At 39.2% G+C, this 244340-nt stretch overlaps 2 protein-coding genes, 1 long non-coding RNA gene and 1 other non-coding gene across 13 annotated transcripts; 2 read left to right on the forward strand and 2 right to left on the reverse strand.

Moving 5' to 3' along the window:
• The first annotated feature begins 34613 nt into the window (after positions 1-34613).
• HEY2 (hes related family bHLH transcription factor with YRPW motif 2) lies at positions 34614-46397 on the forward strand. Of its 2 annotated transcripts, none has more exons than XM_033234467.1 (5): positions 34614-35058; positions 36993-37071; positions 37196-37279; positions 39633-39714; positions 44262-46397. In XM_033234467.1, the coding sequence occupies exons 1-5, from the start codon at positions 34976-34978 to the stop codon at positions 44945-44947; spliced, it is 1014 nt and encodes a 337-aa protein (XP_033090358.1). In that variant the 5' UTR covers positions 34614-34975; the 3' UTR covers positions 44948-46397. The 2 variants fall into 2 exon arrangements, with proteins under 2 accessions (XP_033090358.1, XP_033090359.1); XM_033234468.1 differs by lacking the exon at positions 34614-35058 and adding an exon at positions 35991-36012.
• A 15429-nt stretch (positions 46398-61826) lies between these two features.
• Positions 61827-61898, reverse strand: TRNAE-CUC. Its single transcript has one exon. It is a non-coding gene; the product is annotated as a tRNA-Glu (tRNA).
• An 822-nt stretch (positions 61899-62720) lies between these two features.
• On the forward strand, positions 62721-221852 carry NCOA7 (nuclear receptor coactivator 7). 9 transcript variants are annotated; one of them, XM_033234471.1, is made up of 17 exons: positions 62721-62948; positions 89889-90089; positions 97532-97645; positions 142446-142666; positions 162641-162720; positions 166013-166120; positions 168856-168969; positions 170518-170643; positions 173486-173670; positions 177245-178287; positions 178938-179106; positions 206162-206309; positions 211789-211914; positions 213538-213690; positions 218409-218504; positions 218919-218992; positions 219382-221852. In XM_033234471.1, the coding sequence occupies exons 3-17, from the start codon at positions 97596-97598 to the stop codon at positions 219515-219517; spliced, it is 2829 nt and encodes a 942-aa protein (XP_033090362.1). In that variant the 5' UTR covers positions 62721-62948; positions 89889-90089; positions 97532-97595; the 3' UTR covers positions 219518-221852. The 9 variants fall into 9 exon arrangements, with proteins under 9 accessions (XP_033090362.1, XP_033090364.1, XP_033090361.1 ...); XM_033234470.1 differs by lacking the exon at positions 62721-62948 and adding an exon at positions 72109-72667; XM_033234473.1 differs by lacking the exon at positions 89889-90089.
• Positions 79505-100541, reverse strand: LOC117097029. The gene is made up of 3 exons (XR_004442779.1): positions 100495-100541; positions 83956-84096; positions 79505-79809 (listed from the first exon to the last, which is right to left on the reverse strand). It is a non-coding gene; the product is annotated as an uncharacterized LOC117097029 (long non-coding RNA).
• Positions 221853-244340: the final 22488 nt, after the last annotated feature.

Here is a 244340-nt window from a genome sequence, read left to right on the forward strand (position 1 = left end):
CTGAATAGCTTGAGACCAGGGGTGAGGATATCAGAAAACTGAAAGCTGATCTGAGTAAGGCCCTATCTCTCCTGGCTACAGACACCTGTGAGCCCTAGCCCACCCACATAGCAGGAGTTCAGAAGGAGGCCAAGAACAAATCACTTCTGTCTTCTTTTCATGACTCACCTTGGGTGTCTTCTGATGCACTGGCCTCCCAGAAGCTGGGCCTGCTGACCTCTGCCTAAAGGACCTGGTTGATCATTCCTGCTTAGATGCCCAACCCTTCCCAGCCTGAGAACTTCCACCTTGAAAAGTTCAGCCCTGTCTCTCTCTCTCTAGAACTTCATCAACTGCCCTGAGCTGTTGTAGTTCACAACCTGGTCTGGATCCTTCAGAACTATCTCTTGATTTACTCCAAAGACTGACTCCTCTGTGACTTGATTAAATACTAAAACTTTATCTTGCTAGTGAGACTATATCCCAGATTCAAATTATTTAGATGTTTTTTAGGTTCTTCTCTTTTCCTTCCAGTAAAGAATTCTAAAAACGAACACCACAATTATTTCTTCAACATTCCCTATATACAGGCAAATATCTTCCTACATTTATTTTACAGATAATGATGAACTGAAACTTCTAAAAAAGTGACACCAATGCATTCTGAAAGTGTACAATCTAGTGAATCTGCCTTTTGCATCCTGAGCTGAATTCCAAAAGCTATTAAGTGTAGACAAAAGGTGAAAGCAGATAATGGGGGAAACGTCCAGTTTCAGTTTTACAGTTGACGCTGTGGTGCCACCTTTGAGTGTTTCTATCTATTATGAGATTAAAAAAAAGAGGACTCTAATGTGATATATCTACATTCTGAAATTAAAATATACTAAAAATCTAACCCAATTTTCTCCTTTATGCTGAATATTTGTTCCATATATACTATGATTTTACTGTCATGTAATAACTTTGAAAGATTTGCTTTTTATTGTTATACTGTGGTTTATGACAATGAATAGCCAATAGAAACTAATTAAACTAGGAAATAGTGATCCTTATTATGCTGGCAACAATTCAGTAAAAAACAAAAAACAAAAAAAAAAACTATAGAAAAAAACTTCGAGGTAGAAAATCTTTACGAAGTCTTTTCATCTATTCTTTTGTTAATGTAAGCTATGCTTTTCTTTCGCTTCACTATCAGATTAGTCCCCCCAGTTTGAAATGATATCAAACAGCAAGGCTTCTTATATTTCCTTAGAGATGCTATTCCAGAGGTTAGCAGATCTAGCCAATGTGGGCTCCCTGATATTCAGCTATAGCCTCTTTTCTTGGCATTTTTCATTGTTCTTATTTATTGTTTCATATTTTTAAATAAAATATCTTCAATGCCTATGAAGAGTAGTGTTTTGAATATATGTAAGCAAAAATGAAGCCAGGTCAACATTCCCTCCCTGCCCACTGTGACTTCTCAGGCCATTCCAGGAGCAACCAGATTAAATAGTTGTGCTCTGAACCAAAGCCCAAAGGCCATTGTTCAGGTTTCTTTTGAGAACGGGAGGAACTACAATCTCAAAAACAAGAGCTATCTTTGTGAAAATTTCTACTTTTCTTCTCTAACCCTCTTAAGTGAGGGTTATTAATCAATCACCACCGTATTCAACATAAGTTGAAATATTTGTGCATTTATCTTCTTGGCCACTTCCTAAAAATTTTTACCTGGGGTTCAATTGTAATCTTATTAAACAAAAATTTTCAGTGCATAAGGAGGTGATGCCTTTCTGACATGAAACATCTGATTGCTTTCCAGACTGTAAACTCGAGGAGAGTAGGGACAGTTCATTTCTATTTTTGCTTTTCCTTTTCCCCCCATCCCCAAGCTGGAGTGCAGTTGGGTGACAGAATGAGTCACTGCAGCTTTGACCTTCTGGGCTCAAGCAATCTTCCCACCTTGACAGCCCAGTAGCTGGGTCCACAGGCACACGTCACCATGCTGGGATAATTTTTTTGATTTTCAGTAGAAACAAGGTCTTGTTTTGTTGTGCAGGCTGGGCTCGAATTCCAGAGCTCAAGAAACACTCCCACCCAGGCCTCCCAGTGTGCTGGGATTACAGGTGTGAGCCACCATTCCTGGCCCAGGACAGTTCATTTCTTAATCTCCATTCCATCCTTGTGAGCAGATGTTTATAACAGGGACAAAGTGTTCAATGACCTCTTCATTGTTTAGGTACTACAGAGAATAGCAAGTTAAAATTCTGTGGCTTTTGAGAATTAAAAAATTACCACTCTATTCCTAGTAATCTCTTAATAATATAAATCATATTATCATCAATTAATGGGGAAAACAGTGTTTGGGCTTCATACAATAATGAAAAAGATATGATCGCTGAACCTGTGACTTTAAAACTTAATGAAAATAAAAATTTCCCCAACCACCATTATATTGAAAGGACATTCAATTTGAAACTTGTTGAGTTATTCAGATGCAGTTGTGTAAGCCTAAAATTCATCACTCAGAAACACTTGAGATAATGTGATTTCTCACATAAGTGGTCTTTGGGATGTAGCTTTTGACTTAAAGATGAACTTTACAACTTGACAAATTTATTTATTATTATTATGAGACAGAATTTTCTTTTCTCCAGACTGTCTTATCCTCCTCTGCATATCTCACAGAGGACACAGTAGAGTGGGCAAGAATGCAAAGAAGGTCTGTGGTTTGGAACTGGCCCAAGCTGAACCAAACTTTTCTAAATATACACTAAACTGTCAACAAACAGCACCGTGACCCACAGCCTGAATAAAGGGAAAGCCCCAAGGCCCTCTGAAGTCACTAGTTCTGTGAGTTGTTTTAGGGAGAAGACAGATAACCAAGGATAATTTACCTTATTAGATTGTGCCCATCCAAGCCCAGGTAAAACTTTCTGATGAGCAGAAAACTGGAATTATTTCCCTCTCTCTATCCTGGATTAAGTGTGAATTCCCCAGAAAAACTTGGCTTTGAGAGCACTAGTTGGACATATAGGGGTCCATTTCCAATCAGATCTGAGAAGGGTCCTGTCTTCAACCTAAAGGAAAGCTTTAGAAAACTGATATCTAAGATCTAGGATTGAAGATGGTGAGAACCTGAGGCTGAGAAGTTGGTCCCAATTCTTCCTGAAGCATTACCTGAGAGAGACAGCCTAGCTTGTGGTATTTGACCCCTGGCAGAAGGGTGGAGAAAGGGAAGAAGAAAGAAGGAAGATGAAGACAACTTCCTGCTCAAGACCAACCCATCTCCTCTCATTCTGGGGTGACTAATTGAGAAAACAATGATATCTCCCTTACTCTCATCTGTTTCCAAAGGCTTTGCTTCATCTACCAAAAAACTGTGTGAGTGAGAACTATCTACCCTCATGTGCTTATTAAGCTCTTAGAGTCATTCTCTGGTGACTATATTGATTCATTTATTTGTATTCTAGGAACATAAAACTTAATACGGCATTATTGACATAGAAAACAAAGAATAGACAGATAGCATACAGTTGAACAACTTTAATTACCAGGGTTCCAGTGTCTGTTTAACTAGCTGTGTAAATATGAGTAACTGAATTAATTTTTCTAGGATCAATTTCCTTACTTCTAAATGAGAAAGATGAGGCCAAAAGTTCTTAACCTTACTTCTGGCTTTGCAACTGAATGGTTCTCTGTTCCTAATAATGAGTTCTTATGAATGGTATATGTAAGCCAAATAGAGAGCACGCTAATAGCTAAGAAGGAATCATGAAGGATAATGAGAATTTGCTGCCTTTTCTAGTCATTCTAGAGGAATTTATAAAATTTATAAAATGGTTTGATATAGAAGAATGTCTGCTGAGCCAAAGAGTGCACACTTCTTAGACGTAAGTTGTAGCCAAGGCAATAAAGCTTAAGGATGGAATAGAAGCATCAAGGCAAATTTTCCCAGAAAGGAAAAAATAGAGGCAGAAAGGGTGGGAAAGGCAGACAGAAGTCAGCTCATAGGAAGCAGAGCGATAAAGAGCTTTGAAATATAATGTGAAGACCTAGACATATTTGAGAAGAGAGGTAATGGTCAAAACAAAGGACAGAGATGGCAGAAGCCCACAGGAAACTTATGGCCAATGGTAGCAGTCAGTGAGGATGAGGAGGGTAGTAATCATTTATTATAACTAATTACTGCCATGTATTGATCACTTACTAAGTATTAAAATTGTTTTTTGGGAAATTTATAGATACCTTGTCTCCTTTCTAGAACTCTCTCCAAAGAATATAGTCATATTCATCATATAGATAAGTAAACCAAGGCTCAGGAAAAATGACTTCCTCAAAGGCAAACCCAGATCTGTCTGTGCTATTTTTACTATACCGTTGCTATTTGTCCATGAACAGGAAAAAACCCTCAACTAGGGCCTTGAGCAATCAAGAATTATTGGAAGGAAAAATCGTCACAGGTAACCACTGATAAATCAGATGGAACAATTACTCTTTGAGCAAAGGGACTGTGTCCTCTTTATCTGCATGTTCCCTGCATTTAGCCCAGGGTCTAGCAACTTGTGATAGACAAAGATGTGTTAGATCCCCCTTCAATAAAGGAACTTGCTGCTCAACTGCTGGGGGTGCAGTCAGCCTCCAGTCTCCAATCAGCTCTATAAGAGCTGGCCTCAGCTGTAAACAAAAACTGCTTCATTTTAGGTCATGCTGGTATCTAATAACTGAGCAAGGAGTTGGGGGTAGGGGCAAAGAGGGGAGAGTGAAGGGGGACAAAGGCCTGAAGCTAATCAGGGACCCCTCTGATGGCCAATTCTGACTCCAGACCTCCCTACCAAGTAGGCCAAGTTCTTCTCAGCCCAGGTCTGGAAAGTGACTTCCCCCTTGGCCCAATTCTGCCTCTACCCACTTCTTTTCACAGGTGTTGATCCCTAATCAGTATTCCATCTTGGTGACTGCTTTCAGAAAACACAAGCTGTGACAGCCCATTATGTACTCAATAAATCTTTAATAATTGAGTGGATAGAGTGATGTCAGTTGAGAAACATTACTAAAGATTATTTTCCCAAAAATAAACAAAAAAAAATTGTGCCCATTGGCTGGTGACTAGAATTCTACAATTAGAGGTTTCTTCCTTTGTCTTAATGCTTCTGCTCTTGTAAATATCCCTGTAATAAACAGCATGTTAAGTTTATTAGACACCTATTCCCCAGTGTAAACAAAATCCTGGAAGCACATTCTCACAGGAAGAGAGAGGGGAAAAAAGTAGGAGAGCACTGATGGACGAACAACAGGAGCAAGTTGCCTGGATTCAGTCCTGGTTCCACCACTTGCTAGATCTGTGTCATTAGATCAGTCAATTGACCTCTCTCTGCCTCTGTTTTTGTTCCTTTAAAACGGGAACAATAACTGTAACTACTTCCGAGTATTGTTATGATAATTAAATGAGTTTGAACATAAAAATGTTAGAGACTAGTGAATATGAGACTAGTCAATGAATGTCTAGTGGAGACAAAAAAAGTGAATAAAATTATACAAGTGCTATTGATAATACAGTCAGATTTATATAATATTTTTTCCATCACACTGACCTCCAATCCAGGCTGGGAAATGGTTTTTTAAAATCTCTGCGTGTTTTCCATCACTTGAACTACCATATTGTTTTACAATTATTTGTCTTGTGTCTACTACCACCCTCACCCCACCACTGTTAGATCCTTAGAGGTAAAATATTCTATCTTATTCATCTTTGTATCCCCTTCCATTCATCTATTTATTCTTTCTTCTAGCTTTTATTTTAGGTTCGTGGGTACACGTACAGGTTTGTTACATAGATAAACGTGTGTTACATGGGTCTGTTGTATGGATTATTTCGTTACCTAGGTATTCACTGTAGTACTCATTAGTTATTTTTCCTGATCCTCTCCCTCTTCCCACCCACAACCCTCCAGTAGGCCTCAGTGTGCGTCATTCCCCTGTATGTGTCCATGCGTTCTCATCACTTAGCTCCCACTTGTAAGTGAAAATAGGCAGTGTTTGGTTTTCTGTTCCTGTGTTAGTTCTGTAAGGATAATGACCTCCAGCTCCATCCATGTCTCTGCATAGGACATGATATCATTCTTTTTTATGGCTGCATGGCATTCCCTGGTGTATATGCACCACATTTTCTTTATTCAGTCTATCATTTATTCATATGTTCATTTATTAAACAAATATTAAGTGCACATCACGTACTAGACCCTATTTTGGCACTGGAATAACACAGTAAACAAAGTTCTGACTCTCTTGAAGCTTATATGCTGGTCATTTTAATGGGCAATAATAAAATACAAAAATATTCACTAGATTGTGAAAAGTACTGTAGAAAATTATTCCTGTGCAAGGCTCAGAGTAGATTTTCAATAAACTTTGGTTAAATTAATGCATTTGTCCAAAAGAAAAGAGAAATAAGAGCCAAAATGCTAATAAAAGACATTTGTGTTGTTCCCTCTGCTCAATGCAGAATGAAAGAGCTCTGCAGGAAACAACAGGGTGGGATGGGGCGATTTTTTTTTTTTACCTTTTACAGCTCAGCCATTCAGAAGTTGAGTAAAGTGAAGCCAAGTTAGCCAAACACAGAGGGGCGAAACATGGGATCATTTCAAGGAAAACATTATTTCCTTCTATGTACTACTATAGTGCTGCTTGCACAAAAATTTTTACTCTCTTTTTTTTCACGCCTGTGATGAATAGAAAGATTCTATCACAGCAGCATAAAAGCTCAAACTTTCTAGTGAATGTTTTGACTAATTGTTATTATTATTGTTGCAATAACAGGCAAACATGGCATACCCATTCCAGTCACTATAGTGCCGCTCTCATTCTCACTCTTCAGGTCTTTTCCTTTTATATTATTGTTTTGAGTACTTCTTTAAGAAAATTAAATTGGCACATCCACTCTCACATGCAACAATTCACAAATACAGCCTATCCTCAGTCTCCTGAATTAGTGAAGGAAAATATCTCCTACCATCGATTGATAGTTAAATAATATGAAGCTGCTTCAGATTTTTTTTTTTTTTAATTGAGATGGAGTTTCACTCTTTGTTGCCCAGACTGGAGTGCAATGATGTGATCACGGCTCACCTCAACCTCTGCCTCCGGGTTCAAGTGATTCTCCTGCCTCAGCCTCCCAAGTAGCTGGGATTACAGGTGTGTGCCATCATGCCCAGCTAATTTTGTATTTTCAGTGGAGATGAGGTTTCTCCATGTTGGTCAGGCTGGTCTCGATCTCCCGACCTCAGGTGATCCACCCACCTCGGCCTCCAAAAGTCCTGGGATTACAGGCGTGAGCCACCGCGCCTGGCCAGAATATTTTTAATCTATTCATATAAATACCTTGATATAGAGAAGCTCTTTAAAAGAAGATTTTTCCTTTAATTCTCTCCCCTGAGAATGGCCTTAAAATTTAAACATAGTTTCCAAAATACAGTGTATTTGTTTCTATTCAGAAAATTGTATAGGTTTTTAATTAGAGTGTCTTATCCAAAGCACATGAGATTGGAAGAAGGCAAAAAAACTTTGACGACCTTGTGCATACCCATAGCTTCTCTGTGTTCACTTGTTGGAACAATAGAAGGTGATGCTTTTGTTATCTTATTTATCCCCAAAATCCTCTCCAACTCTCTATATCCATCCTTATCATGACCACACCATCACCCCTATGTCATTCCCTATCCATCCAATATTTCCTTCCATAAATGTACATCTTTGCTTCCTCTTCCATGACACCAGGTGTTGAAAAGGGAAAAAAGTTATTTATTTCCTAATTTCATACTCTGCTATTTAAAATCCCTCCCCTTTTAAACTCTTCTTCTCACCCACTCACCACCTCTCCAACTCACCTTTGACCACCACACTTTCCTTGCCATTTCATTACTAACTTGGCCCAAGTCAGAGGAATGATTCATGGAATCATAAAACTCAGAGTAGAAGAGACCTTAAAGGTCAGCTAATTCAACCACCCAACTAAGTGGAAAATCCAGCTCTTACATTTATTTTTTTCTTCCTTGACTTCCCAAATTCAATTGCAAACATTAGACCAGTGTCTATAGTTGTTAGGAAACTTTCTGATTTGGATATCTTTTCAACCAAGGTAAATCCCCCTCTCTCTGAGATGGCTTAGCTAGAGAGAGTCCTGTGAATGGTAAACAATGAATTACAGATAAGGAAATTTCCAAGTAGAGAATCAATGATTTTGAAACCTAAAATTCGCTTAACATAGAGTTGGTCACTCTAAAATAATGTTCAAAGGTGAGATTATTTATTTCATAATATTCCATTTATTCCATGGGACAACTAAGTATTATTCTATTAAACAGCATTGTCATAATAGAAACTATACAGGTAGACCCAAAAGATAGTTTATAATAAAAGTACGCCTCAAGGGTCCAGAAAAAATACAGACTTTTAAATAAGTGGTGCTGAGACAACTGGCTAGCCATTTAGAAAATAATTAGATCTGTACCTGATATTATAAGAATAAACTTCAAGTTAATTAATATCTAAATGTTAAAAAAATGAAATTCTGAAAGTACTAGAAGAAAACATAAAGGGATTTCTTTTTAACATGAGCGTAGGCAAAGGCTTTCTAATGACTCAAAATCCAGATGCAATTTAAAAAACATTGATAAGTATGACTATCTAATTTTTTAAATAGCATGACAAAAAAACATAAAAAAGCAAAATCAAAAGACAATCAAAGAACTAGAAGAAAATATCTGCAACATATATCATTCATATGTATATAAAACCAAAGGCAAAAAGGTTTAATAAAGTAAATAGGATAAATGTTAGTTAAAATCACGATGAGATAATATTTCTCATCTATCATATAGTAATTATAGATGAGGTGCTCTCATACATTGCTGGTGGGTATGCACAACAATCATTATGGACAGGGATTTGCAATGTCTAACAAAATGAATATGTTTACTTTTTGACCCAGCAATCCTACTTCTAGGAATTTACTTTGAAAATATACCCCAACAACACAAAAATATGTCTGCACAATATTATTCAAATTATTTATTACAGTATTGGTTATAATGGTAAAATATTGGGAACCACCTACATGCCCATTTATAGGAGAGTAGTGACATAAACTACGGTATATCCACACAATGAAGTACTACACAACTATAAAAAAAATAAGTAATATCTGCCGGGCACGGTGGATCACATCTGTAATCCCGGCACTTTGGGAGGCCAAGGCGGGCAGATTGCCTGAGGTCAGGAGTTCAAGACCAGCCTGGCCGACATGGCAAAACCCGTCTCTACTAAAAATACAAAAATTAGCCAGGCATGGTGGCAGGAGCCTGTAATTTCAGCTACTCAGGAGGCTGAAGTGGGAGAATCACTTGAACCCAGGAGGCGGAGGTTGCAGTGAGCCGACATAGCACCATTGTACTCCAGAGCCTGGGCAACAAGAGCAAGACTTTGTCTCAAAAAAAAAAAAAAAAATGAGTAAGATCTTTATGAACTAATATGGAATGACTTCCAGGATATATTGTTATATGAAAGAGTAAAGCATATCTATAGTAAGCTATTTTTATGTAAGAAAAAGAGGAATTTAGAAAATATACATATGCCTAAAGGCAGATATTCAGTAAAAACTGAGTAAAAAGAATAATAGGAATGGTGGAAAATGACATCCCTTTTTGTATAATCCTGACTTGTAAACCATTTAATGTTTCACATGCTGAAGAAGGTAAAGATGGGGGAGAGACCTCAAAAATGGAACATAAACAGACCAGGTGCAATTGCTCACACCTGTAATCCTAGCACTTTGGGAGGCCAAGGCAGGTGGATCGCTTGAGCTCAGGAGTTCGAGACCAGCCTGGGCAACATGGCGAAACCCCATCTCTACAAAAAATACAAAAATTAGCTGAGTGTGGCGGGGTGCCCCTACAGTCCAGCTACTTGAGGGGCTAAGGTGGGAGGACTGCTTGAGCCTGGAAGATTGAGGCTGCAGTGAGCTGAGATGCTGAGATTGTGCCACTGCACCCCAACCTGGGTGACACAGCGAGACTCTGTCTCAAAAAAGAAAAAAAAAAGAAAGAAAGAAAAAAGAAAACAAAGGAACATAAACAAATGGATGAACCAAATGGGACCAGGGAGGGCTAACTCAAGGAACTTTTGAGTGGAATATTTGGACTGTATTCCTTCAGGCTGAAGACGAAAAGAATTGATAACAATTACAGAAGTCCAATCAGTGGGGTTTTTTCTCACAGGCATATGGGTTATCAATTTTGAAACTACATTCTGCATATATGCCAGGATTAGACAAATAAGTAAATACATTACAATCAATGGGAACCAGGTTTCTCACTGTCAAAAGTGTTACAAATATGGACAGGAGGAAGGCTTTGGTCTTTGCGGCTTTGAAGAGAAATTGGAGGTATTAGTACAAACTTAAGATTATACATTTTGTTTCTCTGTGTGTGTGTGTTGTGTAATTCCATTTCCCAGCTCTGTCTGTTGAGAAGGCCTAGAAGAAAAGATACTCATACTACACTTAAAATACATCCAGGGCAGGGAAAGTACAACTTGAATCTGGAATATCTTTTTGTGCCAGAAAGTAAGAAAGTGCTCAAAGACACCAATATGGCACATGTATACATATGTAACAAACCTGCAAGTTGTGCACACGTACCCTAGTATAACTTAAAGTATAATCATAAAAAAAGAAAGAAAAAGAAATAATATGTCAAAAAAAAAGAAAGTGCTCAAAGAAGTATGGGTACATAAGAAAAAGCCAAAGAGCCACGTTAAAGGGCTTCCCATTAGTCAAATCTTGGAAATTTGAGCTTCAAAATAATAATGACAGTAACCAAGTATAACTCATTGAATAAAATAAGAATCCATAAGTTCATAATGAACTACGTACACACACATACATACATACATGCCTACAAAAGAAGAGAAAGCTCCTTCTTACAGTACAAAGCAAATTAATAAATATGAAAAGAATGATGAACTTGCAAAGTCATCATTTTGCAATGATGGTTGTAATAATTGATTCCGACAAGAATCATTCATGGATGCTAAACTAGAATGTGTAAATTTGATGAGCAACAGGGTATCTACATGGTCTCCAAGTTTCTCTCTCAAATATGTATTAATTGCAATGGAAAAAAATAGTAGTAACTGTTTGGTGGAGAAACCTGGCAGAAACCACCTTAACCAATGATCAAACGTCATCAGTAATGGAACCTTTCTATATCGTGCACTTTCTAAGAGAAGGCACTGAGAAGGGTACAGCATTACTTCTGTGGAATTCCTGCCAAAATGTGTAACCTGAATCTAATTACGAGGAAACATCAGACAAATTCAAATCGAGGAACATTCTACAATATAGATGGCTGTACACTTCCAAAATGTCAGTACCATAAAACACAAAGAAAGATTGAGGAATTATTCCAGGTTAAAGGAGACCAAACTGAATGCAACGTGTAATCCGTTGTTGCTGTCATTTATGTTTGTTGTTTATAAAAGGGGATTATTGGAACAAGTTGAAAACTCTGTGTAACAGTCATGTATTAATGTTAATTTTCTGATTTTAATATTACACTTGCTTATGTAAAAGAAGGTTCTCGATTTTAGGATACAGACCTGAAATATTTAGAGGTAAGTGGCATCATGTCAGCAACTTTCAATTTTCATCTTTTTGAGAACGTATGGGTCTGAAATTATGTGAGCATAAAAAATTTAAAGAAAGAAACTGTATTATCCTCCTGTGGTTCATTTCCTTCATTATGCATTTGGCAGTTATCACATGCTCTCCACTCTATTTCATTTTGTGTTTCATTCTTCATTTCTTTCATTCTTGTGTCTCCCACCCACTCATTCTGGTAACAAAATTGAGAGTTTGGGTGGCATGGGCAGCTTTTGATTCTCCTCACTCAGATGTAAAAAGCAGACATATTTCCACTTGTGTTCAACATTTCCCAAGCCCATCTTCATATACAGTAGCAGTTTTTATAGGTACATATGCTGCTTTCATTATGTCATCCACCAAAGGTGGCTCCAAGAATATAATGGGGGACCTTTGGGTCAATTCCAGCCCTTTCAATGAATCTATATAAAGCAAACTGGCCATTCCAAAGCAGTAACACTTAGAGACCTATATAACTGGTTCAAAGAAGACAAGAGGAGACCAAAATAGGTACATTTGTACCTTTTTAAAGTATCCATATTCTTGAAGATGAGCTTGTGCCTACTATATTTAAGTTGTTTTGCAAATGTGTGATTCATGTATTCATTCAGAAGGCCTTATGGAAAAACAAGTCCTTGCCAAATTCTATGAGTAAGTTCTGTAGATTTCAAAGCTAAGTAAGGAAACCTTCCGGAACAGCATTTTAAAAAAGAACAAAGTGGTAAATGCTATAAATGAGTTGTATACTATGTATTATGAAAAGACAAAAGAAAACACAACTAACTTTATGAGACTTGATATTAAATCACAGAAGCAGGAGTCAAAAAAGCTATAAAGCACACGTAGGCTAACTGGCTTTACCACATCCAAATCTTAAATCTTGTCTGTGATTTTCCTAACCAGTGAGCAGGAGGTGGGGTGCAGCAAGCATCCAGCCCTGTCCCCTCGAATTGACTCACAGGCAGAGGCAGGGGAAAGGTAAGGCCCCAAGGTGGGGAGAGATTTGAGCAGAGCAGCAGAGCTTCTGGACTTCTACCTTCTCCCATTCAGACTGCCTCAACTTTATTTCTTTAAAATGTAGACTTGCCACATATTTCATTACATGCTATTTTATTTGATAAAAATGTGAGTGCTAAAATAATTGAAAACTGAACATGAAATTTAGCATATGATCTCTCATATGGGTAGGGGAGGAGGTGTTTCCAATTAGAAGGTAATTCAACACCTGGTATCTAGGTACTCAAAAAGATTATTCAAAGAGGCTGTGCTAATAAGAGTTGGTTTATGTAAAAGAGTATTTACTGCTACAACATTCAAAAGAGTAAAACATTGATACAACTTAAACATCCAGCCATATGATTAGATAAATCCTATATCATGGTATCTTAAGAAGAAATTTTTAAAGGAGGTAGATTTATATGTGCTGTATAGAAGACTGTCCCAGGCATGCTGTCAAATATACATGCAATTTTGTTAGCATTGTAATGCTAATGTAGTACGAACCTCAGTTTACAAATTCAAATGCACAAGAAATGTAACTTGGCTAAGATAATGAGCTTATTTTCTATTTTAACTCAATTTTTCTGTGATGATAGAAATTTAATTCCTGATGTTGTGTTTGAGTTCCAGGAAAGTTTCTATAGCACCAATATGTAAGCAAGGAGACATCTTGTCCTTTGTCTTGTCATCTATCAGTACTCATGTCCTCAGATACATTCTCCGGTCTGATCACCCATCTTAGGGTCATGCAAGTCATTGTTGTGTTCTCCTCTTCCCTCCCCTCCCTGAGTGTGGCTCTCTCAGCTTCTTTCATGCCCTTCCAAGAGTCATTTCATTCATGCTAGGCTGCAGGAAATTCTGAGTACTTGTCTAAGGCCCAGTGGGTCTCAACACACTCTACTGCCATGCCTCCTGCTCCTAAGGCCTTGCCACCACCACCGCTGCCTGAAGGTCTACTGGGAAAGCAGACACAACCCCTCTACCCTCAGATTCTCTAAGCATGCTTCAGTCCATCTCTCCACTACCAAGTTCATCTAAGTTGGGGAAACAGGGCAGAGTACCTTCTTTCTCAGGAATGTACAAGGAAGTATACTTCATACAGTTGTGTGGTTTGAACACTGCACACAGTACTTGCTTGGGAATGACTGGGGCTGAAATTTAGAAGGTCAGGACCCTTGGCATAAAGCCAGGGCTGCTGCTAAAAGGAGGGGCCTTTGTCTTTACATGAAGGTGTTGTCAGCTCTCTAAGCCACTGCCTCTGGCAAGGATCCACTCAGCAAGGTATCTTATTGCAATTTAGTCACCAAAATAGGGCTTCGCTAATTTTTGAAGAGAAGCAGTATAAATTGCCAGAGGTACTTTTTCCTCTCTCTCCCACTAAGAATTGAAATCTTTTTTATCTAATCTTGAAATCTCTAAGACTTCTTATGACTTATATTCTTCCAAATCTCCTTTTATGATCTGTCTTTTTCTATTCCCACAAAGACTAGAAACTCAAAAATTTGACACTGAAAAGTTGGCTCCCTTTTTAAAAATACGTTCAGTTGGGTCATCTTTTATCTGAGGCCATGAATGCAGAATGTGCTGATGGAATGGGTAGAAGGCCAGGACCATTAGGAAATACAGAGGGAAAAAATACTTCAGTTAATATTTTAAAATGTCATCCTGCCATTGTGTGTGTATAAAACAGCTCTGGAAGGCTACACACTTGTCTCAATGATTACCAGTAATTCCCCTCTGCAGTGAAATTTGGAGATGAGACTTCTATTTTTTTGCTGTGTAAATGTCTGCATTCAAATTGTTTTTATAAGAAGCTGTGTGACTTCTGCATCTTTTTCTTGAAACATTTTATTTTTAACTGAAAAAAATGCTCCAGTATACTTCTAGTGATAGCACTCGGAAAGATAACTTGTTTGTTCTCCCATTTCGTTGCCTTTTTGGTGGTACATCTCTCTATGGCAGAGTTAGACTATTTTTAAGTTCTTGCTCAGTGTTTATATAACATTAACGAGAATTATAGAAATGGCAGAACTGACTGACAGAAACAATATGGATGAAAATGTACATAATTTGCATAACTTAATATGTCTTATCTCACAGGTGGAACCTCAAAGGGTTTCATATTTTCCACTTCCTTTTGTAAATGAGGAAAGGCTAAGACTTGACAAATAATAGTAAATTCCAGAGGGTGGCCCAAATCAACAGAGCCTGGAAAAACTAAGACAAAAGCTCCAATCCTCTCGATTCCAGTCCAGTGTTCTTTCTGTTACAGAATACTCTTTCTCAGTCTGGGCTACTCCTCTGCCTTCATGAATATAGAATGGTGAGCAGAGGTGAATGTAAGTGAATGAAGCTTAAACTTCAAGGGCCGAATCTGCACACACCCTTTGCAAAGCAATGGGTTCACATGGACACATGACTTTTGTACAGTTTACAAAAGTAATTTATTTTAACTGCAACAGGTTAAGGTCCCTCTCTCTTTCCACTCCAACCTTCCTGCATACTAAGTGACACTGGGTAGCCATGTACTTTTCAAGGATATGACTAAGGAGTGGTTTATTTTGTTGGGGATACATATGATCTCATTATACTGTCATATATTTTTAAGTGTACAGATACTTCCATTAAAGTTGTTGCCAACTAACTCAGTGTAGGAACAGATTCCAAGGATACCCTTACTGCCCACTATGCCATCTCCCAGTCTCCTGACACGAAGGTGTGGGCCAATGGTGAGTTCCGATGGTGTACAGCTCTAACAGCAAAGTCATGGAGGAGAGGCAAGGTTAAACTGTGTGAAGCCAGTAGAAGCTAATCTGTAGAAAATTCTTCCAATCACCGTATGTATAATTTTAACAGAGAATTTGGTTGTTGTGAAAATCTAATCAAAACAGATTTTTTTTCCTTGTCAGAAATAGTTTTGATAGTGCAGTATATACAATTATAAAATCTCAGATTTCTCATATATTTGTGGTAATTGTGTAAAATAGAATTTATTTGAATTACTAGGTTTGAAGGGAACAAATCCATAACTATACTGAAAATAGAGAGTAGGCCTATAACAATTCAACAACATAATAAGAAGTTTTCCCAATTTGACAAGTCATAAAATTTCACAGATTACTAATAATAATGAGGCTAAAAATTTGTCAGTTATCAACAATTTTTTAAATATTAAATCATATTAGAGTAAGTTATATTTCCATTTTCTTTACAGAATATATAATTGATGTTTAGCTTAGAGGCATTCAAAGAGTATACAGCCAAAAACAGTATAAAAATAGTATAGATGTGTGGCAGATGGTTAATTAATGAAAAAATTAATTTCCTAGATTTTTTTTTTGTATTTGTAGCTTTGGGAGGTTTTATAAATTTGTTTCTGTGATTTGTTTGTACCTACCTTTGCATTTTTTTTGAAAGAGGGCCTCTCAAATTGCATAGGCTTTAGGATGCTATGAAGCCCAGATTTACCCTGATAGTGAGCATAATTGTAGTGTTCTTTTGATTCCTGCCTACAGCAGCTTCATTAACCCCTGCAGTTTACAGACTTCCCTTCCCATTTCTCCTCCTCCCCCTCATCCTTGAATGCAATATACACAGAAACCTTTATAATGTACCTAGTCAGAATTAGTGGTTCTCTTTTCAATTTCCACAACAGCCAATATTTACCTCTGTCAATCTTATTTATCAGAATCTGCCCTAGATTAACTTATCTATCAAATATGTATTGAGGATCCACTATTTGCTGGGATCTATGCTGAGTCTCAGGACCACTCTTAGACCAGACCTTGCCTAGGACCTGTATTTTTAATTATTTTAAAAGGTCCCTCCATCCACATGCCTCCAAATGGGCTGAGGGTCTGCAAGGCCAAGGGCACATGCTTATCCACGGTCCTGGTATCTTTTCCTAAGTCACATTCTGGGTGCCTGTAACTCCAGAATTCCTTACTTAAATCCATATTGAGTCTGCTTCCACATGGACCTCTTCCCATGACCCTTCCTCCAGAGGGTTGATTTGCCTCTGGTACACTCATTCCCAGGATGAAGAAGAGGCTCTTCTTTAGGGTGGGAGAGAGAGAGAGTACAGAGCTCGGATATGAAAGCTGGGATGTTCATGCACACGTGCATGTGATCTCATAAAGGTAAGGGGGAAGAGAAAGGGGCAGGCTAGTGGCTCCATTTGTACTCATGCCCTGAACCCTACAAATGTTAGTTATGGGTCTGCTAGAACTGTAGTTGAATTCCTACGTCTTGGTTTTATCTCACTGTTTCCTAAACTTTCTCTGTTGCTATAATTTTTTAGTGTTTCTTTAATTTTTCCATGGCATAGATGGGACAGAAGAAATGCCAAACCATTCTGTTTATTGAGTAATCAAGGCCAAACAACTTAGTAGAAGTAATTTACATGGTGTGACACATGTCACTTTGTTTCCCTCAAAAATGTAAAATATCCTTCAGCAACCCTGTGAGTTTGTCACAGAAATCTGGGGTGTCTCAACATGCAGGTTGAGAATCATGCATTTATCCTAGATTGTGAGCTTCTTTGGAAAAGATGTGCATTATGGATAATTATATTTTCCAAAGATGACCATATTTCTAGTCCTACATGCTTTTCTAGAACCTCACCACTATCTCAATGAGATACAAAGTCTAATTCCCCTCCTCTTGAATTAGCAGGGACTGGTGACTCATTTGTAATCAATAGGATGCAGCAGCAGTGACACTGCATGACTGTCAAGGCTCCTAAAGGTCATAAAGGTGATATAACTTCTACACTGTTAACTCAAATGCTTGCTCAGACCTGCCATGCTGTGAGGAAGCCCAAGCTGGTCAGCTTAAAGAGAGCATCTGGAGAGGCTCTGAAGCTACACAACTGTAGCGTCCTCAGCTGCACAAGCCCCCTGCTGTTCCACCTCCAACCACTGTTAGAGTATAACCATGTGAGACATCCCAAGCCATAACCTGTCATTGGAGCCCTTTCTGAATTCCTGTCTCCCAGAATGTGTAATCACAATAAAATGACTCTTGTTATTTCAAGTTTTGGGGTAATCTGTTAGGTAGCAATAGCAACTGAAAAACTCATTTTGTATTGCTTTGACAGAACAGTATTTAGAATATTTTGGAAGGTCAATAAATATTCATCAAATTAAATTGAAAATGAAAAAATTTCAAAGTATTCGTGATTAATTCAGATGATTATAAAGATGTTGAAAATATGAAAACTTAGGTTACATGTATACTGACCCTAGAGCAAACCCTGCATATTAGTCTTTGAGTTTTTTAAGAGTTTTAATAAGTCCTTAGACAAGTCTGTTTCCTTGCCCTTTGCTTTTGTCTCTTTACAACAAAGGGCAGAAAAAAAATTCTAAGCACCCATTTGCAAACTCACTATATCATTAAGTCATCATAGAGGTCACATATGTTGAATTATCAATACCAGTTAATTGAGGGTTTTAATTAGTCAATTCAGATTAAGGTATTACTATAATTGGTTAATTCCAAAGACAGCCATCTGTTCCCTTTGTGAGTATTAATATTATGCCATATAAAGTCTAGCAGAGAGAAAAAATTGTCGAGTAGAAATTGTCTCACCATTAGCAAAAGGTAGATCCCTAGGAAATAAAAGGAAAGGGTGGGGAAGCAAACTGACCAAGATTGGAAAAAGGAAAAAAAAAAGCCTATGAAGAAAGGAGACTGTCAAATTATTTGCTACGTTAAGAGAATCAAACTGAATTTAACCTTGGACATCTGCTTGTGCCTGGCATTGTTTTTCACTGGAGTGGAGGGAGGTAATTAAAATGCCATGTAGCTACTTGCCTTGTATGCATTGCTAAGCATAATTCAAACTCTTATGAATCTGCCCTCTCAAAGAAATAGCTGATTATAGAAACAGAACAAAACCCCTTTGATCCCTCTTGCGATACAACTAGGTCATGAGAAGCAGAATTCCAAATATATTCTCAGTTTTGGATGACTCTTCATGGAATGTTTAACTTTGGGAGGTTTCAAAATGAACAATGAAGGAAACTAAGGCAGATATAAAGCAATAAAGACTTGTTGGCACGAAGAAACAGCTCACCAGAGGTAACCTGAATGGACTTTTGTTTACATAGTTATTTTTTTCTAACCTCCATTGCAATGGGTTTTTTTCCTAACAAACAGTGCTTATAGGGTACAATGATAAATATCAGGTGTGTGAAACATGGATAAATTGATTGTGGCATGCAAAAGCCCATAATATCTTGGATACTTGTGATAATCAAAAAATGGACAACATATATGAGTTTCTCATAAACTTTACCAGTTTTTCTAGTGGCTTTGTCATCTAAAATACACAAATGCATTTTTGTTTTCTAGTCAGAGAAGAACTTTTGTGCTTTTGGAATGAATTGTATCTCCTTTTAAAAGCAAAAACTTAATCAAAATATTTTGTGAAGAATCTAGTATCTTATTATTTTCATATAAAATAATAAGATCAAGATAAGGCTACATATCGGTTAAGATTTTTTCCCCTTTACAACCAAAAATAAACTAGTTATAAAACAAAAGGGACTTGCCCACATAACAGTAAAGTTCAGAGGTGGGACTGGCTTCGGGGGCAGCTCAGTAAGGGACCTGGCTCTTTTCTCTGTGGTTTTCTACGTTTTGCCCTTCTCCATATGTCACCCTCAGGTTTCCCTCCTGTTTCCAAAATGCGTCTCCCATGAAAGTGGGTCTCATGAATTCTCACTCACATCTCTTAATCCTCTCACTGATTGAACTCCCCCAAACCACCCTAAAGGCCTAGGAACTGACACACATACATACATAACCCTATAGTAAGTGAGGGAAGAATGTTCTGATTGGTTGGGTAATATGAATTCAGCATCCCGCCGGGCGCAGTGGCTCATGCCTGTAATCCCAGCACTTTGGGGGCCGAGGCGGACGGATCACAAGGTCAGGAGATGGAGAGTATCCTGACTAACACGGTGAAACCCCGTCTCTACTAAAAATACAAAAATTAGCCGGGCGTGGTGGCGGGCCCCTGTAGTCCCAGCCGCTGGGGAGGCTGAGGCAGAATGGCGTGAACCCGGGAGACGGAGCCTGCAGTGAGCCGAGATTGTGCCACTGCACTCCAGCCTGGGCAATAGAGGCAGACTCTGTTTCAAATAAATAAATAAATAAATAAATAATAAATTCAGCATCCACCTTGGACTAGAGTCCATGCAATCTCACCCAAACTGAGGGCTGCTACATGGAGGGGTGGCTCTTCAAAGGAAAATCTGAGTACTGCAAGGAAGGAAGGAAAGTGGGTAATGGATGCTGGGAAGATAATTAACGTCTACTACAGGTAGTTCCTATCAATTATCACAGCAGCTCTTATGTTTTCTGGGCAAGAGTAACTATGAAATAAGACTTTTCCTGGGGAGAAGAAAAAAGAATTCTACCATTCTGAATTATGCAAAGATTTTTAAAATGCAGAAATCATCTTTGAGTTTATCAAAAACAAGTCAAGGAATCAAACGAGCAAGGATTTCAACCAAGGAAAATGGTTCATGATAGTAATTCCAATTCATTTAACAAATATCAATGGAATGCTTACATGTACCAGGTACTATGCTAAGTTCTTGCCCAGGTTGGAGTGCAGTGTCTACTCACAGGCATGATCATGGTACACTATAACCCTGAACTCTTGGGTCTAAGCAATCCTCCTACTTCAGCCTTATTATTATTTTCTATATTAATTTTACATTTAAAAATGCCTATCAAACAAAACACAAAACAATTAATTTGCTTTCCCAGATTAAAAATTAATCAAAGACACATAAATTATAAGAAATCCAAAAAGGTAAAAAATAACCAGTACTGAAGCATTAAAGACAGTTGGCATTTTTAGTGGTGTATTCAGCATCATTGTGACATAAATAGATATATTATTTATGGTAGTCTAAAAAGCATTATTAAAGATTTAAATAAATGTGTGTAATTTCTCTTAGACATTTTGAAGTAACAGTTTTTTTCCCCAAAAATATCCATTACTACCATTCTGAATCACTAATGATGCACAATTATGATCAAAATAAAACAAAAAGGATTCAGACACATATATACTACACATTATATATACAGCGATAGTATCATATAAATCTTAGACACTATTCCTACAAACACTGAGGCTCAATTCTCCACTAAATCATTTTCTGGTGGTAAGATGTATTCTGATCAGAAGTCATCAAGTTTCTTATTCACCATGTAGTACAGGAATCAGATTGAGCTCAATTTGGGGTTGTCTCTTCATCAGATGATACTAAGAAACTCAGTCCCAGACATCAGGGTGCCACTGATTATGCAATATGCTGAATTAATCATAAAAATTAACACCTTTTGTATTCAAGCAGCTCATATCGCTCACAAATTTCTCTTTAACAAAGAAAGGCATACATTTCGTACATGGGTAGGAAATCTAGCAGAAGTATACATAGAACCAGCCAGTGCCACACTGCTGATTTTTTATCAGCAATGAATGCATGCCAAGCAGCCACTTCCCACTTTTCCTATTTCCATACTGCCCCCATATGCCAACCTGTGTTCAGATGATCACTTTTACTCAACACTTAGCCTCCCACAAAGCAATAGTGTGCAAGGTTTATATAATTAATGTTTGTGCAGGGCTATTAAAGCCTTGTCTGAAAGATGCCTTTGAAGAGGAAAGGATTGTTGATACTATGATGTCCTGGATTTGTTATCCTTATCAAGACTGTTTCTGTGAGGAAAAGCTACAGCAATGATAGATGGAACCACTTTTATTCAACATAGTTGCAGGTGGCAAAACACTGCTGCAGGACTCAGGCAAGAATGTGTCCCAGGGCAACATCAACATGCGTCCTATCAATCACTAAGAATTCAGGTACCGTACTTTATAGACCAGAGATAATGTTAATTCTATCCTGCTTACAGTATGCTCTGTACTAGAAAAGTTTGAGGTGCCTTGCAAGCACCATAATTTAGTGAAGCATGAAATACAAGCTACACATAGGAAAGTTAAGGCATTATGAAAGTTTAAGACATTATCTTTATTCAGCCATTAATCCAAGCAGGGTTGACATTTGGTGCTAGAAAATATTTCCTCTATGCTACTGTTGTTGTCATTTAGGAAAGAAAGAAAAAGGAAATTATCTTCATTGCATATATACAATGAACTATATACTGCCAGGAGTTTCACATTTAAGTTACTTGATCTTTAAAACAACTCAGTGAGGTATATTTTTTAGTTGAGGAAACCAAGACTCAGAGAGAAAAATTAACATGGCTTAGATAATATAGGCTACTTAGTGACAGGGCCATGAATTTAACCCAGGTCTCTATGATTCCAAAACCAATGCTTTTCCCACTATATATACAAAGCAGAAGAACTAATATTACCCATCTAAGTTTCTTTCTCCTAGGATTTTACCTTTACTTTTAAAAAGAACAGAAGTTCTATAACTCACATTTCCAAAGAAATTATTCTAGAATTATCCATGAAGCAGTCTCATACCACGCCAACCCTCATTTCTCTTTCCCATCCCTGATCTGTGGAGTGCAATATAGAACTTAGCATTTGGTTACTTACAGGAAGATTTCATCTTAAAATAGTACCTGATTTACACCTACCCACTGCCAATCACACATGCAAACCACCTCCCATTTCCACCATCGCTGAGGTCACTAATGTCAGTACTACGGTAGGGATTCCAAAATAAAATAAAATCAATGGATTCATTAGTGAAAATAAAAACAATTTCTGGAAAAAAAAAAACAAAAAGCAAAAAACAGGAATGCCTTAAGATAGCATGTATGGGAAGCCAATGCAAGAAGCTGGCCCTCGATTCAAAAATATGTTACCCATGTGTAGAAAATTTTAAAAGATACTTTATTATACTATTGGAATTCTACAAAATAGAAAATCATTTACATTCACAAACATCTTTTTCCTAAAATACACATTTCACCAAGAGGGCTAAGAGGATGTAACATTCACAACCTACGGACAATTCGTTCAGATTGTTTCTTCCCAATACCTCTATGAGATCAATTGCACTGAAGGAATGTCTATTTTTACTAGAACGAAGGTGGAAGTCAATAATTTTGAAGCATGGGTTAGATTGAGAGGAGGAGAGGTTGGGGGATCAGGTACAAGGCTTGGCTTGGGCCAGGATAAAGGTACTCAGTATTAACAACCTGAGTAGCATTACTAGATTGTAATAGAGATAGAAAGGGACATGAAAGGATGTTAAGAAGAAATTAGGAGGATTTGGGAGAGTTTCAACAAAACTATTCTGAAGTTCTTCCAAAAGTATAAATACAAGGGATGTCCTTAACAGAGGAATAGACTAACAACATGCGGTATACATACAATGGAATATTTTTCAGCCACAAAAATAAATGAAGTTCTGATACATGCTACAGCATGCATGAATCTTGGAAACATTATGCTAAATGAAAAAAGCCAGACCAAAAAAGGACAAATATCATATGGTTCTACTTCTGTGAAATATCTAGAATTGGCAAATTGGTAGAGACAGAAAGTAGATTACAGGATACCAGGAGCTTGACAGAAGGAATAATGGGAAGTTATTGCTTAATGGGTACAGAATTTCTGTTTGGGGGTGACAAAAATCTTAGAAATAGATAGTAGTGGTGGTTGTACAATATTGTGAGTATAATTAATGCCACTGAATTGTACATTCAAAAAATGGTCAAAATAGCAAATGCGTATATATTCCACAATAAAAATTTTTTTTAATGCAAGGGACAAGTCAAGGCAAAATTTTAAAAGTAAGAAGAATGAAGATAGCCCTTGCCTTACTATTAAAATACATTGTTTTAAAATTACCATAATTCAGACAGATGCTGACACAGATACAGAGAAACAAAAGAATGGAATTAAATAGTAAGTCTTTAAGCAGACCCAGTTCTGCACATGAATTTGGTACGTAATGAAGCAGACATTTAAGTCAGTGAAAAAGTCATGCATGGGCATCAACAGTTGATAATGACACAACCAGCCATTTGAAGGAGCAGCTGCTTCATGAGGATAGGAATTCTGCCTGTGTCATACCAATTATTCCCTAGGCAAAAGCATGATACCTGGTACATTGTAGACATGCAGTTAATGTTTTCTTGAATTAATGGACTAAAAACAACTCTTATATCACAAAATATATACCAAAGTAAATTCTAAAGTTTTTTTAAGTGGGAAAAAATATTAAAAACTGATAAACTTTGGGGTGGGGAGGAGGCAGGGATAGCATTAAGAGATATAGCTAATGTAAATGACAAGTTAACAGGTGGCAGCACACATGGCACATGTATACATATGTAACAAACCTGCACGTTGTGCACATGTACCCTAGAACTTAAAGTATAATTAAAAAATTGATACACTTCATAAATTAGAATATAAAAATTTCAACATGTACATATCAAAAAGTTCATAAGATTTTTTTAAACAGCAAACTGAAATAAATACATATGTAAATTTGTGATATATGAGGCAAACATTAAATGCCTTGATTTAAAATGACCACTTTTAACTTTCTAATAACAAGACAATTATTTCAAAAGCATTAAGTATACTAATAGTCAAAAAAAGTATAAACAGCCAATAAAGACTACGAAAACAATCTCTAACATCATTAATAGTAAGAAAAAACTAAAATTAAAATGATAGCTCCTATTTCACCTATCAGGTTGGCAACTATCAAACTACCAAGTATTGATGACGATTCAGGGAAACAAGTATGAGTACTCTCACTTTGCTGGCAGAGATATAAGTTAGTCAACTGTTATGAAAGGTAATTTGGTAGAAAATATCAAAAAGTATTTAAAATGTGAACACCATTTGGTCACCTGACTATTTCTAATAATTTAGACTACAAATAATCTAAAACATGTATACTTTTTTAACCTGTAAGATTTCTTCAGCACAATACATTTCTTCAGTCCACAGTAGAAAAAAATGTAAACATTTAAATGCCCAATAATAAGGAATAGTTAAGTCAATGTATGATACATTCATACCAAGGATTACTACGCTATCGGGGGGACAATGATGTTATAAATGAATATTTAATGAGACAGAATATCCAAAAAAGAAAATCAATGAAAGAAAATGAATGAAATATTAGCAGCAACTGTCTCTGGTTATCAATTAAGTGGCAATTTAAATGTTCTTATTACTGCTAACATGATTTACTAATTTTTCTGCATTTAACATGTATTGATATTATGATATAAAAGCAATAAAAGATGCTTTTAATTTTAATGAAGAAACAAAAAATAATAGGCAACTTTGTCCCCTGTTCTTGGGAGTCACGATTAATCAGCTATATCGCCAGGCATGGTGGTTCACACCTGTAATCCTAGCACTTTGGGAGGCCAAGGCAGGCGGATCACCTGGGGTCAGGAATTCGAGACCAGCCTGGCTAACATGGTAAAACCCCGTTTCCACTAAAAATACAAAATTAGCCGGGCATGGTGGCGTGTGCCTGTAATCCCAGCTACTTGGGAGGCTGAGGCAGGAGAATCACTTGAACCTGGGAGGCAGAGGGTGCAGTGAGCCAAGATCGTGACATTGCACTCCAGCTTGGGCAACAACGGCGAAACTCCATCTCAAAAAACAAAAAACAAAAACAAACAAAAAAAACCACCTATATCTGTCTTTTTCCATATGTCAAACTAGTTTTAAAGCATTTTATTTGAGCTTTACTCCACTGTTAGGTATCATTAACCTCTTGGATAAGGTCTAGATTTCAGAAAAAGTAGCACACTCAAGGTCATGCAGCTAGTGACAGCTGAATATGACTGGCCTCCCTGGCATCTGATTCCAAAGCATATGTTCTTTCTTTATTATTTCCATGGGTTTTTGGGAAACAGATGGTGTTGGTCACATGAATAAGTTCTTTAGTGGTGATTTCTGAGATTTTGGTATACACATCACCTGAGCAATATATCTTTTACCCAATGTGTAGCATTTTCCTGGGGTTTATTGTGGAGTAGTTAGGCTTTATGAGAACACACCCAAAAAACTAACTGCCACATATCACATAGTTTCTGTGAAAAAGTTTGGCACTCTAAACACCACACTTATAAATGGCCATTGGGAAGCAATTTTTTCTTAACCTATGTGTTGCTTCTGACTGTTTACACTGTTTATGTTTGTGTCACATGCATTATTATCCTTGGAGGCAACGTCCAGTAATGGGTAGGAGCACTGGCTCATAGTTAGATTCCCTTGGTGGAACCTGACTCTACCCTTTAATACCAATAAAATACTTACCTTCACTGGGTCTGCTTCATCACCAGTAAAATAAAGGTAATGACTGTACCTACCTTAGGTTGTTCTAGTGAGGATTAAATAAATCTACACGGTGCTTTGTGGATTTAAAAAGTGTCAGACACATAGCAAGCACTAGATAAAGGGGATCTATGATGATCATTATTTATTAATGTATTTGCTAGATATTAAATCCCCCCAAGGGCAATAATCACATGTTGTACTGCTTTTGAATTCCCTAAAAAGCTCAATAAATGGTTGATCAATGGATAAAGCTGGAAGTAAGGTAATTTCTGACAAAAATTTCTCAGTGCTGCAAAACACCCTCTCTAATTCAACAAGAATGCTCCCTGATTAATTTGTATTGACTAATAGAGGCCTTATTTTTATCTTATTTTTTCTTATCTATGAAAGGGGTACTTAAAATTACTATTTAAAGCTGTCTTGCATTTCCTTATTAAATATCACTTTAATTATTGATTGAATATTCAATATTTAAATGCAAGTTACTTCTATTTCAACAAGGCTTTTCAGGGAAGGGCATAACTTTATGTGACTAAAAATAGTTAAATGACACCTGAGTTTTAAAATCCTTGAATGTTTATTTATGGCACCCTGTAGAAAGATAACAGTAACATAGTTCTTTCAATAAGAAAGTAGCAGGAAAGCATCATGGCTCAATCTTTCACTGAAAGTATTTAATCTGGATAAGTCCAAGATAGCTAGCAGTGTTAATGTACTATGTGTTACTTTGAAGTCAATGAAGCTGAAAATCTCACTTTAGAAAGTTCTCTTAATCACTGAGAGTATAACCGTGTTCAGATTTTAATTATGACATGGCAGATTTTAAAACAAATCTGTAAAAACGGATGTGCAAGTCCTGGCATAATTATTTGAGTACTCCACCAAGTAGGCAGTGCACATGTTTTCTTTTTCATATAAATTGGGTCATATTAAATAAACCCAAGCAACCCAATTAAAAGCAATGAGCTTCCCAAGTGCTGAGCCAACAGTCCTACCTGAAAATGCTATTCTAATGGCCAAATGACTTGCACTGAGAAACAAAAAACATAAAAAATTCCATTTACCAATGTGAATTGTCCTGGAATTTATCTTTTACTGTAATGTTTTCAATTTGATGTAGTGACAACTAGAAGAAGAAAGAAACTTGACTAGATTGAACAAGCATGTCTAACGAATTAATAGCTCTGAACCTGTCAGTTCTCTTAAAAACCTCCAGTGGCTCTCAAATAACTTCAAGAATATATCCTGCTCAGAACGCAAGCTCCTCCATGATTTGCCTGTAGCCTAATTCATTTTCCCAAGACAACTCTCTCCCCCTCTTTCCTTCCATTTCCCTCATTCCAACTAAGAATAATCCATCTTTCCCTAAGAATCACATGCACTCTTCAGCTTCTGTGTCTCTTTGTAAATGCTGGTCCCTCTCCAAGAAAGTCTACTTACAATTGTAGCTATTTGGTATATCCTTCAAGGCCCTGCTCAACGCCACTTTTTCCCTTAACCCCATAATTGCACCAAAGAATAGATAAGATGTTAGATACCTATAAAGTTTAAGAACAATAGAAAGATATTCCAATAAATGTAGTATCTAAGTAAAAATAGTGTGTTGGTTATATAAATGGAGCTTGGCGACAAAAATCCTTGGGCCACTCCCAGCCCTCCAACAGGATTGCTGCCTCTAATTCTATACAAAAAGTTTGGAGCTATCACTGCTGAACTCTCCTTTAAAAAGCAATCTTCTCTCTCTTTGTGCCTGCCGATAGCATGTAGTCTGCTGTTTACTTTGGCCTTGAATACATCTCATGTTGTCTAACAGTTGTTTGTTTAGACTCCCATATTATTTTCTCTGCTATTTCCTGAGCAGGAATTAAATCTTGTTCACCAGGTACCACTACACTACTTAGCAGACAGTATTGCTCAAAGTAGGTAGGTGTTCAATATTTTAGTGGTCTGGAAATGAGAATGAATGAATGAAGAGAGGTACAGTCAGAAAAATTAAACCATGATTAATGAAAATGAGTCTTATTACTTTCAAGTGCACATACTAACAGTTTGTCAGTGATCTCTGTCCATAGCTCTTTGGTTTCATTTTTGGATCATTTCTCCCACAGTTATGTTTAAGTAGTCCCCACTACGATGTCCCTATTAGTTCTCAAACTACATTTTTAAATAAGAGCAAAGTGTTCGTTATCAAATTAAAGAACGGACATTATTTTTCCAATTCACATTCCACAGAAATAAATTAATGATTAAAACTTTAAAATCTGAATCGAAACTTTTTCATCTCAACTAGAATCTATGCTCACACATATACTATCTAATTTAGCAATATTTCATGGGTCCATGCAAAGAGGACATGACTTTTCACGTGTTCCACCTGAACATCAGAGAAAATCATTCTCCCAACCCTTTGGTATAAAAATCTTATTTCCATCATACCAAGAGTTTTAAAATACTAGTCTGTTTTTCTAAAGGTCTACATTTTAAAAACTGCATAAAGAAATTTATTTAAAACGTAGACAATGGAATAGACAAAACATAAGGATTTCAGTATCTAAAATAAAACAAACTGAAATGAAGTAAATGTAATTTTCAAAAATATAGAAAATATGCAAATACACATAATATATAAACTCTATTTTGCGAATGGTGGTTTAATTACAAAATGCAGCATTTTCCTCTCTGACTTGAGCTACTGTCTTCTGACAGATATTACCCTAGACTTTCATATAGTAAAAAGTCATGTTAATTATAAAACCGTTAATTATTCTGTGCCTTTTACATCTATAGACAGACAGGTATATACCCACATACATCATTCATATTTGTCTTCTATTGTCTATTCATATATTGTTTTCTATTTTCAGGCTTTATTAATGTTCCCATTACAACTGTTATTCTAGCAAAATCCTGCTATCCAGTCTTGACAAGTAAATCCTGCAGCGCTGTGAGTTTTGATACATGATTCAATAAGGACTTAGGATTCTCAGATTAAAAGTGCTGTGGAAATGTACAGTGTCCCTTTCTTCCATATTCAAGGCACAGTACACTGCCCTTCTCCACTGTGCAGTTGAGCATGGTTGTTCTCTGTTAAGCAGCAAGACATTTGGTTTCCAAAGAGATTGTGTTGCCCTAATGAATACTGCAATTCCTCAACAAACTATTCGTTTCTTTAAAGTATTCATGTCCTAGAAATGTAAGGAGCTACTATTGAAGACCAAAATCAATCTCTAAAAATGTTCAGTCTAATATTCTCAATATACTAATATATTGTTAAATTATTTTGAAGGCTAAATCCAGAAAAATCTAGTCAAATTCTTATCCAGTAGAATCAATCCAGTCCTGTCTAGGAAAAAAAAAATTGCTATGTTTCTGTATCTTGTAAAGTATATATTTCAATAAGTTTGCAAAATATGGAAGTCTAAAAATAGCCTGTAGTTTTTCCACAGTAAATCTAACATTAGCAAGTTCTTATTTCCAATCTATGAAGGTTTTTTTCCCCAGAAAGTCACCTGCCAATTTAAAAACAGTCAGATATGGGCAAAAATTTGCATACATCTAATAAAAATATTGTAATAAAAGTGTTGAGAAAATATAAATGTCATTTGCAGTCTAGTGGGAAAGACATTTAGCCTTAAATATTTCCACAGCATTTGATATTTCAGAAACCTGTAGAGCCTCCTCCTTTCTTTCACTTTTATCAAATAATGCCAAACAAGCAGATCCAGGAATCTTTGATTTAAAAATTTTTTCTGACACTGAAAGAAGAAACTTTCCTACAGAGAATCCATATCTTTGGAACTCTGTGAGACAGTGGTTTTATTAATGTCAGTTAATCTTGACAACTTAGTAGATGGTTTATACAGCTATTAGAAGATAAACTATTGTCTTCATTTACGCATAATGTAAATGCTATTTTCCTGTTATATTAACAGAGATACATGAGAATTTTAGACAAAATAATTTTAAATAATTAAATTATTTAAAGTCTATGAACAAGGCAAGCATGAAGTTCTTTTAGAATTCAGTGACTGGGTAATAACTTTCTTTTTTGAAAAACAGTGTGCTTTCTCTTTTCTCAAAACTCACTGTGCTTCTCTTCTGACTTGGCCACCAGGAAGCTCAATGACGAACTAGGTCTCATTCATAGTAAGTATTCCTTCCCATATGAAGGCATATTCTCTTCATCTTTTCATAGTTTTTTAATGCATGATTGCTTACTTCTATTTTATTATTCCAATGAATGTAAATTCTACATATACATGTAAAGAAGCAGAGAGTTCATTAATTTTAACAAGAAATTATCCTGAAACCATTTATTGTACACCCACTGTGTGCTGGGCATTTTTCTAAGGGATGGGAATGTAGTTTATTAAAAGAACATTTTCATAAGAGAAGTGAATATGTTTCACTGTATCCTTAAGAGAAGGGGGAGATCTGCCAATCAAATCAACTTCAAGAAAATGGAAATTTAAAAGAATTTCCTTAAAGGCAAAGCCTGCCAACATCAATTTAACTCCCACAAAGAGTTAAGCTAATACACTGAGTGTTCTCACTGTTGCTTACTGGGGTATGGAAAACTGGTTACTTGCTATACACCCCTCTTCTCAAGGGTCCTGCAATAAAACTAGTCTTCATCCAGGGTCATGCTAAGCACTAATAACACCATAAAATAAAAGCTTTTAAATAAATTGCCCCTCAACAACAGTTTCAAAGATCAGTTTAAACATTCTAACTTTCAAGAGAGAGAGCTTTGGGTCTTAGATTTCCTACCTTGAAGCTTCCGCTGTAACAAGTAAGTCGCACTTACTGGGCAAGCCAAGAAATACAATGCATTTTGTGTGGCTGACTGGGCAAGAAAAATTAACTGGTAAAGCAGCTCCCTTTCAGGGATGACTTCAAGGTTGGTGGGCCTAAATTTGCACTTGCTTTCAGCTTTGTTTTGCTTTACTGGCTTGCAAATATGTGTCACACAGTGACCCTAGGTTGGCCTGCCTGCTGCCAGCCTGATGTTGGAAAAGGTATTGAAATGTACAAGGATCTTGCCCTTGGCCTCCACTCCTAGGGCGCAGCATTCTCACACATTTTAAGGCGTTACCAGCTCACAAAAGCCTTGCAGTCAGGGAAGGCAGCCCAACAAGGCTGCCCACAGATACACACGTGTTTGTCACCTGCCCCAGCAATTGCAAATAGAATAGCTCTTCTCAAGGCAATCTGTTTGTCCTCCCTTTGAAAGAGAAGCCTGTGCAAATAATTGTATTTCTGATGGGGCAAAATATTGGAATTTTCAATTTGGACTATGCACTTAGGCATCTCAGACTAACACAAAGATTTCTAAATAACAGAGATGCCCTTATTTCACTGAGAAACCAAGATAAAACTTTTAAATGGTGTCACGTCTTGGTGACTTTCTAAGCCCATCAAATACCTGAGTGGCCAACATTTTTTAAGTAGCTGCAAGCAGCATCTCAAAGGATTTAGAGAAGCAACAAATAACAAAGTGTGACAGTCGGTGTTGGAAAACCAGAGGGCTCTAATGAAGCAAAAAGCAGAACAAGAGGAATAAAAAAAATCCCGGTTCGTTCCAAAGAAGTTTTACAATTATAGCAAAGCAATCACTTCATCGGTTTGTGCAACAAAACTCAAAATTTGTGGGGCAAGATAATATTCGGCCAACATCGCCAAATTTATCAATGCGGGTGTAAAAACTGTAACTTTTTATTAAATGGGTGTGAAAAGAGTCGGGGAGGAGGAACAGGACCACTGAATCTGGCATTTCCAGATCTCTGCATTCAGCATCTCACTCCCACGCCATTAAGTTAAATAACATATAGCGCAAAACACAGGCTAGACCACCAATTTCGGGAAGGTGTCTGAGCCTTCCCTTCTCCATTCCCTTTAGATCTGCCGTCCTGGCCTTTCTTTCCTAATGGCATCTCCTTTCTAATAAAGTCCCTCGCATCTTTTGATGTAATTAACTCATGGTACAAATCCTTCAAAAAGAAAGAAAGGAAAGAACTGCGGTTTGCTCTGCGCGCGGACATCTTTTCTTCCTAAGCCTTCACTTTCGCTGAAAAGGTTGTCGCAGAAGGGCTGGTAAGCTTAAAATCCCGCCGTTCCCTCATTCTTTCTCTTTTCTTTCTCTCCACATACGCCTCCCCTACACCTCCCTACCCCACTCCCCACCTCCAATCCACGACAGTATTTAAGTCGGCGGGGGCGCTTTAAAGGGTTTCTTTCCTGCGTCTGTTCCTGTCTCTCTGACCCGAAACGCACTTTCGGTTACAACAGACAGGGCGCTCAACCAGGGGACAGGCAAATGGAATAAGTAGTTGAGGGGGATAAACGACCTAATGGAGAAATCTCGTGCTGCCTAATTGCTATTGTGTTTTGCAGATAAATAAGCATATTCTTTTAATAGCGTTCAAAACCCTGAGCTCTCTTGCCCTATGCATTCTTCCTTATTTAACAGACTTCTATGGCGCTTACTATATACCAGGCTGTTTTAAGTGCTTTTAAAATACGACCTTCTTTGCTTAAAAAATATTTTTAACAGATTTAAAATTCCTTGTGTGCTTTCGAACGTCCCTGCTATATTCTTCTTTACATATAGCACAGCAGTTAAGTCTTCAAAGATAAATATGGAAAAAAAATTAAACCAGTTGCTACTTAATTGCCAGCAAATCGTTTCCCTCTGCAGTTTTTCGCAATCATTATAATTAAATACACTAGTATAGTGGCAAAGAACTGTTAGATTTTTTCAGTGATTATCTCAGGTTTTGCCTCGGGCGTTTGGACGCGCCAGCTAATTGCTCGTGTGGCAAACATTAATTGCACCTGTAGGCATTTGAATTCAGAAAAACGTGCAGCCCTCACGGAAAGTTGTGACGGTGGAGCTCGCGCCTGGCGGGCCGCGGCGCGTTCACCTGAGGCCAGGAGGTACTAGCCTAGGGCGCTCGAGGGCCGGGAGGTGGCAGGCAACTGGCGCGCGTCAGGCTCGTCACCCGCTGGATTGCGGGGCTGGAGTGGGGACGGGGTCTGGGTGCTGGCCCGCCCTCGTGTAGCCGACCGAAGGCCCCGAACCCCGTGCCGACCCAGCACCCGCCCTGAGGCCGACAGGGGAGCTGGGGTTCACCGACCCCCGCGGCCCCGCCGTTGGGCGCGGACGCCATCCAGTCCCACCTGGCCCCGCCGAATGTGTGCTTTGCCTGAAGTTTCAGAAGCCAGGATGGAACGATTCGGGTTTCTATTCACACGGTTATTGAAGGCAAGGCGGCAGGGACCGCGCAAAAGAGATGAGAGTGTGGGGGGGAAAGGGGTTTCTGTTCTAATAAGGGCTAAGCACGCTGGCCGCAGGTCCTCCGCGCCTACCGGGGTCCTTCCTGCTCTCCCCCAGGTCAAACAAACCCCGCCAGGGTCCCGTCTTTTCCATTCGCGTCCTTTCCTCTTCTCCCTGCCCCACGCCGGGCTTGTGTGGACAGAAAACGGAGTGTCAAAGGGACGCCCTGGACCGATCCCCACGAAGCTATGAATGCGTCCGTGACTGAGGGCTGCGGGGATCGATAGACGGACCTTTCTCGGAGGCTCTCCACTACGGACCAAGCGGCCCTGCCAACGTGTGGTTTCCGGCTGGACCCCAACCCAGCCGCCGCCTGTCTCCCGGCATCGCCGCGCCGGAGCAGGCGAGCGGACCCCGGCGCCCCCAGCTGGGTCTCGCTCAGTCCCTGCCCTCGCAGACGCACAGCGGGGTGGCCAGTTCAAAAGTCCTACATAACTTGGAGAGAACCAGCGGCTAGAAAACATGTTTTGAATACACAGCTTGAGTTTTACACAAGCCACGTTGTCCAAGGCACGAACTGTTGGACACGAATTCATACTTTAGAAACCAAATTTAATTTCCAAGCGCCAATCTTCACGTCCCGGACTCTTAACTCTGCGGCTGCGAGTGCACACACCAAGGGGACTGGAGGGAGACTGGAGGCAATTATCTGGATAATCCAAGCTCGGAAAAACTCGAACTTGAAAATCTACAATTATGTCCTGAAATGCCCGCGTCATTGATCTAGTCTTTCCTACCATCAGAGCTGACACAGCTCCAGTCCACGGGCTTCTCAGCGGGGTCTACGATCCACAGTCCCTGGGGGCCGAAGACCCAATGGAAGTAACTGATGGATCGCAAATTGGAAATCGTATCTTGGTCGACCGACCTGATCGGGAAAACTCGCGTCCTTATATGAAACAGCCCCGAGGCCGCGGAAGTAGTCTCGAGAGTTGTCAGATTCAAAAGCAATTTTGATTTACGGGTTTCAAAAGCCCAGAGGGCAAATGTGACTGCTCGGGTCAGCCAGTCAGCAGTTTTGGTCCAGACAGGGGACCATCGAGTGGGGCGGCCGGAGGAGCCGCGGCACCTCCCTACGTCACACGCGCCTGCTAGCACTCAGCCAGGCGCTCGAGGTTATTCTTTACACTCAGGACTGAAAGTTCGCCCGCGAGACCGCGCGGCGCGGAGGAGAACAGAAACCCAAAGTCCAGGGCCCGCCCCTGCCGTGCCCGCGCGCTCCCTCGGCTGGGGTTAGCAGACCGCGCTCACGCTCGCCCCGGCAGCTCCCGGCCGGCTCTCTGCGCCCGGGTCCCAGGTCCGCGGCCGCGTTCCCACGCCTCGGCCGGAGCCCCGCAGCAGGCATTGGCGAGCGCGGCCCCGCCCCCTGGTCCAGCCAATCGCGGGCCACGCCGACCAGCGAGGGGGCGGTGCCAGGCGGGCCGCCAGGGCCGGCGCGCGGGGGCGGGTGAGGTGGCCCCACCCGTGCGGGGGGGCGTGGCCGGCGCCGGCTCTTGCGGCCGGGCAGAGTTGCGGCGTGGGAAAGAGCCGCTAGGAGCCGACCGCGCCGCCGCCGCCGGAGCCGCGCCTGCCCAGGCCAGGGGAGGGAGGAGGCGGGCGCGAGGGTGCTGCGCCCAGGTCGGCGTCTGAGCTTCCGGCCGGACTGCGCCCCGCGCGGTCTTTCGCCGGGATGAAGCGCCCCTGCGAAGAGACTACCTCCGAGAGCGACATGGACGAGACCATCGACGTGGGGAGCGAGAACAATTACTCGGGGTGAGCGCGGGCTCGGCGGGAGCGGCCCGCAGCTCGGGAGCTTGGGGTAGCTTTGTGCACGCATGGCTCCCTGGAAATCCCGAGGCTCCCTCCGCAGCATCTGGGTGGAGAGGGAAAGTTTTGCCTGAGAAAGCTTGGTGGGCTCTCGCAGAGCGTGAGTTGCGATGAGGCAGGGGATGTGGGTTTTCCCCTTAGGGGTAGAGTGGCCAGGATGGGAGACGCCACTGAAAGGCAGACCGCAGGAGTTGGCAAGGGAGGGTCCTGGCTGTCACAGTTGGGCGCGCGAACGGCAACGTCCGGGCGACAGGCGATGCCCCAGCCACTGAAACCGTATTTGGGAGCACTTTCAAAATAGATCAGGAGAAAATAGAAACAATTTGATTTTTTATTTTTAGAGATACCAAAATCACAGCTTGATTTTTGGAGGAATTAAAGCAACCTGCGATGTCAAGGCTAAGTAGGTTGAACTTTGCAGGTTGACCGTGTGTGACTTGGCTAACGCAAGAGTGACAGATGTAAGGATCGGAAAGGGCATCATTTCTTTGACTGCTTGTTCTCAAGTCTGGAAGAGATCGGCGTCGTAATCACAGAAGCCAGACCTCCACTTTCCTGTGACAGAGGGAGATTACCGAGGCATTTTAGAGCCAAGGCGGGTCAAATGATAATTGCTTCTAATTGGCATCACCAGAAGCACCTTAATTATTTATCTGCAGCTGTCACTCAAAGAGGGAAATTCTTCCTACCTTTGGAAAACTGGTTTTCTTTTATATTGTTATTCTAATATATACAAAGCAAAGCCTGAAATCTGCAAGAGCAAAGATATTTACATGAAACCAAGGTTTAAGTATCTAATCATTAAAGTGTTGTACCGTCTTTAAAAATGAGGTCTGAAAAACAGAAGCTATCACGTGAAAGGTGAAACCCGTAAAGAAGGGGTGAAAATGAGGGAGACAGGTAATTCAGAAATAAGATCCAGAAGTGAGAAGGTGGGGTAATAGCAACCTGGTGTGTGCAGCATTTCTAAAATGAAAGAGAACAAAAAACAGGAACCTGGGCAATTTGAGAACACAAAGAAGCATAGTATCCATGAATTATGAAGAGAAACAGATACAAACTAGAAAGGGTTGTAAAAATTATGTGACCAAATAATACTTTGACAGAACTTTAAATATAAAAGTATATTTTCATTAGTAAATCCAAGGTGAATTGCAGCTTCTAGAGATTTAAGCTTAAAGGCTGAGACACACCTACAGTTTCATTTTCAAAATAAACCATTCACCTAATAATAAAATGAGTTTTAATTTTCCTATCAGTGGCATATTTAGGGAATATTTTTGGAAGATTAGTATGCAGAACATCAAGTTTGTCAGTTTTTTTCCTATTGCAATATATGACTAACTGAAATTTTGAAACAGTAGATAACTTCTATTTATTTTAAAGTTTGCACCTAGAGACAAGAGTTTGATGTATGATGACTGCACATCTGTGTAATAGTGGTGCTTAACATAACCCTGATTTGAAAAAGCGGCATTACTTTGTTCAGTGTGCGTGACAGGAGGGAGAAGGGAAGCTATTTGAGATTAGTTGACTTTAAAATATATGAGTGGAACTAGAAAATGCTAATAGCTAACTTCTCACCCTAAGTGTCCATGATTATTTCACTGGGAGACTTTCAAGTAAAAATTCTGGGACATTTTGGCCAATGGGTTAGCATCTGGATTACTCATTTAAAAAAAATTAAGCCACAATTTTTACCTGAAAAGAGACAGCCGGGCTGAAAGCAAAGTCTGTTAAGAGTGAAACAAGAACTAAGAATAAAATAACACAGACTTGAACTGTAGAATCACTCTGAATATTTAATGGGTGCCACAAGTACCCAGAAGAAACTATTGTTATGTTAATGCAGCACCTGACATACTCTTCTTATTTCATAGGCAAAATACTAGCTCTGTGATTAGATTGAATTCTCCAACAACAACATCTCAGATTATGGCAAGAAAGAAAAGGAGAGGGGTATGTGATTTTTTTCCCCTTTTTAGTTCATATAGCTCATACTAATGTGTAACAGTTACATTTTTCCATTTGAGTAATTTTATCATTTGTGAATTCATAAACTTTGTTTGTTTCTTTTGGATAGATTATAGAGAAAAGGCGTCGGGATCGGATAAATAACAGTTTATCTGAGTTGAGAAGACTTGTGCCAACTGCTTTTGAAAAACAAGTAAGCTATCCCCTCCCCAGACTCCCCCCCATCCCACCCCCCCCCAAAAAAGCTCAAACAATCTGATTCGCTCATCTGGGAATGTGGGTTCTTGTTAAAGCTCATTAAAATAATGGTGTATGTGCCCTGATCTGGCACAGAGCAGCTATTTCAATAAAATGCTTTGTTGTGGCAAAACTATTAAAAACATAATCCATCATGGAGTTGAAAAACATTTCCATTCTTTAGCTTATTTTCCCCTTAAGGGTAACAGTGTTCATGCTTTCTCTGTTCTTTCTATGAATACCAGTAGTGGTTTTATTTAAAACTGTGCTGTATACAGTATCCTTCAAAAAAAAGAAACCATTTTTTTCTCAAAATGTTTTTAAAATGTAATCTTTTTAATTAGAAAACAATCAGAGCCCAAGAAATAGCATCTCTAGCTCTATTTCCTAAATAATAATACTAATAAAATTTATTTACCAAGCCATTTGCTTTCATTTTTAATCCCTGGGTTGGTAGAATGCCATTTGATTTGGGGCATCTTTTTAGAAGTTTGGTAAAAATGAAATTAATCATAAATGCCCCTTTTCATAGTTCACCTATTCCTTTACCAAAAAGAAAGAAAGAAAAAGATTTTGCACACTTGGAAAAGCAGAAAGCCAAATGTTTAAATCTTTTGTGGTTTTAGAGAAGTCATGGCTCTCTCCCTGCCGCAATGGCTAATGACACAGATTTCTAAGAGCATCTTTCAAAGGATATGGCAGCATGTCCTTGTTGAAAATACTTTCAATTTAATTCCAATAAGACGGCAGTTGTTTGTTTATTCCATTTTGTTTGTTTACTTCATGAATCTGCAAACATGATAAAACAAGCCCTACAAAGTCCTTGGAAATTATCCAGAAAGTGCAGTTTCAATTATTAGTGACTTTACTGAATCTGCTTGTACCATTTTCATGGAAAAATTAAACACTGACCAAATACAAAATATGCTACTGATTATACATTTTTAAGACAAGACACCCAATCTATATGCAGAGACTGTGTTTGATAAACTAAAAATAATGTGGAAATTGTAGTTTTGATTAGTAGCATTTTCAGTGCCAATAGGCTTCAAGTGAAAATGCCAGTAATCAATGATGTTTTTAAAATTCGGGAGTACTGAAATGTCTGCAGTTATGAGGCGAAGTCTGTTTGATTTTTTTTCTTGGTTTGTTAGATTTTTTTTTCCTTAAATGTTGACTTAAACCTTAAAAGCAAACGTCAGTTGTTTGGCAGTTAGTTACCATAAACACAAGCTTTCCCATTTGCAGAGCTTGGCTACCAACCCTAGTGAGTTGGCCCTGTCACAATATGATTAGAAGAGTGTTCTTTAGAGCAGTGAAGTAACTCTGGCACTCTCACCGTATGTGGTGCTGATAATTTTTACAAAACAAGTAAAGCGTAGAGACCTGAAATAAACCTTAGTGTCCTTAAAAAAGAAAAAAAAGAACATTTTTGGTAATTATTTAGCTCTTCCAGGAAATGAGAAGCCACCCACAGTCCCTGAGACAGTTTGAAATGACACATTTGTATTTCAATTAATTACTAGAGGTTTCCTTATTTTGAAAGCAGGGACATAAAAGTATATTTGCAAGACAATTTTGTTAAGAACTATTTTAAAAGGTTCAAAAATCCTCAAGCATTTATGATGCTTCCTAGGTAAGTAGTAAATTATTGCTTCTTGTCTGTGAGCTTAGAAATTCACAGTGACACCTGCTGGTAATTATTGGAGGAAAAAAACTGTAAAAGTCTTCCCTTTTAAAATGTTTGGATCTGCTTGAAATGCAGATCCAATTATATTGTTCTAGTGTGAATACCTTATTCCAGGATTTAGTAGACCTGTGAAAGGACTTACTGAAGTTTTCTATTTTAAAAAAATTTAACAATCAATTGCTAAAATTCTATCTCCTTATCTTCTGCAGTTGTTATGCAACTCCTCTAGACTTTGGCTTTATAGAAGACTATTGATGCCCCTTAATAAAACATACTGTTAACCAAGATACAGATTGAATGCAAAGTTTGAGATTTTTACAACTGAAATCGTTTTGCTGTGGTGATCTTAGGAGAATAGTTATTCTTATGATTTAAAAAAGTCATTTATTCTAGTTTCTTTTAGTCTTTAAAAGTTCAAATAGCAAATAGTTGTCATTAGGTATGACATTAATTAGTGCTTTCATGTAAAGTTTGAATATAATTTGAAGTTTTCTGTGAAAAAATAAAAGTTGGAATTGTCTAGTGAGAGGGAAATTGAAGCCATACTGCTAAATTCAGTGTATGATGTTTCAAATTAGTTTCTGTAGGACATATGATAATTTATTATTTATTTATGAAGGGATCTGCAAAGTTAGAAAAAGCTGAAATATTGCAAATGACAGTGGATCATTTGAAGATGCTTCAAGCAACAGGGGGTAAAGGTAAGTAGATGACTTCATTTTTTTTTTTTTTGCCTTTTTTACCTTTCTCTTTTCATATTATTCCCACTAATATTGTAAGGAAGTCATAGCTGAACAGTTCTTTAACAAGCTGAGATAGGTGGCCCCAGATTAAAGCCGTGGAAATCAATGCTAATGGCAGGATTGAACTCGTGGGAAAGAACTTCTGGAACAAAAGAAGCACTTGACCCTGGGCTTGTGTTTGCTTTCATAATACTGTGGGAGTAAAGCTTCATTCACAGCAGCCTGGTCAGAGATTTGTTTAGGACTTAAGAAGCGCATGCTGGAATCTGTACAGAAAGAACAAAAAACAAACACACAAACATCCAAACATAAACAGGAGGTTAGAGGCAATCCTTTTCTCCTCCTTCTCCTTCTTTCTTCCTACTCCTTCTCCTCCTCCTTCTTCATTAAATGAAGGCTAAGACTGAAAATAATTCAGCTATTCCAAAGGAAGTGACTCGAGTTATTTTCATTATTGTTTTCAAATTTTGACTGGTCTTGAATTTAGACCAAACAGAACAGTTGAAGTGCAGGTAGGAAGTCGCTACACTAGAAGCCATTAATGGAGCAGAGTCATTCTTGGGGAAAGCAAACAGGGGCAGGCACTCCAGGTCCAGGGCCCTAGAGAGGTGTCCTCTGTACTGGATAGTGATTTAGGGAGGAATTATCAAGATGGTGAGAGAGGATCTCTTCATCAATAGCCTTGAGATCCTAGTTCACTCAGATTTCTTTATCCCACTTACGTATCACAAGTCGGACTTGATTTTGCCCCTCTTAATGTTTTTCATCCTTCAAAGAATCCTTGGATATTCACCTTAGCCAAGGGTGTTATTCAGTATATTTAACAACTGAATAAGGAGAAGGTATCAGAAGGATTTAAGGGCTCCAACTAAATCCTGGAGGCCTCCCTGTGCTCAGCATTAACCTTTTACTACACAGTATATGGGTCCTAGATCAGGGCAGAGGCAGGGCATTGGAGGGAAGCAACTGTTACCAGTATTTAATTCCTGTATGGCCATACTGTTGAGGATCTCTAGAACATCAGCCCTGATCTTAACCATCTTTTTCCTGTGTCTAGTAGGAGGGAGGGTAACCATTGTACAGAGATGCCCCAATGGGTTGATTTATCCCAGATTGTACCTTCTCAAGGAACCATCCTGAATGATGGCATGACATGCAAACATTCTTACATAACAGAAAAGATAACTGGATTAAATCACAGAAGCCAATGATCCATGTAGCTTGACCACTGCTGTGCCTCTGACCTAAGAAAAAAGTCTGGGCTGCACTTTGAAGGCTACACTAGCAACATGAGCACCAAAGGCCCCTGCAGCCCCATGATGCTGTCTCTACAACTGCTACTTCAGGATATTAGGATACTGATTGAATTAGTCATGCTACGAGAAAACTTGTTTGATTGCTTTACTTCCCTTAGCATTGTTAGCCACAAGTCTAAGTTTTCTTATCAGGGTTTCAAATATTTGGCATGAGCTGTACTTCTAAAGAGTAATATTGTTCTTAGGCTTTATTATAAAAACTAAGTTCCATCTTGGTTGCTATTCTTGGCCACCTAGATAGTCCTAAAATTTGTCCCAGAATAGTTTGTGAACAGATATTTCCAAGTAGGCTCCATCCACGTCGCCTGTCAGGTCATTGAAGAGGTCATTGCACTGAAGAATGGCCTTCAAGAAGGGAACTGGCAGCCGGGAGTGGTAGCTCATGCCTATAATCCCAGCACTTTGCAAGGCCGAGGTGGGCAGATGACCTGAGGTCCAGAGTTTGAGACCAGCCTGACCAACATGGAAAAATCCCGTTTCTACTGAAAATACAAAATTAGCTGGGCATGGTGGCGCATGCCTGTAATCCCAGCTACTCAGTAGGCTGAGGCAGGAGAATCACTTGAACCCGGGAGGCAGAGATTGTGGTGAGCCAAGATCGCACCATTGCACTCCAGCCTAGGCAACAAGAGTGAAACTCCATCGCAACAAAAATAAAAAATGAAAAAAAAGAAGGGAGCTGGCAGTTTGGGTTAACATTGTAAAAGACTACCAACTGCCTCATAGTGCAGTGGTGAAGAGCATCGCATCTGTAGCTGGATTGCCTGATTTCAAATCCTGGTTCTGTCATTGATTAGCTCTGTGACTTTGGGTAAATTACTGTCCCCTGGGAGCTGGTCCAATTTTATCATCTGTAAAAAGAGGACAGTTGTAGTATCCATACTATATAACTCATAAGGCTGTTACAAGTTAATTCAGTTAAGGCTGATAGAATAGTGCTGGCATAGAGGGAGTGGTATGGACATGTATGTCACTCTTGGCCCAAGATCCATGCACAAAAGGAAGCTACTTATCCTCAATTCCCTTGAAGTCCACAATAGGATAGAAATTGCATAATTTATATTCCTTAAGATACAACAGAGAGCTCAACCATATATGAAACATAGCAGGCAAACCACAAATTTCAATTACTTCATGACTAGTAATGAAAATTCTTAGAAGCTCTTGGGGCTCCAATTCTGTTAGTTCATTCTTTATAGTCTGTCTTGGTATGACAATAGTATCTAGAGAGGATTTAGTAGAATAACCTAAGTTTCGAAATCCTTCTGGATTTCTGGACTCTGTCTATTCTATTCATTACCCCTGTCTTTCTCTCGTGGGAGTCAGAAGTCTGCAAAGCCCTACAGAACCCTGAGGACCAAAATGTGAAATCTTTCCATGAATACCTCTTCTTCAGGAATAGCTTTTCATCCTAATCCAAGAGGCTCTGTTTGCTAACTATGTCAGAGTCTGGGATGATAACTGTTTTTGCTGCTGATCTTCCATATTTCATGGTATTCTCTTGGTTTAAGCTTTGTACTATTGTTGTTTCTGTTTTAGTAGTATATATATTTGCCACAAATATCTTTTGGGGACTTCCAAATTGTTGGAATTTTAGCTTTAGGAATTTGAATATACGTGACTACTATTTCCGAAGTTCTTTGATTACAGATTAAGATAGTCAAATTTTTAATAGATGATGAATAAACAGGTAATGCTTTGATCAGCAAAAACTTAGATAATTTAGTAAATATTCCAGATAAAAATAACTGCTGGGTGTGGTGGCTCATGCCTGTAATCCCAGCACTTTGGGAAGCTGAGGCAGGAGGATTGCTTGAGATCAGGAGTGCTAGACCAGTCAGAGCAACATAGCGAGATCTTGTCTGTACTAAAAATCAAACAGATTAGCCAGGTATGGTGGCACATGCCTGTAGTCCCAGCTACTCAGGAGGCTGAGGCAGGAAAATCATTTAACCTGGGAGATGGAGCCTACAGTGAGCTGTGATCGGGTCACCGCACTCCAGCCTGGGTGACAGAGTGAGACCTTGTCTCAAAGATAAATAAATTAATAAATAACCTTGTTCGAATGTGATATTTCTTATTCATGTATATACACATCCCCAAAATGAATAGACTAAACTTTTGATTTAGAAATTGCTTTTTAAATGTTGTAAATGAAAAATAATCTGTTTGTATATACCAGGTGTCACTCATTCAAAGAGGGCAATATTTCCCCAAATGTCTCATTATTATTGTGCCTTACATGGGCACTCTGATAATTAGACATGATTGTTTTCTATTCTAATGTATTATCTTCAGACAGACACTCAGATAAATGTGACCAAGATCTAACCATTTTTATGGTAGTAACCATAGGTATAGGAGTGCATGCATATACACTGACAAAATTAATATACATTTTTTTCTGGGGTGTATGCCAAAAAAATGTAAGGACATATATTTGAACTTCAGAAAAACTAGGAGTTAACATACAGTATTTTCATATCAGGAACTTAGCCTTATATTACTGACAGAAAAATAAGATCTTCAAGTAAGAAACCAAATTTTTTTTAAAAACTCATTTTGTTTTCATTAAATTTTTTATACAAAGTTATGACAAGATGTTTTCACTCTGTTGATAAAAAACATTGTGAGTCAAGAAGCAGTTATGAATTTATTGCGATTCTAGCACATTTCTAAAGTCCTCAAGCTGCTAAGATGCACTTGGCATCTCTGTTAAAATACCAAGAGAGTAAAGATGTTTCAGATAAGCCCTTTAATCTCCAACTCATGTGACAGAGACAGAGAGACTGGAACTCTCTATTTCCATGAAAAAGTTTCCTGGGGAATTTCACTATCCCACAATACAAAAGGGGAGACCCCATTTCTTTCTCTGGAAGTGTTTGAAACGCAGATGTTCTTAATTTTTTTCCCCGCTGTGATATTTAGCTGCAAGAACAACTGCAGCATATTGCATTGCCAGAGTTGTGACACATGTGAGTGGCAAAGTATTACCTTCTTGACTTCTGCACAAAATTAAAACCATAAATAGCTGGCAATATTTTCAGAAAGGATTATCGTTCCACTTCAGTCTTCTGAAGGACAGAGTGGAACATCAGTGGGTGGTTATTCTTAACTATACCATTTTCTCACCCCTACCTCCCCCCCCATTTCTCTCCTGTCCCCTACTTTGCTCAAACCCACTTTTAGGCTACTTTGACGCACACGCTCTTGCCATGGACTTCATGAGCATCGGATTCCGAGAGTGCCTAACAGAAGTGGCGCGGTACCTGAGCTCCGTGGAAGGCCTGGACTCCTCGGATCCGCTGCGGGTGCGGCTCGTGTCTCATCTCAGCACTTGCGCCACCCAGCGGGAGGCGGCGGCCATGACATCCTCCATGGCCCACCACCATCATCCGCTCCACCCACATCACTGGGCCGCCGCCTTCCACCACCTGCCCGCAGCCTTGCTCCAGCCCAATGGCCTCCATGCCTCAGAGTCAACCCCTTGTCGCCTCTCCACAACTTCAGAAGTGCCTCCTGCCCACGGCTCTGCTCTCCTCACGGCCACGTTTGCCCACGCGGATTCAGCCCTCCGAATGCCATCTACGGGCAGTGTAGCCCCCTGCGTGCCACCTCTCTCCACCTCTCTTTTGTCCCTCTCTGCCACCGTCCACGCTGCAGCCGCAGCAGCCACCGCGGCTGCACACAGTTTCCCTCTGTCCTTCGCGGGGGCATTCCCCATGCTCCCCCCAAACGCAGCAGCAGCAGTGGCCGCGGCCACAGCCATCAGCCCGACCTTGTCAGTATCAGCCACGTCCAGTCCTCAGCAGACCAGCAGTGGAACAAACAGTAAACCTTACCGACCCTGGGGGACAGAAGTTGGAGCTTTTTAAATTTTTCTTGAACTTCTTGCAATAGTAACTGAATGTCCTCCATTTCAGAGTCAGCTTAAAACCTCTGCACCCTGAAGGTAGCCATACAGATGCCTACAGATCCACAAAGGAACAATAAAGCTATTTGAGACACAAACCTCACGAGTAGAAATGTGGTATTCTCTTTTTTCTCTCTCTCTTTTTTGTTTGGTTTAAGGCAGCTCGGTAACTGACATCGCAACTTTTGAAAACTTCACACTTGTTACCATTTAGAAGTTTCCTGGAAAATGTATGGACTGTACCATCCAGCAATGCATCACTATGTCTGAATTGGGGAAGAAAAATGCCCTGACTGAATTATCTTGAGACTAGATGGGAAATATATATAGAGAGAGTGAGAGAGTCATGTTTCATAAGTGCCTGAGCTTAGGAAGTTTTCTTCTGGATATATAACATTGCACAAGAAAAGACGAGTGTGGAGGATAGGTTAAGAAAGGAAAGGCACAGAAGTCTTGCAATAGGCTGCAGACATTTTAATACCGTGCCAGAAAGAGTATTCTGCTGAAACTAACAGGTTTTATTGGTCAAAATGACTGCTGAAAATAATTTTCAAGTTGAAAGATCTAGTTTTATCTTAGTTTGCCTTCTCTGTACAGACATGCCAAGAGGTGACATTTAGCAGTGCATTGGTATAAGCAATTATTTCATCAATTCTCAGATTAATAAGCATTTCTGCTCTGCCTGCAAGCCCCCAGGCACTTTTTTTTTCAATGGCTCAAAATACGGTGCTTCTTTATATAAACCTTACATTTATATAGTGCACCTATGAGCAGTTGTTTACCATGTGCCCACCAGAGGCTATTTAATTCATGCCAACTTGAAAACTCCAGTTTGTAGGAGTTTGGTTTAATTTATTCAGTTTCATTTGGACTATTTTTATATATTTATCCTCTTCATTTTCTCCTAATAATGCAACATCTATTCTTGTCACCCTTTGGGAGAAGTTACATTTCTGGAGGTGATGAAGCAAGGAGGGAGCACTGGGAAGAGAAAAGCTACAATTTTTAAAGCTCTTTGTCAAGTTAGTGATTGCATTTGATCCCAAAGCAAGATGAATGTATGCAATGGGATGTACATAAGTTATTTTTGCCCATGCCTAAACTAGTGCTATGTAATGGGGTTGTGGTTTTGTTTTTTCGATTTCGTTTAATGACAAAATAATCTCTTACGCTGAAATCAAGCATGTGAGAGTTTATGTTTAAAAGATAAGAGACACAACATGTATTATGCACTTCATTTCTCTACTGTGTGGAGAAAGCAATAAACATGAGAATGTTAAACATTATGCAAAATTATACTTTTAAATATTTGTTTTAAAATTACTGTACCTAGTCTTTTTGCATTACATTGTAACCTTTTTCTATGCAAGAGTCTTTACATATCACTAATTAAATGAAATCCTTTTTGACTATTTTTTATGTGGATGAGTTGCTTTGCAGAAAAGTTTCCTTCCACTTTCTATGTGGAAAGTCGACATGAATTTCAAGAGAGGTCTTTATTTACTAACAATCCAAGCTATGGCTTTTCTTTATGTCTTTCAAAATCATTTGATATAATTCACAGCTTGCCTGAAAATAACATTTATCTGAGCTTGTAAACTAAGCATAGGCAGGTAAGATACTTGGAGGCAAGAAATAATCAGTTTCCTCTGCCTTTTACTCTTAACTACAGTTCTTGGGAAAGTGCAAATTCAAGACTTCCAAATGGTACACCAAATATAGGATAATAAGCTAGAACTTAATGTCATACATGTTGCAATTCAAAAAGATTTGTAGAGTGTTTTAAAGACGTCACATACATACATGATAGGTATGTGCATACATCCTAATGATAAATCCCTTGTGCTTCAATGACAATTTTGTTTGTTGCTGTGGAAGTTTTATGGGTATTGCCTCTGCTTCAGTGAGGCCTAAATAAACCATCATAGAGTTCCTGAAGCTATTGGGCCAAACAACATGAAAAGAATGAAAGTTATTTTTATTATGCTTATCAATTTGTTCAAAGGAAAAAGTAGGAGGGCTTTTATAGTATTCTGGTTTTGAAAAAATCAAGCAAACAGTTTAATTTCTGTCTGTAAGTGGGTCAAATCACCTTGTTTCTCATGTCTATAAGCCCTGTGGTTCTTATATTTTCAGTTGGCTCTAAGAATGAGATAGCAAATAAGAAAATTGATTTCGTTGTCTTAGGTGTTTACTTTATAATCACGATTTGTGGACAACGGCCATATAATTTTTGCTTTAAGATCTACAACCTGAATGTATGCCTATTGTAATGTCAACATTCAGAGAAGTTTTCCTTTTTTGAAATGTAAATTTAGAGATCAGGAATTTAAAATTTATTTGAATTAAATATTTTTAAGATAAATTCCTTTCCTTCTTCCTTCCCTCCCTTTCTTTTCCTTTTATTTTTCTTACATTTTGTATTACGGGTTATATATGTATTATTATTTTTCTTTTTTTCTTTTCTTTCTCTTTTTTTCTTTTTTGAGACAGGGTCTCTGCTCACTCTGTCACCCAGGCTGAAATGCAGTGGTGTGATCATAACTCACTGCAGCCTCGACCTCCCAGGTGCAGGTGATCCTCCCACCTCAGCCTCCCAAGTAGCTGGGACCAAAGGCATGCACCAGCACACTCGGCTAATTTTTGTATTTTTCATAGAGACAGGGCCCTACTATATTGCCTGGGCTGCTCTTGACCTCCTGTGCTCAATTCATCCTCCCGCTTCAGCCTCCCAAAGTGCTGGGATTATAGGCATGAATCTTCATGCCCAGCCAGATTATTATTTCTCAATTCCACTGACTTAAGTATTTGCAAACGAACTTGCAACATAGTTAATAAGAAAGTGTTCCCAAAGATAATCATTGTCAGTAATTCAATCATTTCAAGTTAATTATGATCAATGTTTCATATGATTGACTTTTAGCATCACATATCACTGTTTATATCAACCTGACCATCGGAGGTTGCCATCCCTCGTCCAAGTGTTCTGTGAAGGTGGTATTCCACCTTCAGATGTGGTAATTTTCATGTTTGCTACCAAAATAGAAAAAGAGTCATACCCTTTAAAGTTGTTTTAGGGAAAAAGAATTTTCAGGGTTTGATTTATTGATGGCTGCTTTTATTTGTGTAAAAGTCCCAAAATTAACTCAAAGGATTTTTAACAGGATAAAAGGAAAAAGGGAACACTTTTAGAAATTTGTGTTTTCCCAACTGTTTAAAGCTATGTGCATGACTAACTAGAAGTTTTGTTTAAAGTTCACATCAGTGAGCCAGAAGCTATTTTTTTTAATAACTGCTGTGTGCCCAGCATTGCACCGTATATGTGGAGTTTTGCATGGTGTATAGTGGCACATCAAAGTCCAATCCTATAGACTGATAATGATAGGTATGACTGCCACCCTAGCTATTCACAGGGATTCTCAGAAGAAGGAGGTGCAGTAAGAGTGACAAAAGGAGATTCTGGGAGCTAGGGGGAGGAGGTTTTTGCTCTTCTTTGGATATTTTACTACCACAAATATGATATTGCATTTTTGAAGAAATATGAAAGAACTTTAAAAGAGTGATGTTGAAACATTAAAAAGTTGAAAAAAAGTATATATATATATATATATATATATATATTTTTTTTTTTTTTTTTTGAGACAGGGTCTCCCTGTGTCACCCAGGCTGCAGTACAGTGAGTGGTGTGATCATGGCTCACTGCAGCCTGAACCTCCTGGGCTCAGGTGATCCTCCCACCTCAGCCTCCCAAGCAGCTAGGGAAAAGTTCAAATATTAACTAGAGAGATGGCTCTCCTATGCACCTGTGCATATGTATTATCAACATAATGAAGCCTTTTGGATTATCTTTCTTATATATTCAAATTGTTACTTTGCCAATCATTAAGTTATCACAAAGTCAGACTAATCACCTTAGGTAACATCGTGAGAAAACAATATGATTTTAGAATTCCGTGTTTCCATGAGTCTAAGACTCCATTAGTTGCGAGATACCCTATTGGTTGAAGATCAGTTTTTAAAGAAAAAGAACCACTACAGCATAACTTTTCACATTGACCATAAAACTCCCTAATTACTAGAATGTAAAAAAAAGAAATTTCAATGCATCTCAGATTTTAGGCAATACAATAACACAGCATTGTACTCCAATGCAATTTTAGAAATTCATTGCTAGAGTTGTACATAGATTAAAATGTGGCTGTTTTAGCTTACATTTAAAATGTCTCAATAGGATAGAGTCCTAGTCAAATCAAAGAATCCTGATTGACTTTGAAAGCCTAATGGTCTAAAAATAGATGCATTTTTTAAACTTTTTATTGCCCAATGGGACTGCTTCTAGTTCTGCTGCATTTTACTGAAGAATGGAGTTTGACTTCCCCTTATAATTCTTTTAAGATCTAAGCACTGACTGAGGCTGTGAATATTTCAGCAACTACAACAAAGCATTGCAGCAAACATGACATCATAAACTGTGACTGTAGTTCATATTATTTGGAAGGCTAAGTCTTTGAACTTGGTTGGGAGATTTACGAAGAAGAAAAGCCCCTGAGCTCACGTAGACAATCTTGCGTGAGGGGCCAGAGGTAGACGGGAAATGGTTCTGTAGGCACCAGGTGGTGCTTTTCCCCATGGCTCCCTCACTCGAACTTTAAAGGAAAGGAAAGGAAGTGGTCAGGGAATCTGCTCTGACTGTTGGAACCAGTACCTACTGTAAGGTGCAGGTCTGAAAAAGAAAATCAATTATGATACTAACTGCTAATACTGGTCAGTTGTTATCTATACTAAGCCCCATGCTAAGTGTTTGAAATCTGTTTCTTCATTTAAGCCTCATAACTGTCCTGTAGAGTAAATAATAGTTTATTTACTTACATATTAGGAACTGGAGAATAAAGCTTAATTGTCCAAGGCCATTCCTAGCAGGTTGAGCTATGAGTTAAACTATCTGAAAACTGATACTTAAATTCATACTTTTGACCTCTAGGCTGTGACTTTTGACATTGCTTTTTTGGTCTCAGAATTATTCAGACTCCCCCAGGATTTCAGCCTACCTAGGATCAGTTTGGACTAAAGATGACAGTAAATCCAGCTGTAGTATTATCGTAAAACCACTCCATCTCACTATTTTAATATATGAAAGGATGAAAAAAGGAATAACTCCACTTTATAATGCAACATAAAAGGGAAATTATTTTGGCAGTTCTCTAGTTTTAACTCAACTTTCAATCAAGTCACACCTATCTTTTCTTAATCTATGAACTTACTCTTTAAAGGTTACCAAAGAAAATTCTATAATCTCACTTAAAGTGGTTGACAAAGGTGGCAAACTGGTGAAGTATTAAAGTGCTAAGCAAATTGAATTTGAAAAAAAAAAGTCATTTCCAATCTTCCATTGGATCTAAAAGATAAGAAATTGTTATTGTTGTTGTTGTTTAGGGAGAATGCTGGATTATTCTGAATGTTTATACTCCATAGGTCCATTTGCCATAAAACAAAATTCTTCATTTGACCTATGAAGACCTGTCCAGTAACCCATTAATAATTATTTAATAATTCTCATTATCAGAAAGGGCCTTTTAACTGACCTAACTCTTCGGCCTATAGTTAAAGAATGTTTTTGATAGCAGTTAACAGTTAATATGTGTATAATTTTTCAAAAATCTTATGCCCAGAGACGTTTTTATATGCCTCTAAGTTCTTAGCCTTCTGTAAACTAAATATTTGGTTTTCTTGACCTCTGTTGTCATTCTGTTAGTGTGTGGAAAAGAAGAGATTCATGCATATGAAGTGTGACATGGATGTAACAGAATGTATTATAAGCTTTTTTTAAGGGGTAGAAAGAGGTTGAACAACCTTGGCATTTAACTCTAAAGTTTCTTGTATCAAGTTTGCATTGTAAGTCTTGTGTTTTCATTACAATGAAAACAAAGTCACATTTTCTCATGCGGAAGAAAAAGTATTTTGCAAAGAATGGCTATTATTCATAATGTTTTACTTGTATAAGTGCAGTGATAAATTACGACTCTGAACACAAGTGAATATCTTAGTTGAGTTAACCCCTCCTTTCCTGGTTATAAGCTATCAAGCTGAACAGGATTTACCTTCCTAGGTCTTTCAGCACTTCTTTTTTAACCTTTTTTCTTAATTGCAGAGAACCTAAAGATTTTTTTTTTTTCACCAAAACAATGTGACCTGGGCTTTGCATAGCTCTGTTTGGGTGGACTTTCCCCTACGCCAGCAATGACTGGCTTCTTTCCCTGTCCTAACCAGTCTGTCCCAGCACAGCTGCATCAAATTGGCTTCTCTGGGGCCCTGGCAAGTTGACAGAGATGTGTTTGCAGTCATGAGGGCAAAACACAGAGGCACATAGACCATATTTGACTCTCAATGATAACACATTTCTGTCACAGGCACAAGCCACTCTTAAATGAGAACTAAGCCAGTCACATTTTGATCTTACAAGCAGCCACTGTTAGATTTATTTTATGGTTTTGACAATGAAAAGATAAGCGTAACACAGTATAAATGGTTGGGTGTGGTAACATCATGAAAACTCATGTGCAAGCCAGGCACACATGTGCCTGTGGTTCCAAGTACACGGGAGGCTGAGGCAGGAGGATCATTTGAGTCAGGGGTTCAAGCCTGCAATGAGCTATGATGGTGCCACTGTGCTCCAGCCTGGGTGACAGAGGGAGATTCCATCTCAAAAACAAAAACCAAAAAGACCTGTGCAAGCTGGTGACCCATCAGCTAAGGGAGATGAGGGTATGGCCAAGCTCAGTGGACAAGCCTTGCCTGTGGTAACACATATCTTTTACTGATACTTGGAAGGAAGCTTGAGAGGCCGTTGGGCCCATCTGAAATATATTCATAAGTCCATCACTACTAAATCATTAACAGATTTAAGGCATATGTGTTGCATCAAGAGAACAGACTTAAAACGCCAAGTGCCTCCTGACCAAGATGATCATGGGAAACGAGTCTCAGCACTCAACCCATGAATTATCTGGCCACACTGACCATTTCTCATACCAGAGATACTTTTTTGATGTGATCCTCAAACCCCAAGGATTCCCAAGAGTGGGAGCCACAGTCAAAACAACACAGGAACAATAATTCAATATAAATGCATTTAGCCACTTCTCCAAACACCAAGATGCAGCAGACAAGACAATGCCTTTGCTCTGAATATCAGGAGCTTGGACAGAAGAATAAACAAAGTTCACAAATGGTTTGTCTTTAGAATATGACACAGTGAGACAAGTGGTGAAAGTTATTTGTTTGTTATGCTTAAATGTATAGGGTAAGAGTTAAAATTCTGGCTGGGCACAGTGGCTCATGCCTGTATTCCTAGCACTTAGGGAGGCCGAGGTGGACAGATCACAAGGTCAGGAGTTTGAGACCATCCTGGCTAACACGGTGAAACCCCATCTCTACTAAAAGTACATAAATTAGCCAGGCATGGTGGCAGGCGCCTGTAGTCCCAGCTACTTGGGAGGCTGAGGCAGGAGAATCACTTGAATCTGAATATTTCAGCAACTACAGGAGGTTGCAGTGAACTGAGATTGTGCCACCACACTCCAACCTGGGCAACAGAGCGAGACTCCATCTCAAAAAAAAAAAAAAAATTGTGTAAGTGTGTTTTCTACTGATACAGTAAAGACATTAACAAGGAAGTTGTTTGCTTAATAATACAGCAACTTCACAGCCATATCTAGGAAAATGCATGTTTAATTACTTAAATCAAGTTTTCTAAGCAATTTTGTTTAAGATATAGGAGCTTCTTAAAATTCTTGGTGCTAATTCATCAGACCACTTATAAATACTTATAAACCACTTATAAACAACTTGAACTCCATATTTATAATTCTAGTGAATTTATCTCTATTGGATATTTATAAGTCATTATAAAATATCTCAACTCTTCAAAAAGTATAATAAGTATAAAGACTAGAGGAACAGGTTTTGAAATCAGACAGACCGGATGCATCTTGAGATTTAATGGCTATGCAACTTTGGACAAATTACTGAACTTTAGACAAATTACTAAGCTTTGTTTTTATAATTAGTAAAATAGTTTTGTTTTGTTTTGAAACAGGGTCTTGCTCTGTCACCCAGGCTGGAATGCAGTGGCACGATCACAGCTCACTGCAGTACTGACCTCCCAGGCTCAGGCAATCATCCTGCCTGAGCCTCCCTAGCAGCTGGGACTATAGGTGTGGGTCACCATGCCTGGCTAATTTTTTTTTTTTAGGATGGGGGTCTTGCTATGTTGCCCAGGCTGGTCTTGAACTCCTGGGCTCAAGTGATAATACCGTTTCTGCCTCCCAAACTGTTAGGATTACAGGCATGAGCCCCCATATCCAGCCATAAAATAGAATTTTACAAAAGAAAGCTATCTCATAAGGATTTTCTGAGGATCACCTGAGACAATGTTCATAAGACCTGACACATAGTATATTATCAATAAATGGTAGTGCAGCTTATTTAAATTTAGTTTATTAAAGGTTTATTAATTTATTAACATCCACATTAAGTCACATTCGGTCTTTTTTTTTTTCTGATTCAGAGTCTTGCTCTATAGCCCAGGCTGGAGTCCAGTGGTATGATCTCAGCTGACTGCAACCTCCACCTCCCAGGTTCAAGCAATTCTCCTGCCCCAGGCTCCTGATAGCAGGGATTACAGGCACCTGCCACCATGCCCAGCTAATTGTTTGTATTTTTAGTAGAGATAGGGTTTTGCCATGTTGGCCAGGCTGCTCTTGAACTCGTGATCTCAGGTGATCCACCTGCCTCGGCCTCCCAAAGTGCTGGGATTACAGGAATGAGCCACCGCGCCTGGCCTCATTTGTCTTGTACACAACTTCTGCTTTCCCACTCAGACACTTTCATTCGAATATATACCAAGGTACTCCCCCAATATCCATTCTCTTTACATTAAATGAATAACGTGTACATACTGATTTTTATGAATATATTCACAGATTTGCAGAAGTTCAGAGTTAGAAGAACATAAACTAGACCATGCTTCATTTTTCAGATGAGAAAAATGGAAGCACAGCCAAGTCAGATCATCTTTCCCACAGTGACATGATCCAGGTCTCCTAATTTAGAGTACATGATTCTTTCTGAGACAAGCTGACCATAAAGCAAACAAACATTTTCTTTTTATATCTTTTATATTTTTAGGTGCCAGGAGTTTTTATTTTGTTGAGGATGAGCTAAATAGGTCTATCTGTTTGTTAGGATAGCACACTTTATGTTTCCTGTCTTCAAAAGCAATGATTTTTAGTCTGATTCAAAATAAATACAATGGGGTCATGTTTCTTTAAAAGAAAAATCTTTAATCCGGTGAGCATGACTGAGATTAAAATTGCATTACTCTTTTCAAGTGATGTCCCTCATTATCTAAAAGCGAATCACACAAAGGTGAACAGAGTTGGGCCACTAATACTCAGTGCAGGATCTTTCATATATACAGTACTCATAAAACTACTGAACCACCCGTGACTAGGCATGGGTTTTGAGCTGCTACTTCATCCTCCTTGCTGTGGCTCCTTAATGCTCTTAGAGTGAAGACAAAATCCTTCACCTCACTACAAGGCCATGCAAGATCCATCCCCTGCCTACTTCCTAGGCCTCTCTTCACCTCTCTCTGATACCTCTGCCTTGCCAACCAGCCCTCCTGGCTTTCTTTCAGCCTCTGGTATTCTCCTTGCTCCCTCCTACTACAAGGCCTTGCACATGTTCTTTCTGCGTGAATGTTCGTTTCTCTCTTTCTTACCTAGGTAACTCATCTTCATCTTTCAGATCTCAACAAATGGATCACTCCTCTGACATCTCCAACTGGTTCAAAACCTCACTGTAGAATTACATGAACCACCTATTTCTCCTTTCTTCCTCACAGACTTTGTCAGTCACAATTTAAATTTGGGATTGTATGATTACTGTTTATCTTCACCACCACACTCAAAGCAAATAAAAGTGACTATGTTTCTGCTTATCATTGAGTCTCTGGGACCTCTTTGCCCTGCATCTATTTGATATAGAAAAGAGGCTCAACAAATATTTTTGGATATTGGTTAAATGAATGAATACATGAATGCATGAGTGATGGAATGAGGAATGAATGAATGAACGTCACATACTGAACCAGCATACTTGCTGCATTGAATTTATTTGAATGGCTTTCCCCAGTCTTTAATCTGACAGCACAGTATATATACAAGTAAAATAAAGCACATTGATAACAAGAAGAAAGAAACTAAACGAAAAAAAAAAATCCTCAACATTTCAAAAGTGGGATTACTTTATTAAAGAATCAGAACGAGACACATGAGGCCAGGATGCCACCTTGTGGTTTATTTTCACATTTACCATTTTCAACCTGCTTTCAGAACAACTTCAGAAAGTTCAACCTGGAACTTTTCTACTTCAGAAAAAGCACTATTATAAAGTATGACAATAGAGGGGAGTGGAAGGAAGTTTGCTTAAGTAAATATCAGTTACATGCCATAATCCCAAAGAGTTGGCCCAAACATTACCTATCATTTATTTTTATTTTTCATTTTAATTCAATATTGAATTAATATAGAATAGCATTATATATATGCTATTCTCTCTCTATAATATATAACATATAGAATAGCATATTATAACATTATATATAACATATAGCATTATATATGTTATGCTATTCTAGATATAGTATATATTTATCAATTAAACCAAGAAGTAGACTTCTAGTACTTCACTTGAAAACAATTATATGCAGGCTGAGCCCATCATAATGCTGTTCTCATATGAATGACAGCTCTACATATCTGTCTCTATATATAATGCTATATAAGTTATCCTATTCTACATATTATATATAGCATAATATATAATATATAATTATATAATATATATTAGATATAGAATAGCATATATAGTATATAAATCATATTATATATTATATATAGAATAGCATAACATTTATATAATGCTGTATTATATAATATATAAATGTATAAATAATCAAATGAGAATCAATACTTTTGTACCCACCACCCAGCTTAGCACTTAGCACCTAGCACCACTAGTACTTTGAAAGTCCTTTGTGCACTTTTTCTTTTCTCCATCTTCTCCATTCCCCATTCCCCACTATTTTATTTTTATTTATGGTTTATCATCTGTATGTCTATCAATGAACAATATATTTAATTTAGCATTGTAAAACTTCATATAATATGGGATTATACTGTATTTGACTTGCTTATTAAGTTAAACATTATTTTCCTGGAATTCATCATGTTGATAAGAGGAGATGCAATCCTTTTTTTTTTTTTTTTTTTTTTTTTTTACTACTCTGTAGTATTTCATTGTATGACTATACCACAATATATTTACCCACTTTACTCTTGATAGACAATCAGCTTGCTTCCAATTTGGGTCTATTATGAATGGTGCTGCTGTGAACATTCTTGTACACATCTGGTGCACACATGCGGGGATTTCCCAGAGGTTGAGTTGCCAGATATGGGAATCTCCAAATTTGGATAATATCAAATGTTTTCCAATTTATTTTATTATGCCAATTTATACTCCCACCATTAGTGTATAAGACTTTCCATTGTTCTATATTCTTGGCAACAGTTGATATTGCCAGATTTTTCCATTTTGCCTCTTTGATGGGTGTAAACAGTATCTCTTTTGTTTTAGTTTGCATTTCCCTGATCACGAAAAGAGGTTGATTCTGTTTTCAAAGATTTATTGGTCACCCTTGTTTCTTCTGAAAAGTTCCAGTTTCAGTCTTTTGCCTTATTCTTTCATTTCTTCATGCAAGAGTCATTTGAATTGCTGCTATATGCCAAGTACTATCACAGCCTGGAGGATACAAAAATGAATACAACATAGACCCTGCTCTCTGCTGTGGAGCTCTTGGCTTGTCTATAATTTTGTTGCCTTCAGCAATCAAATGAAGACTAAAAAACAGGAAAAATTTTTGAGCACCAATTATATGATTACCACTTTAACACAAAGTAATAAAAGTTGTGAACTCTGGTCTCAGGGAATTTACAGAAGCACAATTTACACAAAACAATAGCACACTATATAAAGTCCTACATATACTATAGAAATTCAGAGGCTATAATAAGCAGAAGAAAAGATAATTGATCAAGTAGATTCGTAGTCCAAATTTAAATTTGTTTCTTTTTAACTCATGGAAAAATATTTTTCTATAGTCTACTCATTAAAGTAAGAAGATAAAAAAGTAAGGAACCATTTTTAAGTCAATAAAATAATAATCAACATGGAGATGCGGCAAAGATTATTTTAAAATAGGTAAAAATTGTACTAAAGAGTAAACCATTATCACATATAAACAAGCCTATTCATAAGGGCGAGTACACTTGTATTTGTCATTAAACTTACTAATAAAAATTTCCCACTTCTTTCTATCAAGTCTGCTAACGCCTAATAAGCAGCTACTAGATTAACTTTCACTAAACCTGGTAATGCATAGAATTCAATTATACATTTTAAAAATAACTTGCAATGTCATATGATTTTCCTTGCTTCTATGCAAAATCTCCCCATAAACCACCCTATTTGTAATGACCTTTCTAAAGAAGACTCTCCATAGTGCCACCAGACAATTTGTTGTAATGGGGGAATATTAAAGAATTTAAGATTCAGGCTGGGCACATCCTGATTGGAATTCTGATTCTTCCACATACTTGTGTGACTTTAGATAGGTTTACATAAACTTTCTGAACCTATGTTTTCTAAGCCACACAATACAAGAATAATTATTAGAAAGATTGACTTGATTGGTATGGACAAAGGACCCAATTCAGTGTTCAGTATCTAAAATAACTCAATAAAAGTCAGACATTATTCACAATAACTCAGTTTAACTCTATTTCCAGTTGCTCTTCTCTCAGCAGAAATGTAGAGCTGTCATTCATATAAGACTAGCATTATGATGGGCTCAGCCTGCGCGTAATTGTTTTCAAGTGAAGTCCTAGAAGTCTACTTCTTGGTTTAATAATTTCTTTTGTTCATTCAATACTAATCATATGTAAAGCACTGTACTAGATGCTGGTGAAATCCTTCCTTTCCTCCTTCCACACTCCTGGTTACTCTTTCAGTATGCCTCAGCCCAAATCATCATTCACTGTAGTAGTCCAACTCTAGATGAATGACAATTTTGTATTTAAAACAAAATAATTGGACAAGTCCAGGAGAAAATATTTTTGATATACAGCAAATAACTTTTGCTTTCTTTTGTGCAGGTTAAATAATTCCTATTCCTTTACTTTTGAAGCACCTGTTCACACGTGGAATATTTCTGCAACTAATCCTTCAGCATTTTCCCCTTCTTCACAAGCACAGAATTGTGCACAATATTCTGGCTCTACAAAACAGCAACTTTGAGCTCTGTGTGTAGGTGATGTAGTCTATTGCTGTGTCTAAATAACAATACCACTTTGAAATAATTTCATTCTTGACTAAAAATAACAATAGAATAAGTAAAGCACAACAAGGAATATATTAACTAAAACATAAAAAAATTCCATTAAAAACATTAAAAATCAATCAAACAAATGACATATGCTGGATTCTATTAATGACTACACAGCAATCTCCAGACTGTATTTGCTTTTGTCTTTATTAACCTGACTTTTCCTGACTCTCATCCTTCAGACTTTCCTCATATGTCCTCCTTCAGCCAAAGTCAAGCCTGCAAACCTTGGCCCTTTTTTTTTCTTTCTTTCTTTCTTTCTTTTTTTTTTTTTTTGCTGCACCAATCTCTTGGCAAGCATTTCAACTATTGAAGCTTCAATTCTCACTGCAGAGCTGGATCTCCTTCAAATCTATCATCATTAGTAAAAAATATCAACCCATGTACAAGACAGCTTCACTTGGGTGACCTCTCTTCAGTCCAAATCTAAATGCAACATGGCTTCCTCTATTGTCCCCAGTCTCAAACAGCACCCTTTTTTAAATTAATAGGCCATGATCAAAACCTTAACGATTTTCTCCTTTGATTCCTATTCAACTGTCATAGAAATAGTCTTGCTCACTTTTCTATACCTGTGCATACAAAGATGACTGGCATGGAGTAAGAATTACATAAGTGTTTGCTAAATTGATGAATGAATGACAATAACTCTGTGAAGTAGGCATGGATGCATGCAGGTTAGTATCTCTCTTGTACTCGTTAGGATCCAGAGGCTCAGAGAGCTGGGTCCTTAACCCAGATAATGCAGCTGATATTGGCACAGTTAGGGTTAATTCACAGTCTCTGGCTCTGGAATAACAGTATTTCTTTATTTTCATAAGATCTCTTTTTCTTCACTATATTTGCCTTCTGCAGCATGTAGGTCATAAATAAGTTTGTTATCTCTCACATTAGTCCCTCAGCACCTTGAATCATGCTTCTGGCAATAACCTCCTGGACAGACTTCCTTACTGTGGTATGGGCTCCACCAGTCTGTTCTATACCTAACGGTCACTGTCTTACCATCTGACTGTGCTTAATCTCCTCCATTTTCTCCTTCATCTCTTTATAGTATGCTATCTTCTTCACTGCTACTTCCTTCTTGAAGCTCTCTTATCCTTTTATTGTCTTTCTGACTACTCTTTCACCATTTTCTACCTCTTCCCTTCCTCCTTTACTGTATACTCTCCTGGGTTTTTTCCCTCAGTCTTCTATCCTTTTTACAGGTTTTTTTCTTTGGGAAGTGCCCAAATCTTCTCAAACTTTTAAGTTAATGGCTCCAAAATCACTTCCTTCAATCCTAATTATCACCAAAATTCCCATTCTGTATTTCTGACCACCATTTGGCTGTGCCGCCTCTGTGGGGGCTCAAACTGAACTTGCCTTCTCTTCTTCATCAGTTTCTCCATCTCAACCTTCCTATTACTTTTAATACCACCCCAATTTTACTAGCCACACAGAACAAATCATGGCTTCATAACAGATTCCTCCCTATTCTTAATCCTTTATATCCTATCAGACATCGAGTCCTCTTGGGTTCCCTTTGTAACTCCTTGATTTGTCTTCAGGTCCTCCATAATCTGGCTGCAGCCACCTATCTGCCGTCATCTACACTGTTCCTCAGCACAGGTTCCCTACTACAGCCAGTCTGATGCAGTTGTCCTCTTCGTTGCAGATACTAGACCGTGGTCATCCTGGATCCCTTAGAAGAAATGCCCATTCTGCTTTTCTCAGACATTCCGGATACTTCTAACCTTTAGGTCCAGCTTGAAACACAGTTTTAAAGTTCTATTTTGATTCTAGTGTTCACTTCCTTCTCCCTTCTTTTACCGCATATTGTGATTATTTGAAGTACCTGATACATAGCAAATAATCAATGAATGGTGCCAATTATTTTTGTTAATGGTAATAACATATTTTTGTCTTAATTGTCCAATGAAGTGAAAGTCTTTTTTTTTTTTTTTGAGACGGAGTCTCGCTCTGTCACCCGGGCTGGAGTGCAGTGGCCGGATCTCAGCTCACTGCAAGCTCCGCCTCCGGGGTTTACGCCATTCTCCTGGCTCAGCCTCCCGAGTAGCTGGGACTACAGGCGCCCGCTACCTCGCCCGGCTAGTTTTTTGTATTTTTTAGTAGAGACGGGGTTTCACCGTGTTAGCCGGGATGGTCTCGATCTCCTGACCTCGTGATCCGCCCGTCTCGGCCTCCCAAAGTGCTGGGATTACAGGCTTGAGCCACCGCGCCCGGCCTGAAGTGAAAGTCTTAAGCACCAAGAATCACATCTTTTCTTAACCCCATGGCACCTATCACAATCGACTTCCTGGAACATTAAGTACTCAGCATTCTCCTCTTCCCAATCAGTCTCAGCACAACTAAAAGGAAAGCAAAACAAATTCATTTTAGCTGCAATCAAGCTTTCAGTCTGTTTCTATGCTATGATGAAATTTCTCCTTTAAAAAAAGGCAAAAAAAAAAAAAAAATCCAACAGCTCAAAAACTGGCAAAGGTTAGGATGGTTTAGAACTTTCAGGATCAAAAAAAAGTTAATGTCTATATAACACCATTTTTCTTTTCTTTGACTCCAACATTTTCATATTTTCCTTTGAGGAACTCCCAGAATTCTACTTTACCCTGAATGTGGGAGTTACTAATGATAAGTAGGTGCATTTTTGAGGGGGCTATATGATTTATATACTGGCAATTGATACTCTGGATGGAAGACAATTACCGTATTTGTGTAAATCTGTCACAGAAAATTTGAAATTAGCAAAAATAAATAAATAAATAACTAAATGGGTTATTAGAACACTATAAACTAGCTATGTAATAATTAGCCAACCATACATCTCAGACAAGATCTCATATTTATAAAGATGAGAGTAGGAATAGCTCCAATATAGGCAAATAATCTCCAAAGTACATAATCTGAATGTACAGAAAAACTAAAAATGAACTCTAAGGATGACATTGAATACGTATTATTCCACATTAACTATTTTCCTCTTTTATTAGTCAAACAAAATCAAGGTTAAACAAAGGCTTAACTGACTGCTTGTAAATATCTAAATTATTTTTTAAAGCTGAACAATACAATTTTAGAATCACAGAACTTTATGTTATTTGATTGATTGTAAATTACATTACTTGTAGAGATGGCATATTTTAAGCCTTAGATTAAATAACATTTTAAAATAGTCAATTTTTAATGATGAAAAAACCCCAACAAGCAAATGAAAAGTACATAAAACTTTTGATTAAAAAAACTATAAAAAAAAAACCCAACCAACAAATGAAAACTACACAAAACTCATGACTTCTAAGTTGCTTGCCGGATTCAAAAAAATCAAAGAAAACTAGACTTCCCTGACCGGGAATCGAACCCGGGCCGCGGCGGTGAGAGCGCCGAATCCTAACCACTAGACCACCAGGGAGCTTATTTGACACGTGTCTCTAAATATACTTGCTGTGTTAAAAATCTGCATTTAGTTCCTCTAACCAGTAGGAGGTAGAGTATTGCGTCTAAGCCACACCTACTTTGTCCTTGCTCTGAGTCTATTTCCTGAAATTGAAGCAAATTCTCGGCGCCTTCCGCCAAGCTCCCCGAAGGCCCCTTAAGGAAAACACCTATACCCTCCAAATCTAATCCTCTTCCGACTGCCATGCTGGAAAAAACATCCTGGAAATTCTCATTCTTTTACATAACATGGAAATCTCTATACCAAGACAAGTGTTGTCTGGACGCGTACTGTCCAGAGCCTTGTAATTTGCTTTATTATTTTATTAACCATTTTAGCCTCTCTTTCAAATCTAACTTCTGTCCCTCTCCGTCTTCCTTCGTTCTCTGTCACGCGGATGTTAAGTCCCTCTAAACATTTTACTAAATCTAACGATAGACTGCCACCCACTGAGAGCGTTTCTCGGTGAAGAGCCGGAGCGACCCCGCGCTGTCCTGGGTACAGAGCGCGTGCTCTACAAATGTGGGTGATGAAGGGCCACGTAGCCTCATAGCACGCGGTTCTATTTTATTTATTTGGTATACGCAGGCTAACGACGCTGGGAGAGCTGTGGGTGGTATGCCTAGTGAAGGATCAGGACATCTGCCCAAGGTTCCAAGCAAATCCTTCAGATCCGCTGTGTTTATTATCCTACTTTCCAAACTGTGTTATTATCTGGGCAATTGCTTCACTTCTCCGCATTATATACTAGACACGGCCAGGAAATGATGCAATTACCCAAGGAGTCGAGACACCTTACAGCAGAGTCTTAATTCCGAAACTCTCATAACGTAAATGCAGAGGGCAGTAAGATATAACTCAGCTTTGAAAGTGCCAGCCGTTACAGTTGAAGAAATCTAACCCAAGAGACTTCGCTCCGCTGCAAGATGGAAGGAGGCTTAAGTAAGACATAAATTTGTAATGAACTTGCTCACAACATCCGGCGCCACTGTGAGTTGCAGTCATCATCCATTACCACAAAATTAGGTGAGCCTGTGCTTGAATCTCGTTTCTTTTTTTTTTTCCAGCAAATCAGAGATGAAGTTTAAATCATTGATATACTTTATCTGAAAATATGTAATAATATGAGAACAGGAAGATTTAAGGGGGTTATTAAGATAATAAGATAGAAAAATCATCAGAAGAAATTTCTACACTTCATTGTATTTTAAGTGGGACACTTATTTCCTATCCCAAGGAATCTTAAATCAAGTTCAGTAGGTGGAGCTCTTACCTCTTAATTAAGGGGTTGCTATACCTTAGCATTAGAATATCTGGTTTTGAATAAAAAGATTAAGCAGATATTAGTTTAAATTTGTATAGGTTTAGTCACAATATTTTACACAAAGTACAAAAGGGTATGGTGAAAACCACCCTCCTACTCACTCCTTTCTTCTTCCTAGAAGTAACCAGTGTTACCAGCTTCTTCTATATCTCCCAGAAATAATCTATGCACATACAACACGTATCTAGTTCATTTTCCTCCAACTTTTTGGTTTTGAAACATATCAAACCAACAGAAAGTTGTAACTGTAGTACAATGAACACACATACACCCTTCATCTAGACCAGTGCCTTCCAATTTACAGCTCCAGCAACTTGTGGCTATTAGGCACTAAAATGTAGCCAGTATGAATAGATATTCTGTAAATGTTGGATCCACACTGCACGTTTAAGCATTAGTATTTAAAAAAAGAAATGTAAAATATCGCGTTAATACTTTTTACTTTAATTATATTTTTAAATGAGAATAATTGGATATATTGGGTTAAATAAAATATTAAAATTAATTTTGCTTTATTTTTACTTTTTTAATGTAGCTACTAGGATATTTAAAATTATACATGTGCTTACATTATATTTCTATCTTACAGTACTGTTCTACATACATCAATTATTAATATTTTCCATATTTGCTTTCTCTATTTTTTCCAGAACCATTTGAGGTTAGCTGCAGACAGCATGATACTTTATCATACATACTAAACACTTTATTATGCATCTACGAAGAGCAATCAGTATAATTATCATCTCAGGAAATTTAACTCCACATTGTCATTTATTATATGGTCAATAATCAAATTTTCTAGTTGCCCTAATAATCTCATTTATAGTTTTTCTTGGATTGTACCTTGCATTTAGTTGTCACCTGTCCGTAGTCTCCCTCCTTTAATCTGGAACAGTTTCCCCAAACTTTTTTCTTTTACATCATTGACCTTTTTGAATAGCGGAGTACAATAGTTTCAGAAAGTTCGCCAATTTAAATACTTCTTTTGGCAGGACAACTATCCTAAGTGATGTGTCTTTCTCAGTGCATTATATCAGAATGCACATAATTCCAGTGTATCACATTACCTGTAATGGGTAAGTGTGGTAGGCAGAACCATGTCCGCTTCACCCCACAACCCCAGAGATGTCACTGTCCTAATCCCCAGAACATGTTGACATGTCACCTTACATGGCAAAAGGAAGTTTGCAAACGTGATTAAGATTTTGAGATGGAGGAGATTATCCTAGATTACCTGGATGGGCCCCAAATCATCACAAACATTCTTATGAGTGAAAGAGCAGGGCAGAAGCATCAGGACAGAGTGATGTGATGTGCAAAAGACTCATTTGGCCATTGCTGCCTTTGAAAAGGGAGGAAGGAGAACCACAAGCCAAGGAATGCAGGTGGTTCCTCTTCTCCCATAGGCTTCCAGACAGAAAGCAGCTCTGCCAACATCTTGATTTTAGCTCAGTGAGACTTATGTTGTGCTTCTGAACTACAGAACTGTAAGATAATAAATTTGTGTAGCTTTAAGTCCCTAATTTAGTGGCAACTTTTACGGTAGCAACAGGAAACTAATATAGTAAGTACTATCATTTGATTAAGATGTCTGCCATATTTCTCCATCATAAAGCTACCTTTTATAATCGTAATTCATTGGCAAATGTTGGAAAAAGCTAATATCAATGGTGGAAGTGATACTTTGAGACTGTAGACCATTCTGTTCCTCAGCAAACTTTTAGCCAATGGGTTTAGCATCCACTGATGATTCCACTGATGATCCTTGTCGGAATCAATTATTGCTACAGTGATGGCAAAATGGTGATATTTTAATTTTATCATTCTTCTGAAAAGAACTTTCCTTCCTCTCCTCCCTCTTTTTATTCTTTATTTAAGTTTTACATATCAGCCCGGACTCATATTCTTTTTTCTGTTTTAATGAGTTTTTATTCAATGTGTTATATTCTGTTGCTGTCATTATTCATTTAAAACCTAAATTGTCCCAAATTCAGCCAGAAGGAGTCCATTCAAGCTGGCTTCTGTGTTCTTTTGGAATGTCCCTATACATTTTTGAGCACTTCTTTACTTTCAAGCACAACATGACCCAGGTACAGCCTGTATTTTATAACAGGAAGAATTAACATCTTCGTGCGTCTATCTATTTTTCTTTAAGTTCCTTTTTAAATTTGTTTACACAAAGAGTATCATACTCTACATGGTTTTCTGTATTTTTAAATTAATATCTTTAGAGGGTGTTCATTATTTAAATGGAGTTTCCTCATTGTTTTTGACAACTGCAGGGTAGGTATTCCACTGTACAGATATCTTACTAAAGCAGTTCCATATCATTGGGCATTTACATTGTTTACAACCTTCTACTGTTACCAAAGTACAGCCAAAAATAACCTTGGAACAACATAATTTAACATTTAGTTTTTATTAACTTGCCCACAAGTGATTCATCTTATAGAGTGCCAATTTCTGATTTGAAAATGCTAGAAGAAAAATCATGGTATCCAATTCATATTCGACTATCATTATAATTTATTTACAATTTTTCAATTTGATCTCAACCTGAGTCAGCTGTCCTTCTTTTGTTTATTAAGCTATTCATTCGATAAACATTTATTGAATCTAATATATGTCAGGTACTATGTTAGACACCAAAGACACCACACTGAACAAAACAGTATCCCTGACCTTAAAACTTAGTCTGGTGGAGTTCAAGTAACCAAGCAATTATGGTATAATAAGAGAAATGTATCTTTATATTGTTTATTTAATAGATTAAAAATCCATCTTTTATCACATATACATGGAATATAAAATGGAATAGCTACACTAGAAAATAGTTTGGCAGTTTCTTAAAAAACTAAATATGCACTTACCATATGACTCAGCAAATGTACTCTTGGGCATTTATCCCAGAAAAATGAAAACTTATGTTCACATAAAACCTGCAAATGAATGTTCATAGCAGTAGCTTTATTCATAATAGCCCAAAACTGGAGACAACTGAAATGCCCTTCAATGGGTGAATGGTTAAGCAAACTATGGTATATCGATATGCCTTGGAATATTATCTGAAAATAGAAGGAACGATTGATACATGTAATAAGTTGAATAGATCTCAAGGGAATTATACTGAGTGGGGAAAAAAGCCAATCTAAAAGGTACCATTTGATTCAATTTATATAGCATACTTGAAATCATAGAGATGGGAGATTAGTCGTTGCCAGGAATAGGGATGTGGTGAAGAGGAAGATCAGTATGATTCTAAAGGAGTAGCTTGCGGGAGCCTCATGGTGATAGCTCTGTATTTTATTGTGGTGATGATACAAGATATGATAACATTGCATAGAAACACACACACACACACACACAAAACATGCATGAACGTATGTGAAACTGGTGAAACCTGGCTGGGCACAGTGGCTCATGCCTGTAATCCCAGCACTTTGGGAGGCCGAGGCGGGTCGATCACCTGAGGTCAGGAGTTCGAGACCAGCCTGGCCAACATGGTGAAACCCCATCTCTACTAAAAGTATAAAAACTAGCCGGGCGTGGTGGTGGGCGCCTGTAACCGCAGTTACTCAGGAGGCTGAGGCAGGAGAATTGCTTGAACCCAGGAGATGGAGGCTGCAGTGAGCTGACACGGTGTCACTGCACTCCAGCCTTGGTAACAAAGTGAGACTGTCTCAAAAAAAAAGAAAAAGAAAAAAAGAAAAAAAAAAAACTGGTGAGATCTGAATAAGCTCTCAAGATTGTAGCAATGTCAATTTCCTGGTTCTGATATTGTAATAAAATTATGCAAGATATGCAACATGGGGAGAAAACTAGGAGGAAACACAGGACTTCCCTGTACATTTTTTGCAACTATTTATTAATCTGTAATTATTTCCCTATTAGTATATTCACTGTAAATTTCTTGTACCCAATAATACAAACCACCACCACATAATGTCACTTTTTTAGGGATTCCTTTCAAAATTTTAAATTATATTTTAGCACCAATGTTGTAGCAGCTTATTTGAATATGTTTTTCAGAAAGTGTAAAAACTATGTCACAACTTCTCAAGCTACTGAACAGACTATTTGTAGAAGAATTAAGACAACAGGAAATTGTTCAAAAGCAGATATTTTTTAATTAACTGTGAATAAAAGAAAAGGACAGATTTATTGGGCTAACTCTAAATAATCAGCCATAGTATGAAATGATGACAGCTATGTGGACAACAATCCATTTCTATATACAGCAATATTTCTTTCTCAATACACTCTGGTAGACTCCACAAAGGCCAAGGTGATTTCTACCTCCTCTTCAGATTTATAACAAGCCAAATGAAGCACTGAACATAGGTCTATCCACAAAAGGACACTTTTACATTTTTCTCAGAACTCAAGATATTATCATAATTAACCAGTAGACAAATGATCCCAGTTTGTGAAAATGAGCCACCACCTTCAATACTATTAAATAATAAACTCTCTTCTGCCTCTTTAGTTGCAGGATGGCTACTCGTATACCTCCACACATGATGATCAGTACTTGCCTCCTGTGTCTCAACCAGCCTGAGTCAAGTGTATGAAAAGAGGTGTTTCTCTCTGTGCTAGAGAAAGAAGGATAGGTTCACTAAAGAGTGAATTCTCTTGGTGCTAGTAGCCTAAGCTCATTACCTAATGCATAAAACTCGTCTCCTACACCTTTTGAGAGACCTTCTAAAGACATTTCAATATTTTCAGTAGCTCCAATGTCATTACTTAACCAGTTTTGAAACTACACTCAAAACTTAAAAATTTTGTTAAAGGGTAAGCAACTTCCAAATTCTTCTAAGTGACTTCATCCTGTTATTTATACATCACATATGTACATATCAATTCCTGTAATCAAGTAATTCTAAATTGGGGACAAAATATCATACATAATAATCATTATCTTTTTTTTTTTTTTTTTTGTGATGGAGTCTGGCTCTGTCACCCAGGCTGGAGTGCATAAGTACGATCTCAGCTCAGTGAAACCTCTGCCTCCGGGGTTCAAGTGATTCTCCTGCCTCAGCCTCCCAAGTAGGTGGGATACAGGCGTGTGCCACCATGCCCAACTAAGTTTTCTATTTTTAGTATTGGCAGGTTTCATCATGTTGCCCAGGCTTGTCTCAAACTCCTGACCTCAAGTGATCCACCCACCTCGTCCTCCCTAAATGCTGGGATTACAGGTGTGAAAATAGGCCAGGTGCAGTGGCTCATGTCTGTAATTCTAGCACTTTGGGAGGCCGAGGCAGATGGATTGCTTGAGCCTGGGAGTTTGAGACCAGCCTGGGTAACATGGCGAAACTCCATCTCTACAAAAAATACAAAAATTAGCCGGGTGTGGTGGTGCATGCCTGTAGTCCCAGCTACTTGGGAGACTGAGGTGGGAAGATCACTGGAGCCGGGAGTTGGAGGTCGCACTCTAGCCTGGGTGACAGAATGCGACCCTGTCTTGGAAAAAAAAAAAAAAAAAAAGAATGTAAAAGAAAATACAGTGGCGCTCTAGATCAGCCAGAGACTCAGGACTCTTTCATTTGGGCAATGTTAGAGCAGTATTTGCCAATATTTTTAGAATTCTAGTTTCATGAGAAGTTACTAGTGTTGTGTTCAAAAACAGAAATACTAATCATGCTTCTTCATTACAAGAATTGTCTTTAGATAGATAGGTAAGAAAAATACCAAACACATTTGTAGGATTGCCACTGTTTGGCAATGTTTCTCTAAGCCCGCCTACCTCAGTCCTCTAGAAAATCACTTGGGAGAAATCCTGCTGCCTGAACCCAGAGATCCAGCTGCCTCCCACAGGTTCAGCAAAGCAAACAAATGGCAGAGTGAGTGAAGTGATCCTCCTCTTCTTCTTTTAAGAAAGGAAGGGATCTCTGCTCATCTACTCCAAAATCTCATCATACAAAGGTTGTTTATTCCTGCAAAAGTTAAATGACAAACCCACCTAAATTATCCTACAATGACCTCTCTACCCTTCAACAGAGAAAGGCCAGTTTTCATATTTAAAAGAGGCCCTCACAGCCATAAAATCAGTGTAGTATTACATTCTTTCATTAATTCAGCATTTACCCAGTAACTTCCGCTAGCCAAGAAGAGTGAAAAGTGTTAGGGATACCATTTTTAAAAAGAACAACTTTATCATAATAAAGTATATTATTCTAGTAATACCTTTGATTGATGGCCACATTCTAGACTTTAGTCTAAGAACCACTCAGGATTATCTCCTTTAATTCCTATATCCACCCTATAAAGTTGGTACTGTTGCCATTCTTTATAGATAAAGCATATCCTTTATGGATAAAGCAACTGAAGTTAAGTAGTTTACCCAAGGTCAGCACGTGGTGGAGCTGTAATCTGAAGTCAGAGCCTGAATTCTTAAAGATTACCGTGTTCTTAAGAAGTACACTTTCTACTGAGGTTTGATCTGTAGTATACTAAGATTTCCTAAATTATTTCATGTATTATATCTTATCTGCCAATTAAAATTTGACCTTCTATTTAGGGCAGCACTGTTCAAAATGACTTTCTGCAATAATGAAAATGTTCTAGTCTGTGCTGTCCAAAAGCACAGTCTAGCCATAATTTAAATTTAAACGGCTACAAGTAGCTACAGTACTGGACAACACATTTCTCTATAAAGCCAAGGCTTAGGTAAATGAGTTAATGGAAAGGAACGAGTGAAGAATCTTTAGGAAGAGTTTGTACTCCCTTAGCTGGGGAGCAGAATCTTTATTATATCAGGACTTTCAGTATAATAAAAATGTTATAAGAAGCATATGATACAGCATGCGGTCCTAGAGGAGTTCATAAAGATAGATTTTTAAATTCCTTACAGTATCTTTGGAAGACTGCCTTTTTTTTTTTTTTTTTTTTTTTGAGATGGAGTCTCACTCTGTCACCAGGCTGGAGTGTAGTGGTGTGATCTTGGCTCACTACAACCTCTGCCTCCCAGTTTCTAGTGATTCTCCTGCCTCAGCCTCCCAGGTAGCTGAGACTACAGGTCCGCGCCACCACACCCAGCTATTTGTGTGTGTGTGTGTGTGTGTGTTTTTAGTAGAGACGGGCTTTCACCATGTTGGCCAGGATGGTCTCGATCTCTTGACCTCATGATCTGCCCGCCTTGGCCTCCCAAAGCGCTGGGATTACAAGCGTGGGAAATCGTGCCTGGCCAGAAGACTGAAGTTTTATAATCGATGGTCACAACTTTAAAAATACATACTCAGTTATAGCTTTTTGTCTAATAAAAAAATCACTGCTTAATTTATTTACAAAACATGGAGTCCACAGAGAGAAAAACAACAGGGTCCTCTTGGTAGTAAAAGGATGAGAAACAGTGACAACCTGTAAGTCAATGGACATTTCCTTCAGAAACTACATTCAAAACAAAAATTTTGTTAAAGAGTAAGCAACTGCCAAATTCTCCTCCTAAGTGACTTCATCCTGTTAGTTATACATCAGATATGTACATATACATTCCTATCATCAAGTAATTCTAAATTTGGGAAAATATCATAAATAATAATAGTTATCTTTTGAAAATAAACTGGGGCTCTAGATCAACCAGAGAGTGTCAGGAAGCAGCCAAGTCATGCCCCACTGGGTGCTTCCTGGACAAGCGCAGTGCAGCTCCCACAGGACCTCACACCCAACCTTCAATTTGCTTAAAAGAACTATCTCAAAAAATCTTGGCTATTTAGTCACAATTTGTCCTTGCCATGGAACATGTTTTTCTTTTGCCTGATTTTTAATAACCTTAGATTTCAAAATCATAAAAGCACTCATCAAAGAACTGTGAGAGCACCTCAGCTTCTCTGGAGATCTCAAACCATGTTCCTTTGATACAATGCAATCAACTCTTTATATTTTAGGAACCTAATTTTCCCTTACTAAATGCTAAATAATTTACAAATAACACAATGGCTACGGAAAAAAAAAAAATCCAACATCTTTACATTCAAATCCCAAAGACACAAACCTGACGTCTAAATTAATACGTGCTTAGTGCAAAATTGGACAATTATTCCACATTTGCAGTATAGTATAACATGACCACCTGCTACTGAAATGCCAAAGCCACCACTGTTAACGCTTTGCTCCGCCTTCCGGAGAGTTTATTACAGCTTAAGCAGCTTCAACAACCCAGAGGAGGCCGCTATCTAGTTTATCTGTGTGGAAGGCCTGTGACACAGTTAACAGACTATTGCAGGCCCTTCCTTGGGATATTTTTCTGCGTATAAGAGTGAATGAACTCCACGGCCAGATCCTCCTAGTCATCTTGCAGTGCTGGTCATGGGACCGCAGAGGGAACAGCACCCAACTAGGGATGGGGAGCTCACAGGCACAGGCCCTGCAGCTGATGCAAACCTTCCCCCTCCAAGGTTCTCTCGAGTATCTGCCAAGAGTCGGCTGGAGGGCCCAACTGCTATGTTCCTATTGCCTTAATGACTGCAATTTGGCAGCAACCAGGATGCTGTACCGGGAACGGGAGGGGGAGGAGATGGTGGGCCCCTCTGCTAAATGCAACGCCGGAAGGGGCAGAAGGATGAATTTATTGTGGCCATCGGTCCCGAGCTGGAAGGAAAGTCAAAGGGCTTTAAAACTGGGCAGACGCTCTAACTCCTGCTCTGCTGTCAAAGCCTTACTTCCCAGGAAGAGTAGGGGCTCAGGCGGGCCAGCTCTAAGGGGGATGCTGCCCGGGGTGAGGTAAGAGGACCCCCCTAGGTGCCACTGCCAGGCGGCGGTTCGCTGGGGTAGCAAGGCGCCGGGACTCGGGAGGCGCCACAAAGGGCCGAGGCCTGCGGAGGCCGCGCGCGCAGCTCTCCGGGGCGGAGCCGCCGGGCTAGAGGCAGCGGAGGCTGCAGCAGCCGCGGGTAGCCGGAGTGCCCAGCCTCCCAGCTCGGAGGTCGCGGCGGGCGGGGAGGATGCCGCAATTGCAGCCCGAGCAGCGGAGCCCGGTCGCCGAGCTCCCCGGCCCCCGCAACCGCGGTGGGGCGCAGCGCGCGCCACGGGCCGGGCGGAGCTAGAGGCGGGCGTCTGCACAGTATCGCGCCACCCGCGGCTCCCCGCCTTCGGCCGGGTTCGGGAGCCCGTAGCTGCCGATGCCCTGACGGTGGGCGCAGCTGCGTGGCTGGCGAGGCGTCGCGCCTGGGGAGAGGCCTAAGACACCCCGACTGCGGCGGCTGCGCCCACGCGATCGGGGCGCGGGGCCCCGCGGGCGCGCGCCTCGGAGCTCCCGCCTCCTCCCCTTGCTCCTCCTCGGCGTACGGTCCTCCCCTGACCCCTCCTTCCACCCGCCGAGAGGATGCGCTCCCCGGCGCCCAGCAGCAGAGGCCACCGCTGCCAGAAATGCATGCGTCTGATCCCCTTCTCCCGGACCCTAGGAGCCGGCGCCCCCGCCCTGTAGGTAGGTGGTGAGGCTGGGCCCAGCCCTCGCCGCCGCCCGCTGCTGATGCTGCCGCCGAGAGGCCGCGGGCAGGGTCCAGGACCAGCCAAACTTGCCTCCCGCGGGGGGCTCGGTGGAGCGCTCGGAGGTGTGCTAATGGCGCTGGGCGCAGCCCCCTGTGAACCTGAAAACCTCTGCTTGAGCTCGGGAGGCCGAGCGGGGGCGAAGGAGAGTTTGACCCTTCCCCGCCAACCCCCTGGGGGCTGTGGGGGTGCGCGTCCCGTGGTGCGGGAGTGGGGAGGACAGGTTGGCATGGGGCTTATTTGGGGAGAAGACCGTTGGATTTTCAGCAGCTCAGGTGGAAATATGTCACTGTGTTTTTCCGGCTGGATTAGCAGATGCGTTCTTCCCGTCTTTCTAGCCAAAACATGTAGACAGGCAAAGGGTTATATTAGCGGCATGTAGAAGTCGCTGTGGATTTTTGTGTATTTCAGAGCTAGGTGGTTGGTATATAAAACCGATGGTGCAAACCCTTACCAGCAACACGTTAGGGCCAGTTTAAAGAAGGTCCTTCTAGAAGTCATTATTCGGGAGATCGATGAGGCTGGGGGATATTGTTGTGCTGCGTATTTAGGAGCCTCTGCTTACGTGAAGGGATGTGTTTTAAGAGTGGCAACTTTGATACAGGTGTCGGGAGTTGAGATTCTGCTGGAAGGATGTACCGGGTCAGCCAGCAGAGGCAGCCTTGTGCCCAGCCTAACTTCCAACGCGGTGTTATCCTCTGTATTTCTTAGAAACTGGTTATCTGTGAATGATTTTCCCCTTTAGGTGTAAAGTTTATACATCAGAGCTTTTGGCAAGATTCTCTCTTCCCAGGCTATCATTTTTTATTTTATATTCAGCAATAAGGTTTAAAGTTTTGAAAAATGCGTCACTGTAAGCTCCAATTTTATAGTCACTTAGGTATAGAAATTTGGAGAAGTGACTCAGTATAAGCTCAAAAAGGACAGAATCTTGAATCTCTCTTTTAAATCCTATAATCTTCTGCATCTTATGCAGAATAAGTGTTCATTAGTTATTTGTTGAATGAATGAACTATGTTTCAAGCTTTCATCTAAAAACCACAATTTAGAATCACAGAATTGTTCTGTGGCTGGTGAAATTTAATTGGATTTCAAAAATTGCTTCTTCGTATAAATAGGCAAACTCAGTTATTTTAACATTTATATTTCAATTCTGACATTTTTAGGACCATATGCTGTCTTTCTGTAATGTGTCATTAAGGTTATGAGGTAATTCTCCCCAACTCCTAAGTTCATTTCGTGTCTAAGCTTGCAAAATTTCCAGTCTCATTGGTAATCATGCCTACTTCAACTGTGCTCTCAAACACAATTTAAAAAGTAAAAGTCGTGTTTCAAAGAAAATTCTAAGTTACCCCAGAGGAAACAATGATTTGGTTAATAAGTGATGTATTAACTTGTTTTAGAGTTGAGTTTTTCTGGTTTGATCTAATTATCATGTCCTTTATTACAGGCAAAAGTAGAAACAAAACATTTAGAAGTGTCTGTGATTCTTAAATGATTCAAAATGTAAGATATAGATGCACAATTTAAACTCTTTTCTCCTCAGTATAGAAACACATCAGTTTCCAAATTTGACAGCCAGGGGATTGTGAAATGAGAGTTTGGAAGATACAGTGGAACAGTGGAAGATAACTGCTTTAAAATGTTATGTCTTTTTGAAAAAAAAAACAAGGTTAACTGCATCACACTTTATTTGCTTTATTTTTACACTATGATATTTTCTGTTTGGATTTCATTTTTTTTCCATCACATGAATTTCATGAGTCAGTGTGAACTTCTTTCGATCTCTGCTTAACAATATTATCTGGGTGCGCTCCCAGATTTTCTTTCTGACATTTTAATGCATCTTTACCATCTTCACTTCATATTACCCAAATGACTTATTTTTACACAATATGGTAGGCCATACTTTATTACTATTGCTTCTCCAACCTACTTATTTTCTTCCTAGATGGATAAGGAAACAAAACTTTTCTATAAAAGGTAACAAGACTGCAGGAACCAACAGTGAGAAAGAACTTATGAAAAAATTAATTTGTTATGATTTACTAAAATAAATCCTAAATTCTCTCCTGTAAAAAAGATAATTACATTTTACACTTCTTAAATTTGTAACTCAGGGTATTGAGCAATTAATTTACCTGACTCTTCCTTGCACACTAAGCTTTTCAAAAAAGCCCTTCCCTTTGGTTACAGTAAGCTCTCTTTACCTTGTTACTTATAAGCACTTATGTGTTCATTTTACACGTAGGAGTTGAGCCTTTAACTGCTCAGTTTAACTGCTATTACTTTGGCCTTGGAATCACAGTCAAATAAAAGCTCTAATCTCAGATTCGAAGAGGTATTTTTCTCTTGTGTGTCCTGCATCCAAATGCGCAGTGCCTCTGGGATTGGATGTTTCTCTTTTGGGTCCTACCTCCTGATCCCCCAGCACTCCGCCTCCATAAGCACCACCAGAATGCAATCCAAGACCTGGATTTCCTCTTCTTTCTCTATCTTCCTAAAGGCTGTATTTTAGAAACCTCTATTCCTTTCTTGCTAAATGCCATTTACCATTGTTTTTAAAATCCCAGTCCATAATTTTTTGTTTGTTTAAATTCAACAGGATCCACTCAATTCACTTGTGCTGGAATCAAAATTGTTGATTGCAGAGAAAAATATACAGAAGTAAATTTGTTTGACCTTGAATTTCAGATATAGGGAATACATGAAGAGTAATTGTTGTCTACTGGTCTCCCCTCAACAGTGATACAAAATGCATTTGCTTCTGCACATGCCAGAGAATGTGAATTTTCTGTTGCTAAATTTGATCAGAAGCTTAATTGAGAGAAATGATGTTTATGGGGGGTTGGCTGAACAAAAGCCATGATGTCAACCTATTCCCTTCCAATACTAGCTGTTGGACCAGGAGTCTACCCAGATCTTCAGAATCTGTACTTTGGTACCTTGTTTTACATTCTTAACACACACCCCCTCCATATGCCCACACTGAGGGATTTTATTAATACAGTTGGAGGAAAATTACTATAATGTTACTTTAGAAATGTGGTTATGATCATGGTTCTTTCTATAGTTCCTGTTTGAAGACTCATGCAAGAAATTCCTTTTAACTTTAAATGCCAAAGAAAAACTTTACTTACCCTGAACAATTTGTGTGTGTGTGTGTGTGTGTTGTCTTTTCATCATGCAAAATGAGAATCAAATCATTGGTTATATTTCCCTTTCTAACTTGGCAACTAGGAAATGAACAGTCAAATTTGCAACTGAATTTTAATAATCATATAAAAATTCATAACCTAATATCAATATTCTGTGTTTCCCTATGGTCTTGAGCTTCTGTTCTACCTTGTTTTTCTTGATTCTGATGTTTATGTAATTATACTTTTCCATTTGATTGAATTATATTCTTTTAAGATGACTCATATCCTTTGTGGAACAAGGCAGATTATAAAACATAAAACCAAATAAATGAAAACATTGCACAATTGATCTCTGGACACAGTATGTTTTTGATGAACAAGTTTAATTGATTACATTAAATATTTTGAACAAGAATTGCAAATTTAGTGCATTTGAACTTAGCCAAATGGAAAACAATGTTACATAGTTTTACAAAACTTTTTTTTAAACTCTTGCATTTATATTCACTCATTACTAATTTGAAATTAATAAAGCCATTCAATTTAAGTCAATTATATTTGGAGTACTTGCCTTAAATGCTATATAGGTTGAACAGGAGTTTCAATAGAATAACGTCATTTTTAGCCAAAGGGCCTAACTTAGCATAACACTCACCAGAGTAGATCAAAAATCTGACCTTCACATCAGTGATTCGTGTGATTTATTCTTGTTTTAATAAACCATAGAGTCTTCTCTGAGCCTCTGTTATTTACCATGAAATCTAAAAGATTGAGCTCCTGGAGTTAATTCTTCATACTGATGTTTTGACACCTAATTGTTAAGTTGGTTGAATTTACCCAGATAACCCAGTATTTACATCGACATGATAAGTTGAGCTTGATGTATTTATCACCACAGTAAGCAGAAAGATCGGCCTTTCTCAAGGGTCAGTCATTCGTACAGTCTGGTAGCCTTTGACATAAAAATGATCTGAATTCAAAAGTGCAACTTAAAACATAAGAGGGAGTTTGGAGGGGGACCTGGGCAGGTTTTTACATAGAGGCATCTCATTCTGATAACCTTCATGTCTTTTTTAAAATTTATTTTTAGAATAGGTAGTATCCTCATGGTTCAAAAGGTATGAATGACTCTAGAGTGAAAGTACTCCCTCTCATACTCATTCACCTGTCACCCATTTCACTAATCCACAGGTAACCAGTGTTAGTTAATCGATAATCTTCTAGTGACATTTTATGCATATGCAAGCAAATATAAACATGGAAGCTGCTCATTTTCTCTCCTAACCTGTCTCTAATTCACTCTGTTCCATTCCCACTGCTTCTGTTTTGCTCCTTAGATGCCTTGGACTGTTGTCTGTATTCTGCCTTGCTCTGCATTTCAGCCGTCCCCATTTCAGCAGGCTGTCCTTCTAAACTTCCCCCATCAGACCATCTAAAACATTTCCATCATACACGGGAAGGAATCTGCACATCTTACCCTGGTCTCTTGGACCCTGAGAGATTCATCTCCTGTCTCTATCCCTCCTTGTCATGCGTTTTACCCACAGTCATTCTTAGCTAAGTCCCCTTGACCCATTTCATAGACCCATAAAAAACCTGATGGAAATTCAAGTTGTTACCATGCACAGCAAATACCATATACCTACATATCCTTGTTTGTGGATCCCCAAGTTAAAAATGTGTGTTTTAGGAATACAAAACGAATTGGCACTTTGTGCACATGGATAGAGTATGATTGTTCTTCTCCACGCTTTTCCCTCTGCTTGGAACATGCTGTCCAATTTTCATGAGCAAGCCACACTCATTTCTGGTGTCATCTCTAGGAGCGTTTCTTAGCTGAGATTCTGTAAACTCATGGAGCCTTCCACATGTAATTAGTGTCCCAAGTAGGCTTCCATACTAGGAATAATTTTCCATACTAGGAATAATTTTCTATATTAGCTGTGTTATAGCTGATAGCTATACTTTGCTTCTAGCAAAATTGACGTTCTGGTAAAACTTAACAATGATTTTGGATAGTATGTAAGATTGGTCAAAAAAAAATCAAGGTTGAAGCTTTTATTTAATCATTCATCCTTCTTCTCTCCCCATCCCCCACCCACCTCAATATAAATCAGTTGTCCCTCAGTATCTGCAGGGGATTGGTTCCAGGGGTGGGTTCCAGGACCCCTGCAGATACCAAAATCTGAGGATACTCAGGTTCCTGATATCAAATGTTATAGTATTTGCATATAATCTATGCACATCCTCCCGTATATTTAAACTCATCTCTATATGACTTGAAATACCCCAATACAGTGTAAATACTAAGTAGATAGCTGTTATAGTACAATGTTTAGAGAATAATGACAAGAAAAAATGTCTGTACATGTTCAGTACATAACCATCCAACAATTCATTTTTTTCTTCAAGCTTTTTTTTTTTTTTTTGAGACAGATTCCCACTGTTTTGAGACAGACTGCCTCTGTCACCTGGGCTGGAGTGTAGTGATGTCATCTTGGCTCGCTGCAACCTCCACTTCCCCGGTTCAAGTGATTCTCCTGCATCAGCCTCCTGAGTAGCTGGGATTACAGGCATGTGCCACCAAGCCCAGCTAATTTTTGTATTTTCAGTAGATACAGGATTTCACCATGTTGTCCCTACTGGTCTCGAACTCCTGACCTCAAGTGATCTGCTTGGTTGGTTGATTCCATGGATGCAGAACCCATGGATATGGAGAGCCACCTGTGCATGTCCAAATCAATTTTTTTTAGCAGCCCTTGCTTACTTTACTAATTCTCAAACACTGTGTTAACACCCATTAAAAATAGCTTTGGTATTTATTATGACACTCATCTGAGAGAGTGTCTTTTATGCCTCCCACTCTAGTTTTCTTCTTTGGTTGGTACATAAAGGGGTGAAAGCCTCCATATAGGGTGTCACTGAAGTTTGGGGATCAGCCAGGTAAAAAGGGTACTCTTAAGACATTGAAAGGATTGAACATTGACCCTGATAGATGACGTGAGCCGTCTAGAGAGAGTGGTCCAACCTAAGAGGTGACTCCTAAGTATGTGAATGAAATATTTTTAATTCCAACCCAAGTAATCAGAGATCTTAAGTGCTTGGTTTTTATTGCAAAGTGCCTGGCATGAGGTAATTTGCTTTTGATAGCTGATTAACAGAGGATTTAGAGAGTAAGAGTTTAATAGTGTTTGTTCAGCACTGTTCATGTGGAATTTCTGACTAGTGGTTTGTTCTTATCACTAACCAGATATGCCTTATAGAATAGAAATAATTTGTGAGATAAATTCGTAGGTCTGAGATCCCTTAAGAGTTTTCATGTTTCTTCTGCGATTGGGGCACTATACAAACATTGAATTTATTGACTTGTTTCCCCAGGCATGCTGATATCATGAAGTGAGGGTGCTCTTAGTAGCAGTGCTAAATATTCTCGCCACTGGATAAGTGTCGCCCCTGTAGTATGGGATAAATCTCAATTTCAGGCTATTCATGGGTCTGCTGGCAAGGTCTGCTCAGTTCTGTGGTTGCAGGTGTTTATAGCTGAGCCCTCATCCCTAGTTTCCGGTGATTTCCCCCAGGGTTCTGTCTGTCTATAGTGTCCCACTGAAACAACTAGTTAGCAATACTCTTTGATGTTTTGAATCACAGTGCATTCCAAAGTAATTTCTATTTAACATGTCTTAACTCTTTGAAAACCTTTATAACAAGAAATAGGAATAAAATATTCACAAAACAGGAACTTAAGATGTCCAAGACATGAAAATAATACTGACTTCATGGCATCAAAGAAATGCAGATTATTAGATTTTAAAAGTCAGTTACAATGCTGGCAAGACTGAGGTTGTTTTTAGGTCATGAAGGGTAGAATGGTATACCTTCAATGGAGAGCAGTTTGCACCATGGACTCCCTTGGCACTCGTGATTCTCTTCTGAGTATATCCTAAGGAAACAATCAGATGTTAAGCTGAAGTTCCATGATGAGTCCATGATCTTTGAGAGGCCACTGATATAGTAGAAAGGTTAAGAGCAGGAATGCCAGAACCGGTTATGTGGCTTGGAATCCTGTTCCACCAGTTACCACTTCTATGCAGTTAGGAAGTTAATTTCTCCACACTTTGAGTTTTCTCATCTGTCAAATGAAGATAATAATAGTATCTACTTCCTACATTGTACAGAGAATTAGGTAAATTAATTTATGTAAAGTACTTGGAACCCTGCCTGGCACAGAGTAAGCAACTGTGTAAGTATTAGTTATTATCAGGGGTGTTACTGTAAAAATTTGAGAAAAATTCAACAGTGGAGTCATTTTTTTAAGTGATAGTAAATGCATATGAAAAGATATTTAGCCATTAAAATAATGATTTTGAGCAATATTTAATTACATGGAAGATGTTTATGATAACTGAGTTAGACTTAAAAAGTATATACAAAAAAATTCTCATTTGATTTTAAGATGCATTTGCATAGAAAACAGGAAAGTGACAAACTATTACTTTTTTCTCACTAAGGGGATCATAAGAGATTTATGTTTTCCTTTTTCACATTTTTATTTGTTATCCATATGTATTGTAATTATAATTATCGAACATTATTACAATTATGTATCATCCGATTTTTATATTTTTGACTTTTTAAAAGCAAATGCATATTCATTTTGACATATTTTACTTTCTCTTCCTCCTTTTAAAGCTACTAATATTTCACTTCCTCAAAATCTTCACCCACACATCATCTGCTTGGTATTTTCTTGCATTTAGCTCTCTTGCTTTATGTATAGATCAGCTCCAAGCCTGTTTCTTCAAGAATAAGCAGACCAAGTAAAATGACTTAAGAGATTTTAGTGGTGGTGACTTTCTCCTGGAAGTTTAATCCCAAGAATGTGGCTTAGATGATGATGTCTCTACATTTCATGCACCCAGCCTTCTCTTCTACTCTTCCCTGAATGAACTTGGCACTTTAGTGGGGTCAGAATCCTCAGTAATCCCACACATACAGGAGAATAATTCCTGCCTCCAAGCCTTTGCTGTCCTTGCTAGCTGGAATTTCCCTCCACATTTCTTCCTTTAAAATCAGTCTTCCGCACCAAGTTTATACTTAATTCCATGAATACTTTCCAACCCATCTATTGTATGCTGACTTCAGTTCTTTTGGCACTTAAGCATTTGTACCACAAATGAACTAAATATTGGCTTACTTTATTGCTTAGTTGTTCTTTTTTTTTTTTTTTTTTTGAGACAGACTCTCGCTCTGTCGCCCAGGCTGGAATGCAGTGGTTTATCTCGGCTCACTGCAACCTCCACCTCCAGAGTTCAAGCAATTCTCCCGTGTCAACCTTTGGAGTAGCTGGGACTATAGGCATGCGCCACCATGCCAGGCTAATTTTTTTGCATTTTTAGTAGAGACAGGGTTTAACCATGTTGGTCAGGTTGGTCTCGAACTCCTGACCTCAAATGATCCGCCCTTCTCGGCTTCCCAGAGTGCTGGGATTACAGACATGAACCACTGCACTGGGCCAGTTCTTATAGTAAGCTTATAGAAGTTGTGTTTTATATTACTCAGTGTCCTTCTATTTTCTAGCACAACGTTATCCACATGCGCGTAGAACACAGGAAAATCGGACGTTGTTGTGTTGATGACATTCTTAGAGATAAAGTATGAGTGTTCTGTTTCATCATCCCCTTTGCTCATCCTTCTATTTTCCTTGTTTTCAAGATCAGAATGTTATATCATTTGGGTTCTCAGTCTTACAGATATTTGCCTGAAGACTTGATAATAGATTTTCATTTCTAACATCTAAAACTTAAAGGGTTTAATTGCAGAGAGCACCACAGTTAGCAAACACATTTATAATAGGGGGCTAGTAGTATAATATACAAATTAATCCTAGTTACAAAGACAATCCTATCAACTTTAAAATATTGCTTGTTTGATCTAGACAATGTTATGAATCTGTCAGATAATTATTAAGTTTATAAATGTGTTAGAATTGTATAGGTCCATTTCCTGGAAAGGACTAGATCCCAGGGAATGTTGTCACATACCTGCTGTCATAGTCTAGACTGGTGGTTTCTAAAGTGCAGTTCATGCCTCACGTGAAGGTACAGAAAGAAATTGTTAGAATGTCTTTATTTTCATGACTTCTATTTTAGTTATATGCCTTATCATTATTAGTATAGAAGACGTGTTTTTATAAGTAAAATTAATTAGAGGCTTATGCTCAGGTACTTTTATTGATGTGGAATAAAAAGTGGAGACCACTAATCTAAATAAAAGGCAAGACCTTACCGTTTCATAACCTGAAGTCAGTTTCTGTTACTTAGCCGTAACAAGTCAAAAATCAACTTATTGAACATAAATTCTGTGTCCAGCCTAAACAAAGAGTTGTGATGTGTGCATAATTCTGCATGGATGAGCAGCATAAGACACATTCCTTGCCTTTAGAGAGTTTACAGTCTGACTGGAAGGAATATGGGCATAAGGAACAATAATTAGAAAATGACACAAGGGGCCAGGCATGGTGGCTCATGCCTGTAATTTCAGTACTTTGGGAGGCCAAGGCAGGTGATCACTTGAGATCAAGAGTTCAAGACCAGCCTGGCCAACATGATGAAACCCTGTCTCTACTAAAAATACAAAAATTAGGAAGGTGTGGGGGCACACGCCTGTAATCCCAGCTACTGGGGAGTGTGAGGCAGTGAGGCAGGAGAATCGCTTGAACCTGTGAGGCGGAGGCTGCAGTGAGCTAAGATCGCACCCCTGCACTCCAGCCTGGGTGACAGAGTGAGACGCCATCTCAAAAAAGAAATAACATAAAGAAAATGACACAAGGTAGCATAAGTGTGCGCTGAGAAACTTAGCAGTATGAGTTTGTCAGTGTAAAATTGCTATAGAAAGTGTGATAGGAGTGGCATAGTACATGGTGATTCTGCATTCTCAGAATGTTCCAAAGACTCTTATAGGATAAAATAATTCTTTATCAGGTCAGTTCTTAGTCCACCTACCCAAATACACTGTGCTTGAACTGTCTCCTGGACCCAGATGTTAACTGGATGAACAAAAAGCTCATCGAATTAACATCTGGGCCCAGGAGGCAACTGGTAAATAATTTTTACCAATTTTCTTAATGGCATGCCTGCATTTCCTTTAAATTATGAGAACGTGGCAGAATGGACATGTTGAGAAAGTAATAAAATTTTTGGAGCAGTGATAGTGTATAAAAGTAATTTAAACAGTGATAGTGTATTAAAGTAATTTAAAGTCAGCGTATTAGTTTCTTAGGGCAGCCATGACAAAGTACCAGAAGCTGGGTGGCTCTAAACATGTATGTTCTCACTTTCTGGAAGCTAGATGTTCAAAATCAAGGTGTCAGCAGGGCCATGTTCCCCCTGAAACCAGTAGAAGAATCCTTCCTTTTCTCTTCCTAACTTCTGGTGGTTTGCTGGACCTTGGAGTTCCTTAGCTTGCAGCAGTATAGCTCCAAGTGTGGCCTGTGTCTACATGGCATTCTCTCTTTGTGTCTCTGTCACTACATGGCCATCTTCTTATAAGGATTCCAGTCATATTGGATTAGGGCACCACACCACTCCAGTGTGATTTCATCTTAACTAACTGTATCTGTAGTGACCCTATTTCCAAATAAGATCACATTCGGGAGTACTGAGTATTATAATTTCAACATACTTTTTTTTGGAATGCTGTAATTTAACCTATAACAATAAGTAATATCAACCCTTATATATAAATATACCAAGACAATGCACAATTTCTTGTTAAATGATGCCTTCCCAGCTAAAACCCCATAGCCATGCAAAGTGATTATGGGGTAAATGACAACTGGAAGAAAAGAAAGCCTCCTCTGCTATTTGTGTCAATTGTCTTGTGTCTGGGCTTTGGTATCTCAAGCCTTGGTAGAATTATTCATATAAACAATAATATGTACTATGTGGTTTTGATCTTTCTGGTAAAACTCCACGAAGTAATTTGTGGATCAGGATGGTTCTAAGGGTGTATTGGGTTTTTTGTTGTGATAATGTTACATAATTGTCTCCAAACCGCAGTGGGTTATATCCACAAATATGTATTTCACCTTCATGGATTTGCAGGTTGACTGTGGTTTAGCTACTCCTGGCTGGGTTCTGCAGGCTGGCCTTGGCAAAGGCTAAGTCGGATGCCAAAGCTGAGGTACAGGTTCGGGTCTGTTCCACATGTCTTCATCCTGGAACCCAAGCTGAAGAGGGAAAAGCAGCTACCTGGAGCATACTCTGCTGGTGGGGAGCAGAAACTTGCCAGGTCTCTTAGTGCTTGAAGTCAATATGAATATGACTATTAATCCTCACAGTCTATTGGTCAAAACAAGTCACATGAAAAATCAGATGTGGTCATATACTCTGTATACTAGTGCAAAGCATCACAGAGCTGCACAGCAAAGCGTATGGATGCATAATTATCTTACAGCAAGGGAAGGAGTGCATAATTAGGAACAACAATCCAGTCTACCAGAAAGCCATTTTCTTCTGAATTCTACAAGTTTTATGACAAGCAACTCAATAAACCTTTTAAAAAAAGAACGTTTACCATAGACTTGATTTCTTAACCCAGTCTGCTAGAAATTTATAGTTGAATATTAAACACATAATTTTTTTTTTTCAAGAAGAGGTCCTTGTCCTTCTCCATGCTGATTTAGTTTCACACTGGGCATACTCCCTGCTGCTTAGACACTTTTTGTTATGTCTCATTCCTGAACCCACGTTTGTGTATTTACCACAGTCCATATTTTGCTAACCACAATACTACATGCCTCTCTCCATTGTTACCAAGACATCTGAGGCAGAATCTGGCAGAAATGCTGTTGTCTTGAGTGTGCTCTTATAGATAACATTTTCATCGGGGATAAAACTGTTTCTGGTTTACAGATTTGATTGTTAATTGTGTGGCACTATTGAAATATAACCCTGAATTGTGGTTTTCGGGGATGTCCTACTTTTAACACTTTCCCTACCAGCACTGGCCCGTGTGACCCAGCCATTTTCTTACTTTCCTATTAGCGCTTCCTCTGTGTGTCGTACATTTTATTTGGCATAACTTTTTCATGCCCCTGTTTTCTGATAATTTTATGTAAATCTTATCTCCCTTGTCAAAAATTGAAGTTTCTGTAGAGCACATTGGGTCCTTTTTATAGTCACAGGCTTCAGATAAATAGTACAGTTGTAGGCATAAAACAGGTTTAAGTGCTTACTGAATTGAAGAAAATTGCTCATAAATACATTACAAGGCACTATTTAGGAGTAAGCATAAGTTGTTTATTGCCACTTATACTGTCCATGTAACTATGCTGAAAGCATATTAAAAAAATGATAATTCAGTTATTTTATTTTGCATTTTTACAGGTATGAATGTATGCCAGTATATTTTGAAAATGTGTTCAATTGCAGATCTCATCCACAGAAGGCAAAGAAGTACATGGCCTTTTCTTTAGTGAAATGGTAGTTTAACTGGTAGATTGTCTCTCATTGATAAAGTCTTAGAAGACACTCAAATTTAATTCTTGAAAAGGAGTGTTTGCTACTCATATACTATATGTTTTTGGAAAGGCATTCCATTTATCTTTTAATGCCTTTCATCTATCCAATTTTGTTGGTTTTATCAGTTAACTTTTTTTTTTTATTTTTATACTTTAAGTTCTAGGGTACATGTGCATAACGTGCAGGTTTGTTACATATGTATATTTGTGCCATGTTGGTGTGCTGCACCCATCAACTATCAGTTAACTCTTAATTCAGATCCACGAAATAGCCCCCACCAAATAATAATAAGTAGTAATAGTAGTAATGGTAACTACTGCTCACATTTTTTTTTTCCTCTCTTGAAATTGATTGCATTGGGACCCAGTGTAAGACCAGGACACATGCATTGGTGATGGCATTTGCTGTGAGCACAGGACCCTGGCACAGTGATTCACATTGGCACATATTCTCTGCAAGGATTTGGGGAATGAGATTGAGTTCTGTACCAGTCTAGAGACTCCAGAAGTTTGCAGCTTATTTCCTTTGGACCGGAGCTAGAATATGTCTGCAAAAAAATCAAATGGGCCAGAGACTGTATGGTTTTAGGAATGAATCTGTCTGGTAGTACTAAAATGAATTCCAGAAGTAATTGAAAACAAACTTTTCTTCCCATGTCTCCTGTTTATTGATGCTACTTGGAGCCTAATGTCTTTAGATTTGTCTTAGAGACGATCTGAAGTGATCTTCCAGTGCCACAGTATAGTAGGGGGTGTCTCCAGAAACTCCGCTGTGGGTGAGGCAGGCATCATATTTTGCACACCTCTTGCGACAGGTAATCAAAAGCATGTCGCAGGTACCCAGTAGTGATTGATAATGAGAAAGAGGATGTCTCTTATGACTAGGAGATGAGATCAGCAGATAGAGTATTCTGTTTTCATTACCTCCAGTAACTTTCTGTATGACAATGCAGATTTGGCCCTTCTAATCTTTGTGTGCAGGTAGAAAACTTCAAAACTGACTTCTTATACCTTATGAGTATTAATGAGAGAATGCATTCAATATATTTAAAATATTTGGTAGAAATGTTATAGAACTATAATTTTTTAATTCTAAAAATGAGCTATAATTTTAGTGCTTAGAAAAAAGCAGGCTTTCATAATTTAAGAGCAACAAAGAAATAAATATTTTTTTTAAAAAAGATCAAAATTCCAAAGTCTGACTATCTGTATTTACCAATTCCATTTTCTGTGGGGAAATAGATTGGTTTCTTCTGTTCTCAGAACTTAAGGGGTAATTTAGTGAAGTAAGAGAATGTGGTTTCCAGTTAGCTCTTTAAAAACCTACTCAATGCAATAAATAGTTGTTGAATGTACTGACATGTTTACTAAAGTGCATTTAGTATGAGTAGTAATGGCTAACCTCAATACAGGTCAGTATTTATATCCTTGAAGACAGTTGGCCATAAAGCTGTATTCATCCTCTTATTCTTTTTTTTTTTTTTTTGAGACGGAGTCTGGCTATCACCCAGGCTGGAATGCAGTGGCACGGAATCGGTTCATTGCAACCTCTGCGTCCCGGGTTCAAGCAATTCTCCTGTCTCAGCCTCCCGAGTAGCTGGGATTACAGGAATGCGCCATCACACTGGCCAATTTTTGTATTTTTAGTAGAGATGGGGTTTCACCATGTTGGTCAGGGTGGCCTCAAACTCCTCACCTCAGGTGATCCACCCGCCCCTGCCTCCCAAAGTGCTGGGATTACAGACGTGAGCCACTGCGCCTGGCCCCGTCTTGTTCTTTTGAACTGTGGCTAAATCCAGGAAGAACTAGGCATTGATGTGAAAATTATGTGTAGTAATAGCCCACCCTTACAGGCCATTATTAGTGGTTCCTTCTTTGGGGTCAGACAGAGCTGATCATTCTGGCTGTAACTCTTAGAGCTATTTGACCTTGAATAAATTCTTTAATTGTTCTAAAGTTCAGACTCTTTATCTGGAAAGAATTGAGATTAACTCCCTCATGCAGTCATAAAGATTAAACCAAGCAGTGTGTGTAACAGTATTGAACAAAAAATTTGGTGCATATGGTTAATGTCAATAAATATTTAACTATTTCCTGTCATCTTTACATTTACTAGGCCTGCCTAGCTTGATAGTTTACTATTTGGGGCGGATTTGAATGTGGCTCTTCAGGTATATTGAAAATGGTATTTCATGAACACTTGGATATTTGGATGCGTGGAAATGTCAATGGACAGCATTTTCTGTTCCGTGGGGCACCAAATTCTAGTCATTGATTTTTTACACATTGAGTCTGTGTAACAGCCCTTTTGCAGATAAAGAAACTGAAGGTTAGAGAAATTAGGTAACTTACCCAAGGCTACATACCTTGTAGGTGGTGGAATCTGGATTTTAACCAGGCCTATCTTATTTTAAAGGTACCCGTTGGCTGGGCACAGTGACTCACACCTGTAATCCCAGCATTTGGGGAGGCTGAGGTGGGCAGATCACCTGGGGTCAGTAGTTCGAGACCAGCCTGGCCAACATGGCAGACCCCATCTCTACTAAAAATACAAAAATTAACTAGGCATGGTGGCAGGTGCCTGTAATCCCAGCTACTTGGGAGGCTGAGGCAGGAGAAGCACTTGCACCCGGGAGGCAGAGGTTGCAGTGAGCCAAGATCATGGCATTGCACTCCGGCCTGGATGACAGAGTGAGTCTCCATCTCAAAAAAAAAAAAAAAAAAAAAAAAAAGTACCCTCTGCCTTAATAGCATGGGTTAGGTGTTATTCAGATGAAGCACAGAGCATATGGAAAACAGAGAACTTCTCAGGTATATGAAGTTTATAAAGTCTCGGCTTTAAAGGAATTTTTGAACTTAAAACATTTAATTTAAAAACTAATTTAAAATACTAGTTTACTTGTGAGGCTTGATTTTCCTTTTGATAGTTATTCTCATTGGTTGTGGTTCCCTTTCCTGGGGCATTTTGGTTGGCATGGTTATGGGAAGGATGCTACTGGCATTTAGTTGGGGGCAAGCAGAGGTGCCAAATGCCCTGTAATGAGTGAGGCAGTCCAAGAAAATGAAGAATTGACCCTTATACTTGGGAATTTCATATCTTCTTCTGTAGGAGCAATATGAATCTATAATATGTCTTCTAATGAACTGTGTCTGAGAATTTACATATTGAAATACCCGTGATCAAATACTTTCCTTTGGGGCATCATGATGATTTTATAAAATTAAGTGTGTAAGTAGGTTACATGATCTATGAATTTCATCTCAGTATTATGAAGGGCGTATAATAAAATGGTTTACATATTTATTTAGATGACGTGTTGAATTTGATAAGGCTGAGAACTGCGTCTCTACAGTAGTCATATAAAACAGCTGCTCAATATGTGTTCTGTCACTCTTGAAGATGAGGAAGCCATTCCATCTGCAGGCAGCTGTTTGCACCCACCTCTCAGACAGTTCTTCCTTATACTGAGCCGTGGATCTCTCTCCCTCTGTATCTAATGTCTAATTCTAGGTTTACCTCTTTGGAGATCTGTCTATCAAGCCTAAATCCTTTATTGGATAAAGATCCTTCAGATGTTTAAAAACAGCTATCATTTAATCCAAGTTTTCTCTCCTGACCAACTCCTTTGACTAATATTCTTAAAATCTAGTTTTATGCCATTTAACCATCCTGTTTGTTCTAATTTCCCTGTAGTGTGAGATCCCTAGCTAAATGCAGTAATCCTGATGGAGTCTAATCCTCAAAAAGGGTGTGACAGACTATTATAATCTGTTTATTCTGGGTTGATAGCACTAGTGGGTTTTTTGGAGGTGGGTGGGGAGGAAGGTGCACAGTGGAATTACCCAACTGTAATTCCATATATGAACCTTACTGTCATCTAAAACCACAAATCATATTCACTTGTGCTAACACTAAACTGTACCGCTCTCATTTCTTAGTACCTCACCAGTAAAACCTGAGATTCATTGGGAGCAAATTTCCACCTCATAATAATTGACTCCTTTCTACAGACAGCCGAGGGCTTTTGAATCCTAATGCTGCTATCCAGGATGTTATTAAGTACCTACCTCTCCAAATGGCTGATAAGGGAGGCCTCTATGTTTTTGTTCAAGTTAATGGGAAATATACTCATGAGGACAGGGCATAAGAAAAAATACTGTATTAAGCTATTAACATTCCCTCTCCAGGTTCAGAATGGATTTCAGCTCTCAGAGCAACTGAGGTTGGTCAGTCAGTCAACACATACCTCTTAGTACAGTGATTCAGTGATTTCCTTTATTCATCTAATCATATAAACATCCACCTACACACCCAACCCACATTTCTCCATCTTATCCATAAGCAGACAAGAGAAATTTATCAAATGCCTCTTAAGTGCAGTTACATGTGTTTTCCTCATTTTCCTAATCCACTAGAATAGTAGCTATGTCAGGGAGGGAAATTAGGTCAGTGTGATTTGACTAAGCCAGCATTCCCTGACTGTCCTCTCTTCTACCAGCCCTTGCACTCCAGCCATACCAGATCACTCAGGATTCCCCGAACAGCACACATTCCTGCCAGAGGCTTGCACATCCTCATTCTGCCTGATGAACCTGACCTCTTCTGCATTCACCATCTGGGAAACTCCTGCACCTCCTTCCCAGCCCAGCACTGGCATCACCTGTGACGTTGCCGGGACACTCCTTCCCTTTGAGGCAGTGTAAGTTGCTCAATGCTCTGTGCTCTGTGGTTCCTTGTGACCACTAGTGTCAGAGCACTCACATCTCATTTTATCAGCTGATAAGTTATAGTTGCCTCTTCTTCCTGAGCTTCCTGGGTGATGAATGCTGTCTTCCTCTTTGTGTCTGCAGCAGAATACTTGGTCCATGGTAGATGTTTCCAAAAGCAACCCACTTGTCCTGCCGAATCGTTGGCTTTCTGGGATCATTCTAGATCTCAGGGTCCACTGCTCCCTTCTCTATTTTCTTACCAAACTGCCTTAAATGATCATTTCTAAAATTTTCCTGGGAATCTATGTGATGATATGCTTCAGTGTATAGTTTGCACAATTACCCTTTCTAAATTAAAATGCATTTGCCTGTTTTCAGGCTTCTGGCATTTTCTACATCTTCTACAGTTCCTCACCCAACCAGTGACTTTTTAGAAATCTCATTTGCATGTTCTTTTCTAAGAGAGAACTTGTAAAATGATCTCTCTAGCCCAGAGATGGGTCTTCATTTAGAGTATGTAGGAGATTTGATGGCATCTCTTGACTTATCTTAGGTAAAAGAGCACTGAAACTCACATTTGTTTAATTTTTCTCAGGTCAAATTTGAGCACCCTAGGCAGAGAATAATGGAATAGGAGTTGATAAGTTCTCCATTCATTTTGCCATCCAAAGATGTCAAACCCTTTCCCAAATAGCAGATCCGGAGCCCATCCTTGATCATCACCTTGCTTCATCACCAGGAATAACTTTTTAGTTATTTGTTGCCATTCATTTTTAGGTTTGTTGTTGTTGTTGCATTGTTTTTGTAACAAGCATTTATTTATTTGGGGGGTATTATCTGATTGCTCCCCTTTTAAGTTGTTTTTTTTTTTTTTGAGACAAAGTCTTGCACTGACACCCAGGCTGGAGTGCGGTGGCACAGTCATGGCTCACTGCAACCTCCGCCTCTCAGGTTCAAGCAATCCTTGTGCCTCAGCTACCTACATAGTTGGGACTACAGGCATGTGCCACCACACCTGGCTACTTTTTGTGTTTTTAGTAGAGATGGAGTTTTGCCATGTTGGCTAGGCTAGTCTCGAACTCCCGACCTCAAGCCATCCACCTGCCTTGGCCTCCCAAAGTGCTGGGACTATAGGCATGAGCCACTGCGTCTAGATACCCTTGTAAGTTTGTGGCACACATTTATATCTGGTTCTGTGTCCTTCCCAGGTTTCTCTAAAGTTATAGGGAGTGTTCAAATTTCTGACCTTGTTTAACATTAAAATTTGAATATTCTTGCTTTGTTTAGATGACAGTGTGGCTTTGAGAGACGGGACACCTGTTATATTTTGGTACAAATATAACTATTTTCTAGGAGGAAATGCCTGCATAGAAAGGTCCATTTTGGTCTGTTCCTTACGTGACCAAACACAGTGTGACCATTGTGTACTCCTGTCATCATTTCATTTGTATATTAAGAAACATGTTGTTGGGAAAACAGCTGATGGGCCTCATGGATATACTGCTGTTTTCCTAGTCCTGACTTGTTATACTTGAATATTCAAGGAACTGCAGTATGTTGGAGGTGAATCCAAAAAGTCATGCTTTGCTGTGTGGGTCCACAGCTTTGTGACCCACAGCTGAGAGACTGAGAGGTACTAATTAATTTCCTTAACAGCACTAGCTGTGCTGCGGCAGCGATTTAAATCCAGGCTGGTATACACTCCAGTGTCTTTCAATAACCTTTGGAGCCAGAAAGCATTTGGAGATGAGCTAGAAAAAGTAGTCCAGAGTCGACAACATCGCATGCTGCAGCTCAGAATTTGCAAGTTAAGACACATGTACCTACCCACTGGGACGGGGAGATCATTGAGGACCTCCAGCTGTGTAACCCACAGCTGTGTGGGTCAGTTTGATGTAGTTAAGGGGTCTCTGCTGGTTCTGTTCTTTTAAATGGTGCCATGTGTACAAACAAGGAACACTTTGCTGATGATTCAAAAAATACTTTGTCTTCATCACAGCTCTTTTGAAGTAAGGATTTTTATGTGCTATTTTTATTTGAATAATGAAGTGGATTTAAGTTAAATTGACTATCCTGATTTAAGATTGCAGAAAAAAATATTTAGATGGAAGATTCATCTTGTGCTTTCTCATGAAATTCTTTTTGGTCTGCAATACATGGTAAATGCAGGAGACTCTTAGAAGTCAGCAATTAGATGAGTCTAAAGTGTATTGATGTGAAGGAAAGTCAACATTAAATGAACAAAAGGCTTTTAAGAAGCCCATTATGACCACTTATAATGGAAAATGTAGTTCCCATTAGAGATTGATTTAAGGAGCCCTGGTTTGTCACTGAAGCATGAAGGCTGCAGTGTGGTGTTCTGTTTAAATCATTTTTATAGCATTCTCTACTGAGCTCCTTCTGGTTAATCTGTTGGTGTGTCTAAACCTGTAAGAACTGCATCTATCTTGTTTAAGGAATATAAAAATCTCCAGAAACTTAAACCAAAGATTAGCATATTTTTCATTTATCTCATAGGATATTGAAAAATTTTTAAAACGCCTTACTGGTTGTAATCAGACACAGCAGCACCAGATGTCAGCTCTTGGATCATTTAATCTTTTTGTCTTGTGCATATTTTCATAAATATTTTTCTACTTGAACCAAATATCAGTTTCTGGCTCAGCTTAAAGTATAAAAATTTTCCAGTTAGATTGCTGTAACTTCATTTTTATTCATGACTGAAAATTTAATAGAGATCACTACTTTTTTGACTTGTAGGAGATGAACTTTAAAATAAACCACCTGACCCAGGGCAGGGCAGAGAGCCTAGGATTCTGATCCTTCCTGGAGTCTGAGGGAGGCTGGCATGAGACTCCATCCTCTATCCCTAAGTAATTCTTAATTTGGGAAGAATTTTTGGATTTGTTTTGGTCTGCCATGTAATTGACCTTATCCCCATTTCTGGATTAATTTAACTCCTTGCGTAGCTTTTACATGGATTTTCTGCCTACTTATGTGGCAGTTATTTAGAGAAGTATGGTAAAAGTGAAACATGGTGGTTTTGACTCGAAGGAATTTATGGTTGGGGCCAGGAGACCAAGTGAAATGCTGTTGTCACACCGTATATGATTAAGTGCCTTGCAGTAAGTGATAGGTGATATATGAAGTTTGCTCTTTAGGGGAGAGAAGGGCACACAAGTGGTCAGGAAAGCCTTTGAAGTAGAATTGGGCCTTGTCAGAAGGAGGAGCCTGGCAAGGTTGCCTCATGCCTGAGGAAAGAATGAGGATAAAGGTGCAGAGTTGGGGAGGAGCCCAGGGGGTTCAAACCACAGTGTGAAACTGAGCTCATGAGAGTTAGACACTCAAACGCCTTCTTTCCTTTTTCTTGTTTCCCCTTGCACTTGAATTCTTGAATGAGTACTAACTACCCCAACTCATGGTAGCATGACTTCCACTCCCAGTATGTCACTAATGCAGTCCTGTTAGAGTTCCTCAATGACCTCCCTGTCCCAGTGGCTAGGTACATGTGACTTAACTTGAGAATTCCATGCTGCAGCATTGGATATTGTTGACTCTGGACTACTTTTTCTAGCTCATCCCAAAGGCTTTCTGGTTCCAAAGGTTATTGAAAGACACTGGAGTGTATACCAGACTGGATTTAAATCACTGCCGCACCACAGCTAGTGCTGTTGAATTAAGGAAATTAATTAGTACCTCTCAGCCTCAGTTTAATGGAAATGAGGACATCTAAATCATAGTGTGGTTGAAGGATAAAAAGATAACATAGGGATAATATGTTGAAATAAATGGCTCTTCATAGGCAGGCATCAAGATTAGTTCCCTTTCCATACCTGGTAGCCACTCTTTCCTTGCCTGAGTGTGCCTATCCCCTTTCACTTCTATCCCTTTGCTCTGGCATTCCCACTTTCTGGAATGCCCTATCTCTCTTTTTTACCCATTGAAATCCTAACCACTCTGAAAGGTTTATCACCTCAAGCAGAATTGAACTTCCCATCTTTTGGATTCTTAATATTATTCATTGGACAGCCCCAAGTTACTATCCTACAGTTTAGTTATCTGCACAGTCATATTTTCATGACTGGATGAAAAACTCCTTGAGGGCGAAGTCCAAGTCAGGGATATGAAGATAAACTAGTAAGAGCTGAGACTGTGTACTCCCTTGTTTCTGTACAGGGCTGTGTGAATAGTTGTCAGGCTTCCAAGGTGATCTCATCATCATATTGTTTTTTCTCCTTTTCTTCCTAACTACAAGCATATGCTGATTATTTCTAATTTCTTTCCTCTAGTCTTTACTGCCCTTTTGTGCTTTCGATGTAATCATACGTCTGGTGAATGTCCCCAGCTCCACTATCCCATAGCCGTCTCAAAGGCACCATGTCCACAACCGATCTCTTACCTCCTTCTGCTGCCCTGTCCTACATGGAGCGTGCCCTCTTCATGTATATTGTACCAGATCTTTGGTGTCGTAGCCCACACAGTTCCTGAAGCAGAAACTTGGAGGGCATCCTTCATTCCTTACTTTCCTTGTTATCTACACTGCATGAGTCACCAAATCTCAACTCATCAGCCTCCCAAGTATTTCTTGAGTCCATCACTCCTCTTTCTATGTCAACTACTGCTGCCTAGGTTTGGGTGCTCCTCCCTCAATTAGTTTGACTGTAATTTCTTTTTAGTGAATCTACTTCACCCTGTCCTTAAATCCTCTCAACTCCATCCTCTGCCTCTGCTGTCTGATGCTACACTCCATCATGGAAAACCCTCTGGTGGCGTCCTTTCATATACATCGCAGATGAGAAAATTGGTTTTATCTCGTGGACCAGCTCTGATCGATTTGGTAATGGCTCTGCAAATGCTGCCGCTGAGTTCAGCATGAGCAATTGGTGGCATCTGACAAGGTACATTGAAAGGTGTGGGCCACACATAGCCTAACTAGGATTAAGTCCAAGCTCCTTAGAGTGGCATACTAGGCTTTCTGTGACCCAGATCCTGCCCATGTCTTCATCCTCAGCTCACTTTACCCTGGAACAGCAGGGAACTATTTTGCCTTCTTGCTTTTGTTCAATCGAAACCTGCTTGCTCGTACCCTTTACCTAGGAAATGCTTTTTTTTTTTTTTTTTTTTTAGACGGAGTTTTGCTCTTGTTGCCCAGGCTGGAGTGTGACGGAGTGGTCTCGGCTCACTGCAAACTCCGCCTCCCAGATTCAAACAATTCTCCTGCCTCAGTCTCCCAAGTGCTGGGATTACAGGCGCCCGCCACCACGCCCAGCTAATTTTTGTATTTTTAGTAGAGACGGGGTTTCACTATGTTGGCCAGGCTGGTCATGAACTCCTGACCTCAGGTGATCCACCCACCTTGGCCTCCCACAGTGCCGGGATTGCAGGCGTGAGCCCCTGCGCCCGGCCGGAAATCCATTCTTAACCTACAACCTTAGTGTGTGCTCAGGGTACCTGGGGTGGGCCTTGCATAGGGTTAAGTGTTATTTAATTTTTTTTAATTGGCAAATAGAAATTATATATATTATATTTTTTCAATGATATTTTGAAAATATACATTAGAAAATGGCTAAATTGAGCTAATTAAGTATTTTTCCTGAGGCCTCTTTTTCAGCAGTACATATAACATTGTCTTGAAATCTTAAGTGTCTCTCTGGAAAGACAATATATACTGTTAGAGCAAATATCATGGCTTTATCTTTGGCCTCTGGTACTTATCATACTCCCTTTCATGTAGTATGTATTGTGGATTAATTTGTTTATTGAATTGAAATGAATTAGTAAATAATTTTGATTGTGAATACACTTTGCTTTATTTATTTATATTTACTAATTTTTTTTTAAATTTTTTTTGAGACAGAGTCTCCCTTTGTCACCCAGGCTGCAGTGCAGTGGTGCCATCTCGGCTCATTGCAACCTCTGCCTCCTCGGTTCAAGTGATTCTCGTGTCTCAGCCTCCCGAGTAGCTGGGATTACAGGTGTGCACCACCATGCCTGGCTAACTTTTGGTATTTATAGTAGAGAAGTGGTTTCACCCTGTTAGTCAGGCTGATCTCAAACTACCAATCTCAAGTGTTCTGCCTGCCTCGGCCTCCCAAAGTGCTGGGATTACAGGTGTGAGCCACGGCTCAGCCTGCTTTTTTTTAATTTAAATTTGATTGGTGAACTTCAGGGTGAAAGGACAAATTTTAGGAATGTTAGTGCTCTGCAGAAATTTAGACCGGTGAATCAGGCAATAAGTAGACATTGGAAATTTTTGAGCAGGGGAGTGGTATGATGAAAGTGGTATTTAAGGAAGCTTGATCTGGAGACAGCCTTTTATGTTATAGGCTTAAGCCACTGCTGGCAAGCGTGGGTGAGGGTCGCGGGGGGGTGGAGAAGAGGGAGAGGCAAGGGTTTAAAGCCATGCTGAGGAACAGCTTCTTGTGTCTTTGTACTTTCATTTCCACATTTGCTCAAGTGGGATGTACTTGCTGGCATGTTTCCGAAAATAAAATAGAGTGCTGAAGTTATTTTTATTTTTTAAAAAAGAACATTCTTGTAAAACACCTAAGTGAGCCATTTTACATAATTATCTGAGACATATTCATTATTAATTGCTTGGGAAGGGTGATTATGAGTTCAATTTTTTTTTTAAATAATTAGCATCTACATAGTTAGGCTACAATCTTCCAAAGTCAGTGAAGGTTTTTATTTTGGCATGTTTTTTTTTTTTTTTTTTTTTTTTTGAGACGGAGTCTTGCTCTGCCACCCAGGCTGGAGTGCAGTGGCCTGATCTCAGCTCACTGCAAGCTCCGCCTCCCGGGTTTACGCCATTCTCCTGCCTCAGCCTCCCGAGTAGCTGGGACTACAGGCGCCCGCCTCGTCGCCCGGCTAGTTTTTTGTATTTTTAAGTAGAGACAGGGTTTCACCGTATTAGCCAGGATGGTCTCGATCTCCTGACCTCGTGATCCGCCCGTCTCGGCCTCCCAAAGTGCTGGGATTACAGGCTTGAGCCACCGCACCCGGCCTATTTTGGCATGTTTTAAAATATATGAGGGAAATACTTCAGTTTTTGTTGCCCAGGCTGGAGTGTGGTAGTTTACTACAACTACCAATTGTAGTAAAATATTTTCTGCTGTTAGGACTACAGAGAGTAACCAGATTAGGGAGGGAAGACATCAGGCATTTAATGGATGAAACACCAGAGAGATAGGATAGTTAGAATAAATAAGATCTCCAAAGTTTTTATTTTGCTTTATAGTTTAACATCTCCATTCTGATTGTAGTTTCTCCCATTTAACATTTGCATTTCATATTTGACTCATGTGGCAGTCTTTCCTGGTTAAAGTTTATTTTTCATGTTTTGGTCCATGTAGTTCTACTCCATTTTATTCTTCACATTGGCCAGTGTAAACTTTTAAGTTTACAGTTGCTTTGTTATTTTTTCTTACAGGGTTATGACTCACTATTAAAAAGAGGGACTTTTTCCAAATACTTTGCACTTTTGATTGTGTATTATGGATACCAAGGAAGAGAAGAAGGAACGGAAACAAAGTTATTTTGCTCGGTAAGCATTCATTTTACAAAATTGTTATCAGTACTTTAAAGAAATATTTGAGCGAACTTTGTCCTCAAGCATTACTTTGCATTTTGTGTTTTGTGCTTGTTCATAAATAGAGCAGGTAACCAGGAGAAGTAAACTATACTTTGCTTCATCCATTTTATTCATATTAGAGGATTGTAACATTTGGTTCTTCTCTTTCTAGCTTTGACACTCCTCTCAGGCCAGTGTTGCTCAGCAAATCCAGCTGTCATGCTGTGACCTGCAAATTGCTCTGAATCCCATGTTTAGCAACCTACCTTGAATTTTAAATCCTAAGTGCTTCACTCCTACTGTTCTGTAGCTTAATTGGTTGGACTATAACTGAAAATCTCTGACACATTTAAAGCTTATCACCTTGTGGGGAGTCTATTACTAAAAAATACTCTTGTAGGTAGGTGAAATGGGTGAAATTATGTTTTTGAATCAGAGTCATTTTTAAGGCTGGAACTTGTCCAACATAAATAAATTTGTTGATATCTGAATAGAAGTAATTTAGTATATGATTGGTTACCATTTACAGATTTAAATGTCTATGTGGTAGTCAGTCACTCACTAATCATGAAAAAATGAATTATATGCTAAACATTTGTAAAACATTTTGATAAGCCAGAATGTTTTCAGACTCAGAGAACATAGGCTTAAAAACATTATGTTTCTCCTAAATTGAAATGCGTGTTAAGAACTGAATTTAGCCTCATTCCATCCCCAGTCCCCAGGCTGTGCTCATTAGAGATGCATTTACTGTTTTCTAAACCGAGCCTTGGAGCCAAAACCAAAGTTTACTGTTGATGTTTTTATATAGTAATTAAGCTAGATTTTAGGTTGATGATGGGAAAAGGAAGGAAACAATGTAAGGACCTACTATGTACTGAGTGCTTTACTTATTATTTTAATTGTCTTCAAAATAAATCTATGCCATCAGTTAATTTATCTCCATTTTACCAGTGATGCAACTAAGACTCGGAATATATTTTGTCCATTTCATGCAGCATAAGAGTCAGTATTAAACATAAGGCCATCTCCAAAAGGCATGCTCCAGTTAGGAATAGTAAATCATGAATAAGGTTTTGGGGAAGCACAAGTTAAACTACCAATTGTAGTAAAATATTTTCTGCTGTTAGGACTACAGAGAGTAACCAGATTAGGGAGGGAAGACATCAGGCATCTAATGGATGAAACACCAGAAAGATAGGATATTTAGAATAAATAAGACCTCCAAAGTTTTTATTTTGAGATAATTTTAGATTCACATGTAGTTAGTTGTAAGGAATAATAGATACCCCTATTCTTTATCCATAGTAAAATATCACAGCTAGGAAATTCACATTGATACAATCCACTAGCCTTATTCAGAGCGTTCATTGTATGTATGTTTGTATGTATTTAGTTCCATGCAGTTATATCACATATGTAGATTTCTGTGGTCACCATCAGTCAAGATACACAACAGTTGCATTGAAAGGATCCCACATGCTACCTTTTTGTATCCCTACTCACTCCTTCCATCTACCTGCCTCCTCTGACAACCACTATAATTTGTCATTTCAAGAATACTACGCAAATGGAATCATGTAGTATGTAACCTTTGGCATTTAGCTTTTTCTTCCCTTCAGCGTTACTCCCTTGACATCCCTCAAAGCTGTTGCATGTATCGATAGTTTGTTCCTTTTTATTGCACAGTAGCATTCCATAGTATTTTTTTAGTCATTTTTAGTCATTTACCCATCGAAGGGCATTTAGGTTGTTTCCAGTTTGGTCTATTTATGAACAAAGATGCTAGGTGCTACAATCATTTATGTACAAGTTTTTGTATGAGCATGAGTTTTCATTTCCCTGAGATAGCTGTCCAAGAGTGCAATTGCTGGGGTCAAAGGATAAGTGTATTTTTAGTTTTATAAGAAACTGCAATACTCTTTTCTGGAATGGTTGTAACATTTGACATTCCCATCAGCAAAGTCTGAGTAAACAAGTTTCTCTGCATTGTCATTTGGTGGTGTCAATATTTTTTATTTTAGCTATTCTGATAAGTATGTAGTGATACCTCATTATGGTTTTAATTTGTATTTCCTTAATGGTTAGTGAGGTTTAACAGTTTCATGTGCTTATTATTAGCCATATGTATATGTTCTTTAGTGGAATCGCTTATCTTTTGCCCATTTTCTAATTGAATTGTTTAGGTTTTTACTGTTGAATTATACACATTCTAGTCTTTTGTTGAATATGTGGTTTGCAAATAATTTTCTCCCGGTCTGTAGTTTGTCTTTTCATCCAGTTAACAGAGTTGCAGAGCAGAAGTTTTTAATTTTGATGTGATTCGATTTATCAGTTTCTCCTTCTATGAATTGTGCTTTTGGTCTGAATTCTAAGATCTCTTTGCCTAGCTCTGTGTTCTGAAGATTCTCTCCTGTTTTTCTTTTCTGAAAATTTTATAGCATTATGTTTTATATTGAAGTCTGTGATCCATTTTGAATTTATTTTTGGATAAGATATGAGTTAGGTCAAGATGGTGGTCATCCTTCTCCTCCCCCTCCTCCCCCTCTCCCTTCCTTGCCTCCTCCCTTTCTTCCTGCTCCTCTTCCTGCTCTTCTTCCTCCTACCCTTTCCTGCTTCTCCCCCTTCCTTCTTTCTCCCACCTCCTCCTTCCTCCTCCTCCTTACTTTCTTCTTCTTTCTTTTCTTTCTTCTTCACATGCCCTACATAGTGGTTTTAAGAGCTATAGTGCCTTCTCAGTCTGAATCCAAAGTTATACATCTTTTCAAATGCCTTCTGACTTAACTGTGGAATTATCAAGTGGAATTAGCAACAGAACTTACTTGAAAGCCAGTTTCTGACAATATAGAGCAGAGTTCTCTGGAGCAGCATACTTAAGAGCAGTCCAAGTAAGATCTCTGGAGAGAAGGATAAAATGTCAGGCCAAGGGTGAGGCCAAATTGATGCAATCTCAGTTTTCTCTAAACTAAATTATACCACCTTACATAAATCTCAACTAGTGTTCCGAGGAAGTCAAAAGGAAGATTTACCCTGATGTTGTGCCTGCTGCCACAATTACATATCTGAAACCCTAAAAACTGCTTTTTAGACTGTTTCCCCCTTCCACATTGCCTTTTTCCTCCTGAGTAGTTAAATAGCCAATGTTTTCTTTGTGTGCTATCTTATCATGTGGTTTCATAATCCTTGCATGACTGTGTTTGGTAAATAGTCCTTTGTCAAACCTGTTTTGTTGACGTTTTGCTCTTTAAGTTTAACATCAAAGTAAAGTTTAAAATACCCTATTTTAATAATTTTTGATCGAAATTAGTGATTTGAGGGTCACCCAGTCTTTCCTTTCTTATAATTTATCTTGAAATATGCCTGTGTAACTCTTAAGTAGAGGAGTGGATTTAATACTACTATTAGATAGAGTAATTCTGGATAAGACCTGATGAAGTTTTTGGATTTTCTGATCCTGGTCCACCTGGTTTTCAGGTGCTTCAGGACAGTTTTATACCAGTTGTTAAATCTAGATTGAATGATTTGTGAAACTTTTTCACAAATAGTTTTGCAAATAATTTATATATGTAAAATTAGTATATGTCTATATTAATTTCTTGATCCCTGACAGATCTGGAAAACCAAATGAAAAACTGAATTACTAAAGCAAATTGTGCGTTCTGTGTACTATTTGTACTGTCTACAATTTATACTATCCTCTGGGGTGACTGTCATGTGTCATTTGTTACACACTTGCTGACTCTTCCTTCCCCTTGTAGTTAGAATGCAAAATTTTCTTTTTTTTTTTTTTTTTTGAGACGGAGTCTCGCTCTGTCGCCCAGGCTGGAGTGCAGTGGCGGACCTCAGCTCACTGCAAGCTCCGCCTCCTGGGTTTACACCATTCTCCTGCCTCAGCCTCCCGAGTGGCTGGGACTACAGGCGCCTGCCACCTCGCCCGGCTAGTTTTTTGTATTTTTTTTTTTAGTAGAGACGGGGTTTCACCATGTTAGCCAGGATGGTCTCGATCTCCTGACTTCGTGATCCGCCCGTCTCGGCCTCCCAAAGTGCTGGGATTACAGGCTTGAGCCACCGCGCCCGGCCGCAAAATTTTCTTTAGTATTGCCACACAGGGCTCTCTTCTTACACACTTGCTTGACATTATTTGGCTTTTGTGATTTCCGAGTAGGTCCTTGTATGCTATTGGTTGAAGGTTCTTTGAAAGCATTTTTTCAGGATCAAGGGTTAATTGAAGATATCCGAAATACATCTGTAGTTGAACCAAATGGTGTTTTGTGAGAGGTTTACTTTTCCCCTCTGATAAGGTGTGAGAGAGCCTGGGAGTGAACAGTGAGTAATATAAACACAGACACAGACCAGGTGTTCATGTAGGTCACCTCCCCTATTCCCTGGTTGTCATGAAAAGCAGAACTGCTGCTCCCACCTCCGCTTTCCTCTTAACCCAGCCTTTCAGAGCAGCAGTAGAAGCCAGCACCACCTCTGTCATCATTCTCAGTGACAATGGATGCAAAGTGTAGAACATTTCTTAGGTCCCATCTCCAGCCTCTGCCCTGGCAATTCTTCACCCTTGAACCTCTGACCCAGAAGCAGAACACCTAGTGTTTGCAATTCACTCCAGTGTATAACCTCTGGCAAGTTTTCTAAGCTTCCTTTACCTTACATTTCTTCAGTTGTTAAATGTGGCTAAAAATAACCAACTAACAAGATGGTTTTGAAGAAGGAGACATCCCAACCAGCCAGAACTGTAGAGAAGCTTAAATGGAACCCAGCAAGGAGGGCCAGAGCTGAACAGCTGGTCCCCTTATTCTCTTTTCCATGGCAGAGGAGATTTGAACCCACTGTATAGCTTTCTCTATTGTGTGCATAGTACACTTTGTAGCTTTTGCGTTCAAGTAAGGAATGAAACCAAGATGGCTGTGAAAATTGAGGGTAATATATGAACTGTACCTGGCACAGTGAGTACTCACACATTCCTTTAATAACAAATCATTCCTGAACACCTAATTTTCATCTTGACATCCCACTTTCAGCCCATGAGCTGCTCCTACTGTTCAGATCAGGGAAGAAGGAAAAATTGTGACAATCCAAATTGGAATCATATCATTTCCCAAAGATAATTTGCTATAAGCACAATTGGTTAGGCTCTGAGATATAATGAAGTAGAGTTATATAGTCAAAGGGCCTTGAGAAATCTAACAGCCTTTTATTTAACAGTTGGACCCTAAGCCTATGAAGGTGAAAGGTCCCTGATAGGCTGGCTCTATCCCAGGGTACTTTTAGATATATTAATTGGTAATCAGAGCCTCACCACTTGGGTGGCTTGACAAACCGTCATGTCTCAGGTTGGCGTGCCAGTGATACTGACCCCCTCGGTCCTCAGAGTGGCCAGGCAGGGATTGCATTTGTCAGAGACCTGGGCTGGTCATCTTTAGCTATGATCAGCATCTTACCCCAGGGATGAGTAGAAGTATTATCATCTTTGTGCATGCCTTGGTATGAAAAAGGCTTTTGTAAAAACTGATCCAGATTATCTTCACACCAAATATCTGATTAAAAAAATTCATCTCGGCCGGGCGCGGTGGCTCAAGCCTGTAATCCCAGCACTTTGGGAGGCCGAGGCGGGTGGATCACGAGGTCAGGAGATCGAGACCCTCCTGGCTAACACGGTGAAACCCCGTCTCTACTAAAAATACAAAAAACTAGCCGGGCGAGGTGGCGAGCACTTGTAGTCCTAGCTACTCGGAGGCTGAGGCGGGAGAATGGCGGGAACCCGAAGCTTGCAGTGAGCCGAGATCACGCCACTGCACTCCAGCCTGGGCGACAGAGCGAGACTCCTCCTCAAAAAAAAAAAAAAAAAAAATTCATCTCTAAATATAATTTGACTGCTATGGGAATTTATACTCAAAGGGGTTGAATAACTTCACTGAGATAAAAGTAGGCATGTCAGGATTTGAACTCAGGTCTTCCCTTCTTCACCCAGAGCTTATGCTCTGCAGTGCTGCCGTGTGCCACTTTACTGGCAAAACGGGGCTTATAGAACACAGGTCACTTGACCTGCTGCTACTCACAGCGTGGGTTGCATAGATTTCTGTGGGCAGTCCTGACAGCTGAACATTAATTTACACCAGTGTAAATTAATTAGGAGAAATGCATCATGGGTTCTAAAGATCTAACTTATAAGTGACCTTTTCAAAAATAATTTGTTTATAACTTGACAACATCCCATAATCCATGTCTTATCAATTTATTCATCCATAATATGGTTAATGTCAGAGTATCAACCTACCAAGCCAATAGGAAACATGCAGTCTGTAATACTTCACCTGTGTAAGTCAGGGTGTTGCATTACAGTGGTCCACTTTACTCCCTAAGATTGCATCTTGTCCGAAAAGAGTAGATGCCCATGATAGAAATGAATGCAGAATTAATTCTGTGCAAAAAGCCTTCCTTTGCCCTCTTGGTCAAATACAGAGTCTGAGGTCCGGTGGAAGGCATCACGTGGATGGATCTGGGTGGTTAATCTGCAGCACTGGTGGAACACAAAGGGGTACACTCCTTGTCTCCAGCCCCACAGAGGCAGCCTTTGAACCCTAGGAAGCAGCCATTCTTTGTGGTTTGCCAGTGCCAAGAATGATTATACCACGTGGGTGGAGTGGTGTGATGCGAACTCTTGCCCTTTCTTTAGTTAACTGTAGATTGTTTTTTCCTGCTGGCCAAGGACTGTTAGAGCTTTATCATCTTAAATCATCTTTAGTATGTCTGACATTTGAGGAGAAATTTATTACCCATTGTTGGATTCAGATACTCAGTCATAGCACAGTTTTAATTGTGTTGATACATGAAAAGCAAATAGAACAGTTTTAAGTACTTGCTAAATGTTAGCTTTATACTTTCTTAATATTTGGTCATTTTATTCTATCAGTTTCACTATGCATACTGATTCTAATACAAGTTATTAATAATAGCAGTTGTTGGTACTTTATGAAGTAATTTCACAAGCATTCTCTTTATCCTTAAAATGATCCTACAAATAAATATAAATGCAGGTAATGAATCTGTTATTCAGGAGGTGAAATAACTTACCCCAAATCACTTAGCCTTTAAATGGAGGGCCTGAGCCCCGAATCCCTGTCTGCTGTGTCTGTATCTCTGAGTGTTATTCTTCATGTTACCTCAGTTTACATTGCACTAAGTATTAGTGTCTACTTTGTCTGAAAGGGGGATTAGAACATGCTGTTAGGGCCAAGCATGGTGGCCCATGCCTGTAGTCCCAGCACTTTGGGAGACTGAGGCAAGCAGATCACTTGAGGTCAGGAGTTTGAGACCAGCTTCGCCAACATAGTGAAACCCCATCTCTACTAAAACTACAAAAATTAGCTGGGCTTGGTGGCACAGGCCTGTAATCCCAGCTACATGGGAGAAACTGAGGCAAGAGAATCACTTGAACCCAGGAGGCGGAGGTTGCAGTGACCCGAGATTGCTCTACTGCCCTCCAACCTGGGTAACAGAGCGAGACTCCATCTCAAAAAAAAAAAAAAAAAAAAAAAATGCTGTTAGCATCATAATGTGATAAAAAGAAAAAAAAAAAAGTATATGGGCATGGAAGGAGAATGTTACAGTTGACTTTACCAGAAACATTATTGGATTTCAATTTCAAAGCACCATCCATCTGAGATGAAGTGATCCACAGCACTGCTCAAGGACACTCTCTTGCATGATTTCTGTAGCTCTTATTTGTTTATTGGGTTTACAGTCAATCTCCCCGCAAATGGACATCTGGAAGGTGGAGACTCTCCGATCATTCATTGTTCTTTCAAGAATATTATTTCATTCTAGATGATCATTAATTCAGTCGTTCATTATTCTTTCACTATTCAGTAGTGGTTGGCATACAGCAAGTGTTAAATACTTGTTGATCAACTGACAGAATATTCAAAACAGTTTCCTAAATGTAGGATATAAATGGTTTGTGAATTGTAATTTTTATCACAACAAATTTTTCAGTATTCAACAATTGTATTAATCTTAAAAATATTGAGAATATTTCAAAACCATTTCCTATGAAAAAGCTGCTAGTACCTTATTTGACAGTATTACAAATTACTAACTAAACTGTTGCATGAGCTGTAATGTTAAGGCTTATGTTTTCTATTTTTTCAATTGAGTTCAGACCAGGCAACTCTTAAGTGAATATTTACGAATTGCTTGACATTCATTGCTGGGAAAAATATCCATGGTCAAGTTTTATCTGCTAATGTTTTCAGGAAATCATTAACTTTTTTCTAAAGATTAAAAAAAAAGCTTATAAACATTCAGCCATTAATAGTTAGACTCATGCTTTTTGCTTCGTTTTTGAGGAACAGGCTAAGTTACTTAATTATGTGTAAAATACTACAAGCTGTGGGTTATAACCCATTAGGGTCTTATGAAATCAGTTTAGTGGATACAAAACAGCATTTTTTTTTTAAATGGAACAGAACAGAATAGATTAGACTGGACTAAGGTGGACTGAAATAGAAAATATCAGAATGTGTTGTATGTAGTAAGAATAAATATTAGTTCATGAAAACTCTTTTAAATGTTTATAAGTATGTACATATTGAATCACAGTTTAAATTTTTTTTATTATGGGCCAGCATTAAAAAAATGACCCCTTGATTTAGACGATTCTTTGATTGTTAGCATATTGGGAGTGAGGGGTTTTTATCATTGAAAAATGAATTTATTTGAAAATTATTCATCTAACACACACTGGCTGATTGGCAGCTGTCCATAAAGTGCCCATTCAGTAAGTGTACTTTCCCACGGTACAGTTTAATGGGTTCCTATAAACCGATTTCAATGAATAAGCACGAGCGTGTTTCTGTTTAACCTGAAATCTCAGACTGATTGGTCATTCCAAATCCTGATTCAAGAACAGTAAAGTCATCTCACAAAACCCCCAGATGGAACTACTGTGGTGAAACTTGGGAGACTTTTGCTTTTGGACCTCCTGCAGGTTTCTTCTCTGTAGAACTACTTACTAGTGTGGGGCTTTGGGTCTAGTTTTCCTCAAAATGGAAATAATAGTAACTACCTGATAAGGTTATTGAGAGGATTGAATGAATTAAAATATATGAAGTCTTTAGAATAATACTTTAAAAAATAAGCACTAAACAATTTTCATGTAAAAGCTTGCTACCTAAATGGCGAATACAGGAATACATGAGAAAAAATATGAATATATAGATACAACTGTTGGGTAAATTTCAGGGAGTTTATAAATCCCCTAAAACTTGTCAGTAAACCTGCTCTAGTCATATCTTTCAGTGAAAGGTCCAATACTCCAGGCTCCAAGACAGATTCCAGGGAAAGAAAAGTGATTTAAACTGTCTCCTCTCCTCCCCCTCCTTTTTTTTTTTTTTTTTGTTCCTGAGACGGAGTCTCGCTCTACCGCCCAGGCTGGGGTGCAGTGACGCGATCTCGGCTCACTGCAAGCTCCGCCTCCCAGGTTCACGCCATTCTCCTGCCTCAGCCTCCGGAGTAGCTGGGACTACAGGCGCCCGCCATCATGCCGGGCTAATTTTTTTTTGTTGTTGTATTTTTTTTTTTTTTTTTTTTTGAGACGGAATCTCGCTCTGCCGCCTAGGCTGGAGTGCTGTGGCCGGATCTCGGCTCACTGCAAGCTCCGCCTCCCGGATTTCCGCCATTCTCCTGCCTCAGCCTCCGGAGTAGTTGGGACTACAGGCGCCCGCCACCTCGCCCGGCTAGTTTTTTGTATTTTTTAGTAGAGACGGGGTTTCACCGTGTTAGCTAGGATGATCTCAATCTTCTGACCTCGTGATCTGCCTGCCTTGGCCTCCCAAAGTGCGTGAGCCACCACCCCCGGCCTCTCCCTTTTTATTGGTGTTGCTGACAGCTGAGGAAGACTTCAGCTCAACTGACTCCTGGATTTGGACTTAAACTTGGTACTGTTGGCTTGAAACAACTTTTGTCATATTGCTGTGGACTGAATGTTTTAACCACCCGCCAAAATTCCTATGTTGAAACTCTAAATCCCCAATGTGATGGTATTTGGAGGTGGCTTTTTGGAGCTAATTAAGTCATGAGGCTGGAGCCTTCATGATAGGATTAGTGCCCTTATTAGAAGAAATACAAGAAAGATGCACACTCTCTCACTACCATGGAAAGACACAGCAAGAAGGTGCCATCTGTAAACCTGGAATTTGGTCCATCCAGGAACCAGATCACTCCAGCATCTAGATCTGGGATTTCCTAGCCTCTGAAACTGCAAGAAATAAATGTTCGTTATTTGAGCCACCCAGTCTATGTTTTTATTATGAGCAGTGCAAACTGAGTAAGACACACATGTATTTGAAACCTTTCATGGTTGCTGGTACAGCAACTCTTCAGCAAGAGAAAATTGAGTTCAGAACCAGAAAATGCTTTGTGTGCTCCCAGCTCTGAAGCTTCATAGTTTATACCTGTAATTAAGCTGTTGGGGATTTTTGTAGAAATTTTCCTTTCTTTTCCCCTAAAATTCACATCTGAAAATTCCAAAGAATCTTCACCCCCTCTGCCCTCATACGTCAAGTGCTAATTGCATATCCTCCTACGCATCTTGCTGGATTAGTATTCCTGGGCAGAGCTCAGATATGTCACTTATGTGTTCCCTCTTCTTTCTGGCATTTGAGGTTCTGCACAATATGCTCCTTCCTCCCCTCCTGTCTTTATCTCTTGTTTTGTTTTTCTGTGCATTTCTTATTATGCTTTGCCCCCTCAGAACTATGCCTTCTGTATACAAAGAACTACTCTTCTCTATACTCTCCTTAAATATAGCAATGTAGATATCACTCTGTCACACCCATCTTTAATTGTGACGCTGTCTTCTTGAGGCCGTTCCTATTTTATTTCTCTCCTCCCACCCAACACACATAACTACATGATCCCTCTCTTGCCACTGGACTGTGAGAGTGTTGAGGGACTTTCTTATGCCTGCCTTTGGGGCCCTTAACACAGTTTGTCTTGATATACACCCAGTAACACTCTTATCTCTGCCTTATTTGTCTGTTGTCATTTATTGTCAGGTCTTTTTTATGTTTATCTTTCTCACAGGGTCTAGCCCTGTACCCAGCACCTACCAGTCATTCACTACGACTAAATAGCTAACATTTGCTGAATTTACCATGTACCAGAGACTGGTGTTCTCATGTAATCTCATAATTACCTTATGGAGTAGGTCCTGTTATCATCCTGATGGCAGATAAAGATGTTAAGCCTATAGATGTTATGTAACTTGCCCAAGGTTACATAACTATGTAGTGGTAGATCCACATCTCAGCCCAGGTATGCCTGACCTCACAGCCCACACCCTTAAATCGTTATGGCTGTATATGTCAGTAAGCTATGTTGAATTGAATTTTCTAGAACCTATTAGTTCTCAATCTAATTGGGAATCACTGGCCTAAATAGCAAAATGGTTAGAAATATATTTAATAACTAAACGGATATTTTCTGATTGTCAGTACAAAGGTATTAGGAACTTTGGAACAAACTAGAGAAGCTCTACTCTACCAGGGAAACGGGAATTCCCTACATACCAGCAAAAAATGTCAGCAATCTCCAGACCTTACGTTTTTGGAGTGTGGCAAGCATGTCTCTGTTATTGCCTCTCTAGATTCAGAGTTGGAGGCCCCAACAAGCAAAATTCTCCCAGCTTGGTCATTTCTATTGTAAAAGTGAAGACCTGATTCTTGAGCCAGCAGGCACTTGTTCACACATATTTACTTCCATTTTTCTTTATCATTTCAAATACAGTTTGCACAAACAAAATGGTTAGGGCTTCAGGTTTTTTCCGCACTCATTTTTGTGGTATATTATACTAGTGAACATTCAGCAGCCTTGCCTACTTGTTTTTATGTTTTACTTCTCACACATAAATGAAAATGGTAATGAATGAAAAGGAGAGTGGTCAAGGTTTCCAAGACGTAGCAAGATACAGGTTGGTTCATGGTTTGCAAATGTGATTTACCACCAAGTAAACTCAAGTCAGATGTGTCAGCAACATGGAGCATGTAGAATGTTCTAGGCCCAAGAAAAGAAGATGAGTTAGTTGGATTGGGGACCTCCTGGGTCTCTTCCCAAAGCAAGACGGGATCTTGTATCTAAGAATATGGTGGAGACCAAGAAAAGGGTCTTTTCTCAATAATTCTGCTGTTAGAACCATGCAACTGATTTTATTTGGAGAGTCAAAAATGGCTTTTAGGTGGGGACATCATGGACTGAAATGATAAATGTAGCTTGACGGTCGTGTGACAAGAATTGTTCAGGTGTGGAGAACGGAGAGTATGAAGTAAATTTAAATATAGAAGAACCAGAGAACAAGACTATTAATTACAACAACAAAAATGTTATATGGTATTTATTAGTGTACTTACGGAATACTTGACAGACTAGATGGCCAAACTTTGACCATTTAAACTTAGGAAGCAGTTAAATTAGAGGCTATTTATTCATGTTTTAGATATTCTTTACTACATTTTAAAACTCAGTGATTTTTCTAAATCATTCTACGTCTTTTTAAAATACAATTTGCACACATATTTTCTGAACAAATCTGTTCTACAAAGAATAGAATCAAAATTGATTGGCCCAGTGCGATGGCTCATGCCTGTATTCCCAGCACTTTGGGAGGCTGAAGCAGGTGGATCACCTGAGGTCAGGGGTTCAAGACTAGCCTGGCTTACGTGGTAAAACCCTGTCTCTAATAAAAATACAAAAAATTAGCTGGGCAAGGTGCTGGACACCTGTAATCCCAGCTACTCAGGAGGCAGAAGCAGAAGATTTGCTTGAACCCAGGAGGCAGACATTGCAGGGAGTTGAGATTGAGCCATTGTACTCCAGCCTGGGTGACAAGAGCGAACTCCATCTCAAAAAGAATTATAATTGATCACCCAGACACAGTGGCTCACACCTGTAATCTCAGCATTTTGAGAGGCCTAGGTGAGAGCAGTGCTGGAGACCAGGAGTTTGAGACCAGCCTAGGCAACATAGTGAGACCTGTCTCTACAAAAAAAAAAAAAAAAAAAAAAGCCAGACATGACAGCACATGCCTGTAACCCTAGCTACTCAGGAGGGGAGGTGAAAAGATAGCTTGGGTATTGGAGGTTACAGTGAGCTATTACCATGTCATTCCAGCCTGAGCAACAAAGCAAGACTGTGTCTCAAGAAAAACTCAACCATTTTTTGTAAAACCAAACCACACATAAAATTGATTGATCTTACTTTTGAATATGTGGAGTGACTTAAATCAAATCACTGTCATGGATAATTTGAGTGAAGTTATTAATCATTCCATTAATTTTTCCTGTGTATGTGAGAATATATTACTGTTGATTATGGCACCTGTGGTGCATGTACTTCACGATTTAGAGCTAGAAGAGCTTTTGTTATAGAAGTTGCTTAATACATAATATAAAGCAGATGAATTTTGATATTTCAGATTAATTTTGTTAGCACAGCAGAAAGCTGAACGGTAATTTGGTTATTTTATTTTCAGAAGGTAATTGCAGCAGATGCTGGTAAGGTCACTGGGGACTGAGCAATTTCCATTTCAGTGGCTCCATCATCTTTTTTTTCTTTTTAGGGGGTTGAACAGGGAGGTAGTTCCTTCTACTGTGCCAAGTCAACTGCTGTCACTAGACAATGAGAGGAATTTAATTTTTTTAAACCATAACTCTAAGTTTATATAATCTGGATATTTTTATTTTAGAAGGATAGGTATATTTTAATTGTAAAAACAGGTATATACACACACATACATACATATGCAAACATATTTTTCTTTGAAAAGAGTATGGATTTTTAAAATATAAAAATTAGTTGTAAGCCCACATATATTCATATTTAAGCACACTTTATAAGAAATGGCATTATTTTGGCTGGGCTCGGTGGCTCACACTGTAATCTCAGCACTTTGGGAGGCCAAGGTGGGCGGATTGCCTGAGCTCAGGAGTTCGAGACCAGCCTGGACAACACAGTGAAACACCGTCTCTACTAAAATAAAAAAAAAAAGTAGCTGGGCGTGGCGGCGTGCGTCTGTAGTCCTGGCTACTCGGGAGGCTGAGACAGGAGAATTGCTTGAACCTGAGAGGCGGAGGTTGCAGTGAGCCAAGATCCCACCACTGCACTCCAGCCTGGAAGACAGAGCAAGACTCCGTCTCTAAAAAACAAACAAGCAAAAGAAATGTCATTATTTTAATGAATCATTGAAAATGTAAAATTATAAAATTAATTGGGTTACAAATCCAACATATGTAGTCTTTACCTCCTTCTTCCTGTTTGTTTTTAATGCATAGGAAAACCTTTCTGGGATTTTGAATAAAGACCATTTTGGTTTTTATATGAGCTGATGCAACTAGATATTTAAGACTTCTCCCAGTTCTTTCATGTAATTAAATGTAAGAATTTATGTAATATTCTTTATGTTATGAGGGGAAACATATGCATTGCTTGCATCTCAAAGAGACCTTATGTGCCTGTGCCTATTAAGCCCAGAGGGTAGATTAGTTAACAAAACAAATATGATCCTTGCCGTTACAGGGAATACTTTTCACAAATACATTGTCTTAGTTCATTTTGTGTTGCTTTAACAGAATGTCACAGACTGGGTAATTTATAATGCACAGAAATTTATTTGGCTCACAGTTCTGGAGTCTGCGAAGTCCAAGAACATGGTGCCAGCATTTGACAAGTGCCTGCATGCTGTATCACCCCATGGTGGAAGGTGGGAGGGCAAGAAAGGGTGAGAGTGGGCTGGGCACGGTGGCTTATGCCTGTAATCCCAGCACTTTAGGAGTCTGAGGTGGGCGGATCATCTGAGGTCAGGAGTTCAAGACCAGCCTGACCAACGTGGAGAAACCCTGTCTCTACTAAAAATACAAAATTAGCTGGACGTAGTGGTGCACACCTGTAATCTGGAGGCTGAGGCAGGAGAATTGCTTGAACCCTGGAGGCAGAGGTTTCGGTGAGCCGAGACCGGCGCCATTGCATTCCAGCCTGGGCAATAAGAGCGAAACTCCATCACCAAAAAAACAAAACAAAACAAAACAAAAACAAACATTGGTGAGAGTGAGCAAGCAAGAAAGCAAGAGAGGGCCAAACTCCCTTTTTTTGTTTTTGTTTTTTTTTTTGAGACAGAGTCTTGCTTTGTCGCCCAGGCTGGAGTGCAGTGGCGCGATCTCAGCTCACTGCAAGCTCCTCCTCCCGGGTTCACACCATTCTCCTGCCTCACCGTCCCAAGTAGCTGGGACTACAGGCCAAACTCACTTTTATAAAAATGCACTCTTCTGATAACCAGCACACTCCCACAATAATAACATTTATCCATTAATGAGGATGGAACCCACCTGGCCTAATCACCTCTTCACAGTGCCACCTCTTAATTCTGTCACAATGGCAACTACATTTCAACAAGAGTTTTGTAGGGAATATTCAAACCATAGCAGACAATAAAGAAGAACATAAAATCCACGTATCATTATAAATGGCTGTATTTACTATGAGGGAAAACAACAAGACATCATAAAAGAGAAGTGCAAGAGTAGTGTCCACTTTAGACACAAGTTATGTTCAGGACCTTTGGAGAAAAGGTCCTTTAATACTTTAAAGGTCATTTAATACTCATGTGTTAATGACTTTTAATGATCTTGGGTACAAGCAGGAGTTCACCAGATAATCTGTGTGTTTAGGAGAAGGGATAGGGAGAGAGGGAAGGAAGGGAATATTCGAGGTAGGGAGAACCCTTACATGAAAAGTCCTCAAAGTGACAAAAAGCTTGGCAGCTTCCTGGATCTGCAAGATGGCCGGTGTTCCTTGAACACAGTGCTTTTTTGGGAGAAATGCACAGGCAATGTGAAGAGGTAGGCTGAGGCAGGTCATGCAGGGCCTTTTTGGCCATGTTTAGGAATTTGGATTGATGGATGCTAGATGGATGGAGCTAGATGGGTGGAGGTGCCATTAACTGGAATGAGAAAACTGGAAAACAAGTATTTTGAGAGAGAGTATCTCAAGAATTTAATATGTTAAGTTTGAGATGCTTACAAGACAACCACTAAATACACAATTGGGTATGTGTAAATCTGGAGTGAAAACAGGAGGCTGAGGTAGGAGAATGGCGTAAACCTGGCAGGTGGAGCTTACAGTGAGGATGGAAATGTCAGAGTTGTTGGCCTCAGCCATGGGAAAGGATGAGATCATATAGGGAGGGCATATAAAGTGAAAAAAGAACAGAACTAAGGAATAGGAAACTGGGAAATTTCAACATTTGGTGGTCTAGTACAGAAAGAGAAGTAGGATGAAATGCAGAAAAGATAGAATCACTGCAGCTGAGAGAAGAGAGAATTTCAAGGAGTGAATGATCAGCAGGTTTGCAAGTAGCTGAGAGGTAAATTAAGATGAGGACTGCAAAGTATCCATTAAGATCGACACTTGGAGGTCACTGATAATTGATTAGATAAAAGCAATTTCAGCACAGTGGTGGGAGAAGCCAGTTTGATGTGAATAGGAGGTAAGGGAGTGGAGACCAAGCTTCTAGGCAATTCTTTTGGGAAATTGGCTGGGAAGGGAGGCCAAATATTCAGGCCTTGGCAAGAGGAAGATGTGGGAGTCAAGGAATGGTGAGTTTTTGAAGATGGAAGAGGAAGATGAGATATTAGAGCATGCTTGTTGGCTAATGAGGATGGTCCATTAGAAAGGGATCCCTCAGGGATGTCTGCTTGAAGGCTGACGGTTACGTAATGCCATGAGGCTATTAGCAAAGCAGTGAGGCAGGCGAGGAGCCATACTGGGATACATGCACCTAGACTGGCTGTCTAGGGCCTGTAATATGTTTTAGTTTTATTTGTGTGGATTGGTGGCACTGTGTGCTCTCTTTTTTGATTGCACACTCATGCTGTGCCAGGAGATTTACAAATATGACCTCACTATGGTATTAGTTTTCTCATTTTTATAGGTAAGGAAACAGGCTTGGAGTGGTTTAATAACTCCCCAAGTTCCATAGCTAGCAAATAATGGAGCCAGGGTCTCTTCCTACTTGTATCTAATTCCAAAGCCTTTATTCTTAGCTGCTACGTCCAAAGTGCCCTTTAAATAGAATGTAAAAATAATTAGAACAGTGTCTTCCATAAGAGAATTTTTAATTGTAATATCTTAGATGAAAACATGAATTTAGAAATTTTAGAATTTATATTTAAATTTTTAATCTCTAAAAATAAAATTTGAAAGTGTAGATATTTTTCCATAAAAAAATTTTAAAACATTGGTAGCAAATTATTATAGTATGTCCTCTTTATAATCCATGTCCAAAAGTATTCGAGCTCCTGTTTCAATTTTTTTTAGTAGCACTTTTACATATTATTTTAAGGGACAGATGTACAATGCTAGGAGTTAGAGCACCTTGGTGGCATTAAGTTTTAACTTACTAACAGGAATTTTAAAAATAAACTATGTGACTGAATTTTAATATATTAGTGTATTAGTGTAGTCATGCTGTTATAAGTGAGGACCAGCCGGGCACAGTGGCTCAAGCCTGTAATCCCAGCATTTTGGGAGGCCGAGACGGGCGGATCACGAGGTCAGGAGATCGAGACCATCCTGGCTAACACGGTGAAACCCCGTCTCTACTAAAAAATACCAAAAAACTAGCTGGACGAGGTGGCGGGCGCCTGTAGTCCCAGCTACTCGGGAGGCTGAGGCAGGAGAATGGCGTAAACCCGGCAGGTGGAGCTTACAGTGAGCCGATATCGCGCCACTGCACTCCAGCCTGGGCGACAGAGCCAGACTCCGTCTCGGAAAAAAAAAAGTGAGGACCAATCATGTCTGTTTTAAATGAAGGATGCTAATCTTAAGGCTGTAAGCAGTGACGTCTGTGTAGGAACTTGATATGCAGTGGTTTGTTGAGAATAGTTGGGTGTGCTGCAGCATCCTCTCCTACAAAGGAAGCCACTAGCAAAGACGTTCCTGTGTTTTTTCAAGTAAACAACCTGTGGTGAAGTGGTTATGTCTGGGTAGATCTGATAACAACTAGTAAATTTCTTTTCCTGCATTCACAATTCTAATTTAGTGCACTCTTTCACAGTGGCTTCAGCTTATAGTCATACCATATGAGGAACTTCCGTCCCCCTGTAAGAGTATAGAAGTACCAGGTAATATAGTAATAATGCCCTGGGATCCTAGAAGTAATTGAGAGATTAGAAAGAAAACACAGCATTTTCTTTTCTAAGTGTCAGGTTCATGTTAACTTGGTATTTTTCTTCTTCCACTTACCTCCTTAAAAAACAGGCACCATGCCTAATTTCAGAATTATAAATCTTTTAGTCGAAATACGGAGGTCATGCTAGATTTGGAATCTCCGCTGCCTTTGACAAATAGAACGTTTTCAGCCTGGACTTGAACTTTCCGAACTCTAATAATGTCTCAAGGACCCTCAAGGCTGCTCATTTCTTGTCTGAAAAACTCTTGTTAGTGGGAAGTTGTTTTTAAATCTTTGGTTAAATTTTATTTTCTTTCAGCTTATTCTATTTATTCCTTGTTACTTCAAATCCATACAGAATAAATCCAATCCATCTTTCATATATTATCATTGCATGTGTTGAAAGACGACATCATGTTCTCCCTGAACCTTTTTCAGGATGAGTATCATAAGTTTCTAAATCTCTCCACCTAAGATCGAGTTTTCAGATTCTTTGACATCTTGATATGACCTGATTAATGCAAATATAAGAATATTAGGCCAGGCAAGGTGGCTTACACTTGTAATCCCAGCACTTTGGGAGGCTGAGGTGGAAGGATTGCTTGAGGCCAGAAGTTCAAGATCAGCCTGGGCAACATAGTGAGACCTTGTGTCTACAAAAAAATTTTTTAAATTACCAGGCCTGGTGGTGAACGCCTGTAGTCCCAGTTACTGGCAGCGGCCTAGGGGTTGGGGCACTGAGGTGGGAGGATTGCTTGAGCCCGAGATGTCAAGGCTGCAGTGAGCTTTAATCATGCCACTGCACTTCAGCTTGGGTGACAAAGTAAGACCCTGTGTCTATATATATATTTTATATATGTGTGTGTGTGTGTGTGTGTGTAGTTATCCTTTACTTTTATTAATAAAGCATCACATTTCATTATTATGTTCACAGCAATTATGCTCATAGTGAGGGGGGAGAAGTGTTTTCTCATCTGCATTGGAATTTTGTCTTGTTTGTTTTCTATTATTCTATTTTCCAGGAATTTTGAAGCCTGATTTTTAACATTGAACATATTTTCTCCCTAGATTGCATAAGATATGCAACTTGAATAGCGTGTATTATGTTCTTATCCAAGAAGTTGATTAAAAGGCTGAATTGGAAAGCTTTATGCATTATGGCGTATTAGTACTGTCAGTACATGAAATAGTTATCATTAAGTAGTTCAGTTTGCTATAAATCAGTTTTCTCTAGGTTAACCAAATTCTCTAGTCCGGTTACTTCCATCTTACCTTAAGAAAGGTAGTGACATTTTCAGGGGCCTTAGTGAAATCTTTCTATACTACCTCCTGTGACTGGCCCATCAATATGCCAAATCTAGTCCAACCAAAACAGATAATTATGTTCATTTAGAGTCACTCATTTTACTCTTCCTCTAGTGGTTCCTGGAAGTCAATAATTTGTCTTCAAGTAATCACAAATGATTAATGAGCTATCAGTTTATTTTTCTGAAAGTTGATATCAAGCTACTCAGTGTGTCATTTCCAAATTTTGTATTTCTTTTGAAAACCAGGGTTTTTTTTTTTTTTCCTACTTCCAATTTTCCTTCTCTGTGATTCTTCTGAGATGACTGGTAATGCTACTACAACTCAGAGGGTTGCTTTAACAGGACTAGAGACTTCATCCTGGATTTCACTTTCTTCTTAGCCATGGATATGTCATCCTTTTTAATTTTTTGCCTATTCTCTTTGCTAAAGCTGAAAATAGGATTGAACTAGACCTGTTTTCTCTCTCTTACAGCTTAACTTCACCCAGTGGGCCTATTGCTTCTTGCCTCTTCAGCCTCTCAGCATCCCTATAATTTTCTCGTTACTTTTCCTTTGCATTGTTTACAAACTTCTGCTAACGCTGAGCTTTCACTTTCTATGCTTGTTCCTGTAGACTTCTGTCATTTGCTTTTTGCTTTTGTTTGAGCTCTATTATGTGCCTTCTTGCACTCCCCTATATGCCTACCCATTAGAAACTTGAGTTTATTGGGCCTTATTTGTTTCTTGAGATGCTTTCAGCATTGGTTCTTCCACAGACTCATTTGTGATGGAGTTGACAGAATTTGTTTTAGAAGAGCATATTATCCCTCGTGAGCCATTTCTCTTATAGTCTCTGGCCATGAGATCATACACATCCATGTCCTTGCAAACATTTGTAGGAATGCACAATCTGATGTAATAACAAAATGCTTATATAGTAGCAGCAGTGGGATAAATACTGGAAACGAGGTGACTGCCAAGTGCTGAGGGTATAGAGCAGAAGAAATGACTGTTGAAAAGATGCTGTATGTCATAAAAGAAGTGACTTGGCTGTCTTGAGATGTGAGTAAAAGTTTGCTATGAGGAAGGAAGAGAGTTTCAGGCAGAGAAGAGACAATGTGCAGATGCATGGGCCCATATTAGTGCATGGGATTTACCTGTGACTGGGAGACTGAGAGAGATTCCTTATAATCTTTGAGACAAGTCCATCGTTTGGGTCAGTTCTTTTTTTTTTTTTTTTGACACAGAGTGTCACTCTGTTGCCCAGGCTGGAGTACAGTGGTGCAATCTTGATTCACTGCAACCTCCACCTCCCAAGTTCAAGCAGTTCTCCTGCCTCAGCCTCCCCCAGTAGCTGGGACTACAGGTGGGCGCCACCACTCCTTGCCAATTTTTGTATTTTTAATAGAGACGTGGTTTCGTCATGTTAGCCAGGCTGTTCTCGAACTCCTGACCTCAGATGATCTGCCCACTTTGGCCTCCCGAAGTGATGGGAATACAGGCGTGAGCCACCATGCCAGGCTTGTTTGCGTCAATTCTTTCACAGTGTTATCTGCTGTATACTTCTGTATCCTCCTTTTGATCGACAGTTAAAATCTTCACCTAGAAAAGAAGAAGAAACATCATTGATCCAGATCTACAAGATTTCTACCAGGAATTTCAAAGGCACTAGGGAATCATTTCAGGTTTCTTCTGCGACAGTCAATCTCTTGATCATGTGTCTGGACAATTTCCTCTTGAGTGACGGTTATAATAATTTTTAGGAGGCTCTCTACCACTTTGTCATTTTGTACGCTAAACCTGCCTAACCCTACCCAGGTCAAATTTTGGTTGCTTTTATTCCCCTGCTAGGGAGCCCGCAAATACTTTACTCTCTTTTAACTACTTAAAGGGTTAACAAAACAAGCAGTAAATTATTTTATTATTTGCTGGGCAAGAGGACACATACAGGTTCATTGATAATGCTCCTTAGAGATTGAAGTTTGCACCCTGGATAGGGGAAATGAGCTTGCAGCCTGGAGAGAGGAAATGAGTCCATAAGGCCACAAATGATTGGTTTTAACTAGTTCCATTTTTCATGGGGCAGTGAAGGCCCTTAAGGGCCTAGCATACCAAGGTTGCTCAGAGATCATAGTTTTATATCAGCTTTGGCTGGTGGGCTGTTCAAAATTCACAGCCAGTTACAGTGAAACTCAGCACCAAGCTTACCTCCTGGGGAAGTGCTGCTACAAAGTGGATATTCTTTGGCAGGACACGGGAAGAACCGCTGGATCTCTCAGCCACCTTGTTATTTTCTGCAGCCTCGACTGCTCTGGATTTCAGGTCTGTGGGACATCGCCACACTGTTGTGCCACAGCATGGCATGGTCTCCAGATCTCCTTTCTCCCCTGCCGTGTGTTCTGCCCACCAAAATCCTGTTACTGGTTTCAGTTTCTCTCCGGAACTTCAGAATAGTTTTCTTTCTTGCATATTATGTAAGTTATTTTTCAACTTCCAGAAATTATGCTTAATGAAACATATATTCAAAATAAAACTTCTGCTCCAGTTTGTGTAGCTGCAGAGTGAAACTATTGGCACTAGAAATTTGTGAATTTGAAGTCATAAATTGTAAGTGATTTGCATAGTTTAACCTCATTGAAGAGAAAATGAGAAATTAAGAAAAAAGTGGAAACCAGGACAGATAAATTTGCTTATTATGAAGATCACACATAAAACAGTTGAGCAGGCAGACAACTAAAACTCTTGGAAATAATGGGGCTGGCTGGGCTTGGTGGCTTACACCTGTAATCCCAGGACTTTGGGAGGCTGAGGTAGGCGCATTACTTGAAGTCGGGAGTTTGAGACCAGCCTGGCCACATGGTGAAACCCTGTCTCTACTAAAAATACAAAAATTAGCCAGGTGTGACAGGCTCCTGTAATCCCAGCTACTCAGGAGGCTGAGGCAGGAGAATCACTTGAACCCGGGAGGCAGAAGTTGCAGTGAGCTGAGATCACACCACTGCACTCCAGTCTAGGCAACAGAACAAGATTCTGTCAAAAGGAGAGGAGAAGGGAGGGGAGGGGAGGGGAGTAGAGGGGAGGGGAGGGGAATAAATGAGGCTGATGTGTCCTTTCAATCAGGGTGGCGGCAAGAGGTGCTTTGGAGGCTGTGGCCTCTCTCTCCATTCCCCTGTGCCATTGTCATCAGCACGTTCCACAGGCCACCCCAAACAAACATGTAGTTCTAATAAAAGGAGTCAGGTTGCTTAGCCGATACAGCTTTAAGACATATCCCTGCCCTCCTCTCACTCCCCCAAAACTCAGCTTTGCCACTAACTTCTAACTGCAGAGAAATTTTAAAGTCAACACTAGCTTAAGAAAGACCCTTCTAGGCCGGGCGCGGTGGCTCAAGCCTGTAATCCCAGCACTTTGGGAGGCCGAGACGGGTGGATCGCGAGGTCAGGAGATCGAGACCATCCTGGCTAACACGGCGAAACCCCGTCTCTACTAAAAAATAGAAAAAACTAGCCGGGCGAGTTGGCGGGCGCCTGTAGTCCCAGCTACTCGGAGGCTGAGGCAGGAGAATGGCGTAAACCGGGAGGCGGAGCTTGCAGTGAGCTGAGATCCGGCCACTGCACTCCAGCCTGGGCGACTGCGAGACTCCGTCTCAAAAAAAAAAAAAAAAAAAAAAAAAAAAAAAAAAAAAAGAAAGACCCTTCTTCCCTTTGTCTCTTCTTTCCTTTTTGTTGGTTCTATAGTGTTTTTTCCTCTGAGAAATAATAATAGAATTTTTAAAAATTGTCATGTTAAACTGCAAAGCTTTTATTATTTTCTTAAAATCATAATGCCTGCAAAAACATTTGGTAGGTAGGATTATTAGATGTGACAATGATCTTTAAAATAAGATGTACTGGCCGGGCGCGGTGGCTCAAGCCTGTAATCCCAGCACTTTGGGAGGCCGAGACGGGCGGATCACGAGGTCAGGAGATCGAGACCATCCTGGCTAATACGGTGAAACCCGTTTCTACTAAAAATACAAAAAACTAGCCGGCGACGAGGCAGGCGCCTGTAGTCCCAGCTACTCGGGAGGCTGAGACAGGAGAATGGCGTGAACCCGGAGGCGGAGCTTGCAGTGAGCTGAGAGCCGGCCACTGCACTCCAGCCTGGGCGGCAGAGCAAGACTCCGTCTCAAAAAAAAAAAAAAAAAAAAAATAAGATGTACTTTCATACACAGTGGAAGAGCATTAACAGAATATGTGGGAGGCTTATTTATTTTTGTTTTTGTTTTAATAAAAACAAATGTTTGGTTTTAACCATAAAAAACTCTCATGATACACTTGTATGTCTGAAATCACCACTAGAGAAAACTAAAGTGACTTTAAAATGTAAATAATACTTATTAAATACATGTGAACATAGCATGATTAATCCCTTGTAGATAAAAGAAAATTCTTTAAAGTTTGATTTAAAAACTGAAGATTTTTGTTCATCAAATAATCTCCATATGATCTTGATCCATTTATTTACTTAGTTGTTTATTTTTGTAGACATTTAGGGATGGAAAATATCTTAAAAACAACCTAAGCTAACTTCTTGGTAGAGGTGAGCTACTGAGGTCTTAAGAGGTTGTTATTTAACCAAGGTCACCAGACTCTCAGCTGCTGCAAGCCACAGACAAAGGTTTTCTCTTAACAGAGTTGTACTTTCATCTCACTCTACTTTCAGCAGACCAGTGATATCTCAACCTTGTCTTTTTCTTTTAAGACCTCACTGATGCTTGCTGACCTAAAAGAAACTGAGGCAAATTTAATGCAAGTAGAGTTTATTTGAGCCAAACTTGAGGATTGTAGCCCAGGAGTATAGACTGAAGATGCCCTGAATATGCACTCTGATTAGCAGCAGTTACAAGTGGATTTTTAAAGGCAAAAAGGAGATAGGAAGTGGGCTGATATAAAGTGATGTGCCAGGAATTCTTGTTGGCTTACCGAAATAGCATTGATTAGTGATTGGCTATGCATTAAGTTATAGTGTCTGGTGTGGCATTATTAGATTAATTTATAGCTGCTTGTGGCAATAGCAAGATGGTTCTGGAGATGAATACATAGCTACAGCAGGAAGTAAGATGTGATTGCAGTCTCATTTTAGTGTCTCTCCAGCCTGATAATTTAAAAGGTAATTTAAAACTTTTTCCCAGGTAAAAGTTCTTTTTTTTTTCCTCAGGCTAAAAGAGGTAGAACACTTATTCCAGAATCTTTAAAATTTCCTAAGTTCCCCAATAATGCAGGCTTGATAGGCACACAATCTAATCTTAAGATACACAGCCATCCATGTTATTTTCATGTGATAAAGACTGCTAAGTTTCCAAGTATCATCCAAACCCAGCTCAGCCAATCCACGTTTGGGGGTTGTTCTTATGGAGCAACCTTGCTTATGCAAATTTCTGTAATAGTCAGGAAGCTCTTTCCCCTTTCTAGGGTCAAGTAATAGAAAACAGATCAGACTACCTTAGGAGAAAAAAAAAAGGAATGTGGAGACTTCTGGTTCACATAAGTAAAAAGTCCCAGATAAGACTTGACATCAGGAATGCCTGGGTTTGGGACGGAAATAATACCATTATGACTTAGTTTGTCTGTATCTAAATCCTTCCTTTCTTTTAGCTTCCTTTTTCAGGCTTTTCTTGATAAATGCTGCTAAGTCAGAATCTTCATTATGCAACAGCAGGCAAAGCAAATGCTTGGTATTAGGTCTCACAAGTCCTGAGACTCACAGGGATTGCACCAACTTAGAGCTGGTGCTGGGTTTTGGAGTAGTGGCTGCCGCTGGGCAGCTGCAGAGGCAGAGACTCAGTGCTTTGATTGGACAAGCCCCTTTCTGGAGCTAGGGGGAGTCCTACCCAGATCTGGTATTGCAGAATAAGGAACAGACTGTAGGCAGGCCGTTGAAATCTACTGCAGTTTTCGCTAGTATGTCAGGCAGTGTACTAGGCACTGGAGTTAAAGCTTTTAAAAAGAATGACATGCTTTGAGTCTCAGTGAGTTTTTAGACACTGTACATATCGCTGTAAATATCACAGTTAATTCCATCATTGAATGGATGATTTGATAAGATAACCTTTAAAGAACTTTCCTACTTGAGATTCTATGATTTATGCTTCTTGGAAACAAAATGGAAAAGGTTCAAATTCTTTCATTAGTTTAGGTAATTATATTTTCACCTTAAGCTGTTTTAGAATGTTTAATATTATGACAGCTTTACGTAGAATTCAGAAAACTCAATTTAGTGTTTAATACCACAACTCCACTAAAACAATATCTGAATATAGAAAAATTAATTTATGGATAAGGAGCACTTTAAAAAATGTATAGTTGTCATGCCAGGGACATAATGGTTGATAAATATGAATTTTCATTTTTGCTGATGCCGTTGTGAAGTTGTAATGTATACATGTGTTAAAATATTGAGTAATCCCAGCACTTTGGGAGGCCGAGACGGGCGGATCACGAGGTCAGGAGATCGAGACCATCCTGGCTAACCCGGTGAAACCCCGTCTCTACTAAAAAATAAAAAAAATTAGCCGGGCGAGGTGGCAGGCGCCTGTAGTCCCAGCTACTCGGGAGGCTGAGGCAGGAGAATGGCGGGAACCCGGGAGGCGGAGCTTGCAGTGAACTGAGATCCGGCCACTGCACTCCAGCCTGGGCGACAGAGCGAGACTCCGTCTCAAAAAAAAAAAAAAAAAAATATATATATATATATATTCAACCCCTCTTTTTAAGGGACCTTTTGATGGAGATGATTAAAGATTAAAGATTCTTTGGTCTAATCCATACAAACAGCAATGACATTTTCCTTTATTGGGCTTTTGTTTGAACTGTAGCTGATATACTCCCTGCAGAGTCTCAGTAATAGTTAAAAACATATTTATTTCCCCCCATCTGATAAAATATTGTTATCATTCCATTTTGGTTTTCTTCAAAACCGCCTTTAACTCAGCCAAAATAAAGTCCAGCTGAGTTTTCTTATGGCTTAATGCAGGAGTGTAGAAATCCACAGGAAATGTGGATGACTATTATTCCAACATTATAAATGTTCAAGAGAGTTTTTTAAACTGTATTGAAATTAAAAGGAATGCCTGGGAGCAGAACATTTAAAACTACATAAACAAGTACACATCTATGAGAAATTACCTTGCCTTTTATCAACAACTATTTAAAAATCAAAAAGAACATGTAATAAAATCAAAGCAAAACTTCCTGGTAAAGTCTGCTACTGGAGAAGATGGTTGATTACTTAACGTCATATTAGGAAATTGGTTGCACCTGTGTGTGCCAAGTGACATATTACATATGAAGAAAAGTTTATGATAGGAAATTCCAGCCATTTGGGGCAAAGTGTTCAAGTAGTGGGGAATTGTTAGGTCTTGGGGTAGTTATCTCCCCACAAAATACCTTACATCATTCTTTAAATTAGATTAATGTTGAGCGAAGTTTGATTTCTCTCATTGTATGTGTGTGAAGTGACTTCACTTGAGAAATTAGCCTAAAAGTCAATGTTACATGGTCTGATTCAAGGTTTATATCAGTTTGTGAAATTTGACACAGATAACTTATAATTAGCCTGCTTCGTCTTTCCTGAATTGAAGTTTGTTTCTCATTCATTCATTCATTCATACATGCTCCACCTTTAAGGCATCTTTGGAAAAGTACACTTGTGTCACCCGTGTATAACATGCCTTGGTCCAATCCCAGCATTAAGTCACATTCAAAGAAATACGTATATCAGAGAAAATAATTGAAAATAGCTCAAATATTTACTTCACCTTTCAGAAAACATCCAAGGGGGTAATAAATGCCTTATATTTGATAAGACTTTAAAATCCTCTTTCTCATCTCTCTGACCTTTTACATGTCTCTCAGCTGCTTCCCCAAACTTTCTTTTTGAAACCCTTCCCATATCCAGCCAGTGTATCTCCTCATGTCCTTACCTTTTCCCCTTCTTTCCTTCTAGGTTTATTTTCTTCTATTTCTTCTCTCACTCTATTTCCTATTCCACTTCTCCCCCTAATTCATTTCCCACACCTGTGTTCATAAGCTCAGAACCAGGAAAAAGAAACAAACAAACCCAGAATTCCATCAGGAGGCAGCATGAGTAAGGAGGCTGAGATCATCCATATGCTATTATATTTTCTCTTCATTGCACTTATTAAAGAAATTACAATATACTATTTAAAAATGGAAAGTCCAGACCAGGGGACATATAAATTGACATGAAAAATGGGACAGTAAATTGCATGCTGCTATTAGTTATATGGCTGATGCAGAACTACTTCATGGCTGGTGTTAAAAAGGAACTCCTTCCCACATTTCTTCCTGTTAATGAGTAGAGCACATGCCAGTCCCTCTGATAACAAAGCCCTTCCTAGTCCTTAACTCTCTAGTGACTCAGGAAAAACTTCCCCTTCGCCCTTTGAAGCTTCACTGAAAAATGAACTCATAAAAGGCAGATTCATAAGAAAGAAGCATACAATTGTTTTTTAACATGCATGAGGAAAACCTAATGTTTGGGAGACCATAAAGTGTTTACCCAATCCTGCAATGGGGTGTAGAAGCTTCTATGCCATCTTGAGGTCACAGAAAGAATGGGGACTCCGAGCATGGCCAAAAATCACATGACAGTGGCAAGACAGATTCTGGGGAGGGAAAGAAGAGGAGGAGGCCTGGCTCGTGAAGGTGGTCTTGTCAGACAGATGAAACCTGATAGGTAGCAGCCGTCAGAGAGGATAGGTGGTAAATACTTCTTTCAGATCTTTGAAGGTGTCAGACTCTCAGTTAAATCTTTCCTAGATCAGGACAAAGGAAGACCTGGCTGGATTGATGCAAAACTCCCCCATGAAAGACGGCTTTGCAGGGTTACTTCTGTTTGCAAGCCCTCAGAACAGCCATCTCAAAACATGTCAAAGAAGCATATTCTTTGCTTTTATTTTCTTCACTGGGGTTTGGTGTTCTCTGGTTCTCCAACACCAGCTGAGTGTCCAACAGTTCCATTCAGTTTTGACACTAACTTCTCAGTCAGCCTCAGACTCCACAGATTTAAGGGTTCTGTTGTAAGTCCCAGGTTCCCGGACCACCTGTACTTTTGTCCACCTTGACTGCAAATTTGAGGTTTCCCGTGACCGCCTTCTTCAGGTTTGAGGGTTCACTAAAACTGCACAGGGGACTCAGGAAAACACTTTTCTTACACTTAACCAGTTTATTATAAAGGATATAACTCAGGAACAGCCCAATGGAAGAGAGGCAGAGGGCAAGGTATGGGGGACTCAGGGATGGTAGGCTGGGGGATTCAGGGGTGGTGCCAACAAGCTTCGATGCCCTCTCCGGGTGTGCCACCTTCGCAGTGGCTTAATGTGTTCATCACCGTGGAAACTTTCAGAACTTCAACATTTAGGGGGTTTTCTTGGAGGTTCATTACCTATGCATGATTGATTAAATCATTAGCCCTTGGTGATTTTTGTTTGTTTGTTTTTGAGACAGTCTCACTCTGTCACCCAGGCTACAGTGTAGTGGAGCAATCTCAGCTCACTGCAACCTCCACTTCCTGGGTTCAGGCAATTCTCCTGCCTCAGCAGGTGCATGCCACCACGCCTGGATAATTTTTGTATTTTTAGTAGAGATGAGGTTTCCCCATTTTGGCTAGGCTGGCCTCAAACTCCTGACTTCAGTGATCCGTCCAACCTCAGCCTCACAAAGTGCTGAGATTACAGGTGTCAGCCACTGCGCCAGGCCTAACCCTTAGTGATTTAACTCTATCTGCTGTCCCCTCCCCTCTTGAGAAGTGGATTGTGGGGTAGGGCCAAAAATTCCAACCTTTTAATCCTGGCTGGATCTTTCTGGTGACTAGCCTCCATCCAGAAGCTCTCTAGGCTCCTCCCTCCCTCTGCAACTTTGAGTCATCTCATTAGAATACAAAAGACACTCTTCTTCACTCAGGAGATTCCAGTGTTTTAGGAAATCTGTACCAGGAACCTGGGGACAAAGACCAAATACAGTCATGTTCCACGTAAGCCACTGGCCTCATTTATGATGGTGGGTCCATAAGATTATGATGGGGCTAACAAATTCTATCATCCAGTAACATTGTCGCCGTCATAGTGCAACACATTACTTGGTGATGCTGGTGTAAACAAACCCACTGTGCTGCCAGCTGTGGAAAAGCATAGCACATACAATTATGTACAATACATAATACTTGATAATGATGATAAACTGTGTTACTGGTTTATTTATTTACTACACTAGTTATTATTGTTTTAGAGTGTTTTCTGATTATTTAAAAAAAAAAAAAAACACTAAACAGAATAGCCTCAGGCAAGTCTTTCAGGAGGTGTTCCAGAAAAAGGCATTGTTATTACAGGAGAGGATCATTCCATGCGTGTTATTGCCCCTGAGAACTTCCAGTGGGACAGGATGTGGAGGTGGAAGACAATGACGTTGATGTTCCTGACCCTGTGTAGACTCTGTGTGTTTACGTCTTAGTTTTTAAACTAAGTTTAAAAAGTTTTGCTTTTTAAATGCCAAGTTTAAAAAGTAAAACAAAAGGGTTAAAAATTTTAGAAATAGAAAAATATGCTTTATATGCTTATAGAATAAGCATATAAAGAAAGAAAATATTTTTGTACAGCTGTACAATGTGTTTGTACTTTTGGCTAAATATCAAAGAGTTACTTAAAAATTGATAAAGTAAAAAAGTTATAGTAAGCTAAGGTAGTTTATTATTGAATGAAGGAAAAAATTATATAAATTTAGTGCAGTGTAAGTATGCAGCATTTAGAAGCAGTAGAGCACAGTAAGCACATTTACTCACCACTCACTCTCTGATGCCCAAGAGCAGCTTCCATACATGGTAAGGACTCTATACAGGTGTAACATTTTTTCTTTTCTTTTTGAGACAGGGTTTTGCTCTGTTGCCCAGAATGGAGTGCAGTGGCATGATCATAGCTCACTGCAGCCTCAGCCCCCCAGGCTCAGATGGTCCTCCCACCTCAGCCTTCTGAGTAGCTGGAACTACTCAGGATGCCACCTTGCCTGGCTAAATTAAAAAAAAAAAAATTGTAGAGACAGGGTCTTGCAATGTTGCTTAGACTGGTCTTGAACTCCTGGACTCAAGCAGTTCTTCCGCTTTGGCCTCCCAAAGTGCTAGGATTACAGGCTTGAGCCATCATGCCTGGCTACCATTTTTTTAATACCATATTTTTATTTTACCTTTTATGTTTTTACACCTGTTTAGATACATAAATACTTACTGGTTACAACTGCCTACAGTATTCATTACAGTAACATGCTGTACAGTTTTGTAAACTAGTAGCAATGGGTTCTACCGTATAGCCTAGGTGTGTCATAGGCTATTCTATGTGGGTTTGTAGTAAGTGTATTCTATAATATTTGTATAATGACAAAATCACCTGATGACACGTTTCTCAGAACGTATCTCTGTTGTTTAGCAAGACATGGTTATATTTATTTATTTTTGTTATACCACAGGTGTTCCTGTAGTTGGCTAAAATCAAACTGGTAACTTGAGAGGTGGCCATTGTTGGGTTTTTTTTAAGAGAGTGACCAAGACCATCTTGTGATTGGGTGGTCATTGTCCAAGATTTTTCTTCAAAATATATTTGTGTTTGCCTTTACATGTGAATGAATTATCCAGAATCAGAGTTCTGCACTAACTTCAGAAGGAAAAAATTTCAGAGTAGGTACTGCCAGTCTACCAGCCCAGGAATTCTGTTTTTGAGCAATGTCACTTCCCAAGCAGTAGCCAGCATGTAGCACTTGGAAAAAATACCTCTAAGATGTTGAATAGACATGTTGGATGTAAGCCAACTAAATTGAGAGCATCTGCCAAAATAAGTTTTAAAATTTTATACCTGATATTAGATTATTATTTCTGAAAGTACCTATAATGACAGAATGATTTATGAGGTCACATCTAGTTTATGACAATGAAAGTATATTATCATAAAAGGGTAAGTATATGTATGTCTAAAATTATTCAAAAGCAATTTCAGATTAATAGAGTATATTTTTTAAAGTTGAGAGAGAAGTTAAGCTAGAACATATTCCAATTTTATGCTACTTATAATTGTTTTCTGTCATCAGGCCATTTCTGCTGATCATAAACTATGTTTCCCTTACGAGACTTTCAGTAGAATATTAATTTATATACTAAACTGATTAGTTTCAGGATTCTGTATTTTAGCTCTTATTTCCTTCAATATTTCTACAGTTTAAGCAGTTGACAGAAAAGTCGGTTAAAATTGGATGACAGAATCGCTGGCATCATTGAGTTTGCTTGCCTGAGATTTTTGAAGATAGTATGCTTTGTGTTTGACTAAAATGTCTTCAAGAAAACAACTGTTTGCTGTTCTTCTGGAATTATGTCACTGCAATATATTGCTGTTGCAGCAAAATATATGTGTCACGAAAATATATGCCGATGCTGCTTTCTATAAGATTCATTGAGTAGTCAGAATACAGTTCGTTTTGAGTAAAAAGCATTTCTAAACAAATAATTTAAAAAGGTTTCCTTTAGGCCGGGCGCAATGGCTCAAGCCTGTAATCCCAGCACTTTGGGAGGCCGAGACGGGCGGATCACGAGGTCAGGAGATCGAGACCATCCTGGCTATCCCGGTGAAACCCCGTCTCTACTAAAAAATACAAAAAAACTAGCCGGGCGAGGTGGCAGGCGCCTGTAGTCCCAGCTACTGGGGAGGCTGAGGCAGGAGAATGGCGTTAACCCAGGAGGCGGAGCTTGCAGTGAGCTGAGATCCAGCCACTGCACTCCAGCCTGGGTGACAGAGTGAGATTCTGTCTAAAAAAAAAAAAAAAAAAAAAAAAGGTTTCCTTTATTAAGGAGTTCTAGCAAAATAAAAAAATATTTTAGAAGACTTTCTTGGCTTTGTAAGGGATTATAAACAGCTTTGTGTAAGGGATTATAAACAGTGATTAACTGATTCAATGTAGATCTAAGTAATTAGATATGAAAATGAGACTTAACTCTTTAGAAATCCTACCTGTTAAAAATTTCCTTCCAATACCCCTACTTCCAAGAGGCTGTTTTGAAGTCATCCAACATAAATAAAAAAATTCACATCTGTAATATTCTCATTGCAGATTTCAGGATAGTCTTGAATAAACCTTTTGCTTTTGCTTTAGAAATATGTTTATTGCTACTCACTGCCAGCAGTGAAGTTTTTCAAGTATCATAGACAATACATCGAATAGCCATAGTAATGATTTAGACATAGACACTAAGACACTAAGATATGATGCTCAGTTTACAATTATTTGTAACATAAAAGTTAAGTTAGCCAGTGTGGTAGGCTGAATAGTGACCCCCAAAGATAGCCAGTTCCTAATCCCTGGTACCTGAGAATGTTACCTTTTATGGCAAAAGAGATCTTGCAGATGTGATTAAGGGCCTTGAGATAGGAACATTAACTTGGATTATCTGGATGGGTTCTATATGCAATCCTAAATGTGCATATAAGAGGGAGGTTTGACTGCAGAGAAAGCAGTATGCCATGCAGGTGGCTTTGAAAATGGACGAAGAGGCTACCGGGAATATACCTCTAGAAGCTGGAAAAAGCAAGGAAAGAACCTCTGATGGGGAGGATGGCCCTGTGGACACCTTGATTTCAGCCTGGTGAGTCTGATTTTAGACTTCTGACCTCCAGAACTAAAAGAAAATAAATGTGTGTTAAATTACCAAATGTGTGGTAATTTGGTACAGCAGTCGTAGGGAATTAATACATCCGGTCAGTTTAACTATGTTAAATAAGCTACGTGTATAATGTCATTGTAAAGCAAAAGAGAATAAACAACTTCCAAATACTTTGTTTACATTTCTCTTTGCCGAATTTGGTTAACTTCTGAGTTGCGGTGTTTGTCAGCTTATTCTTGGTTGATAAGCAGTAAAATTCCTAAGATTTAAATATATTTGTAGGCCTTTTTGGTGACTCAGCACAACACAATTCTCTTATTACCTAGAGCAAGTTCCCTTTTCTGGTTCCCTTCCTTAGTTTATACATGAGATGTATATTACCATTGTCTGCACCACCAATTTCTCTAAACCGTTTTTAGGCTGTGACTCTGCATTCCGACTGCTAGAAAAGGGAACCAAATTCTCACACGGGGCAATGTATACATTCAACAAAAGCCTGTTTTGTTTTATAAATACAATGTAGACATTCTACACAGTGTGCATCCATTTTGCAGCAGTGTCATTTTGATCCTGGTACTGGGGGATGCTTATAAGATTTCTGAAATGTCCCACCCCAAGGCTCCTCTGAGAGAGTGTGTATTTGGTTTTGGCCATTTCTGGCCCCCACATGTTGGTTACTGGGGTCTTCTAAGACCTACTGACCCACCACTGTTTTAATAGTACAAGGAAATCTTAGAAAAGGAAAACTGAATTGTTGCTGTTTCACCTGATTGGCATTCTGTTTTTTTGTCTTTATTTGAATGTGGTTGTTCTTTGAGGCTAGGGGAAATGCTGTTGTGTGTTTGTATACCCATCTGAAGGATATATTGCTAGTTATTGAATGCAAAGCCAAAGAATCTCTTTTCCTAACTGTGTTGGTTCTTTGAAGCTGGAGTATTTTCATTTTAACTGATGAATTTCAGTTTTAGCAGTGGGAAGAATCTCATTATCACAATTAGAAAAAAGGAAAAAAAAATGCATGTCTGCATGGGTGACACTAGAATCAGGAACATCCATAGGTTTTTTCCAGTGATTACTCTTAAACCTTTTGTTTTTATTTGGCCAGAATTCCAAGAGAAAATTTTCTTCAAGTGAGTTGTTGTTTTAACTGTTACTCTCCCTTTGCCTGTAAGTTTGACTTAATTTGGCATATAATGTATCATAAATGAGGATTTTCAGTGGAAATGGAAAACTATGAAATGACAAAATGAAATGGAGTTCAAAAAGTGATGTTCTTCTAGAAATAATAAGTGGCTTTGTATTGATGACTAAATTCATAGCAGAGTTAAATACAATTAATGTTTATGTAGAGTGAGAAAAAGGACATGAACATATATTAATACCTAACATTTGTCACATACCTTCTTTGTTATGTTAAATATGTTGTGCTTTATATGTTCTCTCATTTACTTGGATTCTTAGAAACCCCCGAGTAAGAATAACAGCAGCACAACAAATTAGTAACTTTTGTTTATTAAGTTCTTCCTGGAAACCAGGCACAGGTTGTGTTTACTAGTAAAGTGAGCTTTCTGTGTACCATTTCCTTTAATCACCATTAAAAACCCATCAGAAGCTATTATTTTTATGTCAAGGACAACAAACCTGAGGCTTAGAGTTAGTAACTCGCCAAAGGATGTGCATCCAAGGTACAAGAGGATTCAAACACAAGTGTTTCTGCCCAAAGACTGACCTTCCATTGTCAGAGGTGGTAAAAGTCAGAATTAGACAACCAGGAAAAAACAGCCTAGGCTCTGAAGTTCAGAACAATACAATGACAAGGTTGCAGCCAGAACAGCTCAAGAAAAGCACCAAGAGAGGGTCCCTGGAGGGAGACAGACTAGCTCTATCTGACTTAAAAAAAAAAAAATGGTGTGGGATTGCAGTCCAGCAATTTACTGAGATAGCTGGACTCAGGAGAAAGAATGAACCACTAAACAAGAGTTAGCAAAATGTTGCCATAGCTGCAGATATTTAAGTTTGTTGTTGTTTGTTAGCCTTGTAAATCCAAAAGTAATACATGCTTACTGTACAAAAGATTCAACACCACCACATTACATACCTATAAAGTAAAAGTTCTTGGCTGGCCACGGTGGCTCATGCCTGTAAATCCCAGCACTTTGGGAGGCTGATGTGGGTGGATCACGAGGTCAGGAAATCGAGACCATCCTAGTCAACATGGTGAAACCCCGTATGTACTAAAAATACAAAAATTAGTTGGGTGTGGTGGTGCTGCATGCCTACAATCCCAGCTACTCCAGAGACTGAGGCAGGAGAATCGCGTGAACCAGGGAGTCAGGTTGCAGTGAACCGAGATCTCGCCACTGCCCTCCAGTCTGGTGACACAGCAAGACTCTGTCTCAAAAAAAAAAAAGTGAAAGTTCTTCTTCTCTCCCCACTCATTGACCAACCGTTTTCTCATACATCCACCAAACCTGTATAAATACATATCTATGTGTATATAGTTGGTCTTTAGGGATTTTGCTTTTTTTGTTGTTGTTTTTTCCACAAAAATGGAGTCATGCTGCAATACTGTTTTACATCTTTTTTTCATGAAATAATGCTATACCTACATATTTTATATTAGTACTCTATTTCCCTACAGAGGTAATTTTAAAGAAAAATTTTGTATTAAAGAAGACTTTCATGGGTCTGTTCTCATGGTTGGTCACTTTTGATGTTTTCTACTTTTCTTCCTGGAGCTATTAGTCCCAAATTATAGAGCAGTGTTTTGTTGTTATTCTTGGTTTGGTTTTAGTTTTTTTTTTGTTTGTTTTTATTTTTGCTTTTAATAGCCTTTGTAAATGAATGGGGTTCTGACTGTCTTGGCCTCTGGACTTATCCAAGGCTAGAAATTCTGCAATGGAAGGAAAATGTAATCAAATGTGAGACTTAGAAAAAAAAAACACAAGTGCAAGACTCTTGGGATGGTTTAGTTTGGATGTAAAAAAAAAAAAAATTTTTTTTTTTTTTTTTTAAATCAAAACAAGTTTAACACATTTCCTCCTCTTCTCCACCAAGGGCAAACTGTTAGAGCCAGACAGGACCTTGAAAATCGTGTTAGCCTCTTGCTTTTGTTTACTTAGAAGTCCCAGGGGGTTTATCCTATTTCCAACGCAGGTTGCAGGGTTGATTACAGAGAAAGCCAAGCCCAGAACCCAAATCTGTGTTCAAATCTTTCTGTGAGTGCGCAATCCATTGAAACCCACTAAATTTTCAGGCCCCCACATAGTTTGTAGAATTTTCAGAGTCCAGTGGATTTTATTTTAAAGTCGAGGTATACATATATGCCATAGTACACATTTAGAGGGGCTTCTGGGAGGCCCTGTGGCAGCTGGCTGTAACCTAGGCTTGTGAATTCCCGCTCCACAGCTAAACTATGCCCTATAACCTTGGGAAATGGTCCTAGTTTTTCTCACCCTTCCTTTTGTTATCTGTAAAATAGAGATAAAACTGCCTACCTCATTGGGCTTTTGTGAGGATAGGCTAGCATTTGTGAAGTACATAGCCTGGTGCCTGGTTCCTTAGTCAGCTTAGTAGTTCCTGTTAGAAGAAAGCTCTTTAAAGCTTTTCATAAGTTTTTGAAAAGTAAAATTCAGTTTTAAAAGTTGGACAATATTTATGTGTTAAATTATTCTGACAGTAGGAGATTTCAAAGACTACTTAAAATATTTTTAATATATTATTGTACATGATATAAAATTCAAAATGTACAATGAAACACAATAAAAAGTATTTGTGTGTGTGTGTGTATGTACCCTTGTACACATATTTTCTGCATATACTCATTACATTTTAAATACTGTATCTTTACCCTTCTCTCTAATGTCTTGCAGATAGGACTAACTATAGCTCTAGATCAATATTGTCTAGTACGTTCTGTGATGATGGAAGTATTCTGTATTATCCAGTAGAGTAACCACTAGGACATGAGTCTGGAAGTGTATTTCTTACAACAGAATAATTTTAAAGTCAATTTTACTTAAATGTAGTAACTATGGGTGACTGGCCTGTGGCTACCATATTGAACAATGCCATACAAGATATTTATGTCTATGTTGCATTTTTTTAAAAGCACATGGATCCCAAATTTTAAAATTAAGAACAAAGTCATAAATAACTGTGAATTTAATATTAATTAAAGCAGTCTGTAATTCAGTACATTTTAAATTATGTGTGACTAATATGTAGAAAGCTGAAACTGGATCCCTTCCTTATACCTTATACAAAAATTAATTCAAGACGGATTAAAGACTTAAATGTTAGACCTAAAATCATAAAAACCCTAGAAGAAAACCTAGGCAATACCATTCAGGACATAGGCTTGGGCAAAGACTTCATGACTAAAGCACCAAAAGCAATGGCAACAAAAGCCAAAATAGACATATGGGATCTAATTAAACTAAAGAGCTTCTGCACAGCAAAAGAAACTACCATCAGAGTGAACAGGCAACCTACAGAATGGGAGAAAAATTTTCCAGTCTACCCATCTGACAAAGGGCTAATATCCAGAATCTACAAAGAACTCAAACAAATTTACAAGAAAAAACCCCATCAAAAAGTGAGCAAAGAATATGAACAGACACTTCTCAAAAGAAGACGTTTATGCACCCAACAGATACATGAAATAATGCTCCTCGTCACTGGTCATCAGAGAAATGCAAATCAAAACCACAATGAGATACCATCTCACACTGGTTAGAATGGTGATCATTAAAAAGTCAGGAAATAACAGATGCTGGAGAGGATGTGGAGAAATAGGAATGCTTTTACACTGTTGGTGGGAGTGTAAACTAGTTCAACCATTGTGGAAGACAGTGTGGCGATTCCTCGAGGATCTAGAACTAGAAATACCGTTTGACCCAGTGATCCCATTACTGGGTATATACCCAAAGGATTATAAATCATGCTACTCTAAAGACACGTGCACACATATATTTATTGTGGCACTATTCACAATAGCAAAGACTTGGAACCAACCCACATGTTCATCAGTGATAGACTGGATTAAGAAAATATGGCACATATATGCCATGGAATACCATGCAGCCGTAAAAAAAGATGAGTTTGTGTCCTTTGCAGGGACGTGAATGAAGCTGGAAACCATCATTCTCAGCAAACTGTCACAAGGACAGAAAACCAAACACTGCATGTTCTCTCATAGGTAGGAATTGAACAGTGAGAACACTTGGACACAGGGCGGGGAACATCACACACTGGGGCTTGTTGGGGGGTGAGGGACTGGGGGAGGGATAGCATTAGGAGAAATACCTAATGTGAATGACAAGTTGATGGGTGCAGCAAACCAGCATGGCACATGTATGCCTATGTAACAAATCTGCATGTTGTGCACATGTACCCCAGAACTTAAAGTATAATAAAAAATAAATAAATAATGTGTGGCTAATATATTTTATTTTAAAATCAAGTAGCTTAAATAAGAAGATGGGAGTTCCTTTTGGAGAATATGCTGCAAATCAGAGAAAGCTGTGAAATGGCTGTTTGTAGAGTAGCAGATCTCAACCAAATCAGAACATTTACATCAACTTAAAGTGGAAAAATTCAGAAGATTAAGAAGCAGCATATCTCAGAACATGGGCTCATTTTCCATTATTTTACTCAAGAAATATTTACTGAGTACCTAATGTGTGCCATGCAAGAAAGGAACTTGCCCAAGACCCTGACTCTGCTTACTGCCAGTGCCCCACACTCATTTCCTTTTGTAAAAGAAAAAGCTTCAGAAGAAAACCAGTTTTCATTCAGCTACTACAAGTGATTTATTTAGCAGGAGCCCCTTGCTCACTTCTGCAGTCAGTCGGCTAACTCTGGGCTGGAACACTAGTAGGGAAAAAGTGAAGTTTGTGTGCATTCTACAAGTGTCTACACCATTTTAATGTAAAAAAGCCAAGAGATTCCAGAATTTAAAAAGCTTTTTAATATTCCTTTATGGAAAGGTATAAATAAGCTCGGAATCGTGGTGGCGAGCCACATTGCCTCATTCTTCTGCCCTTGGGGAAGCCCACAGTGTCATTTGTCTTGTCTTTTGGCTTTCACCTTGTCTTCCCCAAACAGTGATTGCTTCTTACGTTAGCACTGCATTTGATCTAAGTCTTATTCATTTTTGCACTTTGAAAATTTTCTGTTATGACATGTTTTGTTTTCATAATAAAAGAAGAAAAATAAATAATATCATAAAACATAGTCTAGGTCACAGAGATGATGAAAGCCTGACAAAGCAGAGATTGTGAAGAGAAGGTAAATTGGAGTGGGAAAGATAGGATTAGAAGATAGAATTGACGAGGCTTGACTACGATTTGAAACACCGGTTTTATGTAACTGTGATCTATTTTAAAGAAAGACAAATGCAAAATAAAGGTTTTGGTTTTTTTCCCACTTGTACTCACGGCAATCAAATCTTAAATGTATTTCATTATTTTTCAGTCACTCATCGTCTAAGATGATTTGCCAAGTGTATTTTTAGCCCACAATATAAAATCAGTGTATATTTGAGGTCATGAAAAATGCTTAGATGAAATAATGAGAGTTCGTTTTTCTGCAAGACCATTTTTTTTTCTGTTTATCTTAAGTTAATGATAACAAATCCCTATTGTGAGACTATCTTACCAAGATAGATATTGGCTTAAAAACAAAAAGTAAGGACTGAAAGATTAAAGCCCTGAAAAGGAATGCTTGAAGAGCATTAACTTTACCAGATTCTTCAGGTTGGCAGCTATTCCCCTTTGCAAAAAGTGTTAGAAATTGATCTCTTTACTTGGAAGGAAGGATTTTACAGAGGGCTTCCAGAAACACATCTGATTTCCAGTTGCAATATCAGAATATTCTAGTTATATTGATAATCTCCAGAGAAACAAAGTCTCATGAGTACTCTAGTCAAAGCAAAAGATTAGCTGATTGTAGAATTTCTAAGGTATTCTAGCTTTTTTTCTGAAGTAACAACTGTGTTTGGCTATGTGTGTTGACAATAATAGTCTGTGTAGAAAAGGGAGAGAAAAATAAAACAATGTATCCCATTTTGTTATTTCCATGAGGAAAATGAGTCTCTAATGAGATGTCCCCAAACAGTGCTGCCGTTCATCAAAGCACATGCTCCAGATCTGAGTGAGTTTAATTATCGTGGGGACAGTGAAACGAGGACATTTAAATCAACTTAAAGTGGAAAAATTCTGAAGACTAAGAAGCAGCATAGCTCAGGCTGCATAGAATTAATATTTGACATCTCTTTTCTCCTAGAAGGAATCATCTTTGGAAGGGAGCAACAAAGTTAATCCCAAACATGTTTTTGATTAGTCATTACATCAGAATCGGCCCATCATTTTGGAGAAAGAGATCAGTTCTCTGCATAGATAAGCCTTCCAATGTTAAGAGACAAGCTCTGTGTGGTATGTAGATTGCTGCAGAATCATTTGAGCCTCACGCAGGACTTTTGATCAGAAGAGAAATTTTGATCAGGAGAGAAATTGTTTTATTAGGTGCATTATCTGATCTTTGCTAGAGCTATTTACTCCTTTACCAGAAAAATAAGTTAAAATCTGAGGATAGAAAATAATATGTTTAATGAAAATAATTCCTTTTTATGAGTCTCCAATTGTTTGGTTGGTGATTTTTGGTTATTTATTTATTTATTATTAATTATATGATTCTTTCAATGGCTTTTGGTGGTACAAGTGGTTTTTGGTTATGTGGATGAATGGTATAGTGATGGAGTCTGAAATGTTAGTGCACCTGTCAACTGAGTAATGTACATTGTATCCAATATGTAATTTTTTTATCCCTCAGCAACATCCCATACCTTCCTCTGGTTCATTATTATACTATGTATGTTTTTGCATCCTCATAGCTTAGCTCCCACTTATAAGCAAGAACATGTAATATTTGATTTTTTCATTCCTAAGTTACTTCACCTAGAATACTTACCTCCATTTCCATCCAAGTTGCTGCGGAGAACATTATTTTGTTATTTTCTGTGGCTGAGTGGTAGTCCATGGTGTATATAGACCACATTTTCTTTATCTACTCATCAGTTGATGGGCACTTAGATTTATTCTGTATCTTTGCAATTGTGAATTGTGCTGCAATAAACATATACATGCAGGTATTGTTTTCGTATAATGACTGTTTTTCCTTTGGGTAGATACCCAGTAATGCGATTGGTGGATCGAATGGTAGATCTACTTTTAATTTCTTTGAGAAATCGCCATACTGCAAAGGTTGTACTAATTTATATTCCCACCAGCAATGTATAAGTGTTCCCTTTTCACCACATCCACACACAACATCTATTGTTTTTTGACTTTTTAATAACAGCCATTCTGGCTAGAATAAGGTGGTATTTCACCGTGGTTTTAATTTGTTTCTCCCTGATGATTCGTGATATAGAGCATTTTAAAACATATATTTGTTGGCCATTGTATATCTTTTTTTTTTTTTTTTGAGAAATATCTATTCATGTCATTTGCCCACATTTTAATGGGATTATTTGCTTTTGTCTTGCTGGTTGAGTAGCTTATAGATTCTGGATATTAGTCCTTTGTCAGATGCATAGTTTGTAAATATTTTCTCCCATTCCGTGAGTTGTCTGTTTACTCTCATGATCTCTTTTTGTTTTTGTTGTTGTGAAAAAGCTTTTTAGTTTAATTAGGTCCCATTTTTTTTGTTTTGTTTTTATTGCATTTGCTTTTGGGGTCTTAGTCATAAATTCTTTGCTTAGGCCAATGTCCAAAGAGTTTTTTTTGTTTGTTTGTTTTTAAGAAAGAGTCTTTCTCTGTCACCCAGGCTGGAGTTCAGTGGCGCAATCTCAGCTCACTGCAACTTCCACCACCTGGGTTCAAGTGATTCTCCTGCCTCAGCCTCCTCAGCTGGAACTACAGGCACATGCCACCACACCAGCCTAATTTTTGTATCTTTAGTACAGATGGGATTTCGCTATGTTGGTCAGGCTGGTCTCAAACTCCAGACCTCGTGATCTGCCTGCTTCGGCCTCCCAAAGTGTTGGGATTACAGGCGTGAGCCACCACACCCAGCCCAGAAGAGTTTTTACTAGGTTTTCTTCTAGAGTTTTTGTGGTTCAGGTCTTAGAGTTAAGTCTTTAATCCATCTTGAGTTGATTTTTATGTGTGGTGAGAGATCAGGGATGCAGTTTCATTGTTCTACATATAGCTATTCAGTTTTTCCAGCACCATTTATTGAATAGGATTTCCTTTCCCCAATTTATGTTTTTGTATGCTCTGTTGAAGATCAATTGGTTGTATTTGGTTTTATTTCTGGGTTCTTTATTCTGTTGCATTGCAATGTCTATATATCTATATTTATACAGGTACCATGCTGTTTTAGTAACTATAGCCTTGTAGTATAATTTGAAGTCGGGTAATGCCTTCAGATTTGTTCTTTTTGCTTAGGATTTCTTTGGCTATTTGGGCTCTTTTTTGGTTCCATATGAGTTTTAAGATTGTTTTTTCTAATTCTGTGAAAAATGATGTTGGTATTTTGATAGGAATTGCATTGAATCTGTCGATTGCTTTGGGCAGTATGGTCATTTTCACAATATTGATTCTCCCAGTCCATGAGCATGGGATGTATTTTTATTTGTTCATGTCATCTACAGTTCCTTTCAGCAGTGTTTTGTAAGTTTCCTTATAGAGATATTTTGAGTTATTTTTTTTCTCTTTCTTTTTTCTCTGACTGTCCTTGAGCTCTTGATTTGATTGTCAGCTTAGTCATTGTTGCTGTAGCAGTGCTACTGATTTGTGTACATTGATTTTGTATCCTGAGACTTTACTGAATTTATCAAATCTAGGAGTCTTATGGAGGAGTCTTCAGGGTTTCTAGGTATTTGATTGTATAATTGGCAAACAGAGATAGTTTGACTTCCTCTTTTTTATTTTGGATACTCTTAATTTCTTTCTCTTTCCTGATTGCTCTGGCTAGGACTTCCAGTTTTGGTCTTTTAAACAGACCTTAAAAGATGGCTAAACTAAGAGATGGGGAGTATATTCATCTATGACTTTTCCTCTGCTGCTTTGTCTCTTATGCCATATACTAATTTGTTAGCCAATGAATATCTAAGAACCTGGCTGCTCAGTGTTCAGTTAATAATAGCCTAGTTGAAATACCTTGTTGGAATATGGGACCTTTATCTCAAAGCCGAATGTCTCATTTTTCTTACCATGCTTAGTTGTCATGTCTTTATGATTGTATTAGGGGATATTTTACTATTTCTGTTTCTGTTTGTGTTATATGTTGATGTGTATTATGTCAGTTAAGCCTAATAAAAGATCCTATTAGAGACCCAAGGAAGTACAATTGTCACCATTTAAGATATAAGAAAACTAAGGCTCAAGGTGTGAAATTCCTAGCCTGAGGTCAGGGTTCTCTTAAGTGTTGTAGCCTCAGGGAGGGACCTCTCTAGCATGTCAAACTGATTTGTTTGACATCACAGAGCAATGCAGTGTAATATCAAGTTTCAGACCCTGTGTATCCTACAATTATCTCTTTTTTCTACCCAAACAGGTTCTTATCCATTCACCAACATCAAATTGGACATATGCTCAAGAGGGTGAAGGAAATAGAAATGTATAAGATAAATCTAACTGTGCCTAGATACTTTCTGTGTAGGCACAGGGAAAAGGGACATAATTTAAAAGTATATATTTACATATGAGTAGAGTACAACATATACTAGAGGCCAAGGCCCTTGTTCTCAAAGCACTTAGATTCTGGTAAGGCAAAAACATTCTCGACTGTCAAGTACAGAGTGACATATCCATTAATTACAGAGTGTGTGTCAACTGAAAATATTTTGAGGTATTGGCTTTCAGTGAATTCTGATAAACTTTGTCTCTTACACATCTTTGGCTCAAGAGTAAAGAATTTGTAACATCGAATATGTTAACTAATAATCAGCCAGCTATCAGTAATCATGAGGAAAATCATGTGTTGACATTATGGCATTTTCTATCTTAGGAAATGCAGCTCTTTCTTCACTACTATTGCCATATGTTTAAAGGAAAAGAATTACTCTTATGTGACCCAGTTCACACCTTGCCAAATCCTTTTACTCGGTATGTGAGCCAATTACAAAGGGCTTGTTTTTACAAATGTGCTTGCCCATCAGTCCAAAAGTACCACTGAAACCAGAAATATTTTCTTAAAATGTAATCTTCCAAACATGGCATTCTAGTAACATAACCATATATTGTGATTTTTAAAAATATTCAACATTTCATAGCCTATGGAAGAATCTCATTTTTCTTCAGGCCTATGGCAGTTCTCAATAATTTTATGAGATATAGTATTGACTATATCAAATTGAAGAAAGGTCACAGATCTCCATGTAAGAATTTGTAAGTGATTAGAAAATAAAAAAGAACAATAAATGTAATGAAACATATTATAAGGAAAGTGTTTTCCGTATCAGTTCATTAGTTTTCAAAGCCCAGCAGCATGAAATTAATACAATTTCTACCAGCAAATCATCTCTCCAATGTTTTTTCTTTTTTTCCTCTCTTTTCCTAGTTTGAAAAAGAAAAAACAAGCCAAACAAAATGCAGAGACAGCCTCAGCTATAGCTACAAGGACTCATACTGGGAAGGAAGATGCCAATACAGTAGTTTTAGAGCCAGACAAGTACAACATTGCTGTGGAAGAGGAATATATGACTGATGAGAAGAAAAAGAGAAAAAGTAATCAGTTAAAGGAGATCAGGCGTACAGAACTAAAGAGATATTATAGTATTGGTGAGTATTCATGGCATTACTGCAGTATTTTCATTTAAAAAGCCTATAAGAATTTTTAAAAGACTATCATTTGTGATGGATCATAATAATGGTAACAGTTTATGGAGCAGCTGCTGTGTGCCCCTGGCCCTTGCTTTATAGACATAATCTTGTGTAAGGAGATCACACTAAAATAATGTCTCATTTAAATTTGTGTTCCCAGCATTTAGCACAGTGCCCAGCATGTATTGTGTACTAATAAACATTTATCTGAAGAAGAGTCACTTTCCTTTTTGAGAAATATTTTTCTTAATGTATGTAGACATATTCATAAATATGCTGATAGAAATGCCTGTACTTTTTGTCATTTGCTAGACAGTAGAAAATGGAGGAGACATGGCCTAGCATCTGTCAGTTAAAAAAAAAAAAAAACCCTAGGAGGCTGTTTTTTATTTTTTATTTTTGAGGAGTCTTGCTCTGTTGCCTAGGCTGGCATGCAATGGCATGACCTCGGCTCACTGCAACCTCTGCCTCCCAGGTTCAAGCAATTCTTCTGCCTCAGCCTCCTGAGTAGCTGGGACTGCAGGCGCCCGCCACCACTCCTGGCTAATTTTTTGTATTTTTAGCAGATGGGGTTTCACCATGTTGACCAGGCTGGTCTTGAATTCCTGACCTCAGACACTTGGGAGTCTTAAAGGGAATCTTGAAATGAGTCCACAGTGTTACATAGTTTCTCAGAACAACCCCTGCATCTGAAACTACATTCGCAGAAGTGGCATATCTAGCTTGACCTGAATCATCCATCTCACACCTACTATCACATACACCCATGGATTTTCTTTCAAACAGAATGCAAATAAATGAAATAAATAAAGGGTACTAGGAATCAGAACTTGGCATGGCATACAGGTTATGGCATACTTGAGATTCCTAGGAAAGGGAGAGAAAACTGAGAGCAGTATCTGAGAACACACTGCAAATACGGTAAATGAAATATGGTTTTGTAGCAGAGCAATGACACTTGTTCTGGGCCACCCTTAAGTTGGTCCTAGTTAATACCAAAGTTACAGGAAGCCATACGTTTATGTCTCCATGGTTTTTAAATTTTATTTTATTTTATTTTATTTATTTATTTAGAGATGGACTCTCACCCTGTCACCCAGGCTGGAGTGCAGTGGCGCGATCTCGGCTCACTGCAAGCTCTGCCTCCCGGGTTCACGCCATCCTCCTGCCTCAGCCTCCCCAGTAGCTGGGACTATAGGCACCTGCCACCACGCCCAGCTAATTTTTTGTATATTTAGTAGAGACGGGGTTTCACCATGTTAGCCAGGATGGTCTCGATCTCGACCTCGTGATCTACCCTCCTCGGCCTCCCAAAGTGCTGAGATTACAGACATGAGCCACCACACCTGGCCATGTCTCCATGTTTAATGTAACCTTCCAACAGTGTTAGAAGACATATGGCGTGGCATGCAGGTCATGGCATACTTGAGATTGCTAGGAAAGGGAGAGAAAGCAAAGGGCAGTTACTGAGAACACACAGAATACGGTAAATGAAATGTGGCCTTGTAGCAGAGCAATGACACTTGTTCTGAGGTGCCCTAAACTTGGTCCTAGTTAATGCCAAAGTTACAGGAAGACATACCTTGTATCCATGTTTAATGTAACCTTCCAACAGTGTTCAAAGATAAAATGGACTGCCCTTGAGGTAGTAATAAGTGCTGCATTGCTGATGTTGCTACCATACAGGCAGATGCTCTCTCGGCAGCCAAAAGCATGTGGTTTGTAGCTTTACAGTGGGCTAAGATGATTGTATAATGTATTACATGTCTTAATGGATGTTTTTAAACTCAAGCTATTCAGTATCTTATAAAAAGCTGTAACTGTCAACCTGTTGAAAGACACTTCTGTGCTATTAATAAGCTTCCTCTTAAAACGTAAATATTAAATATTATCCCTTATTTCCAAAAAGAGGAAGAGGATTAAGGAAAATTGCATTTCATATCTTTTGTTTGTTTTGAGATTGGGTCTTGCACTGTCACTCAGGCTGGAGTACAGTGGTAGGATGATAGCTGACTGCAACCTCCGACTTCAGGGCTCAAGCAGTCTTCCTGCCTCAACCTCCTGAGTAGCTGGGATTACAGGCACATGATGCCACACCCAGCTATATATATATATATATGTATGTATGTGTATATATATATATATATTTTTTTTTTAGAGCGAGAGATGGGGTCTCACCATAAAACTGTTTCAAGCTTCTAGCCTCGAGCAGTCTTCCTGCCTCGAAGTCCTACCCTCCAGCAATCCTCCTGCCTTGGCCTCCCAAAGCATATATATATATTTCTTTTTTTTTTTTAAATACTGAGTCTCGCTCTGTCACCCAGGCTGGAGTGCCATGGCACAATCTCAGCTCACTGCAATCTCTGCCTCTGGGGTTCAAGTGATTCTTCTGCCTCAGCCTCGCGAGTAGCTGAGATTACAGGTGCACGCCATGATGCTTGGCTAATTTTCATTCTTTTAGTAGAGACGGGATTTCACCATATTGGCCAGGCTGTTCTTGAACGCCTGACTTCAAGTGATCCACCCACTTTGGCCTCCTAAAGTGCTGGGATTACAGGCATGATCCGCTGCACCCGACCCCAAAGCGTATGCTTTTTTTTTTTTTTAAATGATTTCTCGCTGTATTAGGATAGCCTTTTTATGTGGTATACTCTGTCGCGTGTATAATGCTGAGTCTGAAACAATGCCCTTCACTCTTTACCTGACTGATTCTTACTTGACTTAACAAAATCAGCTCAATCATCATTTCTTCCAGAAGCCCTCCTTGTCCCTGTCCGGGTTAGACTGCCTTTCTGCATTGTTATTATGGATGTACTTGATTACCTATGTACAGGCTGGGGTGACTTAGACCCTAGAGTATTAGCTTTGTGTAGTGTCTTCAGCGTGACAGGTGCTCTTTAAGTGTGCATTGAAAGGAATAATTAATACATAGATAAATGAATACTCTATTTTTAATTGTTGGAGTTTCAAGAAAACTCTGGAAAAACATAAGTAATAATGTAGTCATTGGGTCAGAAGTATCCTGTAATTTTATTTGGTAGCAATAAGTAAAGAAATGTGGCCAGGCTCAGTGGTTCACACCTGTAATTTTACCTAGCACTTTGGGAGGCTGAGGTAGGAGGATCACTGGAGGCCAGGAGTTCAAAGCCAGCTCGGGCAATGTACAAGATCCTGTCTCTACAAAAAATACATTAGCCAGGCGTAGTGGCATATGCCTATAGTCCCAGCTACTTGGGATGCTGAGGTGAGAGAATTGCTTGAGTCCAGGAGTTGGAGGGTACACTAATCTACTGCTCTCCAGGCTGAGTGACAGAGCGAGACACTGTCTCTGAAAAAAAAAAAAAGAAATGTCATTAAAGCTTATCATCTCTCAAGACTGGCAATGATAGCAACCAGTTTGGAGGTTTGAGGCATTTCCTCAGGAGAACCCAGTGCTTAGATAAAACCTCTGAGTGGAATTCCTGAGTTCCTTGACCCTTTCCAAATCTGACTAGAGTTGACAAACTCTCATCTTGGCAGGTTTGCTGACTCTCCCAGCGTCTGACCTGGCGTGTTTCTCAGTCCCATCCCAAGGCGATGTTCTCTACCACTAGATGGAGCATCAGACCTCAAGTCAAGAGCATCCCAGTTCACTGCTGCTTTTGGTGGCTCTAGTCTAGGACGGAAGGGGAGACTTTGCCATTGCACACCAGCCTGGGTGACAAGAGTGAAACTCTGTCTAAAAAAAAAAAAAGAAAGAAAGAAAATGGGAGGATCTCGTTGACTTGCTAAGGATTTGGGATTTACCTTGTAGTCAGTGAAGAGCCATTGGAGGAGAATGTCAAGAGAAAAGAAAATTCTCTACTTTTTGTTTGCTCTATATTTAGTTTACCATCAATTCTGTGATGAATCTAACATGAAGACAGGCTGTGCTGGTCTGAGACTAGGGCTTAGGGGAAGGGGCACACTGCAGGGACACACAGCAGCATTTGATGGTCAGTATAGTGTGTGAGGGAGAAATAAAAACAGAGTCAAAAATTTATAGACTAGGAAGCTCAAGAAGGAGGAAAGAAGATAATGAATTTATGTTTGGAGATGTTTTTGAGGTGCCAGGTAGATTTGTCTAGAGGGGCCTAAATTTCAGGTGAAAGGCCTACAAATTGCTACTTACAGGTGTCAGATGAATCCACATGTGTAAAACAAAAGTAATCCAGTGAATACACAGAGAGCCAAAATGAAAAGTTAACGGACAACAAATAATAATGAATGTATAGAAAAAAGACTAAGAGAATATATAACAATATGTTGATCGTTGTTTTCTCTGCTTACAGAAATTTTGCAAGGCAGTTTTTTTGTATATTACATATAGTTATTTTTAATATTAATCAGAAAAAAGAGTTGAAAATAAAGTAAAAGTAAGAGCTTTTGCAAAAATCTAAAGCATTAGACAAACATGAAGTTCTATAAGCAATATATAACAAAATAATTACTTTCTGTAGGTATCTATTCCACAGCTATAACATCGTCTGCCTGATCTAAAGAAGTGTATTTTGACAAAATAATGTTTTTACTTGTGAAATTACTTTTATCTGTGCCTCACTTAATCCTTGAGTAATAAGCCATTGCTATCTCCTGACACTTAGGAAAACACAACAGTTGAGATACTAATAAAGGATGCTTCGGAAAGATTGAGTCACTAGAGTTGCCTCATAACAATATGGTGCTGATTCTAAAAATGCTTTGTTTTTGAGAGGGGAGTAGGAGAAAGGAAGTGGAGAGATTATATTGAGGCAGATGGCGTCAGATAAATCTAGATCCAATACCTAGCGTAGCACCTGGCACACAGTAAGCATCAAAAAATCCTTCTAGAACGAGTGAACTGAGCCATTTTGTGCTTTCATTTGTGTTTACTAATATATAAAGTACTCCTTTTTCATTTATTCTGTTTGTGTAAACTCTTAAGGAATTTTTTGGTGATAATGTCTTAATACATTTTTCAAAATTAGTTATTAAGTTAAATTTGATACAAGCACCTTGGAATATTTATAAATGTATTAAAAGATGTTTGGTCTATATTAAAATATCAAAATATATTAAATTGACATGAACTATATCATAGGATACTTTTTCTTTTTGTTAAGACAGAGTCTTGCTCTGTTGCCCAGGCTAGAGCGCAGTGGCACAATCTCGACTCACTGCAACCTCTGCCTCCCAGATTCAAGTGATTCTCACGCCTTAGCCTCCCAAGTAGATGAGATTATAGGCACACGCCACCACACCCACCTAATTTTTGTATTTTTAGTAGAGACAGCGTTTCACCATGTTGTCCAGGCTGGTCTCCAACTCCTGACCTCAAGTGATCCACTTACCTTGGCCTCCCAAAATGCTGGGATTACAGGCATGAGCCACGGCACCCTGCCCGGATTCTTTTATATTAAAGGAATTCATTATTTCTTAAACTTAGAGTAGTGAACATCTTTGCTTCTATGAATATGGAGATAGAAATGGAAATTTTACAAATATGGGTAAAATTTCAGTGTAGGGAAGTTCTTCATTTGAAACATAGCTGTGCAGCCATAAGATTGGAAAGAGATGGACACATTTTATAAATAAGGGGGGGACAAGACTAAATTGGGATAAAATATATTATAATTATGTAATGTTTTAATGTAAAAGGTGAATACCAAGATCTTGGATAGTGAAGTTGAATTTTAAGAAAATTGTACTGGGAGGTCATTATAACAAACATGAAACACTTAAATAAGAGGGCATAGCTCATTTTTTGATTATCATAGTCAAAGATTTATTTAAAGAGAGCCTCTGCAGTACAAAGAATGAATTTAGCTTTCAGTATAAAATCTGTAATGTCTATATTAATCATTTCAAATCATAGTTTTTCCTCCTGAACTCAAAAGAAACAAAAAAAAAATGAAATCCTCTACTTTTCCTTTGATATCTGTTTTGGTTTTTCAACAACATGGAAGTAACAGACTACTAAGTTATTTCTCACAAAGGCAACCCGACAGTTTTCCATAGACAGATTACTTTTTCTTAATGTTTTTTTCCTAACTACACATGTGAAGATTTCATGTCCATCATTTGTCTTTGTTTTACATAGCAAGTTCAGGGAGCCAAAGTTATGTTACATTTGATAAATCAATTTCTAAACATAAACAGGTCAAGCCACAAGTGTCTAATAACATTGCTCTTCTGTTCAGAAGTAATGATCATCCTGGTACTTTAAATCTTAGAACATCAAAGAACACAGGATTAAAATGGACTTTCATGTAGAAAAAGGATGCCAAGAATCCAATTAATATTTTTTTTTAATCAAGCAGAATGGGCTTAAGGGATTTGGGTGTAAAATAAATGGAAATTATTTGGATGAAAATAGTTAGGCCTATACTTCTTAGGACCATCAATGAAGTCAAATTAGTGTTTTCGTGACACACCTGGGTAGTGAGAGAACCAACCTGAGGTGTGCCCCCAGAATGCATGCAGTGTGGCTGAAGGAATGAAAGTGATAAGAGAAGCTGGGCACAGTGGCTCATGCCTATAATCCCAGCACTTTGGGAGGCCGAGGCGGGCAGATCACCTGAAGTCGGGAGTTCGAGACCAGCCTAACCAACGTGGAGAAACCCTGTCTCTACTAAAAAAACAAAAATTAGCTGGACATGGTGGCACATGCCTGTAATTCTAGCTACTCAGGAGGCTGAGGCAGGAGAATCGCTTGAACCCAGGAGGCAGAGGTTGCAGCGAGCCGAGATTACGCCATTGCACTCCAGCCTGGGCAACAAGAGTGAAATTCCATCTCCAAAAAAAAAAAAAAATGTGATAAGAGAAGACGACAGATATGAGAGGTGTAAATGAAGAGTCTGAGGATCAAAGGTGTTCCTGGTGAAGAGGACAGAACCTCGGGAGTAGAAGCAGTCATCAAAGCTGGAATCAGATAAGAAGATGCTTTCATGAGCTAAGACGCATGCCTAAGTGGAGAAATAAGAGCTTACCTTAGGCAGAATTATGGGGAATACTCAGTGCTCTGAATAACTGTAGCAAATGTTTACAGGTCATGAATAAATGATAAAGAGATGGTCTTTTTAAAACATTATCTACAAAGGAGCAAAGAAAAAAGTTAGAAACAGACTTCTTCATTAGTGGTAAATGCCAGAGGAATTAAAATCTCTTCAGACTTGTAAGGCAAAAGCTGTTTTTCAAGGTCAAAGACAAGACATTCTCAGACATAGAAGGACTGGGGAAAGAGATCTTTTGTGTCATAGATTACCTTAAACAAATTTGTGAACAAATTAGGTCATTTTGGCAGTGCCCATGTGAATGGCATTTTTGTCATTGTGGGCTTCAATGGACTGTTGCTACTTTTTTTTTTTCCTCTTCTTTTCTGTTTTCTACATTATCACTTTTGAAAATGTTTGATAACATTTTCAACATTATTGACTTTTCCATTCACACTGTTTGCAAAAACTACTTTACTTGTGGCTAGGTGTGGTGGCTCATGCCTGTAATCACAGCACTTTGGGAGGCCGAAGCAAGCAGATCACCTGATCAAGATCATCCTGGGCAACATGGTGAAACCCCATCTCTACTGAAAATACAAAAAAATTAGCTGGATGTGTGGTGCATGCCTGTAGTCCCAGCTACTCGGGAGGCTGAGGCAAGAGAACCGCTTGAACCCAGTATGCGTAGGTGGCAGTGAGTCTAGATTGCGTCACTGCACTCCAGCCTGGGCAACAGAGTGAGACTTCGTCTCAAAAAAAAACAAAAACAAAAAAAAAACAAAACAAAAAGAAAACCTGCTTTACTTAAAAACTAAAAATATTGGCCGGGCGCAGTGGCTCACACCTGTAATCCCAGCACTTTGGGAGGCCAAAGCGGGCGGATCACGAGTTCAGGAGATCGAGACCATTCTGGCTAACACGGTGAAACCCCGTCTCTACTAAAAAAAATTCAAAAAATTAGCCAGGCGTGCTGACGGGCACCTGTAGTCCCAGCTACTTGGGAGGCTGAGGCGGGAGAATGGCGTGAACCTGGGAGGCGGAGCTTGCAGTGAGCAGAGATCGTGCCACTGCATTCCAGCCTGAGCAACAGAGCGAGACTCCATCTTAAAAAAAAAAAAAAAACCTAAAAATATTAAACATATGGTAAACCATGTTCTATAGAAAATTGTTCCAAAAGGGAAAAGGAATTTAGAATCTAGAAATCAGTTATATTTCCTTAGAAACCCCAGTAGTTAGGGAGCATGAATGTTCACAATTAAGTAGATGTAAAACAAACACCCCTGAGTACACCTGTGATTGCACCAGTTTTGTTTCAAGGGACACTCCTTTCCTGACCTCACAGCCCCAGCACTCTCATTAACACAATATTTTGTAACCCATTCTTGTCATTGTTGGAACAAAAGGTACAGTCACTATGCAAAAGCAACTGTATCTTAACAAGCCTGTCCTACTACATATGAACTTGAACTCAAGAGTTTAGTTCCATTATAATCATAGTGGTCTGCATAATGCAAAGCTCATACCCTACTTAATCTGTCTTGTTATATTCACTTGCATTATAAAAAATCTCATTGTAAGAGGAATGCCCAAATGTGGTTTGGGCTGAGGGAAAGACAACAGATAAACTGAGTACAGTCAGTGGTGTTAAGCTTTGAAAAATTCAATTAGAAGTAAACTAGGAAGGATAAAAGAGGAAAAATACTCTAATTCTGTTTTGTTTGGGCTGCTCGATCCACAAAATACCATATAACTGAGGGGCTTATAAAATAACAGACATGTATTTCTCACAGTTCTGGAGGCTGGAAAGTCCCAGATTAAGGCACTGGCAAATGTGGAGTGTGTTGAGAGCCCATATCCTCATAGACCACCATCCTCTCACTCTGAGCTCACATGGTAGAAAGGTGAGGGGTCTTTGGCCCCTTTTATAGGGGCAATAATCCCAGCCATGAGAGTACTGCCAAGATAACCTAACCACCTCTCAATGGCCCCTTTTCCTAATACCACACACTTATGGGTGAGGATCTCAACATATGAATTTTGGGGGGACATAACATTTAAATCTTAGCAAATACATTGATGGCTGAAGAGTGATGTGGTCAGGTTTTTTTTTGGAGGGCAATTTGGCCATTTTTATCAAGACCCTTTTGGCATACTCTTTGACCCAACAATTCTGTTTTTAGTAATTCATCCTAAGCAGTCATGAGCATATTAGAAGATTTAACTGCAGTAACTATCATTGCATTGTTTAAAATAGCAGGAAAATGAAAAATAACATAAATGATATAAAATGGAATTACTATGTGCCATTTTGAAATGAAGTCGAAAATAGTTAATGATATGGGAAATTTTCACCAAATACTACAGTAAACAAGTGGGTTAACAATGGTTGCTGATTATGATTTCATTTTTGTTTAAAAAAATAATTCACCTACATACATATAAAAAGAGATATGGAGAGTTTCTAGGAGTATATTCACCAGAATGCCAACATTGGTCTCTCTGATTGGAGGGAAAATGAATGACCTTTATTTATTTATTTTTATTTGTGTTTCTAAATGACTGCCATGGTCTGAATATTTGTGTCCCCCCCACCCAACCCCAAATTTATATGTTGAAACCCTACTCCCCAATGTGATAGTATGAAGAGGAGGGATCTTTAGGAAGTAATGACGCCATATGGGTGGTGACTCATGATTGGGATTAGTATTCTTGGAAAAGAGACTTCAGAGAGCTGCTGGTTGAGAACGCGCTGTCTATGAACCACGATGAGGGGAAAATACGCCGAGTGTGTCCGTACCTTGATGTTGGACCTCCCAGTGTCCAGAACTCTGGGAAATAAATTCCTGTTGTTTATAAGCCACTAGTTTATGGTATTTTGTTATAGCAGCCTGAATGTACTAAGACAATGGCTGTATATAGTTTGGATTCATGTCAAATTGGCTTTCATATTTCCTTTGTTTTCTTCTGCAGTGTTAATGTGCACAATTAGGTCCTTGATCCATTTATGAAAAGAAAAAGCTGTTTTCAGAAAAGTATTTTGGAGGGTGGGAAAGAGGGTGAGAAGAGGAGGAGAAGCAACATCAGACATAAAGAACAGAAAGAACTATTTTTCATGAATATCTCCTTTGTGTTAGATCCCTTATTTCACTATTTAATTTAGGACTTATCATGATCTGCTACAAAACATGTAGCCTATTTTACCAATGTAAAAACTGAGAAGCTGAGTAACTGGCCAGGGATCCACTGTCGGCTAGCACGGAGCCAGGACTCATACCCTGCCCTCCTGCCCTCTTTGGCACCAAAGCCTGAGTTTTTTCCACAAACAAGGAGGACCTTCTCCATGCTGAGTGCAGTAGTAGATTCTAGAGCAAAACGTTTTATAAGATTGGTAACTTCCCTGTGCTTTAAGCACTTGCGTTTTAGATTTTACCACAGTATGACTCGTTTTAGTCGAGGTCTGTGTTGCCTGTGACTTGCTTGAAAGAAGGAAGGTAACATGTACTGCATGACATTTTCCTTTGTGCCACAGGTTAAAACAGAGTTCATATTGAGTATAGGGTTCATTCTTCCCTGACACATCTTTTTTTAAAAAATTTAATGGTAACAGCTTATACTTTATAAAGTGCTACGTAACAATACTGAATGTTTTAATTGTGCTTTTTATAGAGTCAGGTCAATAATTTGAGAAGTGTGCATTGCCAATAGAGAAGATGTTATTTCTTTTTAAAATTTATTTATTTATTTTATGTTTTTTAAAGACAGGATCTCTCTCTGTGTGTTTTCCAGGCTGGAGTGCAGTGGTGCAATCATAGCTCACTGTATTCTTATCTCCTGGGCTCAAGTGATGCTCCCACCTCAGCCTTCCATGTAACTGGGACTACAGGCATGTAGCACCACGCCTGGCTGATTTTTTATATTTTCTTTTCTTTCTTTTTTGTCTTTTGTAGACACAGGGTCTCCCCATCTTACTCAGGCTGGTCTTGAACTCCTGTCCTCAAGCAGTTCTCCCACCTCAGCCTTCCAGTGTTCTGGGATTACAGATATGAGCCACTGCACCCAGCCAAGAAGATATTTCTTTAGGCAAATACAAGTGCTATATTTTCTTCAAAGACATACGACTTTAGGCCGGGCACGGTGGCTCACACCTATAATCCCAGCACTTTGGGAGGCCAAGGTGGGCAGATCAACTGAGGTTGGGAATTTGAGACCAGCCTGACCAACATGGAGAAATGACATCTCTACTAAAAATACAAAATTAGCCGGGCATGGTGGCACATGCCTGTAATGCCAGCTACTTGCGAGGCTGAGGCAGGAGAATTGCTTGAACCCGGGAGGCGGAGGTTGTGGTGAGCTGAGATCGTGCCATTGCACTCCAGCCTGGACAACAAGAGCGAAACTCCATCTCAAAAAACAAAAGAAAAAAAAAGACATATAACTTTATTTTTTGCTATTCAATCTATCTGTATTGATTTGAGAGTGGTCCAAATTTTTCTCCAAATCTTAGCCATTATTCATCTAGCTTCACTTAATTATAATCCCTAAAGTCTCTTGAGCCCTTACTGTGCACATTGCAAAGTGCTTTTTCTGAATCACCTTATCAAATTCTTACAGTAACTCTTTGGGAATTCAGTAGTATCCCCATTTTGTGCACTGGGAGACTGTCTTTAAGTTACTTCCCCAAGGTTACCTAGTGAGCAGGTGGTAGACCAGGACTCTCATTCACAGTCCATCTGATGCCAGAACCTTCCCTCCAACATTAAGTTACATGATATTTATGGGGAACACCAGCCTCTTCTCATTTATAATGATGCTTTTATTTTCACCAAATTTCTGTTTTTTGGTGATGTCACTGCAATGTTTTAATTGCTGTGGCTTTATAATCATGTGTTTCAACATCAGTAGAGTGTGCTTACCCTCACTTCTCTTTGAAAAATAGTTTTGGATAGTCTTATGTATTTATGCTTCTAGATAAGCATGGTTTTCAATTTGGAAAGTGTTCCTTTGCCATAAAACATTATTTTTTATTTAAATTGCATTTAAACATTCATTTAAAAAAAGTGAAATATTCATTTAAAGATGAGATTTCCTACTTAGGAGTATTATGTCCATTTAGACACTTCAGTTAAGCATTTTAATTTTCTTTATATATATCTTGTCATTGTCTTGTTATACTTATTCCTAGATGTTACATAGTTTGATACCACTTTACCTGGGACTTTTCCGATTACATTTCTGTTACAAAAAATTTAAAAATTATTGTATCTGGCCACCTTAGCGAACAACTTTGTGAATTTTTGACATTTTCATGATAATATTGGTTCTTTACGCAGATAATTATGTTATCCACTAATGACCACATTTTCATTTCTTTTCAGTATTTAAAACTTTTCATCTGGTGCTTTGACTAGATTTCAGAACAAAGTTGGGTATAAACCATAAATTGATGTTAGTAATGTTTTATTTTTTAAAAAATTACTTCTTTTGCTTTTGGTTTCTGATGTAAGAGCTCATCTCAGTTTATGCAGATGTATTTTAGGAGAGGTTAGAAGAGTGCTTAATTTCTCAAGAGATGTTGAGCATGTGGGTACCTGTAGCGCATTCGGGCACAGAGATTGCCTTGTGGTGCTGTGCAAGGTAAGCTCTGATGAGTGGCAGGGATTCCCTCTTTATCCTGGAGTTTCCATTATGTTTGTAGTGTTGCTGCTTTTATCTCCACTGCAAGGCTTTTTTCTTTATGACCTGAAATACTTGTGGTTTAGCCTCACATTAGGTTCACCTCTATGTTGTACTTTAGTGGATACCACTAAGTTGGTGAGTACCATGCGCAGAAACCTTAAAAACTTTGCTAGAATTGCTCTTAGGCAATTTAGGCCTTTCCTAGCACAGCTGAAACCAAAGAAAAGGGGTGGAGCTCATGCAGTGCCTGTGGGTATTTTTCTCTCTCCTCACCTGGAATCTTCCTTCCAGAAAGCTGGGGGTGGGGCCTCACCAGTGCTGTGTTTAGGTAATAAGCCCATTTCTATAGACCTGGAAGTGACATCGTGAAGTCATTCAGTTTTCATTCCTATGAAGAAACTCTTTTTCATATATACTCTTTAGCGTTGCATTGCTTTTTCAGAAGCACATTTCTAGTGACTATCAGAATAAAAATTCATCATTAAAGAAGTTCACTCTATTCTTAGTTTTCTAACAGTTGGAATTTTTGTGTTCTTTTAAAAAATACAATAATGGCTGTTTAATTCGTTAAATGCTTTTTTAGCATTTATCAAAATGATCAGATTCTTTTTCTCCTTTAAACAATTTATAAAGCTTTATCATATTAATACTATATCACTGCTGTATTTCTGGATGAAATCTTTTTGCTCACAGTTTATGACTGTTTTAACATACTACTCTATTCAAATTGCTATTTACTTGTGTTGACTACACTATTATTAATAACAATAGCATTTGTTAAGCATGTGCCCTGTGCCAGGCTCTGAGATGAACACTGTATGAATCAGCTTAATTTTCTCAACATTTCATTTTACAGATAAACTGATGCACAAAGATTTCAGCTAACTTGATTAATATCACACGGCTATGAAAATGTGTCAGGGTTGCTAGTTAAACCCAGCTCATTTTGACCGCTAAACCAAACTGTGATCAGAAAGGTGTTTGATGACATAAGTGAGATGGTACATGACTTGATTTTATGATTAATACCATCAAACTGCTTCAGCAATCATAGCTGAATGGATCAGTTTCCATTATAGGGACATGCCTGTCATTGGAAACAGATTCTCCTGTTCATAAATCAGGGTACCCCTTTCTTTGAAAAATCTAGAGAGACACAGACAATTTTTGCCTCTTTGAATTCCCTTAATTTGGAGGTCATAGAAACTATCCTTTAGAGTTACTGGTGATCCTGTGCTGTCAGCCTCCCGAACCCCATTCAGATGCTCTTATGATAGAAATAGATGGAGGAGAGAGCTGGTCGTTCATGGGTGAGTAAAGAAAGAAGGGGCACATAGTAAGTATAAGCCCCATGCAGAACTGGTCCTGATATAATTTAGAAACCTGATAATTTTCCAAACTTCTGTTTGTGCTTGTTCAGATACTTGTTAATAACAGAAAAAAGGCTACATACTATCTTTTCTTCCATTCCTATATCTAAGTAGAAATTACGGAATCAAGATCCAGGGAATTCACAGATGTCTGTATGGATTCTGTTTTCAAGCACAATAATGAATCATGTCCACTGTCCTGACTTCACCCAGTCCCCAGGGGCCTGTGACAGGAGCCAGATGCTCCAGTTTGAAGGACATTATGTATTGACTTGTTCTTGCTGGTTTTTCTCAGAACCAGCGTATCTAGCCAGTTCGTTTCTTGATACCCTCCCCAGTCTTCCCCCCACCAGCATACTCAATGTCCACATCTCACATCACTCCTTCAGTACTCAAAAATCTCTTACTTGAACCTCAATTTATTTTGTTGTCTTTTCCCACAGATCTGTTCTCCAATTGTGACAGGCAGACTAATGACCCCCTAAAGATGCCCATGTCCTATTTCCCCAAACCTGTTAGGTTACATAGCAAAGGTGAATCAAGGCTGTAGATGAAATTGAGGTTGCTAATCAGCTGACCTGAAGGAGATTTTCCAGGGCTATCAATGTGGCCCAGTGCAATCACAAGGGACCTTTTAAAAGTGAGAGGGAGGCAGGAGAGAGAGCATGACACAACTCAGGCAGCATTACTGGCTCTGCAGGTGAAAGCAGGGCCTTGGCTCGAGCTTCCTGCAAACGCAGAACTGGCTAGATATGCTAGTTCTGAGAAAAACCAGGGCTCAAGACCCTGCTTCCGGAGCCCAAAGTAGCCCACTTCTAAGAGTGAGAAAAGGCAAGGGAACCAGTCGTCCCCTACTTTGCCTCCAGAAGGAAAGTAGTGAGACCTATGCCAGACTTCTAACCTATGGAACTGTAAAATAATACATCTGCATTTATGCTTTATTTTGAGCCACAAATGTGTAGTAATTTGTTATAGCAGCAATGGGAAACTCATTCATCATGCCATTCCCCTAACTCTTCCAACATCTCACTACCTGTATCTCAGCCACTGCTCGTCCAGCTCCAGCTGCCTTGCTCTGTGCATTATAACCACTCAGGTAGCCACTTATTTGCTTACTTCTTATGTGGCCTGTTACCCTGGTGTTGAGACCCCACCCCAGAGTATAGTGTTACTTCTTAATGTTCACATTTTTGAAACCTCGTTTTTGCCACAGTAACTCTTCCAAATCTCATTACTCTTACTCCCTCAATCATACCCTTACTGCACTACATTTTAGCAGATGACCTTACCCCTACTCTACTGATGATATTGACAGCATCTGTCTTGAGCTCCCTTTACTTTCAGAACCTCTCTGTGAATTCCACTCATCTATTTCCAGGTTTCCATCTCTGGACCTCTATTCAACATTTCATAGTGTCAACACCACCTTCCTGTTTTCCATGGCCTCTGTGACATTGCATTCATTTTCCCATCCCTCTCATTGCTTTTCCCCTTTTATATCAGCGATATTTTTTTCAATCCTTAAATCAAGCCTTCCTTAGATTCTGTTCTCAAACTTCAGGCCCCCTCTTAAAATTTATTCTGTTGATGTCATAGCCTCATCCAAGACTTCAGTATCCGCATTACAAGGGATACCTTCACATCTGGCTGTCATTGCCTCTCCAGGCCCCAGGCATACTGCTAGGTGGCATCTTCTTTTAGCCCCAGTGCATGGAGAGAGAGGAGTCTTCTTTCTGTAAACTTGTATTGGGGATCATCTCAGATGCAGAAGCTTAGAGTCTTGTGTTCTGGACACTCCAGGACCCTTTTATGGTGTGACAAGGGAGGTGGCAGGACTTATGAACAGGGCACCAAGATCCCCTTGGGTTGAGGTAAACACAGGTACCCCATTCTTCCTCCCCATTCCAGCTCCTACCTCCAGGATTTATGCAGAAAGAAATGGGCTAGGCTGAAGGACCTGTATTTTATTCCTCTAGGGTTTTTGTCAGTTTTGTTACAGGTACTCCTTATTGGACTGGAGAAAACCTGCTTTGAAGACTTTATTTCAGAGGTGGGCAGGTATGAGGTTCAGTAGCTTTGCTGTAAATGGCTTCTGAGGGATACTTGGTCAACTTTCCCCTTGGCAGTAGATACTTTTATGTCATTTGCCTTAGGTTCTTGTACACAGAAGGAGGGTCAGAATTTGGATAGGTAGAAAGGTCTGTGAGGAGGCCTGAAGCTGGAAAGGTCAGTGTCATTGGAAGGCAGTTGCACCCTTTGGGATGGGCATGGATCCTTACCTAAAACGCTAGTGTTGGAGCACCATCCTAAAGCACAATGGAGTGGTCCTTTCCCATGGCAGCTCATGCCTCGTCCTAGATCTCACCAGGACCAGAAGCCCCTCCAGTGCTTTGTGGACTATGTGCTGCAGAACCCAGTTCCCAGACACACAGGACTTCACTCATTGAGACACATAGTTTACCATCTTTTCAACTCACTGCAAAACAATTATTTCGGAAGCAATATGAAACCTTGCCTTGAGCTACAATGATATAAAGGCAATCAAATTAGATCCTCTTTGCTTCTCTATTGAGCCAACTGTAAAACATAGTATTTGCCTTGTGGCTTTGGCAGGTGCACATGATTTGCCTGGTGTGATGTTACATCAGTGAAAAGCGTTGCCTCACAATCAAACTTATCAGGCTTATTCCTCTGTACTGAAAGGTTTATTCAACCATAGATACAAGACAAGGCCAGGTGCAGTGGTTCCCACCTGTAATCCCACCACTTTGGGAGGCCAAGGTGGGCAGATCACTTGAGTGCAGGAATTTGAGAACAGCCTGAGCAACATGGTGAAACCCCATCTCTCCAAAAAAATGCAAAAATTAACCTGGTGTGGTGGCATGAGCCTGTAGTCCCAGCTACTCAGGAAGCTGAGGTGGGAGAATTGCTTGAGTCTGGGAGTGGAGGTTGCAGTGAGTCATGTTAGTGCCACTGCGCCCCAGCCTGGGTGACAGAGTGAGACCCTGTCTCAAAAAAAAAAAAAAAAGACATAAGACATTTAAGGATGTGTACATCATGGTCTTTACCTCCATGATCTCAACATCTTAGACACTGACGGGAAGGCATTTTTTGTTTGTTTGTTTTTCCCTTTAGTAATACTACATGTGTGACATTTTTCTAGCCTACCCACCTGTGGCAATGGAAGGTAATTTAATTTTTGCTCTAACTCAGGTGTACATAGTTAAGTTTATCCTGCAAGGCTTAGCCAACATGCATTTTTCTTTTGTAGCTGTGCAGTATGTAAACTGTCACAATTTGGTGGCTTTTAGTAGCACTGCCCATTGGGACCAGAGATGTCTAGCTATAGCTTATGGAAGGGTGTTGGCCAGAAGCTGCCAGACATGGGAAGAAGAAAGCATATTGTGGGCTCTAGAAATAGGAAGCTACCTACAAAATGATATAAAGAAACTATTCGGATAGCACGAAGACCTAAAGTGACAGCTGTTTATGATGACAGCAAGAAGGGCAGAAGTATGCAACAAAGAAAATGGAGCTGAGATATTAAAAGGAATGAACAACACTTAACCTAATCCCAAAAGGAACTATGGGGAAGAATTAACCTGGGGCATTCATCTCCCATGTAAACAAAGCAAAAGCAAACAATTAAGATTTTTCAGATTCTTTACAAGGAAAGAAAGACGAGTATTGTTATTGTTCTATTGCTTACATGCCAAGAATTAAGCAAACCAGTTTTTACATTTTTTCCTTCCTAAGATTTGTAAAATATGGTGATTGCACTTTGGAATCTCCTTATCTGGAGATCTAAAAACATAGTCAATAGTCCTGTCTTCCTGAAGTAATTTAGATGTGGTTGCCTGTAGGTATGGAGATCCTTTCTTAAAGTCTGGAGGAATGTTCAGGGTCTCTTTGGTTCCATGAATAGTTCTGATTTGAAGATATAGATGACTAGAACAGGACTGTAATGGAAGCATCTATTTAAGTTTTATTTTTTCCTCTTGGCTTTAATTTTTAAATAATATAGAGGAAATATTTAAAAGTCAGATAAATCCTATGTGAATTAACTATGTTCATGTTTCTATGTCACCCCTCAGTTTTCATCTAGGACCCCCATGTTTGTGATATAGATGAAATGATATTGTTGAGACATTTCCATGTGTGTGTATGTGTGCTTGTAGACCTCAGACATAGAGGGCTGAGTTAATCACCCTTCTCAGATCATGGTTTATCATTACTGGTCCAAGCTCGGCTTCTTGTCATTTATCATTCATTCCCTTTTATTCTCATTCTGCACTCCCATTTCTTCCCCAACTTGACGCTATTCTATTGTGTTCAATGTGTATAGGTTTTTATTTTTATGTACTTCTGAAAATTATTTGTGTGGTTTTTTTTTTTTTTTTTTTAGTGTCCATCTGTGATGTATGTTTAAAACAGATGGACACTAACATCCCATTCAGTTTTTCTTGATGTAAACCTGTTGACACTTTTGGTGTATATTTATGGCTTGTTATTTCTAATTGCTGGAATCTAATTGCTCTGGATTCCCAGAGCTTACCTACCATGCTTTACTTACACTCTATCTCCTCACTGCCATAGATAATACTGTGATGAACATCCTCCAGCGGGTCCCTTATGGTGTGCATAAAGTATATACCTGTTGGGAGAGGATGTTTATCTGTGAATTAAATTCCTAGGTCATATGAGCTATATATACTTCATTCTCTGGAATGACTGAACAGTTTACATTCCTTGTAGTGTTAGCATTTCCATCAACATTGGAATTATACAGCTTTCTGATTTTACGAGGCTAGTAGGTATACAATGATATATTGTTTTCATTTGCATTTTTCTGATCATATACAGGTTGGAGCATCTTTTCATGGTTAATTCAATTTTATATTCTTTGTGTCACATTTTTATCTATTGCAGTATGGTTCTGGGGTTTCTGATATCTGAATTAATATATCGAGATGTATTTAACCCTGACAATTAGCTTGAATCATATGCAGGTGCTAATGGTTGGCCATTTTTGACATATAAAAACAGCGAAATCTGACTGGGTTTGGTGGCTGACACCTGTAATCCCAGCACTTCAGAAGGCCAAGGCGGGCAGATCACCTGAGGTCAGGAGTTCGAGACAAGCCTGACCAACATGGTGAAACCCTGTCTCTACTAAAAATACAAAAATTAGCCAGACATGGTGGCGCACACCTGTAATCCCAGCTACTCGGGAGGCTGAGGCAGAAGAATTCCTTGAACCTGGGAGACAGAGGCTGCAGTGAGCTGAGATCATGCCACTGTGCTCCAGTCCGGGTGACAGAGTGAGTCTCTGTCTCAAAAAAAAAATTGTAAAATCCATGGTCCAACTTAGTATGTTGTTGGACGTATTCTTTTTGTTTTCATTGTTATAAATAGTATTACAGTGACCATATGCTGATATATAGCCTTTTTCTTCTTTTGATTTTGTCATTAGGATAAATTCCTAAGAGAAGGATTACTGAGTCAGAATGAACATTTCTATGGCTATTGTTACATATTGCCAAATCACTTTCTAAAAGGACTACACTCATTTACATTAGGCATCATTTATATAGTAACTCTACTGGTTTTACTCTAACTTCATAATCATTACACATTATCATTTAAACCATTAGTAACTGTAAACATTACCTCATTGTTTTTATTTATACTATTTAATTATAGTTAATGTTAATCATTTATTCAGGATGAATAGTGTGCTTTTATGAGTATGATCTATTTGTGCCCTGCGTCCATTTTCCTATTAATGTCTTTTTGTCAGTTGATTTGAAAGTGGGTTTTCATACATGGTAGTTTTACCCTGTCTTCAGTCCCTGAAAATGAAATTATTCATTTACATACAATTTATTCTTCAGATGACAATCAAAACAAAACACATGATAAAAAAGAGAAGAAGATGGTGGTTCAGAAGCCCCATGGGACTATGGAATACACTGTAAGTATAACTAAGGTGGTATAAATGTTTGTTAATAGCACTAGATTTATATAATGGTTTTCCCTGACACATCCTGCCCCTTGGCTGCATTCCTCTTGTGTACCCATTAAACGATGAAGCTTCTTAAGACCAGTTTTAGGTCATTTCTTTTTCCTCCATATTTTCTCCCGGGTCAATCTCAAATAAACCAGTGACTTAAGAATGTGAGGGTGATCTGGCTGCAACATCCATCACCCTGTTGATCACCAGCATTGCTTAGGTTGATCTGGCTGACTAGGCAGGAATCCCTTTCTTCCCCCACCACTCCGTGTGCATCCCTCTGGAGCTTGGATGAAGAGGATGACCTTCCCCAATAGAGGAGGACATTTCTTGGGTCATGGGTATCCTAGTAACTGTGTTGCCCTGTTAGAACCTCCAAACAAACTGATGACTTGAATTATCTTTGATATAACAGGGACTACCACTTTTAGGTCACCAACCCAAGACATTCTTTCTAAGTTCCAAAGCTATGTACTCTCTTGGGTACTCAACATGTCCACCTAGTCCTCCATGCTTGGTCCTCTTTCGAGAAACAATGGCTCCATCATTCCTACATTTATGCAGGCTAGAACTTAATTCTTGACATCTTCATCCCCTTACTCTTCATGTTTGTTACTACCTTCTGTGATTTTTCCCACCGGTCTAGGCTCGATCCCTTTTTTAACATTCTCATTGAATCATGTTGCTTAACATAATTTATCTCAGTTTGACATTATTGATTCATTGGCATGTTGTTATTTTAATCTCTATCTCATGTTTTAATTTATACATCCATGAAGAGAGATTAGACCTCTCTTTGTTCACCATTATATTCCTGGTAGCTTGCAGGAATTCCCTACTGTTGAGTAGTAGATGAACAATGCTAGGTGTGTGTTCATTACTACAGCTGCACACTGTGTGCCATGTGCTCATCTCTGTCACTGCATCATAAGCTCCTGGAGGCCAGGAGTTGTATCTTATGTATCCTAGGCTTGGCACAAAGTGGGCACTCAGTTGTAGATCTATTTTAATTCACTATTAAATAGCACTCTTGAGGAGTGTTCTCTGACTTCTAAGAAGAAATTAAGTGCTGTTGCCATTGCCTGGTTGTATTTTCCTAATGTGTACTTAATTTATAGTCATTATTTGTAAGCAATGCCAGACCCTATATAAGACAGGCAGCAAGATCTAATTCTTTGCTGGTGTTTCTTTTGGAATGGTACATCTGCAGCCTCTGTAGAGTCACATTGAAGATCTCTGTCACAGGCTTTCATGCTCAATGTCCTGTGAACATCTCTAGGCATCTTTCTAAAGTTTATAAGCATAGTCATTTTTAGAAAGGATTTGGGATAATTAGATTTTATATTACCATTGTCTAAAATATACTGTTGGTCCTCATAACACCTAGAATAGTGCCTTACCTCAAAATAGGCACTCAAGAAGTATTGGACTCAATTCTTTATTATTAATAACAATATTACTTCTAAAGCCATAATCATTAAGATCTGTATGTATTTGTCTAGCACCTTTATTCACATGCCCCTCCAAAGAATGGAGAGGTGCTTTTGCCAGGAGTTACTTCCTACCGTGTATACTGAACAATGTAGTGACAGTAAAACAAAAAAACCTCCAAATTAATTAAATATTAACAAGTGATCAAATTAATAATGCAGGTATGCCTACCTCTTTGTTTTATGTTATGGAGATTAGTTTTATTTGGCAAGTTATTTTTGTGCTTGTCATTGGAAATAAAAGGTAACTCATATAAATTTGTGTTTAAAGAATCTGCTAGCACTTACCCGATTGCTTTTATTACAGCTGAGCTATGGATGATCAAGCATTCTGATTTAGTTTCAGTCATTTAATGATACCAACATCCCTTTCGGGGTCTGTGCCCTAATTCTACATATATATCTTATCTTTAATAACTGCAGATTGTTAAAGTTTTTCTCACTCTCTGATTCCCCTATACAGCGTATGTTTTATAAGTTCTCTCATAAAAATATGAATGTAGTATACAAATATATAATACAGTATTAAAAATATTTTTTAACTTTGTTTTTAGTGGAGATAGTTTTGCCTAGGGTAGAAGTAGTGGCCTATGTTGTTACTTTAGTGATTTAAAAAATTATACATACTACATATAATGTATCCTAACTTGTTCTAGAAAGGCTTTGAGGCTGTTTCCATGTTATCTGTAACCGTAAACTTTGTTTAGTCTGAGACAGTTCATCTAGTAGTTGTACCTTTGATACTGAAGGCAGCGATGGGTTTAATTCTCCTCCTACGTCTCTACCCTTTCGCCAGTCCACATCTTCCTTCAGCCTTCTCACATCTCCACATAATTCAAGGCTCACCTGGTAGAGCCAGTTCTGCTTACAAAGAACTTATACCGGTGTTGACTCAGGGCTATCAATGGGAACTTCTCAGTGACATTCATCAGAGTGACCTCCCACTAGCAAGTCTATCTGGCAGCTCTGGTCAGGGAGTTTGTCCTGGGATGTTGACATGACATCAGGGAGCCAACTTTTTTTCTGGGTAGAGCTATTTTCCTGTGAAGTTTCTCATCTCCTCACTACCCTCTATTCCTGTTCCTCCTCTACTACAGAAGGAAAGAAAAGTGTACACCTGGGACATATGTCACAAGTTTTATAGATTTAGAGAGTAACACTAATTTGACCATAGAAAATTGTGGTTTTAATGACAGTGAACAATTATTGGTAGCTCATCTGAATTTCTTTCTGATTTCCTTGCTTTCACAGTATTCATTCATCAACTTTTTGAGTACCCTCCATGTATCAAGCAGTGTGCTGAACCCAGGAGAAAACATTTTGACAGCTTTGCCATAAAAACCAGCAGTTTATAGTATACAGAAAAGTCATGCAAATAGACAGAAAATTACAAGAGAGAAAGTAGCCCCACTTCCCCTGAGGATGGGGACTGTGTGTACATTGTATTTTTTTCTTGTTGTAGTCTTCATTATAGCTCATGGATCTTTACTTCATACGCCTAAGTTGCACCAAAGTAAAATTAGAAATCTATTAGTGGACAGTGAAATTTGAAAATGAGGAAGCCCAGAAATGAATTGCATGTAAGACTTTGCTTTAAAATGATTTTATTAAGAATTGACAACGTATTCACTCTTTTTTTTTGTAGTCTGTCTTGATGGAACTATTACTTTATTATTTATTCATATTGCAGATAAATTAATAGTATCTATCAAAATTGATTTTTTTGCTTTATGTATTGACTCTTACTTGTTTGATTATTCTAGGCTGGAAACCAGGACACCCTAAACTCCATAGCACTGAAATTTAACATCACTCCCAATAAATTGGTGGAACTGAATAAACTTTTCACACATACTATTGTTCCAGGCCAGGTAATTATACTCTTATTGTATATAACTCTAGAAATTCTGCATTTATCTTTTATTGCCATTTTCAGTGCCTCACTATTGTTTGTCATAGTATTATCATAAATGATAATGTGCTTTGGTTCAATATTTTCTCTCCTTTATTTTTATTTGTTTATTTTTTGAGACAGGGTCTCACTCTGTTGCCCAGGCTGGAGTGCAGTGACACCATCATGGGTCCCTGCAGCCTCTATCCCCTGGGCTCAAGCAGTCCTCCCACCTCAGCCTCCCAAGTAGCTGAGATTACAGACGTGAGCCACTGCACCCAGCTCAACTTTATGATATTTTCATATTCATAGGATTCCTTGGCTACACAAGCTTAAAATTTTTTTTTCTAGGCTAAAATGACAGCATTGCTGTATGGTTAAGAACTTTAAGACCTCAAATCCTGATTTGCATATGTGTTGGGAGCAAACCCAAAATTATTTTTTTGCAATAGGAGACTTTCACCCCTGCCCATGATCCAGGCTCAGTTCCATGTTGAGGTAGCACATGTTCTGGCTGCCGCCCACCTCTCTCTACAGTGCGGTCAACTGTTTAAGCTTAGGAATTACTCTTTAGATTCGACATTTGGAATGTTCAGACGATTGAATCACAATTTCTGTTACCTAATACTTTTTTTAAGAGTTCAGATGCAAAAAAAATTAATATTAGTGGAGAATTGCTTGGGAAAAACGCCATCCATTCATTACTCTAGTTTAGCTGTATAACATAAGATAAATAAGAGCTGTATACCAAGATCACAAAATTGTAGTCCTTTGTAAATTACTTTTTACAGAACTATAAACTTTGGCATTTGCCACTGACCCATATTGAAGATGCTATAAAAAGCAATACTCCAAAACTGGTTATTTTATTTACTGTTAGTACATCATAGAGGACAAATAGTTCAGTCTAGGACGCTCCTTTGTGTGAGATTCTATAGGAGAGTATTTGTACTTCTGAGAAACTTCTTCATTTTTATCTCATGGAAATTGAATTCTGCTAACTAATGATGTTGTCTCTTTGCATTAATTATATGGAAACTTAGAGTCACTTTTATGGCCCACTTCTTCATGAGTGGTTACTAGTTTTGGTGTGTATATTTTTAGTAGTGATCAGTCCTCATCTTATATCCCCTTGACTTTGATTTTCCCACTTTTATTTTAATATGTTTTTTATTGTTGTCTCAAATATTTTCTGGATTGAAGTGAGGTTTAAATGACCAGAAAGATAGGAGACAGTGAATACCAATATTGATCAGTAATCAATTGTTACATGATTAGCTCTGAATTCTGTTTTATAATATTAAAAGTCATCATTTTAAGATTATATTTGGCCAGGCGCAGTGGCTCATCCCTCTGATCCCAGCACTTTGGAAGCCAAGGTAGGCAGATCAGTTGAGGTCAGGAGTTCAAGGACAGCCTGACCAACATGGTGAAACCCCGTCTCTACTAAAAATACAAAAATTAGCCAGTAGCCAGGCTTGGTGGCGGGCGCCTGTAATCCCAGCTATTCGGCAGGCTGAGGCAGGAGAATCTCTTGAACGCGGAGGGTGGTGGTTGCAGTGAGCTGAGATCGCACCACTGCACTCCAGCCTGGGTGACAAGAGTGAAACTCCGTCTCAAAAACAAACAAGCAAAAGATTGTATTTGATACATGCCACAGTGTAGCATGTCTCATTAAAATAGTATTGAATGTCAGGATTGTAATAATGTTTTGAGAACCAGAATATTTTGCAGAAGGTTGCTATTCTGTATAATTTGGTGGGGGGGTGGGGGGTGGATTTTTAGTTTTACATAACCCAGACACTGATGGAAGAGAAAATGCTGGAATCATTGTATTGACATTACCTTATATAATTTATCATATAAGGACCATACTACTTTAGAACTCAGAGCCTGCTTGGAGTTAGCAAACTGGGTTTGTTCCATTTCTACCTGGCACAGATATTAAGTTTAGAAGCCATGCTTCTCTCTCTTCATTTCCCTTATACTATTAGTCCCCCATCCTGGAGGGCTCTCCCCTCTCTCCTATCCAATTTCTACTTATTCTTCAAGGCTTCACTTGGACCCACTTGCTTCACTTGGCCTGCCCAGAGTACTTACCCACCTTGCTCTCCCTTTCTTTTTGCTTTTTTCGTTTCTTTTCTTTTCTTTTTCTTTTTTTTTTTTTTTTTTTTTTGAGGTGGAGTCTCCCTCTGTCGCCCAGGCTGGAGTGCAGTGGCACCATCTTGGTTCACTACAACTTCTGCCTCCTGGGTTCAAGCAATTCTTCTGCCTCAGCCTCCCCGAGTAGCTGGGACTACAGGCACATGCCACCATGCCCAGCTAATTTTTTTGTAGTTTTAGTAGAGACGAGGTTTCACCATGTTGGTCAGGCTGGTCTCAAACTCTTGACCTCAGGTGATCCTCCCACCTCGGCCTCCCAAAGTGCTGGGATTACAGGTATGAGTCACTGCACCTGGCCTTGCTCCCCCTTTTTGAGTTCTTGCAGTGTCCATAGGCATATTCTGTACCCTTTGTACTACACACATTCATATGCTGAGTGTCATTTCATGGATTAATCTAGGACACCCTAAGTTGCTTATGAGTTTCTTGAAAGCAACCGAGGTCATAATCATGCACTAAACATGATACTATGCAGAGAATAACTTCTCTAAACACTCACTAGTGGTTTGCCTGGTTCCAGGTACTCACCCATCTCTTCTCTCCCCTTCTCAGGTCCTTTTTGTGCCAGATGCCAACTCTCCTTCCAGTACCTTAAGGCTATCATCATCCAGTCCTGGTGCTACTGTCTCTCCTTCATCATCAGATGCAGAATATGATAAACTGCCTGTATGTATATTATGTACTTCATGCACTTCAGTTCATTTTTATTAAAGAGACTTTTTGTGAGTTGTAGAATTCAACATGTTATTTTTCGCAAGATTATATCTGAAATTCTCCCTAGATGGTTGAGATTAGGTAATTGGAGAATGCATTGTCTCCAAGGGAAACTTATTCACATTTAAGGTTTCAAAGGCCAAGATGGCCAGACACAGTGGCTCACGCCTGTAGTCCCAGCACTCTGGGAGGCCAAGGCAGAAGGATTGTCTGAGCCCAGGAGTCTGAGACCAGCCTGGGAAATATAGTGAGACTCTGTCTCTACAAAATGTTTTAAAAATTAGCCAGACATGATGGCTCACACGTGTAGTCCCAGCTACTCAGGAGTGGGAGCATCACTTGAGCCTGGGAGGTTGAGGCTGTGGTGAGCCATGATCATACCACTGCACTCTAGCCTGGGTGACAGAGTGAGACCCTGTCTCAAAAAAAAAATTAAAAAAAAAATTTTTAAAAAGGCAAAAATGCAGGTCTTGTATAAAAGTATGAAGTTGGCCGGGCGCGGTGGCTCAAGCCTGTAATCCCAGCACTTTGGGAGGCCGAGACGGGCGGATCACGAGGTCAGGAGATCGAGACCATCCTGGCTAACACGGTGAAACCCCGTCTCTCCTAAAAATAGAAAAAACTAGCCGGCGAGGTGGCGGGCGCCTGTAGTCCCAGCTACTCCGGAGGCTGAGGCAGGAGAATGGCGTAAACCTGGGAGGCGGAGCTTGCAGTGAGCTGAGATCGGGCCACTGCACTCCAGCCCGGCGACAGAGCAAGACTCCGTCTCAAAAAAAAAAAAAAAAAAAAAAAAAAAAAGTATGAAGTTAAATTTCCAATGACATGGATAGTTTATTTGTATTCATCCTTTTTAAAAAAAATAAATAAATTGAATCACAAGTCTAATATGAATTTTTTCATTTAGGTTAGTGTTTTTGTTGTTATTGTTGTTGTTGTTGTTATTTGTGTGTGTGAGACAGAGTCTCTCTCTGTCACCCAGACTGCTGTAGTGCAATGGCACGGTCTTGGCTTACTGCAATCTCCGCCTCTTGGGTTCAAGCGTTTCTCCTGCCTCAGCCTCCCAAGTAGCTGGGATTACAGGCGCCCGTCACTATGCCCAGCTAATTTTTGTATTTTTAGTAGAGACGGGGTTTCACCGTATTAGGCCAGTCTCAAACTCCTGACCTCAGGTGATCCGCCCACCCCGGCTTCCCAAGTGCTGGGATTACAAGCGTGAGCCACCCCACCCAGCCCAGTGAGGTTAGTTTCTAAAGACATTTCATGAGCAAGTATTATGGGTTCATACATATGCCTTTGCTTAAAAAAAAAAAAAATTAGTTTGATTTGGATATCTGTTATTACATTTGTGATATTTTTGAAGGACAAAGGATGTTTGCCTTTTTAACGTTCCACTTAAATAGAAATAGTATAGTCACAGGGAATTTATGGGGCTTGATCTACACACATAATTTGTTTGAAAAAGTGCTTTTATTTGATTTTGAAATTTTTTGCTTTCACAAGGATGCTGACTTAGCACGAAAGGCCTTAAAACCCATTGAAAGAGTCTTATCATCTACTTCAGAAGAAGACGAGCCAGGTGTGGTGAAATTTTTAAAAATGAATTGTCGATACTTCACCGATGGAAAGGTATATAGCAATGTAATTTGTTTTCTTTCCTTGAAATCTATGAAAAACGAAAGGTTACAAGTTACTGGAACAGGGACTACATTAAAAGATCTTACCCAGAGTGTCAAGTTTAGATTTGACAAGCATCCATTAGTTTTCCTCTGTTGGATGCCTGGCCATTTTGCTTATTGAGGTAAATATTATCACTGAGTGGAAACGTGATTCTTTGTGACCTTGGATTCATTGTTTTTTTTCTTTTAGTTTGGGCCTATGAATTGTTAGGGAGATAGTATAACACACATATAACAGCAAATGCTGGAGTCAGACTCACTGAATTTAAATTCTAACTCTACCACCCACTAACTCTGAGACCAGGGGCAAGGTATTTACATGTCTTAAGCTTCCATTTTTCTCATGCATAAAATAGGAACAATAAAAAAAAATTAATAAGAGTATTGTAATGAAAAGTGACAATTTATGTAAAGAATTTAGCACCTAATCTGGAAAATAGTAAGCTCTCAACCTGTATTTGCTGTTGGTGATATTAGTATTAATATCTGCTGTATCCTGTTTTTAGTTTTTTGGTTGTTGGTTGATTGTTTTCTAGGTGTTTTTGTTTTTTTGTTTTCACAAAGAACAAATTCAGCTTTTAGTGAGCCTCTGGAGAAGGGACTATCTTGATAACCAGTGAATTCCTGTGGTCATAGGAGACTTCATATGAGTTTTAGATAATAGGAAAAATATGTTACCGATGTGCATTTATAAAGTTTGCAAACAAGAATAAATAATGCTTGACATAAAGAAACTTTTTTTAAAGACAGCTTTATTGAGATGTGATTCACATAATATACAGTTCACCCAATTACAGTGTAAAATCCAGTGGTTTTTAGTTTGTTCACATAGTTGTGCAACCATCACCACAATCCATTTTAAAACATTTTTATTACCCAAAAAGAAACTCCATAACCATTAGTAGTTATTCCCCATTTCACACTCTCCCACCCTATTCTTTCCCCCTCCCTGATACCCCCATCTCCGTGAGGCAATCACTTACCTACTTTCTGTCTTTTTGTATTTGCCTAGACAATTTATTTTATTTTATTTTATTTTTTTCTCTGTACTACCTTTATTCTTCTATTTGGTCAATTGAGGCTATAGCACATTTCCTCATCACTACATGCTATACTTCTTTTTTTAATTTTTTTTATTTTTTATTTTATTTTTTATTATTATTATACTTTAAGTTCTAGGGTACATGTGCATAACGTGCAGGTTTGTTACATATGTATACTTGTGCCATGTTGGTGTGCTGCACCCATCAACTCGTCAGCACCCATCAACTCGTCATATTCCTCCTATCTAACTGTAAGTATATGTCCTTTGACCAACATCTCCCCCATCCTTCTTTTTCCCCTAAACACCTACACTTCTTTTTTTTTTTTTTTTTTTTTTTTTTTGGTGAGACAGAGTTTCGCTCTTGTCACCCAGGCTGGAGTGCAATGGCACGATCTCTACTCACTGCAGCCTGAGTAGCTGGGACTACAGGTATGTGCCACCACATCCGGCTAATTTTGTAATTTTAGTAGAGATGGGGTTTCACCATTTTGGTCAGGCTGGTCTCAAACTCCTGACCTCAGGTGATCCAACTGCCTTGGCCTCCCAAAGTGTTGGGATTACAGGCTTGAGCCACCACACCTGGCCCACCCACACCTCTTAGTCATCACCATTTGACTCTATTTCTATGAGATCAGCTTCTTTAGATTGCACATATGAGTGAGATCATGCAGTATTTATCTTTGTGTGTTTGGCTTATTTCATTTAACATAATATTCTCCAGGTTCATCCATGTTGTTGCAAATGACAGGATTTCGTTCTTTTTTTATGGCTGAATAATTTGTGTATATATAGCACATTTTCTTTATTCATCTATTGATGGATGCTTAAGTTGTTTTCATATCTTGGCTATTATGAATAATGCTGCAGATAAACATGCAAGTGCAGATACCTCTTTGAGATATGATTTCGTTTTCTTTGGATATATACCCAGTAATGGGATTGCTGGATCTACAAAACTTTTTGCTAAGATAATCACTAAACTCATTAAAAGTACCAAAATAAAGTATTTGCCCAAAGAAAGTTATCTGTATCCTGCTGTTCATGGTAGATAATATCCCTGTGGCCATTAAAGTCACTTTTATAATTTGAGCAAGCTTCAGACTTTTAAGACTTCACCAAGCTACGACTTTTTGCTTTTAATCTCCATGGTTCAGCTGTATTCACTCTGGCTATAAAAGTTTCATATTCCTATTTATGTTGACTTTTGTTGGATGTGGGCTTTCTAAATATTTTAAAGAAAAATATCGGGACTATTCTTTGGCACTATAACTGAGAAACAGCCGCTCCCTTAGCACAGAACCATGCACTTGTTAGACACATGGGGAAGACTTGCAGAGTGAATTGTAAAGCCCCGTATTCTGGATCGGGAAAGCACTTGGACAGCCCCTCCCATTTTGTAGACAGAGAACTAGAAAATCTAGGAAATCTGAGACGTGTATGTGAGAACCAGGATCTAGGAAATCTGAGACGTGTATGTGAGAACCAGCTGTGCTGTTGCAGCAGCTGTGATAGAATCAGGCTCAGTTGGTTGCCTCAGTGAGCCACATCTGTTTTCTCTGCCTCACCATCCAGCATTGCATTTCTTCAGCCTGTTTTTCTGGTCCTCACAGAGGGGATGTAATTGTCACATAGGATACTGCGGTTCACAAAGTCCATGGAGTGACCATCTGAGTTAGTTAAAGCTCTGTGGTAGTTGCTGAAGGCATTTCTGCCTGAAGTGATTCTGTCCTGTTGCTTTCTCCTGCAGGGTGTGGTTGGCGGTGTCATGATTGTGACTCCTAACAACATCATGTTTGACCCTCATAAGTCTGATCCTCTGGTTATTGAAAATGGGTGTGAGGAGTATGGTCTCATCTGCCCCATGGAAGAGGTGGTTTCCATTGCGCTCTACAATGATATTTCTCACATGAAGATCAAAGATGCCTTGCCATCGTAAGACATTTCTTTGTTTACCAGGAAAAAGGGGGAGTTGAGAGTTAAATGTAGCTTAAAAATGAGGGCATTGGCATGATTGAGGGATTGTGTAGACGTGGTTTTGAAGGTGGAAGATTTGTGCACTGAAGAAAATGAGAAAAATGAGAAGAAATGAAAAGAATAAAGTCAGTGATGGGAAAAGTTGAACATATAAAGATTAAAGGAGAAAAAGAAGCCATCATGTTAAAATAGTATTTGTTTGGCTTATTTTTCTAAAAAGCAGTGCATGTTCTTAATGAAGTTATGGAAGAAGAAAGGCATTTTTCTGAAAGAAGTGTATCCAGTTATCAGTAAGAGAATAATGTTTTCTTCTGGGTTTAACTAAGGAGAGTTATGTTTGTCTTCATTTAACTTCTAGGAAAGGCAGTGTCCCTAACTCATTTCCTCCCTCAATCCTGCACGGAGAGAGGTTTGGGTCGGGTAGAGTAGTAACCACCTTCGCATGCTGTGAAGAGGGAGTAATACCAGTTTGCTTTTTCCCTGAAATCTAGATTAATATAACTTCAGTCCTGATTACTTTTGCCTTATAATGCAGGATTTATTGTTAAAAAAGAGAGGGAAGCTCCCCAGGAAAAAAGAGAAAGAGTTAAGAAAGCTCAGGGAATTGATTAACTTATACAGATAATCTGATTTTTACTGTCCTTTTGCTCTACTGTGTCTGTTTCTCTATAAAAACCAGCAGTAAAAATTTTTAAAAACCTTCAGTGATGGGAAGAGGTGGAGCAGTAGGTCCTAACAGTACAAAGGGAAACTAGCCCTTGGGGATCATATGAAAAAAAAAAAAAAGTAGTTACAAGGGAGCTAAACCAGACACAAAATCCCTGGGGGTTTATGCAAGTAGATTCCCCTGGACTCCTACAGCTGTTAGAATGTGGTCCAGGCAGCCCTACCCCAACCTCAAGCCACCGAAGATAGCACCAGAGCATGGGCCCTGAAGTAGTTTCCAAATTTTGCTGCCAGAAGTGTCTAAATGGGTGGCTAAACAAATAGGGGCATTCCCTACTGAAATATGGCTCCTAAGGGAGTAATGCCATTGCACATCTTCAGCCTAGGATCTTAATTATTCTATTTAATAATAGTACCTCTTTATATAAAAACCTATCTCATTGTGAGATTATGTTTAATGATGTCGATTATAAGGGATAATGCCGTGATTACAGGAAAAGAGCAGAGGTAAGAATCAGCTTCCAATTTGTTGAAATTATTTCAGGGTTGCGCATTGATTCCTGCCTTGGATGCAAGTATATAAAGGATTTTTAGTCTAATGAACAAGAATGTGTGAGAATCAGTGTGAAATAAACTTTGTATTGTCTTCAGAATTTCATAAATTGTTTAAAAGTTAAAAATTACTTAAAACATCATTACCAAAAGTTTAATAACAGTAAGTACAAATTACCCCGTGGCAACGTGCAATAGTTTTTAAAAGTGGATGTGTGTAAAACTCCTCCATCCTCACCTTCAACTTCGGTATTTGTGTGAGAGAGTGTGTGTGTGTGTGTGCCCGCACTCACTCACGTGCAGGACGTTTTGTGGCTCCAGCTACCACAGCGAGTAAGAAGGGAACAACTGAAAGGATTATTGATCATCATTAGGTGCCCAGCTAAGTCTAGAAAACATTAATTAAGAAACTAGCCAGTTGACACCATTATGTACACTTGGCAACTTCACTGCAGAAAAAGCAGATGGTAAAATTAATCTCAAGTAGGGAATGGGCAGTTTGGATTAGGTAAAAGAAGAAAGGGGTAGTCAAAGTAATCTAGAAAGCTAATTAGAGTGCAGTTGAAGGTGTTTTTGTAGGGGTCAAGCTAGGTAGAGAAGGGGAAGAAAGTTTTGCTTATTAATCAAGTATGTGGAAACTTGAGTTTCTTTGTTGCAGGACTTCTGACAGCCTTTAATATGCCTAATTAAGTTTTGAGTTCCAATAGGGAGATTATGCTACATTTCACAAACTTATTTGACTCTAGGATGGAAACGTTTTTAACATCTCCTGGGATGCTGGTGTTGGGCAGAACATTTTGTGTTTGCAAGTTCCTGCAGAACAGAGATTCTGTCACAATTGTATTTCAGAATATAGCACTTAGGGGCTCAATGAATGCTTATTAAATTGAAATGAATTATAAATTACGAAGGCTTTTTAAAGCGTTTGTTGGAGCCAACCAATTATGTAGGCTTTTATTTTCCATTGGAAAAAGCATGAACCTTTCATGCAGATGGTTTATAAAGTCACTTTGGGAAGACAGTCTTTTGGAACTTCAGAACTTCCTGGTACTTTGTAGCTTTATTGTCATAACCATTTATTTCAAAGCCAAAATAGCAGATAAAGTTTTATCTGAAGATGATCTGACCTTTTTAGAAAATATAATTATTTCTGAAATTGAAATGTTATTCTTTAAAAGGGTTTTTATATCTCTGCATTTCAACCCAGTAATGACACTACTAGTAGCAGTGGTAAGTGGATGGGTTTACTCAAGATATTTCCAATCATATTTTTTACACATATTTGAAATTATTACTATTTTTATTTATTTTCAACTTTTATTTCAAGTTCAAGGGTACATGTGCAAGATGTGCAGCTTTGTTACATAGGTGTGTGCCATGGTGGTTTGCTGCTCTTTTTAAAGTATATTTCTTGATCATTTATTTTACACTTGGGAGAACATGTTTAATCAATATTTTTATGTAATTCCAATCTGGGAAGTAGAGCACCTGTTATTAAGGAAAAATAATTGATTGCATCCCAGTACAATGTGTTTCAGCTGATATACGAGCTGCACCATTGCTATAAAGTAAAGCAATATTGTTATAAAATGAAATACTTACTTAAGAAATGTAAGTATTATACATAAGAGCTTTTTAAATAAGATTCACTTTTCTATACATTTTTAAATTATAAGATGGAGCAACTGCCATATACCAACAATAATAGTGGAAGCTTCCTCTTGCATCTCCTTTGGGAGTAGAGGGCTGTCTATGATTAGAAGCATCAGATCCTAAGCCGTGAAACCCAGAATCAGGGTTCAAGGTCAGTGACTTTATATGGAGCAATTAAGTGAGTAGCTACTAAGTCAATGAGCATTTCAAAATTAGTGTAATTGTTTTCTATACCATTTGATAAAAAGGAAAAGGTTTGCACATTTAAGGAATTTTAGACATTGATGCTAAAATATTTCCTCTTCTTTATCCTTTCCTTCATGAAAGGCAGATACATTATTATTTCATATTTAGAAATCTTATGGGTAACATCTCCATGTTCATGTATAACTTCCAAATTCATCATGTGCTTCCAGTAGGATATGCAACTCTCATGGTTCATTCTTTCACCATTTCCTTTACTTGACTTATGTTTCATTTTGAAATCAATTTCTTGATTTTATTTTTTTATTCTGAAATCATTTGAACATAAATTTAAGTTGTGGTATATTTATGTATTGGTTTTTCGTTGTGTTTCTGTTTCGTTTTTTGCCTTTCCTCCATTTTGTTTTTGGTTTTATTTTTAACATTCCATGTGCACCCACCATTTCTCCCCCAACAGTGACCTACCTCAGGATCTTTGTCCTCTGTACAGGCCTGGAGAATGGGAAGACCTGGCTTCAGAAAAGGATATCAACCCATTCAGTAAGTTCAAATCTATCAACAAGGAAAAACGACAGCAGAATGGAGAGAAAATCATGACTTCGGATTCCAGACCAACAGTACCTTTGGAGAAGTCCACAGAACACACGCCTACAAAGCCCTCAGGCAGCTCTGTGTCAGAGAAATTAAAGAAACTGGAATCCTCTAGGGAGACATCCCATGGCTCTTCCACAGTGACTAAGCTTAGCAAGGAACCTTCCAACACTTCTGCTGCATTTGAATCTACAGCCAAAGAAAACTTTCTAGGGGAAGATGATGATTTTGTTGACTTGGAAGAACTTTCTTCTCAAACTGATGGTGGAATGGACAAAAAAGACACCTCAAAGGAGTGCCTTTCTCTTGACCCAGAGGAACGAAAGAAGGCTGAGTCACAAATAAACAATTCAGCCGTGGAAATGCAGGTGCAGTCTGCTCTAGCCTTTTTGGGAGCAGAAAATGATGTTGAACTGAAGGGGGCGCTAGATTTAGAAACCTGTGAGAAGCAAGATATAATGCCAGAAGTGGACAAGCAGTCTGGTTCACCAGAAAGCTGGGTAGAAAACACACTGAACATACATGAAGATCTAGATAAAGTTAAACTCATTGAATATTACCTAAATAAGAACAAAGAAGGGTCACAGGTATCTGAAAATTTGCAGAAAACAGAATTAAGTGATGGAAAAAGTATTGAACCAGGGGGAATAGACATTACCCTTAGTAGTTCTCTTTCCCAGGCAGGCAATCCCCTAACTGAGGGCAATAAAGAGCCAGATAAGACCTGTGTGAAAGAGAGAGAGCCCCTCCCAGTAAAACTGAACTCTTCTACAGAAGAAAATGTGACTAAAGAGGCTCTAGACTCCTCTTTGGAATCTACTCTGGACAACAGCTGTCAAGGTGCACAAATGGATAATAAATCTGAAGTTCAGTTGTGGCTGTTAAAGAGAATTCAGGTACCCATTGAAGGTAAGCTGTTTTTCTTTAATGCCTTTATATTCTGTTGTGTAATTGCCTTTCTACAATTTGCACATGTAATACCCAAATTAGTACAATTATTTGAAAACAATGTTTTCTCAATAGAGTATATCTTTCCTGATAACATTAACAATTGGAGAGAAAATTTACAAGATATGGTATCTATTTTGGAACTTGAACTATGACATAGATCTCTAGATACCTACTTCAAAAGTTGTTTACTTTTAATCTTTCAAGCTACTTCCTTTTTTTAGCTTTATTTTCTAAATGTAGAGGAGTTTAAACTGTTTTTGAAGAGATCTCAATTCTAAACTGAATTGCATTATGTTATAATTGGATTATCAGCAGCATTCATTAATATGAATTGTCCCAATTCTCCATTATTTGCTATTCTGTTGGTTTTTATACTTATTTTCAGTATGTAGCAACTCATGGGATGTACTTCAACCTGAAACAACCAAAGCTTTTTCCTTGTGTACTAAAAAAGGCTTGAAAAATTTATTAGTCCTGATACGATGTTGTAGGATGTTTCTGCAAAGTTTTGACTAAGAGAGGATTGTGCACTATCCTTTTTAAGTTGAAAAGTTCTTCTATTATCAGTTTGTCAATATTGAGGAAGAGTTTTTTCATGTGTGATTCAGATATACTTCCTTCAAAAGCAGAAAAAAGCAAGACCCCACCCATGTTCCTGTGCATCAAAGTGGGAAAACCAATGAGAAAATCTTTTGCCACTCACACTGCAGCCATGGTCCAGCAGTACGGCAAACGGAGAAAGCAGCCAGAGTACTGGTTTGCTGTTCCTCGGGAGAGGTGAGTGTGGGCTACAATGGAAAGTCTGTGAGTCTGTTAGGTTTGGATTGCATTTTGATATTCCTTATCTTAAAATACTTCATTTTATTATTGATTAAGAGCTTTATCTGAATTGGAGATTTTAGAATTCTAGAAGGATATTATTTAAAGTGGCTTTCTGCTAAATGGTGGTTTTAATATAACAAATATGGAGGTGTCATAGGTACTATGTTCTGAACCGCTTTCATAACTTTCTACCGAGTTGATTTTTAAATGAAAGAAGAATTTGATGTTCTCAAGTACCAGTAATTAGAAGTGATCTTTCATTGAGGATGAAGGAATACTATGGAGCAGATCCAAATGCCTCTTAAATGCAAGAAAGAGGCAGGATTATAATATTTAAAGTGCTTACAATTCTAGGGAATGAAATATTTGCTGGCTTTATGGAGGGAGTGTCTATAGCTCAGCAGCATAAGAAATGTGATCCCCTGGATAGGTTCAAGGAGCTGTATACTCCTAGAAAAGATTGTATTTTTAAATCACCAAAGAAGATACCTTCTTGGTTATGTGGCAGTCTAGAATAGGAGGGATAGTGGCATAGAAATTCTTCAACAGTATATCATTGAGGATGTCTTTATAATAAAAATAATTAGGGAATATTCTTTTTAGAAACAAATGCTTTTATTTCATATATGTGGTAGAATAAAAATGTCTTATAGAGTCCTTGCAATTAGTTTTCAACACAGTTAAAACCATGCATCTTGCCTCTTAAAAACATCATCATCTAGCCAGACCTTCTGGCTAACACACATGCCAAGAGCAAACACACTCAGCAAGCTTCCATAGCTTGATTTCTCAGTAAACAAAATTAAATTCTAAGCAAGGGTGCACCTCCTGGCTGATTATTACCTAGAATGATCATTCTCATCGGGAGAGTTGTCTCATTTTAATAAATTATAGTTTAATGTGAAAAACAATAGGCTTTTTATTAATGAATTTGCTAACAGCTTTTACCTGTCTTAGACACAAACCCACATTAACGCAGGCATTAAACGTAACTTGTTTTGCATTTATGTAATATACTCCTTCACCTGTGCCTGCAGCCCCCACAGTATCTCCTGGAAATTTAGGGATATTGAGGAGAACGAGGAGAAAATGTGTCTTTTTTGTTATTATTTTTAAATGTTTCAAAGAAGTAGTGCAGATTTCTGAAGCTCTGTTAAAACTGGAGTCCTAGAATTAGAATTTTACAGCTGGATAATACCTAAGAGATTTAGGCCCCTTCTTGATTTTATAGGTGAGGAAAACAAAACGCTGAAACTTTCAGTTACATTGTGGGTTGTGTAAACTTGATTATCTGTCAGAAAAACTACGTATCATATATATCACTTTTTCTCTGGGGAAATGTATTATTTATAATATAAGACAATTGTGTTTTTTTCAATTGTGTTATCTTTGCTGGGACTGTCTGCACCAAGGTCTCTTGCAGAATAATTGAAACAGTCCCACACATGTAATTATTTTACTGTCATTTTTAACCCAGAAGAAATCTTAAAGCTAAAATAGTACTTTTCTTTGACTTCTTATACCCCTTCAAGTGGTTTTTGTAAGCTTTTAAAAGCAGGTCAACTTTGGGACGCTGAGGTGGGTGGTTCACCTGAGGTCAGGAGTTTGAGACCAGCCTGGCCAATATGGTGAAACCCCCATCTCTACTAAAAATACAAAAATAATTAGCCTGGTGTGGTGGCAGGTGCCTGTAATCCTAGCTACTTGGGAGGCTGAGACATTAGAATCACTTGAACCCAGGAGGCAGCGATTGCAGTGAGCTGAGATCACGCCACTGCACTCCAGCCTGGGTGACAGAGTGAGAGCTTGTCTCAAAAACTAAACAAACAGAAAGAAAGCAGGTCACTTGTGGGATTCTATTCTATTGTATTTTATAGTGTCCATTACTTGTTTACCTTCGGGTAGCAAATAACCTGGTAGCAAATACCTTTGGGTAGCAATTAAATACTTAAGTTTTCTTTCTTGAACTAATTATGAATCAACCAAATATTTTCTTGGAAGTGTTATGTTACACTGTGTTAATGACAATAGTTTTTTTGTGTAGATGTTAGGAATTTTTTTGTGGTAACCATTGCTTCATGTATTTCCATGTCTACCTCCCCTGAAGAGACCCACGTTTTAGTTTAAGTAGGGGGAAGATGAAGCAGTCCCATGGTTCATTCTCATCCAGACCTCCACAGTAAGAAATATTTATTCTTGTTTCTACTTCATGAAATTCTTCAGGACTTAAGGCTCGACAGAAATCCTTAAGGGGGAGCTAAGAAGTGGCATGTACAGCTTTTCTCACTTCAGTTATAATTTCTGGATTCCCTCGCTGCAGCAAACTGAATGTTTCTACTTGCCTTTCTGTTTAATGGATCCATGCATCCATAGGAGTTTCAGTTGCAGAGTGAAGCCACCCTAGGAGTGGCTCCCTTCCCCTTCGTGGATTACAGTGTCCTTTTCATAGACTTTATAGATGTGACAACTTGTTCTGTTTAGGCAGGTCTCTTTGACTTATCCACTATATTGAAGCTCCTTGTCACAGGATAATTAAATTTTGATGGTGTCACTTCACAAATGTACGTCTCACTGTTTCTCTCTATTGTTCCTAATACTTTTAAAAAATGTTTACCTTTCCTTTTATTGTTTTTACTACTAAAAAGTTAACTCTACCAAATCACTCCTCCTTTATTTACAATGTACCCTGTGGGTTTCCCAAGTCCATCAATGTATGAATAATCTACCAAGTAAGACCATAGAGAGGGCAGGGCTGGGGGGCCAGAGGGTGGTAAGGACAACAACAATGGAAGCCTTGCATAGTCTCCGTTAATCTCTTCTGTTTTGGGTGAGTTTTTTTTCTGTAGCAATTCTTATTAAATTTTAGATACTAAAAATTAGAGATGTGAAGTAGTTAAAAACTGCCTAAATACGTAATAGTCTTATTTACCTTGGTAGAAGTTATCAGAAGATCTAAGACCTCCATGAATCCAGGAAAACCAGCAGTTTCTTCCTGCACACCTGTACACTACGACTTGAAACATACTCAGGTTCACTGAGAATTAAATACTTGTTAACCTTATGTCCTTCCTGTCTCCATTACAGCTTGCAAAATCAGGTGCTTCTCTTGAGACAGCTGAAGATAATAGTGGTGTGCTGGGGAGATTTACAGTTTCCACACCTCTACTTATAAACCTGGCAGATGCTGGCTCCTGCTTTCACTCTTGGTGCTGGTTTAAACATAAGGACAATGTTCCACCGTATTTTAATCATCTAGTACAAAATTTCTCAACCTTAACACTATTGACATTTTGGACTACTAGTTTGTTGTTGGGTAGGGGTGGGGGTGAATTGTATGTTTAGCAACCTCCATGGCCTCTTCCCACTATCTGCTAATAGCATCTCCCCAGTTGTGGCAAACAAAAGTACCTCCAGAGCTTGCTAAAATGTCCCCTGGAGGACAAAATCACTTCACATTGAGAACCACTGGTCAAGTACTAGACCCAGGCCTGTGTACCACTCTGAAAGTGGGGTTGTAAGCCACAATCGCTAAATAATGTAAAGATTTGACTCCTGTCCCCTTCCCTAGAAGAGGTGTGGAGTCTTGGGCTGAAATAATGAGCCTTAGAACCAGGCAGACATGAATGGAAATCCCCAGAAGTGGGAGCTCTTGGATGAGATACTTTATCCCCTTGTACCATAACTTCTTAATTTAAAAAATAGATCAATAAGGACAATGTGAAGTTTAAAGTTCGATGCAGAAGATACCTTACACATTCATCATCACAGACAAGGAGAAGGCAGAAAAACTAAAACAGTCCTTGACCCCTGGTTTGGCAGTGAAGGAGCTGAAATGAACCAGACACACTGATTTAGACTGTATTAACCCATTTACCATTTGCACCAAGAATACTGTGCTGGCAGCAAGCTGTACTTTTTTTTTTTTTTTTTCCTAAATGGGAAATGGGTTAAGATATTTTAAAAATTTTAAATGTAGATGATTATAAGCATTAAGTAATTAGATCATATTTGAACAAATAATTATTGAGTACATACTTCCTGGCAGGCAGGCACTTATGTATCTAGTTCTAGGTAAGTAACACTGGGACCCTATCCCGAGAACCTTATGAAAAGTGATTGAAGATAGTTCTTAACACTTTGTAGAGATATAATATTCCATGAATGTGGATACTGTTTTATATTTTAAAAACCAGCATTGTCTTTTTCCCTCCTTCCCTTATTGCTAACAGATTGTCCTTGATTAGAAAGAACCAATAATTCTTCTCTAGAGTAAAACTGTTCTCTGTTTTCCAATTATTTATAGCCTTTTAATCTCTGAAATGTTTTATAATAATTAATTCTATATTATTCAGCTTTTAAAATAAATAAGATGGAAACAGTGTTAAGTAGCAGGAATTATGTAGAGTTTGTCGAGCCATGCATAAATGTTTAATCCAAACTTTAAATTGGTTAGTGTGATTTGTATAATAAGTAAACTAATAAGAAAGCGAAGGGAGAGAAGGAGAGGGAAAGCCCTGGGGTTTACATTTTTATTTTTGTTTAACTTGAAAAAAAGTATGCTGAGATAACTTTTGTTAACATTTGAACATACAGATAAACCAAAAGGAAATGGGGAAAGAATCTATTTTGCAGTCGGCTTTTTTTCCACTTAATATGCCGTGTACATCTTCCACATCATATGCTGCGTTAGCCCTTTCTTGGGTTGCTGTGAAGAAATACCTGTGGGTGGTTAACTTATCAGAAACAAAGAAATACCTGTGGGTGGTTAATTTATCAGAAACAAAGGTTTAACTGGCTTACAGTTCTGCAGGCTGTGCAGGAAGCTTAGTGCTGGCCATCTGCTTCTGTTGAGGCCTCAGGAAGCTTACAAAACCAAGGCAGAAGACAACGACAGTACAGGCCTCTCACACGGCAGGAGTGGAAATGAGAGAGAATGGGGGGATTTGCCACACACTTTTAAGCAACCAGATCTTGGGAGAACTCACTACGGCGAGGACAGCACCAAGCGATGAGGGATCTGCACCCATGACCCAAACACCTCCCACCAACCCTCACCTCCAACATTGGGGATTACATTTTGACATGAGATATGGCTGGGTCACAGATCTCAACCATATCATATGCTATGTTATTTATATATATATACATACACACACACACAATATAGTTAGCACACCATTATGTTTTCTGATTGATTTACTCATGTACTTACTTTGGATATTAGGTTCTTTTGAATTTTTGGCCATTATAAGCAATGCTACATTAAAAGTATCTGTAAAATCCTTCAGGGAGTCTTATGAAATCAAAGAATATATTTAAGGTTTAAATACATGTCGCACATGAAAGTGTGTGGCCGTGTATACACCCACCAGCATAAGAGTATCCTTTTCCCCAGATGCTTGGAACACTGAGTGTTATGATTCTTTATATCTAATTCGGTAGATGAATAAAGAAACAAATGTAGCTTTAAAATGTCTTATTTTAAAGGTGAGTGAGCACTTTTTATATAACATTTGTTTGACATAAGGTAAGGCTAATTGAGGCTGGAGAGTTTTGGTTCTATGTGATTCCTTTAATAAATAAATTTTATGGCTGGGCGTGGTGGCTCATGCCTGTAATCCCAGCACTTTTGGGAGACTGAGGTGGACAGCTTGCTTCAGCTCAGAAATTCAAGACCAGCCTGGGCAACACGGTGAAATCACATCTCTACAAAAAAATACAAAAATTAGCTGGATGGTGGCACACACCTGTAGTCCCAGCTACTCAAGAGGCTGAGGTGGGAAGATCACTTGAGCCCGAGACGTTGAGGCTGCAGTGAGCTAAAATTGTGCCTCTGCACTCCAACCTTGACAAAAGAGCAAGACCCTGTCTCCAAAAAAAAAAAAAAAAAAAAAATTAATTAAAAAAATTATTTATACCTTAATATAAAAATGTATAATACATTTATTTGTTAAAAAGTATCCTAAAGTTCTGTCTCTAATTGGCTTCTATTTAGGATCAGCAAACTAATTTGTACTCAATAGACAGTTGTGTTTTGTGTTTGCACTTGTGTTTAGGATAAATTCATTATGTATAAGTTAAATTGATTCTGTTTTAGAAAGCATGATAAGTTATTACATAATGTCAAGCATAATTCAATGTCTCACAATCTCATTTTAATATTTGGGATGTTTGTGCTTTCACAATAAAAATGAGTAACGTATACATGCACACACAGGTATCTGTCAGTTTAAAAGGTATAATCTATGTTGTGTGTATATACCTTATAGTCCAATTTGAGACTAACAGTAGTATTTCCTGTAGTATAGTTCATCACCCAGAGTTCTCCATGGTTGCCTGGACCAAAGAGTAGAACCAAGAGCTCAACTCCCCTTTTTAAGAAATGGTACCTTTTCTTTAAGTCAACATTTCCCTCAAGATATTCAATGGGAAGCTACTCCCATGAACAAGTAATGGAATAGATAATAGGTGTTTCATAGTTAAGTAGGTGTCATACTTAGTTCTAGCTCTGTCTAGAGCAGAGCCTTAAGCTCATAGTTTTTATTTATTCCCTAAATAGGCTTCTTTAAGAATTTCTTAGTTTTATTTTCTATTCTCTATTATTTTTCCTGGTATTGGTATAATAGCACACAATTAATTTTTACTTTATCTCTAATCACATCTTAATTTTATGAGATTACTTTAATATCAATATATATTTAAAGACATGTTAGTCCAATCTCTGTTGGCTTTAAATTCTTTACTATAGTAAATGCAAATTGGGATGTATTTCGCTTTTCACTTTTTTTTTTTTTTTTTTTTGAGATGGCATTTTGCTGTTGTCACCCGGGCTAGAGTGCAATGGCATGATCTCGGCTCACTGCAGCCTCCATCTCCTGGGTTCAAGTGATTGTCCTGCCTCAGTCTCCCAAGTAGCTGGGATTACAGACACCCGCCACCATGCCTGGTTAATTTTTGCATTTTAGTAGAGATAGGGTTTCACCATTTTAGCCAGGCTGGTCTCATACTCCTGACTTCAAGTGATCTGCCTGCCTCGGCCTCCCAAAGGGCTGAGATTACAGATGTGAGCCACCATGCCCAGCCCCTTTTTGACATGTTGAGTAATAGCATCCATACATACAAAGACCATGTAGTAACATTTTAGCCACAAAAGCTATATTTTATTGTTAGGAGTGACTAGTTGATGATAGATCATAGTCAGGATTTTTAAACTCTCTTTGTATCTTCTTTTTGTGTTTCTAAACTATTCACTCTTGGTTCTGGAATGTTTGGAGCAAAGCCTGAAAGTTGTGAGTACTGAGCTTTGCATGATGTGCCATCCAGCTGAAATCTTACTCATTTTTAAAACTGTGGGTGCTAAGCTTCATTGGACCTTGATGTCATTCAGGTGCCTGAATTGCAACATTATAAAAGCATCAGATTATTCTGGTTGAGCACATATTTTTACAAAGATCATCCCATGTTATCTTCATCATCCCAAGGAGGATTTCTACTCTTAAAAACTCAGAGGAATATCAAAGAAATTAACCCACTACCTCAACTATCACTTTGCCCAGATCTAAATCAGAGAGCATTAAGAGAGCAGGTGGGACACCAAATTGATGCTGTTCTTGACTTTGTGCTACTCTGATTCTGAATATTATACTTGAATATAACAATTGAATATAATAATACTTGTAATACTCGAAAATAACAATTTCCTATTCTTTAGTTGCTCTTCTTAACACCTATTTTGTTCTTATGTCTATGATAATTTTCTAAAAAAAAAAAACTATTCTCATCTTGTTTCATTCCCACAAAAATATCTTAAGCCTTCAGGACTAATGTCTAAACCCTTTCTTTATTTTTAAAAACACTTCATAAACTGGCATACCTCTCCGGCTTTTTCTTGCTCTGCTTAGATGTGTAGATTTACTGACAGTGGTCACTTTCTTGACTTCACCAAACAAGTCTAGCCTGACACCTTTTAAACACTGTATTTTGGAACTCAGGTGGTTTCCCTGTCTTCTCTACCTGTGCAGATCCTTTGTTTCCGAAAACGATACACAATACCATGATCATCTTTCCCTGAACTGGCAAGTATGGTCCTTTCCTAACTTACCTTGACTGGTAAACAACACATAGGCACTAGGGGGAGGAACTGGAGCCTCCAGATGCGAAGGTGGATGCCGTTAAACAATTTGTGGCTTAACTCAGTGGATGCCATGCTTAGCTATGTAATAAGTACATTTAGGAGCCTTTAAATATATGAGTACCGGAGGCCGAGACGGGCGGATCACGAGGTCAGGAGATCGAGACCATCCTGGCTAACACGGTGAAACCCCGTCTCTACTAAAAAATACAAAAAACTAGCCGGGCGAGGTGGCGGGCGCCTGTAGTCCCAGCTACTCGGGAGGCTGAGGCAGGAGAATGGCGTAAACCCGGGAGGCGGAGCTTGCAGTGAGCTGAGATCCGGCCACTGCACTCCAGCCTGGGCGGCAGAGCGAGACTCCGTCTCAAAAAAAAGAAAAATAATAATAATATATGAGTACCTAGGTCCTTCCCTGAATATTCTCCCTCTTTGGATTTGGGTTAGGACCCTAGAATCCCTTAGGGGTCACATCCTTCATATGATGATACACAAAAGGGTATTCTCTTGTTTTTATTTAACATTAATGTTCATAACATTTAATGCCGTTGGCTGTCTCCCTTGTTTCTTTAACATCCTGTCCTTCTCTACCACCTCTTCCCAGTTTTTTCCTTCTTCTACTTCCTCTCTAAATGTTACCCTTTCAATGACGTTTTTATGATATACACAATTGCCTATACCCAGTAATCTAACTCTCTCTATATGCCAATCATTTCCAGCTATTTTTAATCTAGAACTTTCTACCACATCCCAAACATATATATACCTACTAATCTTCACTATTTCAATCATCTGTGGATCAAACAAACTTAAGGCTGACCATGCCCTAAACTTTGGTTTCTTTTCTTCTTCTTTTTTTTTTTTTTTAAGACGGAGTCTCAGTGATGCAATCCCTGCTCACTGCAAGCTCTGCTCTGCCTTCCGGGTTCAAGTGATTCCAGCCTCCCGAGTAGCTGGTACTACAGGCGCCCACTACCACGCCCAGCTAATTTTTGTGTTTTTAGTAGAGACGGGGTTTCACCTGTTGGCCAGGATGATCTTGATCGCTTGATCTTTTGATCTCATGATCCACCCGCCTTGGCCTCCCAAAGTGCTGGGATTACAGGCATGAGCTACCATGCCTGGCCCTTCCATTTTTATTCCTGTGAGTATCTCCACAACCTATTCCTCTTGTTTTCTTTATCATAGTAAATGGTACCAGTAAACATTCAGTTCCTTGAAGTGAGAATATGGGCATAATCTTGCTTTTCAGTCACCTTCTCACACTGGTCAGTCATTGTACCTAGCTTATTTTAGCCTTTTAGCATGGATCTCTTGTTTCTATCAGATTCTTCTGTGGACGACTGACAGTGTTTCAACTGTAAGAAACGTAAATTTCACTTACTGGATGGCTTGCTTGGGATGCCTGACTTCTTCCTCCATACCCACATCACCTAAGTGCACATAATAGCTCAAATGTCTCCTTTGGTTTACATGCCTCTGCTAAACGTCCCACCCTGCCATAGCACTTACTACATATACTATACTACAGCTGTGGATTACTTGTGGCTTTTCCCTACTGGACTTCAAGTTTCCTGAGGGCAGGGACCAAGTGTTATGACAGTGTGTCCTGCAAACGTCATAAGGCCTAGTAGATAATACTCTTTTTTTTAAGAGACAGGGTCTCATGTTGCCCAGGCTGTAGTGCAGTGGCGCAATCATAGCTCACTGCAGCCTCGAACTCCTGGGCTCAAATTATCCTGTATCCTCAGCCTCTGTAGTAGCTGGGGCTACAGGTGCTCGCCACCACGCCTGGCTAATTTTTAAATTTTTTTGTAGAGACTGGGTCTCACTATGTTGCCCAGGCTAGTCTTGAACTCCTGGCTTCAAGCCATCCTCTTGCCTTGGCCTCTTAAAGTGCTACGATTACAGGTATGAGCCATTGTGCCCAGCCTATAATACATATTCCTAAACATTAGTTGGATGGGTACATGAATAAATGAGCTTATAATCTAATAAATAAAAAATGTATTCTATTTCTTATAATTAAAATTATATAGACTATATAATATTTAGAAAATACAGAAAAGCAAAAAGAAGAAAATTGAAATCTCATTTTTTTTTACAGAGAACTAACTACAATTCATTTTATCTGTATAGCCTTTTAACCTTTCTTTCAATGCATGGATTATCTAATAACACTATATAGATCATACATATATAGTATATGTAAATTGCTTTTCCTTAAAAGTGTGTATTTTTCTGCCATTAAATATTCTATTCACATGCATTTAGTGAGCATGCATTACTTTTATAATGAGAAACAATCATAAAAAATAAAATTGATTCTCCTATTAAACTTGTTTTACAATGGAAAGATGTCCAAGTCCTAAGGACCTTCATGAAAACAGCAAAATGCTCTTAACAGCACCTTTTCTTGGAAATAAGGGATGAATTAAAGGAATTGCAAACTGACCTAGTTTTCTAGCATGAAATCTTTAACCATAGTTAATGTGGAATTTTCTGATCAAAAGTCACCTTGCTTCTACTGGGATCATGGCTAACCTGTAATCTTTAATGACTCCTGGCACCAGGAAGACCATAATCTTGAACATTTTTTAGTACTGTACTTGCTGGAACAACTGCGGTCCTACTTAGCCATGTATATTTCAGAATACAAACCCTGTGATTTGTAAGTACTGCTTACCAATATGTTATACTGTAATTTTATGATGATTCTTTAAGTTGAAAGTCACTAGTAAAGAAAAAACGCAAACAAGATCTCCAAAACAATCCCTAAAATAATTATCTGTCTTCCTATTTAATATGAATTTTGGAAAACCCCTAAATAAATATGTAATTATTGATTATTTTATGTTTTAAAGTGACACTCCTTACCCTTCCTTCCTGGTTATTTTACCTTTTTTTCATCAACTGAAAATTCTAGAAATTCATTACCCTCCAAAAACACCCTCTTAGGCAACCACCCCCCAGTAACTTCAGTAACCAGCTTTGGCAAATACCTTGAGTTAATCATTCACTCTACAGTCAGACCTAAGCTCATGAAAAAATAACCTTCTTTCTAAGTGAGCTCTTCACAGTGCTTTCTGGTGGTGGAGCAAGCTTTGAGACAAGTAGCTTTGGAGAATAGCTGGGGGTCCATTTCCACTGCAGACTTATTAATCCCTGCCAATGGGTGCTGCACACAGTGTTTGGGAGTAAGTATGCAGAAACAGTAATGACTGCAAACCTAAATGCCTGCGGAGGCTGTGGAATGTGGGTGAAGGAAGCTTGAGGCCAGGGTTAATTATAGAACTCCTTCTCTACCAGTCGCTGCTGTGGACCTCTGTAGCAAGGTGGGAATGGGAACACGGGCCTGGGGTGCTGCTACATCTTCTCATCTTTTTCAAAAAGGAAGCCGAAATACTGATTTAATGTGTTAAATTTCCCCAATTGTTAAGTATTGTCCACTGTTTAATTTTAAAGATAGTGAGCAGAGCAAAGAAAACATACTTACTTCTGAATCCACGCTGTGGGCTGCCAGTCTGAGTCCTATGGCATTGATATTAATATAAACTTTTAAGTTTTTATTCATTTTCAAGTAATCCTTTTTATAACCACAACTCTTGTTTTGAGCTTTCTCAAAAGAGGATTCCTATTATTTTTGGTGAACCAAGGAGTATTTTTCTTTCCAGCTTTACTGAGATAGAGTTGACAACTTAAAATTATATATTTTTGAGATGTTCAACCTGATGATTTCATGTATGTGTACATTGTGAAATATACATCACAATGGAGCTAATTAAACATCCTCATTACCACACAATTATTTACGGTTTTCTTCTTTTTTGGTATGTGTGGTAAGAACACTCACTAGCAAAAAAGGACCTGTCTACAATGCATTGTTAATTATAGTCACGTGGTTGTACGTTAGATCCAAAGAAGAGTAGTTAGTTGGTTTATAAATAAATAAAGTTTTTTTTTTTATATAGACACACTAAGACCCTTTAAAAATGGACGTTATACCTGGGTATTACTAACCATTGATTTAATTTGGAGTTTTAGAATACTGAAACTGGAAGAGGCCCTACAGTGCAAGGAAGATTACCTTTTTCACATGAGAATTTCCAGCCAGGCCGTTAGGACTGAATTTTAAAAGGCAACTGTTTTCTAGCAGCAACTTCTGTGATGAAAACTGCTTTGTCCTACTGGGCTTCTGTAGCTGTTTTCAGAAAGGAACCCCAGAAGTTTTAGACAGACATGCATTTGAATAATTTATGATGGACAATACAAGTGACCAATGAAACTGCATGCACATGCATTTCAGTACTTTCTAGGGTACATTCTTTTTTCCTTTCTTTACATGTCCTCTTTCAGTATTTCCCATTCTCTGTGCCATAATATACTCTGAAGAATGTTTTTAATGTAATAGCTATTAAATTGTTTAATGGTTCCTGCTTATCAATTTTAAGTCAAGTGAGTTTAGGGATTATATTTTGCTATGTGTACCCCCAGTTTCTTTTCCTACCCATCACGCAGCTTTTGATAGGGCAGTAATGCCTTAACTGCTCTGGATTATTTTGATCACGTTTGTTGGTTTACAACAATATAAATGGCAATGAAATGAGAGAGTTCCCTTGACCCTGCTGTGGGACTTGTGACAGGGATATCTCCTTTACTCAACTGCTGCACTCAAACCCCTTGCAGGACAGGGAGCACGCAGGTGAGTGGGTACAGGAGCTGGGGCGGGTGCCTTTGGGCACCAGTGGGAATGAAACCTGTACTAGCCCATAGTAGCATCTAGGGGTTGCCCACGACCACTGGAGTCCCAGAGGGCGTAGGTTACAAACAGTGCTCTTTTAGCATTTGCCGTCCGTGGATGACTAAGTGTTAAACCAGCTTAGTGGAGAGTCAGGGCAATAGCTCTTTTCACCCTGCCCTCTCGGTACCTGGGGTCTTGTCCAGCGTCTAGGAAGAATCAGGTCTCATGGACTTGAAGGATGGTGAATGTGGAGATTTTATTGAGCAGTAGAAGTGGCTTTCAGTGGGATGGGGAGCTGGAAAGGAAATGGAGTGGGAAGATAATTTTCCCCTGGAGTTTGGCCAGACCTGGCTGAACTCCGACCATCCCTGGCCAAACTTCTCTCTGACTGTATTCTCCGGTGTCCAGCTGCCTCTTTTCCTCTCAGCATTCAGGCGCTTCTTCTCATCTTTCCTCTGCTGAGCCACTCGGCTCCTCTGCCAGTGGAGCTTGGGGTTTTTGTGGGCGCAGGGTAGGGGGTGTGGCAGGCCAAAAAGCAACATTTGGGGGGAAAAACAGGGATGTGAAGTTCTCATTTAGGGACACAGGTCCAGGCTTGAGGGTGGAACCCTTGCAGAGACCCCACCCTTTTTTACCTAGTATTTCTCTGCCTCCTGTCTATATTGGCAAGATTTTAGATCCTCATGTAGAAGAGACTTTCTAAAAGATCTGTCCAAAAGTAGAATGAACTTCCTTACATATTTAATAATCCAAACGCTGATAGGGTGAGCTAAGTTTTCTTATCTTCATTTTAGAAGCTCAGAGGTTAAGGAACTTTCCCAAAACCTCCAGCTAGTAACAGGTGGAACCAACTTGGGAATTCAAGTCTTTGACTTAGAAATATATGCTTTTTAAACTTTAACTCACAGCCATGTTGTTTTTTTTTTTAAGTGGGGATGGAAGGGAAGCAACAGTAAATTAAATCCCACCATAACTAGTAGTGAATCTTGTTCAATAAACTAGATTGTAATTTTACCTAAAGTGCATACACCTAAGGCGTGAATGGTAGGTAGAAATATGGTTTGTTTAAAACATCTTGAATTTTTCATCAGGTTTTCAATCCTTAAGCCCTGGAGCTTTGTCAGTGACAGGCTTTTATGAACTAGCAAAACCAGGACAGTGGAAGTGACCCTAAAAGAAATAGTAAAGCATATTGTTTAAGACCATGAACTGACCGTGTGTTCATCCCAGGTCCACCCCTAAAATGCTATGTGACTTTGCGTGACTTAATCTGTGTAAGCATCTGTTTCTTGATGCATTTAGATAGGAATGATCATAATAGTGCCTACTTCATGGGATTATAATGAGAATAAATGGGCATGCCCATGTATCAAATGAAAATTAGTTGCTGCTGCTGCTGCTGCTATTACCTCTTCCTCAATCTGTTGTGCTTTGTTGCCTGAGTTAGGTGCTGCCTTCCAAGAAACTACCATTTACCTTCTTTGAATTTCTTCTTTAGAGATGCCAACAACTGTATTTGCTAAACAGGGATTTGTAATTTGAATATGGTGTCTCCTTTGGGATAAATCCCTGAAAGAGCCTTGTATTGAAGATAAAGACCTTTGAGGTGTATGAAGAAATCTGATTAAGGCCAAATTTGTAATTAAAACAGAAAACCTAAACAAAGGTCGGGGGGTAGATGGGTTGATTTTGTGCCTGGCAGAGCATGTATGGCAGGTTTCTTCCCATGCCCTCTGCCACACCTGGGGTCTGGCCTTGACCATCTCCTGCCTGGATCACCATTGTAGCCATAGCAACAAAGCCTTTATTTCTAGTTGATCCTGTCTCTTCCTGGCCTTCCCTACTTGGCTCCACAGCAGTCCTTCTCAAGCACAGATCTGTCTGTGCTTCTTCCTGCTAAAGCTATGAACAAGCATGGCCTCCCTGTGCCTGTGGTTGCCTATGGCAGCTTCAGCTATTCACACACATCCCCCTCCCTCACAAATATCTCTAGATCTGCCTACCATCTATACTACTGTTTACTTAATGGTTGTCTTTAAAGGATTTAAATAGTAATTTTTTTTACTTAGTCTTTTCCCAAGTAGCAATATCTGTGAAATCAGAAAAATAATATGCTAGTTGTACTTATTTTTACTACCTTTTTTTCTTTTTTTTTTCTTTTTTTTTTTTTTTTTTTGAGGCAGAATCTTGCTCTGTCGCCCAGGCTGGAGTGCAGTGGTGCAATCTTGGCTCACTGCAACCTCCGCCTCCTGGGTTCAAGCGATTCTTCTGCCTCAGCCTCCCAAGTAGCTGGGATTACAAGTGTGTGCCATCACACCCAGCTAATTTTTTTGTATTTTTAGTAGATACGGGGTTTCACCATTTTGGACAGGCTGGTCTCAAACTCTCGACCTCATGATCTGCCGTCCTCAGCCTCCCAAAGTGCTGGGATTACAGGCATGAGCCACTACCCTTTAAGTACATATATAAGTATTAAAATATATACTTCTGCATACCCTCTGAAGTCCCTGGGACTGCCCCACTACACTGCAGAAAACAGTGGCCACAGGCTGAGGTCCAAGTGTTTTATCTTATGCTTGGGACTTTCTGTGACCTAGTGACCCACCTGCTCTGTCTTCTTTCTTCTCATCTCCTACCTTTACATTAAGCAAATGGTAAGTCTTACTGTTTTATTCCTCCTCTCAGGAATTCCTTCCCTGCCTCTTGAGTTTCTGTTCAGCACCAACATCCCAGCTCCGATGCCCCTCAGCTGTTGTGTTGGCACTGTGCTAACTTTTTTTTGTTTACTCTCCACCACCTGAGCACCCTGAGGCAGGGCCTGGGTATCCTGCATCTCTGTCCTCTTTACAGAACCCTTTGTCAGAAATCACCAGTGACCTGATAGCATTGTCCTCCTTTGGCTCTGCCGTGTCCAGTTTGACCTCACTGCAGCATCCCCCTGCTCTTCCAATGCCATGTCTTTGCATGGGTTCCCTCCAGTAGAATGCTGTTTCTCCTTCCTCTTGCAATGGATTCTTCTGCCTTCCTCAACACCCAGTTTAACCATGGCCCCTGGGAAGCCTTCCCCAACCCCAGCCTTAGATACTTCACTGGGCTTACCTTTGCCATGATTCTTAATTTAAAAAGAAAGCAATAGTGTGAGCACAGAGCCAGAATGGACACTGGCTGCATTTTGGAGACTTGTACAAAACAAAGCTCCCAGGCAGCCCCAAGGAGGTCAAATTTATCCCAAAACCTATGAGGAGACATTGGGAAAACATTACAGGCAGTTTGGTGAAATGCTCAGGTTTGCATTTTATGAGCTCGATTTTACCTGTCTGCTGTTTCTTGTTGGCCTTTTGCCAGGACAGCTCTGCTTTCTCCTTAAATATTAGTGGTTTCTTGGGACCCAGTACTTGACCCAGTTCTCTGTTCACGGATGTTCTACACACCCACTGCTTCGGCAGCAGGTGGCAGCCAGGATGAGTAATTATTGGTAATTCTGTTCACTCGTCCATCAGCCCTGCATAGTCTCCTGAGGTAGTGGAAGCCCAGAGAAGCTCAGTAGTTCATCCAGACCACAGCGTGAGTCACAGAGAGCTTCCAAAAAGCCACTAACAGACCTGCCAAGGTTAAAACGGGTGATGACTGAGATACTGCTGATGTTTACAGTGGGTGATCTTTGAGAAGATCAGCTTCACTAGAGTGGTGAGAGAAGGAATAAGGTTTGTTTTTTGTTTGTTTGTTTTGGTTTTTTTTGAGACAGAGTTTCACTCTTGTCGCCCAGACCGGAGTGCAGTGGTGCCATCTCAGCTCATTGCAACCTATGCCTCCCGGGTTCAAGCGATTCTCCTGCCTCAGCCTCCCAAGTAGTTGGTATTACAGGCCCCTGCCACCACACCCAGCTAATTTTTGTATTTTTAGAAGAGACGGGATTTCACCATGTTGGCCAGGCTGGTCTAGAACTCCTGACCTCAAATGATCCACCTGCCTCAGCCTCCCAAAGTGCTGGGATTACAGGCATGAGCCACTGCACCTGGTTAGGAATAACATTTTATTTTTTATTTTTTATTTTTTATTTTTTTTGAGACGGAGTCTCGCTCTGGAGTGCAGTGGCCAGATCTCAGCTCACTGCAAGCTCCGCCTCCCAGGTTTACGCCATTCTCCTGCCTCAGCCTCCTGAGTAGCTGGGACTACAGGTGCCCGCCACCACGCCCGGCTAGTTTTTTTTTTTTTTTTTTTTGGTGTGTGTGTGTATTTTTAGTAGAGACGGGGTTTCACCATGTTAGCCAGGATGGTCTCGATCTCCCGACCTCGTGATCCACCCGTCTTGGCCTCCCAAAGTGCCGGGATTACAGGTTTGAGCCACCGCGCCCGGCCTGGAATAACATTTTAAAACTCTGCCACCTTCCAGAAAATACCGGAGCCAGGTTTGATTTAACAAAGGGCACATACAGAAAGGTGAATAAAATCAGAATAGAAGAGTTCAGGAATGAAAAGGAATTGGGAAATCTGCCAGCCCAGATGTCAACAATATATTCTAAAGGGAAAGTGAGGTGTGGGAGGGACTTTGGGAATAAATAAAACCCGAACACTTTTTACAAATTATTTATTTTTATTATTTTTATTTTTTGGAGACAGAGTCTCGCTCTGTCGCCCAGGCTGGAGTGCAGTGACATGATCTCGACTGACTACAACCTCCACCTCCCGGGTTCAAGAAATTCTTGTGCCTCAGCCACCCGAGTAGCTGGGATTTTGCAGGTGTGCACCACTACACCTGGCTAATTTGTGTATTTTTAGTAGAGATGGGGTTTCACCATATTGGCCAGGGTGGTCTCCAACTCCTGGCCTCAAGCAGTCTTCCCACCTCGACTTCCCAAAGTCCTGGGATTACAAGCGTGGAATTTATGGATCCAGATAAAGGAATCAGGGGGATGGAAAGGTTGCAAGGTGGGGTGGTGGAAATAATTGAGGAAATTCACCAGGGAGTGGAACCCTTAAAAGTACAGAGAGGAGGTTAAAACAGGTCAAAGAGCAGTTACTCCTTTTGAAGAAAAAGAGTGCTAAGAGGGATGGCAGAGGGAACACATTTTAATAACAGTGCAATAGAGAATCTTCCATTCTGAGAGGAGGCAGGTAGGAGAGTGGGGTGAACTTGAGAAAACAGAGGCTAAATAGGTACTGTGTGAAGTAGGAAAGAAAAAAAGCTACAGCCAACTACAGAGCTGCACCAGGAGAGGGTTTTTCCTAGCCAAGGTTAGCTGCCTTTGTAGCGGACCCATTAAGCCCAAATAAGCAAACGAGCTACATTCATCATCCCAAGAGAAGAATGGGAAAGATAATTGTGTTTGTTTCTGTGGGAAGGTGTTTGGAAGGGTAGGTGCAGAAGGATCACTGCTGTAGGCCTGACTCTAGGGGGCACTGGTGAGGGTGAGCCTGAAAGAGAGATCCTAAAGTATATGAACCCAGGAGACACCCAAGGCTGGGGAGAGGAGGAAGAGGGATCAGGGCGGGAGCATAGCTGGTATAGCCAGGAGAAAGACATGGGTGAGATGGAAGGCAGAGGGGTCAGAAGGGGAATTTCAGAACTTAAGATCTGTTTCCAGAGGGCAGAGTTGAGTTCTGGGAAATGACCCACTGGGAAAACCCAGTGAATGAAAAGAACATTCCAATAATTAGGTTAAATAAACAAGGCAACTCTAACCTAGAAGGAAAAAAAATGAAATCATATCCTCTCCCCCAACTAAATCTTAAAAATAACATAAACAAAAGATAGAGAATTGAGCGGAAGGAGAGCTGGGAAGAGGGACATTGAGTCCTTCCACCTGGTCTCCAGAGGACTTAGAACTTAAGTAAGCAAATTGATTCTACATGAATCGTAATATCCTCTTGTGGGACAGGCCATGTCCCTTCTTCATTCCCCCTCGTCTTCCCTCAGAGGCATAGCATGAGGGCTGTGTCTACGTGACAGAATGAGGGGATATTATGCGGGAGGCTACTGTTGAGGGAAATAGGAGTCTGCCAGTGCCCTGAACATCTCAGAGGAAAGAAGAGCAAGCATTTCCTGGCAGAGTGCCCCATTGCAGATGTACCTTTGAGGTTTCCCATCTCACCTCCCCTGAGGCTGCCCAAGGTTGGGGCGACTCTGTTGACTGCAGAGACGGAGCGTACCACCTGAGCGATGGGGGAAAGCATTCAGGGTGGCTTCCCCTTCACGCTCCCCAAACACAGAGCACAGCACTGACGGGCTGGCCCCGGTGGTGCTGTGAGTCCCTCATCAGCGGAAGGTGCAGGAGCAGGAATAACAGGGACTGGGCTGCATGTGCCCTAAGGACCACTCGGGACATCGCACTAATACTCCTTTAGATTTATTAACGAAACCTAAAGCCAAGGAAGTAATTGGCTCATACTGTGACACGAGATCTCTATGGACAGATACAAAAATGTTCCTGCCTCCTTGGACTTAGCATTTATTTTAAAAAAGCAGGGATTGGGGAACAGCTTAGAATTACTGGAACGTTTCCAGGGGTGGGGTGTTCGGGCACATTATTCAGTCTTCCCAACTCTCAGTTTCCTTAACTTTAAATTTGGCACAGTAATACATACCTTGTAGAGTTACTGTACAATGTAAGGTCCTTGAGGCAGGAAGTCACAGCTTTTCTTTTTAGGTAAATGGTATATTTTACCAGCATTGCTTAAAACATAAGGTTGCTTTTCTGCTTAATGTTAAGTGTTTACAACTCTAAGCCTCTATTGTGTGATATATTGAGAGTGCTTTTCCCTCTTCTCTAGAAATCTTCCTCCAGTGGTAAGTCCCAAGAAGCCCAGTGCTTACTCAGTTTAAAGGGTTGGCCATGGCTGCTGCAAAATAGTCCACTCTGGGAACAAACAAACCCAGAGCCTAGATTTACTACTCACAGAAAACCCAGCAGTTCCAAAAGAGTAGGCTTGGGATACGCCCTTTTATCTGGTCACCCCAGATTCCTGTCCTAGGCTGAGATATTTCTTCTAGAGCAAATGGCACCAGAAGGGAAGAATGCATGCTTTATGCCAAAATTGACACTCCAGTACACTCCATCGCACATCTTCTTGTTAAACCTAAAAAACTCACACATGTGCACATGCAGCCATTTCCTTCCATAACATGCCCACAGTGGCAGGGGGCTTGATCTAAGTTTCAGAATCAGTAGTACACCATGCCTCAATTTTTCTGCTCCTAAAATGGTTATAGTAAGACCCAACCACTTCTCCAACCCCTTTGGAGAGTTTCCTTTCAGGAACAATGGATTGGAGAAGGGATGTTGTCTTTTTCTGTGAACTGAACTACGCTAGGACCACCCTAATTCATCAGAGAAACCCTAATAATATTGAACTTCAAAAGAGATGGTATTAGGCATTTGATTCCTCCTCAGAAAATCCTGCAGACTTCATATAAATCTTCCTTCTCTCTGGCCTCCTACCCCATCCACCTTCCCAATGGGTTGTAGGAATGATGAGTGGTCTTCACCAAACAGGGTATACTCAATCATACCTCTCTCCAGAATAGTAAGTCCTACTTATATCTGCATAATTAAACAGGACAATACAATCATGTCCCTGAGCAACTTGATGTTTTTGCCACCACAAAGGGAAATGACTGGCAATTGGTAAGATAGTTTCTCTCCCTAAAATCTTAATTGACCTGTGCTTTTCACACTTCACATTTTCTTGCAATGTCTAAGAAGAAATGAAAGCTTAACTCTAAATCTGTGATTGCAGTCTTGCAATCACATTCCCTTGCAGTCCCTTGCACAAGAATATTTCATTGCATGAACTCAGCATTCTCAGAACGTTTCCTTTTTCACTCAGTGTTTATGCTTTACAAAGATTTCCCCAAAGGAGAGTAAAATGTTACAGGAAAAGTGAGCAGTGCCTAATGGAAAGTGGGTACAAAAAGTGATAAAAATGTGTCTTATGTTGTAACTAGAAAATTACCTGGGGAATGGTTCAGAAACCACTGTGGAATGAGAGGAGGACTTTTTAGTGTGACAGAAAGAATGCTGATTGCCACTTCAGGAGATCTAGTCCTGGCTGTGATCCTGATGTTTTCATTCAGAGCCCTCATTCTCTGATACCTAAGTAAAGTTAGTTGAATTAAATGCCATCCAGTGTCCAGCTCTAACATTCCAGAAAGTAAGCTTCATGAAGGCAGGGTCATTGGCACACAATGGGTGCACAGGAAGTGTTGTCAAAGGAAGCAATGCCCTCTAGACAAAGACCAGCAGGAACAAAGCTGTAATTGAGTAAGTCAGGTTAACTTGTTGCAGTGAGGGAGAACACACACCATATAGGGAACTATGGGTTACCTCAGTAAGAGGATATTAGAAAGGAGTGGCTCATGCCTGTAATCCCAGCACTTTGAGAGGCCAAGGTGGGCAGATCACGAGGTCAGGAGATGGAGACCATCCTGGCTAACATGGTAAAACCCCATCTCTACTAAAAATTCAAAACTTAGCCGGGAGTGATGGCACACGCCTGTAATCGCAGCTACTCAGGAGGCTAAGTCAGGAGAATTGCTTGAACCCAGGAGGCAGAGGTTGCAGCGAGCCGAGATCGCGCCACTGCAGTCTAGCCTGAGTGACAGAGTGAGACCCTGTTTCAGAAAAAAAGGAGTTCTGGGATTTAGGTTTGTGTTAGATGATTTAGGGGAGGACTCAAGGAAGCAGGGCCGTGCTCTAAATGGGATGCTGTCAGGAAGTAGGGGTAATTTTAAGATTGAGTATTTTATTAAATCCTATCTAGAAGGAAGGACGACTGGAGAAACTAATGCTGTAATTGGGAAGGAAGCACAGTCATTCTCATTATCCAAATTAGGGGGCCGTTTGGTCATTTTTGTGGCTGGACAGTGTTTGTATTCTTGTGTTCAGCTCTGATTACAGAGTTCTTGTTTTTGTTGTGATTCATCGTGGTCATAGAATGGCCTTATTTAGTGTTGATGTTCTGGAAAATTATGTTAAATAGGAAAACATTGGGCATAGCTGTGAATGCTAAGCCAGCTCTTAGTAACGCTGAGGCCTGGCTGATAGTACCAGGCTAGTTCTCAGGTATTAGGGACTGCATGCCTTTTTCTCTCAAGTCAGCTAGCCAGCAACCTATTAGGAACTAACTTAAGCCCATACATTTTATCCAGTGTGGCTGTGCGCATAATATATATTTCCTTTTCCAAAAGTTATAGTGAAGCAGAGTTGGTTCTCAACTCTACTTCAAAACATATTTAAGATGGACTAAATTTTTAAGTATTGAAAAAACTAAGAGATTTATAATTGTATCTTTATCAAACCTCTCTGGAGTGATTATTTATTTCATGTTTTCTAAGTTAACTTTTAATAGGGAAGTTCATTCTGCACAACGAAAATAGTTCAGCAGTTCAAGAGAGAGAGATAGCTGGTGGGAGGGCAAAAATAATATAATTCCTATACAGAGGAATGTGAGGTTACATGTGAAAATGACAAGTGAGTTGTTCCTTTTACAGTGCAGTTGTACTCTGAGAATGTCCTGTGGCTTTACCTGTACACATGTGAAATAAGTCACATGCAAGTTTAATTCATCACAGCATTGTTCGTTATGGTACACTCTTGAAAACAACCCAGAGAATGGTTATGTAAACTATGATAAATCCAGTTAGTAAAGTACTGTGTAGCTGTAAAATAAAGAATGAGGGAGCTGTCTATATACTGGTGTGGGAGCTATCTAGGATATATTAAGTGAAAAAGCAAGATAAAGAGTAATGTTGGGGTGATCAGACCCAACACCAGGTCGTGGGGTGACAAAGTCCGGTGGAGTCAAAGGGTTGAGAAAAAGACAGTGAAAGAGAAAAAGGTGGGACACCAGGGGACCATCGCTATTGTATAGAGGCTGCGAAGGCCCTGAGCTCTGGGAGCCCACGGTGTTTATTGGTAATCCAACAAAAAAACAGATGTGGAGAATGTGGAGGTCAAAAGAGCACATTGCATTAAGCACATGATTTACAGCTGTGATGGTTTAGCATGTATGTGGAACATGTTCTACCTGAGATAATGGGAATAGGAGTCTAGGAGGGCTAGAAGCAAGGAGCTAGCAAGTCTAGACACATTCCAAAGGACATTATGCAAGCCCTGCCTCAGTTTCCCTCCCAACACTCAGCTTTTTCCCAACATGCCCCCTTCTCTTTTTTGTAAAAAAGAAGGCATCATTATTACTATCATTATTATTAGCATAAGAGGTGACATCTTTTAATTGAGCAAGGCAATTACAGGCTGTGCAGCCCTTAATTGCCGGTCGGTGATCCAGCTTCATTTTTCTTAGCCCTTATTCAAACTGGAGTCGCTCTGGTTTGAATGCTTCCCACATAGCTCCCCTTTCCCTTTTACAAGAGGACCCTTAATCCTAGGGGTTGCCAAAGGATGAAGGTCCGTCTTCTGTAACTTCTTCACGCTGAATAGGGGCAATGATACTCCTGCCTAACTATTAGGGTCTCGTGTATTCAGGGTAGAGAGGAGCTGAGTCAGAAAGCATTGGTCCATTAAGCATCGTGACTCTGGTTGGTCTTTGTTCCATCTTCGCATTCAGATTCAACTGGCTCATGACTCATACTAGAGGAAGCCGGTCCAGGGTTGGGATCCATGGGTCCCTCTAGTCTCCCGTTCCATGGTCATACACATCTTGAGGGCATCCACATGGTTCGTTCATCTCCTGCAAAAACACAAACATACCCTCACCCCCACGTTAGTAAGTCTACTGAAACAGAAACAAAAACTTTCTGTGGTTGTAGCCGGGAGGCATGCCGTCGCTGAAGCATTTAACTCAGTTTCTGCCTCTTTGGTTAATTACTGCGAGGTAAAACTTTCCACTGATAATGAGAAACAGGCCTTCTCTGATTAACAGAAGGCACAGGGAAAGCAAATCGAGGCTTTTCAAACCTTCAATTCGCACTGTACAGGTGGGTCCACTAGATGCTGTGGCTCATGATAGATCTTCAGATGTTTGGTGGGCACCCATACAGTCACCTGATTGTCATCTGGAGAGACACAAGCAACTCCTCTTCCCCATAAAATTATCTTTAGGCAGGGATCAGAAGAAGTAGATTCAGAGGTAAGGAGAATTTTGGGGGCCTAATGGCTTCCTGTTGTTTGATAGGTGCTCCCTCGGAAGTTAGGAATTCCCTTTCTCTCCATAGTGCTGCGTGGGCATGGAGGACTAGGTAAGCATCCTTAGAGTCGGTATATATATTTACCCTGTTTACCTTCTCCTAATTGGAGTCAAAGGATTGAGAAAAAGAGGAAAAGGTGGGACACCAGGGGGCCGTCAATATTGTACAGAGGCTGCGAAGGCCCCAAGCTCTGGGAGCCCACGATATTTATTGGTAATCCAACAAAGAAACAGGTGGTGAGAATGTGGCAGTCAAAAAAGCCTGCTGCATTAAGCACATGATTTATAGCTGTGATGGCTTAGTGTTTATATGGAACATGTTCTGCTACTTGAGGTAATGGGAATAGGAGCCTCAGAGGGCTAGAAGCAAGGAGCCAGCAAGTCTAGACACATTCCAAAGGACATTATGCAAGCCCTGCCTCAGTTTCCCTCTCAACACTCAGCTTTTTCCCAACAAATAATAAGACAAAAAATACATATATATTCATATTTATATCTACATAAATAATACTACAAATATAAGAAGTGAATAAAATGGTCACCTACGGGGCTTGGGGTAGACAGGGATGTAAGAAGGAAACTTATATGCCTTTTAAAATATAATTTTGATGTTTGAATCATATAAATGTACTACCTATTCCAAATATTAAAATAATTTAAAGAAAGATATATATATACAATATAAAATGTATTTCTCCTACCCCATTCTATTCCCTAGAAGTAACCATTTTGATCTGTTTCTTTTATAACCTTTCAGAGTAGTTTATTGTATAACATTCGTCAAGGTTCTCCAGAGAAACAGAACTAAAATGTATGTATTATACATAGAGATCTATTTTAAAGAATTGGCTCATGCGATTGTTAAGGGCTGGCAGGTCTGAAATGTTCAGGGTAGGCTGTCCAGGCTGGAGACCGGGGAAAGAGTAGGTGGTGCAGTATCAAGTCTAAAGAAAGTCTGAAGGTAGAATCCTTCTTTAAGAGACCTCCGTCATTTCGTCATTTTCTCTTAAAGCCTTCGCCTGATTGGATGAGGCCCCACATTATGGAGGGTAATCTGCTGTACTCCGAGTCTACTCATATAAATGTTAATCACATCTTAAAATACCTTAATAGCAACATCAAGGCTGCTGTTTGACCAAAAGCTACATACCATGGATGGCCACACCGAGTTGAAACATAACCATCATACCCATGTACAATCATAGTATCTATCAATATCTATATTTACTTTTGTAATCGAAATGGTAACGTGTCATATACACTGATACACACCTTGTTTTAGGTGACAACAGTCCATGTTTTGAAGAACTCTATAAAGAAATACACCTTTAAAGTATAAGAAAATTGGTAAGTCTGTACTGTGGGGGAAAAGACATGATTAATATAAAAAGGGAAACAACAGCTCGGAAACACATTTGATAGCTGTGAATGTTCACCTTACATAAAGACTCCCACCAACTGAAAACAAAGAAAAACATTGATACCGCATATCACAGAAAGCCAGTTCACGAAAGAAAAGCTACAGTCAGGAAGAAAATGTTGAAAAATGTTCAAGCGCTTAACACTCAAAGGAATGCAGATGGACTCTGGTAAAACTTTATATAAACTAAAAGGATAAGCAAGATTGTTATGAAACTTAAGACACAAACTGCAATGCTGATGTCACAGCAAACTAGTCAGCCTTTCAAGAGCCGTTTGGCAGGATGAATCACAAGTGATAAAATCATGCCCCTTAGCCCAGTAATCCCTTTTCTGGGAACTAATCTTGAGGAAATAATTCGAACCATAGTGAAAGGCATACATTGTATGGATATTTACTGTAACATCATTCATACAATTAAAGAAATACAAACAAACTAAATATCCTGACAGCATAGGAATACAGGCTAATTATGGTTTATTAACTTCATGAAATGTAGCTGTTAAACATGACTACAAGGACTAGCAATGTGGTAAAAGTATATTATATAATGTTAAATACAACAATTATGGCTTGGCTCTGACTGCCATGAAAAGAAAGCTGTATAAATGATGTACACATGCGGACAAGAACAGATAGGAATGCAGAAACCTTAAAAATGGTTTGATCTGTTGGGATATCAGAATTGTCAGTGGTATTTCTGTTTTTATTTTAGTCCTATTATTATTACAATTTTATGTAATTATGAATTTTAAAAATCGTAAGTTAACATTATCCCAAACAGTAGCCTCAAATTCAAATTATAATTTAGTGATTAGAAGATACTTTAAGAATCATTTGATTATATTCATCGCCCTTTCTCCTGTTGTGATGGTTATGGTATGAACCTTGGAGGATATTTCTGGAGCTGCAGTTTTCACAGCTCTCATTCTCTTCCTAGGAACTGGGCATATTTCTATTGATTAAGCCTGGAGAGATTCTTTGGAACCTTCATTCAGTAAATATGTATAAGAGAGCAGAGAAGTTGGAAGCAAAGAACATTCCCGTATCAATAAAATTAGATTTCTTTCTAATATGAAAGTAGTAGCCAGTATTATTGCTGACACTTTCTAGTTGTCAAAGACTTTTATTACAATTACAACGCAATAGTACTTTGATCTACATAAAGACCCCTTGCAGTATTGTTTATCTTTGTTCCTAGCTAAAGATTCAGATGTACATTTTTTTACTCAATGAATACAAGTATCCAATAAATGAAGACTCAATGAGGAAAAAATATTTGGTATAAATATTTCATTGTGTTTTTCAGTTTTACGTTCCTTGTCTTGATCTTCCCGTCAAATTGAAAGACAGTTTTAACAGTTTCGCAGTGCCTGTGGACTTTTACTTTATTTATTGGCTCTTAATTTTGAGTATGGAAGGCTGCTCATAGAGATAACCTTGATAGTGGGAAATTTTCCAATTAGTAAAATCGATTTGCCAAGCAGGGAAAAGATGGTTTATGTAATGCAGTCCGCACTAGCACCTGCCAAGAAAGTAGACTTGGTGTTAACATCTGTCACAACGTGTTTTTCAGGGTGGATCATTTGTACACATTCTTTGTTCAGTGGTCTCCTGATGTGTATGGGAAAGATGCCAAAGAGCAAGGCTTTGTGGTGGTGGAGAAGGAAGAACTGAACATGATCGACAACTTCTTCAGTGAGCCAACAACCAAGAGCTGGGAGGTGAGCACTTGGGCAGGGTTAGACCATCATAGTTCCTAAGGTACAGTAAGCAGTCTTGCATTCAGATTCCAAGTAACAGGCTAGTAAGAAACTGGAGTCCCCATGCACCTATGAAATCACAGAGGAAAATAACTTTATTCCTCCTTTTGAAAAAAACACCACCACCAGCACCACCACCATGGACACAGGCACACAGTTCATTCTGACCACACTAGACGGATCCACTTATATTCTCACTCATGTCTCCATGCCTTAGTTCAGAGCTCAGCACTTTTTTTTTTTTTTTGTAAAGGGCAAGATAATAAATATATATGGCTTCGTAGGCCATAGAATTCCTGTTGCAAGTACTCATAGCTGCCATTATAGAACAGAAGCAACCACAGTATGTAAATGAATGAGCATGACTGTGTTTCATTTCACATAGTTATTACGTGTCACAAAATATTGCTATTAATTTTTATTGAATCACTTTAAAAATATAAAATCTTTCTTAGCTCAAGTACCGTACAAAAACAGGTGGTGGACTGGCTTTGGCTGACAAGCTGATATAGTTTGCCTCCGCGTCCCCATGCAAGTCACATCGTAATTGTAATCCCCACATGTCAAGGGAGGCACCTTGTGGGAGGTGATTGGATCGTAGGGGTGGTTTCTCCATGCTGTTCTCATGCTAGTGAGGGAGTTCTCACAAGATCTGATGGTTTTCAAAGTGGTAGTTTCCCCTGCGCTTACTCACTCTCCTGCCGCCTTGTGAAGAAGGTGCTTACCTCTCCTTTGCCTTCTGCTATGATTATAAGTTTCCGAAGGCCTCTCCAGCCATGCGGAACTGTGAGCCAATTAAACCTCTTTTCTTCATAAATTACCCGGTTTCAGGTAGCATCTTTATAGCAGTATGAAAATGGACTAATACACAAGCTGTAGTTTGCCAGACCCCAGTTCCCTTCATCCAGTCAAGCAAGCATGTATCAAGTACTTCTTTAGGGGAGGGCCCTGGAAATACGATGATGGATAACATAAGCTCTCAGTACTTAACAAGCTTGCGGAACTGGGAAGTTGGGAGATGAGACTAGGAAAAATAGGTCGACCCCTCCTTCCTGTTCTGCTGCTCTCTTGAACCCCACTTAGTGTTTCTTCTTTCCGAGCTTAGACAGATGGTAAATGAATTTAGACACATCCTTACCAGGACTTCTGAGTTCCTCCACCCCCTCCCATCCATTGCACCCATCTAACCTGCCTGCAATCCTGGATGAACCCATCCTCACACTTTTCTGCTCCTAGGCAGCCAGGCATTGCTGGGGAGAACCTGTCCACCAAGGAGAATGGTGCCATTACAAATACATGGTTCCAAATTCATCTGTGTCCATGTATAAGTGACCCTGCGATACTACTGTAAACTCTACTCAACCTATAGTTGCTTTTTTGATGTACGATAGATGATATTTTTAATAGTCAATTTTTTTCTAGCACTATTTAATGATTTCTGATGTTTCCTTCATCATGTTGAAAGATCTTACATATGGTCTGTAGGCCTGTCTAACTTGTCATTTAAATATACAAGCAAGCTTGGATACTCTGTGCTTAAAACCTTCAGTGGCCTCCTTATTGACTCTGCTGATTCTTACCCACCTGTTAGAATAACTACCTGGGAATTTAAAAAACCTAAATCCTAGATCCTTATTACTAGAGACATGAATTCAGTAGGTCTGGAGGGAGGAATGTTAGAATCTGTATTTTTCAAAGCTCCCAGATGATTTTGAGGAACCATCATGTTTTGGAAACACTGACCTGTAGGGTAAGTTCTAAGCTCCTTCATGGCATCAAGGCTCTTCATTTTCTCTGCTCTTGCTCCCTTTTCTGTCTCATCTACCTTCCTCATCACTGCCTTCCTTGCTGTCTCTTCTTCAGCCAATGTGAACCCAGAATTCATCTCTGCATTCCTGCTGTACCCTGTCCCTGGAACATCTTCTCACACCCTATGCTTGCTCTCAAACTGAAGCACCACCTCCTCTGTGAATAAGCTATCTCAGAACCCCCCAGGTCACCCCAACCTCCTTTGAGCCTCTGCTGTAGATTTTGGCATCTGTCTCCTATGAACCAAAAGGGATGCCTGAGACAGATCTCAATCAATTTAGAGGTTTATTTTGCTAAGGTTGAGGATGCATCTGGTTGGGGAGGGAAAAAGAGACACAAGCCACAGTAGGATCTGTGGCCTGCACTTTTTCCAAAGAGGGTTTTGAGGGCTTCAGTATTTAAAGGGGGAAAACTGAGCTGAAGAGGAAGAAGAAAAGAAAAAAAGGAGAGTAGAAAAAATGAGACAAACGATTACTTTCTTGTGAGGATTTGAATAGTGTGCACTGAATCCACATGTTGCATGTGCAAAGGAGAGGGTAGAGGAGCCCTCAATTATGTATGCCTTGTGCGCAGTAAATCTGCACTTTACATAAGATACAGTAAACAGAGTCGTGGAAGAAGTCCAGTATGCATTGGTCTGGGGATGAGCAGTAGGACAATTTCTAGTCTGCTCTTGTTTCCGACTTGTGAAAATAAGCTGTTAATTTACATTGTCCAGGTGAGGGAGACCACCTGGGGAGACAGCTGTTTAGAAACAAAAGGAAAGATGGTTTTTGTTTGTGTGGCTCAGTTTCCAAGCTTAACTTCCCCTCTTCTTGTAGTGAGTTCATGATCCCAAGATTTTATTTGCCTTTTACAATCACATGGAATGGCATCGATTTATTTAGAATTGTCTCTCTCTTGTCTCCTCACCTGCTGGAGACTGTGAGCAGCTTTATGTCCCTGTGTCTGGCAAAGCACCTGGCACCCACCATCATATAGGAAATACTCAATAAATGTCCGCTGTCCTGGAGTCCCAGGGGCCCAGAGGAGAGTGTTGTCTTGCTGGCATTCTGCCCCAGGTTGTGCTCAGGCTGTTGCATTGAGAGTCAGTTCTGCTGGCCTGGGACTGGTCTCTAAGTATCTGCCAGAGTCGTCTTTATAACTGACCCCCAGTATGAGCAATACAATACACCCTGATCCCCACAGCTGTGCCCAAGACTGAAAGGCCACTCTGAATCTGCAAGAGTCACAGAAAGATCACTGCAAATTGATCCAGTGCTGATCTATATTTCCTTCTAACCTACTGACATCTGATCTGAAGTGTAGAGGAGGACTCATCATGCTTATTAGTCAGTAAAACTAATTCCAAAATGTAAAAACATAAGTATTACTCTGCCAACTGTTTTATAAAACTACATGTAAGATGACATCATCACAGCCTCATGTAAACCAGATGTTCTCCCATTCTTTTAAGTCCCTCCCACCGAGAAACATGACATAGTATTGAAGTGAAACGCCGTTTGTTGTTTGTTCTAACTGTAATGAAGCCCACCTCCATTGAAGGCTCCTTTTCATCCTTCCTTTGAGATTCAAGCTGATACCAGGGATCACGCATACCATTTTAAATGGAGTTTTAGCCTTAAAGAAGGTGCTGGGGGGAAGAAAAAAAAAGGAAAAAAAACTCTGAAAAGGCAGGGCTAGGAAAGCTATGTTCACTGGAGGGACTGTTAGGACGAAAAGTATAAGAAGGAAAAGAAAAAATAAATGAGAACATAACAATGGGGTTTTATCATAGTGTTGGGAAACCACCGTTTCAAAGGTGAAAGTGTCCTTTTACAGTCTCACAGCGATGCCTGGCAGGAAGTGTGTTTGCTCTAAATCCTAATTTGGGTGTGTTCCTGTAGAAATGTTGAACCTTCTCCTGAGGGAAACAGAAACTTAATCGTGCAGGAAACTAGATACTGAGAAAACAGTTGTAGCTCAGCGTGGCTACAAGTAACTGGTGTAGAAGCAGAGTGAAGAGAAAGCTTGTTCCTCATTAGAGAGAGAGCCACGCTTCTCACTGCTCACAATGAGAGGCCAAAGATTATCCTTGGACATCCAGATTTTCTATTGTGCCAGATCTGACGAAGAGCCTTTTGTGAAGGTATGTTGGAGTGTGTCCCGAGGACTAATAAGGTGCTCGTGAATGCTCAGTGATCTGCCTCCGAGTTTGCTTTGAAAGTCGTTCTAATTAGAAAGGATTGTGCTGTCATTTCTATCAGCAGGTATTTTATTCGTTGTGGAGAGGGTTATGGTGTGGCTGCCTCTTCTTGTTAGAGCCAGAAATCCATATTTGATTTTTTTTCATTCCACAGCCTCATTTTATACTTGTGATAAATACAAAGTTTGCCAAAAACGGAGTGTTTTATTTCATTCATTTACATGCTTGGTTTGTGATTCTTGATAGTGTTTTCACTACGGAAACACTCCCCCAGAAGATGGTAAAATTAGTAAGCTTAATTTTCTTACTTGTAAATCTGGCTCAGACGCCAGCGGGTACTTTGTATCTGTCATTGTGCATATTGGAAATAGAGTAATACACTACTGCCTGACAACCTGCACTGGATTTAACTTAAATGTTTTTCTCTATAATACAAAATAATTAATACTAGTAAATTTTGGTGAATTAGTTGTCTAATATAATCCTTCACTTGATCTTACACAAGAGGCCAAGAAGCCTAATATACATCCTTCAATTTAAAAATAATCCAGTGATTTATCCATAATTTAAGAAGGGCCAAAAATGGATTTTAGGGTAAAATGAACTTTGATAATTCATAAGCATAGCTATAGTTAAATAATAAATGTTTTGTACAATATGATGTTTCTGGGTTTAGAAGGGGAGAATATTTTTGTCATCTCTGAACAGTACATAAATAATTGTAACCTGGTTGTAATTTAGACTAAAGCTTCACACTTCTTTGTACTCGTGCTCCCAGTAGCTGTTATCATTCATTATTTCTAACAGAAGTGGTTTCTATGTGTACAGCCTAAAGAGAAAACATCAGGAACCTGATTAAAAACTATCCTTATCATTGCAAACTCCCTATGTATAGAAGTCTTACTGAACGATCTCTGATCAGTCCTTCAACAATTCAGATGTTAAATCTCAAGGCTAAAGGAGAATCATTTAGGGCATTTCAAAGGTAGAAAGCCATACTTCTGGTGTTAAATACTATTCTCAGTGACTGAGCAATCAGCAGCTATAGTAAAACTGGAAAACTCGTGACTTTATTTATTTTATTTTTATATAGAGATGGGGGTCCTGTCGTGTTGCCCAGGCTGGTCTCAAACTCCTGGGCTCAAGCCATCTTCCTCCTGCCTTGGCCTCCTAAAGTGCTGGGCATACAGGCATGAGCCACCAAGTCTAGCCTTGTGACTTGTGACTTTAATTTATACATATTAACTGCCTCGACCGTACTGTCTTAAATTGTGCATTTGTTCTGAAACTGAAACATTAGCCATTTCCCCAGAGTCCTGTTCAGCTGATTTCCTGTTGCTGAAGTGCCAAGTTTTCAGGCAGCGGTGTCCCTGGAGTGATTTTTTTTATTAGCAGTTAGAAGAAAAGCCAGTAAGTTATTTCTCTCGGCTTGTTTTCTCATTTCAGATCATCACTGTTGAGGAGGCAAAGCGCAGGAAGAGCACGTGCAGCTACTATGAAGATGAGGATGAGGAGGTGCTGCCTGTCCTACGGCCCCACAGTGCGCTCCTGGAGAATATGCACATCGAGCAGGTGGGCTCGCCCTGGCCACCAAGGGTCGAGCTTCCTAGGCTTTTAGAAATATTTCCCTTTGCCAGGCGCAGTGACTCATGCCTGTAATCCTCGCACTTTGGGAGGCCGAGGCCGACGGATCACTTGAGGTCAGGAGTTGGAGACCAGCCTGGCCAACATGGCAAAACCCCATCTCTACTAAAAATACAAAAATTAGCTGGGTGTGATGGCGCACACCTCTAATCCCAGCTACTTAGGAGGCTGAGTGAGACAGGAGAATCATTTGAGCCCGGAAGGTGGAGGTTGCAGTGAGCCGAGATCGCACCACTGCATTCCAGCCTGCGCAACAGAGTGAGACTCTGTCTCAAAAAAAAAAAAAAAAAAATCCCATCCCTGAATGCATTTGCCCTTCTCACTTGGGCTGAAGGATGAGGCTTGTGAGGAAGGAGGAACGCCAGCAGCCCACTAAGGCCAGTGCCCCCTGCTCTGCCTCTGAAAAGTTGCATTCCCTGCTGCCTTCTTGGTAGTACAAGGAGTTGGTCAGACACTAATATCCTTCTCTCAAACCTGAAGGAAAAACCATTTCTAATCTTAAAAAAATAAAAATTGTCAGTGTCCTACCATAGACCTAATACACTTTTTAAAGGATCCAAATTTGTCCTCATAATTATTGCAGAGTTCCAATAGCTTTGATGTATCGGGCTCAATAAAAGTAAAATAGCAAATACACTCTGTTTGCTTTATGAAAAATACCTACCTGTGGATAATTTTTCCTTTTTCTATAATTTTCTTTGTGTACTTTATAGTTTCTGAATGTTTACTTGAAATGTATGAAATACTATAATGCACTTATGTTTGAACTGTAGTAAGGAACCTCTGACACTTCCCTCACCAGTCAGCTTAGAGACATGAATTTTAGAGACCTTAAAGAATCCTTAAGTTCAGCTCCCAAGTTTACCGAGGAACCACGAAAGACCCAAGAAAGCCAAGAAGCTTGACCCAGTAATTATAGAGGTGGGGGATTCACACTGACCCTGGAACTGATTTTAAGCACTCTGAAGACTCAGCACTTCATGGCCTCCTTTGGTAATATTCTTGAAGAGATATACATTATTGGTTATTTATGGCCAAGTTTAAATATTGATGCAGGTGAAAGATATAGGTGCAATAAGAACAGATGACACCTGACTTCTAACACTAAACGTCCCTGTTTTTTTGACCTCACTTCTGTACAAAGCTGCAGTTGTCAGTAGCAGTTCTGAGCCTCTGAGTGTTTAGAAAGAAAACTTGGGAAAATATGAACTGTTTCGTAAAAGCCAGGTTGAAGTGGAAAGGAACGGCGTGTGTCTAGTTTATACCTCTTTATCCCACTTATTCTGCATCTTCAAATATATAGTAGGATAGGGACTCCATAGTCATGTCCCTGAATGGGAAAACACCTCCTGGGCAGTATCCTTGCCAAGGTAAACACTGTCCAACAATCATTTTCTTGATTTAGAATAGCAAATATTTGCCAGAGTAAGGAGGGGCACTATGTAAGTATATGATACTGAATTTGAACAACAGGCATTTGTTTTGTGCCACATGTTCATGAGCAAGTTGTGTGTGAACCTTCTGTTTACATGTCTTCCTTTGGCTTTGTAGCTGGCCCGACGCCTTCCTGCAAGGGTGCAAGGGTATCCATGGAGACTGGCCTATAGCACGTTAGAGCACGGGACCAGCTTGAAGACGCTCTACCGGAAATCGGCATCACTAGACAGTCCTGTCCTATTGGTCATCAAAGATATGGATAATCAGGTGAGGCCTGTCCCTCTCGTAAAGAATATTTTTTAATGATAATTATTCAAAATTCCCAACAGTAGAGAGACTAGTACCATATACTTCCATCACCCACATTCCACAGTTAACAGGATTTTGCCTTCTCTGTCTTTTTTTATCCTTGCTTTTTCTCTGCTGAAATATTTTGAAGTAAATCCCAGTCATTATGGCCTTCCACCCTTACATATTTCAGAATCATCTCCAAAATGAAATGGATCATACTTCCAAATACAGTCACATTCTAAGGAGCTTTATGATATCCTACAGCCTAAAATCTGGAAAGTTGGGGTAGAGTGAGATCTGGATTTGGAAATAGTTGCAGAAATAAGTTCCAGTGCCATACCAGCTCCTTTCCCAGGTAGCCAAAGTAGTGCCCACAAACCTTGCCTGCATTTTGGATGTGATGGACAGCCAGTCAAGGCCATAGTGTGTTGTGCCTGAGGGGCCCAATTGTTAAGAAACCACAGAAAATGCACTGTACCATTCTTGATTGTACTTTTGCCTGTGTTACAGTTGGTCTTTCTTGGAGGAACTAGTGAAAACTAGTTATTACCCCTGTGTCCCTGCACTGTTACCTCTTCCCGCAAGTCAGCTCAGAATGTGCGTGGAATCTGTCCAGGTTTTTTTCAGTCACTTCCCAGTCTCTTCCATCACGAAAGGAAGGCATCATTCACATCTGCTCATTGCTCATTTCAGTTTGACTTAAGATTTTAAGATGTGGCATTGACCACATTTTCTGGCATTGAAGCAGATTTTACTCAACATTTATTCATTCATTCATTTATTCATCCATTCAGCAAATATCTAGTTAGTGCCTGCTAGGTGCTACGCACTATTAAGCATTGGGGAGCTTACTGTGAAGCACAACATTTTTATACTGAGACATATCCACGTTGTAATGAGCCATATACATGGGATCATTTTATGGGAAATAGAACTTTGCTGTCATGATTTGTCTTGGGAAAAATTAGGGAACAGATGGGGGTAACCAAAGACACTATCTTTCTTAACAGTGATCTTTGTGACTTTATTGTAATATTATTGTAGCTTAAGAGTTGTGGGAATTAATTTAGCTATCATTGTTACTATTGTTATTTCCTGATTGCTGACATTTTGCTTAATAATGATCCAAGCTGAAAGGTGGGTAGAGTCAAGATAAACAAATTAAAATAAAGATAACATTTGGTTTAAAAGGGACTTAGGAATTTAGTGAAATGTTTGAGAATTGGACGTTATGTTTTGGATGAAGTATGGCTATGTTATCTTAGAGCACACATACAGACTCTCACCTAAGTATAGATTATTTGTCCTGTTTATTTACCAAATTATCACACTTGTTGAGGAATGCGATGGTTCACACAGAACAGGTATTGATGAAGCACAGTTTTACCAAGCTTCCTGTGAGGTTTGTAAAGGAGGCCTACAACTGAAGGTTACAGTCTTGTCACTGGGTGGAGTCTTGCTGAGTCATGTACCCTGGAGGCACTTGTGTGATTTGAGGACAACCAGACACTAACTTTACTTTCTGCACCCTATCTACCCTGAAGGGGAAACTGTGGCTTTGCTGTGTTTGAGAACATGATAGAACAACACCTGCAAATGTGTCTGAAAATGAATTATATGAAATTCTAACATAAAAGTGAAAGAACCTTAGCTTGTAGAAATAACAAAAACAACAATCACTTAAAGTCTCTAGAAATTATTCTAAGCAAATGAGGGAATATTTATTCAAGAAAACCGAATTAATCTTAGTTATAACAGTGGGATTCTGTGGCACTTGAGGCACAACCCTCTCCCTTCCCTAACCCCCCGCTGAGACTGACAGTGGTTCCACTCTGGGCATGTGTGGCCAAGAAGATGGGGCACTCTCTTCCCACAGCTGCCAGTCAAGGGTTATGATGTACCTCTCTCGCTGTGGGTCCTCTGCATTTCTTATCTCCCACCCAAGGTCTGTGTTTCTAAAGCTAAAATTCAAGCAAGTGTGGCCTAGAGGTAGGGGGCTTTCTTCTACCCACCCTCCACTCACAGAGCCATGCTCTACCGTAGGCATGGCAGGCTGAGAGTACCGGAGTCTCTACTACTCTTGTTTCAGCTCACAGGGCAGAAGTTTTGCACCAGATGAGGCAAGCCAAGACCAGAGGCTACTGTCACTGTCCAGTCCCTAGCTTCAGAGCAGTGGGTTAGAGATTTTTTTCCCAGGGGAAGAGGCAGGCCACAGGGCATAGAGTTCTAAAGCTCTACCCAAAGGAACTGACTTTGTTTAGACACACATGGGGAAGTTCAAACCAAAGGGCACTCTAGAAAACAATGAGAATTTTGGTGTTAAGAAGAAGGTTGTAGCCAGGAAAGCAAAAAATTAAACTGTAGACCATCTACTTTACCAGAGAGATCCAAGAAAAGAGATAGCTAAGGAGAGCCTTTCTGGATTCAGGGTAAACTTCATAGTCTGGCCAAAGAAACTGTCCATGCAAAGGAACCTACATTTAATTGAATCAGACTGCAGAATAATTTATACCACCAGGCATTGTTGAAAACGATAGAACAATCATCAGGCAGTTAATAGAGACTAATTACTAACTTCTAGTGAGGTATAGGAATATTGCTCCTATTTTGCTCTACTACATCTTTTAACTTTTTGTGGTACTAATGTTATGCATCTGTATATATTACAAATATAGCAATAGATTGTTATGATTACTATGTTACATAATTTTATGTCTGCTAAGGAAGTTGAGAGAAGAAAGGAGAGCAAATGTACATTTATATGTTTTGTTATATGACTTTCCTTTTATCCTTTCTGGGTTACTCTTCATCTATTCCCTTGGATTCCTTTGTTCTGCTATTGCTAAATGTATTACATTTTTATATGGTATAGGCTGAACAACACTATTATATAAAAGTTGTTTTATATAATTTCTTTTTAAATACATTAATAGAAAAAAAGGCATTTTCTCATAATCACAATGCAATAGATCTAACAAAATTAACTGTAATTCCCTAATATCATCCAGCCCTTAGTCTTTAAATGCATTTCCAGAATTGCTAAGAAAATTTTAGCTATAAGGCCAGGTGTGGTGGCTCACACCTGTAATCCCAGCACTTTGGGAGGCCGAGGCAGGTGGATCACCTGAGGCCAAGAGTTTAAGACCAGCCTGACCAACATGGTGAAACCCCGTCTCTACTAAAAATACAAAAATTAGCCAGACTTGGTGGTGTGTGCCTGTAATCCCAGCTACTCAGGAGGCAGGGGAATCGCTTGAACCTGAGAAGCAGAGGTTGCAGAGGGGCCGAGATCACACCATTGCACTCCAGCCTGGGCGACAGAGCGAGACTCCGTCTCAAAATAAAAAATAAAAAAAATAAAAAATAAAAAAAGCGGGAGGGTGGAGAATTTTAGCTAAGACAGAAAATAATTATTTAAAATTCTATGAAGGGTGTGAAAATAAAGATAACTTTTCTTGTTGACTGATCAGAGAGGGACTCATTTTCTTCCATGTATGGCCACTGCCATTTTTGTCATATTTTAATGCCATGCTTTAAAAACTAGATGCCTATTTTGATTGTATTTTAGTTCTTTTTCTGGGCGATCACCAGAAGTAGGGCAAAGTATTTTTTTATGTTTTGTTACTGTGCTATATTTCTTTGTTCTTGGCAGCTCTAGGGAAAGGTTTGGTAGCAGGAAGTATGAAAAATTCTGGTTAGAAAGAGTTTCTAGCCTTCTACCTAAAACTTAGGTGTTACAAGTAGCCAGGAACTGAGTGTAAGTGGTGAAAAAGACAGCAGAGATTGTGATCTAATTGAAATAATTTTTGAAAAATGCTATGACATTTTCCAGATAACCTACATTTAAAGCAATGTTTTTCAAATGAGATTTGAAATAGGAAGAATGTCTGAATCACCTAGGGACATTTTCAAAATACACATGCTCACCCCTGCAAGAGCTGCTCAGGATATGAACAGAAGGATGAGATGCTGAGGCTGTGGGCGGACACATTCTGAAAACAGTGCCCCTCATGTAGCCTGGCTCCCCTTCCAACCCTGACGAGAAAAAGTACCAGAACCATTGATTTAAACACATCTAAGTTACCTTTCAAGGCCATGATATTACAGAGTTATTTGTTTCTTAAAAGTCACTTTGAACTAAACTATAGTAAATCGGTCATTTTTAAGGATATAATTTTAATTGAATAAGCATATTAATAACTCATTGTTACAAATCAAAAGAAAGGAAAGTTCATTTTCTCTGGGGAAATGCCCAGCCATGACTCCACTTATAAAATACAGAAGAGATGTGACTATGTTTTCCCAAGCATTCATTTCTGTGTGCAAGATGTATCTTGTTGTGGCTTAATGTTTCTATTATGTTACGCATATTCAATAACAGAAATTTGTCTCCATAGTGAACTTTGGAAATCTTTTAAAATTGGAACAAATTATTAGCCTTTGGCAAACAAGTTGTCTGAGCTTTGTCAGATGAATTTTGCATGCATCAGGAATGCTGGCTACTTGGGTTCCAGTTAGAGCTGGGGATATTTGTTTATTCTTTTATTGGTGGTCTTTTTAAGTTTGAATGCCAGTTTAGTAATAATCTTTGCTGAAATAGATCTCAGAACATGATGTATCAAAAATATTCCAGAAAGCCTTGCTTTGGGGATTTAGGTTTGAATGTAGGTAACATTTCTATTTTCTTTTGACAGATTTTTGGAGCATATGCAACTCATCCTTTCAAGTTCAGTGACCACTATTACGGCACAGGAGAAACTTTTCTATACACATTCAGCCCACATTTCAAGGTACTTAGATAGGAGAAATATCCAACTCCCATATGTCACAGTGTCCGCAGTTGGGGAAGGGGATAGGCATTGGGGCAGTTAGCTGTTCTGTAACTTCTCCTGAACTGACTCCAAGCTGGGTCAGCCCTTTATGACTGTAGCTCACAAACTGCTTGGGGTCCTGGCCTTCTGGGCTGCTCAGGCTGGGATCCAAAGAGTCACAGGTCAGAGACACCATGTGTCTGAAAGGTCTTCCTTCCTTCATAACCCCTTGGGAGGTCTCATCCTGGTGTGGGCCAAGTCTGGCAGTCAGAAACTTCCTCAGTCAATGGGGTGAGGTGGTTCCCTTTTACACATAGATACTATTTCGTATTTCCTCATTGCTAATTCTCCAGATTAAAATGTCTGTTTTCTTTTTTGTGTTTCTTCCCCAAGGTCTTTAAGTGGAGTGGAGAAAATTCGTATTTTATCAATGGAGACATAAGTTCTTTAGAACTTGGTGGTGGAGGGTAAGGTTTTTGTTGTTTTTGTTTTCTTATTGTTATTTTACCACCTGACCTGAGTGGGTCTGTTTTGACCCACGTAGTTAAAACTTCGGTGTCAGGTTATTTTAGCTAGTCCATGTGCTTAGAGGAATTAGGACAGTGGCCTAACACGTGACACAAAGAATCAAAGATAGAATATTTATGTATCTAAATGAGGGACTGTTACCACTTGTCTTTTAGGAAGACTAGTCATTTAAATGAAATAAAGGAAATGTATCCTGGTTTTATAAGCAGTTAGGAATTTTGCCTGTCAATAGTATAAAGGAAAGAAGATGGGGACAAGAGAGAACAGTGTGCCATGTGCCATGTAAGATAGAAGTGTTTTCACCATTTTTTTTTTTTAACCTTTTCAGGGGACGATTTGGTTTATGGCTAGATGCTGATTTATACCATGGACGAAGCAACTCTTGCAGCACTTTCAATAATGATATTCTTTCCAAAAAGGAAGACTTCATAGTTCAGGATCTGGAGGTGTGGGCATTTGAGTGAAATTCAGACTGCCTTAAAGTACAACATTTAAAAGACTGGGTTTGACCAGCCCTCCTAAAGCTGGCTGGAAAAAGAAGCCCCAGCCCAGGCTGCCTCATCCCACCCCAATGCTTCCCTTTTGCCATCATCTCAGAGCATGATCACATTGCAGAAAGATTCTGGAAGGTCCACATGGAGGGCAGACATTGAAGAAAGAAACTTAAAATCCAGGTTGTTGAAAAGACTTTGTACTTCCACTTCCTTCAAATCCATACAGTGAGGAATCAGAGTGTTTATGGATATATGAGTTGAATGCAATTTTTATTTTTGGTAACTGTGAAAAAAAAAGATACTGTGGATATATACATGCCTTGTGTATTTATCAGCATAATTTTCATTACCAAAATGTACAGCTATTATTTGCCATGGAAAAAGTTAGTCTCATTTAGAAAAATTGTAAGTGCACAGCACTTAAAGGGAATATATGAGGTTTTTTAAAAAAAAAAAACTTTTATTTATTATTTGTAGTGTATTGTCTGAAATGTGTCAGCAGTTTTTTTTCTTTTAATGTGTCAAATCTTGAAATATTAAATGTATACATTTTGTGCTATGTTTTGGGAACAAATCTGTTTGATTTATATAGTTTTATATTGAATTTTTTTTTGCCCTGATTGTTTAGGGTGATAGGTCTTAAGCAGCATATATCTATGTATCTGTATGTGGATATATAAAGATATATGTGTGTGTGTATGTATATGTACATATACATATATATGAGTGTATAATTCTAAATTTCTAAAAACTCATTATGAATATTCATCAATTTGACTATTATAGGCCAGCTTTCCATTTAGTCAATAAAAGGGTACATTTTTAGTTACTTACCTTGAACATATTCGTGTGAAAAAGAATACATCATTTCTCACAGTCTTAAGTTGATATTTATAGAAATGAATACCTTTGTGAACATAGACTTAGAACAAATCCTGCTTTTGAAAAAAAAAGTTTTGCTTCTTATAAAATCATGTGTGTTAATAACAAAAACTTTATTTTCGGAATGTTCTTTGTATAACTATTCCAAGCTTTTACATTAACAAGCAGGCCTCTGTCTTAAAAGAGACTCAGTATATTAATTTCTGCATTTTTAAAATCAAATGAAAAACGTCAAATTGGACCAGTTGTCTTGGTTTGTAGACTCATTTATTTGAGAAAAAAAATACAAAGAAATGCATTCATATCAAAATTGGAATAGAAAGGAAAACCTATTTTTAAGATATCAACTTATTTTCACATCATAAAACATCTATTACTTAAAATAAAGGGCCAGGCACGGTGGCTTTTGCCTGTAATCTCAGCACTGTATCAGGCCGAGGCACGTGGATCACTCAAGGTCACAAGTTTGAGACCAGTCTGGCCAACATGGTGAAACCCTTTCTCTACTAAGAGTACAAAAATTAGCCGGGTATGTGACGGGTGCCTGTAATCCCAGCTACTTGGGAGGCTGAGGCAGGAGAATTGCTTGAATCCGGGAGGTGGAGGTTGTAGTGAGCCAAGATCGTGCCACTGCACTCTATCCTGGGTGACAGCAAGACTCTGTCTCAAAAATAGTAACAATAATAATAATAAAGACTTAACCAATATTATTGATTACCAGACTTTTATGAAAGCCGAAGACTGCTTGCTAGTAGGAAAAAAATTCTAATAATAGCCAAAGCTGAAAAATGGTCTGTCATAAATTATTTCCCCAGTAATTTTTGAAAGGAAAAATTTTATAACAAGTACTATTTGCATATCCGCATTTAAAAAAACAATTCTTAGAATATTTCCTTTACTTTATTCTCCTATTTTAGACAATTTGTAAAAGAGAACAAATTGTCCAGTGGCCTCCTGTCAGATCAACAATTATTATACTCCTTACATTCCATGCAAATGTAAATGAATGCTAGAAAATTTTAAATCTGTAGCCTGGGCGTACATTTCACTCAAGCTCTCCTACTGAGAACTCTTGACTAACAGCATACTGGCAGTTTCACCTTAGCCTGCTCGCTAAATAATGTGTTGGTGTGAGATATCAGGAATGTCTCATGATATCACGTTTACCATTTACACCATCTGCAACCATATGCTATTAATAAATAAAATGGAAAAAAACAAAATGGTCATTTTGCATATACTTCACTCTGACCTAGTTTAGTCCATGATACTATAATTGTGAGAGCATATCCACATGCTGTGTTCTCTATGTAAAGCAGTATTGTCCATTCAGAAATGTGTGACCCTTCATTTATGGATATTGACTATATGTAATGCAGTGCTATCCCAATATTTTCAATAAAGGAATTTATGCATTCAATGATTTTCTTTCCCAAAGATTCATTCATCAGGTATTTACTGGGTACCAGAGTGTTTACTTTTGTGAGAGGATGGTGAAACATCCAAGACTAAACAAGGTCCAGAGCTCATGTTTTCACTGCTGCCCTGGAAACTCCCTCTTCATTCCCTGTAGCCACCCTCCTAATTGTCTCATCAGTGCATGGAAACTGCTCTTGTTATATTTACCAGAGATAACTCTTGGCTGTATCTAACAGTCTCTTTTCTAATCTTTCTAGCTGTACTATGAATGACGACTTCCTCCTCTCAACATCTGTCTTAACCTACTTCGTAATTTCCATGAGAGACACCTTAATCTCTGATCAATTTTCTTTGGCATCCTGACACCTAGGCCCTAGATGTCAGGCTAGATGAAGACCCCAAGCAGTCTTCATTGCTTCATAATTCCTCAGTTCATAAGTCCATATCAAAGGACTTGGGTGGGAGGGAGCAACCAAATGTTTCTTCAGACTCTGTTGAAAATGATTAGATGCATCTCCATGCTACAAGCCACCAGAGACATCCTGCACTATTATAAGTATACCTTCCCTTAATTTCATTTCCCTCTCCTTGATGCCTTTTAAAGTTTTACAGACACATTGATATGGTTTGGCTCTGTGTCCCCACTAACATGTCATTGGAATTGTAATCCCCACATGTTGAGGGAGGGACCTGGTGGGATGTGATTAGAACATAGGGGTGGTTTCCCCCATGCTGTTCTCATGATAGTGAGAGAGTTTTCATGTGATCTGACTGTTTAAAAGTGTTGGGCAGTTCCACCCTCACTCTCTCCTGCTGCCATGTAAGATGCGCCTTGCTTCCCCTTTGCCTTCTGCCATGATTGTAAGTTTCCTGATGCCTACCCAGCCATGTGAAACTGTGAGTCCATTAAACCTCTTTTCTTTATAAATAACCCAGTCTCAGGTAGTTCTTTATAGTAGTGTGAAATGGACTAATACACACATGAAACAGCATTAAGAAAAGAATTACTCTCCTTTTGAGGAAGGCATTGAGAATCTCTTAAGCCAGAAAGGGGTGTTATGTTTCATGCTTTTCTTAGGATGCCTAACCTATTTTTACCAACTTAATTCGATACAGAAAGGTAAGGAGGTCAGAAACCAAGGGAAATTCCAGAAAACTCAAGAAAAGTGAAGCCACACTCATTTCTTGTACGTGTATCAAAAGTGCCTTTGACCACTTCCTTCTGCCCAGTGAGGTCACATACTCTTAATCAGAGGACGCCCTGACTTCAAAGCATCACATTCTGTGTCACCTCCTGGCTTATGACCATTATTCATAGTAAGCCCCTAACAGAAGGTGTCTCTACTGAAAAAAATAAGCTTCACTCCTTCACACCAAACTCTTAAGATCTTATTCCCTTTCTATTTCAAATCTCTAGTGGTTCAGAATAAAAATTAGATATGAGCTCTCTGGTATGGTCAATCAACCCAACAAGATATTGTCTCTTGACAATATCTTTGAGGACTTTTTGTTTCTCTCTTGGATCAGCACCGTTCAATAGAACATTCTACAATGATAGAAATGTTTCACAAATTTTCACTGTCCTTAATGATAGCCACTAGCTACCGTATTAATGTTGAACAATTGAAATGTGCCTTGGGTGACTGAGGAGCTGAAATTTTTATTTAATTTTAGTTTATTTAAATAGCCACATGTGACTGGTGGCTACCACATTGAACAGCACACCTCTAGATCAAGATGTTATTGCCAAATTGTATTTTCATTGGCAATTAAGTCAGACTATGACTCCTTCACCAGAAGAGAACCTTTAGTTCCCAGCACTTTGTCCATGCCATTACACATCTTCACACAGATTGGTACCATCTAAGGTTATCTAATATGTCTCTCACTGTTTAGGTAGTTAGCTTATAAAGTGACCAGAGAGCTGAGTTCCCTAACAGTCTCCCTAAACTGAAAAATTGGATCAACATGGGATTACAGGTCCCCATCTCTAATCAAAGGTAATGAAAATGGGCCAGGTGTAGTGACTCACACTAATCCCAGCACTTTGGGAGGTCGAGGAGGATGGATCATCTTAACTCAGGAGTTCAAGTCCAGGCTGGGCAACATGATGAAAACTTGTCTCTAGAAAAAAAAAAGAAAAATTAGCCAGGTGTGGCAGCATGCACCTGTAGTCCCAGCTACTCAGGGCAGAGGCAGGAGGATCACTTGAGCCTGGGAAATCGAGGCTGCAGTGAATCAAAATCATGCCATTGCACTCCATCCTGGGTGAGAGAGTGAAGCCCCTTCTCTTAAAAATGAGGCTGAGTGTGGTGGCTTACGCCTGTAATCTCAGCACTTTGGGAAACCAAGGCAGGTGGATCACCTGAGGTCAGGAGTTCGAGACCAGCCTGACCAACATGGAGAAACCCTGTCTCTACTAAAAATACAAAATTACAAAATACTAAAAATACAAAATTAGCCAGGCTTGGTGGCGCATGCCTGTAATCCCAGCTGCTCGGGAGGCTGAGGCAGGAGAATAGCTTGAATCCAGGAGGCGGAGGTTGCGGTGAGCAGAGATTGCACCATTGCACTGCAGCCTGGGCAACAAAAGCAAAACTCCATCTCAAAAACAACAACAACAACAACAAAAGAAAGGTAATGAAAACCTCTCCTAGTGCCCAGGCCTTGTCTGACATAAAGTTTTCCAGGCACAGCCTTCCTCACGTGGTTTTGTTCCTGTGCTGGGCATTCCTCCGCTTATGGCAGCACTGTAGTATATCATATCCCTTACCAGGCACCCTCTACAGTGCACGATGGTCCGCTGAAAATATGAACAACCCATTCCTTACATAGAATTGTGCATTCAGTCCCAAACCAACAGGAATAATGGAACATCTCGGAATGCCTTACACAGTGCTATTCAGTGACCAATGAAGATTCAGTAATCAACCTTCCTTAGCAAGTTTGGCAGCTGGGATGCCCACTAGCCCTTCAAAGAACCTGCCTGTACGTGGAGAAAGTTTTCAATAGCAACTTGTTAGAATAAAAGGCAATCAAAAGCCATAGGGGATAACCCATGAGATAACTTTAGCGTCCGATTTACCATCAACAAGGTCCCATCATTTCATCAATCTCTTCACTTCCAGGGTTAGAAAAAGTAACCCTGACCTAGCTTGACATAACCTTTGAGGAAAATGCTAAACAAGAAACACAAGAAACATGTTCACTGTCAACAAGCTTAGCTGATAAAGCATGTCTTCTTGTGCCTCTACAGCTAAAAAAATCTTCACCTTGACATCACTTTGAAAATATAGGAATTCAGCCAAGTAATTCAGCTTTCCATCTCCATGGCAGTCCTTCTTGGCTTAACCTTATTTTCTACTGGCTGATGGATCAGCCACATTTTACCCCACAGTTGCCTGAGATCAGCCCTTTTAGGTTTAAAGACAGCAATTAAGAAGAGTGTTTCAACAAAGATATGCTGTTATGCTGTGTTGAGGTTTTGTGTTGAACTTGAGAGCTGTTAGAAGGCCCTGTTATTACTCCACGTGCAAAAAGGCCCAGTCTTGTTCTCTTGTAGCATCTTGTTTTTCCATTAGATCCTGCAAAAGGTCAGAAAAGTGGATAGGTTTGACCTGGAAGTATCCTAGAAAGAGTTTGGGGTATATGATATGAGCCCCTTTGCAGGTTACATAATTAGATCACCCAGGTAGACAATGCTAAAAATTTCTAAAGACTTCAAGAAGCATGGCTGGGTGCAGAGGTTCATGCCTGCAATCCCAGCACTTTGGGAGGCCGAGGTGGACAGATCACTTGAGATCAGGAGTTCAAGACCAGCCTGGTCAACATGGCAAAACCCTATCTCTACTAAAAATACAAAATTAGCTGGGCATGGTGGCAGACACCTCTAATCACAGCTACTCATGAGGCTGAGGCAGGAGAATCACTTGAACCTGGGAGGCAGAGGTTGCAATGAGCCGAGATTGTGTCACTGCTCTCCAGCCTGAGCGATGGAGTGAGACATCGTCCCAAAAAAAAACAAAAAGCTAAAAGACTTCAAGAAGAAACAAAGCATGGTTAAGGTATGGATTCTCCAGAGTCAAATGTCCAAAGTTTGAATCTCAGCTCTAGAGCTTACTAGCTATGTGACTAGCTATTTTACCTCTGTGTGCTTCAATTTTCTTATCTGTAATGTGGGGATAACAATAACAACCACCCATAATCATACAATGATTAATGCACTTAAAATAGCCTGTCATGAAATAAGCATTACTAAGCACTAGGTAAATAAAATAATGGAGAAATTCCTTCATCTTATGGAGGAATCACCTAGTGATGTAACTAACAGTTGCAAAGGAAAGTTCATCTTTTAAGATAATAACTTATTTAGTTTTTAGAACTAATTTCAGAAATATTGTAATGCCTCTTATTTGCTGTTTAAATTTTTTAACTAAGGTTTTGTTTCCTTCTTTTTTAATTTAAAAGTAATATATGTTTACGGTAAAATTTTTAAACTGTACAGAAGAGAATTCAGTAAAAGGCAATGTTTCCCTTTCTATATTTTCAGTGGTAACAATCACAAAAATTCTGTTTCCTTATAGAGCATTATTATGCATATATAAGCTAATTTATATCTTCTTCATGTAAAAGGAAATGTACTCTATATACTATTCTTCAGTTTGCCTCTTTAACAATATGATGTGAACATTTTATATCAATATATGTAGCCATCTCATTCTTCATTGCATGGCTCTATCATTGTTTAACAGTCTTCATTAATGGACCCTTTTTTGGCTGTTACAAACAATTCTTAGGAACAACCTTGTATCTAGAGCTTTGTGCATTTATGAATTGCATATTCATAGGATAATTTTTATTAGCGAGTCAGAGTAAAAGTACCTTTTATTTTATAACATGCTATCAATTATTCCTCCTCAAAAATTACATTAGTTGGCCAGGTGCGGTGGCTTACACCTGCAATCCCAGAATTCTGGGAGGCCAAGGTGGGCGAATCACAAGGTCAGGAGAAGACCAACCTGGCCAACACAGTGAAACCTCATCTCCACTAAAAATACAAAAACTTAGCCAGGTGCAGTGGTGGGTGCCTATAATCCCAGCTACTCAGGAGGCTGAGGCAGGAGAATCACTTGAACCAGGGAGGCAGTGGTTGCAGTGAGCTGAGGATCGCACCATTGCACTCCAGCCTGGGCGACAGTGCAAGACTCTGTCTCAAAATAAATAAATAAAAATAAATAAATTACATTAGTTAACATCAACTGTGTATGAGCATGCCAGTTACCACACAGCCTCACCAATACTGGTTATGTCAATCTCTTTTTATTCTTTGCCCAAATGGTATCTGTTTTAATTTTCACTCTTTAATCATAAATGAGGTTGAACATCTTTCCACATGTATTGCCTATTTGTATGTCCTTTTTCCTGAATAGTCTGTCCATGCCCTTTGTCCATTTTTTATTAGTTATTTATCTTCTTGCAGAGTTGTAAGTGTTCTTTGTATATTCACAAAATTAGCCCTTTGTCATATATATTGCAAATATTTTGCTAGTTTATATTTTAAAACACTTTTTATATATGAGTTTATTATAATTTCTTTGTAGTCAGATTTATAATTTCTAGACCATACTTTTTCAAATCAAGCCTGAGGACTAAGCTCTGATTTTTTTATCTTACCCAAATTCCTACCTAAGGGGTCTGGGGAGTCATGCCCTGCAAACCACAAATTATCATCAGATGGGTTTTATTTGATGCTATATATTGTGACTTACTTTTCAGTCTGACTCTGGCATAACATTATGAAACAAGGAAAAAATATTTAACCTCAAAATATATTTCCTTGCCATACCTTGAAATTGCCCTGCAAAGTCCCTTGTGGGAAAAATTCACATTCCATAGAGCATCTCCTTCCCCCTTTGTTTTCCTTCCTTTCTTTCTAGATCCAGGAGATAATCAGCTAAGAGCCAGGCACTCTTTTAAGTCCAATAAGAGAAAATTTACAACCTGCTCTCTCTGAAGGCTGCTGTTTGAGAGTTTCCTCTGCACAATAAAACTTGGTCTCCACAATCCTTTGTCTTTAACCTAAACACTCCTTTCTATCGGTCTCAGGTCTTTAGACAAACTCAACCAATTGTCAACCAGAAAATGTTTAAATTTACCTATAGCCTGAAAGCCCCTGCTTTGAGTTGTCCCGCCTTTCTGAACCAAACCAATGTATTACTTAAATGTATTTGATGTTTCATGCCTTCCTAAAATATATAAAACCAAGCTGTACCCCAACCACCTTGGGCATGTGTTCTCAGGACCTCCTGAGGGCTGTATCATTGGCTGTGGTCACTCATATTTGGCTCAGAATAAATCTTTTAATATTTTTTACAGAGTTTGACTCTTTTCGTTAACAAGTCAAATTCGTTCAGCATAATTTTCACTTCTCAAACGTCTCCCAAAATTATGAATTAACAGCATCTTTATCAAAATGCATCCTCTTGCTTCTTCTATGCTAAACTGCATCTTAACAAATACTTCAGAACATTTAGAAATAACCTTCTTGGGGCCGGGCGCGGTGGCTCAAGCCTGTAATCCCAGCACTTTGGGAGGCCAAGACGGGCGGATCACGAGGTCAGGAGATCGAGACCATCCTGGCTAACATGGTGAAACCTCGTCTCTACTAAAAAATACAAAAAACTAGCCGGGCGAGGTGGCGGGCGCCTGTAGTCCCAGCTACTCGGGAGGCTGAGGCAGGAGAATGGCGTGAACCTGGGAGGCGGAGCTTGCAGTGAGCTGAGATCCGGCCACTGCACTCCAGTCCGGGCGACAGAGCGAGACTCTGCCTCAAAAAAAAAAAAAAAAAAAAAAAAGAAATAACCTTCTTGGAATCAATTTTACTTTGCACTGGCCTCTTAACATTCCTTTAATGCATGTGAACATCTTCAGGAAAGATCTGAGGGCAAGAACTGAATGTTCACCTCAATGACATCCTCTAGTGAGGAAGCGAGGACTAAGCAAGGTTGATGAACAGATATCTACCTAGATCTCCAGACCCTGTCACAATGCCTGGCTAAGGAGCAACTTATATACTAATAATAGTGATGAAGAGGAGGAGGAGGAGGACAGGTAACATTTACTTAGGATGACTATCAACCCTCCGTTTTACATACATTATCTTATTTGATCTGCAAAATGAAGATAGTACAATTATTATCTCTGTTTTAGAGACAAGGAAACTGATTCCTCAGAAGGGTAGGTAACTTGCCTAATATCACAAAGTTAATGAGGGTCACAGTGAGGATATCTCTGTTACTTTGGGCCCTAGAGCTGTTACATTGGGCCTCAGAGCTGACCTCTTACTTATAATAGTATGCTAGCATTGTTCACTTTTCACAATGTTTCCACCACCTGGATACCCACATTCTGCTTAGCCACCTTAGCTACCATGATGCACAGTCCTGTACTCTAGAAAGAAAGCTCCTGAATGGCTGGAAAACTCCTCTATGACCAACTGTGTCTTATTCATCTTTATAGCCCCAAAGCCTGGCAGGGTGCATGGCACTTAGGAAGCTTTCAAGAAGTGCTTGTCGGGTTTAACAGAATGGAAGTGCAGAGTGAGGGAAACCAGCCCCAGGGAAGTTAATGGATTTGTCCAGTATCCTACAACTAAGTGGCAGAGCTGGGACTAAAACACAGGGTTTGGATTCCCAGCTCTCCTCCCCTGCCCCACATACACTGCTGAATTACAAATTTACCAGCATTATTCTTAAGAGGAAGCACTGTGATGCTGGAAGGAATGATCCCCCTTCTAGCTGCTGGTTCTTCCTTTAAGGTTTTAAGGGTGAAAGTAAACAAATGCTGGGAAGGAGATTTCTGGGTGATGATTGTCCCGGGGGAGAATTCCTTTATTTTCTTGTCTCTTATTAAGTTATTAGCATTCTGAATAATGTAGACTGAAGGAAAATTCCAGGGCCTCAGGGCGTTAGGGCGTTGGCAGTGAGTCACATTCTGGGTTTCCAAAAATCATACTTGGAAAATGGCTCGGAAGAGTACTTAAATGAAGTTTAAACTCTCAGTTCATTTTGCACTTAGGTGATAGAGCTGGGAGAAGAATGCAAAGGCATGTGATTAACCGGATTCTCCAGTCCTAACTCGTTATGTTAATTTAGGAAGATATATCTGGCAAAAAAAAAAAAAATGACATTTTGTAAAAAGCATCTTTCATGAAACAGATAATCTAGGCAAAGCAGTACAGTGGCTGGTACTGTGTATGCATGAAAGAAATGTTAGCTAGATCTTGGCACCTTCACGTGTTAGCACAAGTTACTTGAGCTTTCTCTGCCTCAGTTTCCTTATCTATAAAATGAGAGCAATAATACCTACCTCTAATAGAGAATTAAATGGGTTAATATATGTAAAGTGTCATTACATTATACAGCTTTCATTGTTAGAAACATACTCATTTCCTTTGCCTTCAAGATTGTTGTAAGATTCATGGCATTACTGTAGATATGTGTTCCTTGTGTACGTGTGTGTGTGTTTGATATTTCTCATGTGAACATACTTCTCTACCACTATTTATCTACTCTCCTGTCAGTGATAAGGTTGCTTACACTTTTGTGCTTTGGGGGTATGTGAATGTTTGGCTTTGTAAGGTAAATAACATCACAATGTTTTGCAAGGTGATTGCACCGTTTATATGCCCATCAGAGTATCTTGTCCAACACTTGATATTGTTAGACTTAGTTTTTGCCAGTATCAGGCATGTGTAATGTTATCTCATTGTGGCTTTAATTTGCATTTCTCTGATTACTAGTGAGGATGAGCATCTTCAAATGTGTTTCTTAGCCGTTCTTTTTTTCTCTTTTGTGAGATCTCTTTTCATGTCTTCTGCCTGGTAAGTTTTTTTTGTTGTTTGTTTGTTTGTGTTTGGTGAGACAGGGTCTCACTCTGCCACCCTGGTTGGAGTGCAGTGGCGCGATCTCGGCTCACTGCAACCTCTGTATCCCAGGCTCAAGTGATCCTCCCACCTCTCAGCCTCCTGAGTAGCTGGGACCACAGGCACACACCACCATGTCTGGCTAATTTTTTGTGTTTTTTGGTAGAGACAAGGTTTCACCATGTTGCCCAGGCTGGTCTCGAACTCCTGAGCTCAGGCAATCCACCAGCCTCAGCCTTTCAAAGTGCTGGGATTACAGACATGACCCACTGTGCCCAACCTGCCTGTTTTTTAAAGTCTGTCTTCTTGGAAGAGGTCACCTAATGTCCTTGCCATTCCTGCCTTAAAAATAATAGACATTCATCAGTCTATTAATCTTATATACTTTTGATGAGGAAGACAAACAGCTAACATGATGGTATCAGACAGTCTCAGGCCCTACCAGGGAATTTTCTCAAAAGTTCCCTTAAACAGGCAATATAGAGGGAGAGGAATGAAAAAAGAAGATTTTTGTCAGTTTGTGTTTTACTTTGCACATCTGGACATATATTTGCACTTATTAATTTGGTTATACGACTTTTTTAAGGAAATAGCATCAAGAAGTTCAGTCATCATAAGATTAAGCATTTACTGAACACTTATGTTCTAGGTACTATTCTAAGCACTTTATGTATATTACTTCAATCTTCATAATAACTTGTGCTAGTCATGAATAGGTACTACTGCTATTTTCCAGCCAAGGAAAATGGAAGCCATAAAAAATTAAACGATTTATTCAAAATGGAATCACTACTAAGCGGTAGAAATGGGCTTCAAATTGAGGGAGTCTGGATCCCCCAGTCTATGCCTTAAACCACCAGGATAACTACAGGAAATAGAAAGTTAGTTGGGGTTACAGCAGAAAGAGAGAAGCTGTGGTGGGCGCCCAGAAGAAATTCAGGGAATTAGTGGGCCACTAGAGTAGGCTGGATAGAGGAGGAAGTACAGACGGGAGGGTGGCTGGAAGAGTTAAAGAGAGAAAGACCAAGAACAGAAATTGCTACCATGTCAGGAGAGTACAAAAGTTGCCAGGACAAGTGCTGACAGAGCTGTGAACAGTCATTGATGTTCAGGTTTCCAGATAATCCGGGTGATTATAAAGTTTAGATTTGCCACAGAGGTGAGTTGTGTTAAAGAAAATAGAGGCAAAGGGCATTGAAATCCAGGTGTTTGAGAAGCGGTGAGTCATGGACAGTGAAGTTGTCTAAGATAGCAGCAGGAGCTTGGCAGCGTTTGTTAGCCAGGTGCTGAAGCTCTCTGTGAATCTGGGAGTGATCTAGAAGCAGGTAGATGAAGGTGATTATGCTCCATGCTATAGCATGAGACTCCAAAGAGGGCAGAGGACTGGGGACTGTGGCTCATGCCTGTAATTCCAGTACTTTGGGAAGCCGAGGTCACCTGAGGTCAGGAGTTCGAGACCAGCCTGGCCTACCTGATGAAACTCCATCTCTACTGAAAATACAAAATTAGCCAGGCTTGATGGCGCACACTTGTAATTCTGGCTACTTGGGAGGATGAGGCAGAAGAATTGCTTGAACCCAAAAGGTGGAGGTTGCAATGAGCCGAGATCACGCCATAGTACTTGGGTAGGAATGGAATAGCCTGGAGCTGCCAATTAGAAGCTAGGAGAATGCCAGCCCTGCTTCCAAATCTCTCAGCGTGTTGGGAGGAGAGAACAAGCAGTTTTTGCTTGTCAAAGCTCAAGGGAAATAATATTCTTGCAGGAAATCCAAGTTTCAGTTAAGGAAAGAAGGTGAAGGTATTGCTCTGCTAAGAGGTTGAGGGTATAGATTAGAGTAAGTACAATAAAATTGTGTTTTTTACAGTGGAAAGAGCTTCAAAAGAGGTTAACAGTGGAAAAAAGTTTGGGGAAAAGAAGCGTGGGAAAGTTTGGGTATGAGTAAAGACAAATTTTTACCTTGAGGGTAACTAATGAGAACAAGAGTTAGTGGTGTGGATAAGATATTTTGGCCTTGAGATGATGAGGAAATATAGATGTGAGCTTGACAAGAAAATTGACATTAACTTCAAGATGTCGGAGGTATGCTGATTTACATGGTAGCTGTTTCCTGCTGCTTTGGGGGAGATAAGAAATGCCCCCTGGTGCTGCTAAAAGGCCTTCAAGACAGACCCATTATCATCCACCAAGTAAATTCATCTTCCTGTGTCCTATTTTCTCCATTTCTAAAATAGGGATAATAATATCCTCTTCTCTGAGTTGACATGAGAATGAATTTGTGTATATGAAAGTGCCTTAGAAAATTGTAAAATGCCAGATAAAAGTAAGTTAGAAATATGATGGTGTTAGTCACATCAAACTTTGTTTATGCTGAATTCTTTATCAAAAATACAAAGTCCAGGTGTAGACTTGTTCCTGATTAAAAAAAAAAAAAAAAAAGGAAGAAATTACTTTCAATGCTTCAAGGACATGGCTTTTAAGATTAAGATTATAAAAAACAGAAATGTCTGCATTATATTCTGTAGACAAAGCAATTTATCAAAGAAATAGGGATGGGAAAGTTTTGCTTTTGTCATTCTCTCCATTAGAAATAATTTACACTGTTTCCACTTAACAACAGATCGGGACTTCCCTTAATGTCGGGCCACCGGCCAGTATTTGTTCAAAGAGAGCTGTAAGGCAGTTCAGTAATCAGAAACTGGAAATTTCTCTTTTCCCACACAAAAGCACTCCTTCCTCCCCTTATTTTGCCGAGACATTTCACACTTATTGCAACATACGGAGGCCAATATACATGAAACATTTAGTACCAGGCAACAGCCACCTTAGCCTTAAGTATTTCTTTTATTGTTTTTCTTAAGGAGGGAGAATGTTTTCATGCTTGTTATTTTTTTAGCTTTGGGAAAATCTAATATTCTTCAGCCAGTGGTGAAAGAGCAACAATTTATTGGTATTTACTAAATATAAGACAGGAATGGTCTTTGTATTCGTGCTCAGGAAATTTCTATTTAGGATGCAGAAAATGATATGCCTATTATCAAGATGATATTTTATCAGATTAGGACAAACTCACAAACACACTTTCCACATCTTCACTATAAAATGGAAAGAAACATGACATTGTATCATGCATATAGTCATAGCAGCTCAATAGTCCACCTCTGCCAGAAATACCATGAAATCTGCATGAAAATGCCCTACATCTTCTGACATGTCATGAACAACTCAAAAATATATGGAATAGGATTATTTATAATGCAGAGAATTATTAGAGGAAATAAAGTTCATCTGGAATCCTGAATCTTAAAAAAGGTTGATCAGGATGTTTTACTTACGACAAAAGTTTTGGTGAATAAGTAAAATGTAGAGATAAAAGAGAAGGAAAAACATCTGTATGTCCATCCAGAGACCATGAGTGAATCTATTTTTTCAGCCATTTTCTTATAAATACTTAATTATATTTAATAAACATGGAATCATACTAGCCATACTCTTTTGTAATCTATTTAACATATTCAAGTTTCCATCAGACTGCCTGGCTCTGGGTTCCAGCTCTGTCACTGACGAATAAGATGACATTGCACAAGTTACTTAATCAACCTGCTGATAAGAATGGGAATTTTGAGCAGAGGAGTCAAAGGCTCTAGAGCTACAAAGATTAAGTTGTCATCAGACAACATTGGAATTCTGTGAATAAAAGATTTCTAGTAAAAAAAAAAAAAAATCAGCAGTTCAATCTATCAGGCACCTGAATGGAAATATCAAGCTTGTAGTTGGATTGTGATTTGAAGAAAAGCATGAAGAGTTAGAAGTGTAGGAGTCATGGGCATATAGATATTTAGAGCAGTGAGATTGGATAAAATCAAGGGAGCAACTGTAGATAGAGAAGAAGACCAAGAACTGAGCCCTGGAGTATTCCAACACTAAGAGTTTAGAGGGGAGATACAAAGGGAAGGGAAAGAACTTATGAAGAAAAAAGGAAAACAAGAGAATGCAGTGACCTGGAAACATATGAAGAAGGTGTATTAAGGAGACAGGGATTATTAAAATGTGCCAAATGCTGCTAATCAGGTAAGAAAAGGACTGAGAATTGGCCATTGAATTTGGCAATGTGGAGGTTCCCAAGATCAATGGGTGTGGAGAGAAAGTTTGAAAGAAGAGAAGGTTTACAAGAGAACTGGAGGAAAGAAATTGGAGAGATTTTGTATGGAAACTTATTTCAAGATTTCCTGCTAAGAGCAACAAATACATGGGACAGGTCTTGGTGGGAAAAGTAGGCTCAAAAGAAAGTTTCATTTTATTTTTCTAGGGTGGAAGAAATTATAGCTTGTTTGTAAGTGGATAGAATGGTCCCGTAAAGATAATAAAATAGATGATGTAGGACGTAACGGGAATTTCTGAAGTGGTGTTCTTGCGTGAGCAAGAAGGAATGGAATCTAGCGTGTAAGTGGAATAATTAGTTTTGATATAAGCATGGACTGTTTATCTTTGGTATCAGTCAGGAAGGCCAAGTATATGAGTCATCATTTTGGAGGGAGTCAGTTGAAGTTCTCTTCTGAGAGCTTCAGTTTTCCCATTATGTCCTTTATCCTTGTTCATGTGAATTACACGGGAAGCGTCAGAGTCCCAGGGCACCCCTCATTTCCAGGTCTCTAACCCTCATAGAACTCTGTAATTCCCATAAATGGTCTCCTATCCTCCCTCCTGAAACTCTTTCTTCATGTCGTCAGAAATGTAGAGTGCATCATGTCAGTTGTGTAGGAGAGTGTTTATTTTCCTGTGCCTTCACAATACAAATGCTACTACATAAAGGAATTTTTGCCAATTTAATTGGGGAAAGGCTTATTTCGTTGTTATTTAATGTAGACTTCTTCAATTTCTAGTAAGGATGAATATTTTCTTCACATTTTTAAATTGCACTTTTTCTTTTAATTAACTACTTTCATAAAAGCTGCTTATTTTTTTCTGCTGGGGTTTTCAACTCTTTTTTTTTTTTTTTTGAGATAGGATCTTGCTCTGTCACCCAGGCTGGAGTGTAGTGGCATGATCTCGGCTCATTGCAGCCTCTGCCTTCCAGGTTCATGCAATTCTCCTGCCTCAGCCACCTGAGTAATTGGGACTACAGGAATGCACCACCATGTCCAGTTAATTTTTGTATTTTTAGTAGAGATAGGATTTCACCATGTTGCCCAGGCTGGTCTCAAACCACTAGCTTCAAGTGATCCACCTGCCTCAACCTCCCAAAGTGCTGGGATTGCAGGTGTGAGCCACTGTGCTGGCCTCAAATCTTCCTCATTGTTTTGTAAGAACTCTTCCTATATTAGTTTATTAATCCTATTTCTTATGTATGCTGCAAATATTTTCACTCAAATTTCCACTTTCCTTTCAATGCAGTTTTTGGCATTTTTAGATACTTTAAAAAATCTTATTTTACATCAATCAGTAATTTATTTAATAGAATCCATTTTGAGCACATAAGCCCTTTCCTTGCCACCCCCAAGGCTAAGTAAATATTCACCTACATCCTAAAGAAACCCGTAACAGTTCTTTGGTTTCAGTTGTTACATTTAAATAGCTAATTTCATCAGAAGTATATCTGAGTGCATGGTATAAAGAAGAGATATAATTTTTTTGCCCCCTGAAATGTGGCCAGTTGTCACAACCGTCTTTAAGAGCTAATCTCTCGTACTAGAAGGGTCCACTATCCCCTTCTAAAGGTACGGCCCAGCCAGCTGTTTCCTGCTGAGAGAAGATGCCCTGGAATGCTCTTGAGAAAGGATTGGTCATCAATTAGGTTGGGCCTCTGTGCCAAGGCAGCCTCTTAGGTTCATGATGGCCTGCCAGGAACAGCCCCACCCAGAATACTGATATTAACTGGTGTTTGAAGCAGCAATAAGAAGAGTATTATGCATTTAGCATCAGGGAGAGAAATAAAAACCCACAAAAAGAAAAGTTGAACTTGAAAGGACAATACCAGTAGCTATGCCATTAATGATACCATTGAGAAAATCAGATTTCACTGTCCATTTTCTAATATGTACAATGCATCTATCCATTCCCACAATTAATATTTTTCCACTGCCCACTGTGTGGCAGGTACCAGGCTGGATGTTATGATAAAGAAGGCCACATCCCACCCACAGGGAGTTTGCGTTCAAGTAAGTATTGGGAACTGACAGGAACATCTAGAAAGCATCCAGGTATAGGATGTAAACAGCATATAATGGAATAATTTAACAATACATTAATAGATAAATCAACATATCAGGATATATAGCTTGCAAACTGAAGCAAGTGTATAAAATTTTTTAAATGTGATAAAGATAGAGTTAGAAAGCTGGTGGGGAAAGAATGGTAAGTTAGTTGAGTTTCCTGAGGTTTCAAGGAATGGAGACACCTGAGTAACTAAACAAGAATGAAATTTATTTACTTTGAGTTGGTAACAGTGACTTTGCTCAGCCACTCCAGCATCTCTACCTATTCTGGCCTTTATCAGTGTAGCTCATAGTCTCTGATATTTTTTGTGTACCTTCTCTTTTTTCCTGTGAATAATCTCTTTGGTTATTGACTTACTGACTTAAATTCCTTTTTTATCATTCTCTCTAAAACCAACAGGAATCAGTCTTTCTCCCCAGCTCTAACACTAAAACTACTTTTATCAGCTTTTCCAATGGCCTCAGCTCAATTCTAAGTCTTCTTCTTTCTCATACTATTAGTGGCCTTTGGCATAGTTGATCACACCTTCCTATTTGAAACAGTCTTTGCTTTGCCTTCAGGACACCATTCTTTCCTTGTTCTCCTGTGTCATAGGACACTTTTTCTCATTCATGTCTGACTATTTCTCATTTCTCTGATTTCACAATGCTAGAGTGCTCCAAGCTTGGTCCTTGGAATTTTTCTCTTTTCTACTTCTACTTACCCCCTGGGTGATCTCTTCTAATTTGATGAATGTAAATACTGTACTATATGCTGAAAATTCTAAAATGTGTATTTCCAGTTTGGACCTCTGTCTTGAACCTCAGGCTCAAAGGTTCAATTACTAATGACATTGTCACTTAGATGTACCAAGTAGACATCTGTAGTGGAGTGTATTATTGTTCATAATATGTGTTGCCTTGTCCAGTGCCAGCATTATATTTACCCCATTCTGCTGATGTCAGGGCTGGCCATGGGATTTGCTTTGGTCAATGCTATGCGGTGCAAGTGACTTAAGTCATTTTTGAGAAGAAGTCTTAAAAGCCATCATGTAGCTCCATTGTGTTATTTCTTCGCTCTGCCCTGACACCAGAAACATTCCAGATGGAGGCTGCTCCTTCAGCCGGGGTCATGAGATAAAGTTCACAAAGACACAGTAGGCCTGCAGTGGACACAAATGTGAGTGAGCAAGAAATAAACTTTTTTGCTGTAAAGCATTAAGATTTTTGGAGTTGTTTAGTTTCCTTCAAGAAAATATTTATTGCATATTATTAGTGATTATGTTTTACAGCAAAATTAAATATATACACTTTTCACAAAATGGGAATCAAGGCAGCTATCAAATTTAAATGTTGAACCAAGTCCTGGTTTTCAGAATTCAGCAGTCAGTCATGATTCTGCACCAGCGTCACTAGTTCATGATTTCCAATAGTTGAGGATCTTTTCAGTAACTGGGACAAAATCTTCTTTATATGTGACCATCCTTTCCACATAAAACCCTTTTGGGCATTCAGATAGTTCACTGGGTACTTCACTTGTTGGGATATCCTTTTGTTCTACTTCATCATCTGTTGGCTTCTCCTTTTTCTGGCCAAAGTAAAACATTGAGCCCACCAAGGTCCAGGTGCTGACCACAGACATCCGCCAGTACCAGGCTATGAACTGGTTTTAATATGTGGGGATGCCAGCGAGGGACTCTATCCTCCTGGAGTTGTTTACTGCAAGAGACATAGCCTAAACTGAATGATATAGCATCTCAAATTAACATACCCAAAACAGAATGCCTGATCTTCCCTGTCCAACCCACAAACTGCTCTGCCCACAGAGTTCCCCATCTTGGTAATTAGCAGCTTCAACCTTTCAGTTTTCAGATTAAGAAAGTTGGAATTGTCCTTGATTACTCTCTGAATCTCACACTCCACATATAGGCACTGAAAATACATCAGTGAACACAATAGACACAACAGATAAAAATTCCTGTTGAGATTACATTCAATAGGGATGAAGCAGACAATAATGAAAATGAATAAGCCTAGTAAGTTGAATATGAGGACTTCAATATATGTAATACATATTACTATATAATACTGAATATTTAAATGCGTAGAAGTTAATGCATGAGATGGAAAACACAGAGCCAGTTAAAGGGGAAGGGAGTACCTGGGGTGAGAGTGAGGGTGTAGGTTGCAAGGGTAGTCTGAGTTCAACTGATTGAGACAGAAACATTTTAGCAAAGACTTGAGAGCTAAAGAACGTTCGGCATGTAATAACTCTGCCCAGACCTCTATACTAAGAGATGACTAAACTGCAGCATTGCTTCTAGCATCATAAGGCCATGTCCCTAAGATGGTCCCGCCATCCCCATTCTCAGTGTATGAACAAGCCCAATAGGCATGAGCAGAACTCAAGGATCTGGCTTACGTTTTAAAAGGATCACCCTAGCTGCTATGCTGAGACTAGACAGTAATGCGGGTTGGAGGGTAAGGTTAGAAGTAGTGAGACTAATTAGGAGGTTGTCAAAATAATTCATGTGAGAGGGGATTGTAGCTCAGTCAAAAGTGGTAGTAGAGATAACAGCAATGTCTAAATGTACTTTACAGAATTTCTTTATGGATTGGCTAAGAGTAGCTAAAGAGAAGTGTCAGCTGTGATTTAAAAGTTTTTGTCCTGAGCAGCTGGAGGAATGGAGTTTCCCTCAGCTGAGATGGTAGCAGGTTTTGGTGGGGTGAAAGAGGAGCTCTCCTCATAGTAGCTCATTCAGGCCAATTTACAACATTTATTAAACATGGGTATGGGGTGGTTGAGTAGGCAGTTGGATATTTGAGTCTGAAGATCAGGGGAGAGGTCTATATTAGAGATTTAAATTTGGGAGTTATTTGCAAATATATGGTATTTAAAGCCATGGACTGCATGAGACAACCAAAAAAGTGAGTGTAGCTAAAGAGAAGAGAACCTAGGACCAAAACCCTTAAATGATGAGAGAGGTTTGGAAGAAGAGGAAGTAGCACAGGAATCTGAGAAGAAACAGCCAGTGAAGTAGGAGGAAAGCAAACAAAAAAAAGTGTGGTATTCAGGAAATCAAGAGGGGAAAATTTTGTCAAAGGAGAGGGAATGACCAATTGTTGCTGAAAAGATGAGGACTGAGAAGTGACCATTAGATTTAGTAATATAGTCACTGATGATAACCGTAGTTTGGACCAAGTGGTGGCACTAAAATCTGATAGGAGGTAGCGTGAGAGAGAAAAGAAGACAGATTGAGACGCAAACATACCTTTTTTGAGGAGTTTTGTTGCAAAGAGGAGCAGAAAAATAGATCCATGAGTGATGGGAAAAGCAATGTTCAAAGTTGGCTCTTAGAGTTTGTTACTGATAACAATAAGATTTATATCCATATCCTAAATTACTTTCAAACAAGTAATTTGATGTGTCATTCTCATGGTGGCAGGAGGCAGACAGGTTCCTAGGTAGAAGGGGCGGGTCTCGGGTGACACCTCAACTTCAAGCCAGTGACAAGCCAGCTGGGCCTGGGATTCCAGCTCCGGGTGGAATTCATGGCCTGGAGTGAGGGCTACCCACTACAGATCTCTCTGCTGAGAGCTGTTCAGTTGCTCTTCTTCACCTTGCTCACCCTCCCATTGTCCATCTAACCTCATTCTTCCTGGATGTGGGACAAGAACTTGTGACCTGCCAAATGGCAGGAGCAAAAGAAGCTGTAACACTTTCCTGGCCAGTTCATTGAGCTACGGGTGGGAGCTAAAGGGGCTATAACACTTTCCTGGCCAGCTTGCTGAGCTGCAGGCAGTGGCATGGTACTGGCTGCAGGAGTGAAACGTAGCAACCCTTCTGGGGGCCCAGACCTTGGGCATCCCTGTGCCAGAGCTGTAACACTATAGCCATCCTGCCCTCCGCTGGTGCCAGGTGGCCACCCCACGCAACAAGAAACAGTGGAGGGGCAGGGCCAGCCCAGGAGTCATGGGCCAGAGCAGGGCAATGTTCAAAGTTGGCTCTTAGAGTTTGTTACTGATAACAATAAGATTTATATCCATATCCTAAATTACCTTCAAACAAGTAATTTGATGTGTCATTCTCATGGTGGCAGGAGGCAGACAGGTTCCCAGGTGGGAAGGGGTGGGTCCCGGGTGAAACCTCAACTTCAAGCCAGTGACAAGCCAGCTGGGCCTGGGATTCTAGCTCCGGGTGAAATCCATGGCTTTTACACAAATCAGCTGAAACACACTCCTCACCCTCGAACATGAACCCACACTTGCTGCACTGCAGTACATGTGAAGGAGAGAAGAACTGTGGCCCTTCTTGTAGCCCAGACCTTGGAGCTCCCTGAACCAGAGCTGTGACATACTGTAACACCCTCTTTGGGGCTCTGTGGTTCCTGGCGTCTCTAAGCTTTCCAGCATCACCACATTTCCCTCGTCCAGATGCTGGTGCCCGCAGCAGAAGCCACTTGCAATATGTCTGCTTGTGAAATCAAGTGCTGTTTGCTAATTTCACAGGGGTACCATATGGGCTAGCAGGAGCCCTGCTTCAGAGCAGGCTCTGGAGTCAGACTACTCTACAACTTACCGTCTGTGAAAACTTGGGCTATGTTATTTTTCTTTCTCTGCTGAGACACAAATTATTTCTCTTCCTGTGCTGAGGTTTTCTGTTCATTCATCTATAAAATAGGGATAATAATGATGCCTAATGCATGAACGTGTTGCCTGTAGAATTGTTACAGATCCTTCAGGAGGCGCTTCGCCAGCTGGAAGCCTCTGTGGCCAGCAGCCCCTCTGCTTGAGTTCTGCTCATGCCTATTGGGCTTGTTCCACCCACTCGGACCAGCAGGCTGCGCTCAGCTCATACAACCGGCCCGGATCCCACATTTGCCAAAGGCAAGCCTGGTGCAGAGCAGCGAGGGGTGTGTGAGGGAGCGCGCGGTTTGGCCCCTGCATACAGCCAGGCACGCTGGCTGCTGCAGTGGGGCAGGCACCCGCACAGGTGCTGGCTCTGTATGAGCAGATTTTAAGTTAGTATATTGTTATGGAACCGGAATGGCTGTTCCCCAGGAGGGTTATCCAGAACACCCACTGGCAGTAGTCTTGCCTGTGTACACACAAGTGCCTGTATTTTTGCCTGATTCCACACAGGACACATTGTCTACACAATTTTCAAGTACTTCATGTTGCTCCCCTCATTTCCATGGTGGGAAATGATATCAAGTTCAAGTTCAAAGTTGAGGAATGAGATGCAAGCCTTGGAAAGTGCCAGGTAAGTGAGAGAAGCAATCTCAGGTGTCACTAGGAGTGCAGTCAGAACAGATGCAACTTATGAAGGTGCATGTGCTAGTATGTAGGTGAATGATCTCGTAAGTGTATGTGTGTGGCCATATGCACCCAATGGGGGTTTATATACAAATCAGCTCTCCACTGCTCCAGAACTTAGCCTGGAATCTCCAGTTCTGCCTGTGCTTTTCCATAAGTTAACATATGTGTATGATATGAATCAGCACACTCTTATCTGTGGTACCCTTGCACACTGTGAAACCTGAACACTCTCATGCAGTGACCTTGCTCCTAACCAGTCTTCATTAGAAAATTGTTAAATATCTACCTACATGCAAAGCACTGTGTTGTGGGATAATTCAGGAACCAGAGAGACCAAGGCGTTGACGAGGACTTAGTATTTAGGTGCACCGGCCCAGTCAGATTAACATCCAAAAAGACTGAGACCTGAACAAAGGGTCAGGTTACTTTTAAGCATTTCCTGGGGCGGGGGAGACCTATGCAGGGGGAAGCATATTACAGAAGCAAAAAACAAAGAGTTATTTAATTGAGACATGCATTACATAATTTTTTACTTTTCAAGGAAGAACATGTTTTATGACTTGAGTTTATCTGTCTAGTGACCTTGCAGCTGCACAGCCAGAGAAACAGGGTCTTCACAATGCCTGGGAAAGGGACAGATAAGGCTCACTAGCCACAGACAGAAAAATAGGCAGTTAATTTTTAAAGGACCCCACCTCTTTCTCTTCCTCGGGGGAATTGGGTTTTCTTACATACAACTGAGTTTTTGCTTACACATTCTTTAATTTCTTTTAATTCCTATTCCAAATGTACTAGGCATTATGGAAGATTCACACACCCAATCTTGTTGTCAAGAAACATAATTTCTAGCAGGATAAATATGTACATAAATAGCTATAAGATACAAAGACACAAATCCTACAAGAGAAATATTGAAAACCTGTTACATGAATTTACAAGAGGATGTGTTTAATTTCAGTTTGGCTAAAGAAAATTTCATGAACGAGGTAGCATTAGAGGGGTGGTTTGGAAGGTAGAATTTGGAGTGAAGAGATGGAAAAAAGAATATTTAGGAGGGAACTGTGTGAATCAAAGCAGAGTGATGTGAGGGTGCAATACAGGCATGGAAACTGTGAATACCAAAATTTGGCATAGGTCTAATGTATTGATTCTGAACTCTGCCTTTGGGCTGCTGAGGGGCAGTGAAGCTATTGTAGTGGTTCCCCAAACTACTGGCCAACTACAAAAAGGAATGGAAAATGTCTTGAATGTATATATACAACAATTCAAAACACATACAACCAATTTTTTATTACAATACAAATCCATTAAAAATCATTACTGAATTCCCAATTGGTTTTTTATGTATTTTCTCAATCAGCAAATACCAAGGGTATAACTATATAGCGAGCTAGTCCAACAAATTTTTTGGTGTTAAAAAAGGAGTGCTGCATGTCAAAAAGGTTGGTGGGTTTTGGAGTTAGACAAACCTTGATCTTAAACTCTGTCACTATGAATTAGCTGTGTGGGACTGGGCAACTGAGTTTGTTCCTTCATCTCTAGGGCGGTGGTTATAAAACCAACCTTGCGTTGTTTGACAATTAGAGAAATATATGGCATGTTTTAGATGCTCAGCAAGTGCGAAGTATCACAAAATGAAAAGGTGAGGTCAAATCAGAGTCCAACTTGAACACCAAGCTAAGGAACTAGTACTTTTTAAGCACATAGTTACTGAAGGTTTTGTCTGAGTGACAGGAAAATCAAGAAATAAGTTAGAAGGTGATTGTGTTGGTCTAGGTGAGGCATTATGAGGTACTGGCATTGAATTTCTGGGATATTTCAGACTATTAACCATAGGACTCCACATTTACTTGTACATGAGGAATGTGAGATTAAAAAAAAGGTCGCTATTTTGATCTAGCTGTTCTGTTAACAACAATAAAAAGTCAACAGAGATGTAAAGGTTAGTTTTGGACATTTTTAGCTTAAACTACAAATTATCGTGGCAGAAAATGCAGCAAACATGATATTTGTTGAAAACAAGGCTTTAGGAATTTTGTCCATTCTTTAAAAACCTAC

The sequence above is a fragment of the Trachypithecus francoisi genome, unplaced genomic scaffold (genome assembly GCF_009764315.1).
Source record: "Trachypithecus francoisi isolate TF-2019V2 unplaced genomic scaffold, Tfra_2.0 Lachesis_group15, whole genome shotgun sequence".
Lineage (NCBI taxonomy): Eukaryota > Metazoa > Chordata > Mammalia > Primates > Cercopithecidae > Trachypithecus > Trachypithecus francoisi.

Coding starts and splice junctions, on each gene's coding strand:
- HEY2 (XM_033234467.1), top strand. CDS start 34,976: ATGAAGCGCCCCTGCGAAGAGACTACCTCCGAGAGCGACATGGACGAG. Junction 35,059..36,992: donor AGCGAGAACAATTACTCGGG/GTGAGCGCGGGC, acceptor CTTATTTCATAG/GCAAAATACTAGCTCTGTGA. Junction 37,072..37,195: donor CAAGAAAGAAAAGGAGAGGG/GTATGTGATTTT, acceptor TCTTTTGGATAG/ATTATAGAGAAAAGGCGTCG.
- NCOA7 (XM_033234471.1), top strand. CDS start 97,596: ATGGATACCAAGGAAGAGAAGAAGGAACGGAAACAAAGTTATTTTGCT. Junction 206,310..211,788: donor CAACAACCAAGAGCTGGGAG/GTGAGCACTTGG, acceptor TTCTCATTTCAG/ATCATCACTGTTGAGGAGGC. Junction 218,505..218,918: donor CATTCAGCCCACATTTCAAG/GTACTTAGATAG, acceptor TTCTTCCCCAAG/GTCTTTAAGTGGAGTGGAGA.